The sequence below is a fragment of the Pygocentrus nattereri genome, chromosome 16 (assembly GCF_015220715.1).
Source record: "Pygocentrus nattereri isolate fPygNat1 chromosome 16, fPygNat1.pri, whole genome shotgun sequence".
In the NCBI taxonomy this organism is placed as follows: Eukaryota; Metazoa; Chordata; class Actinopteri; order Characiformes; family Serrasalmidae; genus Pygocentrus; species Pygocentrus nattereri.
In genome coordinates, this window is record NC_051226.1 from 27,990,698 (window position 1) to 28,279,055 (window position 288,358).

The window sequence follows — 288,358 nt, forward strand, 5'->3', positions numbered from 1 at the left end:
ATGTCAGAGCTTGGAACTGAGCTACAAAATGGGAAAAACATGGACACCTAGACAAACCCAAAGCCAGCCAACGTCAGTGATATGAGTGACAGCTTCATACACTGAGCTCAGAGTTGAGAACACCATTGAAAATAGTCAAAGGCGGGATATTTCTTGTTACAAGCATCAGTCAAATACAACATAATTTCAGTTGTAGAATCATTAAGATTTGCCAGTTGCATGTAATTATATGTAATTATATATTTAATGCAGAAACCTTATCATTCACTTTATATGGAGCCTTGCACTGTGTGATTAGCCACTAACATAATGCTAATTTCCACTACCATCACTTTGGGAATTTGTACTGTTGTTCGCGCCAAGCTAGTAGTGATGCATAATCACATTTCTAGCTTAAAAACATGAAGCTTTCAGCTTGCACAAAATTTGAAGCCCGCCAGGGCCAGCCTCCTACACCTCTCCCCGCTCGGGCCTTAATCCTAAAGCTCTCCCCGCCCGGGCCAGCCTCCTACACCTCTCCCCGCCCGGGCGTTCCTCCTACACCTCTCCCCGCCCGGGCCTTCCTCCTACACCTCTCCCCGCCCGGGCCTTCCTCCTACACCTCTGCCCGCCAGGGCCTTCCTCCTACACCTCTGCCCGCCAGGGCCTTCCTCCTACACCTCTCCCCGCCAGGGCCTTCCTCCTACACCTCTCCCCGCCCGGGCCTTCCTCCTACACCTCTCCCCGCCCGGGCCTTCCTCCTACACCTCTCCCCGCCCGGTCCTTCCTCCTACACCTCTCCCCGACAGGGCAATCCTCATACACCTCTCCCCGACAGGGCCATCCTCATACACCTCTCCCCGACAGGGCCATCCTTCTCCACCTCTCCCCGCCAGGGCCAGCCTCCTACACCTGTCCGCCAGGGCCAGCCTCCTACACCTCTCTGCCAGGGCCAGCCTCCTACACCTCTCCCCGCCAGGGCCATCCTTCTACACCTCTCCCCGCCAGGGCCAGCCTCCTACACCTGTCCGGCCGGGCCATCCCTTCTACACCTCTCCCCGCCAGGGCCATCCTCCTACACCTCTCCGCCCGGGACAGCCCCCTAACACCTCTCAGCCCAGGCCAGCCCCCTACACCTCTCCGCCCAGGCAAGCCCCCTACACCTCTCCGCCAGGGCCAGCCCCCTACACCTCTCCCCGACAGGGGCATCCTTCTACACCTCTCTCCGCCAGGGCCAGCCTCCTACACCTGTCCGCCTGGGCCATCCCTTCTACACCTCTCCCCGCCAGGGCCATCCCTTCTACACCTCTCCCCGCCAGGGCAATCCTCCTACACCTCTCTGCCCAGGCCAGCCCCCTACACCTCTCTGCCAGGGCCAGCCTCCTACACCCCTCCGCCAGGGCCAGACTCCTACACCTCTCCCCGACAGGGCCATCCTTCTACACCTCTCCCCGCCAGGGCCAGCCTCCTACACCTGTCCGCCCGGGCCATCCCTTCTACACCATTCCCCGCCAGGGCCATCCTCCTACACCTCTCCACCCGGGCCAGCCCCCTACACCTCTCCGCCCAGGCCAGCCCCCTACACCTCTCCCCGACAGGGGCATCCTTCTACACCTCTCTCCGCCCGGGCCAGCCCCCTAGAACTCTCCGCCAGGGCCAGCCTCCTACACCTCTCCGCCAAGGCCATCCTTCTACACCACTCCCCGCCAGGGCCATCCTCCTACACCTCTCCGCCCGGGCCAGCCCCCTACACCTCTCCGCCAGGGCCAGCCTCCTACACCTCTCCCCGACAGGGCCATCCTTCTAAACCTCTCCCCGCCAGGGCCAGCCTGCTACACATGTCTGCCTGGGCCATCCCCCTAATCCTCTCCCCGCCCGGGCCAGCCCCCTACACCTCTCCCCGCCCGGGCCAGCCCCCTACACCTCTCCCCGCCAGGGCCAGCCCCCTACACCTGTCCGCCAGGGCCAGCCCCCTACACATGTCCGCCTGGGCCATCCCCCTACACCTCTCCCCGGCAGGGCCATCCTTCTACACTTCTCCCCGACAGGGCCATCCTTCTACACTTCTCCCCGACAGGGCCATCCTTCTACAACTCTCCCCGACAGGGCCATCCATCTACAACTCTCCCCGACAGGGCCATCCTTCTACACCTCTCCCCGACAGGGCCATCCTTCTACACCTGTCCCCGACAGGGCCATCCTTCTACACCTCTCCCCGCCAGGGCCAGCCCCCTACACCTCTCCGCCAGGGCCAGCATCCTACACCTCTCCCCGACAGGGCCATCCTTCTACACCTCTCCCCGACAGGGCCATCCTTCTACACCTCTCCCCGACAGGGCCATCCTTCTACACCTCTCCCCGCCCGGGCCATCCTTCTACACCTCTCCCCGCCCGGGCCATCCTTCTACACCTCTCCCCGCCCGGGCCAGCCCCCTACACCTCTCCCCGCCCGGGCCAGCCCCCTACACTTCTCTCCGCCCGGGCCAGCCCCCTACACTTCTCTCCGCCAGGGCCAGCCCCCTACACCTGTCCGCCTGGGCCATCCCCCTACACCACTCCCCGCCAGGGCCATCCTTCTACACCTCTCCCCGACAGGGCCATCCTTCTACACCTCTCCCCGCCAGGGCCATCCTTCTACACCTCTCCCCGCCAGGGCCATCCTTCTACACCTCTCCCCGCCAGGGCCAGCCTCCTACACCTGTCCGCCTGGGCCATCCCTTCTACACCTCTCCCCGACAGGGCCATCCTTCTACACCTCTCCCCGACAGGGCCATCCTTCTACACCTCTCCCCGACAGGGCCATCCTTCTACACCTCTCCCAGCCCGGGCCATCCTTCTACACCTCTCCCCACCCGGGCCAGCCCCCTACACCTCTCCCCGCCCGGGCCAGCCCCCTACACCTCTCCCCGCCCGGGCCAGCCCCCTACACCTCTCCCCGCCCGGGCCAGCCCCCTACACTTCTCTCCGCCAGGGCCAGACCCCTACACCTGTCCGCCTGGGCCATCCCCCTACACCACTCCCCGCCAGGGCCATCCTTCTACACCTCTCCCCGACAGGGCCATCCTTCTACACCTCTCCCCGCCAGGGCCAGCCTCCTACACCTGTCCGCCTGGGCCATCCCTTCTACACCTCTCCCCGACAGGGCCATCCTCCTACACCTCTCCCCGACAGGGCAATCCCCCTACACCTCTCCCCGCCAGGGCCAGCCTCCTACACCTCTCCCCGCCAGGGCCAGCCTCCTACACCTCTCCACGCCAGGGCCAGCCTCCTAATCCTCTCCCCGCCAGGCCCATCCTCCTACACCTCTCCCCGACAGGGCCATTCTTCTACACCTCTCCCCGACAGGGCCATCCTCCTATACCTGTCCGGCTGGGCCATCCCTTCTACACCTCTCCCCGACAGGGCCATCCTCCTACACCTCTCCCCACCAGGGCCATCCTTCTACACCTCTCCCCGCCAGGGCCAGCCCCCTACACCTCTCCGCCAGGGCCAGCCTCCTACACCTCTCCCCGACAGGGCCAGCCTCCTACACCTCTCCCCGACAGGGCCATCCTCCTACACCTCTCCCCGACAGGGCCATCCTTCTACACCTCTCCCCGCCAGGGCCAGCCCCCTACACCTCTCCCCGCCAGGGCCATCCTTCTACACCTCTCCGCCAGGGCCATCCTTCTACACCTCTTCCCGGCAGGGCCCGCTCCCTACAACTCTCCGCCAGGGCCATCCGTCTACACCTCTCCCCGCCAGGGCCAGCCTCCTACACCTCTCCCCGCCAGGGCCAGCCCCCTACACCTCTCCTCCAGGGCCAGCCTCCTACACCTGTCTGCCTGGGCCATCCCCCTACACCTCTCCCCGACAGGGCCATCCCCGTACACCTCTCCCCGCCAGGGCCATCCTTCTACACCTCTCCCCGGCAGGGCCATCCTTCTACACCTCTTCCCGCCAGGGCCCGCTCCCTACACCTCTCCCCGACAGGGCCATCCGTCTACACCTCTCCCCGCCAGGGCCATCCGTCTACACCTCTCCCCGCCAGGGCCAGCCTCCTACACCTCTCCCCGCCAGGGCCAGCCCCCTACACCTCTCTTCCAGGGCCAGCCTCCTACACCTGTCCCCGCCAGGGCCAGCCGCCTACACCTCTCCCCGCCAGGGCCAACCTCCTACACCTCTCCCCGCCAAGGCCAGCCTCCTACACCTCTCCCCGCCAAGGCCAGCCTCCTACACCTCTCCCCGCCAGGGCCAGCCTCCTACAACTGTCCGCCTGGGCCATCCCTTCTACACCTCTCCCCGACAGGGCCATCCTCCTACACCTCTCCCCGACAGGGCCATCCTTCTACACCTCTCCCCGCCAGGGCCAGCCCCCTACACCTCTCCGCCAGGGCAAGCCTCCTACACCTCTCCCCGCCAGGGCCAGCCCCCTACACCTTTCCACTCGGGCAATCCTCCTACACCACTCCCCGACAGGGCCATCCATCTACACCTCTACAAACCAGGCCCATCCTCCTACACCTCTCCCTAACAGGGCCATCCTTCTACACGTCTCCCCGCCAGGGCCAGCCTCCTACACCTCTCCCTGACAGGGCCATCCTTCTACACCTCTCCCCGCCAGGGCCATCCTCCTACACCTCTCCGCCCAGGCCAGCCCCCTACACCTCTCCGCCAGGGCCAGCCTCCTTCACCTCTCCCCGAAAGGGCCATCCTTCTACACCTCTCCCCGCCAGGCCCAGCCTCCTACACCTGTCCGCCTGGGCCATCCCTTCTACACCTCTCCCCGCCAGGGCCAGCCCCCTACACCTCTCCTCCAGGGCCAGCCTCCTACACCTGTCCGCCTGGGCCATCCCCCTACACCTCTCCCCGACAGGGCCATCCCCCTACACCTCTCCCCGCCAGGGCCATCCTTCTACACCTCTCCCCGGCAGGGCCATCCTTCTACACTTCTTCCCGCCAGGGCCCGCTCCCTACACCTCTCCCCGACAGGGCCATCCGTCTACACCTCTCCCCGCCAGGGCCAGCCTCCTACACCTCTCCCCGCCAGGGCCAGCACCCTACACCTCTCCTCCAGGGCCATCCTCCTACACCTCTCCCCGACAGGGCCATCATTCTACACCTCTCCCCTCCAGGCCCTGCCTCCTACACCTGTCCGCCTGGGCCATCCCTTCTACACCTCTCCCTGCCAGGGCCAGCCCCCTACACCTCTCCTCCAGGGCCAGCCTCCTACACCTGTCCGCCTGGGCCATGCCCCTACACCTCTCCCCGACAGGGCCATCCATCTACACCTCTACCCACCAGACCCATCCTCCTACACCTCTCCCTAACAGGGCCATCCTTCTACACGTCTCCCCGCCAGGGCCAGCCTCCTACACCTCTCCCTGACAGGGCCATCCTTCTACAACTCTCCCTGCCAGGGCCATCCTCCTACACCTCTCCGCCCAGGCCAGCCCCCTACACCTCTCCGCCAGGGCCAGCCTCCTTCACCTCTCCCCGAAAGGGCCATCCTTCTACACCTCTCCCCGCCAGGCCCTGCCTCCTACACCTGTCCGCCTGGGCCATCCCTTCTACACCTCTCCCTGCCAGGGCCAGCCCCCTACACCTCTCCTCCAGGGCCAGCCTCCTACACCTGTCCGCCTGGGCCATCCCCCTACACCTCTCCCCGACAGGGCCATCCCCCTACACCTCTCCCCGACAGGGCCATCCTTCTACACCTCTCCCCGGCAGGGCCATCCTTCTACACCTCTTCCCGCCAGGGCCCGCTCCCTACACCTCTCCCCGACAGAGCCATCTGTCTACACCTCTCCCGGCCAGGGCCAGGCTCCTACACCTCTCCCCGCCAGGGCCAGCCCCCTACACCTCTCCTCCAGGGCCAGCCTCCTACACCTCTCCCCGCCAGGGCCAGCCGCCTACACCTCTCCTCCAGGGCCAGCCCCCTACACCTCTCCTCCAGGGCCAGCCTCCTAAACCTCTCCCCGCCAGGGCCAGCCCCCTACACCTCTCCTCCAGGGCCAGCCTCCTACACCTCTACCCGCCAGGGCCAGCCTCCTACACCTCTCCCTGACAGGGCCATCCTTCTACACCTCTCCCTGCCAGGGCCAGCCTCCTACACCTCTCCCTGACAGGGCCAGCCTCCTACACCTCTCCCTGACAGGGCCAGTCCGCCTGGGCCATCCCTTCTACACCTCTCCCCGCCAGGGCCAGCCCCCTACACCTCTCCCTGACAGGGCCAGCCTCCTACACCTCTCCCTGACAGGGCCAGCCTCCTACACCTCTCCCTGACAGAGCCGTCCTTCTACACCTCTCCCCGCCAGGGCCATGCTCCTACACCTCTCCGCCCGGGCCAGCCCCCTACACCTCTCCGCCAGGGCCAGCCTCCTACACCTCTCCCCGCCAGGGCCATCCTTCTACACCTCTCCCTGCCAGGGCCAGCCTCCTACACCTCTCCCTGCCAGGGCCAGCCTCCTACACCTCTCCCTGCCAGGGCCAGCCTCCTACACCTCTCCCCAACAGGGCCATCCTCCTACACCTCTCCCCGACAGGGCCATCCTCCTACACATCTCTCCGCCAGGGCCAGCCTCCTACACCTCTCTCCGCCAGGGCCAGCCCCCTACACCTGTCCGCCAGGGCCAGCCACCTACACCTCTCCCTGACAGGGCCATCCTTCTACACTTCTCCCCGCCAGGGCCAGCCTCCTACACCTGTCCGCCTGGGCCATCCCTTCTACATCTCTCCCCGCCAGGGGCAGCCCCCTAGACCTCTCCCCGCCAGGGCCAGCCCCCTACACCTCTCCGCCAGGGCCATGCTCCTACACCTCTCCTCGCCAGGGCCATGCTCCTACACCTCTCCTCGCCAGGGCCATCCTTCTACACCTCTCCCCGCCAGGGCCAGCCTCCTACACCTGTCCGCCTGGGCCATCCCTTCTACACCTCTCCCCGCCAGGGCAAGCCCCCTACACCTCTCCCCGACAGGGCCAGCCTCCTACACCTCTCTCCGCCAGGGCCAGCCTCCTACACCTCTCTCCGCCAGGGCCAGCCCCTTGCACCTGTCCGCCAGGGCCAGCCCCCTACACCTCTCCCCGACAGGCCCATCCTCTTACACCTCTCCCCGACAGGGCCAGCCTCCTACAACTCTCCCCGCCAGGGCCAGCCTCCTACACCTCTCTCCGCCAAGGCCAGCCTCCTACACCTCTCTCCACCAGGGCCAGCCTCCTACACCTCTCTCCGCCAGGGCCAGCCTCCTACACCTCTCTCCACCAAGGCCAGCCTCCTACACCTCTCCCCGACAGGCCCATCCTCGTACACCTCTCCCCGACAGGGCCAGCCTCCTACACCTCTCCCCGCCAGGGCCAGCCTCCTACACCTCTCTCCACCAGGGCCAGCCTCCTACACCTCTCTCCACCAGGGCCAGCCTCCTACACCTCTCTCCGCCAGGGCCAGCCTCCTACACCTCTCTCCGCCAGGGACAGCCTTCTACACCTCTCTCCGCCAGGGCCAGCCCCCTACACCTCTCCGCCCGGGCCATCCTCCTACACCTCTCCCCGACAGGGCCATCCTCCTACACCTCTCCCCGACAGGGCCATCCTTCTACACCTCTCCCCGACAGGGCCATCCTTCTACACCTCTCCCCGCCAGGGCCAGCCTCCTACACCTGTCCGCCTGGGCCATCCCTTCTACACCTCTCCCCGCAAGGGCCAGCTTCCTACACCTCTCTCCGCCAGGGCCCGCCTCCTACACCTCTCTCTGCCAGGGCCAGCCTCCTACACCTCTCTCCGCCAGGGACAGAGTCCTACACCTCTCTCCGCCAGGGCCAGCCCCCTACACCTGTCAGCCTGGGCCATCCCTTCTACACCTCTCCCCGCCAGGGCCAGCCCCCTACACCTCTCCCCGCCAGGGCCAGCCTCCTACACCTCTCCCCGACAGGGCCAGCCTCCTACACCTCTCCCCAACAGGGCCATCCTCCTACACCTCTCCCCGCCAGGTCCAGCCTCCTACACCTCTCTCCGCCAGGGCCAGCCTCCTACACCTCTCCCCGACAGGGCAATCCTCCTACACCTCTCCCCGACAGTGCAATCCTCCTACACCTCTCCCCGCCAGGGCCAGCCCCCTACACCTCTGTCCGCCAGGGCCATCCCTCCTACACCTCTCTCCGCCAGAGCGATCATTCCACACCTCTCCCTGCCAGGGCCAGCCCCCTACACCTCTCCGCCCGGGCCATTCTCCTACACCTCTCTCCGGCAGGGCCAGCCTCCTACACCTCTCCCCGCCAGGGCCAGCCCCCTACACCTCTCCGCCCTGGCCATCCTCCTACATCTCTCCCCAACAGGGCCATCCTCTTACACCTCTCCCCACTAGGGCCAGCCTCCCACACCTGTCCTCCTGGGCCATCCCTTCTACACCTCTCCGCCCGGGCCATCCTCCTACACCACTACCCGACAGGGCCATCCATCTACACCTCTCCCCGACAGGGCCATCCTTCTACACCTCTCCTCGCCAGGGCCAGCCCCCTACACCTGTCCACCAGGGCCAGCCCCCTACACCTCTCCCCGACAGAGCCATCCTTCTACACCTCTCCCCGCCAGGGCCAGCCTCCTACACCTGTCCGCCTGTGCCATCCCTTCTACACCTCTCCCCGCCAGTGCCTGCCCCCTACACCTCTCCCCGCCAGGGCCAGCCCCCTACACCTCTCCGCCCGGGCCATCCTCCTACACCTCTCCCCAACAGGGCCATCCTTCGACACCTCTCCCCGACAGGGCCAGCCTCCTACACCTCTCCCCGCCAGGGCCAGCCTCCTACACCTCTCCCCGCCAGGGCCAGCCTCCTACACCTCTCCCCGCCAGGGCGAGCCTCCTACACCTCTCCTCGCCAGGGCCAGCCCCCTACACCTCTCCTCCAGGGCCAGCCTCCTACAGCTCTTCCCGCCAAGGCCAGCCCCCTACACCTCTCCCCGCCAGGGTCATCCCCCTACACCTCTCCCCGACAGGGCCAGCCTCCAACACCTGTCTGCCGGGGCCATCCCCCTACACCTCTCCCCGCCAGGGCCATCCTTCTACACCTCTTCCCGCCAGGGTCCGCTCCCTACAACTCTCCCCGACAGGGCCATCCTTGTACACCTCTCCCAAACAGGGCCAGCCTCCTACACCTCTCCCCGCCAGGGCCAGCCCCCAACACCTCTCCCCACCAGGGCCAGCCCCCAACACCTCTCCCCACCAGGGCCAGCCTCCTACACCTCTCCCCGCCAGGGACATCCTCCTACACCTCTCCGCCCAGGCCAGCCCCCTACACCTCTCCGCCAGGGCCAGCCTCCTACACCTCTCCCCGACAGGGCCATTCTTCTAGACCTCTCCACGCCAGGGCCAGCCTCCTACACCCGTCCGCCTGGGCCATACCCCTACACCTCTCCCCGCCCGGGCCAGCCCCCTACACCTCTCCCTGACAGAGCCATCCTTCTACAACTCTCCCCGCCAGGGCCATCCTCCTACAGCTCTCCGCCCGGGCCAGCCCCCTACACCTCTACGCCAGGGCCAGCCTCCTACACCTCTGCACGACAGGGCCATCCTTCTACACCTCTCCCCGCCAGGGCCATCCTTCTACACCTCTCCCCGCCAGGGCTAGCCTCATACATCTCTCCACCTGGGCCATCCTCCTACACCTCTCCCCGACAGGGCCATCCTCCTACACCTCTCCCCGCCAGGGCCAGCCCCCTACACCTGTCGGGGTGGCCCCAACAGGGCCATCCTTCTACACCTCTCCCCGACAGGGCCATCCTTCTACACCTCTCCCCGACAGGGCCAGCCCCCTACACCTGTCCGCCTGGGCCAGCCCCCTACACCTCTCCCCGACAGAGCAATCCTCCTACACCTCTCCCCGACAGGGCAATCCTTCTACACCTCTCCCCGACAGGGCAATCCTTCTACACCTCTCCCCGACAGGGACATCCTTCTACACCTCTCCCCGCCAGGGCCAGCCTCCTACACCTCTCCCCGACAGGGCAATCCTTCTACACCTCTCCCTGCCAGCGACATCCTCCTACACCTCTCCGCCCAGGCAAGCCCCCTACACCTCTCCCCGACAGGGCCATTCTTCTAGACCTCTCCACGCCAGGGCCAGCCTCCTACACCCGTCCGCCTGGGCCATACCCCTACACCTCTCCCCGCCCGGGCCAGCCCCCTACACCTCTCCCTGACAGAGCCATCCTTCTACAACTCTCCCCGCCAGGGCCATCCTCCTACAGCTCTCCGCCCGGGCCAGCCCCCTACACCTCTACGCCAGGGCCAGCCTCCTACACCTCTGCACGACAGGGCCATCCTTCTACACCTCTCCCCGCCAGGGCCATCCTTCTACACCTCTGCCCGCCAGGGCTAGCCTCATACATCTCTCCACCTGGGCCATCCTCCTACACCTATCCCCGACAGGGCCATCCTCCTACACCTCTCCCCGCCAGGGCCAGCCCCCTACACCTGTCCGCCTGTGCCAGCCCCCTACACCTCTCCCCGACAGAGCAATCCTCCTACACCTCTCCCCGACAGGGCCATCCTTCTACACCTATCCCCGACAGGGCCATCCTTCTACACCTCTCCCCGCCAGGGCCAGCCCCCTACACCTGTCCGCCTGTGCCAGCCCCCTACACCTCTCCCCGACAGAGCAATCCTCCTACACCTCTCCCCGACAGGGCAATCCTTCTACACCTCTCCCCGACAGGGACATCCTTCTATACCTCTGCCCGCCAGGGCTAGCCTCATACATCTCTCCACCTGGGCCATCCTCCTACACCTCTCCCCGACAGGGCCATCCTTCTACACCTCTCCCCTCCAGGGCCATCCTTCTACACCTCTGCCCGCCAGGGCTAGCCTCATACATCTCTCCACCTGGGCCATCCTCCTACACCTCTCCCCGACAGGGCCATCCTCCTACACCTCTGCCCGCCAGGGCTAGCCTCATACATCTCTCCACCTGGGCCATCCTCCTACACCTCTCCCCGACAGGGCCATCCTCCTACACCTCTCTCCGCCCGGGCCAGCCCCCTACACCTCTACGCCAGGGCCAGCCTCCTACACCTCTCCCCGCCAGGGCAATCCTTCTACACCTCTCCCCGCCAGGGCCAGCCTCCTACACCTCTCCCTGACAAGGCCATCCTTCTAACCCTCTCCCTGCCAGGGACATCCTCCTACACCTCTCCGCCCAGGCAAGCCCCCTACACCTCTCCCCGACAGGGCCATCCTTCTACACCTCTCCCCGCCAGGGCCAGCCTCCTTCACCTTTCCGCCTGGGCCATCCCTTCTACACCTCTCACTGTCAGGGCCAGCCCCCTACACCTCTCCGCCAGGGCCAGCCTCCTACACCTCTCCCTGACAGGGCCAGCCTCCTACACCTCTCATTGACAGGGCCAGCCTACTACACCTCTCCCTGACAGAGCCATCCTTCTAACCCTCTCCCTGCCAGGGACATCCTCCTACACCTCTCCGCCCAGGCAAGCCCCCTACACCTCTCCCCGACAGGGCCATTCTCCTACACCTCTCCGCCCGGGCCAGCCCCCTACACCTCTCCCCGACAGGGCCATCCTCCTACACCTCTCCCCGCCAGGGCCAGCCTCCTACACCTCTCTCCGCCAGGGCCAGCCTCCTACACCTCTCCCCGACAGGGCCAGCCCCCTACACCTGTCGGCCTGGGCCAGCCCTTCTACACCTCTCCACGACAGAGCCAGCCTCCTACACCTCTCCCCGACAGGGCCATCCTCCTACACCTCTCCGCCCAGGCAAGCCCCCTACACCTCTCCCCGACAGGGCCATCCTTCTACACCTCTCCCCGCCAGGGCCAGCCTCCTTCACCTGTCCGCCTGGGCCATCCCTTCTACACCTCTCCCTGTCAGGGCCAGCCCCCTACACCTCTCCGCCAGGGCCAGGCTCCTACACCTCTCCCTGACATGGCCAGCCTCCTACACCTCTCCCTGTCAGAGCCATCCTTCTACACCTCTCCCCGACAGGGCCATTCTCCTACACCTCTCCGCCCGGGCCAGCCCCCTACACCTCTCCCCGACAGGGCCATCCTCCTACACCTCTCCCCGCCAGGGCCAGCCTCCTACACCTCTCTCCGCCAGGGCCAGCCTCCTACACCTCTCCCCGACAGGGCCAGCCCCCTACACCTGTCGGCCTGGGCCAGCCCTTCTACACCTCTCCACGACAGAGCCAGCCTCCTACACCTCTCCCCGACAGGGCCATCCTCCTACACCTCTCCGCCAGGGGCAGCCTCCTACACCTCTCCCCGCCAGGGCCAGCCTCCTACACCTCTCCCCGCCAGGGCCAGCCTCCTACACCTCTCCCCGCCAGGGCCAGCCTCCTACACCTCTCCCCGCCAGGGCCAGCCTCCTACACCTCTCCCCGCCAGGGCCAGCCCCCTACACCTGTCCGCTTGGGCCATCCCTTCTACACCTCTCCCCGACAGGGCCAGCCTCCTATCCCTCTCCCCGCCAGGGCCAGCCTCCTACACCTCTCTCCGCCAGGGCCATTCCCCTACACCTCTCCCCGCCAGGGCCAGCCTCCTACACCTCTCACCGCCAGGACCAGCAACCTACACCTGTCAGCCTGGGCCATTCCTTCTACACCTCTCCCTGCCAGGGCCAGCCCCCTACACCTCTCCCTGACAGGGCCATCCTCCTACACCTCTCACCGCCAGGACCAACAACCTACACCTGTCAGCCTGGGCCATCCCTTCTACACCTCTCCCCGCCAGGGCCAGCCCCCTACACCTTTCCCCGCCAGGGCCAGCCCCCTACACCTCTCCCCGCCAGGGCCAGCCTCCTACACCTCTCATCGCCAGGACCAGCAACCTACACCTGTCAGCCTGGGCCATCCCTTCTACACCTCTCCCCGCCAGGGCCAGCCCCCTACACCTCTCCCCGACAGGGCCATCCTCCTACACCTCTCACCGCCAGGACCAACAACCTACACCTGTCAGCCTGGGCCATCCCTTCTACACCTCTCCCCGCCAGGGCCATTCCCCTACACCTCTCCCCGCCAGGGCCAGCCTCCTACACCTCTCACCGCCAGGACCAGCAACCTACACCTGTCAGCCTGGGCCATTCCTTCTACACCTCTCCCTGCCAGGGCCAGCCCCCTACACCTCTCCCTGACAGGGCCATCCTCCTACACCTCTCACCGCCAGGACCAACAACCTACACCTGTCAGCCTGGGCCATCCCTTCTACACCTCTCCCCGCCAGGGCCAGCCCCCTACACCTTTCCCCGCCAGGGCCAGCCCCCTACACCTCTCCCCGCCAGGGCCAGCCTCCTACACCTCTCATCGCCAGGACCAGCAACCTACACCTGTCAGCCTGGGCCATCCCTTCTACACCTCTCCCCGCCAGGGCCAGCCCCCTACACCTCTCCCCGACAGGGCCATCCTCCTACACCTCTCACCGCCAGGACCAACAACCTACACCTGTCAGCCTGGGCCATCCCTTCTACACCTCTCCCCGCCAGGGCCATCCCTTCTACACCTCTCCCCGACAGGGCCATCCTCCTACACCTCTCACCGCCAGGACCAACAACCTACACCTGTCAGCCTGGGCCATCCCTTCTACACCTCTCCCCGCCAGGGCCATCCCTTCTACACCTCTCCCCGCCAGGGCCATCCCTTCTACACCTCTCCCCGCCAGGGCCAGCCCCCTACACCTTTCCCCGCCAGGGCCAGCCCCCTACACCTCTCCCCGACAGGGCCATCCTCCTACACCTCTCACCGCCAGGACCAACAACCTACACCTGTCAGCCTGGGCCATCCCTTCTACACCTCTCCCCGCCAGGGCCATCCCTTCTACACCTCTCCCCGCCAGGGCCATCCCTTCTACACCTCTCCCCGCCAGGGCCAGCCCCCTGCACCTCTCCCCGCCAGGGCCAGCCTCCTGCACCTCTCCCCGCCAGGGCCAGCCTCCTGCACCTCTCCCCGCCAGGGCCAGCCTCCTGCACCTCTCCCCGACAGGGCCAGCCCCCTGCACCTCTCCCCGACAGGGCCAGCCCCCTGCACCTCTCCCCGCCAGGGCCAGCCTCCTGCACCTCTCCCCGACAGGGCCAGCCTCCTGCACCTCTCCCCGCCAGGGCCAGCCTCCTGCACCTCTCCCCGCCAGGGCCAGCCTCCTGCACCTCTCCCCGCCAGGGCCAGCCTCCTGCACCTCTCCCCGCCAGGGCCAGCCCCCTGCACCTCTCCCCGCCAGGGCCAGCCCCCTGCACCTCTCTCCGACAGGGCCAGCCCCCTGCACCTCTCTCCGACAGGGCCAGCCCCCTACACCTCTCCCCGACAGGGCCATCCTCCTACACCTCTCACCGCCAGGACCAACAACCTACACCTGTCAGCCTGGGCCATCCCTTCTACACCTCTCCCCGCCAGGGCCATCCCTTCTACACCTCTCCCCGCCAGGGCCATCCCTTCTACACCTCTCCCCGCCAGGGCCAGTCCCCTACACCTTTCCCCGCCAGGGCCAGCCCCCTACACCTCTCCCCGACAGGGCCATCCTCCTACACCTCTCACCGCCAGGACCAACAACCTACACCTGTCAGCCTGGGCCATCCCTTCTACACCTCTCCCCGCCAGGGCCATCCCTTCTACACCTCTCCCCGCCAGGGCCATCCCTTCTACACCTCTCCCCGCCAGGGCCAGTCCCCTACACCTTTCCCCGCCAGGGCCAGCCCCCTACACCTCTCCCCGACAGGGCCATCCTCCTACACCTCTCACCGCCAGGACCAACAACCTACACCTGTCAGCCTGGGCCATCCCTTCTACACCTCTCCCCGCCAGGGCCATCCCTTCTACACCTCTCCCCGCCAGGGCCATCCCCCTGCACCTCTCCCCGCCAGGGCCAGCCTCCTGCACCTCTCCCCGCCAGGGCCAGCCTCCTGCACCTCTCCCCGCCAGGGCCAGCCCCCTGCACCTCTCCCCTCCAGGGCCAGCCCCCTGCACCTCTCCCCTCCAGGGCCAGCCCCCTGCACCTCTCCCCTCCAGGGCCAGCCCCCTGCACCTCTCCCCGCCAGGGCCAGCCCCCTGCACCTCTCTCCGACAGGGCCAGCCCCCTGCACCTCTCTCCGACAGGGCCAGCCCCCTGCACCTCTCTCCGACAGGGCCAGCCCCCTGCACCTCTCTCCGACAGGGCCAGCCCCCTGCACCTCTCTCCGACAGGGCCAGCCCCCTGCACCTCTCCACGACAGGGCCAGCCCCCTGCACCTCTCCCCGCCAGGGCCAGCCCCCTGCACCTCTCCCCGCCAGGGCCAGCCCCCTGCACCTCTCCCCGCCAGGGCCAGCCCCCTGCACCTCTCCCCTCCAGGGCCAGCCCCCTGCACCTCTCTCCTCCAGGGCCAGCCCCCTGCACCTCTCTCCTCCAGGGCCAGCCCCCTGCACCTCTCTCCTCCAGGGCCAGCCCCCTGCACCTCTCCCCGCCAGGGCCAGCCCCCTGCACCTCTCTCCTCCAGGGCCAGCCCCCTGCACCTCTCTCCTCCAGGGCCAGCCCCCTGCACCTCTCCCCGCTAGGGCCAGCCCCCTGCACCTCTCCCCGACAGGGCCAGCCCCCTGCACCTCTCTCCTCCAGGGCCAGCCCCCTGCACCTCTCTCCTCCAGGGCCAGCCCCCTGCACCTCTCTCCTCCGGGGCCAGCCCCCTGCACCTCTCTCCTCCGGGGCCAGCCCCCTGCACCTCTCTCCTCCGGGGCCAGCCCCCTGCACCTCTCTCCTCCGGGGCCAGCCCCCTGCACCTCTCCCCTCCGGGGCCAGCCCCCTGCACCTCTCCCCTCCGGGGCCAGCCCCCTACACCTCTCCCCTCCGGGGCCAGCCCCCTACACGCCTGTCCGCGCCGGGGCCAGCCCCCTACACGCCTGTCCGCGCCGGGGCCAGCCCCCTACACGCCTGTCCGCGCCGGGGCCAGCCCCCTACACGCCTGTCCGCGCCGGGGCCAGCCCCCTACACGCCTGTCCGCGCCGGGGCCAGCCCCCTACACGCCTGTCCGCGCCGGGGCCAGGCCCCTACACGCCTGTCCGCGCCGGGGCCAGGCCCCTACACGCCTGTCCGCGCCGGGGCCAGGCCCCTACACCCCTGTCCGCGCCGGGGCCAGGCCCCTACACCCCTGTCCGCCGGGGCCAGGCCCCTACACCCCTGTCCGCCGGGGCCAGCCCCCTACACCCCTGTCCGCCGGGGCCAGCCCCCTACACCTCTCCCCGACGGGGCCAGTCCCCGACGGGGCCAGTCCCCGACGGGGCCAGCCCCCTACACCTCTCCCCGACGGGGCCAGCCCCCTACACCTCTCCCCGACGGGGCCAGCCCCCTACACCCCTGTCCGCCGGGGCCAGCCCCCTACACCTCTCCCCGCCGGGGCCAGCCCCCTACACCTCTCCCCGCCGGGGCCAGCCCCCTACACCTCTCCCCGCCGGGGCCAGCCCCCTACACCTCTCCCCGACGGGGCCAGTCCCCGACGGGGCCAGTCCCCGACGGGGCCAGTCCCCGACGGGGCCAGCCCCCTACACCTCTCCCCGACGGGGCCAGCCCCCTACACCCCTGTCCGCCGGGGCCAGCCCCCTACACCTCTCTCCTCCGGGGCCAGCCCCCTACACCTCTCTCCTCCGGGGCCAGCCCCCTACACCTCTCTCCTCCGGGGCCAGCCCCCTACACCTCTCTCCTCCGGGGCCAGCCCCCTACACCTCTCTCCTCCGGGGCCAGCCCCCTACACCTCTCTCCTCCGGGGCCAGCCCCCTACACCTCTCTCCTCCGGGGCCAGCCCCCTACACCTCTCTCCTCCGGGGCCAGCCCCCTACACCCCTGTCCGCCGGGGCCAGCCCCCTACACCCCTGTCCGCCGGGGCCAGCCCCCTACACCCCTGTCCGACGGGGCCAGCCCCCTACACCTCTCCCCGACGGGGCCAGTCCCCGACGGGGCCAGTCCCCGACAGGGCCAGTCCCCGACAGTTCCAGCCCCCTACACCTCTCCCCGACAGGGCCAGCCCCCTACACCCCTGTCCGCCAGGGCCAGCCCCCTACACCCCTGTCCGCCGGGGCCAGTCCCCGCCGGGGCCAGTCCCCGCCGGGGCCAGCCCCCTACACCTCTCCCCGCCGGGGCCAGCCCCCTACACCCCTGTCCGCCAGGGCCAGTCTCCGCCAGGGCCAGTCTCCGCCAGGGCCAGTCCCCGCCGGGGCCAGTCCCCGCCGGGGCCAGTCCCCGCCGGGGCCAGCCCCCTACACCCCTGTCCGCCGGGGCCAGCCCCCTACACCCCTGTCCGCCGGGGCCAGCCCCCTACACCCCTGTCCGCCGGGGCCAGTCCCCGCCGGGGCCAGCCCCCTACACCTCTGTCCCCGCCGGGGCCAGCCCCCTACACCCCTGTCCCCGCCGGGGCCAGCCCCCTACACCCCTGTCCCCGCCGGGGCCAGCCCCCTACACCCCTGTCCCCGCCGGGGCCAGCCCCCTACACCCCTGTCCCCGCCGGGGCCAGCCCCCTACACCCCTGTCCCCGCCGGGGCCAGCCCCCTACACCCCTGTCCGCCGGGGCCAGCCCCCTACACCCCTCTCCGCCGGGGCCAGTCCCCGACGGGGCCAGTCCCCGACGGGGCCAGTCCCCGACGGGGCCAGCCCCCTACACCTCTCCCCGCCGGGGCCAGCCCCCTACACCTCTCCCCGCCGGGGCCAGCCCCCTACACCCCTGTCCGCCGGGGCCAGCCCCCTACACCCCTGTCCGCCGGGGCCAGCCCCCTACACCCCTGTCCGCCGGGGCCAGCCCCCTACACCCCTGTCCGCCGGGGCCAGTCCCCGCCGGGGCCAGTCCCCGCCGGGGCCAGCCCCCTACACCCCTGTCCGCCAGTCCCCGCCAGGGCCGGCCCCCTACACCCCTGTCCGCCAGTCCCCGACAGGGCCGGCCCCCTACACCCCTGTCCGCCAGGGCCGGCCCCCTACACCCCTGTCCGCCAGGGCCGGCCCCCTACACGCCTGTCCGCCAGGGCCGGCCCCCTACACGCCTGTCCGCCAGGGCCGGCCCCCTACACGCCTGTCCGCCAGGGCCGGCCCCCTACACGCCTGTCCGCCAGGGCCGGCCCCCTACACCTTTCGCCCGCCCGGGCCAGCTCCCCGCCAGGGCCAGCCTCCTACACCTCTGCCTCCTACACCTTAGCTGTTGCCAACAATAGTGATGAACTGAAAGAATCTTAAGTGATTTGAACTCCACAGCATGAGAGCCTAACCAATATGAAAACTGTGACTGATACCAGTAATGATTGTTAAGAGGCTGGAAATTATTAACACTTAATAATGTTGGCTGGTATTATTTTATATAGTAGTATTGAATATTGTGTTGTTTTATACTCCAATTCATTGTAGTTGAACTGTGCTTTACTGATACAGTTGTCACTTCTCAATGGTCACAGTTCTTAGTTTGACATTGTAAAACTCAGCATGGTAGTATTTGGTTTTCAAATTGCCAGTTAACCATTATTATTGTGATGACATGAGCAGAGTTTAGCCGTCTCTATCAGTGTTGAAAAGTCTGTTTTATGTTAGTTTAGTACAATTGAATACAAAGCAGCTAATTATTGCTTCTTTAATGGCAGGATTTTTAGCTGATAAGTCTACACCTCAGTACTGGCATTGTATTGTTTTATTGTTGGATTTTTTTTTTTTTTTTTCAGTATTTGTTTTTTTTTCCGTTTTGTGAAAACATTCATTATTAATGATTTGTGAATAATTATGTGGGATATGGAGCTGTTGCTCACTCTGGAATGGATCTGGTGCAGATGCAACAAGTTGGGGCTGGATCCAAACCAGAGACCACTGCTTAACCTGGGCTTGGACCTCTTCTGAACTGGGTCCGTGCCACATTTAGGCCATATGTGAAGATAATATCTGGGCCAGTTTTTAATCTGTTTTGGCGCAGATATGTAAAATGGATCAGTTCTGGTATTGGGCCGTTGTGCAAAAAGACACCGGGCCAGCTCTGCTTTGTGGATCTGGACTGGATGCAGCATTACATTTGGCCCTAATCAGGTGCAGTGTACATTTGCTGTCTGGGTTAGCATGCTATTAATGAATGTTTATGCTTGTTATGAAGAAAATGACCATAATACATTAAAACAACATTAATCTAAGATAATACAATCATAATTTGTAACTTGGAAAATGGTCACATTTGTGGGTTTCTTTGGTCATTTGTGCAGCCATCTTGCTGTTTGGAGTGTGACTCTGAAAAGCTTCAGTTTGGAGGGCTATGTAGCCCTAACACTTCACCCTACCCCTGCATCTCAACAAAGTAAACTGCTGGCCTCGTCTTGTGAAGGCAGAGTATAGTTCAGTTACAGAGAAAATAAAGTGTAAACTAATTGAATAGAGCCTGCAAGAGCAAAAATGTTCATATGGAAGTTCTTCATTTGGTTTGGTTTTAAATATAAGCATTTATAGCAGCAACAAAAGCAGAATTTGTAATCCAATATATGAATCACTGCATAAATGTATTTCATATCTATAAGAACCTTTTAAATTCACTATATCATTTAACAGAATGTCATGACACCTAACAGGTCAATTTAATGAGTGCTAGCCACGTGCCACATACACAAAGCAAAAAAAAAAAAAAAAAGGTATAAAAATGTATGGTAGATCTGTCCAACATTCAGGAGACAATCAACAGGACAGCCACATTTACAGCAATGCACCAAAGATCTACCCATTTAGTAAGTCTGTTAACTGATTTATCTTTGCACAACATGCAGCGCATGTTGTGACCAGTGCAGCCAGTTCAGAAAGATGCATACAGACCCTCCTATTTTTGCTGATGTAGCCTAGCGAGCACACATGGCTGCTGCTTGTTTAGTTTCAGCAAAAGTTTTGTTTTAGTTTTTTTGTCCCCTCCTGCTACAAAAACATGTAAAAACTAGTGGGTTTAGTGGTGCATGCTGAATGATTGGTGGGGCATTGCTCCAGTAATTGACCCCTTGACACTGGGGCTGCATCCAGGTAGAAGACATTGATCAATTTGTATATAGTCTTTTTAAAACAAGTAATTCAAAGTAATTTGAAGGTCTGGGCAGGCAAATCAACATACATCCCTGAGACTGCATAATCCTTTAGAGATCACTGTTCTTATTATTTTAATCAGGTAACTAGTAACTGACATTTATTCTCTGGTGAGGTAAGAAATCAAGATTCAACAAAAGTTTTCTGCCAGATCTGAAAGCATCAATCTGTTATTTTCCACAGGGTTACAAACCAACAGGTCATTACTTTGTCAAGTAATTTTTGACTTTGAAAGGTTAAAAAAAGTCTCCATTACTTCTGGCATTAGGCATTAGAAGGAAGTCTGTTTTCACAGACAGGAAGAAAAAAAGAGCTCAAGAGAGACAAGTCTGTATTAATTATGCATCCCTCCCAAATAAAGTGCCAGCTTTGCCCCTATCTACTGCCTTGATTTAACAAAATGAAACCAGAAAGATGCTTTAACATGCCCTAGGCATATGGACCTGAAAGTGTGTGAGCCAGCAGACTAAAGCTTAAAAAACTAATTCTTTCAAAATGGTTATAAAAATTGGATAGTTGCATGGCCCTGGCTAGCACTTAATGTTAATGGAAAACTCTGACATTAAATTCCTCTCAGGTTGCTTGAAGAAAAGAGAAGGGATTTATGTATATTGTATGAGCTTTAAACGCACAGTCAAAGGTTCGGCCCGTAATGGCTGTTAATCGCTGGCTCTGAAACAAGCATCCAGTGATGAGGATCATGGAGGTAAGGAAAGCCACTTGATGAAAGCTAGCTGTCTCTTTGAAGTCAGCTGACTGTTTGGCACAGTAACATGATCAGTGGGAGGCATATCTTGAGAAACCGCATGCTTTATCAATGGCTCTGGTATTCATTATTATGAAAAAATAAATATTACATCAGATAACCTGACATCAGGCATCATACCATACATTCACGTTAGGAGGTCAGTGTTGCACAATTTGTCTTGTGAGTGTAGAAGAGGTGTGCACACTGTCAACCTTTTGAAAAGAAAAGGTAAAAAAAAAAAAATCTGCTACAGTATATCACAAAAGTGAGTACACCCCTCACATTTCTGCAAATATTTTATATCTTTTTATGGGACAACACTATAGAAATGAAACTTGGATATAACTTAGTATACAGCTTATATAGCAGTATAGATTTACTGTCTGTAATGGGGAGCGAGGAGGCAGACGCATATGTGGAAATAAGAGAGATTTATTAAGGGCAAATCCAGGGTCATTGTCATAACAGTCCAGGTTCAAGTAACCAATACGGAGCAATTGGGGGGGCAGACATAACAGACACCAGAATGCAACAGAACAGGCCTTAAATAACAAGGGGTAATTGAGGGATAGGCAGGAAACAGCTGAAAACAATCATGGCAGAGACATGAAATGAGGGGCTGGACTAAACAAAAACAAAAATGCACATGGAAGATCAAAACAACATGAATCACATGGACAGGACTGGGAGGGGCCAATTGTGACACTGTCCTCTAAAAATAACTCAACATACAGCCATTAAAAATAGCTGGCAACACAAGTGAGTACACCTCACAGTGAACATGTCCAAATTGTGCCCAATTGTGTCATTGTCCCTCCCTGGTGTCATGTGACTTGTTAGAGTTACAAGGTTCCAGGTGTGAATGGGGAGCAGGGCTGTTAAATTGTTTTGAGTACAATTCGCTCATACTGGCCACTGGATACCTCTCCATGGATCACCACCTTATCGTGGTGGAGGGGTTTGCGTGCTTGAATGATCCTAGGAGCTATGTTGTCTGGAGCAAAAGCTCCTGGATGGGTCTCCCATGGCAAACTGGTCCTATGTGACAGGTCAGACAAAGTGTGATCCATAATAACCCCTATGAAAAGACGAAAACAGGACTTGAAAACAGGGTTACCGGGGACCCACCCTGGAGCCAGGCCTGGGGGAGGGGCTCGCCAGCAAGCATCTGGTGGCCTGGCATTTACTCATGGTGCCTGGCTGGCCCAGCCCGAAGGAGTTACATGAGTCCCCCTCCCATCGACCCACCACCAATGGGAGGGGCAGTAGTAGGGGTTTGGTGCTTTGTCGACCGGGCAGTGTATGAAGGTGTGGGCCTTGGCGTTCTGATCCTCGGTTGCTGAAACTGGCTTTTGGAACTTGGAACGTTACCTCACTGGTGGGGAAGGAGCCCGAGTTGGTGCGCGAGGTTGAGAGATACCGGCTAGATATAGTCGGGCTCACCTCAACACGCTCTGGGTCCAATCTCCTTGAGAGGGGCTGGACTTTATTCTTTTCTGTAGTTGCCCATGGTGAGAGGCGGTGGGCAGGTGTGGGCTCTCATAGCCCCTTGACTCGGTGCCTGTATGTTTGTTTTCTGGGGTGGACGAGAGGGTAGCTTCCCTACGCCTTCGGGTTGGGGAATGGGTCCTGACTGCTGTCTGTGCTTATGCACCGAACAGCAGTTCAGAGAACCGAGCCTTCTTAGAGCCCTTGGGAAGAGTGCTTGAAAGTGCTCCTCCTGGAGACTCTATTGTCCTATTGGACTTTAACGCTCATGTGGGCAATGACAGTGAGACCTGGAGGGGTGTGATTGGGAGAAATGGCCTCTCTGATCTGAACCCGAGTGGTGTTCAGTTTTTGGACTTCTGTGCAAACCACAGTTTGTCCATCACGAACACCATGTTTGAACACAAGGATGTCCATAAGTGCACATGGCACCAGGACACCCTAGGCCGCCGTTCAATGATTGACTTTGTAGTCGTGTCATCGGACTTGCGGCCATGTGTTTGACACTCGGGTAAAGAGAGGAGCTGAGCTGTCAACTGATCACCACCTGGTGGTGAGTTGGATCAGGTGGTGGGGAAGATGCCGGTCAGACCAGGCAAGCCCAAACGTATAGTGAGGGTTTGCTGGGAACGTCTGGCAGAAGAACCTGTCAGATTGATCTTCAACTCACACCTCCGTCAGAACTTTGACCAGATATCAGGGGAGGTGGGGGACATTGACTCAGAATGGGCCATGTTCCGCTCCTCCATTGTTGAAGCGGCTGACTGTAGCTGTGGCTGTAAGGTAGTTGGTGCCTGACGGGGCGGTAATCCTCGAACCCGGTGGTGGACACCCCAGGTGAGAGATGCCGTCAAGCTGAAGGAGTCCTACCGGACATGGTTGGCCTGTGGGACACCAGAGACAGCTGGCAGGTATCGACAGGCCAAGCGATCTGTGGCTGCAGTCGTCGCCAAGGCAAAAACCCATGTGTGGGAGGAGTTTGGTGAGACATTGGAAAGTGACTAAGTCGGCTCCGAAAAGATTCTGGCAAACCATCAGGTGACTCAGAAGGAGAAAGCAGTATGCCACTAGTACTGTATATAGTGGAGATAGTGTGCTGCTGACTTCGACTGAAGACGTCATTGGGTGGTGGAAGGAATACTTTGAGGACCTTCTCAATCCCACCGACATCCCCAGTGAGGAGGCAGAGTCTGGGGACATGGGAATAGGCTTGTCCGTTACTGAGGCTGAAGTTGCTTAGGTAGTTAAGAAGTGGCAAGGCTCCAGGGGTGGATGAGATCCACCCTGAGTTCCTCAAGGCTCTGAATGTTGTGGGGCTGTCTTGGCTGACATGCCTTTTCAACATTGCGTGGACATCGGAGGCGGTGCCACTGGATTGGCAGACAAAAAAAAAAAAAAAAAAAAAAGGGGACCGGAGGGTGTGTTCCAACTACAGGGGAATCACACTCCTCAGCCTCCCTGGTAAGGTCTATGCAGGGGTACTGGAGAAGAGAGTCCGGCTTATAGTCGAACCTTGGATCCAGGAGGAGCAGTGCAGGTTCCGCCCTGGTCATGGAACACTGGACAAACTCTTCACCTTCTCCACGATTCTGGAGGGTTCATGGGAGTTTGCCCAACCAGTCCACGTGTGCTTTGTGGATCTGGAGAAGGCATTCGACTGTGTTCCCCGGGGTATTCTGTGGGATTTTGGGAGTACAGGGTACATGGCTCTTTGCTACGAGCCATTCAGGCCCTGTACAAACAAAGCTGTTATTTGGTTCGCATAGCCGGCAGTAAGTCAGACTCGTTCCCAGTGAGAGTTGGACTCCGCCAGGGCTGCCCCTTGTCACCGATTCTATTCATAATTTTTATGGATAGAATTTCTAGGCGCAGTCAGGGGATGGAGGGTGTCCGGTTTGGTGACCTCAGGGTCACATCGCTGCTGTTTGCAGACGATGTGGTCCTATTGGGGACATCAGGCTGCGAACTTCAGCTTTTGCTGGATCGGTTTGCAGCCGAGTGTGAAGCGGCTGGGATGAGAATCAGTACTTCTAAATCCAAGACCATGGTTCTCAGGCGGAAAAGCGCCCTCTGTGTCTGTTGTGGTAAAGAAAAAGCTGAGCCATAAGGCAAGGCTCTCGATTTACCGGTCGATCTACATTCCCACCCTCACCTATGGTCATGAGCTTTGGGTAATGACCGAAAGAATAAGATCACGAATACAAGCGGCCGAAATGAGTTTCCTCCGCAGGGTGTCTGGACTCTCCCTTATAGATAGGGGAGTAGAGCCGCTGCTTCTTCATGTCGAGAGGAGCCAGCTGAGGTGGTTCGGGCATCTGGTTAGGATGCCTCCTGGAAGCCTCCCTTGGGAGGTGTCACAGGCAAGTCCACCTGGAAGGAGACCCCGGGGAAGACCCAGGACACGCTGGCATGACTATATCGCCCAGCTGGCCTGGGAGCGCCTCGGAATCTCCCCTTGGAGAGCTAGTGGAAGTGGCTGGGGAAAGGGAGGTCTGGGCCTCATTGCTTAGGATGCTGCCCCCGCAACCCGAACCCCAGAGGAGCGGAAGATAATGGATGGATGGATGGCCACTGGATATTCAACATGGCACCTCATGGCAAAAAACTCTGTGGATGTGAGAAATAGAATTGTTGCTCTCCACAAAGATCTTCTAGGCTATAAGAAGATTGTTAACACCCTGAAACTGAGCTATAGCACAGTGGCCAAGGTCATACACAGTGGTTTTCCAGGACAGGTTGCACTCGGAACAGGCTTCACCAGGGTCAACCAAAGAAGTCCACATGTTCAGCATCATATCCAGAGGTTGGCTTCAAAAAACTAGAAGCATGAGTGCTGCCAGCATTGCTGCAGAGGTTGGAGAAGAGGAAGGTCAGCCTGTCAGTGCTCAGATCATACACCGCACAATGCATCAACTCGGTCTGTATTGCCGTTGTCCCAGAAGGAAGCCTGTTCTAAAGCTGAGGCACAAGAAAGCTGAAGACAAACAGTCCAAGAATATGGATTACAGGAACCATGTCCTGTGGTCTGACGAGACCAAGATAAATTTCTTTGGCTCAGATGATGTCCAGCATGTGTGGCGGCACCCTGGTGAGGAGTACCAAGATAACTGTCTCTTACCTACAGTCAAGCATGGTGGTGATAGCAGCATGGTCTGGGCATTGAGGAAAACATGAATTCTAACATGTACTGTGACATTCTGAAGCAGAGCATAATCCCCTCCCTTCGGAAACCACCGCACCTGCAGATTTCCAACATAACAATCCTAAACACACCTCCAAGATGACAACTTCCTTGCTGAAGGTAAAGTTGATGGACTGGCCAAACCCTAAACCCAATTGATCACCTGTGGGGCATTCTCAAAAGGAAGGTGGAGGAGTGCAAGGTGTCTAACATCCACCAGCTCCGTGATGTCATGGAAGAGGATTCCAGTACCAACCTGTGCAGCTCTGGTGAACTCCATGCCCAAGAGGGTTAAGGCAGTGCTAGATAATAATGGTGGTCACAAAATATTGACACTTTGAGCACAATTTGGACATGTTCACTGTGAGGTGTGCTCACTTGTGTTGCCAGCTATTTAGACATTGATGGCTGTGTTGAGCTATTTTCAGAGGACTTTAAATCTATACTGCTATACAAGCTGTACACTGACTACTTTAAGTTATAGCCAAGTTTCATTTCTATAGTGTTGTCCCATGAAAAGATAAAATATTTGCAGAAATATGAGGGGTGTACTCACCTTTGTGAAATACTGTATATGGACCATTCTACCAAATGCCAACGAGCATTAGAATTTCCCTTCACTGGAGCTAAGGGGACTAGGCCAACCCCTGAGAAGAGAAAAAAAAAAAAAAAACCCATAGCATTATCCCTCCTCCACCAAACTTTACAGCTGGCACACTCACACCCAGCACTCACCGGCCCCTGCAAGAGTGACCTATGATTATTGCTCACATCACAGAAAAAATGTGCACGAAGGCACATTTGTGGAATAGCATGGGGAAGAGCCAGATGCCAAATCCTTCAGAAGGTGTCATAATCCCCTTGAGAAAACTGAAATGACTCATCCTAAATCCATCAGTAATCCACACCACATCACAGGAGACAACAATTACACCCTTCTACCTTTATCCACCAACATGGATCTAAAATGAATCCTCGCCAAATCTCAAATTAAACTTTTCGTGTGAGAAAACCACAGTACTTTAGACATGATAGAGGTAGAGGGAAAATGAATGCAACTTAATATATTCCGCTTTTTCTGTTTATGATGGAATTTCTTGACTTTCCATGTCTAGTAGATAAAACCATATTAAAATCCTTTCATGCATGCTCAAATTAAAGATTTGCCTCATTATTAATGAAGCCATCAATAATAAAATTATATTAGCTTTAATAGTACTATAGATATCAATATGCCCTGCATTTACAGGCTTTTTACATTTTATCTTGCTTCAGATCTTCAGGTATTTCTGTCTATCCTTCCATTGTGAGAAGAGATAACTATTGGTAATCTGAGAACTATGGACTGGTCACCCCAGTCAAAAATTATGTCAAAAATGGAAATAGCAGGGAAGCTGGATGGGGGGCGGCCCCACAAGAACCAAAATAAAAACGCAAGCATATGGCAGAAAGCACAAGGCTACAAGACAGGGAAAGAAACAGACAAGAACAAGGGGAAACTGTGACACCAGACCTCAACATCACTGAATGTGTTCAGGATTACTTGGAAGCAGAAAATGGAGCCAATGTCTAAGACTGAACTTTTGACATGTGGAAAAATATCCCTGCAGATTTCTTTGAAAAACAGACAACAAGACTCCTGAAAAGAAGGAGGAAGCTTTAATAAACTGAACAAATTAAGAAATTTGACATTACATTTAGCTGTTTTGTGTAATTTTTGTTACATATACATGTTCTGCTTTTTTTAAGATGTAGAGCCCCTGGCTTGTAACTCACTCACTCATTCATTCACATTTAATAAGACTTTCCACAAGGGGGAGCTACTCTAGGGAAAATTCCTGGTGATTCACTGAGTGAGAAAGAGAGAAATACATCATAATACCATCCAAAAAAAATTGAGACCTCCACGCAGAAACAATGTTTGCCAGGTGAATACTGAAGTGCACATATCCAGACACATTAGTGATCCAGTGAATTCTCAGTGTGTGGAAACTGGCCAAGCACCACTCTAGAATTAAGTTTAATGATAACTGTCAAAAGTAGAACATCTCTCTGCTGTGCTTATGTGATTTATTGACCCAAATAGTGTGCTTTTTTTATTATTATTATTATTATTATTATTATTATTATTATTATTATTATTATTATTATTGGATTTATGATGTGTACTTTGCTGTGGGTTTGCTGTGACACTGTGTGCTTGTAACTGTTGGTCTGTGTGATTGCATACAAACAGCTGATCATTAAAGCCTGCTGACTACCGCCTTTGCCTCGTGCCGACTGAGCGTGAGACTGTTGACTGCTAATCGATGGACAGATGTGGAAGATAGGCCGAGGAGGTGTATTAGCAGCGAACACGGAGGAACGGGCAGATGCCGCACAGGCGAGACACGGAGGCTGGAGCAGTGTGCTTCGTTCAGAGGACTTGTGCGAACGTATGGGGCCCGGTGAGGGAGAAGAGCCAAGTTCGTGTTGGACATGGAGTTTGGTTCAAAGTACATTAAACCTAAGTAAAGGAAAGTCCGATCTCCTACAGTGTGTGCGAGCTGTGTTTGTGTGCCTGTGACTGAGGAACTGTCTCTCGTCTATAGTGTGCTTATTGTGCGAAGCAAGCCTGCGAAAGCAAGACGATTCGAAGAACCTGACGCGAAGTTTAGTTCAACACAAGCTGAAGTGGCTCAGCCTGGTTGGGAGCAAGACGACTCGGTGCCAGTGGCCGAATACGGAGCTTGGCTCAATGCGCACTAAAGATAAGTAAAGGAAAGTTGGATTGCCTGTGCGAGTGCGTGTGTGACATTTCTCCGGTGGTGTGCGACTGTTACCGAGAGACTGTTTTGTTTGCCCATTGTGTTTCAGAGTAGCTGAAACCTGCCCGCGAAAGCAAGACGACTGAGCCCTTCCAACTGGATGCCAATCTAGGCGGACTCTAGGAATATTTTGCGTGGCTTCTCTATTGGACCATTCCCTTTTGTTTTACCTTCAATCCCATGTTAATGGACGATGGACTGTTTAGAAGTTTATAAGGGTAGTCTGTATGCAAAAATGGACTGGAAACTTTTTTTATTATTATTAAACTGCTGCTTCTTTTAAAAGAGTGCACATTTTTGTTTTGTGTATTTGACTTGTGTAACTTAAATCCATATAACTATTAAATTAGGTGTCTTCCATTTCCCCAACAGTGATTTGTCTTATGCTGGTAACTTAGAAACTCTCACTTTGTGTGACATTACTTAATACACAGTCATTGCAGGATACCAGCTCCACTGTTGGAAAATGGAAACGGCACAGGCAAATATAAAATCACAGGCACAGGGCACTAGTAATCCACCTGTTACAGCTCAGTTTTTTATGCCATGGTTTATGGGGGCTTGTTACAGGATAGCTGAGTGGAGGTTTAAAAGGATGTACCTATTCCCACTCTTACTCCTCTCTAAGGGCCCCACTATGTCCAACCCTATTCTTTCAAATGGTGTATCAATTACCGGAAGATTTTGTAGCTGCGCATGGGTGACCCCTCTCCCCGAGGTAAGCTGGCACTCTGGACAGGTTTTACAAAATTCACCACACATCAGTATACAATAATGACTAACTAAAACGGCTACCAATTCTTGCTAGTGTTTTGTATTTGCCCAGGTGTCCACCCCATGGAACCGAGTGGGCTAGTGTCATTACTGTCCGCCTGAGAGGTACTGGCACAGCTAAAGGACTCAACCCCACCCTTTACGTGGTACAGAATGCCCTTTTTCAAGACATACTTCTCATCGGCTAAAACCTGTGGCTTTCCCTGCCTCACTCCATCAACCTCTGACACTTTCTGAAACCAACCCTGCAGTGTAGGATCTACCTTCTGCAGCTGGACTATGTCTTCTGGAATTTGCATATCTATAGTAACAGGTAGTGCTGGCAAAGCATCCTCGCCGCTCAATTCAGTGCCCCTGACTTTTTCTCTGCGCCTCTCTCTTCTTAGGGACTTTTACTGGCTCACTCTCAATCACAGAGTCAGCAAAAGGCAACTCTTTCCAACTGTCCTTAATACCACAGGCTCTTGTTACTACATTACATATTTTTACCTGTGAAATCAAATCACCCAAAATGGGAAGGTCCTGGCCCAACACCACTGGATGAGGTAAACTGGCAGCTAATGCAACTGGCAAAAAAAAGGTTTGACCATTGGCGGTTAGAAAAACTTCTACTGTGTTGTAAACCTTAACATCCCCATGTACACAACAAACTTTAACTGGTACATGCTCACTCCCTTCCGCCTCAGGAACTAAGCTCTCTAGGACCAAAGTTTGTGTACTTCCTGTATCTACTAGGGCCTGGGCTGCCTGCCCATTAACAAGGACCTGAACAACATTCTTGGGTGTCACCTGAGCAGAGTGTGGCAAGGATGGTCTTGGCACATAACAGATAGCACTGTTTTTAGCTTTCCTAGCCTGACAACATGGCTTGGTGTGTCCCTTTTCCCCACAATAGTAACATTTCACCTCCTGTTTACTAAACTTATCTAGCTGCCTGCTAAATGCCTTACTTTTACTTTGGGCATGACCATGAACCCCACCATCCCCAAAAGACTTACTTTGAGGTCTTGGAGTCCACTGGCTAAAGTTATTTCCCGTGGTGCTTTTCCATGCCGGGATGTAGACCTCCGCCAGTCTGGCTGCCTCCTCTGCTGTTCCAGGGTCATGCTCCTTGATCCACACTGCCATGTCTGGGCTCACCATCCTCATGAATTGCTCTAGGATGAGGATTTCTGACATATGTTGAACAGTGTGTTCCTCTGGCTTGGTCCATTTTGCAAACAGTTCCTTGAGTCTTACATACAACTCCCGTGGTGTCTCATCAGGCCAAATGTCATAGGCAAAGGTTCCGAGCGACTAAGTCTCTGCACTGATCTCATATTTCTTTAAAATCACCTCCTTCACTTTTTTATAGTCATTTGTATAACTAATGTCCATTGCCACATAAGCACTGCGGGCCTTGCCTGTCAGCAGGGGCACCAGACGTATGGCCCAGTTCTCTCTTGACCAGCGACATGCAGTTGCAATTCTTTCAAATGTTGCTAAAAAATGTTCCACATCATCACCTTCAGTCAATGGGTGGAGCTTCAGTTCCTTAAAGTCCCCCATTGGCAGCATTCTCTGTGGTGAGAATGGTCTACTACTAGCCACCTCACTTCCTCGTTCACTAGAGGCTGGGATGCTACTCTCCACGTGGCCCTGGAGCTGCTGGAACTGGCGCTGGACACTTCTCCACTGCTGCTCATGCCTTGCCTCCACTTGTGACATCCTTTCATCCCGTGCCACCTGGGACTGAACCAGCACTTTTACCATACATGCCAGTTCTGCAATTATCCCCTCTGTGGAGGTTGCTGGTCTTGCTGCTGCCTCATTTTGCATGGAGTCCTGCGCTGCAGCTGTTGCTTGGTCTTCTGAAGAGCTCTGCCCCATTGCTTGTTCCAGCTCCCGTCTTTCTACTGCTACTCTGTCTTGCTTGGACTTGGGTGGCATCTTTACTTCCTGTTATTCTCAGCTGAGGCCACTCCCACTTCTGACACCAAAATGTTACAGGATAGCTGAGTGGAGGTTTAAAAACACTGGAAAACTGGAAGTTCCGATGCAGGAAGGTTTATTAAGTCCACAGTAAAAAGTGCACGGTGTTCCAAAATCCCAAAAATAATTAATTAGAAAAAGAAAAATGAAAATAAAGGAAAGGGAAAACAAAACAAAATAAAATAAACTGATCAACTTGATATAAACTCATATCAAAAAATGCCTTCAACCATGGCCTTACAAACAGAACTGCACACCAAGCCAGCTTCACCCTGACTAACCAAACATGCGAGTTCTCCATTTTACAAACCCCTTAACCTATTGGATTCAACCAACCACAGGTAAGTTTGCAGGTAAGTTTTAAAAAATACAAATTCAAATTATATTTATACATTTTACTTTAGTTAATCTATTTTATTATTTAATCAATATTTTAATATAAATATAAAACATATAATATTAAAGCATTCCTACTGCAACACTACTATTTGGAACCATGAAAGCTGGTCCCCCTCCCCCTGCTCAAGCATGGGAGATGGAACACTCCACTTATAGTACAACCCCAAGACTACATAACCCACGAACCCCCTAGGCTCGGATCCTTTGACCTGCAACAGGCTGCTGCCATGCTGGAACAAGCAGGTAAGTCAAACTCATTTCAAAACAAAGTTATTTCAAATAAATAGAGTCATAGATAAATTGGTCATTCTCTACACCATCAGTTGGCCACCTTGAACAGTGCAAGATAATCACAATTATTTTGATTTGTTTTGCAGAGTCTCAAAAATGTCCTCCTGGTGTTTGCCACTGCAGCCATGTGGGTAACAATAAAAGAGTCTTTAAAACTTTGAGGTTGTCTTGTGTTTTTGTCCCTTACACTAGCTTACAGCATGGAACGGACGAGAGCTCCGTTACAGGGCTGCTTGGATCCCAAAATTTGATAAGGATAAAACAAAATTTGGGTTCAGGTGGAGGCCATGCTGAGGGCCCAAGGACTAAATCCACAGCAACAGTCAGACTTGCGGTTAGGTTCTTTATAAGGGGAGGCCAAGTGAGAGTTGCAGCTTGTGGAATCTGAAAATAAGAACACTAGACAAAGAATAAGATGTGTTGCAAACACTGTATTCTAAACCAGCTGCTAAGGCACAGCTAAGGACATGTTTTATTTTTTATTGTAGGCCACAAACAGAAGAAAATGTAAGTGCTTTTATATCAAGACTGCGAGAACTCTTTTCTAGATAGCGGAAACGAGATGTAGTCGGCACTGAAGAGGGAGATAACCACCTACTGAACCGGCTGATGGTAGGCTTGCTCATGGGGCCTATTAAACCCCTGGAAGGACGGCCTTATAAAGTATAGAAATGCTCTCACTAAAGCTTGCTCAGCATATCTGGCCTTGCTGATCGAGAATATTCTCGCAACTCACCAGTGAAGTTTTATGGACTTCTTTAATAATAAAATTGAAAATATTAGACAACAAATTCAACCCACAGTATTAAATCCAACTTCTGACTTCCAACATCTGACTTGGCTGATATAAAACAAAACACAGTTGTAGAAAAAAGCCTGGAAACTTTTTACCCACTCCTAGAGCTAGAGAAGATTATCTCCTCTGCAAATTGCACAACCTGCATGCTCGATGCAATTCCCTCAAAAGTCATTATAAACTCTCTTTTAACTATAGTAAACTCATCCCTTAGTCTGGGCTATGTTCCCAAAGTTTTAAACTAGCAGTTATCAAACCTCTGATCAAGAAACCAAATCTTGATGTTAGCGTATTGTCTAATTACAGGCCTATTTCTGACTTACCATTTATATCGATGATCTTAGAAAAAGCTGTGGTCCAACAATTTGGTTCATATCTACATAAGAACCATATATATGGAAAAATTCCAATCTGGATTCAGGCCACAACACTGAGACAGCTCTAGTTAAGATAACTAATGATCTTCTTGCCTCTGATCAAGGCTATGTATCTCTGTTAGTGCTAATTGACCTCAGCGCAGCTTTCGATATAATAGACCACAATATTATCCTAGAAAGGTTAGAAAACATGATTGCAATCACAGGGACAGCCCTATCATGGTTCAAATCTTACCTAACAGAATGTTATCAGTTCGTCAGTGTAAACAATTTATCTTCCAATTATTCAAAAGTAAGATTTGGAATTCTGCAAGGCTCTATTTTAGGACCATTATTATTTACACTATACATGTTACCGTTAGGCACAGTTATAAGTAACCGTGTAACTTTCAACGTTACACAGATGATACGCAACTGTACATATCAGCCAAGCCTGATGAAAAATACAGGTTAAAGAAAATAGAGGACTGTGTAAAAGATGTGAAATGCTGGATGTTACGGAACTTCCTCCTACTGAACAGTAACAACAGAGGTTCTCCTTCTGGGTTCAAAATTGGCAAGAAATAAACTACCAGATTTCATTTTAAATCTCACTGACTTTCCAGTTACACCTGGCTCAGCAGCAAAAAATCTTGGTGTCATAATTGATTCAGATTTATCATTCGATCAACACACAGGCAGCATCACTAGAACAGCTTTTTTTTACATCTTTGCAACATTGCCAAGATAAGAAATGCCCTATCCCTACATGATACAGAAACACTAGTACATGCCTTTATTACTTCTAGGCTAGACTACTGTAATGCACTACTGTCAGGATGTACGCGCAGAAATCTAAGCAAACTTCAACCAGTTCAAAACGCTGCAGCCATTTGATCATATCAGTCCAGTGCTATCATCACTTCATTGGCTGTCTGTTAAGTTCCGTATTGATTATAAAATTCTTTTATTGATGTACAGTGCCCTCCATAATTATTGGCACCCCTGGTTAAGATGTGTTCTTTAGCTTCTAATAAATTGAGGGTTTTTTTAAATAATATAGGACCACGATGGAAAAAAGAGCAAAATCCAACCTTTATCTCAAGTGCATTTATTCAGTAGGAAAAAAATCCCACATTAAGAAATAATTGTTTAACATCAAATAATGTGTGCCACAATTATTAGCACCCCTGATGTTAATACTTTGTAAAACCCCCCTTTGCCAACAAAACAGCACCTAATCTTCTCCTATAATGTTTCACAAGATGGGAGAACACAGAAAGAGGTATCTTCGACCATTCCTCTTTGCACAATCTCTCTAAATCATCCAGCGACCTGGGTCCTCTCCTCTGCACTCTCCTCTTCAGCTCACCCCACAGGTTTTCAATGGGGTTAAGGTCTGGGGACTGAGATGGCCATGGGAGGAGCTTGACTCTGTGTGTGGTCAACCATTTCTGTGTAGATCTTGCCATATGTTTAGGGTCATTATCTTGCTGAAAGACCCAGTGACGACCCATCTTCAGCTTTCGGGCAGAAGCCACCAGATTTTGTTTTAAAATGTCCTGGTATTTCAAAGCATTCATGATGCCATGCACCCTAACAAGGTTCCCTGGGCCTTTGGAAGAAAAGCAGGCCCACAGCATCACTGATCCTCCCCCGTATTTCACAGTGGGCATGAGGTGCTTTTCTGCATACTCAGCTCTTGTGTTACGCCAGACCCACTTACAGCATTTGTTGCCAAAAAGCTCTATCTTTGTTTCATCTGACCAAAGCACACGGTCCCAGTTGAAGTCCCAGTACTGCTTAGCAAACTCCAAACGTTTACGTTTATGATTGTGAGTGAGAAAAGGTTTTTTCCGTGCATGCCTCCCAAACAGCTTGTTGGCGTGTAGATAGCGTCTGATGGTTGTTTTGGAGACTTCGTGACCCCAAGATGCTACCATTTATTGCAGTTCCGAACTTTTTATTTCTCTTATCATCCTCCTCACTGTGCGTGGTGGCAAAATAAACTTGCGTCCTCGTCCAGACTTGTTTACCACTGTTCCAGTTGTTTTAAACTTCTTAATAATTCCTCTGACAGTAGATACGGACAGGTGTAGGTGAGTGGCTATTTTCTTGTAGCCATTGCCTGACCTGTGAAGGTCAACACACATCTGCCTTACTTGAATGCTATGTTCCTTTGTCTTTCCCATGTTGAAGAGAAATGGCCTCTGTGTCACGTCATAATTATACCCCAGGGAAACAGGAAGTTGTGAATTGCTAATTAAATGTTCCTACATACTTTGATTAACTTCGTAAACTACTGTAGAAGTGACAGAAATTCTTTAATTACATTTATTTCCTAAGAATTGTTAGGGGTGCCAATAATTGTGGAACAGGTGATTTTATGAAGAAAAATTATTTCTTAGTCAGGGATTTTATTTTCCCCCTAAAACTCTACTTGAGTTAAAGGTTACATTTTTCTACAATTTTCAGTGTGACAGTATGTTTCCACAATAAAAACTGAATTTATTTTAAGGCTTTTGACACATCTTAACCAGGGGTGCCAATAATTATGGAGGGCACTGTATAAAGCCCTATATGGGCTCGCTCCTGAGTACCTGTAAGACCTTATTTCCCATTACGAGCCGTCATGACTACTCAGATCCCAGAGTGCTGGCTTATTAATAGTTTCTAGAATTCATAAGGTTGCAGCTGGGGGAAGAGCTTTTTCTTATAAAGCCCCCAAACTCTGGAATGATCTTCCAGAAAATGTCTCAATCTTTATGTCTCAATTTTTATCTAAATCTGATGTTTTCATAGACTCCTAGCTATTACTACTACTAATACTACTGCTATTAATATTAGTAGTATAATCACTTGTATGTAGTTTGACCAGAGGAGGATGGGTCCCCCCTGGTGAGCCTGGTTCCTCCCAAGGTTTCTTCCTCAGTTCTGAGGGAGTTTTTCCTTGCCACTGTTGCCCCTGGCTTGCCCACTGGGGGGTTTTACATTCTTGTAAAATTTGATTTGGTGATTTGATTTAAACAGAGGTGCGCCCAAAGAACATCTGGGCGGTGGGATTTTTAAGTTCCCCTACAGCTGAGGGCCAAGTATTGAGGGCGGTCACTGAGAATAAAGAGCCCATAGTACAACACAAGTCTGCCTTGGTCGGTGAGTGCCTTGATGTTTGTAGAAAAATGAATGTAAAATCTATACCTCTTGTTCTTGATACTGGTTCGCAGGTAACTTTGCTGAGCCAACGCCTGTTTAAGAAATATCTTGAAGGCACCTTCTTGACTAACATTGGCTGACCCTTCGTGTGGCCAATCGATTGACGATTCTCTTTGTGGGCTATGTTCTAGTTGACTGTATGGTAGGAAGTGTCCAGTTTCCTGGCAAGGGTGTGATTATTGTAAATGGTGACTGTTTGGGACCAGATAAGGGTATACTTGGTATGAATATTATTAAATCTGTTTGGTCTGCTCTTGCTCAAGGGAATCTCCCAGGACTGTCTGCCTTTAAGACCACCATGCCACTGGTTGAGGCTTGGGCCTGAGCATTCACAGAATGTCACAGAATTGCCACCAAACCCCCGCTCCCCCTCTTCCAGGGCATAGCAAAGCTGCCACGACAGTCACCAATCATCATCCAACACCAGTCTGAAATGATCGTGTGGACACAGGTATCTGACCATGTTTCTAACCAGTCTTGTAGTGTGATTGTAGAACTCTTTTCTGATAACAGTTCAGAATGGTGTGTGGCTCACATTGTAACTATGCTGCATGGCGGACGAGTGCCCTGTTGACTGTGTAATCCCAACCCATATCCCGTGGAGCTACATCAGCGCTGGCTGAAGTGACAATGGCTAACATCCAAGGGGAACAAGGTTTTTATCCTCCACAGTTTGGTGACAGACGTTGTGGGCCATGGAGGGAAATAATGCCACTGCTCCACATCCTGTGTTGTCCTTGCAGGGAGATGAGCTGACCCCTGTCCAGCAGGGGGAGATGACCAACCTACTGCAGAAGTGGGTGAACGTGTTTGCTAGCCATGAAGATTTCGGCTTTACTGGTGTGGTGAAGCATCAAATACTGACTGGGTCAGTGCCCCCAAGCCAGGACAGATATTGACCAGTCCCACCAAGCCTCTACACAGAGTTGAGATCCCTGTTGCAGAATTTGCTGGACAGCTTTGTCTTTTCTGAAATCCTGTAAAGCTGCTTTGTGACAACATCCGTTGTAAAAAGCGCTATACAAATAAATTTGATTTGATTTGATTTGAGCAGTGTGGTGAGCGAGAGTGCAAGCCCCTGGGCTGCTCCAATTGTGCTTGTTAAGAAAAAAGATGGAAGCTGGTGATTTTGTGTAGACTGTAGGAAGTTCACAGTACACCCTCACGCATAAGGACGCTTACCTATTGTGGAGCCAAATGGTATTCCACATTGGACTTGGCGAGTGGCTAATGGTCAGTCAACCGGTTTGAAGCCTGTGGCAGGGTCCCACACCTTGTCAGGATGGGTGAAGAGGCACCAGGAGGCCATCAGCCATGCTTACCAGATGGTGTGGACATGAACCCATCATAGACAGGAATTGGACAAGGCAAGATACAACAGGCAAGCCAAGCTAGGACCTTTGTTCCCAGGAGAGTGGGTGCTTATTCATAACTTCTGCAGGAGGCCAAAGGAAAGCTGAACTTGAAGTGGACACCAGAGTCATTTGTGGTGTTCAGGCAGTTGTGAGAAGGCCATTCAGTCTATGTGCTTTGGCCAGAAAGTAAAGTAGCACCAACTCGCACAGGGCACCATAATAACCTCCGACCTTGCCCCTTGAATGTGTTGCAGGACAGCCAGGTGCCAGAGAGGCCAGGACTCGCGGTGATCAATCAGACTGATGCCTTGCCCCCTCCAACTTGGTGGCTTCCAAGACGGTTAAGTGCCAACCAACAGCCAGTAATGAGTATGGGGGATCCAGCTCCGGTTCATCCACCTGACCCTCCAGTGGGACCAGCAGCCCTACCCAATGAGTTGAACCAACCCAGTGTACGTCGCTCCCAGTGAGCTAATTTGGGAGTACCTCCAGCTAGGTATCACTCTGAATAGATGGTCGGGACGAACATCTCTCAGCTGTGTTTGATTTATTGTGCTGTTTGTGTTTTTTTTTTGTTTTTTTGATTCTTGGATTTATGTGTACTGTGTGCAGTAAATTGCCTTGTGCTGTAATTGCTGATTCCTTTCAAACACTATTTGCTGTCAGTTTGCTGTGACACTGTGTGCTTGTAACTGTGGGTCTGTGTGAATGCATACAAACAGCTGATCATTACAGCCAGCTGACTATCCCCTCTGCCTCGTGCTGGCTGTGTGTGAGACTGTTGATTGCTAATTGATGGACAGGTGTCCACGGAGGCTGGAGCGGTGTGCCTTGCTCGGAGGACTTGTTGTGCAAACATAAGCAACGACTGCAGACCTGGTGAGGGAGAAGAGCCAGGTTCGAGTTGGACACGGAGTTTGATTCAACGCACACTAAAGCTGTGCTGTTTTTGTGTGTCTGCGACTGAGGAACTGTCTCTCTTCCATAGTGTGCTTATCGTGCAAAGCAAGCCTGCAGAAGCAAGACGACTTGGTGCTGGTGGCTGGATATGGAGCTTGGCTCAACGTGCACTGAAGATAAGTAAAGGAAAGTTGGATTGCCTATGCGTGTGTGAAATTTCGCCGGTGGTGCACGACTGTGACCAAGAGACTGTTTTATTGTTTGCCCATAGTGTTTCGGAGTAGCTGGAGCCTGCCTGCGCAAGCGAGACAACTGAGCCCTTCCAACTCAATGCCAATCTAGGCAGACTCTTGGCCTATTATGCATGGCTTCTCTATTGGACCACTCCCTTTTACCTCCAATCCCATGTTAATGGATGATGGACTGTTTATAAACAGAGTAGTCTGTATGCAAAAACAGGCTGAACACTTTTTTTTTTTAACTACTGCTTCTTTTAAAAGTGTGCACATTTTATTTGTGCTTGTGTATTTGACTTGTATTTGTGTAACTTAAATAAATCCATATAATTAGTTGTGGCATATGCCCACCCCCCAGGCCCTGACGATGACAGCCGAGAGAGCTGGCAGAAAGGCGGGGCCCGAGCACTCAGCGGCGACACACCTCGCCGAGGAGAGAGCCACACGTGTGGAGGGGCGGAGCGCATGCCACATAATTTAATTAGACATCTTCCATTTCCACAACAGTGGTTTTTCTTATGCTGGTAACTTAGAACCTCTCACTTTGTGTGACAATAACAACCGGGAAAGGCTAGCTAGACAGATGTAGAATAAACCTCCAACCAGCATACAGGAGAGGGGGGTGCATGAAAAAAAAGTTTCTTAAACAAGATGCAAAGAAATGAAAGCACACAATTTGCATATCAGTGCGAGTATCTGTAGGGCCAAAGTGAAATAAGGGTAAGCTAGCCAGTTCATTCAGTCTACTTGTACCCTAATGCTATAGATGACTAACTTCATGTGAATACACACTAGTTAATTAACTAGGTAGGTAATAGGTCAGTCCAGTTCTTAGCCAACTTACAGCTTTGTTGACTCTGTTTACTCTGATGTATTTTAAAGAGATAAACTGTGTTTATTGTGTTTGATAATATGTATCCACTCACTGTAACTAAGATAGATAGCTTAGTTTGTTGTTGTTGTGGTGTGGTGGTGGTGGTGGTGGTGGTGGTGAGGGGGTCATTGTGGTTGTGGTTGTAGTGGGTTGGTGTAGATAAATCCTGGGCTTCGTTCCCCAGTCCAGTCATACTTTACAGGTTATATCAAAGTGATTTACAGTACTTCACTTAGTTCTTAACATACTGCTAAAACCTCAAAATTCTTCCAAAACCTCTCTGCATCCATGTACTCAATTTCGGTAGCTTAGTTGCTGACGGTAACAGATTTGCCCATTTGCATGACATTTTAATCTTTCCAAGGGACTAGCTCCTTCAAAATCTGCTGAAGGATTCATTGATGTAACTTAGCTGCAATGTAAATGTTTTTTTAAAGGTATCTTGGGAAATGATGGAAGGGGAGAAGATGACAAAAAAATACATCAGCATATTATAACGTGATTCGCTATGTATTGCATGTACGACCAGCCACTTCATTAAGTACAACTCCTTGTATCTTCATTCATTGTCCATTTTATCGGCTCTACTTACTATACAGAAGCGCTTAGTATTTCTAAAATTATAGAATGTAGTTCATCTGTTTCTCTGCATACTTTCTTAGTCCCCTTTTAGCCTGTTCTCCAGTGGTCAGGACCACCACAGAGTAGGTTTTTTTTTTTTTTGTGCTGAGCTTGTCTTCTGAAAGCTGATGTTTTGACTTGCCTCATTGTGGTTTGGTTGCTTGTCTTCATCTCTTTCAACCAATTAGTAGTGAAGTGAAGAAGAAAGGAAGAAGGAATCTCAATGTGTTCCTTCCACAGAATGAGGATTATAAAACCATGACATCTAATGTAGGCATTCTAACCTGGATGATTATTTTCTGTCATTGTGCGAGTTCATCATATTTTGAAAGAGGCAACAATACATCTTCTTCATTTATACGCTCCAAAATGCAAAGAAGCCGAGTTGAATTTCTGTTCTGTGAATATCTGTAAGATATTGACGTTCCAAAAATGCTTACAATGCAGGACAGCCTGTAATACCATTGCATCCAGGACAATTAACACATTCCTTGCAGAATTGTACTCATCCTTCACTGCTGAGACTTTTGGAAGCCTTAAACTCTGCAGATTTCTTTTAACAGAATTTAATCCCACCTACGTTTCCTACAGAGCAATGTGAGGTTTTAGAAGCTAACTTAATCTAAACTGAGCAGCATACGGCTTCCAAATTATTAAGTATGTGCAAGCCATCTGGCTGGATGAAAGTGTTCTATATTTGGGACTTGCTCTTTTCACTAATTCACAACGGTTAATGTTGCTATGAAACACTACTCAATTCAGAATAAATAAAAACACTGATAATTACAGTGCTAAAACTTTCTAAACAGTTGAAGTTTTAGAATAAAATGACATCATACAAAAGGGCTCATCTGATTCCTCTGAAAATTAATTCACATTTTAAGCATTTCTTTTTCATTTAAAACAACAAAGTATACAACAAAAACAGCACCTACAGAGAATAAATAACATGAAAAAAATTATAGATCGCTGCTGTTGGAGCAAAACCATATCTCTCTAAAATGGTAAATTCACAAGAGAAGGAAAAAACCTACTTTACTCTATGTAAGTCAATGTACTGTGGGAAGAAGACAGGTCAGTGAAGGAAGTGTGATGCTCTAAGCAGTGCTCTACTGGGAAACCCTGGGTCAGGGCATTGATGTGAACATCAATATGACACATGCCACCTACCTAAATATCATTGCAGGCCAGGTCATGGCAAAGGTATTCCCTGTGACAGTGGCCTCTGTCAGCAGGATAACACACCGTGCCACACTGCACACATTATTCGGGAATGGTTTGAGGAACATGACTCCAATCTAACATCGGTGGGATGTGCTGGAACAGCAAGTTTGTTCTGTGCCATCCCCACCTTGCAGCTTACAGAGTCCATGTAGCGTTATAGAGTATATGCCACAGTGGGTCAGAGCAGTTTTGGTGGCATACCAATGGTATGGACTCTACAAGACCTTTGAAGGTGCACTGTGGTGTCTGTCTCTAAGATGTGAGCAGCAGATCCTTTAAGTAGTAGGGAGTATCCTTTAAGGTAGTAGTAATACTCATCTGCATATACAGTGTTGTGCGAATGTCAGAGACCACATTTAATTTGTTTAATTTCCAGACAAACAGCCATTTACAGTTAGAGGTTTTTTTTTAGCATCAGGAAAAAAACATTTAATTGAACATTAGACAGAAGCCTCAACAGCTATTTTTTTAATACAATTTAATGTATCCCCACTTTGCCATTATTACATTTTCCACACCTTCAAAGTTCAGTCTTAGTATTTTGTAGTATTTTCAGCTTCTCTTGATCCACATAATCCCAAACATATTCTGTGATGTTGAGGTATAGGCTCTGGGGTGGTCTTTCCATTGTTCTGAGAACTCCAGCAGTTTCTTTGTTTGATCTGCAAATTTTCTTCTTTTTTGTCTATTTTGTATCATATATTTATGGCCTGTACAATTGTTTGGAGTCACATTTTCTCTAGACCTTTTCACTTATGTAAATTGATTGTGTCATAAATAATCTCAGAAATATCTCCTGAAAAATATTTAAAATTTACTGAATAGCTTACACTTAATTTTTAAAACTGCATAATTTCTGTCATGCTGGCTTATTTTTTACCCACATCCAGAGCCAGCCTAGTTTCAAGTTTTACAACAACCACTTGTGTTAATAATGATGAAAGATTTGCCAAAGATGATATATTTGTTACATTAGTAGCAAATAGCCATAGTTTGGTTATTAGTACAGACGCACAGCAGAATGTATGGCCACCATAAAGGAGAAAAACATTAAGCCTCTCTTTTTAGAGTCTTTTAGTATATAGTATCAGCTCACTGAGCTCTCAACTCTGGGCTGCAGGGCTTTGGCAAATAGCAAAAGCAACAAACGATGTGATTGACAGAGCAGTCCAGATTATTGCATCAGGCAAGAGCAGGAAGAGCAAAGGCTATCATGGATCACCACATAGTAAAACCCCTAGAACTCAATTAACACCTTCAGTGCTGAATTAACTCATACCAAATTTATGTATGTCCAACTGGACCCAGAGAGCTAATTTAGAGCTAATTTAGCACTAGGGATTTTCTCTACTGGCAACTGGCTCAAATGTACAGGAGCTGTCACTCCAAACCAGTCAAAAAAAATGAAACACCAATGAAAAATGACAGCTGTAGTGCTCTGAGGTGACTGAAACCTTCTTAAAAGTATATATGCATGTTCATATTAACATTGTTTCTGGTTCCTGTACTCTTTTTCTTTCTCCCATTTATGCAGCAAATGATGTTTAACACTTTATCAGATCAATTTAGTCATTTCAGTTGTCAGTCTCAGAAATAACAGAGGTTCTATTGTGTCAAGGAATATTACGCTAATAATCATGAAGGCAGTATGCCAAAAGAGGAAAGTCAGACAGAGGCAGATTGACACTTCAGAGGAGAATTTATTATTAAAACTGTTCCCCAGTATACACTATGGGGCTTAGAAAAAATCCTAATGCCAAAGAATCACTTAAAGGGCTAATAGACATTAGGGGAGGGATCATTTTCTTAAAAAGGATATGAAAAAGAATGACAAAGAGGACAAGTACGTGAGCTCCAGCCAATTCATGAAAAGAGCAGTTGCATTGCCTGAAGAAGTACTGTGACTTCATTTAAAGTAATGGTTCCCAAATGGGAAACTTGCATGTCTAGAATTATTAGGGATCCAAAAACTTTGTGCTGGAATCATATTGTAATTGTTCTCCTGATTTGTCATCAAAACAAATCCTGAAGACCAAACTATATATAACAGATACATTAAAAATGGTGGGTAGGTAGTCTGAAAAATGCTGAAAAATATAGTTGTCTATTATAAATTAAGTTCTATATAAAGATGCAACTTAGACTTGCTTTACTGCAGGGTGATATGAAAACTTTTTCTCAGTACCTGCTTGGCCAATCAAAGTTGCCACCATTGGCCTATCAGCTAACAGTGGGATTTTCAAAGTGTTATCAATACAAAACTTAAATAGTATGTCCATGCACAAACTACTTATAGTCAATTAAATTTAAATGAATCAGCCACTGCAGCATGCCTCATTTTCTAACTGGGTTTAAATAATGAACTTCAGTTGGCTGCACAATTATGCAATTTTAAGTCTTTTCATAAAACAAGTTATATATCCACATTTGCCAGCATTTAGAAATTACATTAAAAAATTCTTTTTCTTATGATTATCTGAAAATTGGTTGTAAATTAATCTGTGCAGTTAATGATTATCAAAAAATGTTGGATTATTAATAAAATGAAGACAAAATATTAATTGTATGTGAATTGAACTGTCAGTAACTCATTGTTCTACTCACATCTGATACTGACTCGAGGGCCTACAACAGACAAAACAAAGTGTCAAATTGCTCAGTCCAAAGAACTTTTTCAACAGATGCATCTTGCTAGGCTATCAGTTATTTGAATTAGTGCTATTTGCAAGTCAGAAGTAAAAAGAAGATACTGCTTTGTCTTAATGTCACCACACTTAAAATACTTACACCTTGTTGAAGCATTACATTAGTAATCACAGGTGGACACAGTTTTAAAAAGGGTGCTGCAACAGTAACTACTTGCAAAAACTTGCAAATTGCTGCTTTCGTCTATTTTTATAGTAGTTTTGCCATGCGTTTACATTATATTACTATTATTTAAAGTAGCATTTTATTTTGAATGGTACTTTGTAGATAACTGCTAAACTCTTAACAGAGTATCAGTAACACACCAACAACATATCAGCAAGGTAGCAATAGTGAAGCAGCTAAAAACACTGAGGTAAATATCTTGAAGATATTGGTTGATACATACAGTAAGTAGATGTATTGTTGATACGCTACATGAAGTAGGCTTAATTTTGCTTCCATTAGGCAATACCTAACCTGTTTAACCTTATCCAAAACCCAGCCCTAATCATGATGGCCCTAATCCCAACACTAATCTTTTTATATATATATATATATATATATATATATATATATATATATATATATATATATATATATATATTTATTTTATTAGCAGACAAATCAGGTGCACAAGCACAAAAAACTAAATCTGATTTTATACAAGTCCACCTTCACATTTTCACTTTAACCCTCCCCCCTCCCACCCCCACAACAGTTGCCTTTAAATGAGATAAACATAGCACAAATAATGAAATATAATCAATAAAATGTAACACCCTTAGTAATCATGTGTATTTATAGGTAAACCAAAAAGGTGGTCAAAGAATAAAAAAATAATTAATTAATTAATTAAAAGAAGAAGAAAAAAACTGGTGCTAATAATACTGAAAGTTAGAAAAATGATCACATCCGAGTACTACGTTTTTTTGCAGTTTTGGGCGGGGGAGGTGCAAGGTGCAATCTCCATCTTATTCTGGAGAAAGTACTTGCATATCAGAAAAATAAGTTAACAAGGGGTTGCAAGTGTAATACATTTTTTTAACTGACCCACCAAGAGTATATTTAATCTTCTCCAGGTGTATGTACAGCATGAGATTTTGCAGCCATTGCGCTGCCTTAGGAGGTATGGACGACTTCCAATTTAGAAGGATCTGCCTACATGCTATCAATAACGCAAAAGCGATTATCTTCCGCTGTCTAAGGGTAAGATTATTGGTATGATCTGTAACTCCAAATAAAGCAATTTCAGCACATGGCTCAACTATCAAGCCACAGATTTTTGAAAGAGCATCAAACACAGCAACCCAAAAGGCTAATAGTTTAGGGCATAGCCAAAACATATGATATAAGTCCACTGTATTTATAGGGCATCCGAGACAGCCACTGCCAACGTCAGGATAGAAGGAAGACAACCTAGCCCTGCTTCAATGTATGCAATGGTGAACCTTAAATTGCAAGAGACCCAGCCACGCAGAAGAGGTGCTGTCATTAACTCTCTGTAAATTTCATTTACACATTGAATTAAAATCTCTTGAGAATCTACTGAATGTATTCACTGATGCTACATCATTGATATGTTGTTGATATGTTACTGAGAGTCTGTGTACATGATTCTGAATTTCATTAGTATTTCCCATTGACCACACATTTGCATAGCTACATAATCATTACATGTGCTCCTTTTACAATTATCATCAACCCCACTGCAACAGTCATTGTACAGTTCAGGCAATTTGTATGGCAATGTTGCTCCATCTGTCTGTGTGAAATATCTTCATTAGGCACTTCAAAAGCTAACAGCCTGTCAGGAAGAACCCATCACATGTCTGAAAGGAAAATATTGTCTCTAAACGGAACAATTCAGCTATTACTGAAAGACAGTAAAAGGCAGTATCGCTGCTCCACATGTGAACAGTTAGTGACCCTAGTCTAGAACAATGTGTTAACCCCACACAATGTGCTAATCTACAAGAAATAAGAAATAAGAATGAGAAAACTGACCTCCACCTCTGTAGGGCAGAATAGAGCCTTCAGAAAAAGAACCTAACCCTAACCCTCAAAAAACACTACAGAGATGTTAAGTTGAGAGGCAAAAGACAGAGGATAAATGGTACAGCCACACGAGGAACATACATTATATGGATAAAAGTATTGGGACACATCTCTGAGTGATTAAGTTCAGGTGTTTCCGCCACACCCATTGCTCACAGGTGGATAAAATCAAGCACATAGCCTGACAAATTTTGCTATCTATCTGGCAGTCTGATGGACAGGTCTGGTGAATGTTACCTGTCTGACTGCATTGTGCCAACTTTAAAGTTTGGTGGAGGAGGGATAATGTTGTGGCATTGTTTTTGAGTCCTGATGTCACATTATTGCCTGCAATAACAGACGTCTATAATTAATTTGTAAATATTGCGTGCAGCATTCACACCACACATAAACATATACAAATCAGTAGAATATTACATTCATTTGGTCTGTGGAAAAGTCAACTATAATCTGTCTTTATCATCAACTACACTATCACATGTCATGGTAAATGAAAAAAGTGAGCAATCACATTACGTTATGTATGTTTGATGGGTTAATCAGTGTTAACATTAGCTTGAGCTCAATGAGTCCTGTAACATTTCTCTCAACTGCATTCACTGTCTTGCTAAAGCATAAGACATCTACACATAGTTTCCAAAAATTCCAAAAGTGAATCAATTTATGTCAGCACTTCACATTCATCTTTCACTCATCTGCCTGGGACAGCATGATGATAGCAGACATTGGTATGGGTGAGGGTCTTGTTTATTTTCACTATCCAAAGATTTTTCTTTTGCTGGCCCAATTCTTCAGCCTCTTTCCGTCATTTGCGGAAAGAGGCCACCAGGACGAGAGGGTCGCCTCAATGCAAATTAAAATTGCAGAGAGGAAAACTCTGACTGTTGTGTGTGCTTATACACCAAAAAACAGGTCAGAGTATTCGGCATTCTTGGAGCGAGTGGGCGGGGTTCTGGAAAGGGTCCCGCCTACAGACTCCATAGTCTCACTGGGGGACTTCAATGCTCATGTTAGCATTGGAGACCTGGAGAGGCATGATTAGGAAGAACGGCCTGCCCGATCTAAACTCGAATGGTGAATTGTTATTGAACTTTTGTGCCAGGCATGGATTGTCCATAACAAACACCAAGTTCAAATACAAGGATGTTCATAAGTGTACATGGAACCAGAGCTCTTTGGGTATGAGGTCAATGATTGACTTTGTTGTCGTTTCATCTGACTTGGGACCATATGTTCTGGACACTCGGGTAATGAGAGGTGCTGAGCTGTCAACTGATCACCATATGGTGGTGAGTTGGATCAGATGGCAAGGAAAACTGATGGTCAGACCCAGTAGGCCCAAGCGAATAGTGAGGGTGTGCTGGTAACAACTGTTGGAGGCCCCTGTTTGGAATGATTTCAACCCCCACTGCTGCCACCACCACCCCACCCAGCTTTTCTCATGTCCTGGGGGAGGTAGGGGATATGGAGTCTGAGTGGACCCTGTTTGAAACCTCCATTGTGGAAGATGTCAGGCACAACTGTGGCCAAAAGCTTGTGGGTGCCTGACGGGGCGGTAACCCAAGAACCCCCTGGTGGACACCAGTGGTGAGGGAGGCCGTCAAGCTGAAGAAAAAGGCCTGTAGGGACTGCATGGCCTGAAGGACTCCCGACTCAGCAGAGAGGTACCGACAGGTGATAAAGGTGACAGCCGCAACGGTGGCAGGACCAGCTTTTCACCCTCTCGCGGATTGTTGATGGGGCATGAGAGTTTGCCAACCCAGTCTACATGTGTTTTGTGGATTTGGAGAAGGCTTACGACCAGGTTCCCCGAGATATCTTGTGGGAGGTCCTAGGGGAGTATGGGACTCTGGGCTACTACTACTCTACTACTCTGGGCCATTCGATCTCTGTACTCCCAGAGTACAGAGCTGTGTTCGTATGCTCAGCATTAAGTCAGACCCTTTCTGTATTAGCGTTGGGCCCCGGCAGGGTTGTGCCCTGTCTCCACTCCTGTTGGTGATATTCATGGACAGTGTGTCAAGGCGTAGCCAAGGTCAGGAGGGCATTATGTGTGGAGGCCAGAGGGTGGCGTCTCTGCTGTTTACAGACAATGTTGTTCTTTTGGCTGAATCACATGGTTGCCTCCAGCGCTCACTGGAGCAGTTTGCAGCTGAGTGTGAAGCGGTTGGTATGTGGATCAGCACCTCCAAATCTGAGTCCATGGTCTTAGCCTGGAAAAGGATGGCATGCCCACTCCAGGCAAGGGGAAAGGACTTGCCCCAGGTGGAGGAGTTTAAGTATCTTGGGGTCTTGTTCACGATTGTTGGGAAGAGGGATCGAGAGATCGGCCACAGGCTGGGACAGGCGGCAGCAGTAATGCAGTCACTGTACCAGACTAGAGTGGTGAAGAGGGAGCTGAGCCATAAGGCAAAGCTCTCTGTTTACCGGTCGGTCTACATTCCGACCCTCACCTATGGTCATGAGCTGTGGGTAATGACCTAAAGAACGAGATCGCGAATACAAACGGTGGAAATGAGCTTTCTTCGCAGGGTGGCGGGCTATACACTATTTGACAGGGTGAGGAGCTCGGCCATCCGGAAGGAGCTTGGAGTAGAGCCGCTACTCTTCCGCATTGAGAGGAGCCAGCTGAGGTAGTTCAGGCATCTGATTCGGATGCTCCCTGGATGTGTACCAGGCACGGCCTACCGGGATAAGGCCCTGGAGGGATTACATCTCCAAGTTGGCCTGGGAGCAGCTTGGAGTCCCTAGGAATGAGCTGGAGGAAGTTACAGGGGACAAGGTCATCTGGGATTCTCTGCTCTCCCAACTGCTACCGCGACCCTATCTGAATTAAGCGGTCAACGACGATGATAATGATGTGTGCTGTACACAGACTAAATAGATCTCACATAAAAAAAAAAAACTTGTTATAGATGTAGTGTTGTGCTATAATATTCAGATTATCATTCAGATTATCAAAAAAAATGTGGCTACCACTTTAAAATAAGACCATCTTTATAAAGGTTGCATGAATGGTTTAACATTAGTTTATTACTGGTTTCTAATTAGGTCATAAACACCTAAAAAAATTAATAAACAGTTATAACACTAACAAGAAGATAAAAAGTGACCTGTTATAATTATATAGGAATTTATATATATAGGAACCCCTTTATGAAGGTGGTCTTATTCTAAAGTGGTAACCATAATTGGTACCGCACTTGGACTGTCAGCTACTTAGAAATGATTTGCAAAAATACATTTACTCTTCAAGCTCACATTACTGATAATATTACATCATCAGAGACTTTTGTTTTGGCTCTGCTCTCTCTCTCTCTCTCTCTCTCTCTCTCTCTCTCTCTCTCTCTTTCTCTGTCTCTCTCTCTCTCATTATGTTTGTCTTTAACAGGATGAGAGGCTATTTAGCTGTTTAACTGTCAAATAAACTAAACATACATTTCTGATTGTATGTGAAGTGATTAGTACGATTACCAGAGAAATGTATCACAGTAAAGAAGATCAAAAACAAATAATTGCTACTGTTAATAATGATTGCTATTGATTGGTAATTTCTATATTTTTACTCTTAATGAAGTAATATTTATAATAATGTAAAGAGCCTCATGTCTCTATTACATTCCTTTGTGAGTCTTGGTTCCTCCCAAGGTTTCTTCCTATTTATTAACTATTTATTCATTCTTACTTGAGCAGTTTACTTTATTAATACTTTTGCTTGTACTCAAGTAAAATGTAACAGTACTTTTACTTAGGTAAGGATTTTCAGTACTCTTGGTGGGAATTGGGGTGGGAGTTGCATGACTTAAGTTTTACTTGTTGGTGAGTCCTTCAAAAAAGTAACTGACTACTCAACAGGTCATCATTACCACATTAATGAACTATTAGAGTGAATCAGGGACCAGCACACATTCATGAAGTCCCATTTTTTAAATGTTATTCCTGAATTATGTTTGAAACCACATATAGCAAATAAAGGAGATCCTCCTCTGTCCTCCTGTGCTTGCCAACCAGTACTCCAAGTTTGTTTTGGTTGCACTGCCCACAGCGTTTGAGGATAAGCGAAGCTTTATGGGAAAAATGCCATCGCTGTTCCCAATTCATTTATGACAGTCACTCACAGATAAATTGTGCCCAAGGGCAAGTGTCAGGTTTTGGAAGAGGCCACATGGTACATGATTTTGCCAAGAGAACCTGCCAAGAGAACTGGATTCGGTCTTGGTAATGTCCCTTAAGGCTACTGTGTTCCCATGACAGAATCTAGTATGGAAATGGTTCCCCAAATGCTCCAAGCCCTGAAGAAGCTCATCCAGAGTCTGGTGGCTTAAACTGTCCTTAACAAAAACCTGTGCATCATCACCAGCAATAACAGAAAAATGCCAGTGTGCTCTTCTTTTGTTCAGGGGTTTAAAACAGTCACCTTGAAGAGCTGGCTCCTCTCCCTTAACCACTTCTAGCTGTGAAGATGAAATGAGATTTTGAGAGTGACATTTTAGTTGAGATTTGGAGCTGAAACCTGATGTTTAGTTGCTAGTCAGATGCAGTAAATGGTGTTCAGTCTCTGAGACAGAATGAAATAGCACAGCAAGTGTTTCTACTGAAATTTGAAGCTTCTTGACCATCTGCTAAGTGAATGAAGACAAGGTAAAAAGATCAAGGTTCTGTTGTCTGAAGAATGAGGTTGTCTAACAAACGCAGAGTGTACAAGAATAGATATCGAATTGAGAAGGCACGTGTGGCATTGCTTTCAGTCTGTTGCCAAGCCTTGCCTGTTCTACATGAGTTCAGTTTAGTAAGATAAAATGATACTTTTTGTTTTATATTGGTTATATTATTTCATAACATTCTTATTAACCCTCCTAGTACCATATGCTATTGTAACGGGGAACGAGGAGGCGGACACACGTGCTGAGATAAGCGAGATTTATTAAGGGCAAATCCAAACTCGGGGTCGAGACAGTCCAGGGTTATAGAGCCAACACGGATAGACTAGGGGGCAGACATGACAAACCAGAATACAACAGACCAAACACTGCAGATAACACCAACAACAACAGAGACAAAGATCAGCACAAAGACCATCAACCACAAGGGGCAAACACAGGGCTTAAATACACATGGAAAACGAGGGACAGGTGGAAAACAGGTGGAGCCAATCAGGGGCGGAGTCACGAAATGAGGGGGCTAAACCAAAACAAACACATGGGCTAAACCAAAACATGGACAGGACTGGGAGGGGCCAATTGTGACAGCTATACATGCCCTAAAATACCTTGCCATAAATATAACTTGAAATGCATTTTTCAGGAAATATTTCAGGGGAGATTTGATGTAAGATAATCCACTTGCCTACTAAAAAATATTTAAGCCCCAAATTAAAAAAATAAAAAAATTAAAAAAAATAAATTAAAAAAGTCCCAAAACAAATGTATTTTAATTACATGTAATTTTCCATTCAATTTAAATGCATAAATTCAATGTAAAAAATGTATTATTAATGTTTCACGTTCAATAAACCTGAATGAGTTAAATAACATTTAAATTAGAAGTGCTGTTAGAATTTATGCAATTCTTTAACATTTCTGTATTTCTAAAGAGCTAGACATGAAATAGTGCATTGTAGAGAACTTTTTTTTTATGCTGATGGTGGTAGGAACCAGAGTCTACAATGTAAAGAAAGTGATTTCATTTATCTAATGTCCAGTGAACCAACACATGTAATTTTTCTACCTCTTCTTCTTCTTCTTCTTCTTCTGCTTCTGGCTGCTCCCTTTAGGGTCGCCACAGCGGATCATCTGCCTCCATCTTGCCCTATCCATTGCCTCCTCTACTTTCACACCAACCATCTCCATGTCCACCTTCACTACATCCATAAACCTTCTCTGAGGTCTACCTCTTCTCCTTCTACCCGGCAGCTCCATCTCCAATTCTTTGACCAATATATCCACTATTCCTCCTCAACACATGTCCAAACCATCTCAATCTGGCCTCTCTGGCTTTATCTCCAAACTGCTCCACCTTCACTGTCCCTCTGATCTGCTCATTTCTAATCTTGTCCATCCTTGTCACTCCCAACGAAAATGTCAGCATCTTCATCTCCACCAGCTCCAGCTCAGCCTCCTGTCTTTTAGACAGAGCCACAGTCTCCAAACCATACATCATAGCAGGACGCACTACTGTCTTGTAAACCTTCCCTTTCACTCTTGCTGCTATCCTTCTGTCACACATCAGCCCTGACACCCGTCTCCACCCACTCCATCCTGCCTGCACCCTCTTCCTCACCTCTTTTTTGCACTGTCCTTTGCTCTGGATGGTTGACCCAAGATATTTGAAGTCATCCACCCTTATGACCTCTACTCCTTGCATCTTCACCTTTCCACCTGCCTCCCTCTCATTCACACACATGTATTCCATCTTGTCTCTACTGACCTTCATTCCTCTCCTCTCCAGTGCAAACCTCCACCTCTCCAGATTCTCTTCCACCCGCTCTCTATTCTCACCACAGATTAAAATGTCATCTGCAAACATCATGGTCCATGGAGCCTCCTGCCTGACCTCATCTGTCAACCTGTCCAACTTGTGTAAACAAGAAGGAGCTCAAAGCTGATCCCTGATGTAACCCTACCTTCACCTTGAAACCATTTGTCATTCCAACTGCACACCTCACCACTGTCTCACTATCCTCATACATGTCCTGCACCACCCGAACATACTTTTCAGCTACACCTGACTTCCTCATACAGTACCACAGTTCCTGTCTTGGCACCCTATCATATGCCTTCTCTAGATCCACAAGGACACAATGTAGCTCCTTCTGACCTTCTCTGTACTTCTCTACCAACACTCTCAATGAAAAAATTGCATTTGTGCTACTCTTTCTGGGCATGAAACCAAACTGCTGCTCACTGATCTGAACCTCTCGCCTTGCCTTGCTTCAACAACTCTTTCCCATACCTTCATAGTGTGGCTCATCAACTTTATACCTCTGTAGTAACTGCAGCTCTGCACATCACCCTTGTTCTTAAAAATGGGGACCAATACACTGGTTCTCCACTCATCAGGCATCCTCTCACTCTCCAGGATTTTGTTAAACAACCTGGTTAAAAAGTCCACTGCCTTCTCTCCTAAACATCTCCATACCTCCACAGGTATGTCATCTGGACCAACTGCCTTTCCATTCTTCATCCTTTTTAAAGCTGCCCTCACTTCCACCTTACTAATTCTCTGCACTTCCTGATCCACTACCCCCCCCCCCCATTGTCCTCCTCTCTCTCTCGTTTTCCTCATTCATTAGTTCTTCAAAGTACTCCTTCCATCTACTCATCACTCTCTGTTCACTCACTAGTACATTTCCCTCTCTATCCTTTAGCAGCACAACCTGCTGTACATACTTTCCAGCTCTATCTCTCTGTTTAGCCAAACGATACAAGTCCTTTACTCCTTCTTTACTGTCCAGCCTCTCATACAGCTCATCATAGGCCTGAGCCTTTGCCTTTGCCACCATTATTTTTGCTATGCATCTAGCCTTCTTCTGAATACTCTCCTGGACTTCCTCATTCCACCACCAACTTTCCTTGTCTTCTTTCCTCTGACCAGACGAAACACCCAACACATTCTTGCCAGTTTCTCTCACCACCTTAGCTGTAGTTTCCCAGTCCTCAGGTAGCTCCTCACTTCCCCCAAGGGCCTGTTGCAATTTTTCCCTGAACTGCCTGCAACCATCCTCCTCCTTCAGCTTCCACCATCTAATCTTTGGCTCTGTCTTCACTCTCTTCCTCTTCTTTGTTTCTAATCTCATTCTACAGACAACCACCCTATGCTGCCTTGCTACACTTTCCCCTGGTACCACTTTACAATCTCCAGTCTTCTTTAGGTGGCATCTCCTGCTAAGGATATAATCCACCTGTGTGCACCTCCCTCCACTCTTGTATGTCACCCTGTGTTCTTCCCTCTTCTGAAAATACGTGTTCACCACAGCCATTTCCATTTTCTTTGCAAAATCTACAACCATCTGACCTTCCGCATTTCTGTCTTTCACACCATACATACCCAGCACCTCTTCATCCCCTCTGTTCCCTTCACCAACATGTCCAATCACCAATCACCAATCTCTCCTCTCTAGGGACACCATCTACCACTTCATCCATCTTACTCCAAAATTCCTCTTTCTCCTCTAACTGACAACCAATCTGTGGTGCATATGAACTGACCACATTCAAAATTACACCATCAACCTCCAACTTCAGGCTCATGATCCTGTCTGACACTCTCTTTACATCCAGAACACTTTTCACAAGCTGCTCCTTTAGGATTATCCCTACTCCATTTCTCTTCCTTTCTACACCATGATAGAACAGTTTGAGTCCACCTCCAATGTTCCTGGCCTTGTTTCCTTTCCATCTGGTCTCCTGGACACACAGAATATCTACCTTCCTTCTCTCCATCATGTCTGCAAGCTCTCTGCTTTTATCAGTCATTGTCCCTATGTTCAGAATCCCTACTCTAACCTCCACACTCCTGCCTTTCCTTCTCTCTCGCTGCCTTCTAACCCACCTTCCTCCTCTCCTCTTTGAAGGTCTTCGACCTACAGTAGTCCAATTTCCACTGGCACCCTGCTGGTCAACAGCACTGGAGGCGGTCGTTGTCAACCCGGGCCTCAACCAATCCCGTATGGCAATCATATCTGTGATCCGCATGATAGTTTTGGCACAAGTATTATGCCGGATGCCCTTCCTGACGCAACCCTCATCATTTATCCGGGCTTGTGACTGGCACCAGAAGTACACAAAGTACACCCCTAATGCCTGGTTTAATTTTTCCACCACTTCTGTGTTTTAAAAATATGTTTTAGGACAAAAGATTAGCTTAACATTATATACAATGCCTGAGACCTCAGCCAATATATTCCTGACTACCTTTATAAAGCAAGGTAACTTTTAGAAGCATTTAAAACTTCCCATCACCTCTGTGCATTTCACATCACATCAAATAATAAAAAATTACTTTCTTTGCATCTTAACAATTTAATTATGGAGAAATTTTGAAAAAGCAGCCTCAACAACTCCATTACTTCCATTACATCTCTGCTAATTTAGTCTCATGGTTTCATTGCACCACTAAAGAAGCAACATTTAGACACCAAAGATGTCTTGGCTGATGGACTACATTTGTATATGAATGGATGTGAATGGTATCCTTGATGTTTGCTGGACTGAAAGTGCTGCTACACAGTCTTCCATGCACCTCCAACAGCTGGCTATCGCGTCACCTCTGTTTATCTGCATGTAAGGCATTAATCAGTTTGACAACAATGAACGAGGTGTCACAGCACATGACAGCTCATTAGGTCAAATGTGGCTGGAGCATTTCAGCTTGTTGTATCTCATATAGATATGATGATTTGCATTTAAGAACAGGCACCAGAAATCTGTCTAAATTTTCAAAGCCGTCCAAGAAGCGTCCTCATCTGGGGTGTGTGTAATGGATATGACTACAAGCTGGTCTAGCTTCAGGGCCTTGCCATTGAAAATTTATTACTCATTCATGTTTTTGCTGTTCAAGAAAAAGGGGGAAAAGTCTGATAAACAGCTGGAGTTTCTTATATTACAAGAAGTTTCAATTTTGTTGACATTCTGCCATCTACTGGTGAAACAAGTGCACATGCATTTTGTTTCTGCTGACAACTCTAAAATATGACATCTGTTGCAAAAGCCTGTCTTCATTTCCAAGTGTCTTTGTGTATGTTTGGCATGTAGAATCTAAGTAAAGAGCATATGGACCATCACTGAAAGCTTTTTTAAGCCAAAACATTGTCAGGCCTAATTGAGAAACTGCCGGATTAGTGTGCTTTTTTCCTTTCCTTTCCAAATTACACCCATTAATTAGAACCGCCTAAATGCCACCATGAGTGCTGATGCAGTAGTTCATTCGTAGTTCAAGATTTGATAGAATTCACTGACAAAGTCCATTATTTCTTGGCAAAAACTACATTGGCCCGAGGTGAGTGCAAGCTTAATGGCTTTGCTTTAAAGTGAACTCCATTCACTACAGCTGTAGACTGAAGCCAAGTGGCCTGAAATAAATTCATTCCTGCCAGAACTATACTAAAAAAAACAAATTAGCTCTTTCTATAAGAACATGTCGGACTTGGAGAGATTTTACATCTGTGGTCCATCAGGCATGCCAAATGACATTTTGTACTATTAGTCACATGCATACGCGTAATACATCTAAGGTCCATCACATGCCGTTCCTGACTGTGACTCTTCAAACAAGTGATTACACAATGCAAAGTAAATTTGCATGACATAAAAACATCTAACCTTTGGCTCAACTGTTGCAGGTCAGCCATGGCAGTGGCCCTCATCATCATTTGCACACAAAATACAGAACCTAATATAGTCTCTGCTGCCTCATGCCAATGAGATGTGAAAAGTATGCTATTAGGCAAGTGACAGTTATTCACAAGACTGTTTGACCCATCTGCAATTACAGTACAGTTCCTAGACTACCTTTAATTTATTTAACTTCCAGTTAAAATGGTCACTAAGCACAAACACAAAATGTGTTTAACTATCAACTTCTAAATACAAGGTAAAATGATCAGTATATGGTGTTATTAGAGCTTCCATTCTTTACAAGAGACTTGCTTTCAGTTTTTCAAAGAAATCTGCAAGGATATTTTTCCACATCTCCAAAGTTCAATCTTAGAAGTTGGCTACAGTTTTTGCTACTGACAGTTCAATTACTCCCAAGCACACTTAGTAATGTTGAAGTCTGGACTCTGGGACGGTCAGTCTGGTATTCAGAGAACATCAGCAGGTCTGCTTTGTTTGATTTGCAAATGTTCTTTTTTTGTCTATTTTCTTTTCTCAGTAACAGCTTCTTGACAGCTACTCATCCTTTCAGACTCATACTGTCTTCTCACAGTTGAAGGATGGACAGAAACAGTGTTTTTTCAGATTTGAAGCAATGGTCTCTCTCAAAAATGAAAGCTTTGAGTACTGTTTATCTGATGGTGACAGTTTAGGTGGTCTACCAGGTCTTGCAAGGTCATTAGGAGTGACACTTCTTCTTTATGTCTTATAGTAATATATTTTTGGAAAGTTTTTTCCTTTAACTTTCCCCTTCCTTGCAAAAGTGGAATATCTTATAATACTATCCGATCTCCTCAGAAATATCTCCTGAAAAATGAATACATGGAAATTAAATTGAAAAGAATAGGTCACTTCTATCAGAAACACTTTTTATGCTCTTCATCAATAATTCTTCAGGCCTGCTATAAGATTGCACTGTGGAAGAACTTTCTGGCTCAGTGGTGGTGACTGGAACAAGGGGCTGTGGTGTTTGAGATATAAATATAGCCATTTTATTTACTATGCAAAATGAATATAAAATTGAGTTTTTATATGTAATTGTAATGATGGTAAAATAGTGATAAATGCTACTAAACAAAACAAAAAAATGCTTTCTTTGGGGACAATTTTGCCTTAAAATGCCCTACATGTACCTCTCCACCATGAATATAAGGATACACCCTGGACATGCTGCCAGCCCATCGCAGGGTGCCCAGATAAACAGCTTGACATATTTTCTCAAATGAAGTGTGTTTCACAGCAGAAATAACAAATAAATGGTTTACCTTAATATAGACTACATACTTTTTTTTAATTGAAACACAATGTATCTGTTAAAATGAACAGACACCCATGTATTTCTTTCCATATGGGTGCTCTCTCACCATGCCACTGCTTCTTATGTGGGCTCCACTGCCACGTCCCACTGCTACCCCATCATCCCCTCCCTGTGAGAGACGGTGGCAGCTGCATTGATTTGAAGTGCTCTAGGCAGCTAGCAGAAACGCAAGCGGCAGTAGTTCACACGCTGCCTGAGGATGAGGCGACAGAAGACTGGCTGCCTTTGGCTCTGACAGCCTTCCATCTTCATAGTCCTCTCCCTCTAATTCGTAGGGTCATGTGAATTTTCAGACCGAGCCAATAGCCATGTTTTGATGCATGATTTACCATCTTCATGAAATATATCTCATTCGCCACAGCACATTACCGAGGGTGAATTTCTAAGACTGAAGTAGTGGGGTTAGCTAGCCTACTGTTACTAATTCAGCTACCGCACATGTGTTATTGCATTCAAAATCACATACAGTATCTCACAAAAGTGAGTACACCCTTTACATTTCTGCAAATATTTTATTATATCTTTTCATGGGGCAACACTATAGAAACGAAACTTGATATAAATTAAAGTAGTCACTGTACAGCTTGTATAGCAGTATAGATTTACTGTCCTCTGAAAATAACTCAACACACAGCCATTAATGTCTAAATATAAGATAAGATAGATTTTTATTATGCCACTGAGGGAAATTTGCATTGTTACAGCAGAATAAACAGTAAGCAGATAAAGAGCAGTACGTACACAAAGATGTGCATCAAACAAAATACAAAATATAAGATATACTATAGAAATAAATAAATAAATAAATAAGGTGTCTGTTAGCAGAAAAATCTAAAAAATAAAAATAGAATTAAGAAACTATACAAATTTACAGTTTACATATGCAGTTGTATGGATATTGCACATTTCTGAGCAGGTAATGACTGGATATTGCACAGAAATTGTAGATATTGCACAGCAATGATTATAGATAATGCACGGAATTTGCGCATGTATTGCACTTGTACCATTCTATCAGCAGCAGATATTGCACATTAATTAGAGGTAGGATAAGATATAGGTTTATGTGGTGTGTTCGTAATAGAGTGCACTATGATAGTGAGGTGTGAATCCAGAGTGTGTTTATGACGGAGAGTGTCTGAGTCTCTGCTTGGGGAGGTTCTGATTGTAGAGCCAAACAACCGTGGGGAGAAAGGAGCTGCGGTATCTCTTTTCCGCATCGCAGGTGGAGAAGCCTGTCACTGAAGGAGCTGCCCAGTGCTGCAACTGCCTCCTGTAGTGGGTGAGAGGGGTTGTCCATTATGGATGCAAGCTTGGCCAACATCCTCCTCTCTGCCACCTCCCCCACTGGGTTCAGCGCACAGCCCAGGACAGATTTAGCCTTCCTGATAAGCTTGTCCAGTTTCTTCCTGTCTGCTGCGGTGATGCCACCTCCCCAGCAGACAATGCCATAGAAGATGGCTGATGCCACCACAAAGTCATAAAAAGAGTGGAGAAGTCCACACTGTATTCCAAAGGACCAGAGCCTCCTCAGCAGGTGGAGTCTGCTCTGGCCTTTCTTATACAGGGCGTGTGTGCTGTCAGACCAGTCCAGTTTGTTGTTTAGAAGAACACCCAGGTACTTGTAGGTTTTGACAATCTCAATGTCCCTGTGAAGTGGGTGAGGAGAACTTAGTCCTGCAGAAATCCACCACCAGCTCTTTGGTTTTAGCTGTGTTGATCTGGAGGCAGTTCTGCTGGCACGAGTCCACAAAATTCCTTTTAACTTCTCTGTATTCCCTTTCATCGTCGTCTGAGATGTAGCCAACAATGGCAGAGTCATCGGAGAATTTCTGGAGGTGACAGGTTGAGGTGTTGTGGGTGAAGTCCGCAGTGTAGAGGGTGAAGAGGAATGGGGCAAGGACTGTTCCCTGTGGGGCCCCCATGCTGCAGAGTAGTGTTTCTGATACACAGTCCTTAAGTCGCACATACTGCAATCTGTTTGTGAGGTAGTCCGTAGTCCATGTGATGAGATGGTGATCCACCCCTGCTCTCTCCATCTTGCTCCCTAGTAGAGTGGGCTTGATTGTGTTGAAATCACTTGATAGATCAAAGAACATGATTCTAACAGTGCTTCCCACCTTTTCAAGATGAGCAAGGGATCTGTGGAGTAGGTAAGTTATTGCATCCTCCACTCCAATGCCTGGCTGGTAGGCAAATTGCAGAGGATCCCTAGCTGGTCCCATCAGTGGACGAAGATGGGCAAAAACAAGTCTTTCCAGAGCCTTCATCAGATGCGAGGTCAGTGCCACTGGTCTGTAGCCATTCAGATCACTGGGGTGTGCAGTTTTTGGGATAGGTACTACACAGGATGTCTTCCAGAGTACTGGCACTCTCTCCTGTTTCAGGCTTAGTTTGAAAATGTCCTTTACTATCCCACAGAGTTGGTCTGCGCAGTGCCTCAGGATCCCAGGACTAATGTTGTCTGGACCTGCTGCCTTCCTCACCTTCATCTTCCTCAGATCCCCCCTCACTTGTTCTCTGGTTAGGGGTAGAGGAACACAGTGCTGAATGCTGGGAGCTGAAAGCAGGGGTGTAAGCTGGGCTGAGGGAGGGTCAGCTACCAGATCAAATCTGTTGAAGAAGAAATTGAGGTTATTTGTCCATTGCAGGTATATATCTGGCAACACAAGTGAGTACACCTCACAGTGAACATGTCCAAATTGTGCCCAATTGTGTCACTGTCATATCCAGAGTTTGGCTTAAAAAATTAGACACGAGTGCTGCCAGCATTGCTGCAGAGGTTGAAGAAGAGGAAGATCAGCCTGTCAGCGCTCAGACCATATGCTGCACAATACATCAGCTCGTCTGCTCAGCCGTCGTCCCAGAAGAAAGCCTACGCACAAGAAAGACTGCAACCTGTTTACTGAAGACAGGCAGTCTAAGAACATGAATTACTGGAACCATGTTCTGTGGTCTGACGAGACCAAAATAACTGATTTGGTTCAGATGGTGTCCAGCATGTGGTGGCGCCCTGGTGAGGAGTACCAATACAACTGTCTCTTGCCTACAGTCAAGCATGGTGGTGGTAGCACCATGGTCTGGAGCTGCATGAGTGCTACCAGTACTGGGGAGCTGTGGTTCATTGAGGGAAACATGAATTCCAACATGTACTGTGACATTCTGTGGTGTGGCCTAATATTAATAAGCATACCTGACCTACATTTCACAGCCCAATTTGTTTGCTGAAATGTATTCTGTTTATTTCTGGCTAATTCACATCTGCCAACCAAAAAGCTTGCTTTTTGCTGTCTCACTCTTCCCTGAGAGTCTGACCAAATGGGCTCCAAGTTATCCAATCCATGCATTGTCTGCATTTGTATACTACTAACTTGCGACTGTAATGAATCCCTATTTGTGCTTTGGATCTCTATAAGTCCTTATTGTAAAATTCCAAAGTGATTTTGCAGGCACTTCAATCTCTCTCATAATACGCTCATAATTTCTAGCGATCACTGGAGTACTAAATTAGCAGGATGTACACTAATGTGCAATGCTTCGTTACTATACAATGGAGAGAAGAATAGGCGTCATACATCAATATCTTCCTAATCTGTTTCTGACAAAGGTCCTAAGAAAAAGTATGTCAGATTCATGACATGTTCTTCGACACAGCCTTTGTGCTGGTTCTAGATACTGTGATTAGGCTTATTAGAATGGGTTTGAATTAAGGGAGCTACTTTTTTTTTTTTGAATATGGGCCGGTACTGACCTGAAATTTCTTCTTTAAAAAGTGCTAAGCTTTAAAATGAGCTTTTGAATCAAAGCATTTAGCTTAAGATGAGCGTCTAAAAATAAGTCTACCATGCTCAAACTGCTCAGACACTACTAAACCCAGATAGATTTAATACAGGACTGGATCGAATTCATTCTCTTTTTTTCTGCTCAGCATCTAGAGAGCCATCTCTAGTTTAAATATACACAAAATGTAACACTTTTTGGTTCGAGAGCAAATTTTCCAGACCACATGTTCCTTTAAGCGGGTCATCAGGGTAATGAAGCTGAGCGACAGAAACAGAGAATCAATAAGCTTAGCTAAGACACAAACTGTCCTCTATTAGTTTTCCACCATGCTAACCCTGGCTTTTTGGTGACTAGGTTTATTTTCTATACCTCGGCTAAAGCTGTCTTCGTTGTGTTCACATTACAAAGGATAGAAGAGGGGGAAAGGAGATTAAAAATACATTGAAACTGAGCACTGAACTGGAAGAATGCCTCTAAAACTCATTATTGTGTATAAATGAATAAAAGGCTTTTGCCCTTGTGTCTCTCACACCTGAATACACAACACTTTTACTGCTGCCACCTCCGTTCCTGAGCTGAAATGTCATAGCTGGCAGGTAAGGGCGATGAATAAAAGATCATGTCTAAGTGTTCTGAAGCACCTGCTGATTTCCATTTCTGATTAAGCCTGTGCTCAGTGTACCAAGTTATTGCTGAACAGAATTTACCAGAAAACAAGCATAAAGCATAAACCTGCCATGACTGCTTTGTAATTTTTCTTCCAGCCAGCCAGAAGAGGGCAAAAGATGCCCACAGATTACCTGTGAAGGTATAGAAAGCATTGTAAATGTAAGTAGGCCTCTTGCTGCATTGTAGTTGATTAGTTATCAGTATAGTTGGCTTTGTCCTTAAAAGCCTTCTTCTATTATGGTGTCCAGAAACTGCATCAATTCCAAATAAGGCCAAGCAGGGACATCCTGCTATCCTGCAACTGACCACTAGAGGTCCTCTCCCTGGGCTCTTTGTGGGGCCTGTGCAATGATCAAGGTATTTCACAAGTGCCTGCATGCCATTACAATTGGTCATATAAAGGTTTGGCTTTGTCCTTCAAAGCTTTCTTCTATTATGGTATCCAGAAACTGCATCAATTCCAAATGAGGCCAAGCAGGGACATCCTGCTGTCCTGCAACTGACCACCCTTTGTGGGGCCTGTGCAATGATCCAGGTAGTTCACAAAAGCCTGCATGCCATTACAATTGGTCATGTAAAGGTAAATTTGACCTAGATTTATAGAGATGTAGGTATTTATTATACATTTGGATTTGTTTAAATTGTATTTATAACCTGATTTGCGAATAAAGATGCTTGCTTATTATGATGGCTGTCTAAATATATCTAAATTACTATAATCTATGTCTAAGATTATTATTTAAACAGTGCTATGCAAAAGTTTTAGGCACCTGAGAAAATTATAATTTAGAAACTATTTGATTGGGCAGTAAGCATTTAGAAATATATAAACACTAAAATTACAATAAATACAAATAGCATTAATAAAGTAAGTATTTTGATTTTGTGTGTCATTGTGTTTATTTAACCATTTCCAAACCTTACCTCAAAAGTGCCTGGTATTATTTGTAGCTACCATCCAGTACCTGCTTTGGGTTATCAATACTTCTCTTCATGTTAAATACTGTCTCATGTTAAATCGAGTGTGCTGGTAAAGGATGGGTAGAATTTAACAAATCAATGTGATGGCTGGGGGCACAGAGGAGAAATCTGGAACCAGACGGCATACTGTTTTTTTTTTAACTACGTCACTTTACATTTATTGAAATCACATATGGTGTTTTTACAAGTACAAACACACTTACTGCTGGGAAAAATGGTTTAAAGCAATGTGTTTAGGTGCCTAAGACTTTTGCACAGTACTGTATTTTTCTGATGATGTAAGTCTTAATTATCTCGTCTAAATTGTAGAACTGCTAACAACTACATGAAAAACACTGGCCATGGGTGACTGAATTGTCAGCTCCTGAACAGAAATCTGCAGCAGTGGTGATAAGTGGGTGTTATTCTATGTGTGACCAGCAGAGGATGTAAATGACATGAAGTAGAAACTTGTGAAAAAGACAGTTTACCATTATCGTAAAATGTTAAGGTTATGTATCAAATGTCAATGAAGCACTGTATTCAAACATAAATAATAATTCCACCAATGTTTGATATGTAAGAGTGCATCGATGTGCAATGGCTCATTGTAGAGAAACTTACCAACTCAGGTTTCTTTACAGTGGTGGTGATAGGAACAAGGACTCCAACGCAAACATTCACAGTGAACCTACACAAGTCTTCTGAGATCTTTTATGTGATGTTGATGACGGTAAAATAGTGGTCATTTTTTTTGGTACGATTCCCCCAATAGGTCCCTGTAAGCTACCTCTCTATCATATAAATATATTTAATCAATTAAGATTTAGACTCAGACTTATCACAAAATCACAATTTCTCTGACATCAGGCACCGTGTTCTCAATCATTCCATGCAATAACCTCTTGTGAGGGAGCTTTTAGTTTGACATTAAACTCAAAGACATCAGACATTCTGTTCCTATCACCACCACTGTGAACAATTCTGACTCGGCTCTGAATGACTCTGTTTACATATTAAGGATTTTATATAAAAATTTTGAAAAATCTGTAAAAGTCAATACATTCTCATTTTTCAAAACATCTGCACAATTTAATTGTTTAGATGTAAACAAAGTCATTCAGAATGGTTTGATGTGAAACAGTCCGTTCTAGAGAAAATGACAGACACAGAATTGCTCACAGTGGTGGTGATAGGAAGTACCAGATGTTTGAAGTGCCCTTTAAAAGCTCCCACACAGAAACAGATAACATGAAAAGGTTATGAGTCCCGAGACACTGATTTATGATAGTTTTGAGATAAGCATTTGGCCTAAAATGTATTTCTTTTAAACACATTCATGGTGGGGAGGTCTGTGCAAAACATTTTAAGGAGAAGTAGTACTACTGATTTACCACTTTTTACCATTATCAACATACTATACTCAGCAAATATGTGTAGGTTCACTTATCATTTTAGACAATAAATAAAATGGATATATTTGTGGTGTATACATTGGGACCCCTGGTTCCTATCACCACCACTGTCACAAGAGTCTGTCATTTTCTCTGCAATGAACCATTTCACACCCAGCAACTCCAAATCACTTTGTTTCACTTCTCAATGATCCACTTAATACCTACATTTTTGCCTCATCTCTTGGATTTCATTATTCCAGACATGAATGCTCTTACATAATACAGCTGCATACAATTTGAGCCTGATAGACTGACGGAAGCTAAACAAAAACACGGCCTGTGTATCAGGAATTTACACCTTCCCTATAAATAAAGCACCAACTGCGTCAAACACACCTCACTAGCAAGCTGTGCTAACCTGGCACTATAAAAAGCCGTCCTTATGAGCAGCCTGGCAGAACCTGCACTTCATTAGGCTGATGGCTCTAACGCGTTTGAGGCGCTTGCTCGGCAGTCTTGTTTTGATTAGAAGGAAACTCGTAAATAGAGCGCAGCCCGTAAACGATTTCCTCATTACATCAAAGTCACGCGGAAGTTGTAAGTGGTGCCACACTGACCACTTATGAGGGCACCACCTTTACAGAGCTGCAGCTTGATGAACGAGGCCGAACGAGGCGGGAAAGAAGCAAGAGTAATAAACTGTGAGCGTCCAACTTCCTCAAGAGACTGTTTGAAGTGCTAAGTGCTCGACTAATAGTGTTGAATAATGTACACCACCACTCCGAAACCAAAGCCAAAGCCACATAATGTGGTTGGAGCACACAGCAGACCAAGAGCTTGTTCAAACAATCAGCTGGACCGTAAATAGCTTGACATTACTAGAGTATGTAGAGATCTGTGTCGTATTTAAGAGCTGGGCTCTGTCTCGACAAGCTAGGGTTATAGATTATGAAGGGCAAAGTGAGCTATATTTCTAGCATGACAAAGTAAATCACAGACAACCTCTCTTGAGTGAAATAAGAAATTTGTTTAACTATGTTGTAACAAACAATAAGTAATAGGTTTATTCTCCATTCATAAAAGAAAAATACCCTTGAGAATTTGTTTTACATATTATTTGTACAAAGTGACCCCTTTCAAAGGGATCTGAGGAAATATATGCATAGGCAAAGCAGGATACAAAAATAGAACTTCCACATTTCAGCCACAAAGTCGTGTCTCTGGACATTTGGCTTTCAACAGCGAGTGGGGAGCAAAACTGGTAGGAGTCTGGAGGGAAAATAAGTTAATGTTTTACAGTCTAGCACAAAGGGGCTAGATTATATTTGAAAAAAACATAATGTGACAATTATCCTGCCATTTTTGCATGCTGAGGTATAATAAAATTCTAAGAAAATCATCTGTTAGTACCACGAAATGAACGAGAATGAAGGTCAATTCCAATTAAGCGTGATTTCGTCTGAGCATTTTTTTATCCAGCAGACGTACATCAACACTTGCTGCAATGGAATTTCTCTGAACCAATAAGTCAATATTGTGCACAAAGAAATAATTAGTATTACAATATATTACATTAGGGCGAATAAGAAGGGCATAGTGTGCCACACATTCACTCTCACATACGTACATATATACACAAAACTAGACAATGGATGCATTCATCGTCAAAATAATGACATTAATCTCTGCATCACTGGTGGATGAAAGGAATATCAGGAATATCCATATCAGGCACTCTGAGGTTTGTGCATAAACATTTGTTTAGCATCACACACTATTTTTGCTATTTCTGGCTGCATCCATGCAGGTAAACACTGTCTTTCCACACATACTGTCTTTCCATTCACTTTATTTCCAAAGTCCAGTCCACGCCGAACCCTCTCACGCCAGGTGATACATGCCGTAGGCCAGTGGCGTCCCATACAGCCCGACGGGAGGGACGGACAGCAGAGGCCTCTGGTAAGGGTATGAGGGTCCGTAGAGCGACACAGCTGAATGGAACTGCGAACCGAGGGGGAGGGGCAGGGGGAAGCCTGGAAGCAGCGCCGGTTTAGTGGCCAGCTTCAGCTTCTCCAGCTCGGCTTCCTGCAGCCGCTTGGCCTTGGCCCGCCGGTTCTGGAACCAGATCTTGACCTGTGTCTCTGTGAGAGTGAGGGAGTTGGAGAATTCAGCGCGCTCAGCGATGGACAAGTACTGCTTCTGCCGGAACTTGCGCTCCAAAGCCAGGAGCTGCGAGGTGGTGAAGGGGGTGCGCGGCTTGCGGTTAGTCTTGTGCTTGCGGAGGGCACAGGGTGGACTCACGTGGCCTGCAGAAAACATGACACAAATACGTTATGTCACTTTGGCAAAATGCAAAACATGTAACTGAGAACAATGAGCGCACCACGCTTCTCATTTCTGTGCGCATACAACTCACAACTGTTGTAGGATATCCTAGGATATATATCACACACACACACACACACACACACACACACACATATATATATATATACATATATATATATATATATATATATACACACACATACTTAATTTAAAAAAGTAATAATAATAATCTTTAAATGTAAGTACATCCTGAAGGTTTGTTTTATCCTTTACACTTCCCGAAGAAGGTAAATCGTCTATATATATATACACGGCACTGGATTTAGAGATGTACAGCTGGTCAAAACTAGGTTAAAATATAATTTCCCAAAAGACACTGTAGATCACTTCAAATCACATTTTGAGGTTTCAGAACTACTTAAAAAGGTTAAGTGTGAATTTCAGGTCATGTCATGGGAGCATTTTTAGAACCACTTGCAGATGTTTACGTCAACATTTAGTGTCAACCTACACACAAGCAGTCAGCTGTGACAGATACGTGTAAAAATGACAAAAAAATGACTTAATTACTTGGCCTGTTGCTTGTGAACTACTTGGCGTTTTTATTCTGCTTTTAATGGAGCCCATTGACATAGTTCTCTTTGTTACACACAATAATCCCTTAGTCGAACTTCTCACAGATTTTACTGCGTGCCTAGACCCTCTTTTCTCCGACTGACACATTCATTTACAAATAAAACCACCCAAAAGTCCGCAGAATGACAGGCCGCTCTGAAGCCATAAATGATGCAGTATCCACTTACGTGACTGAGAGAATCTGGAGTTCATAACCCAAGCCGCGCAGTCCTCCGGCTCTGGGGATTCCGACTTCACCGGCGAAGTCTGGATAAAGTGCTTTCGACTTTCTTCCGGACTGCAAGTGTCCTCGCTTCGGTACGACGTCAGCTGAGCTTTCGCAGTCGCCCAAGACACTTCTCCGGGACTCTGGCGGCCCTCCTTGGCGCTTTTGTCGCTGGCCATGAGCGACTCCACGCTGAAAGGATGACTCGTCACTGCAAGTTTGCGCTCCTCCATCGTCCTGCTGCGGGCCTAACCCGTCCGTCCGTCCTCTTCAGCGCCGCAGCTCTCTCTCCCTCTCTCTTTCTCTTTTCCGGTCTCTCTAGAACTCCCGGTGATGGACGGCCCCTCTTTAACTAAACCAGAAGAGTTCCCCGCCTTCAAAGTCAGCCTGACTCTTACTGCAAGTAACAGGTAGCCTCCGACCCTCTACTGCCCTCAAGCATCGAGCCGTCACGCCAAAATCTCTCGGCCAATAGGAATGCGGCCAAATTTGCCGCCGCGCTCGCCTCCGTTCCCTTACTTATGATTGGTTCGCGAATGTTCGCAATTAGACCAGTGGAGTTAAAATGACGAGGCCCGTTTGGCGGAGTGACGCTAAAGTTATGGGCATAATCGGCTGCACTCCACTGTACTGCAGTTACCGTGACTGACTGACTTCACATCTGAGTTTTGTCCAAAATCGCAACAGTGCGTCAAAATAATACACTTCCATTAGCAGCGCCATAGTTAGCATAGCATTACTCTCAGGCTATCCTGACCGTGGAAAAAGACTAAAAACACAGCACTGCACCACAGTCTTTCCCCCCAAGTCAGAAAACCCGTGACTACATTTCTGACTGCAAATAATGGAAGTCATTCTGTGTTTACATCATACAGAGCAGGTTCAAGGGGAACAGCATCCATTTAAAAAAAAAAAAATCTGCATAAGTAAATGGTGAAGATGTAGGCCTAAACAATGCGTGGTTTGATATGAAAGGCTCTGTTCTAGAGAAACTCAGAGAATCAGAAATGTTCCCAACTGTGATGACAGGAAGCCGATGTGGCCGTTCTTTTGACCAGGCATTTAGATTTCACAGAAATGATTAGAAATACGCTGTTGGATGCCTGAGAGATTGAGAGTGATCACTTTGAGGTAACAGTTTTGACTTGAAACGTGCTTTTAAAATCGATTCATGACAGAGAGGGACATGCAGGGTGAATCATTCTGAATAGTAAATAAAATGGCTATATTTGTGTATCACCCATCACCGCCTCTGTTAGGATATCTGAGTAATTACATTTCTCTACAGTGCACCATTTCACTTCAAACCACTCTCAATGAACTTGTTTACATCTCAGTGACTGAATTAAGCACAATTATCAAGCAGCCCAGTCCACTAACAGAGATCAAAAATACTACTCCAAACTTCAGTGCTTCACGTCAGGTTTTTCTCCGTGACTACAAATCACAGCATATGCTTTGTTTTGTTTGTACAGTGCCACCACTGATCCAACATCATCATATAGATACAGTTGTCTAGTGATAGTAAGTCAAAGCAACTGGTCTTTGTGGATTTTGCCACTGGTTTTGTGTTGAAATTAGTTTAGTCAGCACCCGACAGACTCGTAATGAAGACTACAGAGCAACTGCTTGTTCATAACTGGTGAAATCCAGCATTTTCTTGCCTTAGAAGAAGCATTTGTTCCCTGCATGACTAACTTGCTGTTGAACAGTGCTTCAGGCTGTTTGCTCTTTAGGCCCATAAAAAACATACTTCCAAACAAAAGAGATATTTACTATCTGAGAGAAAGAAAACATGTCTATGATTAAATGTATGCTTCTCTCTTAACCTGTAAACTCTTATGCCATCACGTTCGGCAGTAAATGTAATTAAGGCACTTAAGAGAGACTAATTGCTTTTGGTCCTGTGCCGGGGAGGGGAATTTGTTTGTAACCGTAACGCTTAGTGTATCTGGATAATCACACTTGAAATAAACTTCAGTCTTCTTCTCTTTGTAATGAATAGCTAGAAAGAGCAATCAGCTGCCTGTTGGACTGGTCCGTGTGTGTGTGCGTTTGCGTGAGTGTGTGTGAGCCAAAGCTGCAGGGTGAGATTCTATGAGGCTGCTGTTCCCAAGAGCCTCAGCGTTTATTAAGCAGGGTGATTTCACAGACAATCTGAGGTTTGCGAAGGCGCCAGTGAGCGGGGAGATGAAAGGAGCCTCTCCTCAGGGGAGAAACTGTGGCAGTTTGGCGGCTCCACTCAGGAGGAGTCGCCTCCCCGCACGCACGCACGCACACACATACACATACATGCTCACCCGTCACGCCCCTTGCCCTCAGGCACCTTGTCGAGCACAATTGAGCTTCTTCCGTAGATCCGCTGAGAGTGCCTGCCCAACTGGAGTGAGAGATACGAGGCATTTACAGTTGAGGGGCCACGGGAGTCGATGGAAGACGTATGAGAAGGGAGAGGAGAGAACAGAAGTGATAGACGCAGAGCAAGGGAAAGACTGAGATTACCGGAGCCCCTTGAGGACGAGCCTCTATGAAATTGACCAACACATCCTCCTCCTTTGCCTAATCTCCTTGGCCTCGATAAAAGAAAGGAAACAATTTGGCCACAGATTGGGAGGAAACGTCGAAAGAGAGAGATGCTCACTTTTTTGTCCGTATGTTTGGACACACCTCAAGCGTTGTAATTATGGGCTCAGCTTTGAAGTGGTGGAATGCTGGACTGTGTAATAACTCAAGTTTCTTCCATCATGCACTGTTTACACATCCATTTAGCCAACTTTACAATCTCAGCAAACCCACCAAACCAAATACAACAGCTGGTTATATTTCATGCTTTCATGCTCTTTATCTTCTCAATGTGATTCACTATTAACTAAAATAGCTACAGGGACCGCCTAATCGTGCTCATCGCTCATCCCGTGACTGATCTGACATTTTAAGGAAAGATGAAACTGTAAGCAGAGCCAAAGTTGCTTTTGGCATCCAGTAAAAGGGTTAAAGGTGAAAATGATCAAGCAAAAATTGCTCAAATCTTCAAAATAAGGAAAAGGGGGAGGGGGGGGGCATGCAGGCAAGGCCAAAATAATCCCCATGCAAAGCAGGGAAACTTGGATAATAGCATTATTGTCTTTGCAGACAAAAAACACAACCAATAGGAGGTCACAGACATTGTCACGCTGATTACACTGAATGAAAAGGCTTGGCAAGGGTGACAACAACTGTCATCGCTTAGTTTTTATAAGCGCAGTATTAGGCTTCCGGAGACTTCTCTTATGAGCAAGCATTTGCTGTAATGAGAGAAAATTACTACTCACTAAAGGAGGATGGCGCCAGCTTCAATTAGCTCAAAGGAGGAGGCCTATTACTTAGAGGCAAAGAAATTATTGTGTAATGCAAAAAATGACAGACTTAACACTTGACAATGGGGGAACTGACCTGTTTTGTGAGTCAACTCCGTCGTTCATGCTAATCATCGCTGACTGCGATGACAGTAGGTAGGGCAAAGGCTCTATTAGTGGTAGCGTCACTTCAAAAGCTTTCTGGAAGTACCTGTGTGAGGGGTTACATAAAGCACGTTTTCACCAAGAAGTTCATAAAGTAAACCTACTATAACGCAGAGGCCTTTTATGAGATGCACTCCAACAACAAACTTTGCTGAATGTTAACATGCTAAATCAATGCACACAATTAGAAACAAGTTCTGTTTGCCAAGAACAGCCAGCAAACAACCTCGCAACAATTCTGCTAAATGTCACGACTAACCAAAGTCCCATCAAAATCTCATTGCCAAACCTCAAACAGAATGCTAGACCTTAGCAGGGGCACCTAACCGGGCCTCTTCCCGGGTCTGGGTCCTCTTATTAAAGCCCTGGAGATGTGCCACTCTATAATCATGGATCACCGCCATGCCAGACCTCTTCCACTGATGAAGCCATTAGGCCTCATGACTCATCAACCTTCATGACTGGAGTTTCCATGTAAACGCCCATGAGTAAACCAAGGGGCCCTTTTACCGACCTCTCATTTTTCACAGACAATGACCACGCTATGCACGGAAGCCTCGATTTATGACGAGGCTTTACTACCTTGAGACAGGCTTTTAATTCGGGTGGAGGCACCAACGAGCTGTAATTGTTCTTTAAACGCAGGGAAAGGTATAGGTGTCATTTGCTGTCAAAGCAAAAGCAAGCTGCAATTTTCCTCTGTGGTTATGAGGACATGACACAGCCACAAATGTACAATTATCTATTGTGTATCCACTCTTAATTCCACAGCAGGCAATTAAAGTTAACCCTCAGAAGTCACAGTGATGTTACCAATTGAAACAAGTAGGAGATTCTAAACTTCTAAAATCAGTACCATGTTTGTGTTTGTAAGTATAAGAGGAGATTTGATGATCTGAGGTGAAAGGTGAAAGAAATTCAGAAGTGCAGACTTGAAGTGGTCAATGGATCAACAATAAATAAGGCTTTTCAAAATTATCATTAAAAAATCGAATTAAAAATTATATGATATGCATTTGTGAAAATCTATTCAGTGTATTAATATTTGTTTCATAGCTTTTATAATGGTACAAATCTGGCACATCTTTTCATTCAGTAAAACTATTGGATTTTAAAACTTTTTCCCACTACTGAAATAGTGTATAAACTAGTCTTTCTACCTGCACCCATATAAACCTGTGTCATTGTACTCAAGTTTTTAAACACATTTTTGCAAATACATTTGCAATATTATAATGCAATTAGTTCAAGTTCATGATATGCCTGGGGTCCCACCACTTGACCTGGTAAACTGAAGCCTAACTGACTCATAACTGACAATTATAAAATATTACTGACCTTCGCACTGCATCATGAAGGTCACTTTGGGTCTTGTTTATGGTGCAATGCTCTGCCCGTCCTTTCTTAAAAAACTGTCCGACTAAAAGTCCTTTGTTGTCGGTTGTACCACGACATTTGATGAAATCTGAATTCATGGACAAAAGTTTTTCTCGAATACATTTGAAGATGCTTTATTTTTCAACATGTTATGATTTCAAACATAAAAAATAATGCCAAAATATATTAACGTGCAATTGTACATGACCTATTTACTTTTTTAAATAAATAATTGGATGGTTGCACCACCTAACATTTTGGGAGGCATAATTGCTTAATAACATTATACATGCCTTGTATTTATTAATTGTATGGTATTAAATTACTTTTGGGAAGCATAAATTCTAAAAATTATTTTTATTTTAATGCAATGCATTTACAAAAAGGAGAATGTCATATATGTCATGTGTTAGGACACAATGCAAATCATGTCCACAACAGATTGCAAATCAAAAATATAAATGTAAATGTAATTCATTGCGTAACTCAGAGTAAATGGAATATACAGTTGAACAGTACGGCAAACGGAAAGTAATAACACACATTCTCAGGGTTAAAGATCTGATGGCTTTGAACATGACTTGCCATAAAACAAATGCAGTTAATTGTGATGCAAAACAATAACAATAGCAACAGCTGAGATTGCAAATCTAGGCTCCAGACTAAAGAGACCCAAAACACTGAACCGAGTGCATCCGAGTCACCCGACACCCGGTCAGCGGGCGTCCCCTTCATTAATGCGATCCTTCCTGCCCCTACGGCCCCGGGCAGACGCTTGCCTCTGACCCCTCCACGTTTAATGAGGGAGAGACGCCAGGCACAGTGGGGCTAGCCTGAGTGGGTGGAACCCCCCAGCCTTCTCCCCTCCACCCTACAAGGAAAGGCCTCTCACAGAGAGAAGACTGCCACAGAGGGCCTATTGGGAGCCCTCCACCCACAAGTTCAAATGTCAGCGCCCCGGCATGCGCCCTCAGAGAAAACGACAGAAGAAAGAAAGAGGAAAAAAGACCTCGTCTGGATTGCTGGTGTTTCTCTAATTGATTAGCAGGCGCGGTTCCCTGCCTTTTTTGATGGACACAAGAACTTAACAAGTGGTGGCTATGCATTGTAACTTTTCATTCTCAAATTTATTGTCTCTTAAAAGAAATAAGGTTTTTACAGAAAGAGGAGCAAGCATGTGTGTTTTGAGAAGCACCATTGCTGCTGTGCCAAGTGCATCAATGTGCTTGAGGTCAGAAATCCAGCGGTAGCTAGTTTACCCTGATGCTCTGGAACTTGTAAAGTGGGAACAATATCACTTGTGACAGGTTATGTTAGGCGTATTTTCAGTGGCTTGTGCTGTGGATGGTGGGCATTATTGCCGTTCCATGTATAAGTGAGTGGTGACAGCTTGTCGTGTTAGTGCGGGGAGCCACAGTGGGACAGTCAGGTTGATTTCATTAAGGTGATGGGACACACGTGTCCCCGGTTTTCATCTGCTGCCGGCCCCCTGCTACTCAGGCCCTTTCAAGTTCCGCTGTCTCCTGATCTGAAGATAATTGTTCACTGTAATACTAGTCAGGAAATGAGTTGATCAACTCCAGATGGAAATCCAAAGGGAGCGGGAGTGAAAGAAAGAAAGGGAGTGAGAGACAGAGAGAGCCAGAGAGAGAGAGAGAGAGAAAGAACTATGAAGCTTCAGACACAGCTCACCTGAAGAATTAATAGCAATGCTCTTGCTGAGAACTTGCTGAAACATCACTTGGCTTAGCTCATTGTTCAAGAAGTGGTCCTGTTCGGTTACAACAGTCAAATACGGTGCACCCTGCCAAGTCAGCAAATGACTTCTCTCCTTTACACTCTTAAGAATAAAAGTGGGAAACAAAACTTTTGGGAAAGTTGCTTTAAAAGAACCTCTATTGGTTTCCTGAATAACTCTTTCTGTGGATAGAGCTGTAAGCAAAAATGTGAACAGCCTCAGTGAAATTACATGTTACATCATACTGGGAAAATTACATTGGGCGAAACATATATTATATATATAAAACCATAAAATATACCATGAGTTTTGCAAAAGCCGCATTCTATGTTTTTTTCCCTCAACAGATAGTAACTGTGCATTAAAATGTGCAAAAGTGTGTTGTGGTGCCAAAACTTTTGTATGCCACTGTGTGTGTGTGTGTGTGTTAAGATCCCATTTTAAAAATCCATATAATGTAAAGGCTTTATAAATGTAAATATATATATATATATAGAACTGTTTATAGAACTGTTTGTTCACATCAAGAGCCAATTAGAAATCTTTTTTTTTTCTTATAGTTGTTTTAAAAAAATATGCTTGAAACAAGCAAAATCATCTGCCAATAAAGTGAAATTATCTGGTACAGAACAATGAGATACGTAGTAAAAAAAAATTCCAGGAGGCATTAAGTAAAGCCACCCAATTACATATTGAGAGAAGTAATTAGTAGTTTGCACTGAATTACAATTTTAGTACAAAATTATTAGACAGAGCTCTCCGTCTGTTGAGTCTCGCTGAAAAATAAAATAGTTCGCTGTGGGAACTTTTTGCTTCTGAGCTGTACTTGAACTTTATTTGCTTTTCTCTCTCAACACCTAAAAAAATCACACCAAATAACCTCCTCTCCATATTGTAGATGTATTACTTTGTAGCTTTGTTCATACCAGTCTGTCTTTGCATGGTTATGTCAACATGTAACAACATGGAATAGACCATTATAATTGTGACCGGGGGGGTGGCAAGGTTCAATAATTATTTTTCGTATAGGGTGTCTAACAAGGTTGTATAAGATGAAATTTTTATTACCATAGTAAATTCAGTCACAATACACTTTTCTAAGCACACTGTGGATATTGTCAGCACTTAAAGAACACCAATTATGTTTCATTACAAAAAGAGCATAATTAGCCTGTTTAATAGATTTAGGGCAGTGATGAAAATAAATGATTACAGATTATAGTTATTGTAGTTATTATAATACTTATTATAATATCTTTATTCTGGTTCTGTTATTAACTTACTAAATAGTATTAATTTGAAATCTTAATTAATCTTATTTAAATTAAACACATCATGCTGCATATCCTGTATGGTGAAAAGGTCTTGAGGTATCATTATTTTTTTTCCATACTGCCCACCCTTAAAGTCTAGTGGCCCAAAGCAGCTGCGTTAAGAGTAATTTATTATGATAAATATGTCACAATATACTTTTCTGAGCACAGTGTGGATTTGACTGTCTGATTTGTCAAAGTGTCTGAATAATTCAGTAGATGAGATGAAAACATTAATTCCGAGTAGGTTGATGTGAAATGTTCCATTCAAAGGAAACCCTTGCTCCATTAGAAAGCTGATGGAACGAGGGGTTTATATAGACATTTTGTTTGCTATATAAAATGACCAGTGAACCTACACGTCTTTTGAGATTGTATATACAATGTTTATAATGGTAAAATAGTAGTTCATCTGGAAAAAAAAAGATTTCTTTGGGTACTATTTTGCCTGCATGAACCTTTCAGCCGTGAATAGATTTTGAAAAATATTTATTTAAATTTTTTTTTTTTTTTTTTTTTTAAGTTTTAGGTCCAAAGTTTATCCCAAAGCTACTGTAAACAGTGTATAATGCATGAGGCAGTGTATTCATAACCATTGCAGAGCTTTTAGAGTATTAAATGCTTCCGACATCTTTTTCCTATCATCGTCGTTGTGGACAATTCTGATCGGAGCATTTGGCATTAAACTATTCTGAATGACTTTGTTTACATCGTAATGATTCTATTATGCAGGTATTTTCAGTTCCATCAATCAGTTCCATCGCAGCTAGATTTAGTGCCGTACATGAACAGTTCAACAAAAATCATTGTACCCATTATTTTGGTTTACTAGGGCTTTAACCTCTTCAGCTCCTTGAGACCACCGGTGGTTCCAAAACGCACTGTGTCATATTCTTAATAACTTTCATATTTCATAAGCTACATTCAAAAAGTGGGTATCGTATGTGAACTGTAACCGTCCTCTTTCCAGTCAAATAGATGGGTAATATAATTTTAAACCCTTATAAGAGAAGAAGCTGAACTTTTTTGCCTACTGAAAGTCGACCCATTGTCCCACAAATCCGGGCTATAAACTATAAACAGATCTTCAGTGATGTGCTCTGTAAAAATTAGTTTTAGAAAATAATAAAGAGTGTTTAAGATTTTTGGCTTTCGTCAGTAAATTATAAGCATATAGCAATATGTGTAGATCATAAAACACATGCTCTGTTCATTTGAGGGGAACTTTTACCAAGAAAGAAATAAATAAATACATTTATTTCATGCAGTTACTGGTTTGCTTTATGATTTCATCACATAAATTCAGATGGACAAACCAAAATGTACCCTGGAGAACACTATGCGATGTGTATTATATATCATGATAATGTCTTCAAGTGTTGTGATATTTCTGCCATATCGACCAGCCACTAACTGCCAAACATAAAATGATCAAGAATAAGTGGGGAAAGACGTTGGAACATGAAGCATAGTGAAGTGACTCATAACGCTATCAGGAGCCGTTTAATCAGCTGAGCGGAGTACTTTGAACAGCTTGTTTCGTTGTGCTGCTTTCGAGTAATGGCGGTTGTTAGTGTAATTATAGTTCAATCAGAAACACCTCTGATTCCAAATCCTTTTCCGCTTGCCTGTTTGCCTTTGGTGCCTTTCAACAATGAACTGGGCTAATTACAAACACAGTGCCCTCATTACAGACTGGAAGTTCTCAAAGAGCGTTTGGAGCACTTCATCCCAACAATTTCCTCCAGACTCCATTTTTGTGTGCGTTATTTTCCATAATGCGCCACTCGAAGTTCCGCTGAAGGGCGAGGATGCGAAGAATGTGATTATTTGTAAGTGCAATACAAAGCTGAAATGATGTGGCATTTAGGGGGTTTGGGAAATAATATGGGGCGCTGCAGACTGTTATTTGTCAGGTACGACTTAATCCTCCCAGCCTTGCTCAGAGGAAGCGTATACAGTAGCCGAGATGGAGTTTATGAAATGTCAGTGTGCATGCACGCCTGACATCTCTCTGACAGACAAATGGTAGTTCTCCCAAGTGTTTGTTTAGAGTTTCCTATTGCAGGGTTAGCTCTCTCTGAGGTGTGGCAGCACAGATGAGCTCAGCTGAGGGGAGGTGCTAGCGTGGTCAAACTCACTCCAACCTGGGCTGTGAGAAGCTAGCATGAGTTATGGTGAATATGCGGTGGGGGGTATGGGGGGGGGGGGGGGGGGGTGATTATGGACTGAAAGTGCTCTGTTTGAGCCTTTTAACGACAGAAACGGCGTCTTCGGATTCCTCTTTACTTTCCTCGATTCATCCACAGCGGATTAAAATTGATGGGCTGTTTGTTTTCAGCTCAGAAATAACCTGCTGGGGTAAATGGGCACAGAGAGAGAGAGAGAGAGAGAGAGAGCGAGAAAGAGAGAGAGACGCCAAGTCTAGACCTCCTATTTAGGGCCCCTCCCTGATTGCTTTGTTCAGCGCCATGTCTGTGCAGGTAATTATCCTGCTCAAAGTATCACAGCAGAGAGAAAGAGAGAGAGAAAAGAGAGAGAGAGAGAGAGAGAGAGAGAGAGAGAGAGAGAGAGAGAGAGAGAGAGAGGAAATAGGAGGAAATAGGGTGCTTTGGTGCCACGATGATAACACGAGAACGGAAATTGTCAATAAATGTAATGACATCACTTCATTTTAATGAGGCATGCCCTCTTCTTGATGCCTTCCATGATTAAAAAAAACTCCATGCAACTGCTGCAAATAAAGCCCATATATATGGTGCACTCTACCTAATCGGTTAAAACTGCAGAGCAGCAGTTCAGAAAAGACAAAACAAAAAACCTAGACTTTTTTTTTCATATTTACAAGGATTGTGTTATAATCTATTTAAACACAAGGCATTAATTGAGATAGTAATAAGCTTAATACATACTATCCCATTGTTCTAGAGTAAACGTGTCCCAAAGACTGAAAATGAATGTGTATCCCTAAGAGTTGTTACTACTTAAATTTTTTTGCAGTTGAGCTTTTTGTGTGTCACAGCTGTTTAAAGCTGTGTTTGCTAGTCATGTACAGGTTAGTGTTTTTGAGTTGATGTCTCGAATGAAACATTTGGTCAAGTTTTGGTAGTGACAAAATAGATTGTTCAGTCTTTTATTTCAAGAAAATAAACATTAAGGAATAGGGTCTTTCAAAGCAAGCGGAGGAGAAGCGGCTTAGAAAATGGATGGATGGATGGGTGTTAACTTATTTTCACTTAGTAATTCAACAAAACATGGGTGCCAAAACTTTTGCATACAACTGCACTTTTGCACGCAGCTTTAGAGATATAGATGAGGGACAATAAGGACGGGTGGAAAATGCAGGACCAGTTCAGGCAAACCATTCTAGGTAGCCTGTAATTGTACTGGCATTTCTGTTTTGTTTTATTTTTTTACCTCCCCAAACCGTTTCATGTGGTTGGCTCATAATGCCGATATTACATTGATGTTATGTGAGTCAGGTTTGCCCTTGAACTCACCCATGCCATCTGTATGACATCAATTACTGCACTGGGTTGGGTAGAAGGAAGTAAAATGTCTTAGGAACAAGACTGGGGTGGGCAGACAGGCAACCACTATAAACTGCATACTCTTTTTTGATCCGTCACCTGTGAACACTTGGCTTTGACATGTGATTCCATACATTGTTCACTCATTTCTGCAAAATTCAATCATTTAGATGTAAACAGTCATTCAGAGAACTTTGATGTGAAGTGGTTCATTGTAGAAAAACTTTTTTTTTTATTGTGGTGCTGATAGGAACCAGGGGTTGCGATGTCTACAGTGCAAATGTAGCTATTTTATTTACTCTCCAAAAGCACCAGTGAACCAAAATACTTTGTGTAATGTTGATAACAGTAAATTAGTAATACATCTGAAGAAAATAAGTTTTCTATTTTGCCTTGCAAGGCCCTGCATGATTGTACTTAATGGTAACTCTGACTGGGAGTGAACTAAATGAAGAGTAGGGTTTGGCTTTTGTACAATACTGAATGTTTTAGGCTAAAATGTTAAAGCAAAATTACTGTAACAAAATCTCAGAAATCATACAGTACATCTGTTAACATTTCCTATAATAACATTGAGGTGAAGTAGCTCTTGGCGGCATTAACCCCTTAAACTCTCAGGCGTATTACGTACTAAGCCTTGTTATTCAGGATTCTATATTCTTCTGAGTAGGTAAGTTTCTCTAGATAAGCACATTTTTTAATCCGACCGCTCTGAACAAGAAAATTCTTTACCATTTAAAGCGGTTCTTAATACTTACACATGTATAACAACAGTTCTTTTGAGAACCATTCAGTGAAAGCCTTCTATTTTGGGGAAAATGTGGATCCTCTAAGGCACATGTGTCAGGCTCCAGCCCTTGAGGGGCAAAACATTGCAGACTTTGACACACTGCCTCATTACACACACCTGATTCAGCTCATCAGCTAATTAGCAAGGCCTTCATGGACTGAATTCAGAGCATAAGATGAGGGTAAACACCAATCTCTGCAGCAATTTGGCCCAGAAGGTCCCCAGTTTGACATGCCTGGACTAAGGCATCACTAAAAACAACTCCTTTGACCTTTATATTCAAGAGTGTGGGAAAGTCAAAATGTCTTCCCAGAGAGACGAAACTGTGAACACAGAATGCAGGTCTGGAAAGTGAAGAAATGCTGCTTATATCTGAAACCACACAATTACCTGCAGCTTTGATACTTGTGTTTGCCTTGGGCAAAACAAGCCATGCAGGCAATTATGAAAGCATTTGAAAATGGCACTCTGTGCTAATAACCCCCCCCAGCAGGGTGATTTTTGCCAGAGATAATTCTCTGCTTTATCTACTGTTCAAACTAGCCCGTGGGCTGGATAACACCACAGAAAACAAGCAAAGCTGTCAAGAATAGCCAATCTCGACTTCAAGAAACAACACTCTTCCTCCTTCACTCTCCTCTCTTCACCCCGCCCCTTCTTCATTTCACAGTATGGCATTGTCACCCTGTGTTTAGGAGATTAACCTTGATGGTGCCAAGGGCCATTGCTCTCTCTGTGACTCTTCCCTGGAACACAAGCGCAATGTTTCACAACACGCGGCGCCACTGCAGACCCACGTGGGTATTAAGGAGGCTGAACGCTTGGCCACAAGCCCTACAATTATCCCATCTCTCTGGTGATTTAGAGCCTTAGAATGCAGTGACCCTCGCCTAACACCTCCAAGAGCAGAGGACGCCGCTGCCGCTAAATCACCAGCCCGCACTGTAATCTCTTTTTCCATGTTTTCACCTTGTAGAGGAGAAGAAGGTTTTCAAAGTGATTTATAAGAGGCTTCGTCTATCTGCTGGAAGAAAAATGGGGAAGGACCATCATCTGCTGCCATGCAGAGGTTTATAATCAAACTCTCAAGAAGCAGGTGTGTCAATGACAGCTCTGACACTGACACCAAGTTCAGCACAAGTATGCTCTTGACCTAGCTGTAGGCTGAGGCCCACATGAAATAAAGTGAAGGGCCAAAGGTAAAGTGTAGTCATCAACGTAGTGTAAGTGGTATTTAGTGAAAAATGCTGAGATGCAGAGCTCTGTTCTGGTACAAAATAAATCATTGTTTCCCTTTTTTACAGCAATTTCTCTGTTTATGTTTTTGAGTTCCTTTAAGTATTCAATGCCCATTCCATCCATAAGCAAGCAACTGCACAAGTGCGGGCTTCTTGGATTGGATGTGAAGTGGAAAACTTAGTTTGTGCATCAAAATCAACAGTTTTTTGCTATTGGGCATGCTATTGCTATAAACATGCTATTGGGCAATCATTTTGATTTTGACAGATATATGACGTAAATAACATGAGGCATATTAAGTCACTTGTGCTGTACTGGAATGCTGCTGCTGCAGCTATACCACTATGTCATAGCATTATAATGCATGACTCATTGTGTTAAACTGCCATGTCTCTTACGTTTGTAACACTTTTGTAGTACTTTATTTAATTCATGTTGTTCAAATAGGCAACTATTTTGTAGTTTTTTTTTTTTTTGGATTGTGAATTAAAATGGCAGTTTGGCTCCTTAAAGATCAAATACTGCTGTTTATATTGCAACTTTACCCAATAGAAGTGTGTTTGTGTTCATTTAGCCCACACAATATGAGCCCACACAATATAAGCTTTGGGTTTAAAGCAGTCCCTATCTATAGACATTTTGGATTAAAGTTAGGATTAGTTGGAATTGAATTAAACCTGCCATATTTTTAGCTAAAGATGAATTAAATATGAAAGAGAGTTCTATATTGATGAAGGGGGTTTTAGGTGTTTCACTTTGCTTTGTGCCTAAGAACACCCTTCCAAGTGATGAAAACAGCCTCTCATGGCTTTTTGCATTAATAAATAACAATAATTGTCATTTTTGTTCATTGTATGCAACTATGCTACTAAAGTAAAACCCTAAATAGCTAAATCTTGCGTTCCTGCTCTTTACTTCTTAACAAGACATGCTAGTGGCTACAGTTAACCAAAGCTTAGTTGTCTCTTGAAACTGGTAAAATATAAGCAACAAGTATCTGTTCTGCATGCATACATGCTAAAATGAGTGTTAGTGACATATCTACCACTAAATAAACAGACATTCCCATAAAAGTGACACAGGACTCAGTTAAAAGCTTGAACTTTAAGCTATAACTACAAAATGAAAAAAGAACACATTTATTTTATTCAATTTATCTGTCTCAAGCCAGTGGATAAAAATTGCATCCTTATTACATTATGCTTCTCGCAGTACAACATGATTGTGAACTCTAATGACTATCTGGAAAAAAATGCTGTCAGCAACTGATCATCTCAAATAACTGCAATCACGACTATGTGATAATTGTGACAGGCCTATTTAGGATTGGGGTTATGGATAGGGACAATTAAGGTTAATTTAGCAGATGTTTAGCTGAATAAAGGTTTAAGGGGATTTTCCCAAAATGTCTGCATAATTCAATTTCTGAGATGTAAACAGTCATTCAGAGTGGTTTCATATGTAAAATGGTGCATTGTAGAAAAACTCTACATCTGAAGAAATAGGTTTGCTTAAAGGACTAATTTGCCATATAATGTCCTGCATGTACCTCTCTGCCCTGCAAAAACACACTTTAGGCCATCTCAAAACTATCATAAAACAATGTCTTAGGCATCAGGCAGCACAGTCATAGCCATTTTGTTTAATAACTTTCTGTGAGGTCATCATTAGAGGCGAGGAAACTTCAGACATCTAGTTCCTATCACCACTGTGAACAGTTCTGCAGTTCTGTCTTGGTAAGTTTCTTTAGAACAGAGCATTTCACATTAAACCACTTTGACTTGGCTTACATCTCAACCATTTAATTATACAGACATTTTGAAAAATCCGTGGTATTTCCCTTTAAATGCACGTTTCTACAGGGGGCTATCAAAGTTTTACCATGATATTTCTATGGAGTTGCTCTAAAATACCTTTTCTGTTTGCTTTATTTTGAAGACTGTAGAGCAAAGAGAAAAAACTATTATTGCTTAAGCTTTTATGCATTTTTTATGACCAAAATCATGAATTCCAGTCTACCTTAGACCTTAAGGTGGCATTAGTTATTATACAATTTCCAGCGTTTGTTTACATGGAGCATACAAGCAGTGCAATGATGCATGCGGCCTAATTATTATCCAGGCATTTGAATGATAAAACCGCACATTTGTTTCGCAGTATGTACACTGGATAATAGTAGTGTTTGTTTTTCCTCTTTTTTATAATGGTTGCTAGTCATGACACCATGGAGTGAATGTGAAGACTGTGCAGCTTATGAGTAGTAATCCCTGCAATTAGGAGTAGGTGTTGCCTGTTTGGCTTGCAAGCTCTGACACATTAGCACATGAGTGAGGGAAAAAAAGTAGTGAAGCGTAATTTGAAGTTGTCAACGGTTAAATCTGGCATGGCTGAGATACAGTGAATGAAAGGATTCGCTGCAAAGCGGCATTATTTAATGGTTTATATTCACCTGAGCAAAGTGCATAAATATGATGAAGGTCTAACATGATCTAACATTAAAACAAACGTTAAACATTTTGAGTGTCAGTGTCAAGAAGAGGGCTGTAGTGACAATTTATGGAATACACATCCATAACCAGCACATTTATCCTAAAGATTTAACCATTTTGACTGAGAATAATTAAATGTCAATGGGCTGAAATACCTTCAGAATGATCAGCAGGATAATCTCCAATTTATATGGGTCTCTTATCTTCTACAAGTTCAACAAATTACATTTTAAAAGACGTGAAAAGGAACCTGGAGTGAATAATTTTGACGAGGCCTGGTTCCTAATCTTTAAGCCCTAGTCCAGACCCATGCTCTCTTGGTGGAAATTTTGCTAGCAGTATGTAATCTGTAGAACACCTAAACAAGTATTGGGGCAATCCTTAATTCTCTTGTTGGAGAAAGGTCCTATACTGGACTCATACTGGAAAGAAATTGTAAAATAACATCTCTATAATTTTAGGAATTTCGATACCTTGCACTTTTATCACTTTATATTTGGGATCCGTTCCACAGGAGTTCAGAAAAAGAGACAAATATTGAAAAGTTGGTTAGCCACCAAAACCTAGGAAACAGCTCCAAAGTGTTCCACCAACTATAACTAATATATATGTATACTAAAGTGTTAAGGTAATTCAGCAAGTGAAATGTATGACTCGAATATAGAGACTTCAGAAGGAAAAGGTCCAAATTAAACCTCCTCATAATAAACTGGAGATTTTTTTTTCCATGTGTACAGATGCACACACACACACACACACACACACACACACACACACATATATATATGTTATTATATACATGCCATATATAAGTGCCATTTTAATGCTGAAAGACATTAACAGAATTCTCAGAGAGTAACACCTTTACAGACAGAGCTCAGACCTCCTCAGTTTTACATTTTGTTTAGGGTATTTGAACCAGGATCTGACACATACTACTGAAATAAAGCTGTAGTTTATAATGGAGTGCAGGATTATCCTCAGCAGTGATGTTTAAACTTGAGCAATATGAGATCCTAAGAAATCTTTGGTAGGTACTGTATAGAAAAGATGCTGGAGCCACTCCAAAACCAGGACAAAATTTACTAGCAAAAATCATGAAAAATATCACATTTCAAGTTTTAGTGGTGTTAGGCCTAATCCAAAAGCCTTCGTCATCGCATACACCTGACAGTTCCAACTAATTCCCCTAACACTAAACAACTTTTAAAGGATAAAAAAGTTTATATAAATGTGCCTTAATATTTGCACAGGCCACAGCTTGTTTTTTTTCTTAATATGTTGCATTCATTAAATAAACAGTAACCACATTAAAATGTGCAGATTAGTTCTCTGTAGAGGATGTGTCAACTTATTTTCACTCAGAAAATCAACAAAACCTGTCAGCTTCTGCTTTCATCATTATGAAAAAAACAATGTGAATATCCATATATAGGGTACCATTAAAATGTTTCCATCAGCCAAGAAAATTGTGTAAAACTATTTACACAATTTTCTTGTCTGATGAAAACATTTTCAATCTTTAGTGAAACTTTTTGTCGCAGAAAACGACAAAAAGTTTATTTTGGCCAGAATAAACACTACATAAAGGAGTGTTTTAGAAATAGTTAAGCTAACACACATATTTGTTCTTAATATTTTTTTTTTTTTTTTTTTTTTTTTTAACAAAGAGACCTACTGTTCAGATGAATGGGCATAAAATACTTTTACACATCACTGTATACCCCTATAATTTCAATAATTATCTAGAATTATTTGCTGGTTAACTTTATTAACATGAAGCTTAGGGTTCAAGCTAGGATCAAATATTATGCTATGACTTAAATGAGTAAATCCTTTTAAAAAAATCACTAACAAAGTCTAAGATAATACAAATTTACAGTACATTTGGTAGGACACAAAATTTCTATTTAAGGGCTATACAGTAATTGAGAGGCTTCATTCTCCAACAAATAGACCACTTTTAGGAATTTGCTTTTCATCCTATATGTTGTTGGGAGTGGGCCTTTCCCCAAACAAGAAATACTAATGTGATGACATGTTTAAAATGACATTTTCCATTACACACCACCTATTATTATTTTCAAAAACTTTTATCTAAAATAGTCACAAACTGACAGCATAATACAGCAATTTGGCATAAAACTCTCCCATTACTTACAATATAATAACACCTGGCATAAGGAGTGAACCCTGTGGCACTCCCAAGTCTGACAAGCACACAGCAACAAAAACTAATAACTTGTGTACGATTGTAGTGTGTACACTTTGCAGTATGTAGCACAAATTTCGAGCTATTTTCTTTACTTAAACTGGAGGTGCCCTGGGTTTATTTATTAAATTTGATCTATTTTGTATATGTTTGAATTCATTAAAAAAAAAGAGTTGAACAGTCAATTGTTAGACACAGAATTTCTTCTACTGAGCCATTATGTTGTTCCACAGTGTCTGTATCTCAATATATAAAAGTCCTGAAAATAAAGCTTTGTTAATGGCTCTCAGCTTGAATGTATGGTTCTACCTATGGCATCACTCCAAAGAAGTATTTTTGGTGACCACGGAGTGCAGAAACTCCAATAATAAAAGTTGTCTTGCATTTATCCATCTGAAATTTGCCCTGAAATACAAGATGTACCTGACCCAAGATGAACCCTCAAGTGTCTTCTATTGTTCTCTGGCCTTCCAATTATAGAAACACAATGTCCAGGTTGGATTGCACTGTTGGCTGTCATGGGAAAATTCTCTGTCAATCTAGAAAGTGCAAGTGCAGAGTTGCCATTCTCCCCCTTGAAGCTCCATCATTATGTGTGCCTTCAACTTCAGCTCATGTTTCTAACTCCTGGGGTTTTGTAGTCTATAAACTACCCTAATAACATTCAGACAGTTTCTCTGAACCCTTGAGCCTTAACTGAATTCCATCAAGCAGTGTCACACATTTGCACAGTTTTTGATGCTGCTTGACAGTTTCAATCACTTGTCACTCAGAAACAGTGAAATGCACACCAGAGTTAATACCCGCCAGCTCTCAATTTGAATAGTAGGTACTGGGTGACACAACGAAAGTAGGCATATTGTTTTACTGTGTATTCATTTGAATGACAACTGATAATGAAACATGCATTGCCGAAGATGAGGAAATACTGTATTCATGACTGGTTTAGAATGTTGTACTTACTCCCTTGGAAAAATGTCCTCGGAATTAAATGTAGTTCATAATATCTTAAAAATATATATATATTTGATTTTATATATATATGTAAATTCAAAAAACTGCTAACGTTTCGCAGAAAATGGCTCCAATTATAAAAGACAGTATTCATCCAAGCTCTGTAATCAGCACCCTTACGTGTAATCAAGACAATGGAATGCCATTGCTCAGACTGGCACTTTTGGTTTGATTAATGATTGTGGCATGGTGAAACCATGTGTTTTGACATGTGGATGTTACTACAGGCCTAAAAAAAGCAGCAACAGAAGTAGACTGTGCGATGACATTGACTTTAGGGTTAAGAAACTTCAAATGTCTTCACAAAATCCCTAGTGATTATTTGAGTTCAACAATGTTCTTATTTCCTTCTGGTACTTTTATACCACTTTGTATTAAAAGTTTTGACACAGAGTGGCCCAATAAACATTCATTTGCAATACGCATCATAGTTTAGATTTAAGGTTTAAATCATGAACCAGGACAATTTTTTGTCTTTATAAACTAACATCTTTATTTAAACTAGAGCTGAGCTCAGCATACCACATGAGGAGCAGCTTTGTGGAGCTGAATTAACAGATCTCTACATTAAACATTCCTATGTAATGTTATTGCTGTGTTTTGTGCTTGTACCTGACCCTCAATGTAAACAAAATTAAAAATATAGGACTTTATTAGCATAAGTAATTTTTATAGGCTATAATTATTAGCAACACTTTTGTTCACAAAACAACCCATTTTTGTGGCATAAATTCCACAAGGTGTTGGAAACATTTCTTTGAGATTCTGGTCCATGTTGACACAACTGTATCATGCAATTCCTGCAGATGTTTCACGTGCACTTTCATGCATCCTAAAGGTCTTCTATTGTACTTAGATCCAGTGACTGGAAGGCGACTGAAGAAAATTGAACTCACGGTCATATTTATGAAAGCAGTTTGAGATGACGTTTGCTTCAGGACATGATGCATCATCATGCTGGAAGTAGCCATTAGGGGATGGGTAAATTGTGGCCATAAAGTGATGCACATGGTCAGTGCCAACACTCAAATAGGCTGCATCATTCAAGCAGTGATTGGTATTTATGGGCTCAAAGTGTGCCAAGAAAATATCCCCCACACCATTACACCACCTCCACCAGCCTGGATTGTTGATACAAGGCAGACCGAGTCCCTACCCTCTGTGTAGCCCAGCAGAAATCTAGATTCATCAGACCAGGCTCCATTTTTTCAGTCTTCTGCTGTCTAGTTTTGGTGATCCTGTGCCCACTGCAGCCTCAGCTGACTGTGCTTGGTTGACAGAGATGGAACACGATGGGGTCTTCTGCTGTTGTAGCCCGCTGCCTTTAAGTTCACTCTGGCTAATTATATTATTGCACAAATAAACAGGTGTACAGATGTTCCTAGTAAAGTGCTCAGTGAGTGTGGGATCTTCTGACCAAAGTGACCTGGTCAGCAATCGAACAGGTCGATTACATACATCAGCAAACAAGCGCTAAAGCATCCCAGCAATAAAGATTATTTACGCTTCTATTTATTACTGCATTTCTATGTTTGGATGTTACAAGTATTTATTAGCACTGCCTGCGTTATATACCATGGTCAGATCTGTCTAAAAGTCCTTCAAAGCTTTATGGGGCATGGTGACAAATTGCTCTACCATGGTGCATATTTATAGGTAGAACTCTACATAAAATTGTAGGTAGGACATTTTGATGGTCTAAATAGCCATATCAGAAAATGTTATCAGTATTAAAATCCTAGATAGTATTTAATTGATGTCATGCTTGTGTCAGCAGTGCTCATAGAAACTATTTATGTCTAAAATCTCTTGTGCTTTTAGACAATAAATGTAATTAATGCCAGAATGTTATTAGGGCTCATGTAACTTAAGCTAGCATCAATTTAACACTGATTAATCCCATGAAACATAGATACCCCCAGACTAAACAGTAATATGACTAGTGATTTTTAAGCATTTAGCTCCTGTGATGCAGTTTTTACAAGGTAATTATAGTCTGGATATGTTATTGTGGTTAGTGATACATAATCGAGACTCAGAAATAACATCAATTTGGCGCAGATCAAGATTTTTGATCATAATTAAGCTGGCATTGACTGCTCATAAACATTATGCTGGGCGCTCTTTCCAAGTTTTGTGAACAATTTCAACAAATGATCTTCCAGAAAATGTTTGGGACTCAGACACAGTCTCAATCTTTAAAACTATGCTGAAAACTCACTTGTTCAGTTTAGCTTTTGGTAGGTGATGTTCCCCCTTAGATAAAGGCAGCAGATCCAGGGGTCCATGGACACAGGGAATTATAGTAAACGGAGACGCTGGTGCTGTCGTCCCGCTGCTCACACGCGGTCACTCAGGTTTGTGGACGATGGAGCGGAGGGATGCCAAACTGTTCCAGAGTGCTCTTGTGTCTGTGTCTCCTTCTGGTTCTCTCCTTTTAGTTAAGCTGTTATAGTCAGATCTCCTGGAGTCATTAGCCACACTCTGGAAATGTTCACATTCCCTGTTTTACGTACAAACAGAATAAAACTAATTCCATTTCCCTGCTTTTTTCCAAGTATACAACCGCCCACATGTCCAGCCGTACACTGAAGGATGACTGACTGTCGAGCTCTCCTGTTACCCACTTCAGACCAGCTGCCCACGCTAACACCACCTGCCTTGGACTAGCTGCCCGGAAAACTACATTGATGTTTTCATGGACTCCTAGCTATTACTACTAATAATACTACTACTGCTATTAATATTAGTAGTATAATCACTTGTAGGTAGTTTGACCAGAGGAGGATGGGTCCCCTCTTGTGAGCCTTGGTTCCTCCCTAGGTTTCTTCCTCAGCTCTGAAGGAGTTCTTCCTTGCCACCGTAGCACCTGGCTTGCTCACCTGGGGGTTTTTAAATTGTTGATAAAACTTTCTCTTTTATGGAATTCTGTGAAGCTGCTTTGTGACAACTTCAGTTGTAAAAAGCGCTATACAAATAAATTTGATTTGATTTGAGTTTAATCAAATCAGTCAGGGTCAGATTTGCATATGAGCTGTGAGTTATGAGTGGATGAGATATTTATAAGATCCAGTTCATATGGATTTTGCTCTTTATTTATAACTTAGAACACTTCCAAGAGAAACTGAAGTTCATTTCGTAGTTTGCTAAGGCCTTTGTGTGCATAAATGAATTGAGTACCATTTACCAACTTTTGTAAAGGCATGTATAATTCCTCTTATTTTAGAATTCAATTCAGTTTTACTTTCTCAGGTGTGGTTTATAGCCTGTGCATGGCTGCTTAAACTCCAGCTGTACTGCTGTGTCTGATCCACTCATACCAGTGCAACACACAACACCACCACAAAGTATGCAGAGAAACTGCATGGACTACAGGATGGACTACAGTCTGTAGAAGTACATAGTGCACTTACATGGTAAGTGGAGCTGATAAAATGGAAAATAAGTGTAGAAATAGAGGTTTTAATGTTATGGCTGATTGGTGGTTGTGCCCTTATATGACTGTTCCGAGGTCCAGTGAGTGCTAGTCACCACGGATTGTGTGTCTCTTTGCCATTTCCACATATTAGCTGTGTCTCACTAAGGATGCAGTCGAGGTAGGAGAGACTTCTCTCACACTAGTACATGAAGGTTCCTCTTCAGTGTGCATTCACACACATTTGAGATGACAAAGGTCTCAAAATCTGAAAAATGCTCTCAGCATCTTCATCTCCGCCACCTCCAGCTCAGCCTCCTGTCTTTTACACAGAGCCACAGTCTCCAAACCATACATCATAGCAGGACGCACTACTGTCTTGTAAAACTTCCCTTTCACTCTTGCTGCTATCCTTCTGTCACACATCAGCCCTGACATCCGTCTCCACCCACTCCATCCTGCCTGCACCCTCTTCCTCACCTCTTTTCTACACTATCCATTGCTCTGGATGGTTGACCCAAGATATTTGAAGTCATCCACCTTTACGACCTCTACTCCTTGCATCTTCACCTTTCCACCTGCCTCCCTCTCATTCACACACATGTATTCCGTCTTATCTCTACTGACCTTCATTCTTCTCCTCTCCAGTGCAAACCTCCACCTCTCCAGATTCTCTTCCACCTGCTCTCTACTCTTACCACAGATTACAATGACATCTGCACACATCATGGTCCATGGAGCCTCCTGCCTGACCTCATCTGTGAACCTGTCCATCACCATTGCAAACAAGAAGGGGCTCAAAGCTGATCCCTGATGTAACCCTACCTTCACCTTGAAACCATTTGTCACTCCAACTGCACACCTCACCACTGTCTCACTATCCTCATACATGTCCTGCACCCCCCTTACATACTTTTCAGCTACACCTGACTTCCTCATACAGTACCACAGTTCCTCTCTTGGCACCCTATCATATGCCTTCTCTAGATCCACAAAGACACAATGCAGCTCCTTCTGACCTTCTCTGTACTTCTCTACCAACACTCTCAATGCAAAAATTGCATCTGTGGTACTCTTTCTGGGCATGAAACCAAACTGCTGCTCACTGATCTGGACCTCTCGCCTTAGCCTTGCTTCAACAACTCTTTCCCATACCTTCATGGTGTGGCTCATCAACTTTATACCTCTGTAGTTACTGCAGCTCTGCACATCACCCTTGTTCTTAAAAATGGGGACCAGTACACTACTTCTCCACTCATCAGGCATCCTCTCACTCTCCAGGATTTTGTTAAACAACCTGGTTAAAAAGTCCACTGCCTTCTCTCCTAAACATCTCCATACCTCCACAGGTATGTCATCTGGACCAACTGCCTTTCCATTCTTCATCCTTTTTAAAGCTGCCCTCACTTCCACCTTACTAATTCTCTGCACTTCCTGACCCACTATCCCCCCCCCCCATTGTCCTCCTTTCTCTCTCGTTTTCCTCATTCATTAGTTCTTCAAAGTACTCCTTCCATCTACTCAACACTCTCTGTTCACTCACTAGTACATTTCCCTCTCTATCCTTTATCTGCATAACCTGCTGTATATCCTTTCCAGCTCTATCTCTCTGTTTAGCCAAACGATATTTGTTATATGTTATATGTTTAGCGAAACTGATATTTACTACATGATACATTTTAAATCTTACATTTGAAAATGTGAAAGTAAAATTTACTCTTCTTTGCATTCCACTATAAACTCTGGTGCTGCAGCATCCCACCACCCACTTATTTGTAGGATCCTACAAAATGGTAGAGCCTTTAGTGGCATAACAGCCTAGAAACGCAGCCTTCCACAGCCGCACCCTTAGCTTTGAGAACTGAGAATTCCAAGATCACATTTGTCCTGACCTCTGTGTCCTAACTTTTTGTGCCAGGATCGTAGGGACACTTACCAAGTCCAAACTATTGACAGTGGTGACAGGAACCTGACATCCAATGCCTTTAAATGCTACTAAATGTTACCTCACAGAAAGTTATTACATAAATTGGTTACAAATACACTGCCTGACGGCTGAGGCACTGTTTTACCATGGATTTAAGATAATGATTTGGCCTGAAAATGTGTAAGATTTGGCCTAAATGGCCTAAGAACATTAATGGCAGATATCAATGCATTGCATTATAGTACTTGAATAGTACTTCAGGAAAGCTATTTTTGTCTGATTTACCACTATTTTACCATTATCATTACATACAAAAACTCAAAACACTGGTGGTTTTGGACTGTAAATAAAATGGCTGTATTCATGCTGCAGACATTGCGACCCCTGGTTTCCATCAGCAAGAAATCCATGTCTGTAAATGTGTCTACAATAACTCACTTCACATTAAACCACTCTGAATTGCTTTCTTCCCAGCTTGAAGCGGAGAATGACAAAATACCATGTATTGCGCTGGCATTAGCTTGCTATTCACTGTACCTCAAAGTTTTATTGATTCCTAGAATAATTTAAACATTAAAATATACATTTTTTGTGACAATTTGTCTAATTAAATTAACTGGATTTAGCAAAGTGCAATGAGAAATGAAACATTGCGATACGTATTGTGAAAATATTGCCTGACCCTTAAGTTAACCTATTTGAATCTAAGAAAAATATGTTTTATTTGGGGACTATTTTTGTTTGCCTTTTACAATTTCACTTGATTTACCGTTGGTTATTCTAATTGCATGAATACTGTAAGACCACCAAAACAGATTTTTTACCATGTCTTCACAATGATACAATGGAAACACATGTGGACAGAGGACACTTACCTGTGGCACATTACCTGCATTCAGGCCTTTACAAGTCCTTAACCCTGCATTAAAATAAACACTTGCAATCAACAAATTTCCTTTAGCTTAACCACGTCCCACTCAGACTAAGCCGCAAATATTAAATTGCACAGTGCTTCCGAGCACCTTTCATGATAAGAAGGTGATCACCCATAGTCCTTACAAAGCCATGCATTTGTGTTTTTGGTAAATAACCAAGCAGACACGTTTAGGTCCAGGCTATCACATGGTTGTGCGTTTGAACGCTTCGCCTGACATACTGTATAATACGAATCATGTCTGCTTCGATACACTGTTGTGATACATCTCGCATGCATGCGGATCTGCTTCGTGCACAGGATGAGCTAAATGCAGCCTTTCCAGGAAACCCTAAGCTCTGAACACTCTGCCATTACCCGTTATCCATGCGTAAATACATTGACATGTAAACAACTACACAACCACTGAGTGGTTCCGAGTGGTTTCAATAGGAACTGAGGCTGGGAACGGCTCTCTTTGGGTCCATTTGAGACCACAAGTGTGATTAAAAAAAGGACCCATTTAGTTGTAATCACGTTTTGAGTAAATTGTGTTTATACGGGTTGCTTCAACATAAATTGGGTGTTTATTTAGCCCTAAAGTCACTATTGCTACAAAGCTTGAAAAATAAAGATATGGCAATATGATTAATGCGGCGGGCCATGGCAAAGCTGTAATTAAGTCAATCATGTGTGATGAAAGCGATGAGCTGAATGTGCAGTAATTGGGAGGGGTATGTTTGTTTGGACTCTATCAGTAACAAGAAGAGGCCACAGAGACAGTCACAGTATATATACTACCAACTTGTCTATGCTCTACCCAAACTAACTAACGTCTACAACATGGAGATGGAACCATTCCAAGAGTGTGCATGTGTGACTTCTTATGACCTAATTCAAGCCCTTAGGGCTTCCGCACACCAGACACAGTTAGAACTTTTTTTTTTAATAAAGGTGCGAACATTGCCACCTACATTAGACATTAGCACTCAGCAACACACAGCACTGCCCAATTTCCCTACGCCGCACAGCATGCCAATCAATCTTTTTAATTATTGCATTAAATTCAATCCAAACCACAAAAAATGGCATTTTTAGTGTCAGGAAAAAACACACGGACAACTAAAGATTATTTTTTAGTATTTAGTCTCCACCCCTTTTCCTTTATTATAGCCCTAAGCTTTTTGCATCTTATAGCTTGGCAAGCAATATGGTATACAAAAGTCAGGAGTGGACTAAATAAATACTGACAGATTTAATCTTATAATTAGTGTTGGAAGCTGTTGAGTAATTTCCTGTTTATATTTTTCTTGCTTTTTTCCTGACTATTAAACAAATCACTAGTACTTAATTGCCATTTTGAATGCAAATGGAATACCTTACGGGGCAATCTCTGAGTTTTATACAGTACTGTACATATTAACTTTATAGTAGTCATCAAATAATTCCTAGTTATTACTTGATAATAAGGGCCAATCCCAGTTCTTATTTTTACCCCTAATCCTTATTTTGAGTGTCACCTTGCCCCTTGGAGTTACAAGGGGTAGTGGATGCTTCATCTGAGAGCTATTACAGAATATTAGGGGCATCTTTCGAGTGAATTTCCCTGTTGTTAGCTTTCTCCTCCAAATGTGTAGAGCTATGCAATGACGTTGTGCCAGCAACAGTTGGAAAAGATGTGACTCAAAGCAACCTTGTGCCAGCCTTCACTACCCCAGCTTGGTTAGGTCTTCTCCATCACAGCACTGTATGATAGGGAACACCTAACAAGCAGGTAGAACTGGCAATGAGTACACTGAGGATTGAAAAATGAATTGAATTAGACCACACTTATGTTATTAGGATGGTAATGTGACTTCTAATGGACTTGAGAAGATTTCATGAGATCAACACGTATAGCTAAATAACTATCTCAGAAGCCCCATTTCCAGAGAAGTTGATGAATTGATATCAGGTGAGGATAACATGATTGGGTATAAAGAAGCATCCACCAAAGGCTCAGGCTTTGCAAGCAAAGCTGGCTGTGACTCACTACTTTGTGCCAAATTTCATTAGAAACTTTTGAAACAATTCACAAAAGAATACTTCTGGAGAAATCTCAGTGCATGTAGGGCCAGGCCAGAAAACAATGTTGAATGTGGGTGACCTTTGAGACCACAGACAACATTGCATGAGAAACTCTCATGGTACGGCGTTAAATATAGGCACATGGGCTCAGAAGTACATTGGAAAACCATTGTCATTCAACACAGTCCTCCACTGCATCAAGAAACTCTAGGCAAGGCCTGAGCTCATCAGATGGTTCAAAAGATAATGAAATGTTGAAATGTGTGCTGTGGTCAGATTAGCCCATGCTTCAGCTTGTTTTTGGCTTGCATGTGTGTTAAGGTACCACTGATGCCGAGACATAAACTGGGATTTTAGAGAGACATGCTGTCAGTAAGATGACATCTTTTCTTGAGAATTCCATGGTTATTTCAGCAAGACAATGCCAAGACAATGCCACTGTACAAAAGCATAGACAGTGTGGCCTGTCTGCAGTCCAGATCTGTCTCCTATTAAAAGTGTTTTAAGAGTGTTTTGCAGGTATACAAAATCCTAAAATCCTCATTTATATTTACAAAAAAAAGAGAATGTTGGAAATCCTTTCTTTGTACTCTTTTAAGGTTTGAGAGAATTAACGAAATCACAGATTCTTGTTTTTATTGGATTTTACAAAATGCCCCAACTTTTCTGTAAATGGGGTTTGTTTCGTATATTAACCTACATCCCGTGGTATGTGTGCTAGACATTTGCTTCAGAACCTCAGTATTTCAGCATCTACTAATAATTGCATTTTGATTACAAGAGCCATGTAGTGACAGCAAGGCACACGCCCAGATCAGCTTTCAGATGGATGGCTGCAGTGTGTCAATTTCATCTTTATTATGAAAAGAGATCTTCTGGACCCACTGCCAACAGAACCAGTTCATTCACCAAGCGCCATCCAAACTGCTGCTCTTATTATTCACTTAAGTCATAACTGCTCTTCTCCATTTCAAACAGACCAGTTTTGTCCCTTTGTGCGGCTGTCACCTAAGCTCATTGCTCGCCTCTATTAGGGATCTCTCTTGCGGCAAAGGGCGGACTTTAAAATCAAAACCACCATTATTTCCTTTGTCTTCCATCCCTGCCCCAGGAAACACCTGATCATGTAAATAGCTGGGTTGACTATCACTGTGTGTATGGTATGCTGACAGTCCTACGTATGAAATGGCACCATTCAGTGACTTGAAAGAAAAAGTGTGGCTTTATTTGGATGGAAGATGTTCTTGCAAGAGCTCCTGACCCCGTTTGACCAGGCTTAATGCATGTTTCTGATTTCCAGGCTGATGTTCCAGGAACCATCTCATATCTGAAAAGCATTCACTCTGACCCCATCAGTTTATGACAACCAGGCCAATCCTAGCACAGTGTCACCCAAATGCTCTTCGCACTTCAGTACACTCTCAAGAGCATCTGTTCATGGCTCGCACATGTCCTTCCTGATATGACAAAAACCAGAACGCTCTTCAGATTGAGAAACATCTCCCTCTAGTGATCAAGTCAACCTGAACAACATGGATCTCCATTTAGGCTCTGCTCCAGATACTTCATTAAGACTTTGTGAAATTGATTTTATTGTCTCAATGGAAATTACATCTATGAAACCAGAGTTTCAAACACACCTTCATTAGCTTTCAGTTTACATGTTCAGTTGCCCCCAAATGCAAAGGACTTTCTTCCCCAACACATCTTATTTGCCTGCCTAAACCATTTATTAGGTCAATCAATCAATCAATCAATCAAATCAACCTTTATTTACACTCTGAGTACATTGAGGGAGACGTTCATTTACAATGTAGCTGAGACAATACAGAGATCAGGGACTGAGAAGTTAAAAACAACAAATGCTAAAAAAGTAATAATCATAGTAGTAAATAATAAAAAATAAACCATTAAATATAAAAGTATAGTAACTTAATACATAAATAAGGATATATTAAAAACATCAGGGAAGGTCTCAACTAGCTGAACATTATCTCTTGATGACAGGTGATGGTTGAGGAAATGATTAATGGTTAATATCACTGTTGCCTTCTGCTGGTGCACAAAGATGTAATCAAAACTCACAAGACATTTTAGAGGCCAGCAAAATCATTACATTTCAATGAAAGATTACAGAAAAGCAAGAATTTAGTCTTTTAAACACTGGCGTGACAAATCATGTTCAGTAACCATGGCCAATTTGGATTTCAGGTTGGCATCAAAAGGCAAATACACAGGAATGCTGAGCAGATTTATATTACACAATAGTAATTGCAATAGGTTTGTTTTTGGGTGCCACTGATTACTAATAGAAAATCAGTTCCTTAATTCAAATGTGGCGAATGAAGTTGGAACTGGATGTTTTACAAATGTCCACAGCATTATTCAAGCGCCTGCACTCATACTTTTATTAGTCGAGAGAGCAACCATGTGCTTCTGCCAGTTAGTTATTTAGATGAAACCTTGTAAATAACAGAAACAAGCAAGTTTTACAAAATGAAATTTAAAATGTATTTTTAACAGCCTCCCCTAAAGCACAACTGTCACTTATCAATGACAGCAGCGAAGATATGATTCTGTATGTTACAAATGCAAAGTGTCTACACAAAAAAAAAAAAAAAGATTTATAGCCATCATAAATATTAAGCAAATATTTTACATAAAACTTATTTAAAAACGTAAAAAATGTACTTATTCATATTCATTAGAAACCAAATTTAGATGAATCCCAAACTTGTGTAAGACCTGATTTTTCCAGTAAATCTTATTAGGAGGCAGAGCGCATGTACAATAGTAACAGGAAACGCATCATCAACCGGGCTGTTGCCTTAGCTGGCATGGTGGACATGAAATGGCCCTTTGCTGTTCAGTGCAACTGCAATGAAATAGTGATGCACCTTAATTTAATTTGTGTTTTTAAATGTTTTTGACCATATATTAATGTTTCATTTTGCTTATTTTGAGAGATACTCTAGACGACACCAGTGAACTAGCTAGCTAGCATCCTTGCGAGGCCTGTTGTCATGTTAACGGGTACAAAAGGTAGATTAAATAAACAATGGCAGTGATTTACTGTGAAGCAGTATATAAAGATGTATTCCATTAATAATCAAACCAACAGTTCATGGTTTTGGTAACTGTAGGTGACCTTGACCTATTAGTGTGGCATGAAGTGACTGATGGCGTAGGAAAGCTGTGTGCATACACATTTGTTTTAATTAGTAGTTCAGTTGGGAGTGAATAGAAATTCTAAAGCAGGGAATTTGATCACAGCAGAAAGTTGTTATAAGTTATATTTTACATTAGACATTAAAGTTCACATGTGTCCTGTATTGCAACTCAGCAAATACTGTTTAATACAGTTTGGACTGCAATAAATTTTTGTGGGGTTAACTCTTTAGAAATACATAAATGTTATGTAAAAAATTGCATAAATAAATGATTGAACAAATTAATAATACAATTTATTACATTGGATTTATGTATTTAAATTGAATCAAAAATTTACATGTAATTAAAATACATGTTTCAACTTTTAGGCTTACATTTTTTTTGGATGTATAATAATACAAATTAGATTTGAGACAAACAATTAAAAAAGATGGGCCAAGTCTAATTTTTTTTGTTTTAGCAGACATTTACAACTAACAATGACAACACAAAGTAACAATTTCAGTATCTTAGTCAGTAACAAAGTGGAGCCTTGCTAACATTAATCTAATGAGCTCACTTGCTAGCTATGTGTTTTGCTTTGTTAATCCAGTGTAGGTTGTAGTTGCACTTATTTGGCTAGCTAGAATTAACTAGTTTTTGCAAGGATTTTTAGGGCCTAAGTCTAAGTTACTATCTGTTAGCTAATATTCAAGCTCAGCTTTGCAGCGAGAAAGCATTAGCTCAACTAAAAATGCAGGTTCCTGTGACAGCAGCTCTCTTTTTATTAACATATAATACACTTGGAAAAGAAATGGAGCAAGACAGAGCAGTGCATAGACTTCTTACTTTGATAACTGTAACCTCATTATCAATTATGTTTCAGGTATGTCAAATATTACAGCTGTAATGCCATCATGCATGCCGTCATTTCTCCTAGGACTGAAATACTTTGTGACTAATACAATAACAATTTTAGAGGGTTAAAAATAACTGACAATATCAGCCAAAGCAATTTCATTTTTAGATTTTAGATCTGAGGTTCATCCTCCAATAACGTGTGCCTTACTGACTGTCAGTTCTGAATTATAACATTTCGTGAACTCATGTATGTTATTTAGCATGTTATTATCATAGTGAGCTGAGGTTTAGCTTTTGGAATACTTACTATGAGTCTGTACTGCTGTCATGTAGTTAAACAGAAGGTGCCTCACTTCGACCTGCCCAGTGGCACAACAGTAACGTCCCATCATCTAGAGATGGGTTTGAATCCCAGTGGTATAAAAAGCCTCTAATTAGTAGGGATGAGTGGTGCTACTAAGTAATTACCAATACCAAGGCTAATATCTAATAATGACACTTTTAAAAGGGTGATTTGTGATTTCTACATTGAAAACTATTTAAAAAAGTGGATATTAAAATGATATCTGAAAGCCTTTGCATAGCATCAAACACCATTAACACCAAACGCCATTAAGGAGCATTCACACCGTCTCCTGTGATTGATTGTGCATATATGTAAGAAGCACATGTATGTGAGTGTGGAAGCAAGTGTAGTTAATATCCTACACATTTTATTCATTTTTTACTTTTTCACCCCCAATTTATTAATAATGATGTATAGTCACTTTACTGCTTAAAAGAAAAAACACTAGCACTGTTATTATTATGTGAGGATTGATTCTCAAAAGAAAAGCATCAAGATCAGAAGTATCAATTGGTATTGATCCGACCACCTAGGCATGGGTGATGTAGCATAAATCGTGATACTTCCAAGACATTTTCATGACACACAATATGTATCACAAGATTCTTTCTGAGATTTAATACGTTGGAACAGACCAAGCAGAATCTGTATTGCCACGAGCAAAAATGATATGATCTGTTTAGGAAAGTGCAATGTGAAATAATTCATAATTACAATAACAATAAAATATTCTCATATTGCCCACTGCTACTAATTGTCATGTGACCTGGAAATATCATTGGCCGATGCCAACAATACCACAGGTTGCTTTTATTGGCCAACCAGGAATAAGCAGCTGTACAGTCTAGCATGGCAAATTGAATATTTTCTGCTAGATATCAGAGTAACAGCTAATCATCCAGTTAAAGCCTGTTTCTCCCATAACCACAATGCAGCTCCTGTCCTAACCACAAGATGTCAGTGCCTTTCTTTTAGTGGTAGTGTCATCATCCCTCCATTTCTTTTATTCACGTCACACAACGCTGCACTCTGGAGTACAACAGAACACACCGTTTTTGAGGTGGCTGTCAAAAATGGAGTGCAAGCACTGCTATATTGTGCTGATGGTCTGAAAACAGAGTGGAATATGCTTTACTGAAGTGTTAATAGCATCACAGTGTAGCTGTTAGCCTGGAATCTAACCATCATAGAGATGGTTAGGGTATTTTTTAGAAACACAACAATCTACAGTCTGCTTTGACTTAAGCTCTATACAATGTGTAATTTCTCTCTCACACACACGCACACGCACACACACACACACACACACACACACACACAGGAAAACACCTCAGCAAAGCCAAAGCATTAATCATCTGCTCCAATTTTACCACCATTTCCAGTGATACACACCCTACCCAACCCTGAACTAACAGCTATCTCAGCAAGCCAATGGCTTTTTTAAACGCGTCACTGAAGAACCTCATCAGTATTCAGCCGTTATCGATTCCTCCGTCCACACACTGCTGATTGCCGAGGTACTTATAAGCACTTTTCAGGGAATAAAGCATAGTTAACTATCTTTGCAGTAAGGAAAAGCAGCAATTTAAACAGAAGCTGACCAAAAATTATATAAACGCACTTCAGCAACTCTTTATAAAATAACATTACTCATGCTGCTCTGTGCTCTCTTACTTGAGCATTATTTGCAAGTACATCATACAGGCATATTATAAGCCAAGGTTATTCACACTGCATAGGCACAAAAGGTTGTTTGCATTCTCATTAAACAAACCTTTTGTGATGATAAATAGTTATCAAATTGCAAGCCAAGATTAATAGGCCTCTTCAGTTAAATGGTGGCGTGTTGTGCAGGCGATTAACAGAAAAGAATTTCATTAATAACTGCATTTTCCTCCCATCACTTAGGTAAATGTCTGTAACTCTAAAGTGCACTCAAGCGCAGGTGTCATGTTGAAAACAAAAGCCATTCGGGCACCTTAATGCCTCTAAATGTAAACGAATGAGAGAGAGCCAATCGTTGCCTGACTGTTATCAAAGTGGAATCAATAATATGAAGTGCCTCAAAGCGATGGCTAAATGAGTTGATAGGAGGAAAGTGAATGGTGCTGCACAAAATCTCTTCAAAAATAGCTGCTTTCAAAGAGTATGGGGTTTAGCAACACTTCCAGCGTGGCACGCTTCTGTCATCTGTGTAGGCGCAAATACTTTCCAGCTGAAAATTAAATCGCATTCCTCTACAAATGCAGGTTCCTTAATATATGTCTGTACAATCTGGTGCATATGGGAAAAATAACAGGAAATCAGAATGTCTCATTGTTAAACACAAAAATTGAACTTCTGGGACTATTTGCTCATTGTTTATAATCACAAGATTTCCTCCTTATGCTTTTACAGCCTTTAAAAAGACCAGTTCCTACCTTAAGGCAGCAATACAGTTGATTTTCATAAGTGAGGCCTACTAGATTTTCATTGTTCTTTGAAAGGTCCTGAAGTGATGCCTTCTAAATAATTTCAGGTGAGTAATTGTTCTTTTATTCAGAGCCTAATTTTCTTTGGAAATAAGTAGAAACGAGTTTTCTTGGGTAACCTGGCTTCTCTTTGTGGATTTATTCACCCCATAAGATGGTAAATTTAATTAATATGTCTGCACACCATATTAATCACGGTCTTGAAAGCCTTACACCCAAGGCTTATTAGTCAGTTATTAATCTTAAGGCGTATTTTTACTAACGGCCATTAATTATTATTATTAACTATGAAACTAATTATGTAAGGTATGTCCTTATGAAAGTCAGAAATTGAGGAGTGGGCCATATACAATTCTATCCAATGTAAGATTTAATGAGTTTTCACTACCTGCCTTTATCAGACATTTGCTTTGTCTAGTGTAAGGCCATGTTGTGTCTCGTTGACTACACATTCAGACACTCTGGCTTTGTTCTCTGTTATTAATTGAAATCTTCTTTCTTGAGTGGATGAACCTTGCGCAAGTCCATGTTGGGCACTGTAAAATCTATTAGCATGTGGAACAGAAACTTTGTGAGCTAATGTGCTTTTTATTACTGTACAATGCTACCTTTATTGTTGGAGGCACTGCGTTAATACACACATTAAGAACTGGGCTAAGTATCAAAATTCAAACTTTATTGGTAGAGACTTAATTACTTTAATACTACTGCAAAGCATGTACACGTCAAAGCTGGTCAAGGCTACAATAAAAAAAAATACATGACAGACGTTTTAAGTGTATTCACATTGCTGCTTACTCACAATGGGGGTTTGTGATGAAATAAAAACAGATTGTATTCTATGTGTGTCAAAATAAAATGTTATGAAATCATTATTTTATGACACAAGAACATTACTGTAGGAGTAGAGCAGATTAAAAGGAAGAAATAGCTGCTCTTTGTCTGGACATTACAAGATTAAAGTCAAATACAGTAAATTCAGATTTTCAAGAATGTCCAGATGAAAAAAAAGGTTTCAAGTTCATGTCAGTACTATCAGTCGAAGTCTGCATCATTCCGCCATAACATGAGACTATTGACAACTCCCATCCAGACTGTGGAGGACTTCAATCTGCCTTGTCAATCTCCATCATGTCACCATTCTGTTCAATCCACTTTAACAGAGAATCATCCTACCGTGGTTTACTATAATACCTGAATATATTCTGAAAAAAAATGCTCATAGTGTTTGTCAATATCACAATAGCAGAGACTTCATACATGCTGCTTGGAAGAGCTCGAAATAATAAATTAGCTAAGGTGAAGAGTAATAGGTTGTAATGCTTTTAACATTAAGGTAGGTCTATCCATTTTCCTTTTTCAATGTATGGTTAACTTTATATGCTGTATTTAATTGTAAGGAAAGAGATGGCCAACTTCCATATAATGATGATCTCACGTACATGAAAAAGTGTAGCAGTGTTTTCTCAGTAAACAGGTTTCTTTGGAACACCAGGGGTGTTGTTTTCCAGGAAGTGCAGCTATTAGCTTGAATCTAATGAGTGCACTATCTTCAGACACAAAATCTATCCCCACTTTTTCTTCCTCCTCTAAAATGTGTAACACATTGGGGAAGTGAAAGAACATTTTCCATTTTAGCAGCGTGATGGTGCTAATGGAAATAGCCTTGTTATTAATAATGGCTTTAATTTCCTTATTCACCTGTCAGTATGAATGCATTAATAAATATTTGCCTCTGTGACAGCAACACAAGGTCTTTGTGACATTTATAGTGTACTTAATTTGGGTGGTTAAAGGTAGGTAATTGCATTGCACCATATATGCAAGGATATATTGTTGGTGGTGTGGCACAGGTTTCTCAGATGGGTGGGTGGTGCAGTCATTCATCATTCAAAACAATCAGGCAAGTCTCATACCACAGTACACACACACTCTTCTATAGCACCCCTGCTGTTTTTTTTTTTCACCTGTGGTCATGCACAACCTAGCTGGTGACACGAATGTTCCTCATATCATAACCATAATTGTCTCTCTAGCCATTCCATCCGCAAATTATTTCAGTTTAATGACGCACATAAAGCTACTTCAACTACTTTTAGCACTAATACACTATATGGAGAAAAAGTATTCAGATACCAGACCATCACACCTCTATGAACTTGTTGGAAATCCCATTTCAAAACCAGGGATTGCCCCCTCTCCCCCAGACCCTGCCCACTTTGCATCTGTAACATTGTCCTTCTAGGAAGGCTTTGTAAAAGACTTAGGAGTTTGTCTGTTGGAATTTGTACCATTCAGTCAAAAGAGTATTTGTGAGGCCAGGCACTGATGTTGGGCGAAAAGGCCTGACTTGCCAGTGATATCCCAATTCATCCCACTAGAGTTCCTCTGTACCAAACCCATTAAAACCATGGCTTTATGGACATCACTTTGTGAGCAAGGGCCTTCCCCAAACTGTTGCCACAAAGTTAGAGGTGTATAATGTCTTCATATGCTGTAGCATTAACATTAGCCTTTACTGGAACTAAGGGGTCTCGCTCAAACCCTGAGAAATATCCACAAATCTTAATGCCTTCTCCACAAAACCTTACTGCTGGCACTATGCACTCCAGTAAGTAGCGTTCTCCTGGCATAGTGAAGTATGATTCACCATTCTAGAGAGTGTTTCAACTGCTCCAGAGTCCAGTGGTGGAATACTCTCCAGCTGATGCTTGGTAACACATATAGTAACCTTAGGCTTGTGTACAGCTGCTCGGCCATAGATACCCATTTCATGAAGCTTTCCACACAGTTATTGTGCTAATGTTGTTTCCAGAGAAAGTGTGTTGTTGGCTGACTGTTACTCTTGCTTTATCCGTCAAGCTTTCAGCATCACTTTTATTTTTTAGCCAATAGATGCTAATGCAACAAGTATTCATGAGTAATAAAGAGCAAGGTTGAGCTAAAAATACTGTTCCTTCACATGCAGGAGCTAGCATGACGCCAGAATCTGAGAAGAACTCGTCATCTTTGAGCAAACTTTAATTAAACAATGCAAATGATGGCCTGCATGCAAGCAAATTAAATTTTAACTCTACGCTTTTTAATCGTGAACACAAGCAATGTATCATCCTGCTTAATCTGTCTAATTTATCAAGCTGTCAGCAGCTAAGAAAAGCTTACTTCACACAAGGTAGGAGGTAGCGCTCAGAGACGGCTGAGATTGGCTGAGAGGTATGTATGTATTGCAAAACAATGGATTGCATTTGAAGCCATAAAGAATAGAATGTCCATTCTTCAGGATGCCCTGTCATCTCCACAATGCATATTGTCACATTTTTACATTGCAATTTCACATGTTATTTTAATAGAATTGTGCATCCCAAGGTAAAAAAATTACATTCTTAACGCCACATTTTGTTAGATTTGGGCATTTGAAGACCTCTTTTGTGGAAAATCTTTAATTGCACACATGTGATGGAACATTTTATCATGTTGGGTGTACCTCGGACCCCTTCCCCAAGTGGATGAATCTGATGAGTATAAGCACACAGAAAAAATATTCAAAAGGAATTCAGTCAAAACTTGACGTGTCTTCAGAGGATGTAAGTGAATGATCTACTATTGTCATCACACCTTTATCAGTATTAAGATGCTTTTGTCACCCTCTTCACCTACAGGCCATGGGTAGAATTTATACAGTTCTTACGAGTATAAAGGCATGGGGGTGACTTTAATTTATTCTGTACTGTATGTTTTAACAGCTATCCGCTTAAAGCTGAACTGCACTACATGCTCCGCAATACACTATGCAGATAACAGAAGCATGGTATGAGCTTACCACAGACCTCAAAGCTCATGGCTTGGCATATCCCCTCTCCGCTGTCTAGCAGAGGGATGTGGGGATTTATAAGCCCACCACATGCATGTATTGGGACAGATGTGGAAGCGCGAGTGAGGAAAGATAAGGACAACAAGTTCACAGTGTTCAGCATGGACGGCCATAGGGTTTTCGACAGGTACATCAAGGAGAGGTGCTCAGACAAGTCATCATTAGCTTTTAACAGTTAAAAGCAGCTGAAGCCATTAGGCCTGAGATGACTACAGATATTTACCTCTTTATATCCACTGATATACTTCAAAGTCCCTACATATAAAAGCTAAAGGATAGAAAAATGCTGATGTCCAAAGCTGGTCAGCTCACCTCTTATGTGTTGAAAGCTTGTTTATTATTTTCAAGTTTCCAAGACCCAAATTAGGCTTACCTATACTGGGGAAAGAAATAAGAGTTGAAACAAGGACAATTTAAACATGCAAAATACACAGTTTACAGGTTTTATGGGACTTTCCAAACCTAGCCCAATAAAATATTAGTGAATGAACATTCAACCTAGGCTTACTAATTAGTTAGCAGCAAGTAGCAAAACTGATATGCCAAAGCTTGGACTCTACAAGACCACTGAGGGTGCCCTGTGGTATCTGCCATCAAGACAATAGAATCAGGTCCTCAAAGAGGACTGATTGTAAATAGAACTTGAATTTGGAGTAAAGGGTAACTTCATCATGTTCCTTACACCAATCCTGAACAATGTGTGCAGTGTAGCAGGGCGCTTTCATGCTGAAAGGACTTTGCCATGAAGGAGTGTACCTGATCCACAACAATGTTTAGGTAGGTGGCACATCAAACTATTGTCCACATGAATGCCCTGACCAAGGTTTTCCCAGCAGAAAACCACCCAGAGCATTACACTTCCTCCACTGGCTTCCCTTCTTCACACAGTACATCCTGGTGCCATCACTTCCCAAGGTAAACGGCACATGCATCCTTGGCCGTCCACATAATGTATAAGAAAATGGGACATGTCAAATAAGGCAACCTTATTCCAAGGTCCACTTGTGATGCATTTGTGCCCAGACAGGATTTAGTACTGGCACATTGTCTAATCTGCAGCTAGGTAGCCGGTCCCACTTTATATTAAGTGTCTTGAATAACTGTGTTACAACACTATACACATGCAACAACACTAACTACTGATGATTGTGAATGTTACAGCTACATTACAGAGGTACATTCTATGTAATTACACATGTATCAAAAGTTTTGCCTCATGTAATTACACAAGTGTATCTACTACATAGGAACTTTCCTGTAGTGTAAAGTTACACTGAACAGTTCCTGTGTAGTTGGTATATAGGCATTGTGCAATAATAGAGTAGTAATATAGGCATTGCTTTAGGGTAATGCAACACATTTAATTAACAGCATAAAAGTTACATTTTAAGACAAGTGCACATTGGCTGTACTGTGACAACACAGAATGGCTCAAAGTTGAAACTTGTTACAATGTCGCAGCACTGGTAACATAAATCCTAGCTAAAAGTAAGGAAAACTGGCAGATACAGTGTAAGTAATGTCTTAATGCAAGTTATTACATTTACTGCTGGAAAAAAAACCTTCAGAATTTGTGTTATTACATGAGACAATAGGTTGTTATAACTTAAGATACACTTGTGTAATTATATATAATTATATATAATTGTATATATATATTTATATAATTATTATATAATTATATAAAACTGAAGTTGATACATGTGTAATCACATAAGGTATACTGTAATCCATCTGTAAGTGACAGTCATTAGTGGCTACATTGCTGTTGCATATGTTCACATGTAAGTACACAGTTATTAGAGACAATATGAAGTGGGACCATGGAGACCCATTCACAGCAGGGTGTGACACACTCTTGTGACGCATTCCTATCATAATTAAACATTCCTGTGACTTGTGCCAGTATTTTGATTCAATGAGCTATGGGTGCCCAAAACCCAGTCACTAGTATGTAGGTACTCACCACTGTTGATCAGAGATGCTCTGACTCAGGCCATAATGATTTAGCCCTTGTCAAAGCATTTTGGGTATTTACACCTGCCTGTTTATCCTGAATCCAACATGACAAGTACAAGAACCTACTGTTTACCTTTTTAATATGACATGCATTATGAGAATCCGTGTTCATTTGATCTTCGAGATAGTAATTTAGTTCATTGATATATACATTGTACTGTGTTTTCCAATTTGCCTAAAGTAAAAACAGCTACTACAGATGTGAATTGTGGAAGGATGTATTTTTCAGACAAGACATTTAGACAGTAACAGCAGAATATATCACACCCGAGACCACATGGCTGCAGGCAAACTTGAATATCGCTGTGTGGAATCAGAGACATCATAAAGGAGGAAAAAGGTCAATCATTGGAAAATGAATGGAAAAGTTCGTAATGCTCAATGTGGCATGTGTTTCATAAGTAAAGCCCTGCCCTTCAATAAAAAAGAGGCAATCAGCTTGCAGGTTAAACTGCAAGCAGGAAAAGTCTCCCATTGAGGAGCGGCGTCACTAGAGATTTATGGATGAGTGGCTAAGCCTATAATAAGGGGGTCTGGGGACATGATCCCCCAGGAAGATGTTTTAATGGCCCTGAAATGTCTGCTCATCATTAACTTTTAGAGTAGCAATAGGTGAAAGATTGATTAAAAACTGGCTATTTGGTCAAGCTGGCACACAGACGTTTCTGTACAAGGTTTAAAGCACATATCTTTTATGATTTAAATACTATATCTGCCCACCTACACTCTCAGAAAAAAGATAGTAAACCGTCACTGGGGCAGTACCCCTCTTGTCACTGGGGTTGTACCCTCAAGGATACATCTCAGGACCTTTAGTCAGGGATTATAACTGTACCATAATCTTGTCTCATCTCCAGGCTTTTTATTTTATTGTTGTATTTAAAAACATTAAACTTTTAAACTTAAGGTACACAGCTCAACCTTCAAACCACTGCTGTACCTTTGAGGGAGCGTTTACATTGTTTGTACCTTGATGAACAAAAAAGTACCTGCATAGCACCTTTATTTCTAACAGTGTACACAAACCACAGATCAAAGATATTCAAGTCAAGCACTGCTGTTTTCTCTTAGATGTGCTGCAGTTACTAAAATGGTATACAGATTGTAGATTTGTACAGTGTCAGTTTGTGCAATCAGAAAGTGTGTAATTTTGTTTTGTAATTTTTGTACATTTTTGTTCTTTCACTTAGTGTGAATAGGTGTGATCTAGTCTACATAATCTGCATAATCTACACAGCTAGCAGGGAAAGTTTCCCTAATTTTGGCTAACATCACCTAGAGGTTCTAATATTTAAAAAAAAAAATGTAATTTAATGCTCATGGAATATTTATGGGATGTTTATCATTTAAAATAATGTGATATATAATTTCATATAAGGTGAAATGCAAACTAAGTCATAATATTTGAACTGCAATAAATCAGAGGATGTTGTCAGAGTCATAGATTATCTTACAAGATAATGTATTTTAAAGAGGAATATTCTGGGAACAAAAAAAAAAAACTTGCCACTGTAAACATGAGTATAATGTGTGCGAATTATTCTCAGAACAATTTCAGGACAAAAACAACTAGCATTTTCTTTACCTCACGTGAGCTAAAAGTTAGCTGGCTAACAGGCAACTGGCTTAAAACTCAATAGCCAGCTATACTGACCACAATTTGCATAGATCCATCTATATATACAGTAGGTAGATGTCTTCATTCTGAATCTAACAGTCTACTATATATTTGGAAAAAGGCCTACTATTATTTTAGTGTGCTTTTAGCTAAAATTCACTTTCAGCAGTTGTTGACTGACATTTTGCTAAAGCCCCTCTAAAACTTGTCTAGTGATGCCCCTGCCATTGAGCCAAACACTACAAACTACTGATGTTCTTTGAAATGTAATATGTCTGATGCATATTTGAAATGTTACTGTGGATTTTTCTGGAGGACACTAAAATCACTGAGAAACACTCATAATTACTAATAATACTTTAGAATTCTGTGCAGCTGCGTTCCTTATTCTAGACCCACAGTTCTGGACCTTCAAAATTCTTTTCTAGATTTTGAACTTTTGAGTGGTAGCGTAGCTCCTCAGCTTGGTTCAGCCTTCATAGATTAAATCAAGGTGCAAAAACTACCCAGCATGTCTACTAATTGTGCTATAATGGAAATTCAGCAAGTTCCAAATGAAGTTTCTGTTCTCTTTGGAAACAATTGTTTTCAATCGATTTTTAGGAAGGCTGGCAAAATCTTCTGCAGCATGCTGGCAAACATTGCCTGATAAATTCTGCTCAGATAGCACTGCTGTTGATGAAGCTCTGAGCTGTTATACTACTGGAGACCTGAGATTTCAAATGAAATCAGATGCTCTCCAGTGGTCAAGAGTAGTCAAGAAGTATGGCTGTAATCCTGTATATATTACATCCAACTGTCCCAACTGGACAAAACAAGTGAGTAAAACTTTATGAAAACCCAAGGGCCCCTCCCTAAATAAAATCAAGAAAAGAAAATGTGTTAATCTTGTATTTCTTTTTGAGGCTGATTGGTACACATTTAAGGGTGAAACAGCTAATAAGCTGTGCAATCACTAAAAATGTGGTTACTCTTAAATTTCATGTCATATCTCTCATTTTGGGACTGTTGTAAGCTTATTTTGAGGTTATAAAATTTGTAGCATTTTTACTTGCTTTAAGTAATTTTGTCAAGTAAAATTATCTTACTGTATTGGCTACTGGATCTCACTATATTGGCTAAATTCACTATAATTTTGCTGGTTCAAGCATCTTTTTAAAAATAAAGATATCTGCCAATATAGTGAGATAATTGGATTTACTCAAACAAGTAAAAACGTCTAGAAGTTAAATAATCTTAAGGTTACAGCAATCTCAAAATGAGATATATTAAGATATAGAGAATTTAACTTGATCGCACAGCTTACCTTATTGAGTGTTAGCTGTTTTACCCTTAAATGCACACAAACCAGCCTAATAAAGAGATGTAACAAACACATTTTCTTTTCTTGATTGGGGTCACTGGCACTCTACTGTGCCAGAGGACCAAAATTTGGTGCTACACCCTATGCATTGGGCCTTTAGGCTGAAGTATATAAATGAGTTTTAAGATAATTTCATTCGCCAAGTTACCTACTTTGGTGAGCTCACCTTGTTTCATGTCTTCAAATGAATCAGGAAAGGAAGAAGTGCTGCTCTCTCTCCTTCAGTGACTTCTGGAGCTAACAGTATGTGTTTTATAGATTAGCTGCTAAGCTGAGGCTGAACATTGCTGGGTTATGATCACAAAAACACTTTTGAAAAACAGTCTGTTACATTAACTATTATTAAAATGCTTACTAGCTACATTGAATTAAATCCTGCTTCTTTTTTAGCTTTTGCTTGTTATGAATGATTACTTACTAGCTAATCACTAGTTGGCAACATTTACTGTTTGACCCTTTAGTCTCACCTGTTTTCTGAAACAAACACTGGCTTTCTGTACTCCTTGCCTGCAGGAATCCTGGTTTTGGTTTCATTTTGATTTGAGAACTAGCGGCTCCACTGCCTGCTCTCTCTAGCTGTGTTATTTACACAGCAGGCTTGTGCACAGGAGGATTCAACCACTTTTCCTTCTGAGGTGGGGGAGTGGAGATGTTGGGGCAGGAAGCAGGAAGATAAGCAGATAAAGGAAAACTTCTCTTAGAAGCTACAATTTAATTATTAATGACAAAGTATCAAAATTAGCAAAATTAGAAATCAATGTACATATATTGGTGAGGATTTTGGAGGCAGGCAGGGCCCTGGTTAGTAAAGTCCACCATTACCCATGGTACAGCGTCCCCTGCATTTGCATGATGTTTAGCATTTGTTTCACATTTCTTCCTTTAAGAGACACCAGATAGTCATTTACATTAAAACTTCTGAAAGCTTTAATTCTGTGACTTAAAAAACACAGTTAGAAACTGACATGGTTTCCTGCAGCAATTCAGAATTCATTCATCATTCATCAACTCCAGGAGTGATGTGGTCTTCCAGCCTTGGTTGCATAGACTCCCAGCTATGTTTCAGACAGAAGCTTAAATCTCTCAGCTCAAGTCATACTCTTCCTCTCCAGGGAGCCACAGTTTCACTTGGCAGATTCAGCAGAATCCTGTCAAATCAGCTGAATAATATTGACTGTTCTAGCCCACAAACTGCTGCATTGAAGAGAATAAGCAATTTCAATTATATTCATTGTATCATATAGTGACAAAATGTTTCATTTTCTATTTCTGCCTATGTATGTCTTATTATTTGTAGTTTTATTTCTGCCTATTATGTAAGTTTATGTGCAGTTATATGTCTTGCTACTGTAACACTTCAACAAAGATCGATAATCAACCTACAAATCAACCTATAAATGGCAGTGAATATACTTAGGAGGAGTGTCTATTTATAGCCTTTGTGTGGAAAAGACTATTATTATTATTATTATTATTATTAAGATCCTATTAACTCTGTGTGTGCAGATTCCAGCCTCTTTACCTCATCTTTATTCCTTAGAGCCATAACTTCAAAGTCCAGAGTCCACTTTGCTACTTAATAATAATAATAATAATAGAGGCTTGTTAATCTCTATTAATTTACAATATAATGCAGGTAACTTTTCAGAATGCTTCCAAATCTTTAAAGCTTGCACTACCCAACTGATGTGCCATGCTATCCTTAGCTTTAGCTATGTTCATTTCCCCTCCCACCTTCTGTATTCTTTCTTCTCTTCTCCTACGTGAGCAATGAAGCTTCCTCTAGCTGACTTAAATGAGCAAACATTCATGTGTCTGCACTCTTCCCTGATCTTTGCATGTGATTTTCAACCTTATTACAGAGATTTGGGTGAAAAGATCTGACACCCGAGACAGAAGCCAGGAACAGGGGAATAATGTAAATGAGCAGGCTTTCTCACTGCAGTTCATTAAATTGAGCAAATTAATATTGAACGACTGACATTTTAATTCACTCCAGTTAATTATTTAAAATTATTGATTGCTCAATGTTTTTGGCATGTTTCTTTTTCTGCAGCTATTTCTTATCCAAGAATCTTTTTTGAACCTAATAGACAAAGAAGTTGGCATTGAAATTGCTCTAAGGGTTCTTTTTCTGCCTTTTTACTGTCACATAGAATTTACAGCTCAGAGTGACGGTCGAATCTCTCAGCTCTCAGCTTTCTCTTGTTGCCAAGATGTCAGTTCCTATATATGCCTTTTCCCATATGCCATATAACTCTACCTCCATCTTTCTCTCTCTTGCAGGGATGAAGACCCTTGGGCACTAGCATCTTTGTTGGCCTCCTGCCGCCTACAAACTCTGCCAATAATGTAAAAAAAAAATGAACAAATGTAGCTGAAAAATAACAACTGTTTATGTTCACTTTGAGCAATATTTGGGGAAATAATGTATTTTTAATATTATTTCAAATACAGTGGGAAGCATCAGTTGAGAGGCCTTTGTTCTACTTAAGTCATTTAATTCATTCATTCATCTCATTTTTGCAGCTGCAGTGAATGTCCTCAAATTATGAGCTGCCTCTGGCCTTGTTTTCTGACACCCCTGGCATAAAGAGTCCTCTGGGCAATGGCCCCACTGGTCCGGTCTGTAATCCACTTCTGCTCTCCAAGTGGCCAAAGCTTCACATGGGAATTAACAGGGCAAATTCAGTTGAATCTGACTATGTCTGACTATTCTATATCAAAAATTGTGGTACTGATTAGAATAAGAAGAGCTTTCTTTTGTGCTGCATTTTTCAACATGTTTACTAAGTCTAACTTCACGTAGAGTTAAAACATCTATGTTGCTGTGCCAAGCGTCAGTGCAGTGTATGCAAAAGCATTGCCTATCTACTCAGAGTTACGAACTGACATCTGAACGGAGCCATAAGCCCCTTTTATTTGTTTATAAATGTTCTAGAAGTCATATTATCATAAGGAAAATTCCTAACGTTGGTACTAACTTTTTCCCTGAGTGGCTAATTGGGAGAGTTGGTAGAATTCCCGGTGAGCTGGAAGCTGGACCGCTTACCATGAGCTAATGTATAAACTCATGCATATAAGCACAACACTAGTCAGACAAACTATAAATGTTACATCCAAGCGTATCTGCAGTAAGTCAAGGGTTAAAACAGTAGCGCAAACCTTAAGTTGTACAGCCTTGCTTTGCTGACTGAATAATATAGTAGATAAAGATCAGAAAAGGCTAACGTTTTTCCCTTTCCACCTTAAATGATGTAGCACTTACGTTTTTTTATTTACATTTTTTAAAATTTCTGTTCAGGTAACGTGTAACTGCTGCACTACGTAGGATCAAACATAAATTCCAATAAGTTAACATCTGCTTTGAGACATTATCCAATTAAAAGTTACAAAAGTTTAATACTGTTTTGTTTTCATATGTGAATTACATGAAGATGGACAGCAATTGCAAGAACTGTGGGAATGTAAAAGCTAGCTAAGTATTATTAGGAGACAACCAAGCAGGTGGGCAGTAAGAAATGGTAACCGGACATCAACTTAAGCTGCTTAGCTAATATTAGGATTGCTTGTAGCATAACAACTGTCATGATTGTCACATTTAAGACAAAAAGATGGGCTGGTCTGCATCATATATTTTTGGGTGCTAGTAGGTCCAGCATCCAACATTTCTCCTGATGCATTTCTTCATGTGCATATTCAGGTTCAAACATACAGCTGAGCCTCATTTGTGTAGAAAATGTGGTCTTCACATTGGTAATCATACATCGTATGGATTTTCTGAGTACACTTGCTTAGCTTGACTGCCCATGTTAACTTGCACACCATCTGTGTTATGGTTTCTCTTAATCCATCTTTGGTCATCTTGCATGAAATGATGCCAGTTTCAGACAATTCAGTAAAGCTCAGAAAAAAGTAATTCCGGTTGTCCTAAATTGCTGCCCCTTCTTTTAGCCACACTGAGAAGGTTTTCTGTCTAATGGCTCATAGTAAAATATACTGTGTTCTAAACTACATTGGCTTGTCTGTGTGATCTGAATAAAGACCTGGATGTGTTTTGAGAGATGTTTTGGTCATGCATTTTGTGATTTGGGTGACTAGTGACTTCCATTGTTTAACATTAGTCTCATACCTCCAGTTACCTAATAGCTCTTGGCTGATCAGCATTTGGGGTTAGTGCAAATCATATAAATTAGATTTTTCTTTTAACCATTAATTGTTCAACACGAGTCCTTTCAAGATGGGTTTTAGACTGGCACCTCAGCTGTTTCCCATTTTACAGCAATGCATCGGCCACTCGATCGGTCAAGGGTGTTTTCCAAGCACTCCAAACCAGTATTTTCTGTATTGCTGACGGGTTAATGTGATAAGTGACTTGGATCTGACTGAGTTGAAAATACCACCTCTGACAGTGTGCTGAGAGGTGCCCAATATCAGACAGTTATCAGTTATTGTATGACTTATGACCTATATAAACAAGAAACTGCCACACAAATGTACACATCATCTTCTTTCGGCTGCTCCCTTTCGGGGTCGCCACAGCGGATCATCTGCCTCCATCTTGCCCTATCCACTGCCTCCTCTACTTTTACACCAACCATCTCCATGTCCACCTTCACTACATCCATAAACCTTCTCTGAGGTCTACCTCTTCTCCTTCTACCCGGCAGCTCCATCTCCAACATTCTTTGCCCAATATATCCACTATTCCTCCTCAACACATGTCCAAACCATCTCAACCTGGCCTCTCTGGCTTTATCTCCAAACTGCTCCACCTTCACTATCCCTCTGATCTGCTCATTTCTAATCTTGTCCATCCTTGTCACACCCAACGAAAATCTCAGCATCTTCATCTCCGCCACCTCCAGCTCAGCCTCCTGTCTTTTAGACAGAGCCACAGTCCAAACCATACATTATAGCAGGACGCACTACTGTCTTGTAAACCTTCCCTTTCACTCTTGCTGCTATCCTTCTGTCACACATCAGCCCTGATACCCGTCTCCACCCACTCCATCCTGCCTGCACCCTCATCCTCACCTCTTTTCTACACTGTCCATTGCTCTGGATGGTTGACCCAAGATATTTGAAGTCATCCACCTTTACGACCTCTACTCCTTGCATCTTCACCTTTCCACCTGCCTCCCTCTCATTCACACACATGTATTCCATCTCGTCTCTACTGACCTTCATTCCTCTCCTCTCCAGTGCAAACCTCCACCTCTCCAGATTCTCTTCCACCTGCTCTCTACTCTCAGTACAGATTACAATGTCATCTGCAAACATCATGGTCCATGGAGCCTCCTGCCTGACCTCATCTGTCAACCTGTCCAACTTGTGTAAACAAGAAGGGGCTCAAATCTGATCCCTGATGTAACCCTACCTTCACCATTTGTCACTCCAACTGCACAAAACATACTTTTCAGCTACACCTGACTTCCTCATACAGTACCACAGTTCCTCTCTTGGCACCCTATCATATGCCTTCTCTAGATCCACAAAGACACAATGTAGCTCCTTCTGACCTTCTCTGTACTTCTCTACCAACACTCTCAATGCAAAAATTGCATCTGTGGTACTCTTTCTGGGCATGAAACCAAACTGCTGCTCACTGATCTGAACCTCTCGCCTCAGCCTTGCTTCAACAACTCTTTCCCATACCTTCATGGTGTGGCTCATCAACTTTATACCTCTGTAGTTACTGCAGCTCTGCACATCACCCTTGTTCTTAAAAATGGGGACCAGTACACTACTTCTCCACTCATCAGGCATCCTCTCACTCTCCAGGATTTTGTTAAACAACCTGGTTAAAAAGTCCACTGCCTTCTCTCCTAAACATCTCCATACCTCCACAGGTATGTCATCTGGACCAGCTGCCTTTCCATTCTTCATCCTTTTTAAAGCTGCCCTCACTTCCACCTTACTAATTCTCTGCACTTCCTGATCCACTAGCCCCCCATTGCCCCCCATTGTCCTCCTCTCTCTCGTTTTCCTCATTCATTAGTTCTTCAAAGTACTCCTTCCATCTACTCATCACTCTCTGTTCACTCACTAGTACATTTCCCTCTCTATCCTTTATCAGCCTAACCTACATCCTTTCCAGCTCTATCTCTCTGTTTAGCCAAACGATACAAGTCCTTTACTCCTTTACTGTCCAGCCTCTCATACAGCTCATCATAGGCCTGAGCCTTTGCCTTCACCACCATTCTTTTTGCTATGCGACTAGCCTCACAGTACTCCTGCCTACTTCCTTCATCTCTCTGGTTATCCCACTTTTTCTTAGCTGCCTTCTTCTTCTGAATACTCTCCTGGACTTCCTCATTCCACCACCAACTTTCCTTGTCTTCTTTCCTCTGACCAGACGAAACACCCAACACATTTTTGCCAGTTTCTCTCACCACCTTAGCTGTAGTTTCCCAGTCCTCAGGTAGCTCCTCACTGCCCCCAAGGGCCTGTTGCAATTTTTCCCTGAACTGCCTGCAACCGTCCTCCTCCTTCAGCTTCCACCATCTAATCTTTGGCTCTGTCTTCACTATCTTCCTCTTCTTTGTTTCTAATTTCATTCTACAGACAACCACCCTATGCTGCCTTGCTACACTTTCCCCTGGCACCACTTTACAATCTCCAGTCTCCTTTAGGTGGCATCTCCTGCTAAGGATATAATCCACCTGTGTGCACCTCCCTCCACTCTTGTATGTCACCCTGTGTTCTTCCCTCTTCTGAAAATACATGTTCACCACAGCCATTTCCATTCTCTTTGCAAAATCTACAACCATCTGACCTTCCGCATTTCTGTCTTTCACACCATACACACCCAGCACCTCTTCATCCCCTCTGTTCCCTTCACCAACATGTCCATTGAAGTCTCCACCAATCACTAATCTCTCCTCTCTAGGGACACCATCTACCACTTCATGCATCTTACTCCAAAATTCCTCTTTCTCCTCTAAATGACAACCAACCTGTGGTGCATATGAACTGACCACATTCAAAATTACACCATCAACCTCCAACTTCAGGCTCATGATCCTGTCTGACACTCTCTTTACATCCAGAACACTTTTCACAAGCTGTTCCTTTAGGATTATCCCTACTCCATTTCTCTTCCTCTCTACACCATGATAGAACAGTTTGAATCCACCTCCAATGTTCCTGGCCTTGCTTCCTTTCCATCTGGTCTGCTGGACACACAGAATATCTACCTTCCTACTCTCCATCATGTCTGCAAGCTCTCTGCTTTTATCAGTCATTGTCCCTATGTTCAGAGTCCCTACTCTAACCTCCACACTCCTGCCTTTCCTTCTCTCTCGCTGCCTTCTAACCCACCTTCCTCCTCTCCTCTTTGATGGTCTTCGACCTACAGTAGTCCAATTTCCTACTCCTGACCCTGCTGGTCAACAGCACCGGAGGCGGTCGTTGTTATCCCGGGCCTCGACCGATCCGGTATGGCAATCATATTTGTGATCCGCATGATAGTTTTGGTACAAGTTTTACGCCGGATGCCCTTCCTGACGCAACCCTCACCATTTATCCGGGCTTGGGACCGGCACCAGAAGTACACAAAGTACACCCCTAATGTCTGGTACACAAATGTACACATATAAATCCAAATTATACATTAGCAGAAAAATACCAAGTATTGTACAACAATGATAAAAAATAATTATGATCATAATAATGTTTCATATTTTTTCCTAGTGCAGGTTAGCACGCTAACACCCCCAATGGACAAAATGCTCCTGTTTGAATGTATAAGGGTCATTCCACTAGAATGGTTCAAATTGGACTTTGACATTTTCAAATTTTTTGCTTAAATGTATCATTGATATGTATACCTCACAGTCAAACATGTAACGGGGTTGAGTGTGACGGGGTTGTGATTTTTGCACAAAATGGCCGCTGCTCTACATACTGTATACCAGAGAGAGAGCACATGGCATGCATGAGATTCAGAATTAGCATATAGTTTTGAAATAAAAAAAACTTTTTTTATAAGTAATAGTTTTCTATCTTTTTTTCATGTGACGGTGTTGAGTCACTGAGTTTGGCGACCACAATATCACAAGATAAATGAGCAAAATTAAATAAAAGAAGGAAGCCACTTGCCTGTCTTTGCTGTCCTGTTGTCCAAAAGACTTGAGTGATGTCACTTCTTTATGTATATGGATCATATGGATCATACCATTGTTTTTGTGGGGGAGATTCATTTGTGTTACGGGGTTGAGGGGTTACTTAGGTACAGAACTAAATAATGTGATTTTAATAAATAATTATCAATTAATTTTGAAAAATAATATCACAAACAATTAAACACAGACAGTTGTTTAGGTTGACATCAAAATATATGGACTTTTTTATAGTTGTATTTGGTATATTCTAAGTATACTTTCGTTGAAGGCCATGAGGGACATGACAAAATAGGTGGTGTCAGCAAAAATAAATAAATAAACAAACAAAGTTCTCATAAAAAGATCAAATAAAAAAAAATACACTGTATTAAAGGAGATATTTCAATGTATGTGTAAAGCTGTTAAAATACAGATTTTTGTGACCCAGTAGATAAAATACACCTAAAGAGGAGATGAGGACTCAAAATGTGCCATTTCCATGGAATGACCCATAAACATCATATCACCTAGCATAATTGGGTCCAGCCTTACTGAAGTAATGATTTACAATGGCACTTATTTCTTAGCAAGAATTGTTTTGGAAAGCATTTATAGAATGAAATGAAGGCCGACAGTGGGAAAGATGAAGCAAGGCTATTAAAATGTCAGACTTCATGAGGCTGACAACCATCTCAGAAAATTACTATGAGGGATAGAGCAAACTTGATTCTCTTAAACATGACAAGTGAAAATTAAGAAAGGTATAGTTGGTCAAACCCCACTGTCAGTTGCCTAGCAGCAACCTCTGATGAAAATTGACTTTGTTTCCTATTGTTGAAGGGTTTAAGAAAAAAATCCCCCTGCTTCAAAGCTTTCCTTGACTACGAGTAGAAAGGAGAAAATTACTCTGTCTTCCAACACAAATGAAAATTATATAGCAGGAGTAATCATATACACCACCCTGAGTGAAATCCCCATATTTGGCACATGCACACTCACTCATACGCACACACGCCTGGTCACAACTAGATCTGGCTTCATAATTTGTTTGGTCCTGATGTGAGGATGCAGGGAGATGCATGTGTCTGTGAAAGAGTGGGAGGGTTATTACCGTCACCATGGAGATCACATTATGCCCAGGCTTTTGCAAATCACACTTCTCCAGCCCCCATCTTGAGGGGGAAAAAGGCACTCATTGCCTTTTCACATTAAGCATGTGGATCCTACTTTGATGTGAGTTGCCAACCCAAGCAGGCCTGAAGATTATCCCTCATTAGGGCTTGGCCGGTCCTAAACCCTGTGCCACTTTCAGCTTTAGTGTCAGCAAACTCACACATCCAGAATGTCCTGTTACTTTCGTTCCTAAACTACATTACAGTTAAATGAGTGCATTAAAACCACCTCTGGACAGGTTCTTCAAATCAATCAAAAAAGAAAAAGGACATGTTGAAAGAAAAGTTTACATGACATGATTTTCCACTTATCCCATAAGTAGTCGATCAGCCAAGACATGTTTATTTTAGCTAAAAACTGGAGTCTCATAAAGACTGGAAGTAAATAGATGCCCAAAACCTTTCACTCAAATCACATCCAGGTCTTAATTCAGGCCATGCAGACAACTTGACGTGGTGTGCAACACAGTGTGATGAACAATAAAGACTTCTCTGTAGCTAAAAGAAGGGGCAGCCATTTAGCATTAGTAGAATCATTTATTTCCTGAGGACCACGACTAAAGACAGGGCTAAGAGAATTCACAACACAGACACACCATAGCACAAGGTAGATAATGTCCAATTAGAAAATGTCCAATTACGCCTTTGAGGATCAGATTTTCTGCACAAACAACCCTCATTTGTATGTTCCGGTGTGAATTTAGACATTAGGAAGTCAGTTGGACCCAGATGGCTTCTAAAACAAATTTTCCATTTTACTGTAAATGGTGCCGCAGTTCCATTGTGGTGCATCAGAATAAAGCCGCTGCACCATTTAAGATGGAACTGAAAAATTTGCATCAGAAAGTGCTGAATAGAAAGCCAGTTTCAGCCTCGCCTCTTCGTGATAAAGTGAGTACAATTATGCAACGTTTATGTCTGATTCACTTCTTTAAAGAGTCAACTGTAAAACTGCTTTTTGTCAACTGGTTCCATTTAAGAGCAGCATAGTAGCAAAACGCTGCTTCTCCATGTTTAGTCTTTGCGTTCAGCAGGACTAACTGTCTAGTTCCTAATTATCTGAGAGATTTATTTGGCATATATCACTGCAACATATCAGAAAAATATGCTCTAATGTTGCTAATGTTCTGTAAAAATGTACTTGGTACAGCTGAAGATTTTTTAAGACCTTCCTAACCTGCTTGAAGACCCTCCTTGTTATTGTCATATGAAACATGATCACAATCACAATGCCAATTTTAGTGCACAATTTCTATCTATTTTATTAGAGTTTAACATATTGGGAAAAAATAATACATGAAAAATAACGCGTCATATCCTTTGCACTGAACTTTTTTTTTAAGCAGCAATTGTGCATGAATTTTTTTTACTTAGAAAACCAACAAAACACCAGTCTTAGAATTTAAATTTAGCTTGAAATGGATTTGTGGCTGTCATTCAATTTTGACTTACTTTAACATTAAATAATACATTACAATCTGTTATGTAAGCAATATGTATTCAATGAACTTCAAGTTTTTTTTTTTATTTTAAGTCTGCCATTTCACTTATTTTTAAGAACACATTTACTTAACAATGAGACCCAACTGCTCACCATGTGGCCATGAGGAGAGGGATGCAGCCTCGCTTCCTGCTCAAAAATGCATGGGTGTGACTAAAACAAGGCTACGTCTAAGACCTAAAGCTCTGTTTTGGTAGTGACATGAATACAAGGAATGAAAAGCATGTTTTGAAGAACATTTTATTTAAAAAAAAAAAATTATATACAGACCACTTTAGAATGAATAAAAATAATATAAAAACAAATTGATTATTTACAGAAGTTGACAGAAAGTACATTATGATTTTGTGTGCATTTATCTTGCTACTATCTCTATTAATACCTTGGGTTGAAATAGACCATAACTTAATAGTTGTTTAAAAAAAAACAAAAAAAACACATCTGAGTACTTAATTACTTTTTTAATTACTGTGGAATTACTGTTGAACTAATTCAGTGGAACACTGAAGGAAAGGCCTCTATAGGTTAGTATTCAGTACAGGGTAAATCTGTGTAGCACATGACAAGTGAAAACTTCTGCTGGGACCAACAAAAAATAACATAGATAAACATGTACATTTACTTTGAGCCATAAGCAAAAAATCTAACATGGGTTACACTGTAAAAGTATTTAAAATAACTCAACTGACAAAAATAAGTGGCTGGTCAACCAACAAGGTCTCTAGTTTTCATACATTGAAAACTAAGGCTGTGACTACAGATTTCCATTCGTCAGGAAATACAAACATGGGAAAAATTTAAGGACTACACTATGCTTATCCCTAATTTTTCATCCAATTTAAATAATAATAACATATCTCCTCCTCTACTTGAACAAATGTGGGGACAAAGTTTAGAATCTGCACTTTCTACACAATTTCAGAATTTCAACTAAGTTGAAATGACGTATGTGTAATGGAAGACCTAGGAGGGTTGATGCCTCATGCAAATAAACCCTTTTTTCTGCCGCCTCTTTTACTTCTTATTAAGTTTGACCACAAAAGGTCACAGAGATCTTAGGTGCACTGATTTTTCTGATCGATAAGGCATATGATTTTGCGACTGCTTCTGACAGCATCACTGCATTTTCTGTTATAAAATCTCTCCAAAAACTCCCATCGCAAAAAATGTATTACTGTTATCTCTGGCAGCTTAAGTGCCTTGCAGATAAAAGGTGCTTTCCAGCCCTTCTCAGCCGATAGACAAATTGACCCCCATTTTCCACATGTCAACCGTTCTGTCGGATTCCTCTTACCTTCCCCTGACCTTTCACACCTGCCTGTCACACTTTCATTACAAATGCTCCTCATCCCTGCCTTGCAACTACAGGTTCTCAGAAAACCTGACAGATTCTGTTGTATTCATGACCCAGAGAAGGGTCAGTGCCCCTTAGTAATATGAATGATGAATAAAGACTGCACATTTTTAAATTATTTATTATAAAAGCAATTGCAATGTCTGGAAAATCTGATTTCATGAAAAATATATCAAATAATAGACAATATAGTTGTGTGTGTTAGTGTGTTAGCGTTCATGAATATTAAAAAATTACTAGTAATTACACACACACACATGTATATATTATAAATAAATATTAGAAATATATATGTGTGTGTATATATATATATATATATATATATATATATATATATATATATACATACACACACACACACTTACACACAGACACACACTCAAATGTTGATTTGTTGAACCACAGGACACTTCTCCACTTCCCCTCAGCCCATGTTAAATGAGCTTGGGCCCACAGATCCAGCATTTCTGGATCATGTTTATATGCAGTTTCCTTTGCATATATATATATATATATATATATATATATATATATATAATATATATATTTGAAAATCTTTTTGGAAATCATTGACACTGTGTCCTCCAGGCTAAGGACCACCCAGCTTGTTATTGGTGCACAGTTCAAAAGCCAGTATTCATGGTGGTATAGGGGTGCATTAGTGCACATGGCATGGGTGACATGTACATCTGTGAAGGCACCATTAATGAACAACAATATGTACATGGTTTGGCAACATATGTTGCCGTCCTGTTTTTTTTTTTCAGGGAAGGTCTTGCTTATTTCACTAAGACAATATTAAAAGAGTCTGGGTGCTAAACTGGCCTGAATCAGTCCAGACCTGTCACCCACTGAAACATTTGGCGCATCATAAAATGAAAAATGACGAATGAGACCCCTAACTGTTGAGCAGCTGAAATCCTGTATTAAACAAAAATGAGAAAACATTTCACTTTCAAAACAAGGAGTCTGATTTCTCAGTTCCCAAACACTTACAGAATGTTGTTAAAAGACGAGGTGATGAAACACAGCGGTAAACATGTTCCTGTCCCAACCTTTTTGAAATGTTAGCACCAAATTCAAAATGGGCAAACATTAAAAAAAAATAAATAAAAACAATAACATTTCTCAGTTTTCAATGAAATAAATTATATGAACATCATTGCATTTTGTTTTTATTTACATTTTACATAGAATCCCAATTTTTTTTGGAAATAGGTTATGTGTACACACACACACACACACACACACACACACACACAACCACCCAAAGAATGCCTGCTAACAAACTATGCAAAGAAACAGATTGGCTATAGTCCGTTATTGTATAAGTACAAAGTGCACCTGTATGGTAAGTAGTACTGATAAAATTGACTGGTCAGTGTGTGCGTATGTGTGAGGGTTAAAAATAAAAATTTCGGCTGCTCCCTTTAGGGGTCGCCACAGCAGATCATCTGCCTCCATCTTGCCCTATTCACTGCCTCCTCTACTTTTCACACCAACCATCTCCATGTCCACCTTCACTACATCCATAAACCTTCTCTGAGGTCTACCTCTTCTCCTTTCTCTGCCTAATATATCTACTATTCCTCCTCAACACATGTCCAAACCATCTCAACCTGGCCTCTCTGGCTTTATCTCCAAACTGCTCCACCTCTACCTTCTCAGCATCTTCATCGCCGCCACCTCCAGCTCAGCCTCCTGTCTTTTAGACAGAGCCACAGTCTCCAAACCATACATCAAAGCAGGACGCATGTTACGGTGTTTTGTGCGTGTTCTCTCTCTCTCTTTTTGGTTTTTTTTGTCCTTCTATTCCCTTCCCGGAGTCCAGGTGGAGCTGTGCCCTGGTTTGGCTGCTGTGGGCGGAGCCATTCCCTCAGAGAAGGTTAAAGGAGGAGTGACCCAGGAAGCGCGAGAGAAGGGAGTGAGGGAACAGGGTGCCTTGGCATGTTGGCCTTCAAGCATTGTGTATGTATGTGTGTGTTTGTTGGAACCTTTGGAGGAACTGTGTAAACTGTGTGTGTACACTAGCCGGTTGTTCTTTATGAGTTCACTTTGTAGCTTGACTTATGTGTATATGTGTTCCTTTTGGTTATCTCTTTTGTCTTTTTTAGTATAACACACCGATGGCTGGAAGGGGGGTAAGTGCCAGTGTTTTTTTTTTTTAAAGTCCTCTTTTCTCCTGGTTTTGGCTTAGTTAGGGAGCTAGGCTGGATCCCTGTCTTTTGTTGATTATTTGCTTTGTTAGGTTAGTTGTTTGGGTTGGAGTTAGTTTTGGGTTTTGTTTGTTGTGTTGGCCTTGCTTATCCCCTGGAGAAATGGCCTGTGGTGTACATCTGTGTACAAAAATACACTTACATGACTCCATGTGTGGTTTTCTGTGGTTCTTATTGTCTTAGTCAAACACCCACCTCCACTGCATCGCCTAGACTGGCATATAACATACTGTCATGCAAAAGACATTTTACATTTTTATTTTATTAATAAAAAAAATGTAAAATAAAAAAAGAAGTTGCTATTAAGAAACATTGCTATTGTTTGAGAAGATTTTATGCAACAAGTAGAAATCATGGTGGAGATGAGGGATCTTCCTTAAGCTCTGTGGGACAACATTACTATACAACACTTGAATGGAAAAAGCTTCATTGCCATAGAAAAAACCTTAAATATCCCTGACAGTACAGTTTGTTAAATAATATGCAAGTGGAAAGATCATGTAAGTACAGCTACTTGTCTCCAGACACCATGCAAGATTTTTCTCAGACTAATGATAAGGAAGGTAAGGGAAAAGCCAGCCATCACTTAAAGTGATGCAAGATAACCTGCAAACAGCAGAACAAATAGCTACACACAAATAATAGCAATGAACTGTATTGCAGCAACAATAATGAACTGCAGGGCAACTTCTCAGTTTCTACACCCCACACAAAACATCTCTGTTACAGCAGAGGCAACAAGATGCACAACAAAAAATTTAATACAGGCTTTTAGACAAATTAAAACTGTTTTGGAATATTTGGAGGAAGAAGGATGTTGATCTTAAGAAAAATAGTGTTAAGAACACTGCAGGGGTGGAAGCATCATGCCATGACATCATGGCTGCTTTTCATAAAATATTAGGGAATTATACGAATGGAGCGATGTACCAGGGGAATAACAGAATTTTGTTTGCTTTGCTAACTTTTTAAAGTCCACTTTTATTGTTTGGTCTCTCTTCAAAGCACTAATAATTATTTGCAAAAAAAATATCAGTAGACAATTCAATTACTTATATAATTGACAAATGACAGCCTTATGTCCTAAAAATTGAGCTGCAACAACAGAGGCAATAAAGTTGGAATATTATGCAATAATACACAAAGATGACATCTGACTAGTGCCATCTTAGATTTGACCAGTCAAAGGAATACAGTTTTGAACTGTGGAATATGTTTAGCAGTCATTAAGTGTACAGAGACCAGGCTAATATCATTGTTAATGTAACTTAATCTACTACATAAAGCTGCTTTCACTCCATCGAAGAGGTGCATTTGCAAAGACAGCTTGTCTGGCACCCCACTGAGAGCACTGGAACTGTTTGAGTGAGAGAACATATCGCCACAGATTAGGTGGGATTGTGCTAGAACATCTCACAATACAAGACACCATGTAGACATGTGAAATCTGATAACTCCAGGGAGACACTAGTGCTTAAAAAGGTGTCCAAAAGAGAAGGAAAGCCTTTGAAAATTGACCGTTTTGTTGAAATCCCCTCCTCATCTCCACTTTCTTGGCCTTTCATCTGATTCACTTGTCTCCACATCACTGAATGCCCAAAATAGTTGTAAACAGGGTTGTTACGATTGCTCAGTAATCCAAAAAACAAAAACACAGCTGATTCAAATTTAACTTCTCAAAGAATTAGCCATGAAAGAACTGTCAACAAGTTGTTATAAGTTGATCATAATGCACATATTAAATTGGACTACTACTAATTGGTCTCACTTATAGCCAAAAAAAAAAAAAAAAAAAATCATATGGATTGCATCCTTCGTTTATATACATTTTTCTATTTTTTTAAATTAATCAGAAATAAAAATGACAGTGCCACAGCTAGAAAAAACAACACTAAGGATCAGATCTAGATAGACCTTAAACATTGGCAAAATCCCTTTAAATATGCCCGGATTGCCCCAAATCCTATGAGTAAAAATGTGTAAAAACCCTGGACCATTGCTTGAAACACTTAAGGCTGCATTCAGACAGCAGATCACATTCCCACGGTATTGTTTTTTACAGGAGGACGAGGATTTCACTGGCTCCGCTCATTCTGAACACTTTTTTTTTCTGCCACAATTTTTTTCTGGTAGAGCCTCTACGAAGTTGAACGTAATATATTTCAGAAAAATTCCACAAGATAACCAATCAAAAAAGAACAACTAAAACATGAATGTGTCCTGTTCAGTGCAATGTTTCGCTCACATTTGCTATTTGAAAAATATTCAGCTAAAAAATGAATAGCTATTCATTGGCACATGTACCATCCTATACAGTGTTGTCACTGAGGCTTACCCAAAAAACTCTTAAGATAAGCAGACAATGAGAGATGATGAGAAAGACAATGAGTACTCCTCACCATTGTCACCTGGTGAGAATATTCTTAAAAAAACACATGATACAAAGTAAAGCTTGTAACGGGAAAACCTTTTCTAGTTCTAAACAGGCCCCTTTTCAAAAGCGTTTGAATGTTTATGGCAGAACATTGTAGCTTTGTTAACATGTCACATTACAGGAACGTTTTATAAAAAACATTTCATCTCAGGCCTCGATAACATCCATAAAACATTGGCCGAATGTTGCACTGAAAATGTTCTCCAATGGTTTTCATGTAACATTGTGCAAATGTATTATAAAAGAACATTGTGTTACCTCAACAACATCCCAAAAAATCCACAGAATGTTTAAGGGAAAATGTTCTAGCTTTGTTAACACATCATATTACAGGAGCATTTTATAAAAATAAAAAACATTTTAAAAATTGTCATCTCAGGCCTCAATTACACCCATAAAACATTTTTTTCAAATGCTGCAGCAAGACTGCTCTTCGTTTGTTATCAGGGAACAATCTGTGGCCCTGACAACATCCTCAAAACATCCTCCAAACTCTGCAGTTAAAACGTTTCATCTTAGGTAACATTTAACCTTGTAGGAACATTACTTGAAATGATAAACATCCTTAAAACATTCTTTGGACATTAAAAACATTTTCCTTAAAACTTTATTTGCACTTGTAGGTAATGTTAGCCAAAGTTGTGGGAATGTTCCCTGCTAGCTGGGGCCATCTACAGCATATTCTCCATCAACCATGATGCACGAACCCTTTAATCATGCGAAGGGTTATCTGGGTGCTCATGGTTGTATACAGAACCATTTTTTTAAGTAATGAACTTTAAGGTAAAAGTAGTGTTGTCACTTGCTTGTTGGTTGCTGGAGTTCAAGGCACTTACTAACATTGCTAATTTTCATATGGGCTCATTAGGAAGAATTAAAACTGGTGTATCAATATTAATCTTTGGATCTTTGGAAAATGAAGCGCTATAAGTGCTAGTGTCTTGAGTTTATCCATTTACTGTGATGTGTGCTGTGGTGTTGAACTTCCCACCCGTTACACTGTTCATTAAAATTCACTTCACTACTTCTCCACTTTGCCAAAATTGTCACAGGTGGATTGCTCACGATTCCGACTCTGCCATCTGAGTGCAGCCTAGTCCAACAACAAATCAGCAGTGCCTGATTTGTGTCCTTCACATAATGAAACCAAGTTTGCTATCAGTAAGAAAAATGCACACGGAATGCATTCTGGAACAAGGTTCCTAATCCCAGTGCTGGGAACACCAAGCTCTGCATATTTTGTTTTCTCGGCTCTAATACACCTGACCTAGCATATGATGAGCTTGTTTATTAGTTAATTAGCTGAATCCAGCATGTCAGTGGGGAATTCTTGGGCCTCGGAGAAGGCCTAATAACTGCTAGAAACAAACAAATAATAATAATAATAACAATAATAATAATAACAATAAAAATAACAATAATAAAGCACATGTCAATTTTAGTTCATTTTTATATCTAGTATCATGTCTATTGTTCATTTAACTTTGTTGTGTTTTACAAGCGTCAAAAGTTAAATACAAACATTATTTCTAGAACAGCTGAAAAGGTCATGTGCACCAGCATTAGGACAGCACTATCATACAGCACCCTCCACAAATATCGGCACCGCTGGTAAATATGGGAAAATTGGGCTGTAAAAAAACAGTACTGCTTACCCTTTTGATCTTTCATTCAAAATTCAATTCAGTTCAATCCAATTCAATTTTATTGTCATTATACAATACAGGTTAGTACAGTATAACGGAACACTATCAGGCTACTTTTCCAGTGCAGTAATAAAAGATGCATAGTAAACAGTGCAAAGACAAAAGACAGTAAAAGACAGATAAAATGTGCAGTCAGTAGGTACAGGTGTCGAACGTAGACAAGATGTGCATAGGCAAGTGTTATAGGTGTATTGGACGTATAGACAGTTAGTGCATAGTCAGATATATTAGGAAATAAGTAAGTTTAACCTTTATTTGAAGTGCAGGAACTAGCTATGTCTCTTTTCTCAAATCTATATGCGTCACAGTTGTTGGCACCCCTTCATTTAACACTTTGTGCAGCCTCCCTATGCAAAGATAACAGCTCTGAGTCTTCTCTTAGAATGCTTAATGAGGCTGGAGATCACATGGCATGTGATGTGAGCTGAGACCATTCCTCTATACAGAACCTCTCCAAATCCTTCAGATTGCAAGGTCAATGCTTGTGGACTCTCCACTTGAACTCATTCCACAAGTCTTCTATGGGGTTAGATCAGGGCACTGGGGTGCCAATTTGTGGTCAGTGAGCTTTTTTGTGTTAATTTTGAGGTGTGCTCTGAAGCATTGTCCTGCTGGAAGATCTAGCCACAACCCAGTTTATCTTTCCCGGCTGAGGCAGTCAGGTTTTGATTTCACATCTCCTGGTACTTTCCATGATACCATGTACTATGAATAAGTCATCCAGGGCCTTTTGAAGAAAAACAGCCCCACAGTATCACAGATCCACCATCATACTTTACAGTGGGATGAAGAACTTCTCTTTGCATGGCTGTCTCAACATCTACACGAAACCCACCTGTAGTATTTGTTGCCAAAAAGCTCTATTTTGGTCGCATCTGACCATAGAATACGGTCCCACTGAAGGACAAAATCATTTTGTTGGTTGCTTTGTTTGGTCACATAGCCCATGCTCTTTCAAGCTGTCTCCCAAACATTCTGGAAGAAAGTGCCACCTAAGTTAGTCTGGAAATGTTAGCCTAAGGATAGATCTGTGAGCCACAAAAGTCTACACAGTGGATGAAAACAAGATAGTGTTTTCAGACCTCTTCTGCACCTAAGTTGATACAGGCCTCTAGTAAGCTGCCCTGTCTTCCAGGCTAGATTTCTCAGATTTCCCCTCAAAGCAATTATGACAAGTTGATAGGTTTCCTAGTGGATTCAAATGGCTTCTCTTCAACCTTCTCCTTCTCCTTCCCACTAAACTCAGTGACCACTTAACACCTACCTAGCCTTAACTCTAGACTGTTGATTCACATAACTTGGGTTAAATAATTCACTAGCTTTTCATCAATGGCCATGTGAAACCACCCATGGCTAGATATATTTGACCACTGTCAACCCAGCAGAGGCAACCCCAGCAACACCACTGTGCGGGATCCCAGCACCACACGTGCTACCATGTCACTACCATGAGTGTGTTTATAAGATCTGTTGCTTAGCAGCCTTCTGTCTGCAGAAAGACCTTCCTTAAGCTTATCAAGCCTATCAAGGATTCATGACTGCAATTCATACTCAATGATTAGCTCAGAGGCTGAAATTATTGTTGAACAGTGATATTTGAAGAAAATAAGTCAGAGCTGAGGGAGACACAGCTAGACAGACAGTGAAGACGGTTAGTAAGATAAAAGAGACTTGACACTTAATGAAGATACTCTCATTCATATATTTAAAAAGAAACTCGAATGGTCCCTTTGGACTGGTCCTGCTCCATTTTCCTAGTAGTGTATGATGCAAAGAGTTATGGGAGATTGGGGCTGGCAAGGATACATTAGCGCCTCATAAGAATTCTGTCAAAAGCAGTTTTTATTTCCAGCAGCATGTCATAGTTTTGTGGGATTTATGTTTTAATTGTTTTATAGATGTTATGCATTTAAAATGACAGACAGAATGTAGTACATGACAAACATGAAAAAACAGCTGAAGAGTGCACATTATTGACTCCAAGCAAATGAAACTGGAGGAAAAAAAAACAGCACAGGACCATCTGAACCTTGTCAAAACCAGCCTGCTCAAAAACTCAATTAGTGCAGCATTCAACAGATACCACTAGATATATGAAATCTACACAATAGATGTCCACAATTAACTATCGAGAGATGACCTGAGTATTTTTCTAAGTAAAAATACATTAACCTCTACAGGGAACAAACTTAAGGCTTTTCTTATACTCATTTTAATGTATAATGTTATTTATTTGCTGAGTTTATACTACTAAATAATATAATAACATTAAATATTAAAATTAAATCAAATATGCTATACCATTCGCATAGATATCTTTAGTATGTTACATTGAGCAAATATACAGTAATTGTGCTTTAAAATGTGCTGTCTGTGGAGGACGTTTTAAGTTATGTTCACTTAGAAAATCAACAAGACATGTATTTCAACCAGGAGCACCCAAACATTTGCATTAACCTGTTTATTAAACAAAAACTTAAATATTAAGTAGAAAAACAGCTACTGCACCTATAATGGATGGAACACCCCAGCTGATGTGTCTGTCATATTTGAAGAATCAAAGATTTCCCCTACCTAAATAATATCTGCTCAACAGCTATCAATGATGCAAGATAACAGTGTGCAGTAAATCTGTAAGGATGGTCAGTGCACATTACTGACCTAGGAGGAAACCCTTTTGAAGAAGATGGTGTCAATGTATTCCACCTCACTGCTAGAGCGTGTAAGTGGGAAGTGTGAAACATTGACTGACAACAGTTTCACAACCCTACACTGGCCTAAATTTTGGCCAGCCAGCAGGGAAACAGGTCTCCCTGGTAGTCAGCATGCACTGTGTGAGTGCTGACGTCCAGGAGAAGTGTCATCAGCCTGCCTTCCCCTCTGTGCCTTCTGCTGAGCCAGCTCCAGTGCCTGTTTCTTTCCTAAAGGCAAACGCAGTGGTTTTCCTCATGCCACATGCCTTAACTCCAATTGTTCAGATTGTTCCTTCAATTATCCAATTGATAAATAAAACTGCTTTTGCGACAGACCAAAATAACTCAGTTGTGTCTACTGACAGTCATTATTTGTATATTTCAGCTTCTCTGTGTTTTGTTTTATCTTTGGTTTGTTGATAAGTACTAAAATTAAATAGTAAATACTAAGTTATATATTAGTTAATTGTTAATTCAGAATTAGTTATACTCAGTTACACTAACTGATTATGATTGTGTATGTCTGTCTGTCTGCCCTGCGATGGACTAGCGACCTGTCCAGGGTGTCCTGCTTTCTGCCTGATGACTGCTGAGAGAGGCTCTAGCACCCCCCCCTCCCCCCCTTACTAGTAGCCCCATTAATTATATGTTATACTGATCTATTATTCTTAATTATTACTGTTCACCTCCTAGTAAAGAGATCATTTTTCTACTAATTATACATTAAAACCATGATTAACACGACTAGTTACTGGAGCCTTAATTTACAGTAAGGTAGAAAATATTCTTATTAGTGTTTATTCTAACTTTAATCCAAACATGAATCAAGAACTAAAACAAGTCCTTCACACTTGCACATCTCATTCAGTGACAGAGTGGGTTTCCACGGCTCCTTCAAACGTAAGATGATCATGATGTGACAGGTACTGTCACTATATATTTAATTTTGTTGCATTACAAAAGGAACTGTCTACATGTGCTTTAGAATAAGCAGCCTTTTGAATCAGTTTTTCCTCACAATGAAGATGAGATGCTAAGCATCACACCTGTTATCTTTCAAGTGCCATATGTGGCCGTTATATATCTCCCATGCACGATCGGCTTCGCGTATGCTCTCCTCGGAGAGGGTCAACAAAGTTTCTACACTGAGTGTGTATAAGGAGCTCTTAAATCATGTAATCATAATATAATTATTACATTAGTAATAAAAATATATACACATATATGTGTGTGTATACTATGTATATATATATATATCCATCCATCCATCCATCATCTTCCGCTTCTCCGGGGTTCGGGTCGCGGGGGCAGCATCCTGAGCAATGAAGCCCAGACCTCCCTTTCCCCAGCCACTTCCACTAGCTCCCTGGGAGGGATTCCGAGGCGCTCCCAGGCCAGCTGGGCGATATAGTCACGCCAGCGTGTCCTGGGTCTTCCCCGGGGTCTCCTCCCCGGTGGACTTGCCTGTGACACCTCCCAAGGGAGGCGTCCAGGAGGCATCCTAACAAGATGCCCGAACCACCTCAACTGGCTCCTCTCGACGTGAAGAAGCAGCGGCTCTACTCCGAGTCCCTCTCGGATGACCGAACTTCTCACCCTATCTCTAAGGGAGAGTCCAGCCACCCTGCGGAGGAAACTCATTTCAGCCGCTTGTATTCGCGATCTCGTTCTTTCGGTCATTACCCAAAGCTCATGACCATAGGTGAGGGTGGGAACATCGATCGACCAGTAAATCGAGAGCCTTGCCTTATGGCTCAGCTCTTTCTTTACCACAACAGACCGGTAAAGAGCCCGCATCACTGCTGACCCAGCACCAATCCGCCTGTCAATCTCCCGCTCCCTTGTACCATCACTCGTGAACAAGACCCCGAGATACTTAAACTCCTCCACTTGAGGCAAGAGCTCATCCCCAACCCAGAGAGGGCTCTCCACCCTTTCCCGCGTGAGAACCATGGCCTCGGATTTGGAGGTACTGATCCTCATCCCGGCCGCTTCACACTCGGCTGCAAACCGATCCAGTGAAAGCTGAAGTTCACGGCCTGATGTCCCCAATAGGACCACATCATCTGCGAACAGCAGCGAAGTGACCCTGAGGTCACCAAACCGGACACCCTCCATCCCCTGACTGCGCCTAGAAATTCTATCCATAAAAATTATGAATAGAATCGGTGACAAAGGGCAGCCCTGACGGAGTCCAACTCTCACTGGGAAAAAGTCTGACTTACTGCCGGCCATGCGAACCAAGCTCCTGCTTTGTTTGTACAGGGCCTGAATGGCTCGTAGCAAAGAGCCATGTACCCCGTACTCCCGAAGCACCTCCCACAGAATACCCCGGGGAACACAGTCGAATGCCTTCTCCAAATCCACAAAGCACATGTGGACTGGTTGGGCAAACTCCCATGAACCCTCGAGAATCCTGGAGAGGGTAAAGAGTTGGTCCAGTGTTCCACGACCAGGGCGGAACCCGCACTGCTCCTCCTGGATCCGAGGTTCGACTATAAGCCGGACTCTCTTCTCCAGTACCCTTGCATAGACCTTACCAGGGAGGCTGAGGAGTGTGATTCCCCTGTAGTTGGAACACACCCTCCGGTCCCCCTTTTTAAAAAGAGGCACCACCACCCCAGTCTGCCAATCAAGTGGCACCCCCCCCGATGTCCACGCAATGTTGAAAAGGCGTGTCAGCCAAGACAGCCCCACAACATCCAGAGCCTTGAGGAACTCGGGACGGATCTCATCCACCCCTGCAGCCCTGCCGCCAAGGAGCTTTTTAACTACCTTAGCGACTTCGGCCTCAGTAATGGACAAGCCTATTCCCGTGTCCCCAGACTCTGCCTCCTCACTGGAGAACGTGTCGGTGGGATTGAGAAGGTCCTCAAAGTATTCCTTCCACCGCCCAATGACGTCTTCAGTCGAAGTCAGCAGCACACCATCTCCACTATATACAGTGCTAGTGGCACACTGCTTTCCCCTTCTGAGTCGCCTGACGGTTTGCCAGAATCTTTTCGGAGCCGACTTAAAGTCACTTTCCAAGGCCTCACCGAACTCTTCCCACACCCGGGTTTTTGCCTTGGCAACGACTGAAGCCGCAGATCGCTTGGCCTGTCGATACCTGCCAGCTGCCTCTGGTGTCCTACAGGCCAACCATGTCCGGTAGGATTCCTTCTTCAGCTTGACGGCATCTCTCACCTGGGGTGTCCACCACCGGGTTCGAGGATTACCGCCCCGACAGGCACCAACTACCTTGCGACCACAGCTACAGTCAGCCGCTTCAACAATGGAGGAGCGGAACATGGCCCATTCTGAGTCAATGTCCCCCACCTCCCCCGATATCTGGTCAAAGTTCTGACGGAGGTGTGAGTTGAAGATCAATCTGACAGGTTCTTCTGCCAGACGTTCCCAGCAAACCCTCACTATACGTTTGGGTTTGCCTGGTCTGACTGGCATCTTCCCCCACCACCTGATCCAACTCACCACCAGGTGGTGATCAGTTGACAGCTCAGCTCCTCTCTTTACCCGAGTGTCCAGTACACATGGCCGCAAGTCCGCTGACACGACTACAAAGTCAATCATTGAACTGCGGCCTAGGGTGTCCTGGTGCCATGTGCACTTATGGACATCCTTGTGTTCAAACATGGTGTTCGTTATGGACAAACTGTGGTTTGCACAGAAGTCCAAAAACTGAACACCACTCGGGTTCAGATCAGAGAGACCATTCCTCCCAATCACACCCCTCCAGGTCTTACTGTCATTGCCCACATGAGCGTTGAAGTCCCCCAGTAGGACAATCGAGTCTCCAGGAGGAGCACTTTCAAGCACCCCTTCCAAGGACTCTATGAAGGCTGGGTATTCTGAACTGCTGTTCGGTGCATAAGCACAGACAACAGTCAGGACCCGTTCCCCAACCCGAAGGCGTAGGGAAGCTACCCTCTCGTCCACCGGGGAAAACCCCAACATACAGGCGCCGAGTCGAGGGGCTATGAGAAAGCCCACACCTGCCCGCCGCCTCTCACCATGGGCAACTCCAGAAAAGAAAAAAGTCCAGCCCCTCTCAAGGAGATTGGACCCAGAGCCCAAGCTGTGTGTTGAGGTGAGCCCGACTATATCTAGTCGGTATCTCTCGACCTCGCGCACCAACTCGGGCTCCTTCCCCGCCAGTGAGGTAACGTTCCAAGTTCCAAAAGCCAGTTTCAGCAACCGAGGATCAGAACGCCAAGGCCCACGCCTTCGGACACTGCCCGATCCACAATGCACCGCACCCCTACTACTGCCCCTCCCATCGGTGGTGGGTCGATGGGAGGGGGGACTCATGTAGCTCCTTCGGGCTGGGCCCGGCCAGGCACCATGAGTGAATGCCCGGCCACCAGACGCTCGCTGGCGAGCCCCTCCCCCAGGCCTGGCTCCAGGGTGGGGCCCCGGTAACCCTGATCCGGGCAGGGTACACGAGTCCTGCTTTGTTGTCCTCATAGGGGTGGTTATGGATCACACTTTGTCTGGCCTGTCACCTAGGACCAGTTTGCCATGGGAGACCCTACCAGGAGCTTTTGCTCCAGACAACATAGCTCCTAGGGTCCTTCAAGCACACAAACCTCTCCACCACGATAAGGTGGTGATCCATGGAGAGGTATATATATATATATATATATATATACACATACATACATACATACATATATATATATATATATATATATATATATATATATATATATATATATATATATATATATATATATATATATACAGTGCCCTCCATAATTATTGGCACCCCTGGTTAAGATGTGTCAAAAGCCTTAAAATAAATTCAGTTTTTATTGTGGAAACATACTGTCACACTGAAAATTGTAGAAAAATGTAACCTTTAACTCAAGTAGAGTTTTAGGGGGAAAATAAAATCCCTGACTAAGAAATAATTTTTCTTCATAAAATCACCTGTTCCACAATTATTGGCACCCCAAACAATTCTTAGGAAATAAATGTAATTAAAGAATTTCTGTCACTTCTACAGTAGTTTACGAAGTTAATCAAAGTATGTAGGAACATTTAATTAGCAATTCACAACTTCCTGTTTCCCTGGGGTATAATTATGACGTGACACAGAGGCCATTTCTCTTCAACATGGGAAAGACAAAGGAACATAGCATTCAAGTAAGGCAGATGTGTGTTGACCTTCACAGGTCAGGCAATGGCTACAAGAAAATAGCCACTCACCTACACCTGTCCGTATCTACTGTCAGAGGAATTATTAAGAAGTTTAAAACAACTGGAACAGTGGTAAACAAGTCTGGACGAGGACGCAAGTTTATTTTGCCACCACGCACAGTGAGGAGGATGATAAGAGAAATAAAAAGTTCTCCAAAGCTCACTGTTACGGAACTGCAACAAATGGTAGCATCTTGGGGTCACGAAGTCTCCAAAACAACCATCAGACGCTATCTACATGCCAACAAGCTGTTTGGGAGGCATGCACGGAAAAAACCTTTTCTCACTCACAATCATAAACGTAAACGTTTGGAGTTTGCTAAGCAGTACTGGGACTTCAACTGGGACCGTGTGCTTTGGTCAGATGAAACAAAGATAGAGCTTTTTGGCAACAAATGCTGTAAGTGGGTCTGGCGTAACACAAGAGCTGAGTATGCAGAAAAGCACCTCATGCCCACTGTGAAATACGGGGGAGGATCAGTGATACTGTGGGCCTGCTTTTCTTCCAAAGGCCCAGGGAACCTTGTTAGGGTGCATGGCATCATGAATGCTTTGAAATACCAGGACATTTTAAAACAAAATCTGGTGGCTTCTGCCCGAAAGCTGAAGATGGGTCGTCACTGGGTCTTTCAGCAAGATAATGACCCTAAACATATGGCAAGATCTACACAGAAATGGTTGACCACACACAGAATCAAGCTCCTCCCATGGCCATCTCAGTCCCCAGACCTTAACCCCATTGAAAACCTGTGGGGTGAGCTGAAGAGGAGAGTGCAGAGGAGAGGACCCAGGTCGCTGGATGATTTAGAGAGATTGTTCAAAGAGGAATGGTCGAAGATACCTCTTTCTGTGTTCTCCCATCTTGTGAAACATTATAGGAGAAGATTAGGTGCTGTTTTGTTGGCAAAGGGGGGTTGTACAAAGTATTAACATCAGGGGTGCTAATAATTGTGGCACACATTATTTGATGTTAAACAATTATTTCTTAATGTGGGATTTTTTTCCTACTGAATAAATGCACTTGAGATAAAGGTTGGATTTTGCTCTTTTTTCCATCGTGGTCCTATATTATTTAAAAAAACCCTCAATTTATTAGAAGCTAAAGAACACATCTTAACCAGGGGTGCCAATAATTATGGAGGGCACTGTATGTGTATATATATATATATATATATATATATATATATATATATATATATATATATATATATATATAGTAGACAGGTTGATTTCACAGATGTTTGATTTACTTGGAGTTATGTTGTGTTGTTTAAGTGTTCCCTTTATTTTTTTGAGCAGTGTGTGCGTGTATATACACTGCTCAAAAAAAATAAAGGGAACACTTAAACAACACAATATAACTCCAAGTAAATCAAACTTCTGTGAAATCAAACTGTCCACTTAGGAAGCAACACTGATTGACAATCAATTTCACAGCTGTTGTGCAAATGGAATAGACAACAGGTGGAAATTATTGGCAATTAGCAAGACACACTCAATAAAGGAGTGGTTCTGCAGGTGGGGACCACAGACCACTTCTCAGTACCTTTCTGCTTTCTGGCTGATGTTTTGGTCACTTTTGAATGTTGGTGGTGCTTTCACACTCGTGGTAGCATGAGACGGACTCTACAACCCACACAAGTGGCTCAGGTAGTGCAGCTCATCCAGGATGGAACATCAATGAGAGCTGTGGCAAGAAGGTTTGCTGTGTCTGTCAGTGTAGTGTCCAGAGGCTGGAGGCGCTACCAGGAGACAGGCCAGTACACCAGGAGACGTGGAGAAGGCCATAGGAGGGCAACAACCCAGCAGCAGGACCACTACCTCCGCCTTTGTGCAAGGAGGAACACGAGGAGCACTGCCAGAGCCTTGCAAAATGACCTCCAGCAGGCCACAAATGTGCACGTGTCTGCACAAACGGTTAGAAACTGACTCTATGAGGATGGTATGAGGGCCTGACGTCCACAGATGGGGGTTGTGCTCACAGCCCAACACCGTGCAGGACGCTTGGCATTTGCCAGAGAACACCAGGATTGGCAAATTCGCCACTGGCGCCCTGTGTTCTTCACAGATGAAAGCAGGTTCACACTGAGCACATGTGACAGATGTGACAGAGTCTGGAGACGCCATGGAGAGTGATCTGCTGCCTGCAACATCCTTCAGCATGACCGGTTTGGCAGTGGGTCAGTAATGGTGTGGGGTGGCATTTCTTTGGAGGGCCACACAGCCCTCAATGTGCTTGCCAGAGGTAGCCTGACTCAGACCCCTTGTGAGACCATATGCTGGTGCGGTTGGCCCTGGGTTCCTCCTAATGCAGGACAATGCTAGACCTCATGTGGCTGGAGTGTGTCAGCAGTTCCTGCAAGATGAAGGCATTGAAGCTATGGACTGGCCCGCCCGTTCACCCGACCTGAATCCGATTGAGCACATCTGGGACATCATGTCTCGCTCCATCCACCAACGCCACGTTGCACCACTGACTGTCCAGGAGTTGGCAGATGCTTTAGTCCAGGTCTGGGAGGAGATCCCTCAGGAGACCATCCGCCACCTCATCAGGAGCATGCTCAGGCGTTGTAGGGAGGTCACACAGGCACATGGAGGCCACACACAATACTGAGCCTCATTTTGACTTGTTTTAAGGACATTACATCAAAGTTGGATCAGCCTGTAGTGTGTTTTTCCACTTTAATTTTGTGCGTGACTCCAAATCCAGGCTTCCATTGGTTAATACATTTGATTTCCAAAGATAATTTTTGTGTGATTTTGTTGTCAGCACATTCAACTTTGTACAGAACAAAGTATTCAATGAGATACTTTCATTCATTCAGATCTAGGATGTGTTACTTGAGTGTTCCCTTTATTTTTTTGAGCAGTATATATATATATATATATATATATATATATATATATATATATATATATATATATATATATATACACATACATACATACACTGCTCAAAAAAATAAAGGGAATACTCAAATCTCAATTAACACAAATTTGCCAACCCTGGTGTTCTCTGGCAAATGCCAAGCGTCCTGCACGGTGTTGGGCTGTGAGCACAACCCCCATCTGTGGTCGTCGGGCCCTCATACCATCCTCATGGAGGATTTGTGCAGACACATGCACATTTGTGGCCTGCTGGAGGTCATTTTGCAGGGCTCTGGCAGTGCTCCTCCTGTTCCTCCTTGCACAAAGGCGGAGGTCGCGGTCCTGCTGCTGGGTTTGTTGCCCTCTTACGGCCTCCTCCACGTCTCCTGGTGTACTGGCCTGTCTCCTGGTAGCGCCTCCAGCCTCTGGACACTACACTGACAGACACAGCAAACCTTCTTGCCACAGCTCGCATTGATGTGGCATCCTGGATGAGCTGCACTACCCGAGCCACTTGTGTGGGTTGTAGAGTCCGTCTCATGCTACCACGAGTGTGAAAGCACCACCAACATTCAAAAGTGACCAAAACATCAGCCAGAAAGCAGAAAGGTACTGAGAAGTGGTCTGTGGTCCCCACCTGCAGAACCACTCCTTTATTGAGTGTGTCTTGCTAATTGCCAATAATTTCCACCTGTTGTCTGTTCCATTTGCACAACAGCATGTGAAATTGATTGTCAATCAGGGTTGCTTCCTAAGTGGACAGTTTGATTTCACAGAAGTTTGATTTACTTGGAGTTATGTTGTGTTGTTTAAGTTCTTTTCATTTTTTGAGCAGTGTATATATATATATATATATATATATATATATATACACACACACACACACACACACACACACACACACACACACAACAGCATTTAACGGTCAGCAAAAAGTAGGCTTCCCCCATCACCCACTCACTACTCACTCTCACCTAGGAAGTGAACAGGTGATATTACAAATCATTATCGCCACCAACACCGTGTGACCTAGATAGTGCACGTCATTACCCAGGTGCACACAAAACCTAAACCCAAGCCTACGCCTGTCTGCAACATTCCGGCCCCTAATTATTACATCACCACACTGTAATAATTACACATCCGACACCATAATCCAAGACATACAACCTCACAGATTCTCAATGAAATAATACAATGTACTCAAAGTCCATCTAAACTATTTTCTCTCTTCTTCTCTTCTTCTTACTCGTCAGTCATAGGCCAGAGGTTACCAGCACTTAGCCTAGATATCAAGTCAGTCTATGCTGCATGTCTGTAATGTTCAACATCAAGTCATATTATAGATACATCAAGTTGGTTCCAAGAGGTCATGAGTCAGAGGCCTCCTGAAGAAGGCATATCTTTGTGACCGGTCTGCATAGATGGCTGGCTGAGGTCTTAATCCAGACCTGATGTACAAGTCCTTTCCTGTCTGGTACAACTGCTGTGACTCTTCCAATGATCCAGGAACCACGAGGTGCAGAGTCATCCATTATGAGAACCACATCTCCAGGAATGAAGTTGCGTTTAATCTGTGCCCATTTCTGGCGCTGTTGAAGTTGTGGCAAATATTCTTTAATCCATCTTTTCCAGAAGAGGTCACCTCTTACGTGCATAGAGATCATTTTTCTGAAACAGACCAGATGCTAAGCAAGGATTGGGCTTGAGAAGGAGGAGGTGGTTCGGTGTTAAAGCTTCCAAATCGTTGGGATCGATGGATTCTTGTATAATGGGCCTGCTGTTCAAGATCGACTCCACTTCACAAAGGACAGTTTGAAGGCCTTCCTCATCCAGATACTGTATCTGTAAGGTGGAGTTGAGAACCTTTCTGATGGAACGTATCAACTGCTCCCATGCTCCACTATGGTGCGATCCAGTTGGAGGGTTGAAGATCCATTTAACCCCCTTCAAAGCCAACGCATCAGCAATCCTTTCCTGATTCCACTCTTCCATGGCTTGTCTCAGCTCATGCTCTGCTCCCACAAAGTTGGTACCATTGTCGGAAAGCAGCTCTTGAACCTGGCCTCGTCTTGCGATGAAACGGCGTAAAGCATTAATGAAAGAGTCAGTAACAAGAGATGAGGCAACCTCAATATGTACAGCTCTAATCACTAAACACGTAAAGATGGCTCCATATTGCTTCACAATACTTCTCCCACGCTTTACTTCAAACGGGCCGAAATAGTCCACTCCAACAAAACTAAAGGGAGGTTTCTCAGGGGTCACTTTGCTTTCAGGCAAATCAGCCATTTGCTGCTGGCCTAGCGATCCACAAAGAAGTCTGCAGACCACACACTTTGACGTAATGCTTCTTATCAAAGCGCCCTCACCAGGAATCCAATACTTCTGATGCAGCCTTGAGAGAATGTGGTTCTTACCATTATGACCCACCTCTTTATGGATATGCTGTAAAATGAGATTGGAAATGTAAAAATCCTTAGAGATTATGACAGGATGTTTGGAATCTTCAGACTTAACAGCTCTACTAAGACGACCGCCAACTCGCAGCATGTCATCCTCCAAAACAGGATTCAACCTATAGATGTAGCTACTTCGTTTCACACTCTCTCCACTTTGGATGGAGGAGATTTCTTCAGCATACCTCTTCCACTGACAAAACTTCATTATTTGTATCTCAGCATCCTTACTCTCTTCCAAAGAGAGAAAGCCATCACAGAACCCCACTCTGTGATGAACATCCTCACACTGAGTTGAATCAGATGCAGACTGAAAATGTGCCTTGTCCTTTCTACGATGCAAGAGCAATGTCTTGAACCTCAAGATTCAACCCATCACCCTGACAAGGCATGTCCAAGATGAAGTACGACTAATCAAATGAGCCAACAGACTGTCACCATCTGCTTGCAAAACATTAATAGTGGCAGACACTTTAACTTCAGGGTCTTCATGTGGGAGCTCCTGCAAGTACTCTGGGTTTACAGGCCATTCCTTCTCTGGCTGCATAAGAAATGCAGACCAGATATCCATTCAGTGTTAATTAAAAAGGGCTCTGCCCTCATACCTCTGGAAGCAAAGTCTGCTGGGTTGTGTGTTGTGTTCACATACCTCCATTGGGAGGCCTTAGAAGCCTTTAAAATCTCTGACACTCTGTTCGCTACAAAAATACGAAACCTACATGTCTCATTATTGATATATTTCAGCACCAAGATACTGTCTATCCAAAACACTGAGTCTAGAGAGGCAGCCTTAGCTCCCTCCTCTACAGTCTATCCATGCGAGCTGCCACCACAGCTGCTGTCAATTCCAAGCGGGGAATCGTGACTAATTTTAAAGGTGCCACCCTGGACTTCCCCATTATGAAGGAGCTGTGTGTGTGAGTAACTATTTCGCAGGAGCAGGTAGGTAACAGCACCATACCCCTTCTCACTTGCATTTGCAAAGTGATGCAACTGAGCAATGGTCGTCTCTCCAAAGTCAGGAGGTTTTAAACATCATCTGATGCTAAGGTTGTCCAACAAACTCAATTCTCCCACCCAATCTTTCCACTCTTGAACAACTATGGATGGTGTAGTGTAATCCCATCCTATGCCCCTCTGGCACAGATCCTGAAGAATCTTCTTGGCTGTGAAAAAAACAGGAGCAAGGAACCCCAGAGGGTCATAGAAGGAGATCACTGTGGAAAGGATTCCTCTGCGGGTCAATGGTCTGTCTGGGATGGATATGTAGAATTTAAATGCATCCACATATCAAGGTGTCAATCACCTGCCGGCTAAACTGTGTTTTGTTCCGTAGAGCATAGTTAGCACAGCTCGGAGAAGAAGTCGCCCCAAACAAATGAACACCCAGCCTATACTCTTGCATGCTCTGACTGAAATCGCCACCAGAGAAATCTCAACAGGTCAGCATCTTCCTCTGGCACACGCATCTGATGAAACATAGCTTCGATGCCAGACATCAACACAACGGGTTCTTTCCTGAACCTAGTCAACACACCAACCAATGCATTTGTCAAGTCAATGCCACTCAGGAGCTGCGCATTAAGAGAAACGCCTTGAAACAATGCTGCACAGTCGAAGACAACCCGGATTTTCCCCTTAAAAGGGTGGTAAACCCCATGATGGGGAATATACCAAACCTTGCCATCACTGCGCTCCAAATCTTTAATTGGCACTCTTTGTGCATATCCCCTGGATATGAGATCTTCCATGAAGGCAGTGTAAACTTTGTGAAAATCTTTATCTCTGATGAACTTTCTCTTCAAGCTTAAGACACGTTGGCTGGCTCTCAGGGAAGTCCATCTTGAACTGCTCTTTCCATAACTTGTCGAGCGTAACAGCAGAAATTCTGTTGGCTGTGACTGCTGATGGACATCCTGGACTTCCGCAGCATTCCCTGCCAAGTGGCCCATTTACTGTCCAACCGAGCAAAGTCTTAATGGCAAAAGGTCCATCACCTACGCTCCAGACAACCTCCAGAGGTTCCAATGCTCTGGGCATGTGCATGCTATTCAAAAGCTCCATTTGCGCCTCAATTTCTGGCAGATAAATGTGCTTCAAGTGTGGCCAGTCATCCAGGTCTTGTTGTTTTGGGATGCTACACACATTAACAGGCATTCTATGTTGAGTAAAGAGGTCAGGCATTTCACAGTAAACATCACTGTCCAAGCCGGCAACTTCCAGTTCAGTCACAATGAAACTGTCTATCACTTTCTCTTGTCCCATAGTGCGCAAGAGAATCTTGGTCTTTCTCCCAGCGAGATTCAGCTTGTCCAGGAGGCCCACTGTACAAAACGACACTGAACTCCCCTGGTCCAAGAAGGCATGTGTTTCCACTGTTCTTTGGCTTTTCTTTGATTTTACCTTAACTGGTACAATGGCAAGCTTACAGTCTTGTCCACCGGCCCCAATAAGACCACTAGTCTGGACTGTAACAGGAATGTTATCTGTTTCAGTGTTGGATTTGACCTCCTTCTTCTCCTTATGATGGATATGAAGGATACTTGAATGTCTGAAAATCACACATTTTACATGAAAGGCATTTTCTACATTCTTTGTTGATGTGTCCAGTACACAAACATCCAAAGTAGATGTCATTTCTTTTAAGAAAGGAAATCTTTTCATCAAGAGGTTTCTTATCAAGCAGAGAGCATGACTAGCACGTGTCCACCCTTGCAGAACAGACAAACCTTCACAAAAGTGTGACGATCTTAAGCCTCTGTTTGATTTTTTCTCTCAAAAGCAGTAACAGTTGTACCAAAGCTACTTCCTTTTGCCCTTGGATAAGGAAGTTTCCCTCCATCACTGCCCGTTGCTGTTAAATGTGTTGGAGGAATGTCACATAGGTTTCCAAAGACAGGATCTGTAGCAATTTTAACTTGATGCTCAAGAAAGAAAACAATATCAACAAATCTAGCTCTGCGATGCTGCCTCTCCTGGATGTCACATGCTACTGTTCGCCATTTGTCTTTTAACTTATACGGCAGCTTTATCACAGCAAGCATATTGGCAGGTGTGTTCAATTCAGAGGGGCCATGAAGTTCTTCCATCGCATTGCAACACCCACGTAAGAACAGAGAGTATGCCTGAAGAGCCTTTCCATCCTCTGATCTGATTAACGGCCATAAACGGACTTTATTCAAATAAGCAGCTGCAATCACATGTTCATTTCCAAAGTGATCATACAGCGGAGTCTTTGCTTTCACATATCCAGCACCATCAGACATATGTTGACAGCTCTTGACAAATTCATTGGGCTGCCCCCTAGTGTACTGTGCAAGGTAATGCAGACAATCATCAGCATTGCTGGTTTTTGCTTCTATGACCTGTTCGAATGAACGCATGAAAGCATGGAAGTGCAGAGGACTGCCATCAAAGACTAGAATTTCTCTTTTAGGTAATGATGAAAGACCTTGTTGATAGACCAACATACTAGTTAGTTCACTTTGTTTCTCCATAATGGACAGCAGATTTCCACTGGTTACTGGGCAAGCAGCTTGCTGCAATGGCAAACGCGAAATTGTACTACATGGTCTGGATGGATCAAAAGGCCCCATGAGGAGAGGTGCAGGCTTATCCCTTTTCACACTTTGTTGAACTGTTTTTACTTTAGACTTTGCATTTCCAATGGTTATATTTCCTTTTGCATTTACATCAAGTGTCTGTGGAACAAAGGTCTCTGCATCAGCATTCAAAACTTCAAAGATTTCGTCCTTCGTTTTAAAATATGATTCCATTCCATTGGATTTCCGTGAAGCGGTGCTCCGCACAGTGGATCCAATTCTCAACACGTTGACCTTTGCAACAGTTGCAGCTATGTCTGCTTCAAGCTGAAGTTGTTCTTACTTTCTCCTCAATTGCTTCTCCTGTACTTCAATTGCGTGCTTTTCTTTGAGCATGTGTTGACGTGCAAGCAAGGCAGCCATTTCAGCTTCTGCTTTAAGATGTGATAATTTAAGAAGTTGATAATACTTTTGAACTTAACCTACTGCCTTGATTTGATACACTGTCAGATGGCAACATATCATCATGAACATCATGCGGAAGATTAAGAGACAATTGAGGTTCCTTTTCAATGTGGTCTTGATAACCCATTTCCCCCTCTAATGGGGTTTCCTGGGATGGCACAGTGTCAGAAAATGGCCTGCTTGAACATTTATCAGCCTCAGAAAGCCCTATTTTAACATCCTCAATGAAACATTTATTGTATTTAGTGATGCTTGAGAACCATGCATTTTGCTTATCTTTCTCATCAAGTGGAATTAAAGGCAGTAGAGATTCATGTAATGCGCTGGCATCCTCAAACAGATGTATTAATTCATCAAGCTGTGATTTAACCTGTGAATAATTTTTATCATCTTTCATTAGCTCTTTGAGAGATGCAATTATCCTTTTCATTTTGTTTACATGCCTTTTTCTTCCTGTCTGGATGGTTTCAATTTTGTCTGCAAGAGCTTTCCCAGTGTGAACAATTGATCGTTTATCCTGTTCAGGTTTTCCAACGACAGACGCAGCTTGTGATCCACTCATTTTAAGCATTCAAGACAAGCAGCATACAATACCAGCTTGGCAACTTCAAAAACAGCTGCAATTTCTCAACAGCTCTCTGAGCACGCGCAGAGCCACAGCACACACATACGCCAAATTCCCAATGAACTTCAGGCCTGCACACAGCACTGAACAGCGGTTGCCACGGTCTAACACAGTGACAGGCCCGTCACAAGGACAACAACATCATCTCGTGGAAGTAACCAAACTGTGTTCAAACAAGCAATAGCCAACACAGCACAAGCACCGGTTACATACCACTGTTGTCTTCCCGCTTCCAAAAACTTCAAATTCGCAGAACAGCTGAATAGGGGAAACTAATGCCCGATGCGCTAGCTGTCCAAGCTTCAGTTAACGTTGCTTTATTCTGTATCAAAAATCAAGTATCCAAGCATTAAAAACTTCAGCATCCACAGACACCTCTGATCCACAAACAGCATAAAAGTCCAAAGGCAAGCAGTTCATAGGCAACGTTCACATCAGTAACTTAGTGTTTAACGGTCAGCAAAAAGTAGGTTTAAGTCATTTGCACCCTTTATGGTAAAGTGTTAACATCTATGTTCTCTAAAGCTGGTGACCCGCTGCTGTTAGAAAGATGTGGCTCTGCTGTGCCGGTAATTAAAGGGAACAACAAGGACTTGATATGGTTGGATATTGCAGCAGCATCCCTACTTCCCTACCCGGCCCCTTTTTACATTGCACCACTCTGAGCAGGGTTACTGTGTTACTATACCAGTGCATTCAGAAATATAAAAAATATAAATGCCATACCCACAACCACCAACAACATGGTTTAACACCTTTTCCCCACTCATGCTATAATCAGGAAAAACAAGGCCAATCAGTAGCTTGTAACAATTCTTAAATATTCTCTTTTCTGTTGCCTCCTTTGACTAAGCCCTTTAGGTACAGCTTGAGATAATGTCACAGTCATATCCTGAAAGGACGACATCTAATTTCTGCTATAGTAAAGTCCACCAATGCTCATATGTTTTGAAATGCATCAACAACTCTTGTCACGATCACAGGCTGGTTGCAATCGCACAGAAGGACCTTGCCAGTGCTCTCCCCATTAATCACAAAACAGGCGGGGAGCCTTTTGAAAAGCAAAAGAAAAAAAAAGCTCCACTGAGCTGGAGGCAAGAACAAAGCAGCAAGGACGTGTTTATTTGTGCTGTGTGCTGACAGTCATGACAGCAGGTCTGTAGAGATAAGCTCTGGCCCTTTTACTGATACATCGCTGAGTGGCTAGTGAGCACTAGCCATGGTTTCCCAACATTTAAAAAAAAAAAAAATCTAATCTTCGCGGCAAGCATGTGACCTCATCAACAGCGTTGTGCTGCATTCAAATAGTCTGTCTACAGCTGAATGCATCAATGTTTGCATTGTGATACATCAAACCAAAAGCGTCGATTTGGTATCAGTTTTGGAATGTCACAATTATAATCATAATCATATGAAAAAGTTGGACAAATGACACATTTTGTTGATTGTCTAACTGAAAATAAGTTAACATGTTTACAGAGCGCACATTTTAATGCAGTTTCTGTTTCAAAATTTAAAGTCACTGAGCAAGTACCCACTGCTCATGTTTTTAACATGCCCTCAGTGTAGCCTCATCATGTCCCTTCAGGAGAATAACAGACACCATCTTAAGGGCTGCTCCATTACTCTATTAGTGAGTTAGTTAGGTAAATCACTGGAGAGGTGATGTCAACATACATAGCATTCACAATCAAAGTTGCAATCACAGTTTTGAATTGATATATTTTTATATATTTATATATGATTTTAAAATCATTCATATTCTACAAACATGCTTCATGGTTTTATCAGATTGACAGCACAGCACAGCAACGTGTGGAGGAAAAAGTATCTACCCCGTACTGCTACAGAGTGCTCTAAAGCCAAGGAACATATCAGGGCTGATTCAGGACATGGACCAACACTACACATCCAAAAAAAAATTTTTAAAAACCTTAGACAATTTATTGTGACACAAATCCTGTTACTTTTGTGCATCTCTAAGCTGCAAACATGTTTTCAGACATAGAAACTGCGCAGTTTGACAATCGCAATATATGAGCACTAGCATGTGAAACGGTGCCAAATGTATTAGAGCTAGGCCTTCGATTTGAGCAACAAATGTTCAAACTTTCAAAAATGAGGAAAAACCCACTTAGTAATAGGATTCTAGCAGTTTTTAGTGCTAAGCTAATGTGATGATTCAGATAAACACTGAGGCTAAAATGACCTCCTTATTCCAGGTTTCTATTCCACCTTAAGCAGTACAGCAACTACATTCTGGCATGTACCAGCAACAGCATATAACAACTGCAGCATTTAAGGTAGGACAGAAAATTTGAAAATAGCAGTTCTACATTAAAGACAGACATTTGAAGCCTCTAAAAGACTTTCCATGCTTTATTGGAAGCTTGTGACAGGCATTTCGGAATATAGTTTACTTTAAAGCAGTTTCACAGTGACTCTTCCAGTAGTGAGTTCTGTTATAGAGCTGCTGCCACAGCTGTTTTTCATTTCTAACTGATTAGGTCGCTGTTTATATTCAGTCACAGACATATCTAGGACCTTCAGAAGCCTGGAGGGATGTTTTTTCCTCACAAATTTGGCCCCACTTACTAGAGGTCAAAACATGGTTGGTTGATTCCTTGGTCACTTTGTAATTATACTGATAGTTAATCTAATTAGTTAGAACTTCTCTTCAGCTCTTAAAGTCCTAATCAATAGGGGAACTCGCTTAGCTATATCTACCAAGACACAGTACCACAAAGAAAAACAAATCCAAATACTTTAAATACAATGAAGATGATTTGATTGAATAAAATTGACTAAAAATTACAAATGTTGTTTTTTTTTTCCATTTTTAGAAATCATTGGGCCTTCTCTGAAGGCCTAGAAAGTCTTGAGGTATCCTGTAAAATAACTTCAGGAAACTTATGAAGGGAACATAAACACTATTGCAAACATTAACCAGACAGTTTTAAACCAAATTGTTCTTCCAAAACAATCAGAAGCATTGAACATATCGCAAACTAAGTTGTTAGTTATTAATACCGCTAAAGCTAAAACACAGAATTGTTGTGTAACACCAATACCGGTATACTATTATAGATGATCTTTGCACCAATGACACAACCTTCTGCAGTGTCCAGGAACATGTGCATATTATCTAAATCCAGAGTCTGAAGGCATCAGACATTTGAAGATGTGCTTAACTTTGTAGCCAGTATCGAGCAAGGTCCTGCTGTTATCCAGCTTAAAATTACTGGCTTTCAAAGTCATCCTCATCGTGCCTATTCAAAGAACACAACTGTTCTTGCCCTCACAGTACATTATGATTTTCAGATAACAAAACAGAACCAAAGAAATTATTACTTTTTTTTTTTTGCTACTCATCTTTGCTTTAAACAAATTTAACAGAATTATCACAGCTGTTGTTAGATGAGAGGAGCTAAGCTGTCTAGAACTCACAACTACGGCACTGTTTTTTGACTTAGGATTTACACCATCAGTCCCAAATATCATGTCTAATTTATTCACCTCAGCTGAACCGCACAACATGGCACCAACACCCCGGCATAGAGGAGCATGAATAAGCTATCCCTATTCAACTGAGATTTGACAAAGGCCTCAATCTCTTTTCCCCTCATTAAAATACTGTGTTGTGCCAAAAGCAGTTAACACACCCTGCTCTTTGGGGAAAATGATCGTTGTAAATGAAATCAATTTCAACGCTCCACAATAGAAGCCTCTCGCCTGCGCTTAATTAGAAAAGGGATCAAAACGACTCAGGAATGAGAAGTACAGACGGCTTAGACACACATTCCACTAAACCCAGCTGTGATAATTGACCAGCAAATGAGTCTTAAAACTTTGTTTCCTGTTTGAGGTTTGGTAAGAAATAGAGATATAACGTAAAAGTACATCACTGGACATCTGTAAAGCACAGAGGTGGACAAGTCAGTGTGGGTTAACCTCTTTTCACAGTAGCCATAGCACGCGATTTCCACCTGTTCTGGAAGTCCCCTCAGGTGAACACGATGCGCTTACATAAATGGAAGTGAAGTAGATTCATCATAAGTGAGAAAATAAGTGTTTTTTTTATTGTGGTAGTTTTAGAGAATAATTTTGACATGATGAAAGCTGTAGTTGTGCTGACCATTTTATCTCAATGCAACCATGCAGGTTTGTGGAGGTGTGAATTGTTTTTACAGCAGGGGTTTTTCACTCCTCATTGCCTCACAGCCTCCTAAGTTATCTGATGAGAGTTATGCGTAGAGCATTTTATTAGATTATATTCGTTCAAAATATCAGAGCAGATTTCCATTCAACTTACAAAATGGCCAGTAGAGGGCCTACATACAGAGGTCAATGATTCTCAATCCTCACTTGTGATATACGCTTGACAGTTCATTAAAAACATCTACCTCATCAGCTATGCAGTCAGGGACGTACAGGTGTAATCTGTCGGTTCACACTTACTGACTATATCCCATTAGTTTTAGTTGCTAAATGTACACCAGCATGGGACCAACCAAGCAGGTGTTTGTTTGTTTGTTTTTTTCCCCACTAAGTGTAACTTGAATAAACACATCTGTACTTTTTCATTTCACCATGGGAAACATTTTAACACCTCGCCAAAACATTGGCTGAGGTGGTCTGGATAGAATAACAGCTTTATTTCCCAAGTGAGTGTTTCATACACAAGGACACTTAACTAGATTAAACTGTGATAGTTATATGCTCCAGGAACAGTCAACAAATAAGGCTGTGTGTTGTACTGCTAGTAAGATTTATGTCCATCACTCAATGTAGGTTTCCATGAAACCACTCCAATACAAATCCATTTCACATTGGTGTGCTGTATAAGGAATGAAAAGGAGAGAAAAGACGAGGCATTAAATCTATGTCTTTGGATAAGTGATATAATTAGCTTGGATCTTATAAAGACCGTCTGCACTCAAAAATGTGTTCTTAGATGCTCTCACATGGTCTATGATGGTTATATAGATGTACACTGCTCAAAAAAATAAAGGGAACTGTGATGGTGCAGTGTATGCCCATCACTGAGATTAATAGTAACAATTGGAATATTTGTGTAATGTTGTATGTACCTACCTTGATGTCCTGTGTAGTAGGGGATGAGGGCAAATGGGAGGTAAAGGGGACCGAGGCTTCTTGTCCCTGTTGGACGGATCCACCTTCAGGGAGGGAGAGGGGCCTCAGTGTTCTAAAGGGGGAAAACCTGCAAAGGAAGAAATTAATTAGTAAATATTTAGTAAATTAATTAGTAAATATTTAGTAAATTAATTAGTAAATAAATACTTACCAGTAATATGTATATATTAGTCATGACTAGTCAACACCTGTGTAGATTGGTGTGTATATTTGTGTGAGTGTATGTAAGTTAGAGCCTTGGGACATCATCCCTCCGAGCAAGTAATTAGTTTAGTCGGGGCAGGGCTTCGATGATAAGAGCGCTCTGTGTTGTTTCAGCTAGGTCTTCTCAGCTACCTGTGGGAGGAGCGGTGTAATCCCTGTGTGAAGCTGTTAGCTGCTTGTAACAGCTAGAGAATAACTTGCATGATGAGGATTAGCCTTGCAGCGTAGCCTCAAGTAACTGTCCAGTTTATCTTTCGTTTTCTTTCTGTTTGATTCAGTTTTTCTTTCGTTTTTGTGCGCAATAAAATAACTTGGAACTTGGAATCTCGCCTCCTCGTATCCACACCCACAGTGCCAACTTTGCCGTACGTAAATCCCGGTGGCTGCTCTTTTGGAGGTTGCACCGTTACAGGAACGCTCAAATAACATATCCTAGATCTGAATGAATGAAATATTCTCATTGAATACAAAGTTGAATGTGCTGACAACAAAATCACACAAAAATCATCAACCAATGGAGGCCTGGATTTGGAGTCACACACAAAATTAAAGTGGAAAAACACACGACAGGCTGATCCAACTTTGATGTAATGTCCTTAAAACAAGTCAAAATGAGGCTCAGTATTGTGTGTGGCCTCCACGTGCCTGTATGACCTCACTACAATGCCTGGGCATGCTCCTGATGAGGTGGCGGATGGTCTCCTGAGGGATCTCCTCCCAGACCTGGACTAAAGCATCCGCCAACTCCTGGACAGTCTGTGGTGCAGCGTGACGTTGGTGGATGGAGCGAGACATGATGTCCCAGATGTGCTCAATCAGATTCAGGTCTGGGGAACGGGTGGGCCAGTCCATAGCTTCAACGCCTTCATCTTGCAGAAACTGCTGACACACTCCAGCCACATAAGGTCTAGCATTGTCCTGCATTAGGAGGAACCCAGGGCCAACCGTACCAGCATATGGTCTCACAAGGGGTCTGAGGATCTCATCTCGGTACCTAATGGCAGTCAGGCTACCTCTGGTGAGCACATGGAGGGCTGTGCGGCCCTCCAAAGAAATGCTACCCCACACCATTACTGACCCACTGCCAAACCGGTCATGCTGAAGGATGTTGCAGGCAGCAGATCACTCTCCACTGCGTCTCCAGACTCTGTCACGTCTGTCACACGTGCTCAGTGTGAACCTGCTTTCATCTGTGAAGAGCACAGGGTGCCAGTGGCGAATTTGCCAATCCTGGTGTTCTCTGGCAAATGCCAAGCGTCCTGCACAACCCCCATCTGTGGATGTCGGGCCCTCATACCATCCTCATGGAGTCGGTTTCTAACCGTTTGTGCAGACACATGCACATTTGTGGCCTGCTGTCATTTTGCAAGGCTCTGGCAGTGCTCCTCCTGTTCCTCCTTGCACAAAGGCGGAGGTAGTGGTCCTGCTGCTGGGTTGTTGCCCTCCAACATTCAAAAGTGACCAAAACATCAGCCAGAAAGCATAGGTACTGAAGTGGTCTGTGGTCCCCACCTGCAGAACCACTCCTTTATTGAGTGTGTCTTGCTAATCGCCAATGATTTCCACCTGTTGTCTGTTCCATTTGCACAACAGCTGTGAAATTGATTGTCAATCAGTGTTGCTTCCTAAGTGGACAGTTTGATTTCACAGAAGTTTGATTTACTTGGAGTTATATTGTGTTGTTTAAGTGTTCCCTTTATTTTTTTGAGCAGTGTACATTTATGCATTACTACAGTGCAGAGTTCACAAGTTTCTATTGAAAACACACACACACGCACACACACACACACACACACACACACACACACACACACACACACACACACACACAGTAAATTTGAAAAAAGATTTGTGAGGCACTACAAGCAGCTTAGTTTTGTATGTCACAAACGAGTCTGAACCTTTCACAGACCTGTATACTAAATTATAAGCCAGGAACCCTTGAGTGCAGCAAGGGCAGCCTGAGCACCCAAGCTGAGAAGAAGACAGAGAACTTGTTGCCTTAGCCCTCACGCTACTGTCCAGTGGCATGGCTACTCAACCCCTAAAGGCTAGTGTTAGCTTAGTAAGAATGTCTAAACAGTTTTGCACACCTACAGTGGCTCGTACTGGCCTATTAAAGCCTCATTGATGCACGTTTACTGAATAAGGAGTCTCTAAGAGGGAATCTGAGAGGATACATGTGTGTGTGTTTGAAGCTGTTGGTTTAAACTACTTTTAACTTATATCCTTGTTAGAACCAGAGGCTAACGTTAGGTCAGCATGAAGGTTAAACCCACCAGCAATTCTGTCTCACTGACGCTGAACTAAGGCAAGTTTAGAGGATAAAGACAGAATCTTTGTGATAATTATAGATAACATGGGAGCTTATTTTAGGAACACTCCTATGCCATTTTAGTTGTTTCTTGGGTATCAAAATAACAGATTTTTGTTGTTGTTGTTTGTGACTAGATATACTTTAATATGCACAGTGCTTATGACCATATTAGGTTGTTTCAGGCCAGTTAATGGCTATTTTTTCTTACCTAACTTGGTAAACATCCATGACTGGTGGGCTTAACAATCACACAAATACTACCACCACCACCACCAATAATAATTATAAGAAATTTTGAAACCTTATGCATCCACAGATCCAGCCATCAGAGGTGGAAAATTCAGGTCCAGGAAGTAAAAATCCTTCCCAGGATTTTGTTCCAACAGCCTAATCATACTAACATACAAATCATACTAAGTTATCTAACTAAGCTTTTATAGTTCTCATGACAACCCATCAGAATTAGCTCTTGCATCCCAGGGACCGCTGCTCCTCATACACCTGAATATCCAAACAGCTCCAAATCTCCAAACAGCTCTGAATTTAAATCAGAGCAGAAGTCAGATTTCACAGCTTTCACAGAGAGTTCAGGTCTAGAAAGTAATAATCCTCTTTAGGACTTTGTTCCAACTGCCTGGACAGCTCTACTGGTGGTTAGATCTAACTAGAGAAGCCAGGCCGCTGGAACAAAGTCCTGGGAAGGATTTTTATTTTCTGGACCTGAGGCAAGTTTAGAGGATAAAGACTCAAATCTGAATGAGGCCAGCCATAACCAGCTACATTAAATGCTACATGATTTTTTCAACGTTTCTACATAATTCAGTTGTTAGGATGTAAACAAAGCCATTCAAAGTGGTGTGATGTAATATTCATCATGCTGGAGACACAGAGTTGTTCACAGCAGTGGTAATGAGAACCAGGCTTCTAAAAGCTTGCCTCACAAAGTTATTACATAAAATAGTTCTTAATATGTCCCGCCTGGGACATTGTTTAAAAACAGTTTTAAGATAAGCATTTTATGGGTAATCAATAAAATGGCTATATTTGCTGTGGAAACCTCTGGCTCCTATCACCAGCACTGGAAAGAAATCTGCTTTGGTAAGTTTCTTTACAATTAATTATTTCAAACTAAACCACCCTGAACGTCTTTCTCTTTCAACAAGTGAATTATGCAGAAATATCTGTATCATCTGCTGGAATTCCGCTTTAAGCCAAGTAGTCATCCATTTGAGCTGTAAAGCCAACCACAATAAGCTGTGAAACTGCCTTTGGATCAACATGGAAGGGGAACCTGTACCATTATCTTCAGCACAGAAGTGTAAAAATGTAAAAATAACCTTTGCAGCGTCTAATCTGCTGAGCAAACCTGGCACGAAATGTAGCACCTCCGGTGTCTGCTGGCGCTCATAAAATTCAGGTGATAACACAAGTATGAATTTTTAGACATGGCTGCTGGTGATGATGGGTGCCCTAAGGCTGGTGAAGACATGGTGGACTTTATCATCATGTAGCACTGTTTGAATAGCAAGACCTTTTGTCACTGATTCTATAGCAGCAGCCGCCACCGCTGCTGCCGCGGTGTGAAAGAGAAAGTAAGGAGAATAAACAAATTTTGAATAAACGTGTATTACAATGGAAATAATTTATGTTTGATAGAATAGCTCGTTGGAAATGCAAGATAACCTTCAGACTATAGACAAATCATGGGTCACTTACAATGGAAATGATAAAGTTGTGCTGGACAGGAGTAAATGAAATTAAGCTGAGACAGACTCATAAAATCATTAATAAATCAGATCGATTTTAGAATAGAACTGTATTAATATTACTATTCCACAAGCTCACCACTTATGGAGGAGTTAGAGGGGAAGAGTACGCCGTTTCAGCTTCTTGCCAAACACAGTGCCATGCTTGTGGTCGTGGAGGTGATGTCTGACAAAAGGTTGTGAAATTTAAAAACCTCAAAATTCAATTAAATTGTGCACTTCTGAAACTTTGGGTTCTTCTTTGCCTCTCTTACCATCCCCCTTACTGTATTTAGGGGCAGTTTGCTCACGCAGGCTCTTGCAGGCAAACTTTCTATTGTTCTATGCTTTTTAAAATGTATCACTATGATTGTGCCTAATAGTTCTTTTTGATGACAAATTTTTTATAACCATCTAATCTATGGAGGTCCACAAAGCTCTGTCTCATTTGAGGTGGCTCTTTGAATTTACTCTTGTTTATGGATAATATGGGAATTTTACATGTCTGTAACCTCATTTATATTCAATACTACACATCTGTCTTCTGAGATAGTTCCAACCATTCTTCATGTAAGAGCAGAGCATTAACAAGCCCACAAACTAGGAGGACAACTGTTAGGTGTTTAAAAATTAACGGATTCAACAGACACGTAGAACACTAGGACAGTTTGACTGACCAGCAAAATCACTAGATGTCAGTCTACATATAGGAACAACAGGTGAAATGAATAGGAACAAACAGTGATTTTTTTCCTCTAAGGCTATCAGTTCGGGAAGCGTGAGCTAGAATGGGTAAGAACAATCTCAAGAAACTGGTCTAATCTTTACCTGGCAGGATCAGCACTGTGATAAAGGCAAGGGGACCTGCAGTCACATATCTGAAATGAAATGATGCCTGCAACTCATTTTTCTTTGTCTGTTGAGCTTATTTAATAACTTAATTATACTGTTGATATGTCAATAACTTGATTATACAAAATGCGAATAAGGCAGCTATGACCATAAGAATAAGACTTTCTATATTAGGTTTGTAAAAACACTTCAGGTAAGCCAATAGAATCTCACGCTGTTTTGGTTCATTTTACAGCCAGAAGTGGTGTCATCATTGTGTAGTCAGTAACAGGCCCATGGAAATTCTAAGCCTAAAAAGGAAAAATTAATGACATTCTCAGTAATTGCTCATATCATGCCTTGTGGTAAATAAAAAATGTTCCCCAGTCCATATGTTTAAAGGACATCACTGGAGTCTGTAAATAGTAAGCATATGAATACATGCAAGATATCACCGCTGAGCACTGCACTGACGTAAGACTGGCAACTTCAACATACCCTACACAAACCAGCAAGCCTAATTGAAAGTGGAGGCTGCTTTGGTTGCTTACACACTGAGTAGCTGGTGATGTTATAGAATATTATTGAAGTTAATTAGTAGATGTTCATGCATTGCCAATTCAATTTGCAGAAGTGAGTTTGACTGTATCATGTATGTAACAATATTCATATTTCAACTACTTCCTAGTCTTGTCATTTTTAATATCTAGTGCAATTCTGTGAAAATGTGAACATTTGTGTTTCTTAGAGGGTGTGATTTTCAAAATCCCCATTCATTTTTCCCTCTAAAGAAAAGCTTCCCTTTCTTGGGATTGCCACCAACTACAAAATGATGCACAACTTCAGAGGTTTACATCATGTTGTAAGAGCATGGAGGCAGAACGCTCTGGTAAACATAATGGCACAAAAATTGTCCAATAACTGGCTCCTTACCATCTAATTTCATGGTGAGTGTTTATTTGGTAAGTAAGTACATTTGAATTTTTTCATCGGTCCACTAAGTACCTGCCACATTTACATTGCTAACTGTTTCAATTGTGAATCATCACATTCCTTTCATTTAGCAAATACGAATATCTGTTTCAAACAAACATTCAAACTTATGTGCACTTTGCCAATGTATATGATCTGTTCCATTTCCAAGTCTTTTTTACTCTATTTTTAAACCAATATATGCATAAAATACGTGGATAGAATCCTAGTTATCATCTCAGAGGCCTGAAGATAAAACAGCACTCCTCTCGAGCAAGAAAAGCACAACTCATTAGTTTCAACAGCACTTTAAGGGGTGAGTCATGATTTTGACTGCGTTGTTCAGTGTTCTAGCACCATCTTGAACCGTGCTACGCAGAAAGGTACAATCAAGAGCCTGCAGGAGCTCATAACCCAAGTAGAGCAGCTCACTATCGGTATATTTACTTCCAAGAGAGGCTTCAGTCTTACAAGTCCACCATCAAGAGCAGAGTCACGGTGGCATTAATGAACACCTCAGCCTCTTACTCATGCACTCTCTCCCTAGCCCTTTCTTCATCCAGACTGCTGCTATGCATTTCATTATGATGTTAAGCAGCCTCCTGCAGCCAACTGACTCGCGCATATCCTGCAGCATTACATATTCTCCTCTATCTACTTTATTGATTTATAAACAGCCAATCCTCCTGCAGTATGCCTCTGAAAACAGTGGAATTCACATTCTATACTGATTAAAGCAATTTTACTAATCTCTGTCTGACACCTCTGTAGCATATTGCCGATTATGATGGACGATAACTTCTCATTACTGAGTTTCCCATTGATTAGAAAAGATCTGAAAAACAGTTGGTTTAAAACTCCCTTATAATAGAAGTCGATGAGCAGGTGCTGCATTCAGAAAAATAAATGTTTAAATTAGGTGAATAACTTGGATTAACCATTAGCCATATAAATAATTCATGGTGAGAATCACATTATTTTATGCAGTTAATAGCGATTAATCGCAGTTATTTTTTTTGTTTGTTTTTATTTCAAAAGCCGTGCATTTTGTTAAAGCTGGATGAGTACACAATATAACCATCAAAATTTTATTCAGTAACAGTGAGAGCAACAGCGGCTGCATGTTCCAACTTTTCGTGCTCATACCGCAATGTTGCATCTTGTTTTGAAGTTTAATTAAAGTATTTATAAATGGATATTCAGTTAATCACAGGAAAGGGAAAAAACTGACAGTGGCCAAAATTAATACAGGGGTGTAAGCTTATTTGTTTAGGTGATATCACTGGTGTTGCACAAAATATAGTGCCATCAAGTTTATCTTAGTAACACATAGTCCACAAGCAGCTGGGTTTCAGGCTGGAACTGCAGGTTGAAGGGTCAAACTACAAAAAAAAAAAAAATGTTAACAGCGTTAATAAGATTAGTCATATACAATAAGATTAATAGTATACAATAATTTTTAAAATTATATTAACTATTACACTGACTATATAGGTTTTAGGATGAGACAAAACACAATTTCTAAAGCACCAAAGCTGTTACCAAAATTTTATAATTCTGGTTGCTTTTATTTTATTTCAGTTTATGGTAAATCACTCAGGCACAAAGAAAAACTCCTCCCACACCACTACACTGAAAATGATCACTACAAATTCTTCACTGGAAACCTACTTCCATCTCTGAATGAACAATGTCTACAGATTTAATGTTAATTTAGGAATATCTAAGTACGGCAAAACATCAAAAAAAAAAGATTTAATTTCCAAGTAAAGCAAAATGTGTTGAAATTTTTCACCATGCTGTTCAGTCATATGCTACATATGCATTACGCTCTGCGTTGTTGTAGCCCTAGATGTAGTCTTTTAACATCTTTAACCCTAGTCAGTAGTTTGCAATCCTGTTAAAAGCACACCGCAGAATTCTATTTCAAATGGAGCATTTCAGTGTGAGGAAAACAGCCCTCAGTAAGGCAACCATCATTAGACAACATAATAGAAAAAGAAATCAAGCTTAGTGTCCTCAGGATAAAGACAGAGATGTGATGATGCTCATTGCTTGACTCAGTGGTGGTACCTTCTCATTGGACAAACAAAACAACTGAACAATTCAGGTCTGCTTATGCAATTGTGCAACTGCGCTGACTTAATGGATGTAGCATTGTGACTCAGTGCAGCATTATCTGAGGGCTCTGTATATGAAAGCAGATGCCATTTTAAAAACAGGCTTATTCCAAAATTCTTGTCTTCATCTCATAAAACTGTTCTTGGTTCATTTCCTCCAAGATGAATTGTATAAAAGCTGTAGTCATCTGTCTACAGGCTTTGAGCAGAAGCACTGTTGCTGATGTTCAAATTGCACAGTGGCTTTCAGGGAGTCTCTTCAAGATGTGCCCAGATTAAATGTGTTGTGGTGTACAAACATGTATTTGCAAAGGCTGCAAAGAGAGATTTACAGTGCAGTTGTGTTTGCAGTGGCATTGCTTACAGGTTTTACAACTAAGAGTTTACACTGACGACACATATGGACACCAAGTACAGTATGCTCCTTAGTGTGCTGCATGCACCAACACATACTCACCCACCCACCAAGCTTCATTAAGAACACCTGTATACCCACTCATTCATGCAACTATCTAATCAACCAATCATGTGGCAGCAGCACCGTGCATAAAATGATGAAGATACAGGCCAGGAGATTCAGGTAGTGTTCACATCAACCAACAGAATGTGTTCTCAGTGATTTTTACTGAGACATGACAGATGATGCCAGGCTTGAGTATTTCTATAACTGCTGATTTCCTGGGATATTCATCACACTACTCAGAATGGTGCAATAAAGAGAAAACATACAGTGAGCAATAGTTCTGTTGAGGGAAATGCCTTGTTGATGACAGAGGTCAGTGGATCATGGCCAAACTCTGATAACCACTCTGAACAATTCAGATAACTTCTCTGTGCAACAAAGAAAATCATCTAAGAGCGCACAACATGTTGAACCCTGAGGCAGATGGGCTACAACAGCATGACTGCACGGACCCAAACATCCTTGTGTCAACAGTCCAGGCTGTTAGAGTTGGTGTATTGGTGTGGGGAATGTTTTCTTGGCACACTATGGGCTTGTTAATACCAATCATCGTTTGAATGCCACAGCCTATTTGAGCATTGTTGCGGACCACGTACATCCCTTTATGGCCACTATTTACCCATCTTCTAATAGCCATTTCAACCGTACACCATGGCGCAAAGCAAAAGACATCTCAAACTGGTTTCATGAACATGAGTGAGTTCAGTGTTCTTCACTCGCAGGATATGAATTCAGTGGAACACCCATTATACAAAGAGTCAATTTATTTACAACTTCAGATTTTATTGGTTTTTAAAAAGGAGCTCAAGTCTTTTTTCAAGGAGCTCCCCTGTCTCCTCCATAATCTGTATATTTCTAATATAAATCTACTCCAACACATTTCTGAAAGTCTTAGCCTAGCTCTTGAATCAATGTTTAATGTGGAAATGTGAATTAGGACCCATATATACATAATTGTTCACACCATAAAGCATCAATCATTCATCTAGCATGTGCCATTACTGTCAGAAAATTACTCATTTGCCCTTGAAGGACAGGTCATGGCTCCATATTCCAGAGTGGCTGAGCACCCACTAAGCTACACCTAGTTGAACACAAGCTTCACAGCAGGAGCCATCAGATTCCTGTCTCTTGCACATTCAATGATCTGTGACCAGTATACAGGTGGACAGAGGCATGAGATGTCAGTGTAGGGACGAAGCTGCCCTTGTCTTTGTTATCTTCGTAGACAGCACTAGCGTCAACGTGACAAGTTTTGTTTCTCTGTGACCACAGCATTGAATGTGTCACATGTGCTATAGCCAAGGATGGATGGCATCTTTCAGCTGTATGTATGGAGCCTGCCACTGGGGAATGTAGAGAGGCATTTCAAGTGGAGTGAGGTACTACAAGAGAGCAGAGAGCTTATTTGAGCTTGTGTCAAAAAATGAAATTGAAATGGTGTTGAGGGAATATAGTATGTGAGCCAACAACTATTTTGAAGCCTGGATCAAGAGATAGGAAACACTGATACACAAGGGTTGGAAATTGATTTCAAATGTGAACCTACAAAAATTCATATTTTCAGTGCACAATATTAAGTATGGCTGTATATGTCAAACATCTTCAAAAAAGCAGACACACTGAAATGCTTCAAAGCAGAAATCCCAGGCTTATTACACGCTAAGCTTTATTATTCAGTAACTTACAGGGACTCCAATGTAAACTAGTTGAGCAATTCTTCGGTTGTAGAAGTATGTAATAAAACTTTTAAGGGGATAACATGCAGAACACTGTGTGCAAAGTAGTTTTAGACACTATACTAAACTCAATATGTTTATTTTTACTAACAGAAGTACTCTGTTCGAAAAAAAGCCTTTCTTCCACAGCATACTGGAATCCTCATATATAGCCACTCCCATTTTAGGAGCTCAAAAGTAATTGGACAATTGGCTACTCAGCTGTTCGATGGCCAGTTATACGTTATTTCCCCATTATTTCACTCACAAGTAATCAGATAAAAAGTTGTAGAGTTGATTTCATCTTTTGCTGTTGACTGTCACTGCCAATGAAGAAAGCCATCATTAGGCTAAAAACCTAAACAAATCCATCCAAATGATAAAACAAACAATAGCTGTAGCCAAATCAACAACTTGCTTCATTCTTAAAAACATGCACTGTTGAGCTCAGAAATAATAAAAGGCCTGAATGACATTTATGGTGGAATACAGAGGAATTATTTCACCAGTGAAGGAAAAACTCTTTGTAACAGCTGGAGAGATTAATAGTATCTTTCAAAAGGTTGTTGAAGTCAACGAGTAAGAAAAGACTTCACCAGTAAAGTAAATACAGAGGGTTTAACACAAGATGTAAATCATTAGGAAGGAAAGGCATGGCAGAACATCACCAGGGAAAGAATGTCTGGTCTGATGTTTGGTGATGCCTATGGGCTTCAGACTTCAAGAGGTCATTGACTGCAAAGGATTTGCAACCAAGTATTAAAAATGACAATTTATGTTGATGTTAATAAGTCTAATCACTTTTGAGCCCTTAAAAATGGGGATTGAGGGGTGTGTTGGCAATGCATGGCAATGGTTGAAATTGCTACACCAGTCACCAGATTTGAAAGTAAATGCCCTCAATTTAAAGCTATTATTAAATTTCAGCACCAACACTGTGGTAGACATAAAATTAAAAAGAAAAACTTGGTTGACACTCAAATACTTATGGACCGGAGTGTCGTTAATTGCTTAAACCATTTGCCACCCCAATTGTAGTCAATCAGACACAATATTGTAGTGTGTTCAACAAATGTTTTGCATGTTAGTTTTAGGTTATTAGATCTTCAGAATTTCTGCACAGGATTATTCTACTCAAGACTCTGGGCTAGTTCCACCAAGGGGAGGGGGGGTATGTGGTGTGAGCAGAAGGAGCTGAGAGTCTGTTTGTCAACAGAAAAAAAAAAAACTATGTATGATAGTGCTGTGGCCAGAGAATAAAGCACCATGACTTGCACCAAAGCTGTGTTTCTTAATAGCAACAAACAATACAATATATTTGGTGGCGTCTTTAATTTTGCACCTGACATCAAGTTAAATTCAGCAAATATGGAATGAAAGCTTATACCTCACCAATGAGCAATGTGCAAATTTCTTACCTAATTTGTCAAAACAGACTAATTCATGTACTGTAAAGTCCACTATATTGTATAAAAGATACACAGATGGCAAGCTATGTCAAATTGGCCATGCATCATCAGAACTACACTCCATGTGTTTATGTAAAATGTGGTAAATGAGGCTGTAACTGAGCCTTAAGTTATCCACATCTTTCCATTGTTTTGATATAGAAAATTAATAAAATGTCTCCTAATTTTTTTCCACTTTACTAAATCTAAAAATGTGAATTTATTGCTTGACTGGAGTCCCCTTAAAGGTCCTGAACCTCAATGAACATCGTGTCCCAAATCAAACTTGTTCAGAAATATGATGACATAGGTCAACAAATGTTCCCAAGCTGGTCCACTAACTCCATACCGATTTCACATGTATATCTATTTACTCAATCACTTCACATTTACCCTATAGCACCATTGCCCTCGTACACATCATCTCCTCATGCTGGAAAAGATTGATGAACAAATTAGACAGATCAACTGTGAACCCAATAGCACGATTAAGCCAAGGCTCTTCTAACCCATGCTGTCCACATATGGGTGGCATTTTGCCCAGATGTAACTGTTGACCTTTTCATGAAGCACAAGCTCTCATCACTTTCTGCCCTTTAATGGTGCACTCTCAGAAAGCCAGGGAGACACTGCATATGATATAACCACTGCCTGTCTTGCTTGAAATCCATGGCTGTTACTTCAAGGGAAAGCCCGGCCAGCTAGACTTGGTAGCAGCCAAAAGCAGTGGAAAAGGATGCACTTAATCCATAACATGTACAGAGCAACTTTGACATTGATGGAGAAGAATGAGTGAGACATTTAAAAGATTTAAATCAATTGTTTATATTAAGTTGCTAGCTGGTATGTTTGGGGACAAGCACAAACGAAAGACACATTATTACTCGAGTTTTCTCCTGCAGTCATTCCAACTATAATGACCCAAACACATCTGCTTCAATGGACTTATCCAACAAATGCCCTGCTGATGTATTCTTTTGTAGCAACAAGCTTCAGAGAATGTTGTCAAAAATCCAACAACACAATGAGAAACTGCCAAGAATATTTTCTGTGTACCTGTCATTTACACTAGTTTTGAAAAGTTTGGAAAACGTTTGTTGATTTATTGAATTATAGATACCAGAAGGTAAGATGTTAAACGTTTTATTCAATATTTTAATTTTTTTGGAACACCAAGAAGTTTAATGATATACTATAATTATTTATAGTCATGTCTTGCTTGATCACCACATTTCAAATACAAGGCATTCTAGAATGTTAATTTTATTCTCAAATGTTTTCATTCTGGACCCAGAATTATTCTTTTTTTTCCCTCAGCTTTCTTCTAGTAGGTCCGTGTAAGATTTTAGCATCGTAAAAGGATTATTTCATACATTTGTGTGCAATATTTTTATTTGTGAATTGTGTATTGAATTGAGTGAAGGCAAACTTAACGCTAGTGTATATCATTATTATAGTAGACACAGAGAGTTGGAGCCTCTAGTACAGTAGAGTACAGTAAAGTAAAGCTACCTTGTGACAGCAAGAGTGCAAATAGAGTTTAGATCACAACAAAAATGTATACTAATAAGTTAGGATAAAGTTACATGATTCAGTCACAGATGTTTGCTTTAGATGTAAGCTCAAGTTACATCAATAATTGAGAACCATTTTTAGTGATTTGTAGAATTTGTAATTTTTAAAACTTAATTTTCTCATCATATTGTGCACTAACAGCAGTTTTTCTTCATACAGGCATGTGCACACATACTAGACTACCTTTTTGGGTATTGGTTGCATTTTATCAAAAGGAAACAGAAAATATGCATAAACAATTTAGTGAAATGCCAATTTTATGTTTAATAGGACTGCAAAACATGAAAGCTTTGCTTGCATTTGTGCTGTTACAAACCCTGGTCATAGTACTTTGTCTTTGTTTGGCCATTTTCTGTGTGTTCCCTGTTTCTATGATGTGCAGGTCTGTGACTGACCACATGGGGGTTGCCGAGCCACCATCTTGGGAGATGTTCAGGGCTTTCTCCTCTCCTCTCTGACCTGGAAGAACTCCTCTCTAGACCGTCACAGCACTCTTCTTTAATTTCATGGAAGTTTTGTTAACTATGCAAAACTTGTAAGTACTTGAAAGGCACAGGATGAGTGCCATTTTGTTTTGGTTACTCTTTCACTTGGTTTTAAAGCAGGGAGATGGGGTAGCCCTTTGTATTTTGTTTTTCTTTCAGGTTTAGTTAGCTTTTGTTGTCATTAGCAGTTTTGTTTGTTATTTTGGCATATGTTCGTCCCTGAAGCCATCACTTTCATTCAGTGTAGCCGTTTGCAGACTTGCATACTTTTGTCAAAGTTTCAATAAATCTGCAGCTGATTCAAAGGGTGTCCGGTGTCTGCTCTGGCAGCTGGCCTGGGGAGAGAGCCTACTCTCATTTGCTGTTACAGCCTGACCCTAGACCGGGTCGTAACAGTGTGAAAGAATATTGAAATTTGAGTGCCTTAATGTGGACACATTACCAAAGACACATTGTTAAGGATGTGACTGATAAGGCTGGAAACAGGAAATATCAGTAGCAGGAAATCATAAGCAAATATTTCAGTAATTGCACAACTACCTAGTGTACACTTGCATGAGTTCTTTGTTGTTGTAGGTTGCAGGTGACCTCTATATCCTTGTGTTGAACACCAACTTGAAGCCATATGTCCTTGAGGCTCAGTTCAAATACAGCAGGTTCCATGGTCCTCTTTAATTCCTGGTTTTCCATTTTGTCTTTGGGGGTCCCGAGAGAACATACTCATGGCTTGTGTGTAATTTTGGTGTGGCCTACTTTCCTCTAGACCATTTAATTGCTCGCCTGCCTGCCTTCCTCCCTCCTGGCACTACGTTCACCAGTGACTTTTAGGACTCCCATTTAGTTCTTAGCATGCAATATTCAAGCCAGGAGAGTGCTTCAATTATTTAACTATGTTTCCAGTCTGGAGACAAGAGTGTCTCAAACTGGTTCCACAGCAAGACAATATTTGAAGAGAGATAATGGTGAAAGTGTCACTTGTTAGTATTGTTAGCACATCAGAAAAAGAAAACCATTTACAGCCTGCAAATTGTTCCCTGTGAGAGAAAAACATGCCAGTATGACGGTCTAGTCGCATAATTCTATCAGCACGCTAGGCATCTTTCCAATGAATAGCACACTTGCTGACCAAACAGCAAGGACATTATTTGCTGTTAAAAGTGCCTCAGGCAGGGGTGCTTAAAAATTCTCTAAATGTCAGCTCAGAGGGACTTGCTCCATTCTTGCGACCACAGCATGGAACATGTGCACAAAGGAATGTTATTTGAACCTGCTTTGCACACTGACACTCAGCTGCAGTATGGCAGTATTCCACTGTGAAAAGACCTACACAGCTAAGCCAAAAGATCATTAGCCTACTGTACATTTATAGAACTAAAGTCTTCTATAAAAAGGTTCACCAGGTTAATGAGATAGCTTCTTTCCTTATATATATATATATATATATAAAATTTCTACCACTACATTTTGGAAATGTCTCTTAATTATGACTTGATCTCATAATAACAACTGACCATAATTGTTTACAATCTCATAAGACTCTGAGCCTTACCCACAAAAATTTAGGACAGACGGACAAGTAGCTTGATATTTACATATTTTATAGCAATAAAGATTAATAAAGTAAATAATTAAAGCCTCTTTAAACCAAAGTGAAATCACTGACACACACAACGCCTCCATGCCTCACACTGATCCATTTCACTACAGCCTAGATGGACATACACACACTGTAATTATTGTAATAGTAAGCGGACTATTGCCAGGATCTCTGAATGGATCACCAGTGAGACATTTGGTTCAACAGGTGAGAAAATTTTTTTTTTTTTTACACAAGTACATGCAAAAGTTATTTTTACTGAAGCACTTAAGATGAGCTTCTAAAAGTAGGCCATCATGCTGAAACTACTCAAACACTAACAGCTCACAGTAAAAAAATAAATACATAGCTAATATCACATCACACAGTGGCCCTCATTAATTAAACTTGAATACCATCAAATTTGATCTGGTGGAAGTTTGTGTAAATTTGAGCATAATATTTTAACAGCCTGAAAAATGCATGAAGTTAAATCATCAAAATAACTTAATAATATCAGCAATAACAGTAACAATAGACAATAATGATAAAACTTATAATTGTGCTTTCTGCAATCCTTACACTAAAGTGGACATACTTTGTTACATGCACAAGTTTCATTCTAAGGAGTCTGCTTTATATTAGTGATACAGCAAATGGCTATCTAAAAAACAAAACAGCTTAAATAGTACAAAATACGTCACCTCATACACTGTAATACAGTGGGTCGTCTTGGACCCCATGGATATCTCAAAATCAAGATTCTCGGAGGTACTTGAAAATAAAATTGTGAAGTTATGCTGTTTGTCAGGTAAAAATAAGACACTCAAATACAAAACCAGGGAAAAGTCATTATTTATCGTATTTCACAATTGGCGAGCTTCTGTCTTCTTCTGTCTAATATTCTTAACCAGCTATGCAGCACTGGTCTGCGTCAGGGCTGAGATGTAGCAAATTAGTTCACCCTGTTGGTACATCACCATAGTTATGCGTCACGATTGGCTCCTCCCACTCCATGTGCTTGATTTGATCTTCCATGTGAGTTTTGTTTTGGTCTAGCCATCCCTTTTCATGACTCCACCCCTGATTGTTTCCACCTGTCCTTCATCAGCCCTGTTGTATTTAAGCCCTGTGTTTGCCCCTTGTATTGCTGGTATTTGTTATTGCTGTGGTGTTTGAATCTCTGTCTGTGTTTGGATGTTTTTGCCCGTGTTCATTTTGTCATGTCTGTCTCTCCTGCTCTCTGTATTGGCTATTTGAACCTGGATTTGCCCTTAATAAATCTCGCTTATGTCAGCACGTGCGTCCGCCTCCTCACTCCCCATTACACTATGCTTGGAACACCTCTGGAAAATATTTGTAAATCGGAAAACCTGCCCAATGTTGTAAGAGATTGATGAAAAAAATGGATTGTTACTAATTTCTCAAACTATAGACATCAGACAAGATCATGTGTAAGACCTTAATAAATGTGAATAAGACCACATTACCAAACCAGAAAACAGCATTTCCAAAAGAAAAAATTGTTGAACCAAATATTGTGGCATCACTGAAGCTAGCACCAGTGCCGCTAAGGCAAGTAAGTTAGCGGATAGCCAACACTGGAGTAGCCTGCCAACTCGAGACCCTCCAAATAACAACTATTTTGCACATTTTGGAATTGAACTTACAAGTGTAATAAATCACCAAGACCAAACTCTGGCTCCCCTGGTCTACAGTATTTGTTGCATTTGAAAAAGTATTCTAAAATTTCTTCTACACGAATTAAACTTATTGCCATCATCGTAATCAGATTCAGATTTAATAGGATGACATGGATTATGATATTGGCAGGAGGAACAACATTCTTATCTGCATGTGCATCATGCCACTTACGTACTAGGACTCTTACAGGCGTGTCTAATTCATTGCAATTGTCCTTTAGAGGTGGGCGATCTGGCAAAATATATAACCTTACGAGACTTAAAGACATTTCAAGATGTATACTATTTACAACTATGTTTAGTTTTTATGAGGTTTAATAAATGAGAACAGAAAAAAAAATACCTTCCTGTCAAAAGCTGTGTGCAGTGTGTGTACAAATTTTAACACACAGTAACTACAGTAAATCCAGTTACACAGGCCTAATCAAGCACTATTGTGACTCAGTTCATGAGTACTCATATGTTCAGAAAAGTATATTGGGACATGCACTGATTTACGACAAAAATGATTTCACTGCTCACGCAGCTGTCACTGCGCACTACAGACCTTTTCAAGAATGTGTCTGCATAAGACACAGACATGAGGGCCAAGCTACTAAGCTGAAATGAGTGCTTGATACTGTAATTTCATATCTGAAGCACAAAGCCATTTAAGTATATAAGCTTCTATTACCCCAGAATCATTATGTCTAATAACACAAATCTATAGCAAGAGCAATCAACAGGGTTATATCTGTTATGCAGCCTTTCCACTGCATGCATACAGAGTCTCTAGATCTTGCACAATGCTAGCAGCTCCACTGTTATCTCATTTACAAAGTGCTAAAGCTGCAGCTTTTGTGTTAGCTGCTCATAGCTCTTCTCCATTCTCATTAATTAGCATGGTCGATTAGCAATTAAAAAGGCTGTTAATGAAAGCCTGTCCTCCTCTCCCACCTGTGAACGCAAATCACAACTGAACGGAGAACACAATAAGACATGTCTGCCAGATTTAATAGGGAGGAGGTGGAGATCATGCTGTAAAACAGAGCCTTGTACAGACATGGGCAAAACGCCTGCCACTTTACTGCTGTGGGGGAGGGCAGAGAGCTTGAGTCATGAGTTGCTTTTTAGCCCCCTTGTTTGCATGCTCTGAAAGTATGAAATGCAGCTTGCAGTGGTTGTCCGTTGTTATCAATGCAATTTCAAGGTTAAGTGTGAAAATCAGAGCATAAATTATAGCAATAAGCTACTGCGCATTACAGTGATTTTACCATGGTTACCAAAGAGTTAGACATGATGTAAAGCAAAGGTTTTAAACAACAAATGACAATGACAAAATATGTTCAATAAATACGTTATTCTTTATTTTTATTTTTAATCATAACTAAAATAACAGTTCTCCCTTAAATAAATGTGTGTGTGTGTGTGTGTGTGTGTGTGTGTCTTACAATGGCTTTGAACACAGTTCTGCCAATTATTATTAATCTACTTAAAGCTAGAGAAGACTAGATATGTTCTTTGTGTCCTTCTCTTTAGTGTCCCAATTGTTGGCGACTTAATAAAACCCAGATTTCTTTTCCAGCATTTCTTCTTATTCATCCCCCAAACCAAACAAAACAAAAAATGAGGTATAAACTGAACCGTGGCTCAAAAATCAAGTTCTGAACCACTGATTTGAAAAATTGTTACATGCACATGTAAGCACACAGCAATTTCTGTGGCTTGGCTAAAATGGATTAGACTGACAGTCTAAACTAAAAACAATCATTCACACCCTGTAGCAGCTGTTACGTTACTGATTTCTTGGCTTTGTTAAAGCAAACGGTCACAAGACCCCACTGCTGCATGATGCAACTGACTGATAGAGGTGCACTGCAGGTGGGGCTAGTGGACACATGGGCTCAGCTAGCTGACTGCTATGGTAAAGGCTAAATAAAGACTAAAGGCCATTATCCCAGGAGACTGGCAGCTCCTTTGATATGCCTCTCTAATGTTTGCTCCCTCAAAATCAACCTGGTCTAACTGTCACGGTTGGCTCCTCCCACTACTCAATGTGCTTTTTCTGTTTACTTTCTGATCGTCCACGTGCCCCTGTGTTTTGATCTTCCATGTGTATTTGTTTTTCCCGTCTAGTCCGGCCCCTTGTTTCATGACTCCGCCCCTGATAGTTTCCACCTGTCCCTCATCATCCCTGTTGTATTCAAGTCCTGTGTTTGCCCCTTGTCTTTGCTGGTCTTTGTTGTTTGGATGTTTGTTGTTTGATCGTGTTTGATATTTGTTTGGTGTGTTGTATTTGGATTTCTGTGTTTTTTGTCTTAGACATGTCTTTTGTCATGTCTGACCCCTATTTTCTCCGTGTTGGCTATTTGAACCTGGACCGTTTTGACCATGACCCTGGATTTGCCCATAATAAAAGTCGCTTATCTCAGCACAAGCGTTGGCCTCCTCGCTCTCCAACGTTACACTAACATTTACTTAGACTGCAATTGTAACTGAGTGCACCCTGCAGGAGAGGAGTGATTAAGACTTATGCATTTAAATGCCAGTATCTGCACCAATACTTACATAGCATCAGTGCAAACCTTCCTGTAACACTGACATAGTGACACTGATTTAAAGTGATAAGCAATTGCAGGACAGGCTACAGCAAATATGGCTGTGTGATTGCAGAGTGCATTTTAATTAACATGCTTGCCCACATTTCTGCAAAACTTTAAAGAAAATTTTAAAAAGTATTAAAAATGTACTTACCCTCCCATTTAAGGTAATGGATGTAAATTGGTTGTTACAGTTTGTCGCCCCGTTCTCCACCTAACATTTAAAATGTCCATATCATTTATGTGGATTATGTCTTGTTCAATAGACCTTATGCAAGAAGCCTAGAAGTGGAATCTTAATTGTGTTTCTTCTGCTAATGAGATTCTATTTAAAAAATAAACAAGGCCTGTCCTTTTCATGGGTGAGATGGCTGCATATTGACAGTAATATTACTGCTGTGAGTGAAGTATATATAGAGCAGGGTGATATTTAGATTGTCCATCTGTTGTGTTAACATGCGACTGGTCTGGCAGGGTCATTAAGCTTGTACCCTGTCACTATCACTTCTCCATCTGTTTATGCTCTCCTCCTGCATGACTAGACTGCTCCATCAAGGGACAATATCATCGACCTCTCTGTCTGCACGCCCTCTCTCTCTCCTTCTCTATCTATAGTGCATGTGCATCACATTCAGTCAAGCACACTTACATACAAACATGGTGACAGAATGTCTCATATTGTTGCCATGGCACACACAAACACACACACCTACCTCTCCCTTACAGTGGGCATCAAGGGAGCATTCTGCCATGCTAGCACGTCTGGCACGTTTTGGTTTCCAGCTGTGAAAGCTGATATGAGTGACAGAGCATGGTGTGCAGGCATTCACAAAGAAAATGGTCAGCACATTGTCTGACCAACTAAAAACACAATGCAATATTGTTTTTAACTTTGAGGAAGTACATGTCTATAATTTTTTGTAATAACAGTTTTATTTCAATCTGAATTTTTTCCTCCATTGCATCTTGGTAGAAAGCCAACCACTGGTTAGGATTTCGGGAGCTGGAGCAGAGGCTTAACCATCACATTAACCACTAAACACAGTTTTTGATTTACAAACACAAAAAAAAAAACTAAAAAAAAAAAAAAAAAAAAAAACACATGTCACTGACTTTGAATATGAGTGGCAGAATGACCAGTGGGTTTCAGTCAGTTGTTTAAAAAATAAAAAATAAAAATGGAAAACAGCAGCTCTATGCCAGAGCTCCTTACTGAAGGAGGCCCTATAAAACTATAAGACAAAATATATGTTAATATGCCTGTCACAAACTTCAAATAAAACATGGAATGTCTTTTTGGAATGGAATGTCACACTGTGTCTTGGAGGAAACATGCTAGCCTTCAACCCCCCAGCTTGGTAGCATTATATGATAGGGAGACCTAAGTAGAGAGCAGAATGACAAATTGGGATGAAAAATTAAATGCACTTAATATGATTACAGTAATATTATATATATATATATATATATATATATATATATATATATATATATATATATATATATATATATATATAAAGAGAGAGAGAGAGAGAGAGAGCGAGAGCGAGTGAGAGAGCGAGAGAGAGAGAGAGAGAGCGAGAGCGAGACACAGACAGAGGGAGAGGGAGAGCGAGAGGGAGAGCGAGAGCGAGATGGAGAGCGAGAGGGAGAGCGAGAGGGAGAGCAAGAGGGAGAGCAAGAGGGAGAGCGAGAGCGAGAGCGAGAGCGAGAGGGAAAGGGAGAGGGAGAGCGAGAGCGAGAGGGAGAGGGAGAGGGAAAGGGAGAGGGAAAGCGAGAGGGAGAGCGAGAGGGAGAGCGAGAGGGAGAGCGAGAGGGAGAGCGAGAGGGAGAGCGAGAGGGAGCTCTGTAATGGAGGAGTGGAAGAGGATTCCAGTAGCAACTTGTGCAGCTCTGGTGAATTCAATGCCCAAGAGGGTTAAAGCAGTGCTAGATAATAATTTGGACATGTTCACTGTGAGGTGTACTCACATTTGTGGCCAGCTATTTAGACATCAATGGCTGTGTGTGGAGTTATTTTCAGAGGAGAGTAAATCTGTACTGCTATACAAGCTGTACACTGACTACTTTAAGTTATATCCAAGTTTCATTTCTATAGTGTTGTCCCATGAAAAAATGAAATATTTGCAGAAATGTGAGCGGTGTACTCACTTTTGTGAGATACTGTGTATGTATTGTCATCTATATATTGTTGTAATATTTCAAAACTGATGCAAATCACCACCTTCAGATTGCATCACAATGTAATGTACTCAATTTTACACCTGTAGCGGCCACTCTAAACATGTTCTCACAATGCAGACACAAGACAAAATTTGTACGATAATACATCGAATACATGGAAAACATGCGTGGCAATTCATTGCACACTCCAGGATTTGAAGATGTAATTAAATATAGATAAGAGAGAGAGAGCAAGCGAGAGAGAGAGAGCAATGACAACCCCCCATACCAAGCCAAAGTTTCATTACACAATTCCATAACCTAAGCAAAGATTAATTTGTTGGGCTGTTAAGAGGTTACATGAAAACACAAGAATGCTGTTATCAAAATGCACATAGAACAGCAGGTCATCTGGAAGAGTATAACAGCCCCTTATTTTCCCCCCTGTTGATGACTTTTGGTTGGCGGGGGGAGGGGGATGTTAAGTAAGGGAGCGTCACCTCAGTTATACTCCACACTGACAAATGTGCCAACCATGGTTGCTCAGAGAATCAAGTTTGTAAATGAGCGTGAAGAACCTTTTCAAAGTTGAAAGACCTTACACATAATACAGCAATTCTCTGAGAACCCTTAACTTGGTACAGGGCCTTTACATTATGTAAAGGTTCTTTATCCCCTTAAATTGCCAGGGCCCACACTTCTGTAACCTAAGAATAGCTGACAAGTTTGCATTGAAGTCCCTGTAGTTAGTCTTAGTATGTAAAACGCCTGGAATTTTTAGCGTTTAAACCTATAAAAGGTTTTTCACACTCACTAATCTCTATAATCTAACATTGTTCCTTAGGTCACTATAAGTGGTTCCTCTATGGTTCATAAAACCTGTCAAGCAGATCAGGAAATCATGGATGACCACTTGAGCTCCTCAAGACTCAAGGTGATAAAACAGGTCAAATATGACTGTCAATATGTCAGTTAGATAGTGTTCATGAGAATTTCAAGGGGTGTCAATAATTTTGACAAGCTTTCTTGAGAAGATCAATTTTCCCCTCACTAAAAGATGAATTGGGTCATATTTTTCAATCCAAGATTAAGATCCAAGAACAAATTTGCATTTTCCCCCCACAGCCAACAAGTGAACAGCCATATGACATAATATCATAGACCTCCTAAGTCTATTGAGGTTGCTGCTGAAAACTGACCCTAAGATGACCAAAAACATCTGGCAAAAAGAGAAAAAAAGAAAGTGGGGTAGATGACTAATTAATTACATTCACTGAAGATCATAAAGGCTGAAGCAAACGAAGCAACTCCTTCATAAAGGACTGCATACCAAATGTGAGCAGCATCAAGCAGCTCTCAAACAGCTGTGAGAAAGATTGTGATTCCACTGTAATTATCTGGATTTCTGCATGAGCGACTTCTAAAATGTGATCTGACCTTCAGTTATAATCAAGACAATCCTATCAACAATCAGCACACACAAAGTTTTACTTTGCCTTATCTTTAGAGAACAAATTGTTAAAACAGTCAAGGCCATTGACGGACAGGCCTGTGTGTTTTTGACTACCGGAATCTGCTATATTCACAATAACTTTAAAGAAGCAACAGGCAAAATTGAAGCTCTAACAGTTACAAGGTGAAGTTCAGTAACAGTGGAATGGTTAACACTCACTTCCTAGTGATGTACTTGCAGATACTAAAGGGAAATTCAACTAGTTTTTCAAAATTTTCTGAAGCATTTAAACAAATATAAAGCCATTTTATTTACACTCCATAACGGCCATTGACCTGACAAGCTTCATCTGAGTTTTACTATGTAACGTTTATGTCAAAATAGTGGTGAATCTTTAAAATATGCTTTCTTTGGGAGCCATTTTGCCTTACATGTACTTTTACAATCTGCATGTACGCCATGAATAGATTTCAAAAATACATTTTAGGTTAAAATTCTCTCTGAACTATTCATGTAACAACTTGTGAGGTGAGGCAGTTTCTGATCCTGGAGGGATTTTTTTCTTCTTGAACACATCTGATTTAACTTATAGTTGCATCATAGGTGTATTTGAGCAGGGAAATCACCAAACTGTCCTGCACCTCCAGGACTGGACACTGCGATCCCCATTTTAAAGGCAATAAAACCCTGGACGTCTGGTTCTTGTCACCAAAACTGTGAACAATTCTGACTACGTTTCTCTAGAATGGAGCATTTCACATCAAAACACATTAGCAAAATAAAATTAGCAGTACTGCATTATGGAGGATAATATATCACAAGGATCATTAACATTATATAGTATAAAACCAAATTAGCTAGCTTCTATTATGGCAAGCTTGTGTTACCTGATGGGTCAAATACTCTTTCTCCACACGATGTATAACCCAGCCTCTTTCGACCTTTAGATATGTGCTCAAAACATTCTGCAGTAAACTTTCTTTATAAAACATGAACATTTAATGATCACAAGCCGTCCATGCCCTGAAGCAGTAAAGCCCTCGTGTATTACAGGCCTTGTGGGCTGACAAGTCTATCTTGTTCACCCACAGGAAAAATGCTTACTTCAAACTGCTGCAAAATTATGGTTGTACTGATCCCATAGACTGCAGTTCTGCAAACAACTCAATGTACAACATCTTACCAACAGAAGTTTGGGCACATTTTAAACTGCCAACATGGTTTTCTTAACATCACACTACAGTATCAGTAGTGGTGTCAGCCTAAAGTGCAAGATCAGCCAGATACAGAAAGGGCCAACTGCCTATACTATCAGGGCAACTCCAACAGAAATCAATGGACATAGAATATTTCAGTTTAAAGCATTACTACTACTACTACTACTACTACTACTACTACTACTACTACCAAATTCCATAGTTCCAGCCTGGTATAGAATATGTCGACAGAAGCTATTCTTGTTCAGTCCAGTAACAGCATTGTTGTGGTCATTGATCCTGGAGCTGCTCTGCTATATAGTAAAGTCTATACAATCCAATCAGTTTGTCACAACCAATAAATCTGTGAGCAACATTAAAACTGCAGACAGAATTGTAAACATATATAGCCAAGTCTAGAGAGCCTCAGTTATCCAGTCTTTCCAGTTTAGCAGTAAAAATGAAGGGAATAACAAAATGTTATTACAAGTGTTATTACACTTTATTTTCCTCAAATCAATGTGAAGTGATGGGTTACTTAAAACAACAATAAAAACAGCAAAACAAACAAACAAACATTTTCTTCTTTCTCCTTTCCACCCATCATCACCAAGGTTAGTGATATGAGTGAAAACATTTATGATGTACTTACCTTGTCATAAGTGCAAGCTTTAGTGATAGTTTATCAACCAGTATGTCTGTATGACAACAGAGAAAATGCTGACTGATGTATTATTCGCCAACTTGGACTGGACTGTTGAAAGTGGGTTATAATATACAGGGTAGGTATTAGGAAGAAGAGGCATTTGCAAGTGAACCCATTATATATTAAGACATTTACAGTCTTAAAACTGTAATTCCCTCAATTTTCCAGCAAAACTGTCTAAGAAAATCATTCACATGTAAACAAAGTCATTCAAAGTGGTTTGATGTGAAATGCTTTGTTCTAGAGAAACTTTCAGTTAGAACTGTTCACATTGGTGGTCATGGGAACCAGATGTCTGCCTCTAACAACTTACTTACAGGAATTTATGACACCAAATGTTTATGAATATGTTGCCTGGGGCCTGAGACTGATTTACGATGGTTTTGAGAAGGTTTTGGTTGAAAATATTTAATCCATTCATTGCCGAGAGGTACATGGAAGGCAAAACAGTCCACAAAGAAATTTTTTTTCCTGATTTATCAAACATCAACATTCCATATGAAGCTCTGAAGATCCATGCAGGTCCACTGGTCATTTTAGATTGTAAATGTAATGACTATGCTTGCTTTGTGGCTTTATTAGACACCTGGTTCATCATCACCACCACTGTAAAGAAATTTGAGCTGGTAAATTCCTCGACAAATTGCATCAAACCACTCTGAATGACCTGGTTTATGTTTTAATGATTTAACTGTGATTTTAGTCCCATATGAATACTCCATGTCAGTCACTTTAATGTTTTGACACGTTTTCTGGCAAAGGCAGTGTGTTAATCAGGTAGCTGCTCCCATCTCTGTCATGATGTTCCATGCAAATTGGACACAAACATTACAGACATGTGTTAAATTGCCATTTCTCCACTTCCACAAGAAAAATTAATCCCATCCAAATAGTAATTTAGTGTTAACTAGTTCATATCAGCAGCCACAATAACGGTGGATGTTTTTCCAGGATCTATTAACAACAGCTGTGATTGAATAGGTGTACTGCAATTCGGTACAGCCAAAAATGCAGCCTACAATCTGACTATTTAAGACACTACCATAGAGAGTCCTTCACACTGTTTTGTAATCCATAATCTTTGCGCACATGACCCAAAGAAATTTCGAAAGTGACAGCAAAAGATGTAGCCATTGCATATCTGTGGAATTCATGCTCAAATGTAAGTTGTTCACAGAAGCTATGTCACAAGTTGAAATTAGTTTCATTCGTCTATCAGCCTTAAAAAATGTATAATGATGGATTACCTATAATCTGTCTGTGTTTGGAAGTAGGCCTAGCTAAATTTAGCCCTTTGGGTAGCTCATAACACCAATCTCATCCACAAATGGCTGATGTGGGTGCAGGTTTCTAATCAATCAATCAATCAATCAATCAGGAGCACACCTCATATAGAAATCCAATTCCAAAAAAGATGGTATGGTATGTGCAAGAAAAACAGTGGCTGAAGATCATGGGCATTCATTTGTGGTTTTCAACCTTTGTCTTTATGCACAGACTTCTCCAGATTCCCTGAATCTTTCAAAGATATCATGCACCGTAGAGGGTGAAATACCTAAAATCCTTGCAATCCCGGACTGATGAATGATTTTTTTAAACTGTTGGGATTTCTGCTGATGCATTTTTGGCAAAGTATTGACCCTCTGCGCATCCTTATTCATAAAGGACTAGGTATTTCCTGGAGGCTCCTTTTCTGATTGTGTCACCAATTTAACATGCTTTTCAGAATGTATATAAAAGAGACTTTTCTCCTATCGCAACTATTTTGGAACATGTTGCAGGCATCAGTTTTAGAAGAAACATGTACGCATAGAAACAATGAAGTTGATCAGATGAAACATTACGCATCTTGTCTTCGTACTGTTTTTCATTCAAATACAGGTGAAAGCAGATTTATAAAATCAATGCTTTGTTTTTATTTGCATTTTACCTACTGACCAACTCTTTTGGAATTGGTTTTGTTTTGAAGATCGAGTCAAACTCTGAGAGCAAGTATCAGAATAAAATCTCTGGAAAACACCAACTTTTTGTGGATATGATGGATGACCCTTAGTTAATACCAAAATATGAAAAAATATTCATCATCACACATCAACAATATTTTCTCCATCGAATTTCAGACACCACCAGCACTGGTACACCATTCTGTTTTGCTTTTAGTATTGCAAAAAAAAAAAAAGAATCTTCATAGGATAGTCTTAGTTTTAGAACTTATTCTAGATAAACTTACAAATCAGAATTGTTCATAGTGGTGGTGACAGGAACCAGACATCTGAAGAGTTTCCATGGCTCTAGCAGATCACTTACAGACAGTTATTACATGAAATGGGTATGTATGTGCTACCTGATGCCAGAGACATCGGTTCATGATCTTTTGACCTACAATGCATTTTTAAAACACTACTGAAAAAGACATACATCCAGGGCGATGGAAGGCAAAATAGTGCCCAAAGAAAACCTTCATTTTATTTTTAGGTTTACCTCTATTTTACTATCATCAGCATTAAATATGAAAGCTCAGAACATATGTGGGTCAACTGGTGGTTCTAGGTATAACGGCTATATTTATGTTGTATACATAGTAAGTTCTGGCTCCTATCACCACTACTATAAAGAAATAAGTCCTTAAGCTTCTCCACAAAATCCATCTCAAAAATTGAATTATGCTCAGATACCTGGTTCCTCTCACCACCACTGTGAACAATTTAGACTCAACAAGTTTCTCTATGAGTTGAAAAACATGGTGAAAAACAATCTACAGATCCTTATATTGCTGAAGAGATGCTGAAGGAGCAAAAAGTTCTAAAAATGGGTCACATGCTGCAGAATGAAATAAATGCATCCAGGAATTCATGCAGGACAACAGACAACCAACCAAAGAGACAGTTCAATGAGTGAAACCTAAAGATTTATCAGATACCACTAGAATGCCAAAAGGAAAAAGAAATCAAGATTTTTACAGGAGAAGGTGAACAAAACCCAGTTGATTCAGTAAAAACCAGCTGCTGGCTCACTCATATCTTGATTGATCACGAGAGCTGCAGACCAGTGGACTGCAAATTACAGTACAGTACAGACTACTGGGGTCTTCAGAGGGGGTAATTGCCATTTTAGGTCAAATACAAAGATTATATGATTCAATGAGTCAAATCAGTCATAGAGGGAAAAAAAGGACAAAAAATTAAAGAGCCAACTATGGCAGACACTGCATAAAACATGTATAATAATATTAATCAGGAAACAGCACTGCATATAGAGATGCCTCACTGTGGATGACTAATTCTAATCATACAAAAGTAACTAGTGTTCCCATAAGTACAATTTCTCACCTCTTCCTCTCACCGTGAAAATGTTCTGCAGCTGCATCTCACCTCAGTGACACACACTAACACCTAAGGCTTTTTATATCTCTCTCCCTCTGGTGCAGAAGTCTATATACAACAAAATGTCTGATCTTTGGTGTTTGTTTAATACAACTAACACTGCGCAGCACTCTTGAAAACTCGGCTGAAATCAGAAGGTTCACAAATTGGTTGGGAAAAGTGCTGGTACCTGCTTATGCTCAACGAGCCCTTACTTAATGGCTTGAGTAGTGAGTGAGCCTTGATGAATTGATCTATCAGATTTCCTGAAGTTCTAATTTACTGAATATTATACAATGGGCAGTTCTGGGTTAAAGCTGTTGTAAAATACTTGATATGCACACACGTTTGACCAGAGCTGGGAGATTATTTTAAAAATGTATTCTGGTAAAGATTACTGATTATCTTTTAATAGATTTAGATCAGGTTGCGGAGGTGACATTTTCCCCATTGTTGGACTAATAAGGGTCACTTAATCTTTAAAACTGTAAAACTCTAACCTAATCCAAAGGATTACTACATTACAGTGTTGCAATCTGATTACTTTCCCTTATATTTGGATTACCTGTCTTTCTAATGTCCTATAATTGAAAAAGACAATAGAAAAAACATTTAACAGACAGCTTTAACCTTATAGAATGCAAGTATAACTGCACTGTTGTATGAAGCTAAATGATTACAGGTGCCTTAATTTTTTGAGCTTTATACCAAAATCAAAAGGCCAATCTATAGACATGTTTGGAGATCCCTCATTAAAAGTCAATATAAATAGAGGTCATCCTCAAAACTGTAGCTGACCATCATTTGTGTCCTATTTGATACTGGCTCATAAGTATGTGTGTGTGTGTGTGTGTGTGTGTGTGTGTGTGTGTGTGTGTGTGTGTGTGTGCGCGAGATACCAAATCATATTTATGAGACACTAACTTAGTCTTATGAGATTGTAAACAATTATAGTCAGTTGTTATTATGAGATCAAGTCATAATTAAGAGACATTTCCAAAATGTGTTTTTTTTAATGGCAGAAATGGCCTTCCACAGACTTCAGCACATTAGCAAAGGGTAGATTTATAACTAACAAACTGGCAAACTATATGGCAAAACAAATTGAAATAAAAAACCATACCATCCACCAATCTCACATATTTAATCATTCAGAATGGCATATTTCAATGAAACGCAAATGTTTGCATGTGTAAGGAGGAGCGAGGAGGCGGATGCACACGCTGAGATAAGCGAGATTTATTATGGGCAAATCCAGGGTCGTGGTCAAAACAGTCCAGGGTCAATGAGCCGATACGTACAGATTTAGGGTATGACATGACAAAGACCAGAACCAACACAAACAAAGACCAGGTACAAAGACTGGCAAGCGCAAGGGGCAAACACAGGGCTTAAATACACAGAACAATGAGGGACAGGTGAACACAATCAGGGGCGGAGTAACCAAACAGGGGGCAGGACTGAAACCAAAACAAAGGAGCACATGGACAGGACTGGGAGGGGCCAACCGTGACAGCATGTATGTGGTTTGAATTTTAGCAGTAAACTACCAGTAATAACCTTCAATTTGTAAGTATAATTTTTGTATTCAGATTCCTTTTTTATTTTTACTTTAACACAGTTACCTTTTTTTTGGTATCCTGATAATGTAATGTCATCACATATATTCCTTTACTGCCCAACCTTGCCCATGATCACACACATATAGTGGTGTGAAAAAGTGTTTGCCCCCTTCCTCATTTCCTGTTTTTTTGCATGTTTGTCACACTTAAGTGTTTCGGAACATCAAACCAATTTAAACAATAGTCAAGGACAACACAAGTAAACACAAAATGCAATTTGTAAATGAAGGTGTTTATTATTAAAGGAGAAAAAAAATCCAAACCATCATGGCCCTGTGTGAAAAAGTGATTGCCCCCCTCGTTAAAACATACTGTAACTGTGGTTTTTAACACCTGAGTTCAATTTCTCTAGCCACACCCAGGCCTGATTATTGCCACACCTGTTCTCAATCAAGACATCACTTAAATAGGAGCTGCCTGACACAGTAAAGTCCACCGAAAGATCCTTAAAAGCTACACATCATGCCGAGATCCAAAGAAATTCAGGAACAATTGAGAAAGAAAGTAATTGAGATCTATCAGTCTGGAAAGGGTTATAAAGCCATTTCCAAAGCTTTGGGAATCCAGCGAACCACAGTGAGAGCCATTATCCACAAATGGCGAAGACATGGAACAGTGGTGAACCTTCCCAGGAGTGGCCGGCCGCCCAAAATTACCCCAAGAGCGCAGCGACGACTCATCCAAGAGGTCACAAAAGACCCCACAACAACGTCCAAAGAACTGCAGGCCTCACTTGCCTCAGTTAAGGTCAGCATTCATGCCTCCACCATCAGAAAAAGACTGGGCAAAAATGGCCTGCATGGCAGAGTTCCAAGAAGAAAACCACTGCTGAGCAAAAAGAACATTAAAGCTCGTCTCAATTTTTCCAAAACACATCTTGATGATCCCCAACACTTTTGGGAAAACATTCTGTGGACCGATGAGACAAAAGTGGAACTCTTTGGAAGGTGTGTGTCCCATTACATCTGGCGTAAAAGGAACACTGCATTTCAGAAAAAGAACATTATACCAACAGTAAAATATGGTGGTGGTAGTGTGATGGTCTGGGGCTGTTTTGCTGCGTCAGGAGCTGGAAGACTTGCTGTGATAAATGGAACTATGAATTCTGCTGTCTACCAAAAGATCCTGAAGGAGAATGTCCGACCATCTGTTTGTGAACTCAAGCTGAAACGAACTTGGGTTCTGCAGCAGGACAATGATCCTAAACACACCAGCAAGTCCACCACTGAATGGCTGAAGAAAAACAAAATGAAGACTTTGGAGTGGCCTAGCCAAAGTCCTGACCTGAATCCTATTGAGATGTTGTGGTATGACCTTAAAAAGGCCGTTCATGCTCGAAAACCCTCTAATGTAACTGAATTAGAACAATTCTGCAAAGATGAGTGGGCCAAAATTCCTCCAGAACGCTGTAAAAGACTCATTGCAAGTTATCGCAAACGGTTGCAGTTGTTGCTGCTAAGAGTGGCCCAACCAGTTATTAGGTTTAGGGGGCAATCACTTTTTCACACAGGGCCATGATGGTTTGGATTTTTTTTCTCCTTTAATAATAAACACCTTCATTTACAAATTGCATTTTGTGTTTACTTGTGTTGTCCTTGACTATTGTTTAAATTGGTTTGATGTTCCGAAACACTTAAGTGTGACAAACATGCAAAAAAACAGGAAATGAGGAAGGGGGCAAACACTTTTTCACACCACTGTACATTGAATTGTCTAATAAAGTGTAATTTCTGGGTAATGCAGTTTTTAAGATGTAAACAAAGCCAGGTTTGACGTGACATGGTTAATTTGAGAGGAATTTGTCAACTCAGATTTCTTCATAGTGATGGTGAAGGGAGCCAGGTGCTGTGAGGTCTAACGCAAATACAGCCATTAGGTTTACTGTTCAGAACTACCACTAAACCTACAGTGGGTTGCAAAAGTATTCAGCCCCCTTGAACTTTTCAACCTTTTGCCACATTTCAGGCTTCAAACATAAAGATATGAAATTGACATTTTTTGTGAAGAGTCAACAACAAGTGGGACACAATCGTGAAGTGGAACGAAATTTGTTGGATATTTTAAACTTTTTTTAGAAATAAAAAACTGAAAAGTGGGGCGTGCAATATTATTCAGCCCCCTTGCTTTAATACTTTGTAGCGCCACCTTTTGCTGTGATTACAGCTGCAAGTGGCTTGGGGTACGTCTCTGTCAGTCTTGCACATCGAGAGACTGAAATTTTTGCCCATTCTTCCTTGCAAAACAGCTCGAGCTCAGTGAAGTTGGATGGAGAGCGTTTGTGAACAGCAGTTTTCAGCTCTTTCCACAGATTCTCGATTGGATTCAGGTCTGGACTTTGACTTGGCCATTCTAACACCTGGATGCGTTTATTTGTGAACCATTCCATTGTAGATGTTGCTTTATGTTTTGGATCATTGTCTTGTTGGAAGATAAATCTCCGTCCCAGTCTCAGGTCTTTTGCAGACTCCAACAGGTTTTCTTCCAGAATGGTCCTGTATTTGGCTCCATCCATCTTCCCATCAATATTAACCATCTTCCCTGTCCCTGCTGAAGAAAAGCAGGCCCAAACCATGATGCTGCCACCACCACGTTTGACAGTGGGGATGGTGTGTTCAGGGTGATGAGCTGTATTGCTTTTACGCCAAACATAAGTTCGATTTTGGTTTCATCTGACCAGAGCACCTTCTTCCACATGTTTGGTGTGTCTCCCAGGTGGCTTGTGGCAAACATTAAATGAGACTTTTTATGGATATCTTTGAGAAATGGCTTTTTCTTGCCACTCTTCCATAAAGCCCAGATTTGTGCAGTGTACCACTGATCGTTGTCCTATGGACAAAGTCTCCCACCTCAGCTGTAGATCTCTGCAGTTCATCCAGAGTGATCATGGGCCTCTTGGCTGCATCTATGATCAGTCTTCTCCTTGTTTGAGCTGAAAGTTTAGAGGGACGGCCGGGTCTTGGTAGATTTGCAGTGGTCTGATGCTCCTTCCATTTCAATATGATCGCTTGCACAGTGCTCCTTGAGATGTTTAAAGCTTGGGAAATCTTTTTCTATCCAAATCCGGCTTTAAACCTCTCCACAACAGTATCTCGGACCTGCCTGGTGTGTTCCTTGGTCTTCATGATGCTCTCTGCGCTTTAAACAGAACTCTGAGACTATCACAGAGCAGGTGCATTTATACGGAGACTTGATTACACACAGGTGGATTCTATTTATCATCATCAGTCATTTAGGTCAACATTGGATCATTCAGAGATCCTCACTGAACTTCTGGAGTGAGTTTGCTGCACTGAAAGTAAAGGGGCCGAATAATATTGCACGCCCCACTTTTCAGTTTTTTATTTCTAAAAAAAGTTTAAAATATCCAATAAATTTCGTTCCACTTCACAATTGTGTCCCACTTGTTGTTGATTCTTCACAAAAAATTACAATTTCATATCTTTATGTTTGAAGCCTGAAATGTGGCAAAAGGTTGAAAAGTTCAAGGGGGCTGAATACTTTTGCAACCCACTGTACATGTGAGTTTTTATGTAATGTTGAAAAAGATAAAATAGTGATCAAATTCTTTGGGCGTTATGACACCCTGCATGTACCTTTCTTTAGGCAGGGTGTCTCAAGCATTAGGCAACTTGTGTAAAAATATTTCTGAAGTAGCTTTTAAGAAACACTTCAGACGTCTGGTTTGTCAGGGACGCTTTGAAAGTAGCAAAACACACTCACACTGTAGACGCTGTGTGCAGAAAAGCACACAATCAAAAGTAAAAGAGAAAAGCTTGGTTGCCTTTGAGGACAAGTGAGGGCCAAGAAGCTAACAGCAATATAAGAGGTTGAGAACAGAAGTAAATCTTTACTTGTCTCTTCTCATCTATACCACTATCTCACCTATTCACGGTTGTAAATAAGTGCATCTTTGCTTGAAGGGTTCCCTGGAGAAGTTCACTGGCACTGACGCATCCTTTCACCTCACTAAGCTAATCTCGACCCCAAGTTGGCAGTTTCGCTAAAAGAGATGCAGAATACTTATCCTCTAAAATATTTTTACTAGTTTGTACTCCTGTGGTATAACCAATAGATTTTTCATATTTAAATGCAAACAGAGACAATACTGAGTTCATACTGGAAGTAAATGCTTTAATAAGTACCCTTAACCAAAATGGTCAGCGCCTACCAGGAGGCCAAAGTTTTATTACTCCCTTCTATAGCCTAAGAATAGCTCAGCCAGTTTGCAATGAAGTCCATGTAGTTCCTGATGAACCTTAGTCTGTAATAAGCCTGGGATTGTAAGAGGTTAAGGAACTAAGTTTAGCGTCATCATCTAGGCCCACTATTCTTAAACTTGACTATGTGTATTGCAAATATATATATATATATATATATATATATATATATATATATATATATATATATATATATATATATAATGTGTTTTTAGCACTCCTCAGAACAAAAACTGTTTCTTCAAAATAAACAACATACCTTACCATACAAGTGAAAGACTACCTGAATAGTGTTTTCAGTATTAAGACTTGAGTTCCCATGCACATCCTTAATAGTTACAAGTCGAATCTCAGTGTTATGGCTAATATCAGTATAGCTGACAAACACCACAAAATTACAGCCTCAAGAAGCTATTCATTCACTATTTGTTCTTATATTTACCAGTTGTATGTACAGTATCTCACAAACGTGAGGACACCCCTCACACTTCTGCAAATATTTTATTATATCTTTTCACGGAATAACACTTCAGAAAGGAATCTTGGATACAACTTAAAGTAATCAGTGTACCGCTTGTACAGCGATATAGATTTACTGTCCTCTGAAAATAACTGTACACACAACCATTCATGTCTAAATAGCTGGCAACACAAGTGAGTACTACCATTATTGTCTAGCACTGCCTTAACCCTCTTGGGCATGGAATTCACCAGAGCTGCATAGGTTGCTACTGGAATCCTCTTCCACTCCTCCATGGATGACATCACAGAGCTGGTCGATGTTAGACATTTTGCGCTCCTCCTCCTTCTGCTTGAGGATGCCCCACAGGTGCTCAAGGACATCACCTTTACCTTCAGCAAGGCAGTTGTCATCTTGGAGGTGTGTTTGGGGTCTATCATGTTGGAAAATGGCCATGCCATCTGAAGGGAGGGGATCATGCTCTGCTTCAGAATGTCACAGTACATGTTGGAATTCATGTTTCCCTCAATGAACTGCAGCTCCCCAGTGCTGGCAGCACTCATGCAGCTCCAGACCATGATGCTACCACCACCATGCTTGACTGTAGGCAAGAGACAGTTGTTTTGGTACTCCTCACCAGGGTGCCACCACATGCTAGACGCCATCTGAGCCAAATAAAGTTATCTTGGTTTCGTCAGACCACAGGACATGGTTCCAGTAATCCATATTCCTGGACTGCTTGTCTTCAGCAAACTGTTGGTGGGCTTTCTTGTGCTTTAGCTTCAGAAGAGGCTTGCTTCTGGGACGATGGCCATGCAGACCGAGTTGATGCATTGTGTAGTTGATGCATTCTTCAACTTCTGCAGCAATACTGGCAGCACTCATGCGTTTATTTCTTGGAAGCCAACCTCTGGATATGTTGCTGAACACGTGACGAGGCCTGTTCCAGGTAGAACCTGTCCTGGAAAACCGCTGCATGACCTTGGCTACCGTGCTGTAGCTCAGTTTCAGGGTGTTAATCTTCTTATAGTCTAGGCCATGTTTGTGGAGAGTGACAATTCTATTTCTCACATTCTCAGAGAGTTCTCTGCCATGAGGTGCCAGTATGAGCAAACTGTACTCAAAATAATTTAACAGCCCTGCTACCCCTTCACACCTGGAACCTTGTAACCCTTGTAAAGGATGTGAGGTGTGCTCACTTGCACTGCCAGCTATTTAGACATTAATTGCTGTGTGTTGAGTTATTTTCAGAGGACAGTAAATCTATACTGCGATACAAGCTGTACACTGACTACTATATATATATATATATATATATATATATATATATATATATATATATATATATATATATATATATATATATATATATATTTAATTATTAGTTGTTATTAATGAAAAAAAATGTGTGAAATACTGTAGTTTCAACAAAAGTGACAGATACAACTAAATATACATGAGCTGATTGAATGACATCTGTGTTCTGCATTGTACTTTGCATTAACCATGTACAATTGCAGTAAGACACTCACACCAAATGTATTTCAAATAAACAAGAAATCAAATTATAACTGCATGTTTACAGTGTATCAGTACCACTACACTTGATTTTGCCATGTTCAAAGGTTCATTGGCTACTAATTAAAATTAAGATACTGGATTGCAAATTCATTTCAAAAGGTATCCAAACAATAAAGTTCATTAGATTAAGTATTTGATTATTTTTATATATTTCAACTGTATTTTATAAATACATTTACTTACATTTATTTTTCTATGGTACATTTCTAGGTATAAATGTTTCCCGATACATTTTAAAATATATTTGGTTGAAATGGCCATGTCTAACCTTAAGGCAAACCTTAGCACTCTACCACATTTAACACACCTGATTCAACTCCTCAGCTAATTACAAATTCCTATTTGAGATGAACTGTGCAAATTCAGTGAGAAAGCATTAATGCTCTGCTCATGACCAAGTGGGAACTAGGAAGATTCCAACCTCCACATGTAGTAAAACATCTGAACATCCCTCCAATTCATAATTCTCAAGAGTGCCAACTTATGTACGTTACTAATCCATGATGTAATTAACATAGCAGCCATAAAACAAGGACTAATACTTTGTATTGAGCTTTTTGACAGACTTTTGAGTGTCTGTCTGTGCATCATGTGCTATTTGTATATGATATCTTTAAATACAGACAGATACTTTGATCATTTTGGCTCTATATTAATGATGAACTGCAGTAGCACATGTCTGCTCTTAACCTAATGAAGCACCAGCTAAAAAACTCTAACTCAAATGTCAACTTTTAAAGATACTTTAAAACTCACAAGGCAGCCAAACAAACTGTCATGAACACAGCATAACCTCTAATCCTGTTGGATCTAGATATTACCCAACCACATACACTGTTTTGTCGTCTTGTCTAGTCTTTGCTGTCTGCTTCTAGTATTTGCTGTATATTTACTGTTCTGTATAGTCACTGTCTGGTGTATTTATTGTATATTCTGCCCTCATTTCACATGTTTATCTACAATTTCAATAGTATTTCATCCTCATGTTTGTGTGAGGCTGGGTTTCCAGCTTTGACAGTCATTAAAAGTCTTTGTAACAGACTGGACACAAATAACATACTGCGCTCATGGACATAACGCCACACAATAACCGATTTTTCTCTGGAGGAAGACCCAGGGCCAACATTAGTGAGCTTAATAGTGTACATTTTCCAGAGAGCACCATCGCTCTGCCTTCGCTACGTGTTGGAGTGGTTTCGAAATTTTACACTCAGTTTGTTCCAACCATAATAAGCTTGCATTCCCACCCACATTTAGCCCTAAATTTCTCATGTCTATCCCCAGGCGTTCTTGTTATGAGATTACATTTGGCCCTGTGAGACTAATCTTGTATTACATTCCATTTCTTTGCTTTTGCTATTTTCCACTCTTCATCAAAGGCCCTAAACCTCAATACCCTCTCTGTCTCAGTCCACCAAATCATACATGGATTTTGTCTTGACCTTACTTGCCTCATTTAGCAAAGATGGCAGACCCCCTAACTCTCTCCCTCCAGCTAAGCAACAGCTTTTGCGTGACAGCAGAACAGCGGGCAAGTCTCTCTCTTTCTGTCACACGCACACACAGATGGCAGATATGCATCACAACGCAATGGTAGCCTCATGAAGAAGCCTGTCAGCTTCTCAAGCCACATGTTCCTCAGTCACTGCCTGTCAAATTATGCTGCTCACCCACACGAAATGGACATTTATCAGTACTTACATGCTTTTAAGGCCCAGTCTGACTGGAAGATTGAGTGAATCAAATCGAATCTGTCACAGTACTCAAGCAAAGTACTCACTGAAGCTTATCACAGGAAAAAAGTGTTAGTTTAAAGACCAGGCAGAATGTCTATATGAGACAGCCTGGCAGAAATTACTAGAGCATTTTCCCTTTTCTATAAATCTACTAAGCATACGCAAGCATCACTGTGAAATAATGTTTAAACATATGAGTTTAAGGATGTTTGTGAAAATGAATGGTTAGGTCTGGAAAGCTTTAGAATACTGTTTCATAGTTAATAAGTAACTATTCAGGAAGTAAGCAAGGATAAATGAGTAGTGCTACATTACCACTAAGTAACTATTAACAGTTCACTGTTAACTAAAATAACTACTTAGTAAGTGTGGCTTCTTAGAATAACTGCTCATAAGTTACTGATTAATTCAACTGATTAATTGCTCAATAGCTGAGTCTGACATGGTTCCTTGTGAGCTATTAACTGATGTAGTATATTCCAACACTTCTAGCCGTATTGAAATACACAGTGTCCAGTCTCAGAAACAGGTGTCCCCAGAGAAGGCGGGGGGTCATCACACCACACTGGACAGGTGTCCCTCTTGTACTTGTTTTGATCAGAAACCTTAAAAGGCTAAATGCACATCTTCATATTTGGAAGTGTGAACCATTTTGCACCTCAACCTGGGACAACTGCTAAAATTCTACAGTATTCAGTAGATGAGTCTGCTGACGTCTCATGTTTAGAAAAGAAAACACCATTATTCTGCAGGAGCATGTGTGCCAGTGTTCTGCTTTAAAGTCCTCTTCAGGGCAGTGTCAACTGAAGTGATGGCTCATAGATCTATATGGCTGTGTATGCGTCCCACCTTCAAATTCACTTGGTTCCAAATATTACCAAGTGATTACATGATTACTATCTGTTAGAGGAATGAGGTGATGTCCTTATTTTAGGTCAAAGATCTTTAGAAACAAAGTGAAACACATTGTAACTCATTGCTAATGAACAAGAAGTTAATGATTACGTTTAGAACTAAATGAATTTGAAGGTAGGATACATACACAGGCATATATTTCCATGAGCCCTCTCTTCAATTGAGCCTGCAATCAAGAGGACTTTAAAAGGAGAACGACTGCTCAGAAGAAACAACACTGGCACACATGCTCCTGCATGAAATGGTGTAAGGAGACTGGTCTACTGAGCTCTGTGGAGGTTTAGCAGTTGCCCCATTTGTAGGCTGATGTGCAAATTAGTTCTCACTGCCAAGTATGAGGATGTGCATTAGTTTTTTATGATTCCGATCAAAACAAGAACATGAGGGACACCAGTCCATACAGTGTGGTGTGACACCCCCCGCCCTCCCTGAGGACGTGTCTGTGAGTAATCCATTACATTGCAGAGACTGAACACTGTAGTGTATTAACTACTTTTAGAAGTGCTGGAATACACTACATCTGATAGTAGTTCACCAGAAGCCTTACCAGATTCAGCTATTGACCAATTAATGCTGAAATAATCAGTAATTTATGAATAGTTATTCTAAGAAACCACAGTTACTATGTGTAACTCAGTAGTAGTTTTAGTTGAAATACACAAATCATTAGTACACAATTTCCTACCGAGTAATTAACTAGTAGGCCTTGGTAGTTAATACTAGTTATTCATTTGTCCTTGCTTGTATTGTAAAGTTTACCCTACTCTAGAAACTGCTGACTCCCTCCTGCAGACACTTCTCTTTTATATTATTTTATTTTCTTTGAAAGCCAGACATTGATCTGTACATCTCTCCTGACAAACATTAATTTGGGTGAGTAAAGTGTTTTCATTTATGTACCGATTTTTCGTTCTGAGGCGGCTGACAGCAAGGGTACCTACGCCAAAAAGTGCCTGGCTGGCTGCTATCAGTAATCCTAAAACCCACCAATACCATTAGATGCTCTGAAAAAAATGGGCATGCATTCAAATCACTTCAAGGCATTCTTTTCATGGCACCTGCCACAGAGAAACCTCCAAGCTGAGGTCCCTGCTATCGATTAACTCTAAATGAAACATTGATAATCTATGATAACTAAACAAATGAAAGCACTTCACCTGCCCAAATTTGTTTTAGGAGAGATAAATGTGTAGACTAATGGCCAAGAATCATTAGACTTTCAAAGAAAATATTTTTTTCCAATAATGATGTTTTTATTTACTTTGATGCCAATACCACTTGAATGAGGATTGAGGTGCAGGCCAGTCAAGTTCTTCCACACCACTTCCACACTCACTTATCCATGTCTTTATGGACCTTGTTTTGTGCACTGGTGCACAGTCCTGATGGGACAGGAAAGGGCCACCCCCAAACTATTACCACAAAGTTGGGAGCATGAAATTGTCCAAAATCTCTTGGTCTGCTGAAGCATCAAGAGTTCCTTTCACTAGAACTAAGGGGATGAGCCCAACTCCTGAAAAACAACCCCACACCAAACTTTACACTTGGCACAATGCAGTCAGACAAATATCGTTCTCCTGGCAACCACCAAACCCAGACTCGTCCATTGGATTGCCAGACAGAGAAGTGTGATTTGTCACTCCAGAGAACATGTCTCCACCACTCTAGAATCCAGTGGTGGTGCTTCACACCTCTGCATTCAACACTTTGCACAGCACTTGGTGATTGCGCTTGGCTACAGGGACAGAGTGGAATCCAGCTATCTTGTCTCTGATCTCAGACGTATGTGGAGTGGCCCACGCACCATCATTGACTACAAAGAAGGTGTGATCTGTAATAGGGGCTCTTCCTCCTCACTTGCAGATGAACTCAATGCTCATTATGCTCATTTTGAGGCAACTAACACCTCACCTGCTGAGAAACTTCCAGTGGATGAGGAGAGCTGTGCTCTAGCCATTCCCGTCTGAGGTGGTGAGATCCTTCAGGGCAGTGAACCCACACAGGGCACCCGGTCCCAATGGTGTCCACAGCCGGGCACTTAAAACATGTTCCAACCAGCTGGCTGAGGTTTTCACTGATGTCTTTAACCTCTCCATAAGACTGTCAGTGATTCCCAAGTGCTTTAAGGAAACCACAATTGTTTCAGTCCCCAAGAAATCATCTGTCACCTGCCTGAGTGACTACCGCCCTGTTGCACTGATACCTACAGTTACAAAGTGCTTCGAGAGGATGGTCAAAGTTTCCATCTGCTTAACACCACCAACCACCATGGACCCTCACCAATTTCCATACCGCTCCAACAGATCCACAGACAATGAGATTGCACTAACAATACACACTGCTCTCACACACCTGGAGAGAAAGGACTCATATGTACGAATGCTCTTCATAGATTACAGCTCAGCATTCAACACAATCACCCCCACCAAACTCATTCCTAAGCTCAGAGACTTGGGTTTGAACTCTCATCTGTGCAACTGGATACTAGACTTACTGACGAGCAGACCCCAGGTGGTGAAAGTTGGGAACAGCTTCTCCTTCAGACTGACTCTGAGTACAGAGTGCTCTCCTCCCAGGGATGTGTGCTCAGTCCCCTCCTGTACTCCCTGTATACACATGACTGCGTAGCCAAACACACATCTAACATCATCTTCAAGTTTGCTAATGACACCACCATCCTAGACCTCATCACTGATGCAGATGAAACAGCCTACAAAGACAAGGTCAGCGCTCTGTCAGAGTGGTGCCATGACAACAATCTCTGTCTCAACATCAACAAAACGAAGGAAATGATTGTGGACTACAGGAAGCTGCAGACGGGTGGTCACTCTCCCCTATCCATCAATGGAGCAGAAGTGGAGAGAGCCAGCAGTGTGAAGTTTCTCGGCGTACAACTCCCTGATGACTTACCTGGTCCCACCACACCAACACTACTGTGAGATCTGCCCATCAGCGTCTCTTCTTCCTGAAGAGGTTCAGGAAGTTTGGTCTGCATCCTCAGATCCTCACCAACTTCTACAGGTGCACCATAGAGAGCATCCTCACAGGCTGCATCGCTGTCTGGTACAGCAGCTGCACTGCCTGTGACTGCAAGACCCTTTGAGGAGTTGTGAGGATGGCAGAACTACAAGCCTTACAGGAAATCTAGCAGTCCCGCTGCCTCAGGAAGATCAAAAAGATCCGGTCAGACAGAAGCCACCCAGCACATGGCCTGTTCAATTTAAATTGAACTCAAGTCAATTTAAATGTATATGGTCTCTATATTTGGTGTATATTTCACTATATTCTGTGTATAATCTCTAAATTGTGTTTATTAGTATTATATATATATATATATATATATATATATATATATATATATATATATATATATATATATATATTACTTTGCTTATTTGCTTTCTGTAGAGTGACTACCTGACCGTTACCACAGGCATTTCAATGCATAAATGTCCTGACATGTTGTGCAAATGACAAACTTGAAACTTGATGTAAGGCTTGGATGCAGCTGCTCAGCCATGGAAACCCATTCCATGAAGCTCTCTACGCACTGTTCTTGAGCTAATTTGGAGGTCACATGAAGTTTGGAGGTCTGTAGCGATTGACTCTGCAGAAAGTTGGTGACCTCTGCGCACTATGTGCCTCAGCATCCGCTGACCTCACTCTGTCATTTTACGTGGCTGACCACTTCATGGCTGAGTTGCCTTCATTCCAAATCACTTCCACTTTGTTATAATACTACTGACTGGTGACTGTGGAATATTTAGTAAGGAGAAAATTTCATGACTGGACTCATAGGTGGCATCCTATCACGGTACTACACTGGAATTCACTGAGCTCCTGAGAGCGACCCATTCTTTCACAAATGTCTGTAGAAGCAGTCTGCATGCCAAGGTTCTTGGTTTTATACACTTGTGGCCATGGAAGTGATTGGAACACCTGAATTCCATTATTTGGATGGGTGTGTGAATACTTTTGGAAATACAGTGTATGTTAAATTCCTATATTAGGCATGTTTGTATTCATCCATTTCATCAGAGATATATACATGAATATGAACCATATAATATGCATATTGCCGCTGTCAGAGCAAAACCTCATCTCCATTTTTCAAGATGAGGTTTTTCAATTCAAGATAAAAATTTCAAGATGAATGGAGCAAAGAAATTGCTCAAAATTACTTGGAAAAAAGGCTGGTTATATTGTTATACATTAAAAGTAAAGTATGTTATTTCCTTTCTTCCATAGAGATATGAGATTTTGCTCAGACAGCAGTGATATATGCCCATTATTTGAAACTTACATATATGTACAGAAAATATATTTTTTTAAAAATATGCCTGACCTTTAACATATCTGTCCATGTTGCCATATATCAGATTTTTGTATGGGTGATGTCTAACGATAAAGAACATTGCAGAATAAGGTTCAAATCAATTAGCTAGCCAAGTTAAATTAGCAGATTAAAAGATTTTGTGCAAAGATAAATATTACTGCACTCTTAAGCAGTGTGTTTCATTTATGTTTGATAAAAGATCTTGAGAACAAGACACTGTGTCTCAAAGCTCCTGAATTAACATGAAAACATGTCACTTTAATGTCCAGTGGCTAAAGATTTCCCTGGCTATGTTATTTTTTTTTTATACTGTTTTCAGAATTGTTATTCAAATGTGCACTGTGATACACTACAAATCACATTCTAACTCTGTTGTAGCTGTTTAGAACAGAAGTGATTACACTCAACTAGTTTATTCAGAGTGAAAAAGAGACTGAATATTCTGTTCTATAGCCTGCAGGCATCCAGCATTTGCCTTTCAAAGCATGTCAGAATTGGACTTCAGACATGAGAGGACCATTTGTGACAGTGGTGTCAAATTCAGTTGTTGGTTGGCTCCAACTCTTCTGTTTTCCCTCTTCTAACACTCTGCATTCATTCCATCAAGGCCTTTCTAAATTAGCATGATTTTTTTTTTTTTTGAGTAGAATGCTAAACTATGTACCCACCCACTACATTCTACTTTTAAGAATAAACTAATTAAATAAAAGTCACATATTAAGTAACTAAACAGTACAACACCTTGGGGTAATAAACTATTTTGCCCTGCACAGTTTCAACTATTCCCTTCCCCAATACAACTGATCTAGATCATTGGTAATTATCAAGTCCTTCATGAGCTGGATCAGGTGTGGAGCAGCTCTGGAGGCAGAGCTGTGTATGTGGAGGGTCCCTAGGAATGGGATTGAAAACCATTGCAATAGATGATAGTAAAGGGTTAGACTGAGGTAGTAGGCCTGTCAGAATATATGACGGATCATCAGGCAGCTCTGCTTGTCTGACTGCTTGCAGGGAAAAAAAATGTTCACAAGTCTGGAGGATTTACTCTGTATCCTTCTTCCAGATGAGAAGGGTGTGGAAAGTCCATGTAAGGGAGAAAGAATGATCCTTCCTGACACCCTAGGTCTTTATCTCCTTTCGGTGTGGATGTCTGTGATATCGGCACTTCCAAAGAGCTGGGTTGCAAAATGCAAGAGATTTCATTGATTGATGACTGTTAATATTAAACAATTATTGATTAAGCATGGTCAAATGCATGGTTAAACCTGATGAGTTAAATAAACTCAAATGGTTTGAAGTTTAAGGAACTCCAATCATTTGACCATCAATAATTTCCTGAACTTAAATTAACTGCTTTATACAAATATGGCCACTTAACAGTGTAACTTAATACTAGTCTGAACCACCTTGCTGACCATGCCCAGAGTGGAAAAGTAGTCACTACAGTGCGGCATCCGCCACACTCAGCAGGTGGCAACCTAGTAACTCAGCTCATTCAAACCTGATTTTAACAATTCAATTTGCGTTAACTGAGACTTGATAGGATACCACCTCATAGAAAACGGGTAGATACCCAAGGTGAGGGAGGCTGGGGAGAACAACACTTACATGGTAAATTAAACAAGTTAAGACTAAAATGTAGTAAGCTGATTGAACACAAATATTGCATTTGAATGTCCAAAATAAAAAAGCTCATGAGAAAAGCATGAGAAGTCCATAACATTATGTTAACACTTATGCAGTCTATCGCATAAATTTGCTGATACGGGACACTCAACTGATGTTTTAGCTAAAAACATTGGAACACATTTCACTTGAAGCAACTAGCTACTCCTTAAAGGCATCAAGACCATTTCATGCACTTGATGCAATATTCACTTAACATAGGTAATTATGAATAGGCTAAAACTAGGACTAGTAGATGGAGAAACAGGGACCTAGTGAATGACCTGCAGAAAGCTGGGACCAACATTACAAAGGCTACTGTCAGTAACACACCACGCCGCCAGGGACTCAGATCTTGCAGTGCCAGATGGGCACTTCAAACTTCAGACGAGCGCATCTGAAGTTTGCAAGAGAGTATTTGGATTTTCCGGAAGAGTATTGGGAGAATGTCATGTGGTCAGATGAAACCAAAATAGAACTGTTTGGTACAAACACAACTCGTCATGTTTGGAGGAGAGTGAATGCTGAGTTGCAGCCAAAGAACACCATACCAACTGTGAAGCATGGGGGTGGCAACATCATGCTTTGGGGCTGTTTCTCTGCAAAGGGACCAGGATGACTGGTCCGTGTACATGAAAGAATGAATAGGGCCAGGGCAACAAAGAAGTGGCTTCGTAAGAAGCATTTCAAGGTCCTGGAGTGGCCTAGCCAGTCTCCAGATCTCAACCCCATAGAAAACCTTTGGAAGGAGTTGACTGCTCTGCATGGAGGAATGGGCCAACATACCAGCAGCGGTGTGTGCCAACCTTGTAAAGACTTACAGAAAACGTTTGACCTCTGTCATTGCCAACTAAGAATATATAACAAAGTATTGAGATGAACTTTTGTTATTGACCAAATACTTATTTTCCACCATTATTTGCAAATAAATTCTTTAAAAATCAGACAATGTGTTTTCCTCATTTTGTCTCTCATAGTTGAGGTCTACCTATGATGTCAATTACAGGCCTCTCTCATCTTTTTAAGTGGGAGAACTTGCACAATTGGTGACTAAATACTTTTTTTCCCCCACTGGGAAGGGGTAAGTTTGTTAAGAGCTTTATAGGTGAGGAGAAGAATTTTGAACTGTATGCGATATTTCACAGGAAGCCAGTGGAGACGTTGGAGAACAGGGGTAATGTGATGATGTGCGCGAGTGTGGGTGAGGAGACGGGCGGCAGAGTTCTGAACCATTTGAAGTTTGTGAGTGGAGGAAGAGCTGATTCCCGCTAGAAGAGAGTTACAATAGTCGAGACGGCTGGAAATGAAAGCATGGGTGAGGATTTCTGCAGCTGACAGAGAGAGATGATCTGATTTTGGCAATATTGCGCAGATGGAAAAATGAAATTTTGACAATGGAGTTAATATGAGCAGTGAACGAGAGAGTTGAATCAAGGATGACACCCAGATTTCGGATCAGTGGGGAAGGAGAGATAACTACATCACCGATGCAAAGTGTGAGAGGTGCAGTTTTCGTGAGGGTGGATTTGGATCCAATGAGAATGAGTTCTGTTTTGCTACTATTTAACATAAAGTTATGTTTCATCCAACTCTTGATTTCAGATAAGCAGGTTTCTAAGTGAGCGAGGGGTGGATTATGAAATGATTGTGTTGAGGTAAATCTGGGTGTCGTCTGCATAACAGTGAAAATCAAGATTGTATCGACGTAGTATGTGACCAAGGGGAAGGATATATACAATGAAAAGGAGAGGTCCAAGGACGGATCCTTGTGGGACCCCTTGCGAGACAGCAGAGGTAGAGGAAGTATGACTGGAGAGGGTGATAAACTGCTGCCTATTGGTCAGGTAGGATGTAAACCAGTCCAGGTCAGTACCGTCAATGCCCAGTTCATGCAGCCTTGACAGGAGAATGGAATGACTCACTGTGTCAAAGGCTGCACTTAGGTCAAGCAGTAACAAGATGTCTAAAGCACCAGCATCTGCAGACATAAGGAGATCATTAGTGACCTTAATTAGAGCTGTTTCAGTACTGTGGACTGGAAAGGTTCAAAGAGATTATTAGATATTAGGTGTTCTTGCAGTTGACTGGCAACAGTTCGTTCAAGAACTTTGGACAGAAAGGGAAGGTTAGAGATAGGACGGTAATTATTTAGGTCAGACGGGTCAAGGCCTGGTTTTTTAAGGATGGGTGTTACTGTGGCAATCTTATAGATTGAAGGAACCTGGCCTAGGAGCAATGATTGATTAATAATGATGTTAAGGTGAGGAACCAGGACATGTAGACTGGCTTTAGTTAAGGTTGTAGGAAGTGGATCAAGAGAGCAGGTTGTGTTCTTGGAAGTAGTTATGATGTTAGCAATGAAGGAAGAGTTGACAATGTTAAAGGCAGAAAGAGAGGAAGAGAATGGTTTATAGCCAGGAGGAAGAGGAGAAGGAGAAGATTGAAAAGGGATATCGGCAGTAGCGATTGCCAGGGAGCTATTAATGTTTGCAATTTTAGATTCAAAGAAATGTAAAAATGTGTTGCAAAGTTCAGAAGAAGCAGCTACAATGCCATCAGGGGGTTTAAAAAGCTTGGTGACTGTAGAGAAGAGATGACCGGAGTTTGTGCTGTGTTGATTGTTAATGAGGCTAGAAAGATAAGTTGACTTAGTAGTACGTAAGGCATCTCTGTAGGTAGATATGTGTTGTTTATAAGCCTCACCATGAACAGTGAGCTTCGACTTCTTATAAAGTCGCTCCAGACGGCGACCAACCTGCTTCATAGCTCACCAGTATACCAAGGAGCAGGAGTGGAAAAAGACACAGTTTTGGTCTTCAGAGGAGCTAGTGCATTTAGAGACTCAGAGAGAGCATCATTTAACAACAGAGCATGAGCTTCAGGAGAAGAAGGAGCAGAGTCAACAAGAAAGGCAGAAGAAATGGACTGAGACGGAGAGGATCGACAGACTGAGTTTTACGGGAGGAAATACTCTTTTGAGTGGAGTTACTGGGCACAGCCAGAGGAGCAGTAAACAGTATCAACTTGTGATCAGAGAGCGGGATCAGCAGAGGATGTGGATTAATAACAGACAAGGAGGAAGAACAGACTAAGTCGAGGGTGTGACCTTTATCATGGGTGGGAAAATTTACATGCTGTGCAACATGGAAGCAGTCAGGAATTGCAGTAAATTCCTTAGCAGATTTACAGTCCTGAGAGTTTACATGGATATTGAAATCACCAACTAGCAGCAGGTGGAGAGAAATTGAACAGGCCAGTGGGAGTGACTCAGATCATTCAGAAAGGAATGAAACATTAGGTTTTGGGGGACGGTAAAGTAACAGTGCAATAACAGAGCCAGGTAGATTAAGAGCAATATATTCAAAAGAAGTGGGAGATGTAAAGCAAACTTCTGTGATGTTGATTTTAGTATTGAAAATCACAGCTAGACCATCTCCTCTTCCAGAAGAACAAGGTTTGCAGATATATTTGAAATTAGGTGGGGTTGCTTGATTAAGAGCATAGAAATCACCGGCTTGTTGCCAGGTTTCAGTTAGGAAAAGTATGTCAATACAGTTGTCCAGTTCCTGCAGCACTGATGATTTGTTGGACAGGGAATGTTCAGCAACCCGAAAGTGGTACCAGGAGAAGCAGGAGGGAGACAGCGCAAGTTATGCAGCTTAGCGCTTCGACGAACAGAGAGTACCATTGGGCGAGATGTGGAGCAGAATGAGGGTATATTAGTGCCATCAGAGTGGTGGATAGCTCTGTTACGGTGTTGTCCTGAGCCACGGTGGACATAACGGCGACGGCGTAGTATTCCAGCTCTACTGGAAGAAATAGCAGTGGCTTCAGGGAGGTGGTAGAAATTGTTCAATTTGCGCAGTTCATTAGCCGTATAGGATAAGAGCTGAGGACAGTAAGGAGGCGCTGAGCAGTACGAACTGTGCACATGGCCAGGAAAACCTGGGGCACTTAACAGCAACGTAATGAAAGCATCATAGAATAGGAGAGTACATATAATCAGCAATAGTGGAAGCAGCCACACTCACTCAGTTGTCGTGTCGTGTAGTGCAGGATCACAGCTGTTAAGTAGCCACATTTAATCGGTATTCCGAGCAGAACGTCCAGTTGGCGGGAAGGCAGAGCAGAGTACAGCCGCGGCGGTGCAGCCACCTCCAGTTGGCGGGAAGGCAGAGCGGAGTACAGCCGCGGCGGTGCAGCCACCTCCAGTTGGCGGGAAGGCAGAGCGGAGTACAGCCGCGGCGGTGCAGCCACCTCCAGTTGGCGGGAAGGCAGAGCGGAGTACAGCCGCGGCGGTGCAGCCACCTCCAGTTGGCGGGAAGGCAGAGCGGAGTACAGCCGCGGCGGTGCAGCCACCTCCAGTTGGCGGGAAGGCAGAGCGGAGTACAGCCGCGGCGGTGCAGCCACCTCCAGTTGGCGGGAAGGCAGAGCGGAGTACAGCCGCGGCGGTGCAGCCACTTCCAGTTGGCGGGAAGGCAGAGCGGAGTACAGCCGCGGCGGTGCAGCCACTTCCAGTTGGCGGGAAGGCAGAGCGGAGTACAGCCACTTCCAGTTGGCGGGAAGGCAGAGCGGAGTACAGCCGCGGCGGTGCAGCCACTTCCAGTTGGCGGGAAGGCAGAGCGGAGTACAGCCGCGGCGGTGCAGCCACAACAAACAACAAAGAGCGGCCAGATAGTCACACAGGAGACACAGGGAAAAGTGGCAGTCACACGTAGACGCCAGCGATACTCTCGCCCGGAACTGACGTCAGACGGACACAGGACATAGGTATCAAGAAGTTTTCACAAAAAAATAATTAATTCATTTACAAATTTCAATTAAAATAAGTTTTAATTGAAAGTATTTGTAACAAAAAATAATCACTTGTAGTTCTATAGTTACAGATTGTAGTCTCTCAGTTTCTCTACATAAATTGCTAGCCCCCCTTTACCCCAATCAGGACCACCAGAGGACCTCCACTGAGCAGGTATTATTTGGGTGGTGGATCATTCTCAGCACTGGAGTAACACTGACATGGAGGTGGTGTTTTAGTGTTTGGTACCAGTGGATTAGATACAACATTTGTTAAACACTGTGCACACTGCTGTCCGTTCTGTTAGAGACACCGACCTTGTTATAATGTTAATGATCTTATCTGCTGCTGCACAGTTTGTGTTAGTCATTCTCTAGTTCTTAATGTTTACGTTTCTCACCGTAGGACGCTGTTGTTTATTTATTTTTTTGGTGGGGGGGTTAAGTTTTCCATTCCATTCTAGTTTGGCAAAAGGACTTCTTCAAACTGTTGCCACACAATGTATTGTTATCGTGTGCTGTAACATTAAGATTTTGCTTCCTTTGGCATCCACCAAACCCAGATTTGTCTGTCAGACTGGCAGATGGTGAAGCTTGATTCATCACTCCAGAGAACATGTTTCCACCCTCCCAGAGTTCAGTGGCACGGTGCTTTACATCACTCCGGCCGAGGCAAGTATGCTGGTGCTTGGCTAAAGTGCCAGGAAAACTTTTTTCCTGAAAAAAGTTTGTGCACCGATGTTGCTTTCAGAGGCAGTTTTGCCCTTGGTACTGAATGTCAGCTTCAGCACTAAATGAAGGTGCTGTGAGTTTGAGTAACCTACCATTTTGCAGCTGAGCTGTCGGTGCTCTTAGACATTTGTTCTGCAAAATAACAGCACTTACAGTAGCACACCATCACAATATCTGACAAAATAACTCTTTGGAAAGCTGGCATCCTCTGACAGTGGCGCGTTTAAAGTCACTGAGCTCTTCGGTATGATCTATTCTACAGCCAGTGTTCGTCTATGCGGACTGCATGGCTGTATTCTTGTATCAATGTGTGGTATTGTACATTACTGTTTTGTACGTAGTGTGTGGTTTTTACAGTAATATTCCCAAAAAGACTGTGAGACTGTGTGAGACTGATCAAATTACTTTTCCGCTGATGACTCTTAGTTCAGAATATAACCAACAACAAAAATGGGTTTACCCTGTACTCCATCAACTCTCTTATAGAATCAACCAGTTCTACTGTAGGTCAAATCTAACCTGCACGTATTAAGAAATCCATTATATTCCTTAACCTCTACAGATAGAAAACTACATACAGTATTTTATGCCCTCCTTTCTGGATATAGTTCAGGCCATTAGGACCTTAAATCAACTTGAATTCTGTGTATATTTTAAATAGAAGTCTTAAAATAGATGAATGTTGTGTAATGAACAAACTGCACACATACACTTCACATACGCATTATTATGTACATATTTTATGCTTGGTACAAGTGCTAATTAACTATCTTGCTGACTATTCTACCTGAACCCAGTAGAGGTTCCTATGACATCGGTAACATAGGCAGTTGCCAAGGGTGGCAACTTGCAGGGGAGGCACTACTGCTCCTGAGATCACGCAGTGTGTGTGCCAGCTTCAGCCCACATTAAACCGCACTGCTTACTCGTTGCTGCCCCCACTCCCCAACAGCTCAATGTCCTTACAATCCAAAGTGCAAGTGCAAGCCATCATCAAAGTTATGAAAAACACAGCATTAACTAATGACAATCAAATTCGCCCTCTTCTTGACTCTCTTCCAAATCAACTCACGGCCAAGCAGAAAAGATAGGGGTAATTTGACAATTGGCAGTGTTGTATTCAAAACCATGGTTTGCAATTGCATTATGATGTTAAGACATCAAAAAATAATCAGTCTATAATAATTATCTTTGTGTTAAAAAAGTGGGATTATCAATCCATTTCACCACCCATGTGAGCCCCTCTCCACACCTTTACCCTAGTCACTGCAGCTTAGGCTTAGTTTCTTTGCTATCTTTAGCCATTGTACTTTTAATTAAATAAAGAATTCAAAATTACAGATGAAGTATTATTAAATAACATTAAATAATGGGCAATAACCTGTTGCCCTTCAAATTTGTGAGTGCCAAAAATCATTTCATATATCTTGCTCGTTTCAGTTTCTGTCCAGTTTCATCTCCTTCAGCGATGCTCACAACAGCAATCATTAAACCCCCAGGCAAAAAACTACTGGTTATTTAGTATTAAATCAGGAATAATCAATTTATATTTAATGGTCTCACATGCTGCTTTTATTTTTATCTATCTTTCTGGTAACTTTCTAAATGCTCAGTATGCAGTTTGTTAATGATTTATATATCTGCAGAGCATCTATAGTTAATAATAAGAATCTACATTGTAAGACATTGCAGCACATCTGTTATGCACAGTTTGTGTCTTTGTGTTAGATACTCTCCTTGACCTTCATCAGTGGTCAATTTCTGACCACAAAGCTGCTCTTAGTTGTATATTTGAGTGTTGACACACTCCACTTAGAAGTGAGTAAAAACCCCAGAAATGTCACCACAAATGAAGTGTGACATACTTGTTCCAGCAATACACACACACACACTAGCATGCCAATGCCACACATCTTTGTGAAAGCTACAGTTTCTGCTGATGTGCAGTGCTAATTCATGCTGCAGACAACTTCAGCACTCCCAATTTAAAACACCATCTGGTGTCCTTGGTTATACCACTTTCAGTCAGGACTTTCACAGTTTTAGGGTGAAAAACTTTTTAGAGAAAAATAACTTGAACGTGTACAGAGAAAGTAATAAATACATTTTGAGAATGTTGCTTTGGTGGGCACTATATATATATATATATATATATATACACACACACACACAAACCAGTATATATTTATGTTCTCATATCTATACATGAGTACACTTTCACAGTATGTATGTGAATCACCAGTGTCCAATAAATGGTTGATATTATGTCAACATTCTCCTCTCTGGATGTAAACTGGGCAGTCCTTGGGTCACCTGTACATAAGCCGTCCACTCACTTTTCACAAAGATGACATGGGTTGTCCCACCTAGACAACATTAACAAAACTGTTTACATACATGACCCTCACTCATTCCTCCCATAGGCTGCAAATACGCAGCCTATGCGTATATACTGCTTTGTGTGTGTGTGTGTGTGTGTGTGTGTGTGTGTGTGTGTATATATATATATATATATATATATATATATATATATATATATATATATATATATATATATATATATATTATAGTGCCCACTAAAGCAACATTCTCAAAATGTATTTATTACTTTCTCTGTACACGTTCAAGTTATTTTTCTCTAACAAGTTTATTTCACAAGTCAGTCTGTATCTCTATAATACACTGTTGTAAATTGGTGTCCTCAGGCTTAAGTGATTGCTATCCTTTATGGTGGCAGACATTGATAGCAAAATCAAGCCAAATCATTAACACAGTACAGACAGACAGCCTTATACTGACTGCACTGCATTAAGGGGGTTGGCCAGAATGGAGCTACACAGGGTGGCACAGGCCACCAATTGGTTGTTTTTGTCCTCACCATGCTAAACCTGAAAATAACTAATACCATATTTAAAGCCTTGATTAAAAAGAAAGAAGTGTCATTAATTTATATTAAACCCAGAATAACTTATGAGTAGCAATGGAGTGAATAATGGGCACATATGGTAGATTGAGAGAAGAGGAGGGATTAGGATAAAGGAGTTGCAAGAATGCAGGAACATTAAGGCCTATACTTCAGGGCTGGAGAGCCAAATGAGGTCAGTGTAGCCCTAATTTTCCACAAACTGCCCAGGACTAGTTGGAAATTCAGTTCTTAATGGCAGCAGTTAAGTACAAGTTTGAGCAGAGCTACTTTCATAGAGTGGTTGCAAAGTCCTCAAAAAGTGAGTCAAAAAGTTTTTTTTTGTTGTTGTTTTTTTTTTTTAATAGGCCAATTTAAAAAAGGGATGTTATTTTCTTACAAAGCCATGTAAATGCATTGTTAGGAAGCCAACAACCTCTGAAATCTTGGTTAGTGTTACTATATAATTACTGATAAGGACGGGACATGCATTATGCCTTTTTCTCTCTCTCTACATACAGACCTCCTTAACACATTTAGAAGCCGGAAGTCTTACTACTATTTACCAGCAGGGTTAAATCATATCATGATAAAAATGAAAAGAACAGAAGAGACATGTGACAACAACAGGAAATGAGAGCTGATCAGATAAAGTAGCATATTAAGAAGTCAACACAGACAAGACACTAGTGCATGTTATGCCTCAACCTTCAGACACTAACGCTAAGATAGGCACCCTATTGTAACACTGAGATATCCATGAAGACTTAGACCAGGGGTGCTCAGGACCAGTACCGGTCCTACTTTGGTGATTTCACCGCTCTAACCTACCAAACTTGGCAACTGACAGATGAGCTAAATCTAACTGAGCTGTGCTAGACGCCGGACCAGAATTTAATACCCTTGACCCTGACCTAGGCCCTCATCTAATTTGGCTAAAATCTATAGCCTCATTTTAATGCATTCAATTAGTCTTCTAGCATTTTCTTCTGTCACTGCACAGACATGGCTAGGCATGACTTACTGCTTTCTTCCTTGGTGATATGACCAACCAATTAGTCTCAGTCCATGCAATTCCACAGTGACACTGTAGTAAACCCAGATATTTCTGTGAAATTCATGACAGCTTGGTCTTTCAAAATGAGGAGCTAGGAGACGCCAGCTTGAGCACCAGTCCCTGCCTCCTTCATTGCATCAAAAAATGTGCTTTCAAACAACAGAATATCACATATGAAAAGTACTACATGTTTAAAATATAAAAAAAGGAAATTAAAAGGTCTGGGTATTTTTTTTTTCAGATTCTACACCACAGGGATCTCCTTTAACTGAGAGCAGGGAAAACACAGAACTGCAGCACAGAAAAACTGCAGCACAGAAAAACATGGGTATAGGCAAATATTGTGTGAAGAATAAGGAATAAAAAGTGTAATCAAGTCATCACTTTAAAAGCATAAGCAAGTCTTTTGGCTTCAAGTATCACCTCAAGAAAGGTTGTTGCCTGTTTTCTAAGCCACAGAGGGCATCAGTTTCTTTTAATGATCAGAAATATACCTTAAGGTGCCATTATGTCAGATTTACTGAGTTGTGCTTTTTTCCAATTTTCTCCAAAATTTCATCACATCCAGCTTCCTCCGAGTCTTGTGAAGTGTCACTGCATCTTTGCGAAATGCTGCTAACGTAACATTATTGGACGGCTGAACATGCTTGGAGGACAACGCCAATCACCAGTTCTGTTATGTCAACTAGCATTGCCTTGTGATGGGGGGGGAAGAAGGCCTCCTACCCTCCCAGAGAGCGAGACCAGTTGTGCTCATGAATCATGGAATCATGGCTACGGATGGCTGTAGTGTGAAACTTTTTTAATTTAAAATTTAATTTTTAATTGGGAAACTGTACATAGTAGTACAGTAGTACAGCTACTTTGCAGACCTTGGTATTAGTAGAAATATGACAGATTACCCAAAACATGGGAGAAAATATGTTGCAAGAATGTGGATTATGACTACAGGTTTGCCTACAGCCAACAGCATTAACTAACTTAATCATCTCTGCAAGCCTATGAGTAATGTTAGCTTACCAATGCCTAATTTCAGTATGCTAGGAAATGAGCCTATGTTGGATGTGACTGCTGGCTGGACAGCATTAGACAGTTATTGCCTTATTACCATCAAAATAGTAACCATCGTTGCCCTACCTAGGCCCTCTGGGTTGGCATTTGTTTGACGTGATTAAAAATTCAAATTCAAATATACAACTATAATACAAACACATTCACATATACATTTAGATAGTTAGTTCTACTTCTGTATAAACATAGTGATTCTCAATCCTGGACCCCTAAAACTGTTTTTATGAAATAAACATGAATATATTTGAAATTAGATGTTTGAAGATGTTCTTGTCATCGGCAGCACCATAAATACCTCATATTTGGATGCACATGAGGCTAAATCTCTTACTGTTCAATGACAAAGAACATTTACAGTAGGCTTATTAACAGCATTTGCATAATTTGCTAGAATTATGTGACCATTAGCCTAGCTGTCATCACTTAGGCTTTACTGTTTAAGAGAAAGGAAAAAGGTTCATGTTATTACCTATCACTTGGCTAAGTCTTAGACTTAGCTTACAATGAATATAACAGGCATATCCATGAAGCTATGAGCCTGACAGACAGCAGGTGGGTGTGAATCTCTGTTATCATAATTATGTGCAGAGGTCATCATCTATGCTATCCTAGTCCTGAGAAAAGATTTGTCTTGTTCTGGCCTGTTTTACTTTGTGAAATGAATTTCCAGCTAAGCCTCTCTCAGTTTTATGGGTTTTTTTTTGTTTTGTATTAACTTGTTTCACTTACTTGCATCATTGGTTTAGCAGACCTTTGTTCCTCAAAGACAAACTAGCTCAAGTGCAGAAAGGATTTTATTCATATTTTAGGAGAAATTATGAATCCTTATTCATATATTGTTAGGGACCCCTTCTCCCCAGGTGGGACCCCTTCTCCCCAAAAGGTGTATATGTTTTCCTGTCAACTTCCTGTGCCTAACTGGAAATGTTTCTTAAGGTAACTAGGTTAGACCACATTTACAACAGGTTTTACCAATGCATGAAATCACTCTTATGAAATATGATTTATAATGTGTAATTGTTGTTGGCCTCATTGCACTTTGCAATGAGACCATTAGATAAGGCTGCATTTATCACACAAAACAGATGCATCCAAATTCGTTTTAACAGTGCTGCTCAGCAAATGATCACTCTAGCTAATCACAGACATTTCCTGATGAGTGTACTCAGTGTGCCAAACCAAGGGCGCCTGCACATGGTCTGGTAAATGTATGGCTATTTAACCACGTTAATGGAAATATCAAATATTGAGCTGCACATTTTTTCGCAATAAAAAAAAGTGAAATGTAACTGATATTTATTTATATAGTTTTCAGCTGAAATAGCAACAGTGAATGTTCTTGTAAAAAACGTTTCACCCACAGAGAAATTTTCCTTAAAACTTTTAAGCACACAACAGACACTGTAGACCATAGGTTCCAAGCCTGGCCCTCAGGGCCCTCCACATGGTCCACATTTTTGCTCCAACCTAGTTTGCAACACTGGGATGAAGGAAAAATATGGGGGCCTTGAGGACCAGGTTGGGAACCACTGGTGTCTTCTTCACTGCTCCAATTTGTTCTTCAAGGATCAATCAACCCATCAAGGATATTATAAATTGTAGACCATTTTAAAGAGATTTATATGCATTGGTCATCATTACATGCAAGACTGTCAATAAGACCAGATAAACACATGATTATGTTCTCACCTTTACCCACATTACACTATATATTCATGCAGCACATTTCAGTCTCAGAGAATCCGCTCAAATCTACTCCAATTCTTTGAGTTCTGCAAATGTCCTCTGATACTACCACCCAATCAAGCAGATTAGTGTTAATCCTGGATCAAAGAAAGCTTTCAACACTAAAACAGGGGTCTTTGTGTTCGGCTCAAGTCTCCACAACTCTTTCAATCCATGTGGACCAATATGTACTCTGCCATCGGGACTGACGATACAGAGCTATTTTAATTGCGTCTATCAGCTATAGTAAACTTGATCAAATTTTTAATGCATTATTAAAGTTATTTCACCCCATATTGTGGATAATTAATGCATTTAAGTTCATGTAAATCTTGAAAATGAGGTGGCAAAGTTCCAAAAGAGTTGTAAATATCTTATTTACCAAGCAGTAACCAATAAATTACATTATAGTTTGTCTTAATTTCATATGAGAATGTTTATATAGATGATGTACAGCCAGAAACATACTCAACGCAAGGACACAAACACAAATGTGAACACTCACTCAACACATTGCAAATACTCGGTCCTTCTGTACAAATTCATCGCGAGTTCTTATGTTGCTGTGGAGGTTAGAACACTCAGTATTGTAGGGGGCTATAGACTACAGATCAGAGTAAGTGGTCACATGACCAGCACATGCAAAAATGATGAGCGGCTCAACTACAGTAAGTCAGTAAAACGTTACAATACAGCTACAAATACCATATTTAGTACATCTAATCTTTTGATATTTTAACATGATTGTACCACATTTATATCATGTGCTCAAGAGATGTAAACATCTGGTGTGAGTGGTCAGATACCACAGTGGTTTACATTTGCTGTTTTTAATTCTCACTATCAATTTCTTATATGACATTTGACATTGGGTGATGTTTTGGACATGCTAGAACATCCAAGATGACTCATTGAAGTCTAATGTGTAACTATTGCAAAACATTTTAATGTGTTTATGGGATTATATGGGTTGAAACTGCCCAACAGCCACTTGTAGTAGCAATGTTTAGACTGATTAAGTTACTATTTCAATACCTGTTTTAACAAGGCCTCGTCATTTCTCCTTGGGGGGGATTCCCGGCGCCATCTTTTGGGCCGTTTCATTACTATATTCTCTCAAGTGAAGGCTGTTAAATGAGCCCTCGGGAGGAGCAAGGGATTGAGTGAACAAAAGGTTGCAAACTACTCCCATCTCTAATATTTGACTGCTGATTACTGTTAGCATGCTAAAGGGAACATACACAGCTACAAAAAAAGAAATACAAAACACCATGATACTACAAATTTATGGCCATGTAAAGCAACCTTTCACAAATGTTAAATGTAGGTTATGTTCAAACTTATGTTCAAAAAAAAAGTTTTGCATTGAAAAGTCTGCATGGCGAGAGGGTTCCATCTGAATAACCCACTCCTCACTGTCCCCTCCTTCCATTCTGCTGCAAAAGGTCACTGGTGTATATGTGACACACGTCCAAGTAGCAAGTCGAAGTGAGTGCGGGCAAGTTAGAAGAGAACTGAAACAGGACCCTATCCTCCTTTCAAGAAAGCATGGTTATAGGCGTTTTCACATTTCTGCAGTTTTTCAGCTGGAAGTACTCATTTCAGGGTTATGCTATTTTGTTTAAACAACAACAGATGCCAGAGTAGAGCTAACCCAATTATTAGCTGGTGTTCTCCAACCATTCTAGACACATCCTCAAATCGTATCTGGGCAACTACGACAAAAATGAAATTACATACTTTTCCTCGGAGAGCTGAAGTAATACGCCAGTACTTCTGAGGTGAATGATAGTCCATAAGGCAACAGCGGAAATTAGCGAAAAGGGCCCATTAGCCAGGCGTGAGAGTAACGGCACTTTCAAAGCTAAGAGACAAGAACGCTTCGCACATGTTAGAAATGTGAAAGCAGTGCAATCAAGACACTATAAAATTGCCATTAAAAAAAAATCACAAACAAAATGTACATGTCAGAGTATCACACCACACATATTAAAACTGAAGTGATTTCTTTGTGCACAAAGTCTGGCTGCGTGATGTGTGAAAACACAACGTCAGACTGTATGAGCAGACACTCTGCTCAGGGTAAACAAAACTTCATATCATATTTGCTAAACAAAGAGACTTGACTCTTTAGTCAAAATATTAGTTTGCGCTGTATTCATTAGCTCCTGTGTGTCACACTGTCCTCATTTCACGTTTTCAATTCCATGTCTGTGTTCCCAGCTGCAGCTGTTGTTTCGATCTGAATCTTGACATTCAAAATGTAGCACCGGCTTCCCGGTGCGAGTGCGCAGAGGGAGGAAAGCTCTGAACAGACAAGACGAACAGGGCTGCTAATTAGCCCAGCAGAAATAAACCACCTGTCAATCAGCACTTCTACTGCTGTGCCTCACTCATTTGATGCAGACTCTACCACCTAGGAAAGGGAGCTTCATGTGCATCTGGGGTCAACAAGGAACACCACAATTTGTAGAACCGTCATATACACATTCATATTTTGAGAATACAAGATGACATGCCATGTTCGGTATGCAGTCAACAATTTATATACTTTCACATTTTGCACGTCAGACCAAATATATATAAAATGTCAATAAAAGCATTACAAGACTGCACTGTAAGCAAACACGCACACTAAGTCAGGGCCCAGTTTCAGGCATAAAAATCAGACATTCTGTCTGTGTGCTATGAACAATAGTGAAGGCTCTGACTGCAGCATCATTACAAGAGCACCAAGTTCACCACAGAACAACTGGTTTATTATCTAGATATGTCTTTTCTACTTTTGCCTATGATTTAGTAAGCGTCTGATAACTTTGGCCTATTTGACCATTTATTTAAATCCACTCGTGTCACAACAACAGCAATGGCGTCTTTACAGCCTTTTAATGAAACAAAGGTAGCTCATGCAACACTGTGCATGTAATACTGCTCCTCTTCTATTACAGTGCTGCATTGAAGTTTGTGAGCCCTTTATCGTTTTGTGATGAACCTGAGCCTTCACCATCAAAGTCTGGTCTGTACCACATATATTTGTTAGTGCTTGCCATGTCTCAGTCAAATGGGACCTCAGAAAAGTACTTGCCAATGGTCAGTAGCCTGGAAAAGGTTCCAAAGCTATGGAGGAAATTCAAAAACATTGTTACCCTTCACTGGAGTGTCATTCAGCAATATTACTTCATGAGTAAGGCATTTAATATTCTGGGAGATCACAAAGCAACCCATGGTAACATCTAAAGACCTTCAGGCCTCTCTTACATGGACTAATGTCAGTGTTCATGAATCTATCATTAGGCAAACACTGAATAAGAACAATAAGAATGGAGTGATAGCATGGAGAAATCCACTGCTCTCAAGGAAGAAAATTACCACCTGTTTAAAGTTTCCTGAAGACCACCTAGGTGAGTCAGAAGACTACTGAAATTATGTTTTGGAAGGATAAGGCAAAAGTGGATCATTATGGCTTAAATGAGATGTTTGTTTTTGCCAAACATTAGATTTCATCATAAGAAACTCATCCCCACTTTGAAACATGGTGGTGGCAGTATCTTGCCTTGTTTCCTTGCTGTTGGACCAGGACAGCTTGCCATCATTTGATGGAACTATGAATTCTAGATTGTATTGAGAAATTCTACAGGAGAATTTTAGGGCATCAGCGAACTGAACCTCAAAAGAAGGTGGGTCCTTCAGAAAGAACAGCTACCTTAAAAAAACAAAAAAACACCAGATTAATGTACACAGAAGGGGTAAAGCAGAAGAAATGATGCATTTTGGAACGGCTTATTCAAAGTTCAGACCTTGAACTAATAGAAATGTTGAGACAGAACCTAATGTGTGGTGTTCAAGTGGGAAAGCCCAACATAACACAGCTGAAGCCATTTTGTGAGGAGGAATGGGTCAAGATTCCTCTAAGTCAATGTGCTGATCAAGTTATAGGAACTGTTTGGTTAAAGACAGTTAATGCTAGATTACTTAGTTCAATAAAAGAACGAAAAACTATATAATTATTTAACTGGGTTGTCTTTATTTATTGTTAGAAGTTAAATGACGATTTGATCATATTTCAGATCAAATGTATGTAGAAATTCACAAAATGAGAAAGGGCACACAAACTTACAAGCAGCACTGTAACACTGACCCAGCCAGATTACAGAGTTACTTTACTGCATCTCAGGAGATTAAAAGTCATTTTATAAATCTTAGCTGTTTGCTTACCCTAGGTGGTCCTATGTGTCCAAAAGAAGCACACTTTGCTGCTTGAAGCACCCACACTCTGTCAGTGAGCTGAACAAAAAGAGCAACAGAATTAGTGTATAAATCTTTTATTTTGGTTGGCACATGTGCCTTTTCACTTCAAAAGCAATAAAGTTTGTAAGCTGAAAAAATCTTGTCCCCTACACTTTCCATCACCTCCCTTAGCAACTCTGTGAACACATTACAACATGTCTTCTCTCCTTTTTGTTGTGAAAAACTTTGCATCTTCATTTCTGTTGTGTTTTACTTTTTGGCATACCTTAAACCTTCAGTTATTCTTTAGCTCGCGTTTACTTTAATGATGACCAAATCAACAGAAATGGTGCAAAAGTAATTATTACCATTATGGAGATAGTATAGCTCTAACAGTGACGATACACATTTGAAGGAGGGCAATGTAAAGCATGAATCGGATATTGGAAGGACGGATTACAGAGTCTGCTAATGTTTTAGCAAATCTGTTTAGAGTGGATTGTCCTCCACCTTTTAAAGCAAGGTGTACATGGTTAGGTCTCAAAAGTATGTTGTTGAGCGACTTACCTTAACGATGGCAGCAGCCTCTGTGGCTCAACGGAAGCACAAGCTGGACGAATATCTACTCAGAACACTGTTGGAGCAAAATGGCTAAAAACAAAAAAGTTCAAATAGCTTGTTCAGGTAACTTAACTGTGTATTTCCTTTTTTCTACAGCAGTAAGACGCTGCCACTAAGTGCTAATTAGATGGCATTACCTCTGCCCAGTGCCAATTAGGTATTACTGCTATTGAGTGCTGATTGGTTGACCAACTGATCAGTTCATTACATTTACGGCATTTGGCTGACGCTCTTATCCAGAGCGACTTACAATTTGATCATTTTACACACGTAGGCCAAGGCGGTGTTAGGAGTCTTGCCCAAGGACTCTTATTGGTATAGTGTAGGGTGTTTGCCCAGGTGGGGATTGAACCCCAGTCTACAGTGTAGAAGGGAGAGGTGTTAACCACTACACTATCCCAAGATCATTGGTTGAGTGAAATGTCATGTACTTACGAGGCGCCATTATGAAGTGCTATAACTGGAGTTCAAATATTACAGCATATTAAAATGTTTTTTTTCCTTTATGAAAAGTTTTAAACATTTACAATGATTTTGCTCAAATGCTCCATATTAAGCCCTTCAATTTGTCTCCGGCGTTAGACAAACCCAGAAGACATTAGTGAGTGGCAAATATCTTCGCTACACTTTCTCTGCTTTTTATTGTCTGTTTTTGTCTAAGCTTGTTGACGGCTACAGTATGTAACTGCCCATTTTTAACTCTGTGCATCAAAAGCCTACAGTAGTCGGGGCTCTGTGCAGTTTGCGCAAAGCTGCACTAAAGGTTAAATTCAGGTGCATTGTTTTGCCCTGTGCCTGCACTCATATGTACATTTGGCCTTCACCCTAAGTAAGGAGCAGCCTGATCACAAATATACTGAACATTTTGTATATCTTTATTGTTTTAAACCTAAAGGATACACAATCAAAAATACTCAGTGCTTTGCTACATATCAACTAACAACAGCACACGATTTCAAAATGTTTTTCTGACAACAGATATAAAAATGACAGTGGCGCAGATCTGTGACTGAAGCAGAAGATCGAGCTTTGGCAAGGATTCTGCTGAAATTATCCCAGAGTCCCAGGTTTTCATCCCTGGATCATCCTCCAGTGATTGAGCATAGACTGCTGGCTAAAGCGAAATGCGAAGCTCCAAAGGCCGCTGATCATCCGTTGAGAAACAGTGAGAATTTTACAATGTGTCTAATGGCAGTACACACAACAGGTTTATTCTTTCTCATGGGCTATTTACAGATAGGCTCAAAGGAGGAACCATAACATACATTTACCATGTGTTCTGTCGCCAGTCTATGGTAATATCATATTTATATTATTGTTGTCATTAATATATCCCACATAAAAATGAGTCTTACAGATATCTTGACAGAAAACCACAGAAACTGTATGTTTGGAAATAAACCACAAAAAAGCTTCCCTTATTTGTATCATGCCTTTCACAATGAATTGAACGGTCACTTAACTACAGGGGTTGGGTACAGGACGTTTGTTTTTGAGATGGATCATTGACACTCACAGACAGTGCAAGGAAAAACATTTCAGACAGGTTTGCCAAGTCATGCCTTTGTACAAACAATGATCAGATATTAAATACAAAAAAAACAGGAATTATACAATAAAAATAAATAATAAATAGTCATAAATAAATAAATACATAAATAAAGAGTCATACATTTTAAGAACTATGCAGGTAAAAAAAAAACAGAAGGGGAGAAATGGAAAGTAGCAGGTAATCAGGTGAAAAGTAAGCAGGCACGGCAATGCCTGGTTAATAAGCAGCATGGGCAGCCTCATTGGCTGTCTGTGTTAGGGGGCTTAGCGTCGTGCTGGGCGCCACCAGCTGGCAGCCAGGGGGAAACAGAGCGTGAGGTGGTCTGCTTCGCCATGCTGTAGTGGCTAATGACCGTGTAGAAGCGGCCGCGGGAGTTGGCGTCTTGAGCAGTGTAGTAGGCCTCCAGGGAGGCTGGGATGCATCGCTTGTGCTGTTGAAACGAAGGTGCCGGCATTACATTAAAAGTTAAGTATCCATTTTGATTTCTTTCATTTTCTAAACCATTTCTTTTTGCCACGTATTCAAACTAAATGAGTCTGAAGCACCATTCGTGCTAGATTATGCCTATTGAACATTATACGACAATTCATAATCACTAAACAACTGCATTGTCAACATAGCGGGGTTCATACTATTTGTCGTAGAGGTGCTCAGACTGCATGTTTAATCAGAGAGAATTTCATACAAACCTAAAAATATTGGAAAACAGCTTATACATTTATGGCATTTGGCTGACGCTCTTATCCAGAGCGACTTACAATTTGATCATTTTACACAGGTAGGCCAAGGTGGTGTTAGGAGTCTTGCCCAAGGACCCTTATTGGTATAGTGTAGGGTGCTTGCCCTGGATTGAACCCCAGTCTACAGCGTAGAAGACAAAGGTGTTAACCACTACACTATCCAACCACCTTATAGACTATGAAAATTGGTGCTGAACCACTCATGTTACATGAGCAGTCATCACAGGCTCACACAATGATTCACTGCTGAGCAGGGTCCTAAAAACTGGTCTGCAACATGAAAACTAGGGGTAAAATCCTGTGTACACTTGCCATTAGTTGTGCTAATCTGTAGGGGAATTTGACTGGTCCATTCATACAGTATACAGTAGTTTTGTAATTTTCCCCCAAACTACAGCCCCTAAAACAGCCCAGACAAAAAAGGTCATGACTCTGATATTCACGTCAACATTATATGGCAAGTGGCACATGCAGTAACAACATGGCACACGGCTACGCAGCCGATAGAGCTTTAAGCTGCAGATGGTAATGTATTTCGGAATTATTCCTATTAGACTTGTTTAAACTGTGGGCATTACAGATTTTTACTGGATTAAAATCAAGTATCTTGTAAGTTACAGCTTTAAATCCAGCTTGAATATGGCTTAAACCTTTCTCAACATTTACAAGAATATGCATCACAGCCCACACTTCAAACACCAAGACAAGGTTATGCTCTTTCATATTTAATGGGCCCTTTAGCAGAGAAGCCAAAAGTTTGGCTCAGAGAACCAGAGAACTGACAGAAGCTGCTTAAATTTCTAAATTACTTGTTACAATACTGCACTTCTAAGGCGGATTCAATTTAGGAAGTTTTTTAATAGCATGAGATACTGAGCCAAAATCTGATCAAGTGCTTATTAGCACTGAATCCAGAATGTGAGGAAAGAAAGACGTGTGAAAACGCTGATTTTACTGATGTATGAATGTGTTTGGCAAGAACAGTGTGCTACATGGACTTTTTACAGGCAAATGGGAAATGCTATTTTTATATGGGTTGAGTGTGTTTTAATATAGGTCCAAGAAAGTATAGGCCTAGAGAGATTTAGACGAATATAATATATACACTCACCTTGTACACAAAGCCATCTGGGCAGGTGTGGTCATAAGTGAAGGCCTTGTACACCACCAGGAACACTATGCAGGCAAGAAAGGCCAAAGCCAGGACAATAAGGATGGTGACCTATGGATGGAAAAGTGACAGAACCATAATGTGACGATGATTGATGTAGGGCTGCCACGACCATGAAATTTCAGCTGACGATTAACTGTCCTGAATAATTGTGATTAATGAATTAACTGTTGTTTGTAACCAATAAAATACAAGCGTAAAATAGCCATGTTTGTATATTTGCCACCTTACATGCTAGCTATGTTTATTTAGTAGCTAATGCTAGTTATAGTGTCAAATCTATACTGCACACACTCACAAACAAGTCTACAGTTACACAGAATTATGTGCAAAGCCCAAAAAATGCTAAAAACAAACACTATCTGGCGCTGCCTTCTAAACCTGTTAAAGCACCAAGTTAAATGTTTTGAAGAACTGGTTTTTTTGTATAATCCATCTGATATGTCAATCAATATATTCAATGCTTTCTTTTATTTACATTTTTTCTCTGAAGCCAATGCACCCAAATCACATGTTATAGTACACTGTGAAATGGAACAACTGTGGAAAACATTAAGATCACAGCATCACCAGCAGAGCAGCACAACCTAGGGTAGTGCTGGGTTAAGTGCTTTGCCCAAGGAAACAACAAGGAAATACCACTTAGACCTTGGAGTTGGACCACCGAGAGCCTTTCAGTTGCTAGCTCACCTCTACTCCCACTGACCTACCAGCCATCCCAAAATATGTGCTGTCCAAAATGACCAGTAAAAATGGTAAAATAATGGTAAAAATGCAAAATACATTTTCTTTATGTGGTATACTGCTTTACAACACCCAAGCTTTTTTAATGAAGCCGACACAGATTTTATTTAAATGAGTTTAGACCAAAAACTAGCATCTGTCAGTGTGTTTGAAACCATTTTATGTTCTGTTATGTGGCTTTCAAAAGCAATAAACTCTTCAGATGTTTGGTTCCTATCACTACTGCTATGAAAATTGTCAGACCACCCTATTTTTTAACCTTTTAATAATGTAGACATTCTGAAGTGGAATTTTGAATTTGATCACGCAAAAGGGGGAATTATTTGCTTAAATATGCACTTTTAATGTCTGAATTTCATCTTAACTTGCAAAGCAGTTTGGTTATAAACAACTCGCCAAGCATTGCTAATTCAGTAGAGAGAGCAGAGAATATAGCTTAGCCAAGAAATTAGCTTGATAGGCGGTTTGACAGTTTTTTTTTCTTCCCCACAACGCTAATTTATTCCCATCACTGTCAACATCAAGCACAGTCTCCTCACGAAACGCTTCCCAATCTGTCAGAGTACATTTGTTACAACCAAGTGACGCAAACAAGGAAGCTTCATACTCTTCAGAAATCTGCAGCTTGACGGTGGCAATTCTCGGCCAGACCCGACTACTTTGTCAAGGGGGATTAGTGCAGAAAAGGGAGGCCATTTTCTGCTTTTAAGCTTCAATATCAGAAATTGGACGTTTTTGAACACCAGCTAATTAGAATTATGCAAATGGCCTCTAACATGAATGAGAGATAACCAGTTGACAGCTGAATATTTGAAGACTTTCACACTATAAGGAGCTGGTAGGCCAGCTGTGGTATTTTACTCCTTTTGTTCTCTGTACCACACTAAGCAATTCATTTTTACAATGGATTAAATCTCTAAAACTATGACATGTTTCCAGTGTGACAGGAGAAGACAGAGGTATTAAAGAGTTTTAGGGTGAGACTGAGGGAGCTCAGAACTGTAAGAGTCGATGGTAATGGCACACTGCCAAATTACAGTGTCTGACAAGATGTAAAGGATAAATCTTGCAAAATTTGAACAATTGAGGACAGTTTTAAATTTGCCAAAATTATGGACTTGAATCTATAAGGAACATCATTATGTTAATGATGAAGGTTTTTACTGTTTCCATGCTGTGATTTTCCATAAGTCCATGCATGTCCACTGGTTTCATTCTGAAGACGTTTAAATAGAAAGAAAAATTCACTGACATCAGTCAAAACCTGATGTATACTTTCAGCACACGGTTCGAAAATAGAGCAGGGTAATACATCATCCAGACTGGTATATCAGTGTTGATGTCAACAATATTGATTTTTAGTTGCAGCAGCAGAACTGAATGAAAAAAGCATTAACTGCTGGGGTGGAAAATATGTATGTGACTGTATTTTATTCCTATTCTTTAAGTTTTGTTTGGGAAGACTTGTACTATTGCAGTATTATTGACCTTGAATATCTGAATTCTTGCTCAATTACAACTGTAAAAAAATATATATATACTCTTTACTCATTACATTTTATAATTTAGATGTTCAATGTACTCATTACTTATGCAAGAGATTTTGTTTTTCTTTTATCAAGTTCCAGCACATTTTCATTTATTCATTTTAGATTCAAACTGCTGTAAAATAAAACTATGCAAATCCATTTTTGTCCAAGGACTATTAAAACGTTTTTATAAAGGGTCAAGAGGAAAACTGAATCATACAGATTGTGATCGGCATGCCCTGATGTTTAATATTATGTTAAAACACTTTTTTATACTCAAGTATATATTTTGCTGCATACAGCACAGTGTAAAAAGACCACCTTTCAATTATTTATGTGAATTTCTATTAATATTTCCTTGAAAAACAAGAAGTATGTTTAGCAGAAATTGACTGAAATGCCACAACAAAAGAACATAATATATATATTTTTTCTCAAATTTATCAAATCAGTATTTAGTCTGTCCACATCTTGCCTTTATTGCAGCTTCTATTCTGTTCACGCAAGTTTTTGTAAGAAATCAGCAGCAATATTTTTCACATCCCCAGAGTTCAGTTTTAGTTGGTTACATATTTGTGCTTCTAACAAAGAAGAAACTGAACTGCATCAATACCAACTGTTCTTCTTCCTTGTTTCAGCAATAAATAAAATGGCACCAAATAGGGAAATAGGTAATAAAATAGCACAAAATCTTAATGGGCTCAAATTTGCTTTTAATATTGTGACATTCATTTCATACATGTCCTCATGTAAAGCTCTTGACCATCCGGTAAATCTGCATTATTCTCTATCTTGGGTCTTATTTTATTTATTTATTTTTAGATGCAATTTTTTAAGCACTGCAGCTCAGCAGTTCTGCAGCTTTGAGGAAAGGAGCCGGATTATGAACTAGTTCCATCCGAGCACTAGTATATTGCCCATGTCCAGGGGAGATGGACTAGCCAAGGGAATCAATCAAAATCTGCTCCATGTTCCATATCTTTATCTGCAGATTTATGTATAGTGCCAAAACTGGGTTAGTTGAGAATCAGTTTTTCCCCCATCCCTCTCCCTCCATCCATTCATCCATCCATCCTCTAACTGCAGATTAAATGTGGCTATGACCTTGGCCCAAATTGGCCTCATTTGTGGCATGCTGCTCTCTGGCTGATAACAGAAAGTGCCTTTCATGATTTCTTTGTGAAAGCTGTTTTTGGCATTGTAGACAGGTTCATCGGTGGCACTCAGCTATGATGTACAATTCCAGGAAAAAGCCTGAATTGATGTAGAACCATTACGTGAGGTTCTGTAAACTTTAAAACGGTTCTTCACACTCACACGTCTCATTTCCAAAAACAATTCTTTAAAGAACCATTCACTGAAAGGCTCTTCAAGCAACCAAAAGTGTTTCAGACATGGCATATCGCCAAAGCACCCTTCATTTTGAGGAGTGTAATCTGACAATTTAGAAAACCATATACTGTTTCTGAATTCTATACAAGCCTCTGAGTCCAGCAGCAAACAACATGACAGCTTTCAGATGTTGACTGCTCATTTTTAACCTGCTGTGTCCTTTGAGGAATAAACCTGAACCCTAAAAAAAATATTTCCTCTACCTGGATTCTCTCAGCACCGAACCAGGCATACACTCTCTGCAAATTATTCACGCTCAGCTTACTTTGTAGACATCAAAAGCCTTTTCACACCAGTGAATGAAGATACAAAACGCAATTCTGAACAGCCAAATCCAACTGGCCAAAATTCTCTTTGATTCCAGGTCGAGGCCTGAGCCAGCACTAAATGAGGTCATTTCAGCCCAAACATCATTGTGTTTGTAACAGACCAGACACATCACCATCTGTTTTGACTGCCATCTGTATTTGTTTTTTTATCATCCCTTTTCCCCCTCGTTTCTCCCCCTCTGGTTATCATTATAGTGCCCTGTTGATCAGCTCCAAGGTTGTTTTGTTGTTGTTGTTGTTGTTTTTCTTCTTGTTGATGCGTCTTTGAGCATTTGACGTCAATTTAATCCATAGGTGGAAAACCATAATCCCTGGGCCGGATTTATTCCATGGCTCAACTTCCCTGGAGTACTTCGGGTATTAATGCATTACACTCATTTGCTGTGGACCACAGCAATACAGATTAAAGCACAGTCCAGAGTGTAGTCTGAAAGATGCAACTGAATGACAAGCGTGTGCCACTTCACTATCTCTGTGCTACTATTACCAGTTGCAAGCATTTATATGTTCCCACTGAAATTTCTGTTTACAGCAGCCTGTTATTATTAAGTGTTATCATAATTTACTTTTGTGGGATAATATGAATACCTTCATCAAAATACCCACAGAAACACTCTGGAGCCAAGACGAAGTGAGAAACACTGATTGAATAGCGGCTCGTTTGTATATTGCAGGCCAACATGGCGATCATGGTAAGCAAATACTTCATAGCATACATTGTAAAGATGTCTTAGGGTATTACAAGTGCTTTCACACATGCAGCTTTTTCCATAAATATAATTACACCATCCTTAAGAAACCACTGTCACAAGCTGTCAAGCTGTTGAAAGTGTAATATCAAACGTTTTAAGCTTGCAAGTTAAAGCCATATGCTTGTTTAAAACTACATTTGCACTTCTTTGCAACTTTTTGTTGCTTCTATTACTCATCATATGGAATATTATAATACTGTACAATGTGTAACCTGCATCATCTTCACAATGGGAGCATTTGGGAACTACACCAGAGTTCAGACCACAAGACAATTCTGGGTGCTCAAAAAAGGCCTTCCGCTAATTTGCTACCTAATAATTACATAAATAACTGAAATGTAAAGCATGTTTGTTACTACTGTTCAAAATATATCCAGTAAGCAGCAACAATGAATGACTAGTAAAGCTTAAGTCCATATGCTCATGAGCTGCAGGGTGCTAGGATAGAATTCATGATTGTAGTCCTTTTGTTCAAAGCTCATTTCTATCACTTGCATAGCATTTATGACTCACGTATCTAGATGTTAAGGATGTAACAAATTAAAATTATTATTTTGTTTATGAACATACAGTACATTTAGTTTTAAATTTAAGTTTAGCTTCTATTTATTTTCATCTACTTCATTTATTTGGCTACTTCACAGTGTTTTTAACATTATCATTTGGAAACAGAGAACAGCAATTGTACTCATAACAGTGGAATTTTTTCTGACTCTTGCTTGATTAAACACTTAACAGTCTGGGGATTCTGCTGTCATATAATGTACTTCATAATGTTTTCTATGAGAAAGGTATGAACTCCAGGCTAGCCAGTGCAGCACCTGCATGGCTCTTATGATGAAGCCAAGTTATCGTAACACATGCAGAATGTGGCTTGGCATTGTCTTGCTGATACAAGAAGGGACATCCCTGAAAAAGACGTCATCTAGATGGCAGCATATGCTACACAATACCTATTAACCCCCTCAGCACTAATAGTGCCTTCACAAAGACCAGTGACACTGGCATTAACACCCTCCTTTACCATGACAGATGGTGTTTCTAAGCCCTTTTGCTTTGGTCAACACATCCTCACCCATGAAGGACTCTGTTTAGTTATGATGTTTTTTTGTTTGTTTTTTTTACAATGTTCCTAGTCTTACATTGTCCCTATGCCATTTTGGAATGTGTTCGAGGCATCCGTTTCAGAATCAAAATCTAAAATTTTATTATCTTGTCTTTATGCTGTTTTTTTTTAAATAAAGGTCAAATACATTTTACAAATCACTGCTTTCTATTTTTATTTGCATTTCAAATACTGTACATCTTTTTTGAACTGGGTTTGTGGATAGAGATCCTGATACTAAAAAAATAAATGAATGCTTCAGTATTCAAATTATTCAGGCTCTACTCTTATGCATTGTATTAATTCATGTTACATTGATATCAATCATTTAGTCAAATTATCTCATTTTCTCCCATTCTATGCAATTACAAATACCACCCCCACCGAAGCCCCATACAAACCCAGCAAGAGCACTTTCCATATGTATTTGTGAGCCGTCCATCACACTCTCCTCAGGGGGTCTGAATGGAACCATGAATCATATCTAAATCTACCTTCCCCCTATCCAGTTGGTCCCCACACAACAATAGTCAATGACTCAATAAATCAGTGGATCCCTGCACTGGAAGGAAGAAAGATCTATTTTCCTTGAATTATTTTACTATAAGCCAAGCCTGGTGACAAAGCTCAACATATCCAGGTTTTGCCATTACTCCTTCAATAACTACAGACATCTGTTTCCATTCTTTCTTATTCTTACCTTGCATATATATGCACTGAGGATTAACTGAAAATGGAAGGAAAATTTGGAAATTCCTACACTTCACCTGTCTCTTAAAAGAATGATCCAGTATTTTTAAACTTCATCTCCATCTGCCATTTCTGTATTGTATGCATGATTACCACAGACAAAATCAATGTTTCCCTGTATTTAGAAAAGAATGGAAAACCTGTTCACTCAAACTCACTTACAGTAGAAGTCAATGAGCAGCTGAACTCCACCAGTAATTGCTTAAGCAACGTTTTTGCAGAACAGTTTCAAGAACCCTTCAGTCAAAAGCATTTGTAAATAAAGTTGCAGAAAACTAGTTTTCTGGAGGGAAGAATTGCGACCAGTGTAGTGGTGTGGCTGGAGTTTCAGGCTCCTATCTGATCGCATTTTAATACCAGAAAACCTATTATTGCACTGGAAAGCCGGACGAAACATCCTAAGAACAGTTTTGGTAACATGTTCCCTCATGTACACTACTGTTCAAAAGTTCACAGCTTTCATCAACATAAACCAGTTTGTTGCTGGCTAAATTTTCCTGTTAAGGTGCTACTACACTACAACTTCACAGATTTCCACTAAATATTTATAAAGCTGTAAAAGAAAAAAGAGACATATTTCATGTTTTAAAATTGTTAACAGAGAGGATTCCATAACTGAGAATGCAGTTAACATAATTCATCCATATGTCTTGTCTTTGATAAGTAGTAGTCAAACAAGGCAGATGACTTGACAAAAGTGACAATTACAGATAATTACAGTACTGAAGAGATAAAGGTTATATTTTTAATATAGAACAACAGTATATTATTTATGACTCAACTTCTTGGTATCTCAAATATATATATAAATATAAAATATTAACTAAATTATTCATTTTATGATATTGTACTTCAATCTACAACGTATGCAAACTCAATTCCAAAATAGTTAGAACAGTAGCAAAAAGTAAACAAAAACAGAGAGCAATGATTTGCAAATCAGTTTGAACCTGTATTCAATTAAAAACATGGTATTTAATTGTTTCTGTTGCTTTTTATATATACGTGCATATTCTAAACTTGATACCTGCAACATTTAATAAAATTAGGATGGGGCATGTTTATCACTGTGTTACACCACCTTTCCTTTTCACAATGTTCTGTAATCATTTGGGAAACAAGGCCACCAACTGTCAATTTTCCCATTTTTGCTTGATATAACAAGTTCAAATAGTTAAAATGTTAAACAGTCCAGGGCTTCCATTGTCATATATTGCACTTCATAGTGCAGCAAACATTTTAAATGGATAGTCAGGAATGGACAGCAGTACCTGCACTCTCTAACTACAAAGCCACTCTGCTGGAACAAGTGCAGAATGTGGCACTGTCTTGATAAAAGAAGCAGTGAGGTTGCCGCAAAAGACATTGTCTGGATGGCAGCATATGTTGCTCTCAAATTTGTATGTACCCCTTAATATTAATGGTGCCTTCACACATGTGTAAGTTACCCATGGCAATGGCACTAACCCCCCACCATGACAGACGCTGACTTTTGAACTTTGCCATAGTCCATCTCAGATGAGCTTTAGCCAGAAAAGACAGCAGTAAGCGTTCTGCTTGCTGACATGCATTTTCCCAAGCTGATATGGTTGCATTCAGAAGCCGTGCTGTCTAAAGGATCGAAGGTCATGGGAACTCAATATCGGTTTTTAGCCTTGTCCTTCACGTACGGAGACTTCTGCAGATTCTCTGCACATTTTATTAATGTCATGGACTATTTCATCATGTTACGAAGTTTCCATTCTTAAACTATCCCTGTCCCAACATTTTTGTAAGTTGTTATTGAGCAAAATATGAGCAATTATAAATATATGACAAGTGATTCCAAACTTTTGATTGACAGTAAGTATGTTTCATTCTAGGACTGTTATTGTTGTTGTACTTCCGTGTTTGTCATATAGTTGCATATTTCAGATGTTCATTCTTGATTTCTAGTATGTGCGAACATGTTTAAGGGCAATGGTTAGAAATGATTGTCTGTGGGAATTAACTGTACAATACATACTCACCTAAAAAATGCCGTAGTATTACTTTAAGCATTTTCTAAAGGCAGTTCAACAACAGTGTGAGGAGATGTTCAGGGAATGTGGCTTGGCTCAGTCTTGGTGATGAGGAGAGTCATGGGAATCACCAACCTTCTTTCCTCCCATGAGGAGTTCAACCACAAAACCAGTGTGCTCTGTAGAATCTACACAACATCTGAGACAATCTGAGAACATCTGGGGTCGTATTTATCTTAGAATAAGTCAGTATTATAAATACTTAGTATTTATACAGAGTAGCTGAAAAAAGTCACTTAATAAATGTGTTCTGCTGGACAGGTTCTAGTTTTGCCATATTCTGGGAAATATTTTAAAAGAACTAATCATCTTGCAAGATAAATAGTACTGACCAAGCAAAATTGGTCTACCATTCACACTGAAAAATGTATCTGTGTTGAACATAGGGAAAGCAAAAGCACAACTGAAATGTTTCTTTAGGCAAGGGAAGAGACTCCATATTCTCTGTGAAATGAGTTCTAATTACTGTATGCTAATATGAGCCAATTAGGCTAGGCCTCTGTGGAAATATAGAAGGTGCACAAGAGAAAAAGTACAAAAAAATCCATAAACTCTCACTCACATCTAATGGTATGTCTCTTCTGATGATCCATGACAGTGCTTTAGCCAAAAAAGGAATATGCCTGCTGAAAGGGCTTTAGATTTACATTAACTATATGAAGGAGTTATGGTGCACAGACAAAACATGAAGCAAAGCTGTCTGCTACCTCCAGAAAAACCCAATACCTCAGAATAAGTCTGATGGTATTTATTCTGAGACAGGGTGAATTAGATGACAAGCACTTTACCAGTTCTTAGCGCTGTAGTCTCTTAACAGGACACAGAGGATATGTAAACAAGAACGATCTACATTGCTAATGAGCTGGCTTGTGGCTCCTTATTAAACAGGGTAACGTATTGTTTGTGTGAAAACGAAGCACAGAAACATCCCAGAAATCTCATTAAAAAAAAAAAAGTCTTATTTAGACATGTCAAACTGCGATGTGTTCAGGGGTCTAGGAGTTTCAAGGTCCTCAGTAACAAGCAAATTGTTCTTTTTTTTCAAGAAATTCTGGAGAACCACCTCAAAATCTGCTACACTATCGCCTATCACTATTGTTTCTACTGGTAAAGCTGAACTGTCAGTGATTAGTCACCACCTCCGATGTGATGTCTTCGCAAAACATCTTTAAAAATATAATTTACACAGATTTTTCCAGTGGTGAAACTATTAAAATTAGGTCTTCGGTTCAGGCCAAAAATTAGAATAATTTCTGCTAGTACCCTCGTGGGATTTCTAGGAGTTTGTTATTATTAAGACGCTTGAAAACTATTTTTTAGTTGTTCCAGATTATTCACAAGCTTGTTAAAGACATTCCAAATGTTTTATTTGAAGCTCGCAACAGACAAAGTATTTTACTTTGCATAGAGCAGTTTTACTGAGATTAGGTAAACAGCCTGGCACAGAACTTTCTAACAACTGACTGGAACCTGGTTTAGACTGCTGCTCCTGTTTGATTTTGTTCTAAGATTTCCAGAAGGCCTACAGTAATCTTTTTCTCACTAAGTTGGTACCACCCACTGTTAATCAAAATTGTGACTGCTTGATTTGATTGTCAGTTCCTAATTATGTTGATAGTTAATCTAACATGTTAGGCCTTTTGTCTAGCCCCTGAAGGCCTAACCAATGGGAGAGCTTGCTTGACTGTGCTTACCTAGATAAGGAAGGAAAATCCTGATTGAATCATTATCCATTGGCCAATTCAAGATCTCAAACTTAATAATGATGTACGATTAGTATTACAATTAAAAAGAGCTCAAAATAACATCTATGATTATGAGTATTTATTTAATTTTCCCAGAAATCATTAGGGCTTCTCTGAAGAGGTTTTTCCTTAACCCTAAATGATGTCATGGGAACCTACTCACACTTGAAGTGAACTAGCAAGTGAAAATGCAGCCAGAAGAGCTAGAACATTCATTTAAATGACTATTATTATTATTATTATTATTATTATTATTATTATTATTATTATACCACTTAACACTTATTGTAGTTCAAACTTATGGGCAGGCTTGTACAAAGTGTGGTGGTAATCTAGTTCTTGAACAGTACCTCAGGCTGTCAGAACATTGCCCAATGTTATCGTTACAGCTCTGATTAATCCATTTTTAGTTGATTTATTCACATGAATAACTATCAAAATATGTTTTCTGCAGCCCTAAACATGACTAATTATTCATTATTCATTATTCTGACAATATAAAGAGAGCATATTATTTATTGCAATAACAAAAATGATTATGATAACAATAAAATATTGTTATACCACTCACCGCTGACCACCAGCAAGCAGACATTGCAAAGCAAAAAACAACAGCAGTAACAATCTTGGAGCCTGACTTTTGTCTGTACTTTTCTACCTGTTATAGATAAAGAAGCAGACTTCAGATACCAAACATGTCTCGGCTGATCAATTTGGCAGATCTGTTATCATAAAAGCAAAACTGACTTCAGAACAGACTTGTAAAAGTGCTCATAGAGCATAAAAGGAATCTTGCTCTGATACTTTCATCTTTCAATATTCAGCCTCTGAGGCAGGTATGCATTTTAATCTAATCTATGGCCAAATGCAACACTTCCTGAGTGCAGGTTAACCACAATTCCGTTCTGTACCTCCTCTAAGCAATCCTTTTGCTGCAGAACTGAACTGTTGGATAGCTACAAGGCTTCTGTGGGGGGCAATCCACAGTATGGCAGAATAACAAGACCAGCTCTCCAGGGCAGTCTCTCCCACTCCGGCAAGCCACTGGGCATTCTCACCATTAGCCTTGCCAATGTTGTACACTGAGAGAGAGAGAGAGACAGAGAGAGAAACTGCTGCAGGGAAACTGCTCTACAGCACTAATTGCTCCCTAGGCTCCCTGATAGGGACTTAGGTAAGAAGGCCTAACATGGGAGAAACAGTAGTGGTAGAGACCATATGTGATAACCGTGAACTGTCTTTTCTTCTACTTCTGCACCATGACAAAAAGGCAACCCTTGCCATTTTGACTAAATCAGCCTCATGTTAGCAGTTTGGCTGACCCAAACCAGCCATTTCAGATCAGCTGTCATGTCAAGGAACAGTGCATGATCCCGAACTGCAGGCCAATTACACTTCCAAATTTAGTTACACAGCTTGGAACCAAACTAGCAGAGTCCGATACTGTCTCTGAGGAATTACATACCATGTTCAGTCTTTTACTGACTACTAGCAATCACAGGACTTCTTAAAGGCAGCTCATAATTCTTGAAACCAGTGTCCAGATTATTGCACAATGGCAGGCCGAAGCTTGCGTATTTGCAGGAACAGCACTGAAGCAGACCGACAGCCTGGAACAACACGAGAACAAACAGACACAATTATCACTTAGCTTCACGGGCATTGAGGAAAAAAAACAAAAAACAAAGCCTGGTTACAATCCGCTCTCTCAGTGCCAATAAGTGGGTGATATTTCTTTCTGGAAGGCAGAAAGCAAAAAAGGATGCAGTAGTTCTCCACTGGCAGTGAGAAGGTGAGATTAATCAGCGTTTGAACAGAGGAAAAGCCATCTGGTGTCATTAATCATCTCCGACATGGGACACTGAAAGCACCCCCTGGTCCCCTGTGGCAGTTAAAATACGCTGTCCTTTTTTAATGTGACAAATGATTCCAGTAAATTGTTCAAACCTTTGACACAAACATAATGATTTCTTGGAGTCATGGTAACCTTAGAGTACAACTATAACATAGTGTTAAGCTTAATCTCTTTTAGATGTCTCTTGCCTTGTACTAGCTGATAAAAGCATGGCTAAGTCATAATTACTCAGTTCAATTAAGTGAGTTTTTTAAAAAACTAATAAAAAAAATGCACCTTCTCAATAAATTAGCAGTGCTTAGTTGGTGTGATGACAATGCATTATTAAATTCTCCTACTGATCTCTTAAAGTAAGAACGTTTTTTTGAAGAAGTCATTTAAAAAGCATCTTCCTCTAAAACATATTTTGAAATATTAGAATTCACTAAGGTCTATTTTTATTGTTGGGTCTGATTACTCAACTAATCATGGAAATAAATGGATGTACCCATATGGAAATTTGGGGTAATGTAGTTTTTGATGTACATTCACTAGCCAAAAGTGGACACCTGATTATCACACCCATATAAGACTGTTGGACATCCCATTCCAAAAACACAGGCAATAATATGGATTTGCTCCACCCACACCCCACTATGTGGTTATAACAGCCTCCACTCTTCTGGGAAGGGTTTCCACAACATTTCTGACTGTGTATTCAGGAATCCGTGCCCATTCAGGTAAAATAGCATTTGTGAGGCCACACACTGATGTTGGCTTGGCAGGCAAATAACGTTCCATTTCATCCCAAAGGTGGGGTTTTGGTCAGGGGTCTGTGTCGGCCAGGGCAGATCTAGCAGGACAGAAACTGACTTGTGGTCACTGAGCTCTTCAGTGTGACCAACGTTTATCTCTGGAGACTGCAAGACTAAGCGCTTGATTTTGTGCCTGTCAGCAATAGGTGTGGCTGAAACACCTGAACTTAATAATTAAAGGGGTGTTCACATACTTTGGCCACATAATGTATCTGCTAATGCCAACATATACACATGTATAAAATGTGTAACTTTGGACTAACATTAGCGTAACAGATAAATATAAATGTTTCTGTAGGGTTATAAATGCAGTTAAATGAATAAAATACCAACACAATTGGTCAATGCCACTAACCCTTTCTGCTCAGACTACAATAAATACACCATATATCAAATAATACAATACACGAACTATCAAATATGAAACAATGATCAAACGCATCAGATGTTGATAATATTTTAATATATATTTCTGCTGACGCAGATGTAATCCCTGATTATAATCCCTACTGTATTACTAACAGAATTTGCAGTGACAACCCCAGTCAGGTTTACTAACAATTAACACAATGACCTCAATAGTGAAACCAGCCTTAGAGCAGCTGATAAGAATGTAATCAGTCTCTACACCTTGCACTAGCAGTGGGGGTGGTGTTAGAACATGTCATGGGGACAGGGAGTGTTGGTGGGTCAGAGCTTATTATTCCAAACTACCAATTCATCCAAAAATCTATAATCTACTTATGAATTTCCACATCACATCCTGCTGCCTGTGTGTACTAAGAAATCACCGAACCCTACCATCTTGTGCCTTTTCATGGTTCAATTTTCAGCACTCATAAGTACAAATCATGTTTTCATGGTTGTATGTCTTGAACACTGTGCACCATCTGCGGCTATTGAGCTCCACTGACAAGATGCATACATTTTGCCTAGGCTACGATCACAATCATTTGACAAGATCAATCTTTCCCATAGAGACAGTCACCACCCCCTGAGCTTCTGGGGTCAGTGTTTGACAATATACAGTTTTCCCTCCGAACCAACAATTTGTCAAAACCAATCAATGGCAAGTATTCGAAAAGGGTGGCACCCACAGTTGAGCAGGACTGTTGCTGTGGCACAACTAACCCGTTCCAAGGGAGAAGGCAAGAAGTGTCTGCATCTTGCTGGCACAACAAAAAAAATTATTGTTTACTCATAGGGTTGGTCAAATGGCCAGTCGCAAATTGCTGCCATGACCAAGGAGAAGAGATTGACAGAGCAAAGCGAAAGTGGATTGTGTCCTCAATCTGGTGATTGTTAGTTCATTTCAAAGCATCATCCTCAACATCAGTCTCCTTTATGTCAATGACAGGCTGAGCTATACACTCAAGAGTCTCTGTGAAGGTGTTTGCAGACTACAGAGTAACACCTTATACAGGATTGGAAACGCTTATTTAGGAATGGACTTTTTTTGACCTGCAATTTTTTTTCTCCACTTTTAACAAAATTATAGCATCATCATAATAATATTATAATAATATTCAGGCACACATGTCTGGTATCTTAAATGTAGCCCATTGGAACTACTGGGCTAACGTTGCTGACAAGTTACATGTCACAAATTAGCAACTTGCAAACTGCATGCCAAAACCATCACACCCACAAAGGTTCCTAAATGGTTCTTGACTTGGATTTGCAGGTTCAGTTTTTCAGGCTCTCACATCTCATTTACAAAAACGATTCTTGAAAGACTTCTTAATTACAACCCCAATTCCAATGAAGTTGGAACGTTGTATAAAACACAAATAAAAACAGAATATGATGATTTATTCAATTGAATACACTACAAAGACAAGATAATGTTCAAACAGATAAACTTTATTGTTTTTTGCAAATATTCACTCATTTTGAATTTGATGCCTGCAACATGTTGCAAAGGGACAGGGGCAACAAAAGACTGGGAAAGTTGAGGAATGCTCAAAAAACACCTGTTTGGAACATTCCACAGGTGAACAGGTTAACTGGAAACAGGTGAGTGTCATGACTGGGTATAAAGGGAGCGTCCCTGAAAGGCTCAGTCATTCACAAGCAAGGATGTGGCGAGGTTCACCACTTTGTGAACAACTGCGTGAGCAAATAGTCCAACAGTTTAAGAACAACGTTTCTCAACGTGCAATTGCAAGTAATTTGGGGATTTCATCATCTACAGTCCATAATATCATCAAAAGATTCAGAGTCTCTTGAGAAATCTCTGCAAGTAAGCGGCAAGGCAGAAAACCAACATTGAATGCCCGTGACCTTCAATCCCTCAGGCGGCACTGCATTAAAAGCCGACATCATTCTGTAATGGATATTAACCACATGGGCTCAGGAACACTTCAGAAAACCAGTGTCAGTGAACACAGTTCATCGCTCCATCTACAAGTGCAAGTTAAATCTCTGCCATGCAAAGCAAAAGCCATAAATCAGCAACACTCAGAAATGCTGCCGGCTTCTCTGGGCCTGAGCTCATCTGAGATGGACTGATGCAAAGTGGAAATGTGTCCTGTGGTCTGACGAGTCCACGTTTCAAATTGTTTTTGGAAATCATGGACGTCGTGTCCTCCAGGCCAAAGAGGAAAAGGACTGTCTGGATTGTTATCAGCGCAAAGTTCAAAAGCCAGCATCTCTGATGGTATGGGGGTGTGTTAGTGCTCATGGCATGGGTAACTTGCACATCTGTGAAGGCACCATTAATGCTGAAAGGTACATACATGTTTTGGAGCAACATATGCTGCCTTCCAAGCAACGTCTTTATCAGGGACGTCCCTGCTTATTTCAGCAAGACAATGCCAAGCCACATTCTGCATGTGTTATAACAGCGTGGCGTCGTAGTAAAAGAGTGCAGGTACCAGACTGGCCTGCCTGCAGTTCAGACCTGTCTCCCACTGAAAATGTGTGTCGTATTATGAAGCGCAAAATACGCCAACGGAGACCCCGGACCGTTGAGCAACTGAAGTTGTACATCAAGCAAGAATGGGAAAGAATTCCACCTACAAAGTTTCAACAATTAGTGTCCAAACGCTTATTGAGTGCTGTTAAAAGGAAAAGTGATGTAACACAGTGGTAAACATGACCCTGTCCCAACTTCTTTGGAACCTTGTTGCAGGCATCAAATTCAAAATGAGTGAATATTTGCAAAAAACAATAAAGTTTATCCGTTTGAACATTAAATATCTTGTCTTTGTAGTGTATTCAATTGAATATAGGTTGAAAAGGATTTGCAAATCATCGTATTCTGTTTTTATTTATGTTTACACAACATCCCAACTTCACTGAAATTGGGGTTGTAAAAGGATTTTTAGAGAACCAAATTTGGTTCTTCTATGGGGTGGTCACCATCCCTCCTCATGAAGATCTAAGTTTCACCTTCAACCCAGTTCTAACACATCTTATATAGCTACTCAAGGACTTCTGAAGGCAATGATTAGATCATGCAGGGTCACTCAGGGTGGGAGTTAAGTCTGCAGGAAGGTAGAGCTCTAGGACCAGGGTTGGAGACCACACTCTATGGCACTGCTCCAAAGAACCCTTTTTGGTATCTTTATTTTTAATAGCTCTCTTGCCTCAGACCAAGTAAAGTTGTTAAGTAATGTCAAATAGCCTTGCATGTGATTTAAAATGGTAACAGCTGTGATTCTGAAGCCTGATTTTTCTCTGTACTTTTGTGTCATTTTCAATTTTCTGCATAACTGCTGTTACGATGTAAACAAAGTCATTCAGAGTGATCTGATGTGAAATACTTCATTCTAGAGAAATTACTGAGTCAAGTGTTCATGGTGGTGATAAGACCCAGATGTCTGAAGTGTTTAACACTTCTAAAAGCTCCCTCAAAGAAATGTACTACATGAAATAGTTATAAATAAAGAGACTAATGACTGAGACATTGATTTTTCAATAGAGTGAGGCAAGGTTTGGCCTAAACAGTAAAATGATAGGCAAAGACAACTTGTTTTAGATTTATATTGAACTTACAAGGCATACCTAGTTGTTTTAAATAATAAATGGCTCTATTTATGTTGTTGACACCTGTGGTCACATATATAACATATCGTAAGTGAATTTGGGCCTTACATTTTTCCTTTACCTCAAGTGAGCTGAAGAAAATGCTTAAGCAGAAACAAAAAAATCCACAATTCTAAACTGAATTTTGGATCCTAAGTTTAGCTTTCAGCATTGACAACTTTAGCAGTTGCATATCTAAATCAGCCCTAAAGCATTTAAATTAATAGGTATCATGCAAGTGCTCACTGGTTCCCATTACCAGTATCGTAGAGTCAGTAAACCATTTCATACCAAACCACTCTCAATGACTTTACATCTCAACCACTGAATTATTCAGAAATTTTGAAAAGCCATCAAAATCCCCTCAAATAATACATACAATACATGAAAGTTGTAGCTGTGTTTGTAATACAGCATATGGCACATAGAAAACACAGAGGCTGCAAAAATATAGTCACTCTCTAACAGTAACCTCCCAAAGTCTCGCTGCACGTTGAGTAACTTTTTCACCATTTGATTGGTTCATGCTCTGTTCCGAAAGTGTGCCACACCATTAGCATTTTTCATATCTCTCTCCCTCTCTCTCTCTCTCTCTCTCGGGCCAACAAAATGGGAGACTAAATAAGAGCCTTGGGATCCAGGCGGGTATCAGTACCCCCACCTTTCCCCCTCTACTGAGCTAGTCCTCCTCCCACCCAGCTCCTTCCCTTCATTCTCATTCTGTTGTGCTCTCAGAGAGACTGCAACTGACAGAGAATCTTCCCGCCTCAGTGCCCTCTCTCACTTTCTCTCACTCTCTTTCACACTCTCTTTTGCTCTCACTCTTTCTTTCTTCTTTCTTTCTCTCTCACTCGCTCACTATCTCCTTCCCACTCACTGACTATCTGTCTCTCTCCCTCCCTCATGTTTGCCGTCTGCACGACACTCATCCATTCAGCCAGGAGATGCGTGTCTGAGCCGAGGATTGTGAGGCTATGTATTAGGATTAACCAGTTATCCATTTTGCATTGCACATGAGAGTCTGTCTGTGTGTGTGTGTGTGTGTGTGTGTGTGTGTGTGTGTGTGTGTGTGTGTGTGTGTGTGTGTGTGTGTGTGTGAGTGAGAGAGAGAGAGAGAGAGAGAGAGAGAGAGAGAGAGAGAGAGAGAGAGAGAGAGAGAGAGAGAGAGAGAGACATATCATATGCCTTAAAGCTATCCATTAGCTGCTTTTATTATTTTCATGCTGGATTATTTATTGGTTTGCAGCAGTTCAGCTTGCCTGAAGGTTTTAATGTACACCTTGCCACAATATACTACAGTTTGGTGTCTGTGTGCATAATTTAAAGATCTTTAAAGTCCAAACTGTACACATACCCACAATATTCAGTGTGGCCAGTAAGCATCGTAGCTCATGTAACGACTAGGTCATTACATTTTCACAATGAAGATGAAGTGAAGACCATTAGCGACATGGACTTTACTAGACAGCCTAACCCGAGTCCAATGAAAAATCGGTCCAAAATCACCTCAAAACCCAATATATTATCAGGCCCTGTGGGGCTCAGATCAGAAAACAGACCTCCAACACACACATACACACTGCAGAGATCTACTACCCAACCTGAGCCCAACAGCACTCAAAAAATATCAGATTTTGGAAATATTTATGTACATCGGGCTTGTTGTCTTATGATTAATTTAGATGTAATAGATTAGCTTTTATCTGAAGAATCTTATCATATATTTGGCACCTTCTTTTGCATTTTTTCTCGTATGCACTCTCTTCCCCCCTCTCTCTTTCTCTCCTGTATATATATACAGCAAAGCTGTTCTTAATAACTGTTGGCCTGATAGTTACATCAGAGATAAACTACGCTGGTCATGTACAGCGCAGAGCTAACAGTAATACACTATATTGACAAAAGTTACAGGAGATTTTATGACATCCCATTCTAAATCCATAAGCATTAATATGGAGTTGGCCCCCCTTTGCAGCCATAACAGCTTTAACTCTTATCTGTCTGTGAACATTTTTTCCCATTCATCCAGAAGTGCATTTGTGAAGTCAGAAACTGATGCTGTATGGGAGGGCCTGGCTTGCAATCTCCATTTTAGTGCATCCCAAAGGTGTTCAATGGGGTGGAGGTCAGGGCTCTGTGTGGGCCAGGCAGGTTCTTTCACAAACTACCCCAACCAGTCTGGGACACAGTCATGCTAGAACAGACAAATCCTTCCTCAAACTGTTCCCACAATGTTAGTCCCACAACCCTGCAACTAAAGGCCCTAAATATACACAATTTCCACACCAGTCCATCTTAAAATACATCAGAATTATACACATCAAAGCCATAGTGTTATATTTATGTAAAAAGGCTGAAACATCAAAAAGAAAATATCCATTATGGCACATACAGGTTTGGTTTTCCAGTCAGGGACAGTTAAGCCTAGTCTTGGACTACACTCGAATATAAAGTGCAAATAAAAGAAACTATGTGTCAATTGAAATTGTAAAAAAATCAGTTTGGAGGTCATAGTCAATCAAGAAAAAGTGTAGGAAAAGCCAAGTAAATTTACATTTATGGCATTTGGCTGACCCTCTTATCCTGAGCGACTTACAATTTGATAATTTTTACACAGGTAGGCCAAGGTGGTTTTAGGAGTCTTGCCCAAGGACTCCTATTGGTATAGTGTAGGGTGTTTGCCCTAGTAGGGGATTGAACCCCAGTCTACAGTGTAGAAGGCAGAGGTGTTAACCACTACACTATCACAACCCTAAATTCTACCTAGCACCAGAGCATCTATTTGTAGAGCCACATCATAACATCCACAGTTTTAGGTAAAAGGTTTTTGATTTACAGTTTTATGTCGGGATTTTTACAACTGCTACAAACCCATTTTCTCACCAATATTTTGTTATCTGGTTATTCTCTAGGTGTAGGACTAACTATTCCCTGCACCTCCACAAACTTTACACATAGCACAGGCCAAAAACTGAGACTAACCGGCCTCAAAATGTGACATAGGGAGGGGTGGTACTGCAAAGGAGGCCTCTCACCATTTAGCAAAATGATCATGTGAAACACCTGCATCCACAGCACTCACAAAGCCGCATCTGTGCACTGAAGCTGAGAGAAAGACACAAGGCCCTCCCTTCTCAATTAAGTTATCTTAATTCCCCACTTATTTTAACATGATGTGTTAATATGTTCCGCTCAGCTGCATAAGATACCAAGAGACCCCTGCTTTTCTTTGTTTTGAACATTTAATGAAGGGGAACATTTCTTCTTTGACTGCAAGTGGAGCAACAGTGGGGAATATGGCTGAGGCCCACTGGGAGGCATCAAGCAACAGAGCTGGAGAGATTAGCAGCAAGCTTTTCCTATTCTAAACCAGTTCTTCCATCACCCCAGTCTATACAGCGCTCAGGCCATGAGAAGAGTTTCTCAGAGCAAGTCTAGCCCTGCAGCTCAGTTGTCATTTGACTCATTTGATGCTACAGAAAGTAATGAGCTAAGGTGTGGAAAAAAGGCAACTGAATCTGAGTGCTGCCCAGTGTGTACGAGCTCTAGAGAGAATATGCTGGGGATTTTGAGGTCATGCGGTTCTTGTTTTCACAATCTGCAGTGAGTGAGAGAGTCAGTGAAGCCTCACAAGCTCACTGGCGAAAGGTTCGTTCCGCCTCTCAGTCACAGCCCCTCGTAGACAGGCTAGGAGCTTTGCGTTTGCGTTGAATGTATAATTTGTCTTTGCTTCCATCAGCTCTTCCAGTGACCTTCACTGCTATGAAGAAACGTACCACTAAACTCACCACTGTCACAAACTCTGAATTCATTAAACCTGCAAGATCAATGTTACCAATGTCTTTCCAGCATGTACAGCCTTCCAAAAACAGCCTCAAATATCTCAGTTTAGAGCGTTTAAAGGTCAAAAATAGATTTTAAAAAAATCCAATATCAATGTCAGGCAAAATTGCTATCATTACAAACATTGGGTTCAATAGAATATGGCGAAACAGATTAATGTGGTACATTTTAGCTTTTCACTTAAATAATCACCATGATTGCAAACATTTGGATTTCAGTTTCCCAGAACACTTGGAGTGTCAATCAATGAAGACATCAATAACTTAGGATGAGTAACTGCAGCCATCCATAATAATGATCTGTATGTTCTTGACTCAGGACCCTGAAAAATTGTGCTACCATGACAACAGTTACCAAACTTAAAAGTGTTTCAGTCAGGAGTCGTGGAATGCTAGACATTTGCATTCAGTCATACAAAGAAAACTAAAACTCATTTGACAAGCAATAATAATTGTCATTAATCTGTAAAGCACACTAAATTAATGGTATTTGTTTTGTGTATCTGCTTTAATTATGACAAGACCCAGCCATACCTTCAGTCTCTCTGACACACCATCAGTGAAGCTGATGGTGAACTCCTCCACTTTGGGCACCTTCAGCTTGGCCTTGTTCTTCTGCTCCGTTTGGTATTCAGTTCGTGTTTTCACCACAACCTGCGTAAAGAGTAGGTCAACACAGCACATGTACAAGGTATACAAAAATTAAACAGACATTATGTTTTCCCAAAACTTTCCTCAGTGGACATCATTCAGCACTTTTCCCTAACCCTACACCTAACACTTCCTCTGATCCTAACCTTCAAAAGGTAATTGCTTTGATTTTTCAAACAAATTATTATCCTGACACTGCAAGTTTCTCTATAGCAGTACATTTTTGTCAAACCATTTTGAATGACTTTGCTTACGCTCAACAATTCAAATACACAGGAATTTTTGTAAAATGCCCTTTAGCCTCAACTCAAAAAATAAACCTAACCTGAACCCTAAGACTGTTGCTTTTGCCTGCTTGGACAATGCCTTCAACATATGCTTGTAGAATGAGAAGACACTGTATAACTGTAAGAGGGGAGACTTTATCAACTTGGTCTGAAGTTCTAGATGACTTACACTTTAAGCTAGAAGACCAGACAGCCCCTTTTGGATGAACAGAGGTATGACCGACAGATAGAACTGAGGAACAGTGTGAAGATGGAGAAATGATTGTTGGATGGGTTGTTAAAACCTAAGGTAGAGATGGGAAATTAATAGGACATTACATTGGAAGGAGGAGAAACTTCTGGCACGGTCCTCTCCACAAACTTAATTTACTACATTTGTAGATAAGCTATAGCTTAAATTGTGATAATTTCACAAAATGTCCAAGGCAACCTTTCATAACCTTTCCACATGGCCCCTTCACAATCACACATCTGCTCCTTTTAAACACCCCTGGCGCTTCTTCACTCTGAAGAAGCTGAGCCTCTGAAAATCGATGGAGGAATAATACCTTTAGATGATTACACCTCACTGTAGACCTCCAGCTCAGCATCTAACTTCCAAGCAAGTCCTGGAATTAATGGTGTTTAATGTCACGGTGACTGCAGGAACAGCCTCAACCACTTGTCATGAACTCTGCAATTACCACTTACCCAACCCCTTTCCAATCACTCTGACATTTCATTTTCCTCCTGAATTACCATCTTGTCTGCCTCTATTTTTCTGTCTGTGCTCCTCTGCTATTTGAGGTGCCCTGTTATCATTAGTATTGCTCTCCCATTTTTTTTTCAACTTCCACAGAATCCATGCCTTTAGGCAAGGTTATACTGTGTCGTTTTTGCTGCTGATTCTAGCTGTTGATAATGCCAGCACTGGGACTGCTGGTGGTCAGACTGGATTGAGCATCTCAATTATGAATGCAGTCTCGACGTGACATATGAATCAAAACAGGCTTCTTGGATGATTAGGAGATGGGTCACAATGAAAATGAGATGGTGATTGGTGCTCAACTTGTGATTTGCATGCAATTTGCAGTTGATGAACATGGTTGTCAGATGATAATTTAGGGGTTTAAAACCAAAACTCGAATGAGGCATTGTATGATGAAAAACCTTCTTCAGAGTCAACAGAGATATGTGTACAATGAGTCATTCTGGCAGCTGGAAACAACTACAGTGTAGAAATTTTGTGAACTATAACGCAAAACTCCTGCTGTCTTCACAGGATTGTATATAAAAATGTCAGCACTGCAGTTCATAGTTGCTTGCTTGGTTCCTTGATTACAATTTTAATGACAGAACTAGTTCATGATGAACACATGCCATGAACACATTGAATTGAGAGTTAAAGTACTGGGCAAATCTTCCACAACCAAGATGCTACAGTTCCAGGTTTTATGTATTTTTCCATTCTTTGCCAAGGTTTGTTTTGGTAGACACTGCCATGGCAACACTTAGTATCATGAATCATGACTCATGACTGTCTGATTACTATCTGCAGGCCTCTACAGTCCCATAGACTAATGATGTCCAACAGGACTGATCATTATCATGACTGGAGATGGGGAGATTGTCCACAATGAAAAAAAGAGAATGACAGAAAGACAGCACTGTGCCATGTTTCTCTGTGGTGAACTCTGACTGTTTAAAGCTAGGCCTTCAAATATTTTATTTGAAGCCTACTACAGACAATAAAAAGATCTTTTTATGTTAGTTTTACAGTGACTCTTTCAGTAAGGAGCCCTGGCACAAAGTCACACTGTTTTCCATATCTAAAAGCTGACTGAAACTTGGTTTAGATTACAGCTCAAAGTCACATTCAGTGATGTATCTAGGACTTCCAGAAGGTCAAGAGTGATATTTCTCCCACTAAATTGGCCCATTCATTGCTTTAACTCTTAAATGTATGTTCAACTAAAGTGTAATGCCTTCAAGTCAGTTCCTAAATGATCAATGGGATACCATGTGGAAAAGAAATCCTCACTGGATATTGTTCTGTTGGACATTTTAAGATCTTAATCCATTTGTAGTTCCATTTAATAAAAATTACAAATAGTATTGTTTTTTAATCCCTAAAACCCAGAGATTTCATCCAGATTTCTTATATCATATATCTGGATTTCATTATTTTGAATTAGTGTTTTTTTGTTCTATGAAAGTATAATTTTAGTAAATAGCAATGTCCAGTACGAGACAGGGTTAATCTCATCCCTGATGACAGTCTTACATTCTTGAGTCTATTTGCATTGCCAGGCCATACTAGGTCCCTCGTGTAAAATGATTTTCCAAGACAACCGTAGAACTACAAATCATCCTTAGATCATTTGCAGTAATGTTTCCAATAAGCATGGCTAGGAACACTCTTTGTACCATCTAATGATAATTGTTGCTCTACAATGGGTTCCGGAAACAAGGCCCTGGTCAGCAGTGTCCTGGAAAATAATTTAGTTTCCTCGGCAAATAATGTCCTAATACATTTTCTCTGAATTACCTTTAGTCACGCATAGAAAAAAAATGACTCTGATGCTGCCTACTAAATACTTCCACTAGACCATGAATGAAATGAAATATTCTGACTTTTGTGCCTCTGCACAAAAACCCCCAGAAAGTTTCCTTTACTCTCTACATTTATCTTTGCAGAGGCATGAAAAGGCTAACTGCAACTGACAGTGCAAACACACTCCTTACACTGCAGATTTGACAACTACACTGAGCATCATAAGAGGTGTTACTTTCCAAAACAGCTTTGAGATAGCTACCAAGGCCTTGAACAAGACATTACCTGGAAACTGATCTCCTTAAGGAATCAGCATGTGGTACAGAAATCCCACCAAATATTCCCTGTCGTTCTCTTTCTAGCTGGGAACAGTTCCCAATTTTTTATTTATTTTATTATTCTATTGCTTAAATCCAGGACAAATACTCATTTTAGTATCATGCAAATGTTTCACTTTCACAGTGCACACTGCATTTTATCAAACCAGAAACCTAAACAGCTATTCCAGCGCAGGCATACACAGACAAAACCGAACAAGTTAATGGATAAATGGCTCCTTTCTTTATTCCTATTTTGTGACAAGTGCCGCTTAACAGCTTTCAAAATAAGAGAGCAGAGAGCCTCACCAGCTCACCAGAGATGCGTTAATAATCCAACATATCCTCTTTGCCTCTGAGCTGGCACCAAACAGAGGCTGCAGCCTCCATATGACAAATAAGATAAAATGGCTTTCTGTCTTTGTCATGCAGGCCAATAAAGCATCGGATTCCCAAAGGATGCTGATCATCTCGTGGGAAATGGTGGGTGGGGGTTTGGTGAAGGGGGCTGTGGCTGGGCAGGGGGGGGGGTTGCTCATTGTGCCCAATAAGACGTGACAGAATGCTCTTTTATGACTGCACAAGCTCGGAGAGAGTGACAACCCACTTCAGTTAGCAGGTGCATGCCATGATTGTGCTTCCCTCAGCAGAATCCCTAATGAGGACCGAGGCACCACTTGGAACAAGTGTCACAGTTGCCTTCTATATGTTTAATGCAATCTGAGTGCTTTAAAACTTGACACTGCTGGCTGACCTGCCGGTTTCTGAAAAAGCAGCAGGGTGGGCATTTTTACTGTAGCGAAGGGAATCAACCAAGCCGTGATTTTAAAGGATTAACCTAATTAAACCTTTGAGCAATAACGGCTGACTTGGTCAGACCTCTACATCACTCCTCTTGGAGACAGAGGGTGCAGGGATTGAAGGCTGTATTAGTCTGAGCTGATGTAGGGCTGATGAAAGGTTATGTAAGGCTTGATGGACGGAGGTGCAGCTCACCTTGTCTGGCGCTTGGTACTGAAGATGACTAACATCCAAGGGCGTGATGAGGGGGACGTTCTGAAATCCATCCTCAACGCTCACTGCTTTCGCCCCTTTGTCCTGTAGATTACTCCCAAGTTTCACCATCTTTATCGAATTATCTTACTTTTCAGCAACCTGAGAAAGCAGATAAGCGCAAGATGAGGCGGTTAAGACCGCTGCGAAAATAAATCCGTGCCAAATTCGAAGCGAGCGAAGCTTTCAACCAAAAAAAAAACAGCTTTATTGTCTACCTCCATAAACATCCAGCAAACCAGGCGGGTCTATTGTACCTTTATCCCAACTTATTTTGTTACAAAATCAATCGGGGTTTCACAAATTCAAACGAAAGCGATCGAGATCCAACAAGAGTTGAAAAGAAAGAGGTCGAACGCTTCTTCTCAGGCGGTTCTTCTCCAAAACAAGACAAGAAACAAAATCATCCGCGCCGCTGCCGATTCATCTCTTTTCTTCCAGGCAGCATAGAAGCTACAACAGACGCGACAGACACAATAAAACGGTCCCCCGCGCCCCTTTCGTGGCTCGCTTTGCCTGATTACCAGTCAAAGCAATTCGTCTCCCACCCAAACAAACCTCGCCGGCCAACAAATGTGCACATACTCACCAAAACAACCGTCGGCTGTGGCTGTTCGCACTGTCACAACTCCCGTTTTGGGTCGTCGCTGTGGACGCAGCCGGGCGGAGACCACCGTGCTGGAGGTGGAGAGAGAGAAGCTGAGTGATGAAGAAGCGGAAAAGCTGCAGAAAGTGACGGGCGCCGCAATCCGAGCAGTGGCTGCTTAACCCCCGTGCGCCGTGGAGGGATCTGAAGGAGAGCGAGCGTTTGTTCTACTCGACCCTCAGGACCGCGAGGAGATGAGCAGCTGTTAGGTGAGCCTCGAGCGCCATCTCGCGAGAGGTCAAGGAAAGTGCAGGCCATTTTTTTCCATTGTTGAAGAGGAAATCCACCGAAAATGTTTTCAAAACGTCTGCATAATTCCGTTGTTAAGATGTAAACAAAGTCGTTCAGAGCGGTTTAATGTGAAAAGCTCCGTTCTAGAGAAACTTGCCGAGTCAGAATTCTTTACAGTGGTGGCAATAGGAACCAGATGTCCACCTCTAAAACCAGATGTCCACCTCTGAGGCATTGTTTTTTTGTGTGTGTGGTTTTGTGATAAAGTTTTGGCCTGAAACGTATTTTAATCAACTGATTTTAATCTATTCGTGGTGGAGGGATACAGGAAGGGTATTCAAAATAGTCCCCAAAGAGCACCCTTTACAGGTTTACCACCATTTACATTTATGGCATACACTCTTATCCAGAGCGACTTACAATTTGATCATTTTACACAGGTAGGCCATGGTGGTGTTAGGAGTCTTGCCCAAGGACCCTTATTGGTATAGTGTAGGGAGCTTGCCCTGGTCGGGGATTGAACCCCAGTCTACAGCATAGAAGGCAGAGGTGTTAAGCACTACACTAACCAACCACCATCACAATTACATTAAAAACTCAGTTTTGGGTGCTTATTAAAATGTTTATGTTGTACACATTAGGAATGCCTGTTCCTATCACTGTAAAGAGTCTGTAGGTTTCTCTCCAAATGAACCACATCAAACGCTTCTGAATGACTTTGTTTACATCTCAATCACTGAATTATGCAGACATTGTGAAAAATGGTTGGAAGTCCCCTTTAATGTTTTATTGCAGGAGTTAACAGGTTACAAAAGTATGACAAATGGCATAACACAAGAATAGTGTGCTTATTTGTGAAGGCATTAAGTATGATGAGATCAAATTTGCGCATATTTCTATTGCAATATGCGAAAAATATCTATATTCTTGCCCAATTTGATTTTCTAAGTGAGAAAAAGTACAGAGAACACACTTTTGCACGTCAGTACACTTTTACTGTTTATTTGCTGAATTTCAAATATTGGAGAAAACACCAAATGCACTTAGTATTCAGATCTTTATAAGATCAACTTTATCACTTTATCACTCCAAATTAGCAGTTCATTTCCTTGCAAAGAAAATCGAGACGTCTAACCGAAAGGTAGAAACAAAACGGCAAGAAGAGGTGGGTCCAGAGATGGCATGATATTGAAACCTCTCTGGCCGACACAATCCGATATTTGTTCTTTGTTTTTTCTTCTTAGAATTCATTCAATTCACTTAGGCTACCATATTCCAAGCACTCAAACACTCTACTACTCCAAAGGAAGAAATACACAGCAAACAACACATCACACAATGTGATCATCCAGTATGCCAGGTCAGATTTGACACAGGATTGGATAAGATTCATTCTCTTTTCCCTCCAATTCCTGATCCAACACCAAATCAGACGTAGCCAATCAAATGTAACTATCATAAATAATTAGCATAAGGGTGCTTGTAATTCAGCATCTGTTTTTCAGATTCCTTTATTGATCCCAGGGGGAAATTGCAGAATTTCATATCATTGTGTGTAGGACCATAATCTCATAACCAGAAATCGATCTGTTTCCCCCAAACAAAATAAATAAAAACACATATATAAACAGAGAAACATGGATTTTGTACTGTCAGCACATGTAAAAGTCAGCACGGTCAAACAATAACAGATATATTATATGTCAGCCTGGGCAGCTTTCCATTAAACTAAGGTTGTGGGCACATTATCTTGAAACAGAGCTCTGCTCTACCCCATTCATCAGTGGTCAGTTTACAGTTGTTGTTGACCTGACATTATTTGCATGGTGGATCATTCAAGCACTGCAGTGACGCTGCTAGAGGGTGTCATGCTGGTAGTAAGGCATTGCGGAAGGTTTTACATGCTTTAGTTTTCATTGATGTGAAAATCGTCTGTGTGTTAACTTTCCATGTTTTCAGTGTTTTTAAAATTCTTAATTTTACAGTTACCTGCTTTTCTCGCATGTATTCAACTTAAGCGTAATAAGAAACATTATGATATAATTTAATACATTTAATACACACGTTCACATGTAACTTTATACATAATAGAAATCCAGTTCATGTTTATTAATATTGAAAAAATTGTATTTTAACCATTTAATAACTAATTAACTAACTAGACTAAGCGTATGCATTACAAATTAATAAAATAAATGTTAAACATTTAATCAATTAAACCAGGACAAAGACCATTGTGAAATTATTATTCATAATAAGAACTGGTTTAAAAATATTTTGACATTGCTTAATCATTTAAAACAGGATGCAGACAATTATGAATTTGTTATTGACAGAGATTTTGATAGGAACTGGGCATTCGATGTTTACAATGTAAATATAGGTATTTTATTTACTGTTCAATGAACCTCCCCTTCTCAGTCCCAAAACTGGACACTATAAAAACATAGTGTTTTGTAATGAAACATGTTTACATTTACGGCATTTGGCTGACGCTCTTATCCTGAGCGACTTACAATTTGATCATTATACATAGGTAGGCTAAGGTGGTGTTAGGAGTCTTGCCCAAGGACCCTTATTGGTATAGTGTAGGGTGCTTGCTCTGGTGGGGGATTGAACCCCAGTCTACAGCGTAGAAGGCAAAGGTGTTAACCACTACACTAACCAACCACCCCTGCCACATACTAAATAACATCAAATAACATAGGCTTCAGCACCCCCTTGCAACTCAGAAGGCTAATCGGTTTAGAAAATGTGTGTGTGTGTAAAATATATAATATTCAGTGCCCAGTATACCCCTGCGACCCTGAGGGAGAAGAGCTTAGAAGATGTTTGACAGCTACTCGAAAACATTTCTGAACTCTTGTAACTATCTGAAGTCCTATGTCCTACTAATTCTGTTGCAATCATTTTTATATCACAATAGTAAACAAAAATCTTCAAAACGCAAATCATATACACTGGTTTACGTCATGATATCTAAAATGAATGGCAATTACTAATTGTGCATCAGCAGATAGGCTTCAGTTTATAACTGTACACCAGCAAGTTGCTATTTCTAACAAAATGGTCAGCGCATACAGATTTTAGATTTAAAGTCAGTGCTGATGCCCACGTTATAGTCTTCAGTGTTCTTATGTTATTGTTTAGCAACTGATTAGGCATCTGTGTAATCAGGGTGCTATCTCACCTCTGCTCTGTACATTTGAATGTTGTTCATGCTCCCAACACACTTGTTCCAACTAAATCTCTCATTAGGTGTGCTGAAGTAGGAAATTCACTCAAATGTGCAGTGCAGTGGGTGTCCAGAGCCAGGGCTGGGAAAGATGATGCAAGATGGAGACAGTGACCAGGAATATATAATAAAAGGATATATAAAACTGCTTCTCTGGGAACTAGCCATTTATCTGTTTGAAAATCAGTAACAAATATAATTCCTAATAATATTAAATTCAATATTAAATATTAAAAAGACACTGAGATTGAATGTGTCAGTCTGATAACCATTTCCAAAGCTATCCTTGAGAAAGCCTAGATTTATAGCTACTATCCGATAACTTCATCAACAAATCAATCCATCATCAAATTGAATCAGGTGCAGGTGATGATGAAGTCGAACACTGAATCCACACAAAGGCAGAAGTGCAGTGAGAAGCCAGGGACAAAACTATGTTCTTGTAACTGTATTCTTCTAAGAAAATGTTAAAAACATTTTTAAATGAGTTCTTGTTATATTATACTGTCTTTACAGTAAGAGGAAACAAGTATTCAAACACTTCTGTTTTGGTTATTTAATATGATTCCAGTGCATAGATCTGCTCCAAGTTTATCACCACAGCTCAGCTCCACCTGTTCGCCCTCACTTGGCATCATCGGCCTATTGATCACTGGCACTGGCTCTGCACCTCCCATTATCTCAGCCTTTAATTAACCTCTTCAGTTCACACCACGTTCTTTGTGAAATCTCGTCTTGTTGTTCTGAGCATGCATTCTTTGTTTTGTTAGTTCCTTTGGTTTGTGTTTTGGTTTATCACCTGTTTTGTGTCCCGTCTGTGAGCCTGCCTTGCCTGTCTTCTGTTTTGTTTTGGGTTTTTTTTTTTTTTTTTGCTTTGTTTTTTGTATTTTTTTTTTGCTTTTCAATTTAGACTGACCACAATTTTTGTGTGGACTTATTAAACTGTTTTCCTCCACATTTGTGACATCTATACACATCATGTGTTTTGACTTTGTAGTTTTTTTTTTTGTTTTTTTTTTAATGAACAAAAAGTATTCATGACAAAGATACAGTATGTTAAAAAAATAAAATTAGGGAAAAACAGATACTAATAACGTACATATATGTAAAGGTCAAAAATAAAATTAAATGAAGTACTATATATAAATGCTGCAAAGATGTCTTTTTGTGCACATTGCACCTGGTGTCATTATAAAAGACATAAAATTGGTTGAGAAGATACAACAACGTAGCAATCACAGTGAAGGTGAAGGAGCTTCTTAAACTTTTAGGGACATTTGCATAGGAAAAACTGCAAGGCCATAGTTAAGACCTTACACATCCCTGTCAGTATAATTGGTTCGATAATATGCAATTGGAAAGTTCGTGGAAGTTCATGGACAGGTGCACCATGCAATAATTTCTCTCAGACACCTCAAAGCTGTTAAAAATAGCTTTGCAGCAAAATACTAATGTTCTCAGTTTTATTTTTTATTTAAATCTTGTTCACATTATAAAGTAAAACAACATTATATATGTAAAATTGAAGTAAAATTGCCTGAATACTTGTTTCCCCCATTCTATATTTAATTGTAATACTAATTTAATGTTCTTGTAATAATGATGTCATGTTCTTGTAATAATAATGTAAAGTAATTGTAATAATAATGTAATGTTATATAGTTTTTTTACTGGCAAAACACACTAACAGCGGAGATAAACAGATAAACATTTTCTTGGCTTCCTAAGAATTTTGCAGCGTATATACTGCAGAGAACAAGACTAAAAGTGAACGGATCTTCTTCCCTTCATGTAACACACTCCCAGCCGATTTCCTGGTCATGACTCTCAGGGGAGGAAGCATCAGCCATTGACCTATTTGTGTTTAACACAATCTTTGTTTCCTGAGACAGATAGCAGCATGATGTCATCAGGTCATCTCATCTCACTGCCCTCTCTATTATTTTATATCCTTCCTGTAGTAGGATGGTCACACAATGCCATACAGGAACAGGAGAGCATGATAGGAAGTGGGGTTTGCACTACTCTTTGTTTATTAATATAGGTCATTTGATGTCTTTTAAGAAATATTTCACTGAACAATGCAACTGTACTACGATATTACCGTGTTGTGACAAGATGCCATTGTTGATGCAACTATGTTGGTTTTCTGCAGTTGATAAACAGAAATTCTGGCATTAAATTAATATCTAATGTTAGGCCTATATAACAATTTCTTAATGCTCCTAATGGTTTATAATAATATTTAAGAGCTTGTTCTTTTCTATTGTGACTGTTTCTTGACCTCTCTTGAATATACCTCAGGGCTGAAGAAAAAAGGGAAAAGAGAAGTTTATAAGGAGTTAGGCAACATCCGGGTGCTTCCGGGAGAAACTGAATCTCCTTGCCTAACACAATAAGGTGTGGTTTGCTGAAACAGTTGGGAATACAAAGTGGCAACAGCTATCCAAAGGAGGATGAACACAAGTAAGCATTGCTTTTGTGGTTTTAGACTAATGATTAGTTTCACTACTGAGGACCAAGAACTCAGCAAGACCTTATAAGTATGCTCTCAGGGAAGGTATAAGAACCAAATATTTGGTTCCTGGTGCTACCGGAAGCTAGTGAAGTAGAGGGGTCACATGAGATAACTTCAGGAGGTTATGGTCCAGATGAGCGTTGTAAAAGAGAAATTGTGTATGAGGAAGGCCTGCAAGGAGAACACTACAGTAATCCAATCTGGAAAAGTCTTAAACAGGAGGTTAAGCTGCCTCTGCAGTCAGGAATGGTCATATTGTAATGAAGTAGGAATCTGCTATTTGATGGTCTGATGGGAGATGTTATGTGATCAAAAAATTGAGCTGGTTGTCAGGAATCAGTTCAAGCTAAGGTTAGGTAAGGTTAGGTAAAGTTACTTTAGGTAAGCAAGGTTAAATCTTACTTCAGTAGTCACCAACCCTAGTCCTGAAGATCTACTTTCCTGCAGTCTAGTTCCAACTACCTTCTGACACAGCTGTTCCAGCTAATTAGTTTCTTCAGAAGCCCTTGAGTGGCTGAATCAGACACATTATTGTTGGGTAAGGGGGTGGTTGCAGCATGTTAGATGCACGTTAGAACAGAACTCTGCTGGTAAGGAGATCTCCAGAAGGAGCGGTGGTGGTCACCGTCTCGTATGCGATGAACGGATGGAGCAAGAGTCAATTGTGATGGAGAGGGGTAGTGGTATAGGGTGCTTAGTAGATAGGTAGATCAGTTCTGTCTTCTCAAAAATCAGTTCTAAATGGTGGTCCTATATCCAGAAGCCAGATGTTCAGTGAAAAAAGGAGGCTGTCACAGTGCAACACAGAGGCCACATGAGCTTAACACTGAACTGGAAAGATGTGGACCTAGAACTGACCCCTGGCCCCAGGACACTCTATTATTAGGATATCAGGACATGAGACAGAGCCTTTCCAGGGTAATTGGTAGAATCAATCTCCAAGATAAGAGCAGTGCTGTTGATACCCATGTCAGAAAGTGTTAAAATAAGTACCAGTGGTTTACATTGTCAAAGGCAGCCAACAGGACAAGCAGTATGACGACTAAGGATATAGAGCTCCTTAAGGCTCTGAGGAAAGTTTCTGTAATTGACAGGAGAGCAGTTTCTGTTTAAGAGTAGATTCAGCTTGGTTTGCATTTTGTATCTGCACATCTCAATCAGTATGGTGCAGAGTATGATTTTGTCTTTCCATGATCTACAACTGAAGTCTGTCTAGAATGTGTTTTGTGCATAGAAAATTTTGCTGACTAAATTTGGCTTAACGCATACTCTGTCAGCAGTATAAAAGTGCAATTTGCCGTCATTAACTAATAAGCCACTAAAATGTATATACTCTGGTCAAAAACCTTGTCTGGCAGGAAAAATGGGGCCTCCAGGCAGTAACACCACTGCCAAAAGGCTTTTCAGCAAAATATTTTTCACAAATTAAGATTAAAAGTTTATTCCCGCCTTTTCGAGAATGGCACTTTCTTCAGCAAAACGTTTGTGTTGGTGTTGTAACAAGAAATTTTGCATACCAAAAGAAGTAATTTCAGGAAAAGTGCCCATCCAGGTTTTTACTTTTGATCAGCCACTATAGCCTAGAGCAGTGGTCACCAACTCTGCTCCTGGAGAGCTACCTCCCTGCAGACCTTAGCTCCAATGTTAATCAACCCCACATGACCTAAGTATTGCCTCAAAAGATTCTTGAAGGTGAAACATGTATATCTCCACTGGCCTAGAGGATATAAAAGGGCTCTATATAAAATCATTCAGTTTCACATATGGAGACATTCGGCTATGATGCTGGACCTAACGTACATAATGTGGAGAACTACTAGCTAACAGCATCAAAACAAACTGGAAAAGACATCCAGCAACATTATTTTGGTAGCTAGCAGTGAATGGGTGTTGCTCAGAATAATAAAGCAGTTCTTCATGGTAACATCACTAAACACCAGATGGTGCTACTGAGCATTCGTGCTGTACATAAAATTTATCTACATTCCATGTCAAATGCTATTTTCAGTCACTTGAACATAACCATACTCAGTATAAATAAGATAGATATGCAAGCATAATCATTCATATACACATCAGCAATTCCTTTGTGTCATTGCCTTCTAAAGCCACTGAGACATTCAATAATAATTCTAATTTGCATGTGTCAGGGGCTCCAACTGACAAGATCATACAATCGGAGGGCACACCACGAATAAGCACAAACACGCTTTTATGAAAAAATAACCCACGTGAACTTTTCTTGTCACAGTTAAGATTTATTCATTCAACATTTCACATTACAAATATTTAAAAATTATGCATATTGTTATAAATAGTTGGCTGCAAACAATTAAATAACATTAGATTTTTCTTTTTGTTTCACTAGCACTTACAGACCAACTCCTAGAATATGGACATTTGTATAACATAACTTAATTAGAAAGAAAAATACAAAAATAGGAACTTATAAAGTGAAATGACAATAAAAATTAAGGTGATATCTTAAGTAAAAAAATGCTATTAATAAATACAACAACCTTCCCATACACAGTTAAAAACTATTGAAATTTTGCCATTAAGTAACATCATTAACAGACAGATATTTAAATATTTATTTTCCTTCAGAAAATGTGAACCATATATTGTGGAGCACAATATAGCAATTAGTAAAAACTAGACACTTTAACATATTAAAAGCTTCACCTCAAAAATATAACAAAAATCTGATCAAAATTATAAAAATTAATTATACATTCCAATTAAAAATATACCAATAAACAGCTAAATACATTGTTGACCTAATAATTACAATGCAATCAATCACAGTAGCTTGAAATAAACAAAATAAGCAAATGAGCACAAAACCTTTAATGTTTTAAAAATAACTTCAATTATTTATATTAGTACAAATAGTTTGATTTCTTTTCTTTTCTTTTTTACAAACACCAGCATGAAAAGGATTACAATAACAGTAGAAAATGACTGTGAAAAACATATTAACATCTTCTTTAAATGTCAGCAATTAAAAATGGCATTAAAGAATTACATTGCAAAGAGTCTTTATCTGGAAAAAGTTCAAAAAAAGTATTGCACATAACAACTCGAAGTTAACTTGCAACATTTACCACATTCAAGTCTTAAAGTTCCCCTTCCTCCAAATAGTTTGTGATTTTACTTCAAACAGACAGTAGGGATGAAGTTCTCAAGTCTTTTCAACAGCGTCCAATAAGATGCTCTCGTCCTGCACTGCTAGCTGGATTTTTTATTTTTTTTATTTTATTTTTTTTTAGAGTTCTCTCTTCGCTTTAATGTTTGCTTTATCTGTGCATCCTGAAGATACTGGATTATGGGGAAGGCATAGAGAATAACATACAGGAGGGTGCAGGGTGTGGGGTGTCCTTAACAAATTAAATGTTTAGAAACATCTGGTGCACAACCACAACAATTAATTTTAATAGCTAATTCATGTACTTATTTTTTTTCTCATCATGCATGCTAAGGATTACAATAGGAGCTAGTTGGCAGTTCAAGAATATATATTTTCAAATGTTAAAATACCTAAACATCAAACATCCATTCTTGTGATACGAGAGTCAGCCTAAACATGAACCAAATTTTGCATTCTCCTTATATTATATATTCCTGCTATGGAGAGGAAACTAAAATTACAAGTTTACCTTTTTTTCCAACTAGGATAACCATTTTTAATATTAACAATTTAATGACAACTTGGTCTTGCCATGCTGTTGTTTAGGTTTTTTTTTTTTTTTTTTTAAAAACCCATGTGTGTGTGTGTGTGTGTATGTGTGTGTGTGTATATATATATATATATATATATATATATATATATATATATATATATGTATGTGTGTGTATGTGTGTGTATGTGTGTGTGTGTGTGTGTCATTAAAATCTAGTGTACAAGATCCAAGACCTTAAGCGGTATACTTTGATCTTTCCTCTGCAGATTTGAAGTCGCATCAACGCAAGTGTGCGCTTAGTTGTAAAGATTCCTCAGCACTGAAATGTATAAAAAGCATAATTGAAAATAATATATATTAAAATCACTCAACTTTTTTTCTCTTAAATGAAAATTTCCATATATGCAGATCTCTCAGTAACAAAAGTACAAAAGCTACCTTTCACAATGTGAAAAATTGAGGTATTGCAAAAAGGAGTTTTCCCATTTGTGAAAAATGTGCCTAAAATGACTGTTGAAAAAAAAAAAAGTATTTAGAAAAGTAGTGCATAATAAATGTTTATATGTGCATGACAAAATAATTTAGCTAGAAAACACTGTACCAAAAATCAGCAGGCCATGTATAAAATAATCTTTATCTCATCTCATTAACAGCAAATTCTTCAAAAAGTGTTTAACTTCTAAAATGTTCAACCACCACACCCACAAGCCTAAGTGATGGTACAGAATGGGTGCACTAGAACACCATCAAGCCAACACGAGGATAAGTTTCTCACTAGTGTATCAAGTTATAATTCTTCACTATCTCCCTGACGTTTACGCTAGCAGAATCAGATAATGAAAGCTTGTAATCATCAACCAAATCACATACTTTGCTCAAAGCTTTACACATTACCTCCCAAAATCTGACGGCTAGCATAAATTTCCTCAAGACAATACCCGACTGCTGAACAACATATGTCTCCTTTTTTGACCTTTGGAAAGAAGTGAGTGGACTTGCGGAAAGGCCAGTGTACACTGGGCTCAGTGGTTTTCACTAGTGTTACTGTGGATTTTGACTGCATGCTTATCAATTCAAGGCCAATCTTTGGTTTGCTGGAGTTCATCTGGTCATAAATATTGAATGGAATGAGGTGTGTGTGTGTGTGTGTGTGTGTGTGTGTGTGTGTGTGTGTGTGTGTGTGTGTGGGGGGGGGGGGGGGGGGGGGGGGGGGGAAGGGGGGTGGCATAGCGTAAATAAACTGAACGGAAACCTGTTTGGAGGAGGAAAAAGAAAAAAAAGTGAGCTATGGTCTTGCTCACTACTATACAGCCATCTTTGGTTCCCTAATGTCTGAAAGTAAAACCTGTATGCTTGCAGGTCAAAGTGAGAGACCTGCATGTGTAGGGGTGGGGCATGAGGGTTGAGGAGCGATGCATGGACTACCTTCAGTTATGCTTCTAACTCAGGCTGAGTCGGCACAGATGCTGCAGAACAGGAGGTATATGGTTCTGTCTTTTCTTTTAAAATCTTCATTTTTTTGCCATTAGGTTTACATCTTTTCAGGTCGAAAATGTTGTTGGCTGGGGTAAAGGCTTGGAAATTTGCACACATTGCGAGACGAAGTAAAGGTTCCTTGCTGCCGACAGCCTTAGAGAAATCTAAAGCTGGTTTTGGCGCAGCTGGGCCACAAATGGATTAAGATTCCTTGCTGCTGAACCAGCCCATGGGCAAACTACTGCTCTTTCAACGCCATACATTCCCCATTAGGATGCTATGTTCAGTTTCCGAACCACTGTTGGAATCTATTTGTTTTGTTTTCTTTTAACTTAGGAAGTGACAGCACAGATATCTTACTGTGCCTTTTGCAGATGTCATTTCCCTTTTCTGTGGTCAGCATGGAAAGGGGTGAGACCAGCTTGGTTTCTACATCTTACTCAATAAACTAGCAGCTAAGCTTGAGGTATAAGTTTACTTGCATTTCAAAATAGAAATCAAACCCAGAAATCTAATGCGGCATCAATAGTTGTCAAAAAACATTAGATATTAGCATTGGTTGTAAATTGATAAAACATTGAAATATTTGATCTATTGAGAGGATCCGCTTTACGGATGCTTTTTTTTTTTGTTTTGCTTTGCTGTTCTTACAAACCAATTGTGATTAAGCTTTGGTTAAAACACTGGGGTCTTACACTGCATTTGCACTCTATTCAACAAAGAAATAAGTGCACTCTTCATCAGCAACACCTTCTCGCCATGTCTGCTCTGTAGCCTTTTGAATCAAATATAAAACAAAATGTAATACTTGTATAATTCAAAGTTAACAAACAGCCAATTATAGTCATACAGATAATCATACTCAATGACAAATTATACTAATACTCAATATTTTCATATCTCTGTGTTCTAAGAAAAAGAAGTCAAATGGGATTACCAAAAAAAAAAAAAAGAAAAAAAAAAAAAGAGATGCATTACATATTGTACTCTTCTCCTGAATATTTTTGGATACATATCCATTTTTTATACTTTATATTAAATGACAAATTAAAATGTGTTTTTAATTAAATTAAAAAGGAACCAGCAACAGAAAAGTGCATTTATTCAGACGATGATTTTGCGACTCCTAGCCTTCTCTCCCTTGTCTATCTCCCTGCCTGTCACCTTAGTTCCAGCGGAAGGAGATGTGGCGAGGACGGTCGCCACCCTCTTTCACCAGGGGTTTGTGAAACTCTCGGCCAGCACGTGAGTGGATAGCCGCCCAGCAGTATTCACAGTAATACTGGAGACAGGTGACGTTAGCGCAGAAGAAAGGAGCGAACTTGCCTCCACACCGCGTCCCCTGACACTCGTCACACAGCTGGTCGTCCAAGACGTATGGCTTCACTTCCACCTGCAAAGAGAGTGTGAGAGCTCAAATTGGGCATCTAATATGGATGCAGCTGATGGAATATTACTTAATATCACAAACACTAAAACACCCCAAAAAATAAAGGTCTTGGTCACCGTTTCTGACACCATTTATTTAATTTGCAGCCTAACAAAGAACCAAAACTGATTAAACAATATTTTGTCATACTAGTGAACATGTTGTCTTTTGTTCTGTGTTATGGTTCAAGGGGAGTGTCTCAGTTTGGTTGCAGTGGGAGCCTGCACTGACCCGTTTATCGATTTCTCCATGCTGCAGTTGTACAAAACGAGCGCTGATAGCAGCAATGTAGCTCTGCTGATTAGAGAAGGCGACCCGCCCTGCTCCCTTAGGGTACTTCAGTTCTGGGTCTGTGTCGATGCCTGCATAGCACACGCCACCATACAGCCTGTCCATGATCATAGCCAACTCCACTGTGGTCAAAAGAAACAAGCACAAGCATACACACACAGACACAGAGCTGCTTGAGTGAATCGTCAGTGAGATTATCATTATCTGAAATAACCTAAAATCCAGGGTTTATCACAATAACACTGCAAAGCATTATGGTAACTGTCAGTAAAGTAACTGGGAAAATGTCCTCAGCGCCACAGCGTACCTGCACGAAGAGGGCGTGGTACACCACCCACAAAAATGGTCTTCCTGGGATCGAGGGGCTGAGATCCATCCATCACAAAGTCACTATCATTCAAATTCCAAGGGCGAATCTGGACCTGTTTTAATAGAGAATGTTAGCTCTAAACTTATAACTCTGTAAAACCCAAAAGCTCAGTCAGCCTATGAGCACAAAAGGAAAAGGGAAAGCAAATTCTTTTAACAGATACAAGAGAAAATGCATTTTGCACTGCTATATACTTGTAAGGACACTGCATACTTTTGGTTTTCGTTGATTTTCAGAATTTAACAACACAATTTATGGCTAATCTAAAAAATTGGGACAGGAAGTAAATGTCTCTTGTCCTAATTGAAAATTAAGGGTTCACACAATTTGAACACTATATCTTGCTAAATATATTTTTATTCTCTTCTTCCTCTACTTGAAGACTCTGATCGTCTCCAAAAAAGTCATGATACTAATGTGGAACATAAATTGGCTTTGATATGGCATGAACCACAACGTTTCATGTAGAAAAGGCACCCTTACAGGTTTGTCTTTAATGGTGGGGCTCGAAACACACAGGTAAAGCTTGCCATCTTCTTCAATGCAAGCGTCAATCAGAGCCTGAACAGAGCTCTCATCTTGGAACAGGAGAAATGCATAACCTTTTGGGGAAATCCACAAAACACCATAAGCTTGTTAGTGAGTCTCCACATCTATGTCAGTGACTAAACTCTCTCAGACCAATATACAAATCAGGAATCTTCTTTTACGTTGTCTGTAAACCAGAATCTGGGAAGCAAAACCTGATCCATTGTAATCACATGTACTAGTACAGTGAGATAAATCTATACTCTACATATCTATATATAAATCTATAGTCTTTAAAATTCACAAGAATGGTTTGGTGAAGTCCAAACGCCTGCTGCATTACAGATCTTTACTCACCTTTTGGTGGAAAGTAAGATTTGCTTTCAGCCTTGTGGGGCCAGTCCACAAACAGGTGCCCGAAGCGTCGGAAACTAGCAGTAATCTCATCTGGAAAAGACAATAAAACATAAATTGTATTGTAATAAAAATAAACTGATTCTACAGTAATGCGTTTCAATAGTATGTTCAACATAAACAGCAGCACAACAATCTCACTCTATGGGGTGATACCTTCATCTATGTCAGGGGGAAGGCCACCCACAAAGACCTTGCGGGAGTAGCGCTCAACCCTCTCTCCATTCTGGTGCGGAAAGCAGTGGGGGGAGCTCAGGCCAGGTAGGCTCTGCTCAGTCCTCTCCTCGTCTGGGAAGCCATCCTCCATAGGGAACAGAGAAGAGTGGCCTGGAAGAGGTCCATGAAGAGATCAGTATTTTTGCTTGGCAATTCTAACGGATGGCTACATCAAAGCCCATTACCAGTCAAACACATGTGAAAGGCAAATTACTTCAAGCCTTCAAGAGCACTCACGAAGCAAACAATGTTATGTAAAATTCATTTTTCGTTCGAGCGTAATGATTTCACAGTTTTGTTTTACATAAATTACTCAGCTCATTCTAAATTAATTCACCTTTTGAGTAAATAAGCCAGTCTGTTTTGCTTGTATTCTGAATGAAAGCAGAGCAGTTTCTTTGTTTATCATAGCTTTGGCCAGTGTTCTTAATGTTCTGGCTGAGTTCCTGCTTCTTTTTTATTGGCCCTTTCTCTTTATGCTGTTTGGGCTAGCTGGGACCCATGCTATGTTACAGCTGTGTAGATCTGTTCCTGAGCTTCAGCAGTGTTATTCCATGCCGTATGTTCCTAGGCTTAAGCTACTGCAGATCTTTTCCTACTGACATGACAGAAAGCAGGCCTGAGCTGCTTTATAAGAGAGTTTATGTAAGGGAGTTAGTCCCAACTGTCACCCACACGCAAGTATCTATGTTTCTACAGCAGAGACGTGTGGCACATATTAGTTGTGGGCAGAGTACAGGTTTATCCAGTATACCAGTTTAAATTCTTCTAAAGACAGGAGATTTGCCAAAACCTCTATAGTGGTATGCCACAAACAAGCACAGATAGTGCATCACACAGACAATGCAAAACACAATAGCATTATCCTATATAGGTGAATGATACTCTGTTTTAGTCACGTTTCAGTACATACATACACACATAAATACAAACATACATAAACAAATAAATAAGTTCTAAACAATTAATCTTGCATCTTTTTTTTTTTTTTTTGGTCGAGAAACATGTAAAAAGGCCTGGCCACCTAGGGTTAAGCCTTTCGCCCACTTGCCATGCTTTTGATTGCAGCTTATGTTAACAGGTGCTGCTATTAGTGTGAATAACAGTAATTGATAACGGTAGTCGTAGATCTAAGCACAACATACAACATTTAGCATTGATTTTGCCTATGAAAAGCTGCTGTATGCTGTATGACAAGTATGCTCCATAAATTTATCTGTGTGTCCTACAGTGCTTACCATTTTTTTACAATAAAATATTTCAAAAATATGCTTCACTCATTTATTCATTTATTTATTTGTGTGTGTGTGTGTCTGTGTGTGCGCGCGCTGCACAAAGCACAAAAAAGCGCCCCAATTAAAATGTCTTTTTCACCCAAAATTAGAGAAATATGGTAGGAAAGATGCAAATAGGCACACAATCAAAACACAAATGAAGATGGAGGCTGCACATGTACATGCACACAATTTAACATTGTTCCCCATATTTCATGCAGACATTGGCACTGGCATCATTTTCTAAATTGTTCATGTGGAGAGATTTTCTAAATGTATTATTTCTGCTCATTCTGAATTGGTCAAAAGTTCATTCTTTACCTCGTCGCCTCCCATAATTCCTTGCTGCATGTAAAATAAGATCACATGTGAGGGAACATGTTTCTTCTACATCATCTTTTTGTTAAAATGTCCCTAACCAACCCACCTACATAGCTAACGTCAGTAAGTTTGAAACATTTTTTAATCATCAGTTAAACATATACTCGTACATATGTGTATGGCATCACAAAGGATCTTTCTATTATGGTGCAGTTTACATACCAAACAGAGGTTGGACTATATCAACACTTCTTCATTCCTTCCTTTATTACCTCCTGTTCAGCAGGGCCAAGAGGAGCTCAAACACTGTGAGGAAATTGTCTAGATTCTCCTGGCTTGATGCCTAAGGTGATCCAAAAGCCTTTGAAAGAATGCCCATCCTCTGAGGTTTCATCATGAGTACGATTCAGTATATACACCCCCACGTGTCTCAGAGCCCAAATACCAGCAACTAAAATGTATACATTTTCAAAGGGGGGTGTTCTTAACAGTGCCCTAGTGCAAGAGGATTGAGCACATACCTAGCCAATAAACAGCATTTCCAAAACAGCAAAACTAGAAATGTTTCTCAAAATTGCAAAACGGATATTGTTTAACTAAAGCAGAGGCTCCCAATCACATTTTGCACATGTTTTTTCTCTCATCACACACACACACACACATTATTCAAATCATTAACTAACTGACAAGTGCCTCGTTGGCAGGGTCAAGTGCGTATAGTAGGGAAAACGCACAAATGTGCAGAGCACGAGGTCAACAAAACTGGGATTTAAAACCAATACCTTAGTGTCCACTTTAGTTTTACCAGTGCTGGAAGTACAGTGCTCTTACAATGAACAGGCTAGCTGTGAAAGAGATAAGCTCAAAAAGCTAATGCCTTTGGTAAAAATGAACTTTATTTATTAAATTTTTTCACTGAGCTTAGTCTACAGTCTAAATAAGCACAATTATTTTTAAAATAAGAAAAACTATTTATTTAATCCTGGAAAACAAGAAAGTTCACCTGAGCTTTCATAATTTTCATGTTTCATTTGTGTGATTTGTGACAAGTTTGGAAAATAATAAATATCTGCATTAGTACATGTCTTAAATCTATGCAAATAGACTAGACTGTTGCAATTGAGGGAGCATAGGCTAATGGTGAAGCAAATGACTGGATAATGAACCGGTGAGACTGAGTTTACCCCCTCCACAAAGCAACAAAGGCTAGCGCTAAGGCACACTGGTAGTGCTTCCTAGGCACAACCACACTGCTAATCTTGCTGACTGTGTCAACACACAGCTCACTGGACCTGTCCACCCATCTGCTTGTACAGGGTTAAGCCACTAGTGCAATAAAGCAATAAAATCCATCTACGCACCATTTATAGGCAAAGGGCTGTCTCCTCCTGGATGGGCGAATCCAAGGCGACCTTTGGGAGAGGAGGATATAAATCATTTAGTGCAAGGCTGAAAAGGAGTATAAGTACATCTGTGTCCACTGGCCACTCATGGTTTGTGGCAGTACTTTGTGGAGATTTCACTTTTGTTATTGTACATTTAACTTACAAAATCTTTTGTAAAAAAGAAAACTATGTAGGTAGTTTCCATTTGAAAAACATTTTCTGCTGTTAACAGCCTTATTTTACTTGTTTATCTTAATTTACAAACTGATGACGGAACTGATTTTAAACTAGAGGCTACCACAATTAAATAATCAATGAGTAGCTTACAAGATGCAATAATACATCAAGGTAAGCCAATTCAAGTAAGTAAACTCAACTAACTGAAACAACAGTGCAAGTCCATAACAATAAGAACAGTCAAATGCCATTTTAATTGTTTTTACATATAAATTGACCATTTAAATTTCTACATTCCCACTGCTCCTGTGCTTACTGCTTTTCTTTTGCTACAGCTGTCAGTCAAATTAGTCAATAATTTTAAAACTGTCTTTTAAATGGCAGCACTCTACATGCTCCATGTACAGCATATTTTTTGGGTTCCCAGCCCTCATCCATCATCCATTCTTAACTCAAAGTCAAAATATATGACATTCAAATAACCATCTCCAGTAAAAGAATGAAATTAAACATGGTTGGAGCAAAACTAGCAAGTTTGCATAAAGTGTTCTACTGTTGAGGTCCACAACTGACAACCAAAGTCCTTTCCAGTTAGGCACTAGGGGAGCCATCTAGTAGCCAGGCCAGCAGCAATGCAGGAGCCAGCACAATGTTTTGTTCCTCCAAAGAGAACAGAAAGCCCTTTCTACTGGCGGAGCACAATGCTGGAAGTCTTTCAAAGCTCTTTTACACGCATCTGTCAATCTTTCTCTTTCCATGACTTGTTTAGCCTAGCCTTTCCAAGCTTAACTGGTAAATATCAGAAGGGTCAAGCTCACAGGTGTCAGAGTAGTGGTGCATGAATCAGAGCTGGTACTACAACCTTAACTGTCAAGTTTGCACCGCATGCTGGCCAGGAGATGGAATGTACTCTATTGGAGGGACTGTTAAGATAATTATCTTTTAATTACTGGAGCTTCCATTATAAAGACAATTTCATCATGAACCCTCTCACAGAAGGTTCACTGTTTGAAACAAATCAAAAGATAAGAGTAAGCAGAGCAAATGAAAGGAAGCCTTATGAAAGTGTACACCAGAACAGTTGAGTAGAAGATGTACAAGGCAAGAAAACAAATTAATTTTCTGCAATACCTGGACTAAAACACAGTAAGCTAGCTGCATGATGAGCTAGATCAAAGCACAGAGGAAACCTGAGCATTACCAAATACAGAAACTCTATGCACCAGTAGAGCACTTCAATTTAAGAGTGATGAGTTGAAGAACTCTCCTTTGATCTTCTGTCTTTTGATATATCGGAAAGTTTGGAGAGGAAAAAAAAAAAAAAAAAAAAAAAAAAAAAAAAAAAAAAAAAAAAAAAAAAAAAAACTTTGCAGAAGCAAACCAACCTTAATGACACAAAAAACCAAGACAGCTTTGTATTCTTACCTGACACTTTGCAAGGCAAAAAACAGTCAAATGTCACAAAAATTATGCTCCTTTAACAATTTATACCTTATAAATTGATGCACCACTTTTATAACCATCACAACCCTGGCAATTTACTATTGAAGTCGGTACCTCCTCCTTTTCTCTAAGAAACATGTGATGAGCTTACAGAGATTTCAGAGCTAGAAGTGTGGACAAAGTCCTTGCTAAGTTCTGTTACATGGCAAAACAGCCATTTGTAGGTCAGCTGAGTGCTTCATTTCTCTGAACAGTGACTCAGTACTAATGCAGAGCTTTAGGCAGGTGTCTGCCCGCTCTCTCACACAGACACAAAAAGAAAATATCAGATTATGTCTGATGTCAAGGAAATCTCCAAATCTCCAAAACTGCTAAGACTATCTGCAATGGTCTGCTGTTCCTAGAGACCGGGAGACATGAGATTGGGGGAAAAATAGGGATGAGAGTTGGATTTCATTTACACATTCACTTCCATTATTGAGAGTCATACAGGCAGCAGTGGGCATGAAAGATGCAATCTAGTTTCTTTACAGGCTGGTTAAAATAACCAAATGGGCTCATTGACTGCCACTACCCCCATCATGTTCAAAGGTGGGTCTGGCAGGAAAGTGCCTTGTGACTTGCAGTCAGCAGAGAAAGGGGAACATGAGTCTAATTGAGTAATAACGAACCAGCTTTCATGGAAAACAGAGATGGCACACAGCACAACCTCACACAAAAGAGGAGCTCCTTCTACTGCATATTAGAAAAACTGACAGCTTGAAAGAATAACTAAAGACTGCCACACATCTCGCACACAGAAAGCACCCCACTTGTATCACGTGTCAGTGGCTGCATCAGGCAGACAGCTGAAGGAGAGGACAAAGGTTTTTTGGCCATCCATAAAGGGCTTTCATACGTGAGCTCATTCTTTTAACTCTTATCTTACCTTTCAGAGTGTCCTGCTCAGCTCGCATGATGTCGATAAGCGAGTTCTCGAGGGAGTGCATGTTGAAGCCGTCGAATGATCGAGTGCGCTCCTGTGCAGTAGGGAAAGGAGGGAAAGACGAGCATTAGAGGACAAGAATCAAACTATGACGACATTTCTCATATCCCACAGTTTGGTGGGAATATCGCTTTCATCTCCAAAATCAAACCGTTCATGCCGCTTGTTCACATCTGCGAGAGGTAAAGCAGCAAACAAGCTCAAGTCTTAATTATTCTCTTCTATTCTGCACTGTGTGACATGCCCAATGATTAACGCAAACTTTAAACATGGTCACAAAAAAATGGTTGGGAAATGTAGAGGTATTGAAATAGTCATAAAAGCTGGTCCAATGTGGCAATCTAATAAAGTGCAGAACTTAGCAGCAATAAATTGTTCTACATGACTCTTCGCTTGTTTTTAAAGCTAATACACAGAGTCGTAAACCATTAAAGATTAATTACCAAATAAACCACCTGAAAGTAAAAAGAGAAACAGCCATAACAGTATACAAATACATGAAGATTTGAGGGAACCATATGCAAAGGAGTCCATGAACATACATTTAAAATACATGCATGATTTCCGATGTACAGATTTATTTCCATTACACTTAATTTACCCTAATATCAGTAAAGACAGCAAAACTCTAGTAGCCTATTCCATAAATGTGTGGGCCCATTGTGACTGACGAAAGCAATTCATTTCTGACAGCTACCAATTCCTAAAATTGTCCATTGCACATCATCTGCTTGGAAATCACACTTTATACTTGTTACATCATAAGGTGTTTTTTTCCCACAAGACGGTACAGCACAGTACAATTACTAAACTGAATTCACAATTATCCATATTCCACTCAGGTTGCTGCATCCATTTCCCTTCACACACCAGCAGAAGGAATTGTCAGGGACTTCTCACCAACACCAACAACAGTAGCAACAATGGAAGAACTTTGATTTGCTTATGATGTTTGAACGTTTTTAAGTGGCTCTTAACTTCAGCATATCTTGTTGAACAGCTGAAGCATTATAGCCCATCCAAAATAACACTCAAAGCTCATATTTTCCTTATACAGTTCATAAATCCAAATTAAAAACATAGGTATTTAGGCTAGTCTGTAACTGTGCTGTTACTTTTCATTTGATAGTAGCGTTTTCATCTTTTTAATGTCCTGGATAAAGTACTTTGAGATTTGAGTAACTAGAGTGTACAGTGCTAGGCCTATATAAAGAAAGATTCAGCACAGTGCTAAAGTACAATATGGCTCAAAAGAATGCTGTTTTGTACACTCGAAATGGTGAAATTGTGTAATCAGATTTGTATCACGGTCATAACACAGTGCTTGGAGGTTGAACACAGATACATTCTACCGTGTTACTGATCACTACAACAAAAATATTAGGGTGGAGTGTGTTAAATATGACGTTAAACCAGTAAAAAAAATGCTGCTCATTCAAAATATGGCCTTTGAGGCTGTAATCCAGTATGTCGACAATATTGACCAGATGTTGTGCTTAATAGCATATTCTCTCAAATACATTCAGACACGGCTCTTTAAGAAGGAGAGAAAAAAAAAAAAAAAAAAATCAGCACTATATAACCCTAATTTGGACCCGAGTTGGTTTGAAGGTCAGATGGTCAGTCAATTTGATCATGCACCTTATGTTGAATCACAGTGGTGCTGATATTTGAGAGCGTCTGGTGCGCTGAAAGCAAAAGCTGTCACTATGGTAGCACTGAAACAGGTGCTCTCATTGGTTGCTATGGAACTGTACATGAATCACAGATCAGTACTGTGTTAAAATAAATAAATAAATAAATCACTGCAGATTCTGCTTGACATTATCCAGCAAAGGCCACTAAAGAGCAAGCTAGAAAGTATGAAAATATGTGAAATATGAAACATATTACTCAAAACAGTGACTTTGAGACGATAACTCTGGATCGGAGAGTGGTCATTACTCGTTATGAACGTCTGACCTCTTTATTCCCCCTAAAAGGTAAAAAAGGTTTTGAAAAAATGTAAAAGTAGTCTGTTTGACTACCATTTGTCTTATTTGTTGGGGCTCCAAGCTGGATGAATATACACAAAAGGAGTCCAAGTTTTTCAGGTTTTCAAATGAGCTGATGGTCTTCTTGGAAGGCATACCCTGCTAGTCCAGAACATATAAAACGCATATACACACACACACACACACACACACACACACACACACACACACACACACATATATATATATATATATATATATATATATATATATATATATATATATATATACATACACACACACATACATACACACACACAAACGTATATATATATATATATATATATATATATATATGCACACACACACACTTACACACACAAACGCATATATATATATATATATATATATATATATATATATATATATATATATGCATATATATATATATATATGCATATATATATATATATATATATATATATATATATATATATATATATATATATATATATATATATATATATACATACATACACACACACACACACACACACACACAATCACTTTGCAATTAAGCATGCAGCTAGAAAGTGTTTTAAGCACCGATATCCATCATATGCTTAGAAAAGCATGCTGCAACATACTGTGAGGTGTGTGTGGGTGTGGGTGTGTGTGTATATATATATATATTCATATCTAGTGAGAAGTGTTGGCCATTTCAATTAAAATGATGGTGGGCATAAATGTTTTCATGTGTGCATTATTTTCTGGTGCAAGTCAAATACAAACCAGTAAAATGTCATGCAGGTGAATAAAGATTACTGAAATAACATCAGATCTATTACGTGCATTCCAGTGCAATTCCTTTGAGCAAACACCTGAATTTGGCATTTCAGTACAGTCCAGAAAAAAACTTTTTACCAAAGATTCACTTAATTAGTCTGTGGACTGCAGGGACTGTGCATAAAATTAGTGAATTACAGTACTGTAAAGGGTATTTTTAAATCCTGGCTTTTTTTCTCCCAAACAATAACGATGTGATCTTGTGTATGAACACCTGTACATATACGGGTCTATATTTTAATAGGTATGCTTGTAAAAATTACTGGTATGCTTGGAAATTACAATAAATTCATCTGATTTGATACATCAAATTATTCAAACACAATAAAGACTTCACTAACAGACTTTTCTCACATGTATACTGAAATTTGATTCTTCTTCTTCTTCTTCTTTCAGCTGCTCCATTTAGGGGTCGTCACAGCATATACTGAAATTTGATTGTAGGTGGTAAATTAGGCTCTTTGTCTTCCCAGGAAAGAGCCAAGAAAGATCAAAATTTTCTAGCCTCTGTCTGTTGCAAGCTGAGTCATACAATGTGCAATTCAGCCATTGTTCTCAAAGAGAAAGACAAAGGAAATCTGGTCTCTCCGGTAAAGAAAGAGGGGTGGGACAGATTTCAGGTCTCTATGCCTAACAGAGCTTCTGTTGTCAAGTACCTTAGTTTGTGATTCACCATAGACTCTGCCCATTTTCAGTCACGATTCAACATCTGCTTGGAGCTCCCAAGCACCACTCATCTCCATCAGCTTAGAGAGACTACTCACATACTGCACTTATTCTAGTGAAGAGTGCTAGCACAATGATTCAGAATATCAGAATAGGTCAAAGGCCATCTTCAGAATTATTGCCCACTACAGTTTCCTGAGAGGGCTATGATGATGTACTCAAATGTGCATGAAGTGGACGTTAGCAAAACAGGGCAAACTCTGTCATGTCAAGCACCTCTGTTTTAAAAAGGTGCTAATAGGCGTTTCTTCATTGTTCTACTGGGAGTTACTTTGGTTCATCTGTTGAATCTGCAAGGTGAATCTATAATTAAGATTATGAACTGGCCCCATAGACAAAGCTGGCTCAAAGGCTACCTACAGCCACTAAAAGTCTGTTTTCAGATCACTGTGGCTGAAGTGATATGCAAATGTCTACTGAGTGTTTTTCAGAAATGAGCCTTGATGAAATACTGTGGCGAGAATAATTAAGTCTGGTGTGTTACGTGTATTTCAAAAATGACATTAATCCACAATGTTCTAGCCAAACTAATGAAAGAGGGAATGGGAAAGGAGGGAGGCAGGGACTTGACATTGTTTTTTGTGGGTAAAGGTATTTCAAAGCCTTCAACATTAAATCACTCTAAAGCCTATTAATCCAGCCTATGCGCATGGTTGCAAAGGCAGGGGGTGAGAAATCTTTTCACAGGGGAACATGATTGACTTTTGTGATAAAGTAATTAAAATGGAGCACAACCTCTCAGTCAGTGAGACAGAGTTAAACAGCCATAACTATCACAATCACATGGCTCCTTCCAATTACAACACCAATGTCAGTTTCCTTAGAAATGTTGTTTAATGAATATGATGCTATATCAGGAAACATACAGATTTTGGGAGTACTGGGATATTTTTGACGGTCATTGTCTGTTCAGTAGGCACTTTTAGCCAAAAGTCATTACAAAATCATGGAAGATTACTGGAAAACAAATCTAGCTTTCTTTAATATAGTACATTGTGATAAACTGTTTCCACCATATATATATATATATTTTTGCAGTGGTGGGCCAAAATTCTTACTGCTGCTGCTTCAACTCATTCTAAACGGAAAAAAAGCCAAAAAGTAACAGCTACATGCTACTCCAAGTTTTTTTATTTGCATAACCTAGCATCAGGGCCGGATTAAAAGAATGGGCTGAAAGGGCTGCAGTCCCGGGCCTCGCCACTAGGGGGGCCTCCGGTCGCTGAATGTCAAATGACAAAAATTAATAGAAAAAAAAAAAACGAAACAAGCGAAAATGTCGGGCCAAAGGAAACACGAGAGCGGAGCAAAAAAACGAAAATTACAATCAATAAAAAAGGAAAGAGCGACAGAATTATTACAGAAAACACCCAAATTAACCAACATGTGGAGTAGTCAGCCTGCTGTAGCAGCTACCACCAGCAAAGAGGCAACTGTCAGTGATGGACAGCAGCCAACCACCGCTAGCCAACTAACCAGCCCAACTAGCCAGTCTGCTAGCAATAGTGCTACAATCTCTGAGGAAACAAGTGATGGAGAAGAACCAGTGGGTAATGTAGCAGATGAGCCTGTTGATTCTGAGGCAGGGGCGAAAATAGATATATCAACAGATATTGCATGCTGGGGAGAAGTTAATGAGGAGATGCGAAGCTATTGGGTCGGAAAGGGAATTGAAGCACCCACACAATGTCAACATAAAGATGCCGATTTTTCGGCTTCTGAAAGGAGCTATAAAAATCAGAAGCGATGTCTGAGCAAAACATTGTTCAGTCGCTCGCTCAGAAATGGAGAGAAGGTGGCAAGAGAATGGTTGTCTTACTCCCCATCTACTGGAAATGTGTTTTGTTTTTTTTGCAAACTATTCAGTAACGATTCAGTAATGATATTAAAGCTACCCTTGAATTGAAATGAATTGAATTGAAGTGAATTGAATTGAAATCATAATACCAGTTCACTTTAAACGGTAGTCTGTCATAGATTGGTACTGTGTACGCTGATGTGTCAGTGGGTTTGTGTGAGGTCATGCGTCAGAACATCATATGAAGGGCCTCATCCTGGTAATTAGCCCCGGGCCTCAGGAAGTGTTAATCTGGCCCTGCCTAGCATTGGAAGAATGCCTGAGTTTGCACGCATTTCTTGACAGGGTTCAACAATAGTGACTGCCGAATGCATAGGGCAAGTAAAATGCGACATTGGGATAGCAGCACAAAAAATATTACTTGCCCAGTTGGGCAAGTTCACATTGGTGGTGGGGGCACAATGTATTAACAGAACAATGTAACTGAGGCCAAACCCTTGAATATTTAAATCTTATTAATTCTTGTGAAACAAATCAACGGTATTATACAGTGGGGCAAAAAAGTATTTAGTCAGCCACTGATTGTGCAAGCTCTCCTACTTAGAAAGATGAGAGGTCTGTAATTTATCATAGGTACACATCAACTATGAGAGACAAAAAAATAAAAATCCAGGAAATCACATTGTAGGATTTTTAAAGAATTTATTTGTAAATTATGGTGGAAAATAAGTATTTGGTCAATAACAAAAGTTCAACTCAATACTTTGTAACATAACCTTTGTTGGCAATGACAGAGGTCAAACGTTTCCTGCAAGTCTTCACCAGGTTTGCATATACTGTAGCTGGTATGTTGGCCCATTCCTCCATGTAGATCTCCTCTAGAGCAATGATGTTTTGGGACTGCTGCTGGGCAACACAGACTTTCAACTCTCTCCACAAATTTTCTATGGGCTCGAGGTCTAAAGACTGGCTAGGCCACTCCAGGACCTTGAAATGCTTTTTATGGAGCCACTCCTTCATTGCCCGAGCGGTGTGTTTGGGATCATTGTCATGCTGGAAGACCCAGCCACGTTTCATCTTCATTGCTCTCACTGATGGAAGGAGGTTTTGGGCTAAAATCTCATGAAATCTCATGGCCCCGTTCATTCTTCCCTCAACACGGATCAATCGTCCTGTCCTCTTTGCAGAGAAACAGCCCCAAAGCCTGATGTTTCCACCCCCATGCTTCACAGCAGGTATGGTGTTCTTGGGATCAGCATTCTTCTTCCTCCAAACACGACGAGTTTTTATCAAAGAGTTCTATTTTGGTTTCATCTGACCACATGATATTCTCCCAATCCTCTTCTGGATCATCCATATGCTCTCTGGCAAACTTCAGAGATGCCTGGACATGTACTGGCTTAAGCAGGGGGACACGCCTGGCACTGCAGGATTTGAGTCCCTCTCGGCGTAGCGTGTTACTGATGGTAACCTTTGTTACTTTGGTCCCAGCTCTCTGCAGGTCATTCATCAGGTCCCTCCATGTAGTTCTGCGATTTTTGCTCACTATTCTCATGATCATTTTGACCCCACAGGATGAGATCTTGCATGGGGCCCCAGATCGAGGGAGATTATCAATGGTCTTGTATGTCTTCCATTTTCTTACAATTGCTCCCACAGTTGATTTATTCACACCAACCTGCTTGCCTATTGTAGAGTCACTCTTCTACAATTTTCTTCCTGGTGTCCTTCGACAGCTCTTTGGTCTTGGCCATGGTTGAGTTTTGAGTCTGACTGTTTGAGGCTGTGGACAGGTGTCTTTTATACAGATAATGAGGTTAAACAGGTGCCATTAATACAGGTAACGAGTGGAGGACAGAAGAGCTTCTTAAAGAAAAAGTTACAGGTCTGTGAGCCAGAAATCTTGCTTGTTTGTGGGTGACCAAATACTTATTTTCCACCATAATTTACAAATAAATTCTTTAAAAATCCTACAATGTTGATTTCCTGGATTTTTTTTTTCATTTTGTCTCTCATAGTTGAAGTGTACCTATGATGAAAATTACAGACCTCTCTCATCTTTCTAAGTAGGAGAACTTGCACAATCAGTGGCTGACTAAATACTTTTTTGCCCCACTGTATGTTGACAAATCGCATCAGAGCGAGACGCATAGGAAACTGTATGCGAGGCGCAAATATGAAGCAAAGAGAGTCCGCAGCTTAATTTCCTCATGGGTTGATTTTGACCCCTCTGTACTGGAGATGATCATTATGAATATGAATGAATATGAATAATTATGAGATGAATATAATTGTAGGGAATGCCCTAACAACACAGATAAAAGTGGTACTTTTTTGTCAGAACTACAACTTTTACAGTTACTCAAGTGTCATGACAAGTCTCTCATATTGTGTGTACAACAGCAAAAATAAGCTAAATAAAAGCCAATAGCACATCTGGACTGCTAGACATACAACAGACGAACAGTGAAGCCGATTGACCAAGTTAGTCACAACAGCATATCACATGGGTAAAAGAAAAACCTTTCACAGACTATCCACAAGAGATATACCTTCAAATTAAAAATGGGCTGGGACTTGGTAGCCAGAACTGTAGAGGAACTTGAAGAAGGTAAGGTAATATTTAATAAGCAATAACTTATGAATGCAAATGCTAACACTCATATTACTGATAACTTTAAATTGATTAATAGTATCTATAACGCAAAAAAAGTACAGTTCTCTGGTAGGAATCTGAGTAGCTTTATTTCAACCATTAGGTTTACCAGGATGACCTTATTTATATAAGCATGGTGTGTTTATTTATCTTTAAATAACACTGTAAAATACAATGACTGATTCGAGATTGGGCAAGCTGGGAAAAATTAACGTTGAAACTTGGGTGATTTTGGTTTGTTTCAGCAACCACTTAGAAGTTGAGTAGTGTCTGATCCTCAATATTTGCAGTGTGGGCCTGCCACCTCTAATGAAAAAACATTTTAGAGGAAACAATGATAAATCGTGCTTCATAGCAAAGGCAAGGCAAAAAATGTCAAGTTTATCAAGTATATCAGTTTCACATTACTCATTTGCCTTTTGTGGACTTACTGGCAATTGGTATATTAGCATATATAGAGAGCTTAACTCCATTTAAATTATCATAATTTTACATGCACTATACGACTGACTGAAGCACAGACTGTAATCTTTCAATTCTGCGAGGTCATTTTACAAATCTAACACATTTATGCCCTTCAGACAGCCTGTTCATGTTTAAAAGATCCTAATATAAATAAACAATCATTCCAGTTAATGCACCAAGGTTTTCCATATTGGTGTTCATCACTGAAATGTGCCAAACAAATTATATGCAATCAGCATATAATGCAAAATAAGTGAAAACCCTTGGCTCTGATACATAAGCTAATTTATTCATATGTAACAAATGAAAGCAGACCAACTGACCAAGGGAATTCACTAAGCTAAGTCTATGGACACTATGCATCCATCTGAGCAGAATTATGAGGCTGGATGCACAAATGAATCCAAATCTGTTAAAAGCCCACAGAATCATGCAAAAGCATGCTAACCTTCTGACCTCAGATGGAATCACTGAGGTTGAACAGTCTCACAACACCTTTTCCTTTATCAAAGAGCACTGAGACCATTAATGGGTAGAAAGCTTGCAGACCTGTACTGGAGTTATGTGCCCAAACCAGAACTGGGTACATGCCCGGCTCAGGGCCTAGCCCATGCAATCACGGAAGGCTTTAGCACAGCTTACGGAGAGCTAAGAGGATGCCTGGGGTTTTAGAAAGTAAAAGACCTGGCTGGCCAAAGCGCACAGAGCTTGGACTCAAATGCAGCCTTAAAACAGCATAGGAAGAGTGGAAACAGCCTCTTCCATTAAGGGAACAGAAAATGAGCTTTCATGGAGAGAAACTGCCTTACATTCATATGAGGCATGCCTCAGGTTAAAAAGGACTTCTTTCTTTAGTGACAAAGGGCATTTTCAAAGTTGTACTGTGGATATGTATTTGTATGTCTCACAAACAGCACAACTGTATTAACAATCACTCACAAAGTCAGTCATGACTTTGCAGTAAAGCCTACACCTACGTTTTTTTTTTTTTGGGGGGGGGGGAGGGGGGGGGGGGGGTAAACTGAACTTTGCTTCAGCATATGAACTCTCTTACAATAAGCACACAAAAGCCTGTACACAAAATTAACTTCTTTACATTGTCTCGCAGTCAGTCTGATCACTAATTGAGTCTCAAGCATGGAGCAAATGCTGGTGCGAATAACAAGGAAGAGATGCCTCCCATCAGCCATATTTGTTTTTTTGTTTTCCTTTACAGTGTCTTCGCTCGACTAGCCTACTGTCAAGAGAACCATCTCCGCCGCCATGAATGATCGCATCTCCCATTTCTCATTTTCTCTCTGAGCAACTGCTTAATTACACATTTCACCAGCGCCAGGGTGTGTGTGTTATGTATGCAAGTGCATGTGTGTGTGTGTGTGTGTGTGTGTTCGTGTGTGTACCCCCACCCCCCCCCACCTCAAGAGACAGCCTTTGCTTTCACACCAAACACCAGATAGTCTTGGCCAAGACACACAGAGTCTGTGGAAACTTCCAGCATCATTATGCAGTGCTGGGAGTCACATCACGTATTCAACCAGCTGGAGCAGATAGCTGCAAACAAGAGCTGCCTGTTCTCCACAGTGAAGCCGCAGGTTCCAGCCTCTATCAAATAGTCCCTGTCTCTAGCTTTTTACAAGCCAGTTTGCTAGAGACTAGAACCTAGAGCAGAACCTAGAACTACAAAACAGCTTGGGTGACCTACGTATCCTGATTAGGCTATGGTCAGCATGTAAAAACGGCTCAATAAGAAGATCTAGGCACCTGTTCACTGTAATGAAATGGAAACTATGTGGCAGTGGCACAAGCTTAAAGGGACAGAGCAGCACGTGACATGAGGCCAGTGACCCACAGAAATGTGATTGTAGCAATACTAAATTTAGAGCAGACAGCTTGGGGATAGGATAGCAATCTCAGCAGGCACAAAAAAAAAAAACATTTTAGAGACTTTAATGTTATCATAAAAAGAGGGCAGTGAGCAACACCAAATCAAACATTGTGTTAAGAGTGTGAGATCATCAAAAAATAAGAGAAAGCATTCAAAGAGAAACGTATTATGCAACTGGCAAGGTCAATGCAATTTCAACAAAACCATGAAATGCCAAATTAGGCCCACATAATGTCCCTGTGATCTCCTTTACCACTTATTTTTCCACTGCTGCCAATTTGGCTTAAGAAGGCTTAGTTCAGAATGTAACCAGGCACCCAGAGAGGAATACTTAATTTAATATGTTGCCAGTTTAACAAGCTTATTTTGCCATCTCACTCTCTCAGCACCAACACCCTGCCCCCAGCATACACAGTCAAATCCTGCTTTGGTTGAACTAGAGAGGACAGGCTCTAAACAAATACGAGCGGGGCACGTGACCAGCTGAGCTCGCAAGTGCCACATTCAGGGTGAAGTTGCAGCACTACAGCCCTAAAATCATTTGAGTCGTGATGTTTTATTTTTATGCGCCTTTAATTACACCCTACTGGAACTCTTATCAAATACGTTTCCACTAAATACCTAAATACATATACCTAGCAAAGACACAATTATTGCACAATGTATTCTACGTTGTTGTACTTCAAGCACACAAATCATGTTTCACAGATGCTATCAAACCCTGATATGCTCTTTGGGGTGACGTCAGCCATAAACCCCTCAAAGAGCTATCTTCAGAACCAGTGAGGCAGTGCTACATTAGTCATCAAGGCCTCCAGCACTTATAGCATCAGGCCTCTATTCTAGAGTAGTTAAACCTTTGTCACGACGCGCTACAGGCAAATTAGCATTGTACACAAAAGAACAACAATATGGAGAGATTCTCATTTGAATTACTATTTTTACTATAAATACCTGGAAGGGGAAGATGTTCTCACTCCTGCTAATGCTTTCGTCCATCCAGGACTTAGGGTTGAAGCCAGGGCTGGTCCGTGAGTACTTCTGCGAGGGCACATGATTGTTGGGGAAGGTCTTCTTCAGGGGTGAGATGGAGTTGAGTGGGGTCATGCCACCATTCAGGCCCCGACGGAACTCGCCACCCCGAGAGCCTCCCCAGCCACCATATCCGCCACCTGGGCTCCAGGAGGTGGAGGAAGGAGAAGGCGAAGGGCTCTGGTAGCTGCCCCAGGGTGAGGGCGGCTTGCTCAGGTTGTTGGAAAGATGGGGGAGCTGGCCAAAGGCGGCATTGCGATGAGGGAAGGGAGGTGGGTGCGGGCTGGCAGGCGAGCGGCGGTGCTGCTGGTGCTGGTTGTGAGGGTGCTGGAAGTGGGGGTGAGGAGGATGGTGCTGGGAGATGGGGCCAATCTGAGGTGAGAAGTTCCCTCCAAAGCCTGGGCTGACATGGTGCGAAAAATTCTGGAACAGCAGCGGGCCGTTGTTGGCGGATGCAGCCGGGTTGAAGAAGCTGATGTCCTCATTGATGATAGTGGAAGGGGTTGGGGGGATAGCAGCCGACCAGTTGTTGAAGCTGGTCAGGGAGGAGGAGGTGCTAGACTGGACAGCTGTGCCCAGGCCAGAGGGTTCCTGATAGTCAAAGGGTGTCAACACAGGGGACTCAAGGCGGAGCTTCTCTTTGCCATTCGTGCCCTCAGACGGGCTGCTCTCCACCTTGCTCTCCTCTGAGCGGGCCTTCTCCAGCTCAGATATGATACCACCCTCCTGGTGCCCAGGGGAGAGTTGCTGCTTCTCTTGTGTCTCTTGCAGCTCCTGCTGCTGGACTTTGGGCTTCTCTGAGCCAAGGATTTCATCTTGCATGTTACTGTGGGCAGTGGCCGCAGGGAACAGCCAGGGAGAGCCACCGTTGCTGCCATTCCCAGCTGAGGTGCTGTTTATGAAAGCAGCAGGACTGGGTGTTGCATTCTGGTGGTGATGCGGAGGTTGCAGGTGGGGGTGAATTCGTACCGGGAAAGCGGACTTGTTGCCAGTGTTGTTTTGCACTAAGACTCCAAACCCGTAATCCCCCATTTATGTTCTCCAGTTAAGACTGCCACACGGTACTCTATCCTAAAAGAAATCAAAACAGATTTGTTAATATCTGTATGTACTTCTAGGTGGTCTCTCATTCACATCTTGTGATTTCACACAAAAATTATACAGGGGTTATCTGTGAAGATTTCATCCAGGGGGTCTTCAATCAATCATCAGCTGAATTGATGAATAGCCCTGAATGAGTGGCGAAACACTTGACTTACTACTAGAAGACAATTCGATGAACCGCGAATATCATTCTTGGGGTTTCAATATTAGTGCACACTGGAGCACGACCAGTTATGCTACATTTGGACAAATAAATGACATGGCAAACTGCTCGAAAATAACCAGTTTAGTGTTTAGACAACAGCGTATATTTTACAAGTATTTCAACGCCAGTTTACTCCAAATCACACGACGAACAGAAATCGAACGGTCAGCCACCGCTGACATTTTCTTACGTTCCCACTCAGGGTTGCTACGAGCGACCAGCAGTTAAAGCCGCTGGGCCAACACGCCGCTTTCTTATTGGCTCTCCCTAATTACTGCCTCGTGACGTCTCGCTCCTAGCACTGGGCTAACCGGCACTTGCTAACAGGCTAGCTAACAGACTCTGAAAAAAAAGGCCAGCTGAGGGAAACGGAGCCAGAAAACACGAAGGTGACACGACGACATACCTTTTCACGACGAGGTTTCAAAGTCAAAGTTCATAAAGATACCCCCCTGATAGCGAGCTAAGCCTGCGGTGTTTGGACGTTATAATAGCCCTGGGAATTTCCTTCCCTTTTTCGACGAAGCAGCTAGCTTTTCAGCTAGCCCACAAAAAATGATGACGTCTTCTAATTTGTCGGGCTTTTCGCAGCGCGAGTCTTATCTTTAACGAATAAAAGAATGCGTATAATACTCGTTTGACGACGAATAAAAATGACACACGAAACACGTCCACAGCGGCACTCCAAATAAACAAATAAAATCACTTTTCACCTTACTGCCTACCCTTGGTCCAGGCGACGGCTGGGAGAAGGATCCGATCCGATGCGACGAGAACCACGGAGCTATTCGATGACAGTTAAATGACGAGCTGGTTTGTGTAATAAGATAAAAAGCTTTTTTAAAATATATATATCCCACAGGAACACCGAGTGTGGCTAGCGATAGCCTCGCAGCCTTTTCTGCCTCGTCTTGACGTGTCCTGCCTTCTCAATGACACACAGCCCCCTCTTTCTCTCTCTCTCTCACTCTCTCTCTTTACCTCTCTCTCTCTCCGCTAGCAAGCAGCTAAGCTTCAGGCTTTAACTGAGCAACGTCACGTCATTGAATAAAACACGACGTTCATTTACTGGCGAGCTGCAAACCGTTCATCGACGGTTTCATTGTTTTAAAAACGCTTTCTCGCTTTCTTTTTTGAGCCAGCGGTCTCCTGTTGGCCGTTGCGTTGCGCTGCGCCGCTGCTGTCCGTCTCTCTCCACACAAAATCTGCCGGAGCTCAATGACAAGGAGACGAAAGAGAGACGCTTCCGGCTCTAGCCCCGCCCCAAACACGTATGGCCCCGCCCATCGATGCCTCTTTCTCCCACGCTTGTGGAAGTCTCATCTTCTCATTGGTCAGAGACCATATGGTCACGCCTATTTATCCTTATTAAGCAGCAACGTGCAACACCTACTAAGGTAATTTGACAATTGAGGCCCCTCCTCCCCCGTAAAACTCCTCCTGGTAAGGTCTTAATAACGTTTTACAGCTAGACATTAGTGTGGGAGAAAGCTTTAGTTTAAAGAAATATTACTGAGGCTGTTCTGTAGATGCTGTAGTGCATTTTTTTTATGACTGCGGCATTATTAAGCATTTGGCAGTGCCTGATAAACTGGTTAAAAATCATTACAATGTTTTAGGAAGGCTTTTAAGCATGCTTCACAGATGCTTAGAAAAGTATCATGTCTGTCTAAAAAAGAATTTCTTTGTTCAGTTCATACCACTGTGTGAACTCATCTCACACGTCTGTGAATATGGTGTGAGACCTCCAGGGAAGGCCTTCACTACACATTTATGCAGCTTGAGCTGTTTCCAATATGGTGGTCACTGAAGTGACTTTGCAAATGACCCCTCTGCAGCTTCCCCAAATCTCCTCCCGTGACAGCTTATGTGACGATCGTGGTTGAGAATGTGTGTGTTCTGTCTTGAGCAGTTGCAAATGACTGTAAGTGGCATGGGTCGGTTCCTCTGAGCTGTGTCAGCACCTGCTTGTGCTCTTCTTCCGTGTTTTAGGCAAACAGGATCAATCTCATTACTAACCCTGCAGCAAATTGATGGGTCAGAGAGCATGGAGAACAGGGGCTCCATGCATGACAGCTGTGCCCACAGACAGAGATCTCATTAGGCCCTGCCACTGCCGCCACCGCTGCTATTTTCATCCCATAATGGCGTGTTTGAACCACCATACTAGGGACTTAAAATAGTGTGCGAGTTGTATTTTTCTTTTTTAGTCCAGAGACAATACGTGTGAAATGAGCTTCATGGTTTGTGGAAAGCAACAGCATATTATAATGTTCTTTAAATTCAGGCACAAACTATATGTATTTATAAATGTTTAAATTTCTATAAATGACAAAGGGAATTCACTCAAAGTGTGCTCATCCTTTAGCTTACTTTACTTTGCTATCTCATCACGTTTCCCCAAGACACACTACTTCACTTTCAGCAAGCTATCAGCAGCTTAAGTGTTTTGATTACCATCTAATTAATAAAGCCCTGGATATTGCTCTGTTTGCTCAGTGCCTTCATTAACTACATATAACATGTATTAGGTGAGTTTAATAGTCAGCTCATTAAAACTTGACAATTAATAGGCTAACCTCCATTACTTGTCTATATCTCAAAATAAAGAGTTTCCAGTTTCCTCCACAAGTCTGCCAAGCCTGAGCCAGCCACGATTAATCATTTATCGTAATGACTGAAGGGAGGCTATTTGAAATCGAAATCCATATTTCTTGCTCTCTGCAGGGTGGGAAGGCAAGCGTGTTAGTAAATGGACTGCATGGGGTAGACTAAACCAATTGGATCAGCCTCACTGGAAGCAGACGAAACTCCTTAACCCATCTGGAATAACTTCCATGCAAACATATGCAGATGGTAAAACACATTTACATGTATCAGGGTTATTTGAATAAGGAGGCTGGGTGATATGGGCTTGGAGTGTTTGCAAAAAGCAGATGTGTGTTGTTCTTCCACGGCTTATAGCCAGTCACTGCAGAGGCAGCCCTGTTTATTTTGCCTCCATTCTTATATGGCTGCCGAGTCGGCACAACTATGAATAAAACATTAATTCCATTAAAAAATTAATCACCCCTACCTAAGGCATAATTATGGCATGATGCACTCCTTGAGAGGGGAGAGCTGAGTTGTGACAAAGCCACATTGTGTTGTGTGATACCGTTCGGATTGTGCAGCCTGAAATATTTAGTTAGAGCACACAAGGTGAAACAAAGCGGTGTAAATCGAAACAGGCCACCTGGATCTTTTTCCTACTTCCAGCAGTTACCATGCTTAGCTGAAGGGGGGGGAGGGGTGCTGAGCCAAAATGGCCGCCCTGCAGGTAGCATTTTCTGTGTGGTTGTGCCGGAAAGGACCCATCAACAGTAAAACGTCATTAAATCATTACCCAGAGTTCGTCTTCAAATGTAATTTATCAGTGTTCCCCGCAGTGGGCCTAAGTTTGCGCATATTGCCCTCCCAGTGTTTGTTCTCGCCAGGGTCCCTGAGGGATGGAATCCTAATGAAGTCGAAGAGGCCGGGGCAGTGCGTCAGCCCCATTTTTGAGAAAAAGGAATGTGGCTCAGCTTGCGCGTACATCAGAGAGGCATTTGTGATTTCATTAGTCCTTTGGGTTCAGTGAGGAATAAATTATAGAGGAGCAGCTGGACATGTGCGTGTGTGTGTGTCTGCGTGTGTGTGCATGTGTGCGTGTGTGTGCTGGGGAGGCAACTGCATATTTATGCATTTATGTATGTGTCAAATTATGATGCCAACCATGACATCCAAATGTGGTGCCAAGGCAAGTCATTGCCAAAGCACAAGATGCCAGTCATCTCAGGTGATTTTGGAGTATTATAGCCACATGAACCCACCTATCTCAAACATATCTCATCACAACAGCCACGGTGAGCAGCTTGAGATTGAGGAGGCTCTTCAAATCGAGATAGCTCTTTATCAGCATTCTCATTTATCCACTTGGCTACCGCTCCCCCAACACCCCCCACCCCCCACCCCCCACCCCCACAACCCATGAAGTGCTGACTAGGCAGAACAGCCCAGGCATTCGATGGTAAAACGCTGAGTCAGGGCAGGCTGCGCCATCCTCTGCCCCAGCAGAGGTGCTCTGAGTGTGGCCTCATCAATAATGGAACATCCGGCACTGGAGAGCATCAGCCAGCCCCTCTCTCTCTGCATCAGGCTATGGGAGCGTCAAAAGAACACCTTATCAACACCTTCTGCAGGGCTAGGTTGAAAGTGTGAAATGTTGTAGGCCCAGAGCATTGGGAATGGGATGTCTTGCTATCCTGTCACTTTTCTGGATTTTGTTGCTGGGACATGTGTAGCTTATTTACTGTCAGCTCATACTTTCATATCATTATGAAATTACATTATTACATTATTACATTATTACATCATTACAGGGAAAGTTTTTTTTTTTCGCACAGAATGGAATTGGCATTTGGAGATATTTGGAGAATCTTGGTAATGCCAGTTATTTTTTTTACAGGCATTTTATTAACCTAATTAATTGGCATTCCAGATGTTCCCGAACCTTACTGCTCATTGTCATGTGTTTGATAGTGTTCTTCCAAACCTCCAGCATGAAAAGCTGAAGCAAGCAAAGGTTGATTCCCTGCAGGCTTCACTCTAGCTCATTTACTTCACTGGCACATAAGTGTTGTGTATGCTTCTGTTCTATCCTGAGTAAACTGTGATAAAAAATCAGAAAAAAACTCTCTGTCAGGTCTCAACAATGCTTCTCTGGCAGCTGTTTAAGCTGAATACCAAGAAATGAGAAACCTTCTATCAAGAAGCAAGAATGACTGTTGAAATTTACAGAAATTATTTTTCAAGAAATGGAAAAATCATAACTTTCTACTCAAGCTCACAGAGGCATTTCAGTTTTTACAGCAGTCCATAAAACCTCAGCGTTGCTCACATTTATCCTCAAGCACTTCTACAAATGTGGGATAAAACCCATAAGAACAATGAACAAAGCTACTGTATATGCATCCATACTTTTATGGTTTCATTGTCCACATTCAAATGAGCAGAGTGTAAAATACGACCTTTTTCATTCTCATCTGGACTTAGATGAAGAAATTGAATTTCCATCCTGGTACAGAGCCTCTCTTAAATATATTGACCTTTGCTAGCAATAAGCTCTGTTAGAGTTCAAAACAAGGCTGACCATCAGTCTTTTGAACTGACCTTCTGTCAATATGATATTGCGGACAGATCATCAATCTGTTTCATATGTGAATCCAATATGGTTTTAATGTTCCTTTAAAGTAACATCTAAGAATCTAAGAACACCTTTCCTGCATCCATAAATGCACCCATCCCCCGTGGTTTTAGCTATGATCAATGCCCTTAGAATCCATGCAAAACCATTTAGCATATTCTTTGATCATCTCTAATTCCGTCGTCCAAAGAACCTTTTTCTTATTGATGGCTTTTTGTACTTATTACTCATTGAGTATTGTAGGAATAAAGAAAAGAGCCTGCTTCCCTCGTTCCAGTTGCCATGAAAACAGATTTTTAAATTTTTTATAATGCTACCTCAGAAGGGATTTATCGATTCCCAGTGTGGACATAAAATAGAAGTTTTTTAGCTTTGAGCTCCCAAAAGCACCATCAATTCTTGCATGGCTTAAATTGTTCTCCAGCTTGGACAGGTCCAAAAGATCGTCTGTAACTACTGGAGGACTTGGATTGATGCTCATTGATGCACAAGAATCGTCATTACCTTAGCACAATGCAATATGTCACCAGGCTCCTTTTCCCTTTCTCCTCCTGCCGCCATCTTTCTCTCTTTCTAATACAGAGGCTCTGGCTGGAGACAGATGGCGTGATGTAGCATATCAGAGCTGCAATCTGCAGCCGCATCAAACATTTACACACTTCCACCCCCCACCCCCACCCCCGCTTTTTTGCAGAGCATAGACGCATAGGCTACAGATTGTGCTGGGAGTATAAGGCTTGTTGTCACACATAACAGATCATGCTCTTGAAAACGATGAATGAGTATATATTAGAGTTAAATGGGCCTCCTGCGCTGTATAAGTCATGAAGAACCTTACAACAAACCTCCCACCACACACTCAAGACTATAAGAACATTTTGCCTGTTACTCTGTGTGAACCAAGAACATACTCAATTTTCACGAAGCACACACATTTCTTAACTTATCCCAGTTCCATTATCAGTAACAGCCTATGAATCTCCATGGGGTCTCCCCTCCCCCTCACAAGCTCTCATGCCTATTTCATCTCCCCTTCTTAGGGAAGTATGGCACATTGAGCTCCTCAGGGCACTCCCCTTTCTTAGGGCTGTCACCTTACATGGGTCATTCAATGGCCAGCCTCTTTAGGCAATTGTCTGAACTTATCAAATTTATAATCAACCGTGCTTGTCAATTGATCTAACTGGACTGGTCACTCTGAAGTAAGATAGGAGAACTAATAATACAGCAACAGGTATTGCTGTATGAAATATTATTTACCTGTAGGTCAGTTGAATTAACCTACAATTTTCTATGGTGAATGTCTTATAGATGAATGCCGTTACATTGGTAAATGGTATAAATATGGTAAAATGGTAAAAATATCAGAATATTTCTTATAGTCCTATATGTATCAAGATTTGTGCGGTTTTATCAAAACTGTTGTCAAAAATGTTCTGTGTTCAACTCTATTCCTTTTGCTCTGGGTATCAACAGTGATTCTTTGTTTCTAGCATTATTGAGTTCAGGACTGGCTTTCTCTCTAACCTATTGGTAACTAGCAAAGATACTTTCTCTAGATAGACAAAGCACTTTCTGTAAGTCGCTCTGGAAAAGAGTGTCTGCTAAATGCTGTAAATGTAAATATATATGTGCAAACAGCATGGTAATGTACCATAACTGTTTTAAGGAGTCTTGTATTTAAATATTAAAGGTATTAAAGCATTTCAGCATCAAGAATCGTTTTATTTTACAGTCATTTCAAATGATCCCTTCCACCAAAACTGAAAAGCAGATTTATTTCTTTTCTTTCTTTTCTGTTTTTGGAAAACATTAGAAAGCAAAAATATAATTTATTTACACCTGTCCAATATATAGCATTATTTCCTCACCGATAGAGGAAAATGAAGAAAAAATGACACTTAACCCAGTATAGAAATCACATTATCAGCTGAAATGAACAGCATGAGTAAAGTAGCATTGCTCTTCTCATATTCTCAGTGGCAAATTTGCTCTGTGTGCTTGGTTGAGTAAGCTGACCTCCCCCACTGCAGTGGGACTGGGTTGCGGGCTACAGCGAGGCATGAACTGCAAGCAAGCCTTGTGTCCTTGCGTTCAGCACTGAGTGAGCGGCCTCTGATGCTACTGGAGTGCCAAGGGGAGGGTGAACATCACTGTGACAGGCAGTGTTCTGCACAATATTTTTACAATGAGAAAAACCCCAACCTCCTCCTTTCTCTGGTAAGCAAAGGGCTACCTTAAATCGCCAGTCATCTAATACTTTTATATTTTATTCAAGATTTTGAATGACTAGCTTGCTATTTACAGGGATTATTATTGCACATAGTGTTTCTATGAACACAAATTGTTTAAAAGTATATGCATGTTTAAATATATGTTTGTAAATCAAATGTAGTAAATCAGCTGCAATATGTTTGGGGGCTGAAGTTTGCTACAAGGCTAATGTAGCTAATGCTGCATTTGAGTGCTTATTGGGAGGCAGATGCATAACAAATAAATACAACTTTATTCCTTGTATGCCCAGTACATGTAAAAAGAAAACATAGAGATCCAGAGAATATACATCCTGCTTTTTCCTTGCTATAAGCTCATCAGTTCACATAGAAGCACTTTTTTTATTGCCAGAAGACAAGGTGAACGGTTGGATTATACACCTCGCATTATCTAGAATCTTGAGTTTCCTATTTAGAAATGGGACTTAATGAACTCTTCGAGTGCAATGTACAAGTGAATACAGCATAAGTAACAGATGCTTATGCATCATCCAAACTGCATACCTAAGTCATCACACATTTGACCCAATCCACATCAAGTAATCATGCATATGTGGTTTCCGACACTGTATGACATATTGTTATCTATAAATAGCCAACTGCCTAGCTACAAACATTAGCAGCCATCTTGTCTAAATAGCCTAGTTATGTAACCGATAGCTTACCTAACTAGGTTACTTCAGCCACTATTTTCTAGCTATGTTAGTGCTTGAGGGACACGCTTCAAGGACACCGTGCTCAAAGGGGTGTTAACTTTTTATGATTTTCACTCAATAGTTTGCTTTACTTTTTAGGTAAATGTAACATACATGAAGGTACTGAATTTATTTTGTTTTCTAGCTTATGCTTAAACCATGAAGCTCTGACGATGCCTTATGTGAAGGAGCAAGTTACCTTGTCATTAACTTGTTTTCACTTTTATACAAATGTAATTCAAATAAAATGAATAACTTATTTTTTCACATACTTGGGGCTGGAAGCATTGAATGACCAAGACAGATCTATTTGTTTTCATTTCTATACGTCAAAAAAAAAAAACAAAGGCTCAACCAGGATAAGTCGTTTTTGACATTTCTCTCACCCTCCAAAATGGAGAAAGATCTCAGTTTCAGTGTCCATATTTTTGGACACAGTTCAACCTCCTGCTCCCCTACATATGGCTAAACCCGCTAACCTCATTCAGGGCTGCATGCGTGACAGTGATATGAATTAAAATGAAAAAGCTTTTGGTTGGCATTTGGTAATAAATGGATGACATCCTTCTTGTATGTAGGTTTATACCATTCATAGGTACAAACAATGCTCCACTGCATTTCACGACATGGGTTAGACCGTGTACTGGAGCATCGCTTTGTGTGATAAAGAATCACTCCCACTGACATCGAAAGCAGAAAGGACATGAGACATGTGAGCTGCGAGGATCTATTTCTATGACAAAAGGCTTATGGTAACGAAGGTGACCAGCTTCTTCTTTTTTTAGTTCACATGCAGCCCTTGTAGCGTCAAACGAATGCCCTGCAAATGCACCGTAATCAAATTCCTGATGGAGGGTAATTAGTTCGGCTCCTGTGCTCCAAGCAGAGGCGACAGGCACCATGCCAGTTTAACCAGGGGAACCAATAGAGCCTCCACAATGTTCTCATGTGCCCCACCAGTGTTGCAGACCTCACGCAAAAAGAAATAGCAAAATGGTCATAGCATATAATGGGTAAAGAGTGCAAGATGACTGAACAACTATGACGGGTGGCCAATTAAAAAGCAGAAGCAAAACAAGAAGTAAAAGCCTGATCATATTGTAGAAGAACTTGGAATATCTAGCAAACTACATTTTAAACATGCTTGCCCAAAGCCCATATTATTGTGTCTAGACAATTAATTGAGCTCTTTAAAAACTCCACACCAAATTTGACGTGACAGTTTATTCAAATGCACGGGCTGATGCACGTGACTTGACCAAGTCAGGCCACCTGTTCATCCTTCATATCATAAAACCAGCATAGATGCGCTTCAAAGGCTTCTGTATGACACTGGGATGCTGAAGGGTTTGAAATGCATGTTGTTTTTCTACAAATATCCATGCTTAAGTTCACAAATGGGCAGTAGATACTGTGATTATGTTTCCTGAATGCTTGACTGCAAATTTGCTCTTAAGTATATGGATCATTCTACTGAATTAGTTCAAAGACTTATTTTGGACTTAACCGAGTTGGACCTAGACTAGGATCTTTTTGCTTCAAATGATCCTTTACCTTAATTATGCTTTCAAATCTGTACCAAATGTGTCACTAGTGACTGGTTCGGTAGTGAAATCTTTAGCAAATTTCAGACATTAAAAATGCTCAAAAAGTTTTACACACTTAAAATCACAATATTTTTCCAGTGAAACACAAAAAGTTTCCTTAACTGCACAATTTTCTTTACTGACCATTCGTAATATTACACACTGATCTTCAGGGTTTGAGACACATTTACTTCAAAACAATGGAGTGTAACTGCGCAAATTGTGGCTAAGACTGGCAGTGATGCAGTCTTACTTCCTGTTCTTACATGCAGGGGTGGGGCTAAATTAATAAGCTCCACCCATATCTTTGAGTTTCGGTACTGACATAAAAATGTGGGACAAATCTATCTTTCAATAGCAGTATATATTTACTATTCTCTGAAAATAAGTCTACACACAGCCATTAATGTCTAAATAGCTGGCAACACAAGTGAATACACCTTATAGTGAACATGTCCAAATTGTGCTCAAAGTATCAATATTTTGTGTGACCACCATTATTATCTAGCATTGCCTTAATTCTCTTGGGCATAGAATTCACCAGAGCTGCACAAGTTGCCACTGGAATCCTCTTCCACTCCTCCACGATGACATCACTGAGCTGATGAATTTTAGACACCTTGCGCTCCTCCTCTTCTGCTTGAGGATGCCCCACAGGTGCTCATTTGGGTTTAGGTCTGGAGACATACTTGGCCATTCCATCACCTTTACCTTCAGCAAGGCAGTTGTCATCTTGCAGGTGTGTTTGGGTTTGTTATCAAGTTGGAAAATGCAGCACAGTGCGGCACAGTTTCAGAAGGGAGGGGATCATGCTCTCCTTCAGAATGTCACAGCACATGTTAGAATTCATGTTTCCCTCAATGAACCACAGCTCCCCAGTGCTGGCAGCACTCATGCAGCTCCAGACCAGGATGCTACCACCACCATGCTTGACTGTAGACAACAGACAGTTGTCTTGGTACTCCTCACCCAGGTGCCACCACACATGCTCGACACCATCTGAGCCAAACAAATTTATCTTGGTCTCATCAGACCACAGGACATGGTTCCAGTAATCCATATTCTTGAACTGCTTGTCTTCAGCAAACATTCTGGGCTTTCTTGTGTGTCAGCTTCAGAAGAGGCTTCTATGGTCGACCCTGGTGAAGCCTGTTCCAAGTGGAACCTGTCCTGGAAAACCACTGTATCACCTTGGCCACCGAGCTATAGCTCAGTTTCAGGGTGTTAACAATCTTCTTATAGCCTAGGAGATGTTTGTGGAGAGCAACAATTCTATTTCTCACATCCTCAGAGAGTTCTTTGCCATGAGGTGCCATGTTGAATATCCAGTGGCCATTATGAGCGAACTGTGCTCAAAACAATTTAACAGCCCTGCTCCCCATTCACACCTGGAACCTTGTAACTCTAATGAGTCACA

General features: G+C 41.9%; 3 protein-coding genes and 1 long non-coding RNA gene across 7 annotated transcripts; 1 reads left to right on the top strand and 3 right to left on the bottom strand.

Moving 5' to 3' along the window:
• The first annotated feature begins 38,099 nt into the window (after nt 1-38,099).
• On the top strand, nt 38,100-38,998 carry LOC108441630. Its single transcript, XR_001858957.1, has 2 exons — nt 38,100-38,240; nt 38,350-38,998. It is a non-coding gene; the product is annotated as an uncharacterized LOC108441630 (long non-coding RNA).
• A 26,468-nt stretch (nt 38,999-65,466) lies between these two features.
• msx2b (muscle segment homeobox 2b) lies at nt 65,467-202,241 on the bottom strand. Its single transcript, XM_037545785.1, has 6 exons — nt 201,524-202,241; nt 152,285-152,411; nt 71,061-71,174; nt 69,929-70,008; nt 67,591-67,980; nt 65,467-66,765 (listed from the first exon to the last, which is right to left on the bottom strand). Exons 5-6 carry the CDS (start codon nt 67,859-67,861, stop codon nt 66,341-66,343), a joined length of 696 nt encoding a protein of 231 aa, XP_037401682.1. The 5' UTR covers nt 67,862-67,980; nt 69,929-70,008; nt 71,061-71,174; nt 152,285-152,411; nt 201,524-202,241; the 3' UTR covers nt 65,467-66,340.
• A 13,234-nt stretch (nt 202,242-215,475) lies between these two features.
• nsg2 (neuronal vesicle trafficking associated 2) lies at nt 215,476-244,660 on the bottom strand. The gene is made up of 5 exons (XM_017721258.2): nt 244,441-244,660; nt 243,795-243,953; nt 239,545-239,664; nt 218,025-218,135; nt 215,476-216,603 (listed from the first exon to the last, which is right to left on the bottom strand). Exons 2-5 carry the CDS (start codon nt 243,921-243,923, stop codon nt 216,412-216,414), a joined length of 552 nt encoding a protein of 183 aa, XP_017576747.1. The 5' UTR covers nt 243,924-243,953; nt 244,441-244,660; the 3' UTR covers nt 215,476-216,411.
• An 8,058-nt stretch (nt 244,661-252,718) lies between these two features.
• On the bottom strand, nt 252,719-278,362 carry cpeb4b (cytoplasmic polyadenylation element binding protein 4b). Of its 4 annotated transcripts, XM_017721243.2 has the most exons (12): nt 277,877-278,362; nt 275,777-276,925; nt 264,417-264,507; nt 261,845-261,895; nt 260,484-260,507; nt 258,829-258,999; nt 258,616-258,705; nt 258,214-258,332; nt 257,668-257,782; nt 257,301-257,482; nt 256,967-257,033; nt 252,719-254,483 (listed from the first exon to the last, which is right to left on the bottom strand). In XM_017721243.2, the coding sequence occupies exons 2-12, from the start codon at nt 276,884-276,886 to the stop codon at nt 254,461-254,463; spliced, it is 2,043 nt and encodes a 680-aa protein (XP_017576732.1). In that variant the 5' UTR covers nt 276,887-276,925; nt 277,877-278,362; the 3' UTR covers nt 252,719-254,460. The 4 variants fall into 4 exon arrangements, with proteins under 4 accessions (XP_017576732.1, XP_017576730.1, XP_017576729.1 ...); XM_017721241.2 differs by lacking the exon at nt 252,719-254,483 and having other exon boundaries at nt 256,199-257,033; nt 277,889-278,362; XM_017721240.2 differs by lacking the exon at nt 252,719-254,483 and having other exon boundaries at nt 256,199-257,033.
• Between the last annotated feature and the right edge of the window lie 9,996 nt (nt 278,363-288,358).

Bases quoted from the DNA above. Each gene is read 5' to 3' on its own strand.
- msx2b (XM_037545785.1), bottom strand. From the start codon at position 67,861: ATGGAGGAGCGCAAACTTGCAGTGACGAGTCATCCTTTCAGCGTGGAG. The intron at 66,766-67,590 runs GTAAGTGGATAC...TGTTTTCTGCAG, and splicing joins CTCCAGATTCTCTCAGTCAC to GCCACGTGAGTCCACCCTGT.
- nsg2 (XM_017721258.2), bottom strand. From the start codon at position 243,923: ATGGTGAAACTTGGGAGTAATCTACAGGACAAAGGGGCGAAAGCAGTG. The intron at 239,665-243,794 runs GTGAGCTGCACC...CTCTTTACGCAG, and splicing joins AGTACCAAGCGCCAGACAAG to GTTGTGGTGAAAACACGAAC. The intron at 218,136-239,544 runs GTATGGCTGGGT...TTCCATCCATAG, and splicing joins GTGTGTCAGAGAGACTGAAG to GTCACCATCCTTATTGTCCT.
- cpeb4b (XM_017721241.2), bottom strand. From the start codon at position 276,886: ATGGGGGATTACGGGTTTGGAGTCTTAGTGCAAAACAACACTGGCAAC. The intron at 258,333-258,615 runs GTGAGTAAAGAT...TTTCCCCAAAAG, and splicing joins ATCTTACTTTCCACCAAAAG to GTTATGCATTTCTCCTGTTC. The intron at 257,483-257,667 runs GTACGCTGTGGC...TTTTGACCACAG, and splicing joins ACCACGCCCTCTTCGTGCAG to TGGAGTTGGCTATGATCATG.